Below are 288,358 nucleotides of genomic sequence, written 5' to 3'. Positions count from 1 at the left end.
GCCTGACAAATCTGTTGGAACTCTTTGAAGAAATAACAAGCAAGATAAACAAAGGAGAGTCCATGGATGTTCTGTAATTGGATTTTCAGAAGGCCTTTGGCAAGGTGCCACACATGAGGCTGCTTAACATGCCATAAGCACATGGTATTACAGGAAAGATTTTAGCATGGATAAAACAGTGGCTGACAGCGGGAGGCAAAGAATGGGAATAAAGGGAGCCTTTTCTAGTTGGCTGCCGGAGACTAGTGGTGTGCCATTGGGGTTTGTGTTGGGACTGATTCTTTTTATGTTATATGTCAATAATTTGGAGGATGGAATTGATGGCTTTGTTACAAAGCTTGCAGATGATATGAAGATAGGTGGAGGGGCAGGTAGTTTTGAAGAAGTAGAAGGACTTAGAATAGGAGAATGGGCAAAGAAATAGCAGGTGGAATATAATGTCGGAACGTGCATGGTCATGCACTTTGGTAGAAGAAATTAAAAGGTTAACTATTTTCAAAATGGAGAGAAAATACAAAAAAACTGAGATGCAAAGGGACTTGGAATCCTTGTGCAGGTTTCCCTAAAGGTTAATTTGCAGGTTCAGACTGCGGTGGGGAAGGCAAATGCAGTGTTAGCATTCATTTCAAGAGGACTAGAATATAAAAGAAAGGATGTAATGCTGAGTCTTTCTAAAGCACTGGTGAGGCCTCACTTGGGGTATTGAGAGCAATTTTGGGCCCCTTATCTTAGAAAAGATCTGCTGAAACTGGAGAGGGTTTAAAGGACATTCATGAAGATGATTCAAGAATGGCTTGCCGCATGAAAAGTGTTTGATGGCTCTGGGCACGTGTTCACTAGAATTCAGATGGGGGGGCGGTTGTAATCTCGTTGAAACCTATTGAATGGTGAAAGGCCTTGATAGAATGAATGTGGAGAGGATGTTTCCTGTGGGTGTGCGGGACTACAAGCAGGGGACTCAGAATAGAGGGCTCGTCCTTTAAGAACGGAGATGAGGAGGAATTTCCTTAGCCGGAGAATGGTGAATTTGTGGAATTCTTTGCCACAGGTAGCCGTGGAGGCCAAGTCTTTATGTATATGCAGTGGTTGATAGATTTTTGATTGGTCAGGGCATGAAGGAATACAGGAAGAAGGCAGGAGATTGGGCTGAGAGGACAATTAGATCACATGATGAAATGGTGGAGCAGATTCGATAGGTTAAATGGCCTATTTCTGCTCCATTATCTTATGGTCTTAAATGGTGAACTCAAACCTGCATCCCCAATGCTGCTGCAGTTTGTTTTACACTCTCACCACCCTCTGAAGAATTTCCCCTCTTGTCCCTCTTAAACATTTCACCTTTCACACTTAGCACATGACTTCTAGCTCTAGTCTTACCCAACCTCACCCAATATTGAAAATATATTTTTGAAATGCTGTTTTGTATTGCAGAAACAGGGTATCAATGCTTTCCTGATATTGTAGAGTCGTTTTTGATTTTTTGTCTCTCAGGTGCTTACACCCCAGTGCATGGCCATGGAAAACCATACCAAAACTCTAACTTCCGCTAGGCCCCACCTCCCCCTCGTACCCCATCTGTTACTCATTTTTATGCACACATTCTTTCTCTCACTCTCCTTTTTCTCCCTCTGTCCCTCTGAATATACCTCTTGCCCATCCTCTGGGTCACCCCCCCCGCCTTGTCTTTCTTCCCGGACCTCCTGTCCCATGATCCTCTCGTATCCTCTTTTGCCTATCACCTGTCCAGCTCTCGGCTCTATCCCTCCCCCTCCTGTCTTCTCCTATCATTTTGCATCTCCCCCTCCCCCTCCAGCTTTCAAATCCCTTACTCACTCTTCCTTCAGTTAGTTCTGACGAAGGGTCTTGGCCTGAAACGTCGACTGCGCCTCTTCCTATAGATGCTGCTTGGCCTGCTGCGTTCACCAGCAACTTTGATGTGTGTTGCCAAAACTTTACTTTTGTGTTGTATGTTTTAATGCCTGATTTTGTTGCCTTTGCCTTTCCTTCCATTCCTAAAGGGCTTACTGTCAACTTGATTGAAAGGAATTGAATACTAAATTACATTACTAGCAGATATCACTTTTTCAAAACAAATGAACAAACTGGGTATTTTGTTTCCTATGTTGTTTCCATAGTGAAGCATATAAATTTCTTTTGGCATTATGGTAAAGCATTCACACTGGAAGATATTATGGGCATGTTTTTAAAATCTTTATCCAGAAATTAGGATTTTATGTGTGAAAACACAAGAAAAATTACTATCGGGGGAAATGGTCACTATCGCCCAATACATCAGCTGTTAGCTCTGTTCATCAACTCGATATTAAGAAATTGTTAAGTGAAAATTAAGCATATTAAATCTTTTGAATCTGGTTTTTCGAAAAATGTCATAATGTTCAACGATCATTATTCTACCCCACTGCTCTGCTCTCTCTACATTTATGACTGTGTGGCCAGCTATAGCTCGAATGCTATCTATAAATTCGCCGATGACACCACTGTTGCTGCTCGAATCTCAGATGACGATGAGCAGGTGTACAGGAGTAAAATAGTGACTGTTCAAGTGGTGTCACAGCAACAGCCTTGCCCTCAATGTCAGCAAGACCAAGGAAATGACTGTGGACTTCAGGAGAGCACATAGCAGTCCTCAATGAAGGGTCAGCAATGAAAAGATGAACAGTTTCAATTCCTTGAGTGTCAGTATCTCAGAAGATCTATCCTGTGTGCACGATATCGATGCAACTGCGTCAAAGGTACGCCAGAGGCTATACTTCATCAGGAGTCTGAGGACATCACCAAAGACTAGCAAATCTCTACAGGCGTACCATGCAGAGAAACCTGAGGACAATCACTGGCACCTCCATACCGTCTGATATGGAGGTGCCACTGCACAAGATGGTTAAAAGCTTCAGAGTGCGGTAGACTCAGTCAGCTGCACTGTACTGCTGCAACAAAACAACAAATTTCATGACTAATGTTAGTGAAAATCTACCTGTTTCTGATTCTGATAAAACCACTTGATAACAATATAAATCTGAAGAGCTAAGATTTATCCAATTACAGTTTTATGACCTATAATTTTTGAGAAAAGGAAGTTATTTCATTTTTTATTTGTCAATGAAATCCATCATCAGAATAAAAATCTGTCTTTGTCAACATGGTAAGTTTATTACCTTTTCCTTAGCACACTATTTCGAATGCACTGGCTCGCAGGTTTATGGTGTTAATTGTGTGTTCTTTTATAATTTGCAATTAATGATTCATGTGCATCCTATAAGCATACATAGATAATTCGTGATGTCATAAGAATTCTCACTTGGGAAACAAATTGAATAAATGCATGTCTGCTGATTGACCTCACAGAATCATTTTCTGTGTTCCTTGCCGAGGTTTCAAATAATTTTGAAAGTCGCACTTAAAAAGGTATATGGCATCATTTAAAAATAATCGGATTGAAAGCCCATTCCAGAAAAATTAATCCTCTTCAGTCATGTTTGCTTAAGGGCCTTGCCAAGCTTTTGATACCCAAAATTCTAATCATTGCTTGGAGCCTTGGTCAAAAAGATCCAACAATGCAAATATTGAGAAAATCCTGAGAAGCCATGTTAACGATCCTATACGGAATCATATTATGATCTCATGGTCTTATAGTCTACGTGAAAGAAGATCCAAGTAGAATAGTAGAGCTACTAGGACTTGATGTTTCAATCCCTGTGGTAAGTCGGCGCTCTTGATGTTGGCAGTGGGTTTGGAGTGGTGACAAGGAGGGAGGTTAGGTACGTCATCGGGGTCATCAGGTGGGCACCCTCCTTCTTTGACGTTTCGTTGATAAGCCCATGACGTCTCCAGAGGGCTCAACGGTGCTACCTGGCGTCCCAGATACACCCCCCCCTTAGTTCCATACCCTCCTGTCTTCATCTTGCAGCCCAGTTGTTGTATTTCCTCTAAATCCAAATCCAATTTCTGCTTTGATATTGTTGCACTGCTAAAAGTACACAGGGCAAAGCTTCTGTCAGTCAGTTTGACAACAACCCAGGCTTTCTTCCCGATTGTTTGACTGAAAGGTCAATGCTGTTAACTGTTATTCTTAACTGTGTGAGATATTACCAGAGATCAACACACTCTCACCCAATGTATGCAGAGCGCATACAGGCAAGCAAGCATCTGAGAGACCAGCAAGATGGATTTTCCAGATCTGCTGGTGTCTTCTGCTCTGTGGGAACTTGGTTTGTGGCCACATTTCTGATTGTGCATTGTTTGGGTTACAAACAGTTCACAGGAATAGAGCTCTGCTGTAACATGGGGAAGACCCATATTCACAAACATAAGGGATAACAGAACATAAGACATAGGAGCAGAATTAGGCTACTTGGCCTATTGAGTCTGCACTGCCATTCCATCAGGGCTGATTTTATTAACTTTCTCACTCCCGTTCTCCTGCCTTCTCCCTGTAACCTTTGACACACTTTCTAATCAAGAACCCATCAACCTCTACTTAAATTATATCCAATGACTTGGTCTCCACAGCCATCTGTGGTAATGAACTCCACATATTCACGCCTTTTGGCTAAAGAAATTACTCCTCATCTCTGTTCTAAAGGGACGTTCTTCTATTTGTTTGTAGACTCTCCCACTATTGGAAACATTCCCCCCTCATACATTCTATCTAGACCTTTCAATATTCCATAGTTTTCAATGAGAAACCCCTCATTCTTCTAAACTCCAGCAACTACAGGACCAGCGCCATAAATGTTCCTCATACATTAGCCCTTTCAGTCCCAGAATCAGTCTCCCAAACCTCCTACAGACCCTCTCTAAAGCCAACACCTTTTTTTAGATATGGGAACTAAAACCGCTCTCAGTACTCCAAATATGGTCTGACCACTGCCTTATAAAGTCTAATTCAGATAATGAAGCTAAAGGACATGCAAAGGCCTGGACGATGGAGCTCTTGTATATGGTCATAGTGCAAGTTCTGTGGTATAGTTTTTGGTGGATAGAATTTGATGGGCTCATTGACCTTGGCCTTGAACGTGAGGTCAGAGAATATTCCTCTTTCTCTTAGTTTTAGTATTCATTTCATCCAGTGCCCTGTTCTCAATTTTAACGGTCTTCCTGAGCTGCTGAGCATTTAGGTACTCTCACCTGCTCCTTCTTTCTCTGTTCTTGTCAAGTGCTGAGTCAGCGGACCAGCATGCCCCCTCCTGTAGTTGGTTTGCCATTGCTGCAGTAAAAGTCCCCGAGTTCTGGGAATGAGTTCCAGCAGTGTTGCAGACAGTAAGTTGCCCCACTTTAGGAGGTGCAAACCTGATTTTAATCAGCCCTAGTTAGAGACATCTGCTGCTGGGTGCCTCTGAACTTACTCCCTGTGAATGTGCATAACTGCACTCGGTGCTGATTAAACATTGCCTTCATTTTATGATGTGCGTGTGTGAATTACAGGTGGGTGGAGTACTGGGTCAAACTAACACTTCACTGTTTCCAATATGATCCAATTCTCTGTGTAGGATTTTATCTGCAGACAATCTAACTCGAAAAATATATATTAACAAGGGTTAACTAACTGCCATTGTGTTCTCATCAAAACATCTGTTAATAGTGTAAAAAAAACTGCTTCTGCATCCTGCTTACATAAGTGATTAAGTGCTGACTGTTAAAATTCCTTCAAGCATGTTCTTCTTGCATTCACAAAAAAATGGAAAGGGTGTTGGAGTGTGATCATGTGATGTTCCCTTTGAAGATAATCTGTTTCTGAGAAAGTGAAAAAATAATTTCAATTTATTTTTCATCAATTACGTTTGGGTAGTTAAACTTTTTCTATGTACATTAAAAGTGTGTATTGCTGAGCAGTTCAACATGGTGTGGCCTTGAGAAGAGACTAGAGATTCGACTGTTTTTGTCACTGTAGGGAAGGCACTCCATAGAGCTACCAGGCATCACATTTCAGAATTTGGACTCAGTGATGAGAAAGTAACAGAAGACAAGGATCAAGATCAAGGGTCAATTTTTTTGCATATACCATATATTTACATGTATTAGGAATTTGCTGTGATATATGATTGCTTCAGTATTCACTACGGAAAAGGATCTTTGTGATTATAGGGATGACTGAAAAGCTTGAGCCTGTAGATATTAAGGAAAAGGATGTGCTGGAGTTTTTGGAAAGCATCAAGTTGGATAAGTCACCAGGACTGGACGGGATGTACCATAGGCTACTGTGGGAAGCGAGGGAGGAGATTGTTGAGCCTTTGGTGATGATCTTTGCATCATCAATGAGGACGGGAGAGGTTCCAGAGGATTGGAGGTTTGCAGATGTTGTTCCCTTATTCAAGAAAGGGAGTAGAGACAGCCCAGGAAATTATGGACCAGTGAGTCTTACTTGACTGGTTGGTAAGCTGATGGAAAAGATCCTGAGAGACAGGATTTATGAACATTTGGAGAGGCATAATATGATTAGGAATAGTCAGCAGGTTGTGCCTTACGAGCCTGATTGAATTTTTTGAGGATGTGACTAAACATATTGATGAAGGTAGAGCAGTAGATGTAGTGTATATGGATTTCAGCAAGGCATTTGATAAGGTACCCCATGCCAGGCTTATTGAGAAAATAAGAAGGCATGTGATCCAAGGGGACATTGCTTTGTGGATCCAGAACTGGCTTACCAACAGAAGGCAAAGAGTGGTTGTAGATGGGTCATATTCTGCATGGAGGCCAGTGACCAGTGGTGTGCCTCAGGGATCTGTTCTGGGACCCCTACCCTTTGTGATTTTTATAAATGACCTGGATGAGGAAGTGGAGGGATGGGTTCATAAATTTGCTGATGATACAAATGTTGGAGGTGTTGTGGATAGTGTGGAGGGCTGTCAGAGGTTACAGCGGGACATTGATACGATGCAAAACTGGGCTGAGAAGTGGCAAATGGAGTTCAACCCAGATAAGGGTGAGGTGGTTCATTTTGGTAGGTCAAATATGATGGCAGAATATAGCATTACTGGTAAGACTCTTGGTAGTGTGCAGGATCAGAGGGATTTGGGGTCCGAGTCCATAGGACACTCAAAGCTACTACACAGGTTGGCTCTGTGGTTAAGAAGGCATATGGTGCATTGGCCTTCATCAATCGTGGGATTGAGTTTAAGAGCTGAGAGGTAATGTTGCAGCTATATAGTACCCTGGTCAGACCCCACTTGGAGTACCATGCTCAATTCTGGTCGCCTCACTACAGGAAGGACATGGAAACCCTAGAAAGGGTGCAGAGAAGATTTACAAGAATGTTGCCTGGATTGGGGAGCATGCCTTATGAGAATACGTTGAGTGAACTCGGCCTTTTCTCCTTGGAGCAGTGGAGGATGAGCGGTGACCTGATAGAGGTGTATAAGATGATGAGAGGCGTTGATCGTGTGGATAGTCAGAGGCTTTCCCTCAGGGCTGAAATGACTAGCATGAGAGGGCATATTTTTAAAGTACTTGGAAGTAGGTACAGAGGAGATGTCAGTGGTAGTTTTTTTACGCAGAGTGGTAAGTGTGCAGAATGGGCTGCCGGCGGCGGTGGTGGAGGTGGAAATGATAAGGTCTTTTAAGAGACTTCTGGATGGCTGCATGGAGCTTAGAAAAATAGAGGGCTACAGGTAAGCCTAGGTAGTTCTAAGGTAAGGATATGTTCGGCACAGCTTTGTGGGCCGAAGGGCCTGTATTGTGCTGTAGATTTTCTATATTTCTATGCATCGGTCAGGATGCGACATGCTACTAAAAACATCATCCAGCAATTATAAAGAATAAAGAATTAAATAAAAATAAAGTTAGAGGTTAAAGTACAGATATGGAATAAAATGTGCATAAATTCATAAACACCAGCATGTATTTATAGCATAACCACATTAAAAAAAAGTGGCTTAAAGTGTTTACTAACTGGGGGCTATCTAGAATGGCTGATCAGATTGACTGCCTGCGGGAAGAAACTTTTAAGATTGTGTGAAGTTTTTGTTTTAATAGCCTTTTAATGCTTTCCAGAAGGGTGCTTTTGGAAAAGCCAGTTTGCAGGGTAGGTATTGTCTGCAATGATTTGTCTTTGTCCTGGACTCATACAGTGTTTGTAGACTGAAGCCAATGACCTTTTCTGTCAACCTAACAGCTCGCTGTAGTTTTGTACTGTATGTTGTGAGAGGATCCTGCACCATGCCAGACAGTAATGGCTGTTGTGAAGTAATGAGGATATATTACAAGTTGGGGTTTTTTTTGTATATTGGAGGGGAAGCTACAATCTGCTGACCCTGCTGAGATTATATATTCATGGAACTGAAGGGGTGGGAGTGTTATGAAGGGAAGAGTCAGGGGAGAAACCTTTGTGGCTTGCTGCAATGAACTTTCCCATGATGCACACTGAAGCCACACTGCATGAACAGTAGGGAGAGTGAATGCTTAAGGTCGAGGAGTGGGTGTCCTGGATGTTCAGCAAACTGCTTCAGCATCTTGACCTTCACTCAATGAGGATATGGGAGAATAATACTCCTTGATAACCGTCCTTGTAGGTAACGGAAAGTGTTTACAAGCCAGAAGTTGAATCATCCATCACAGACATTCATTTTCTCTTGTTGCCACAGGATCTGTGTGGCTGGTCTCAGTTCAGTTTTCTGGTTCATTGTGACGCTTCAGGATGTTCAAGTTGAATGAAGCATTTGAATTCCAGAGAGGTGGTGAGATTTCTTCTTGCTGAAAGTAGCCATTGGCTTGGATATCTGTGGTGTGAATGCTACTGCAAGTTACCAGGCTCTTCCTGAATAAGGTTCAGACTTACTGCATGTGGGAATAGGCAGTTTCATTGTCATAGAGAAGTACAACACAGAAACAGGCCATTTGGCCCTCTAGTCCATGCCAAAACCATTTAAACTGCCTATTACCATTGACCTGCACCAGGACCATCGCCTTCTATACATATCTCTACTTTCCATGTACCTATCCAAACTTCTTTTAAACATTGCCTGAGAAACTGTGAACGGAAATGAAGACTATAAAATCATTAAAGGCATCCCCAGTTCTAAGGATATTGAGGGAAGGTCATCAATGAAGAAGTTAGTGGGTTGAAGACAATATCCCAAGTTCATATCCTGTGAATCAGGTAAATGATCCCAACACTGTACGTTGAAATAAAACTTGCTGACTTACTTCATTCATTTGTAAAATGAGTTATGTTTTATGGAAAAGAATTGAAAAGGGTTAACTGCTCCTGTAGCTGGCCAATTTGTGGCAAAACAAAACTGAAAACTTCTCTTTGTAACAAGTTTAACTCTGGTTTATTTTTGGCTTGTGATACGCAAGTGACAGTGTGATTCAAGCACCAAATATTTTGCCGTCTTTAATAATTTAGCAATGTTGTTCCTAAGCTTTTGTACTAGCAGTCCTGAAAGGATGTTGAATAAATATTTTTGACTTGAATGCTGGGAGTGCTTAGTATCTTGTCTATCAATCAAACACATTCCACAGACGCTCGAAATACATGAGACCCCATGGCCGTCCTTGCAAATTACTTCACCAGAGTAAATTTCACTGGTATCATGAGGTAAAAGTGGGTCATATTTGTAATTCAGTGGTGTTTCCTTGAAGAGATTTATGAAATATTGAACACTGGTTTGAAATGGAGGTGTATAAATTATGAAGGGAAAGTCTCAGTGACACTCAGTGCCTGTTTGGGGAGATTCACCATCTGACATTTAATTGCTCAGTGGAACGAGAGAGGGATTGAGAAACATTTGCTCCTACCTTTTCTGATCTACATGATATACAATGGGGCCATCCTAAATGGATGTGTATGCTTGACAACTCAGCCCTCAAGGCCTAGACACTTAAAGGCACGTTTCTGCTTAAATATTGTATTTGAGGATGTACCCAAATTTTTATTAGTCCAGGAGTTTGGAAAGGATTACTCTGAGCATTGTTGCCCCATCTTCAGTTGGATTGCCTAGAGTTTTTTTGGTTTCAACAGTATGCTTGCTTCAGCAGAACAATAAAGGCTGGAAACAACCCAGGACACATGGTCACAGAACAGTTACAGTAAAGAAGGGGATCATTTGGCCCATTGAGTCTGTACTCACTCTACATAAGAGCAATACAGCTTGTCTCACCTACCCACCCTCTTCCCAGAGCCCTGCAAATTCTCTACATTTACTCTCCTGGCTTCGCCCCCCCCCTTCCTTTCCAGTCCTGACAGAGGGTCTTGGCCCAAAACGTTGACTCTTTATTCCCCTCCATAGTTGCTGCCTGACCTGCTGAGTTCCTCCAGCATTCCATGTGTGTCACTCTTACTGTTCTTACTTGTGACACAAAGGTTGGGGGCGTGTGGATAGTCTGGAGGGATGTCAAAGTTTGCAGTGGGACTTTGATAGGATACAGAACTGGGCTGAGAAGTGGCAGATGGAGTTCAACCTAGATAGGTGTGAAGTGGTTCATTTCGGAAGGTCAAATTTGAAGACAGAATATAATATTAATGGTAAGATTCTGGCAGTGTGGAGGATTAGCAAGATCTTGGGGTCTGTGTCCATAGGACGCTCAAACCTACTTTGCAGGTTGACAATGTTGATAAGAAGGCGTATGGAGTGTTGCCCTTCATCAACTGCGGGATTGAGTTCAAGAGCCATGAGGTAATGTCACAGCTATAGAAGACCTTGGTCAGATCCCACTTGGAATACTGTGTTCATTTCTGGTCACCTCATCACAGGAAGGATGTGGATACTATAGAGAGAGTGCGGAGGAGATTTACAAGGATGTTGCCTGGATTGGAGAGTGTATCTTATGAGAATAGGCTGAGTGAACTTGGCCTTTTTTCCTTGGATCGATGGGGGGGTGAGAGAGGACCTGATAGAGGCATATAAGATGATGAGAGGCATTGATCATATGGATAGCCAGAGGCTTTTTAGCAGGGCTGTATTGACTAACATGAAGGGGGCATAGTTGTAAGGTGCTTGGAAATAGGTACAAGGGGAATGTCAGAGGTAAGTTTTTCACACAGAGAGTGGTGGGTGTGTGGAATGAATTGCCAGTGAAGGTGAGAGAGGTGGATATAATAGGGTCTTTTAAGAGACTCTTAGATAGGCACATGGAGCTTAGAAAAATAAAAGGCAATGCGGTAGGGAAATTCTAGGCAGGTTCGAGTAGGTTACATGGTCAGCACAACATTGTGGGCTGAAGGACCTGTAATATGCTGTAGATTTCTGTGTTTCTATATTTCTTTTCTCTTGTTAACATTGGAATTAGGCTGAGGTTGGAGGGGAAAGAAAAGGGTGCAAATTCATTCCTCAAGAGGAATGCCCTTGTGCTTCTGCTCTGTTGTTCCCAAGTTCATCCCCTACACCACTTGTTCTTTCATTGCTATGTATCAAGCAGAGGAGACTGTGTTTGTGAGGCATTAGCTGACTGATTTGCAGTATGGTGTAGTAGAAGGAACAATAAATGGGTATGGATGTTCCATCTTCCTCATGTAGGCTGAGAAGATATTGCCAGGGTAGCCTCCAACTTGACAGCATAAAGATCAATTTCTCTAACTTCTGGCAATTTCTTCCCCCCTCCCCCTACTCTCTTCTTCTATTCCCTATTCTGGCTCTCCTCTTACCTCTTCTCTTCTCCTTATCTGCCTATCACCTCCCTGTGGCACCCCACCCCATTCCCTTCTTCTCCTATGGTCCCCTCTCCTCTCCAATCAGGTTCCTTCTTCAACCACTTAACTTCTCTAGCTGTCACCTCCCAGGTTCTCACTTCATCACCCCTTCCCCATTCACCTACCTTTCCCCTCACCTTCTAGATGGTACACCTCCTCTTCTGCCCCCTCAACCCACCCCTCCACCACTTTCTTATTCTTCCCCCTCCCTTTCCAGTCCTGAGGAATGGTCTCAGTCCAAAATGTCGACTCTGTAATCCTTTCCATAGATGCTGCCTGACTTGCTGAGTTCATCCAGCATTTCATGTGTGTTACTCTGGATTTCCAGCATCTGTAGAATTCATAGAAACATAGAAAACCTACAGCACAATGCAGGCCCTTCGGCCCACAATGCTGTGCCGAACATGTACTTTTTAGAAATTACTTAGGGTTACCCATAGCCCTCTATTTTGCTAAGTTCCATGTACCTATCCAAGAGTCTCTTAAAAGTCCCTATTGTATCTGGCTCCACCACCGTCGCTGGCAGCCCATTCCACGCACTCACCACTCTCTGCATAAAAACTTACCCCTGACATCTCCTCTGTACCTACTTCCAAACACCTTGAAACTGTGCCCTCTCGTGTTATTCATTTCAGCCCTGGGAAAAAGCCTCTGACTATCCATAAGATCAATGCCTCTCATCATTTTATACACCTCTGTCACCTCTCATCCTCCACCGCTCCAAAGAGGAAAGGCCAAGTTCACTCAACCTATTTTCATAAGGCATGCTCCCTGGCCTGCTGAGTTCCTCCAGCATATACTTCCATGGACTTGTCTGATCAATGTATTATGGAGGTACAGAGTCAATTTCTAGGGTTCTCAACACTATTCCCACTCCACTCTACACCATCTGCACACTGTTGTCTTAATCTACCATGCCTCTGCTGAGTCATTCATTCTTCACCCTTCGTTCTTCGAAACTCTGAAGAATTCAGAGCCAGATTTGCTGGACATTGGGTACTATTTTAATTAATACTTTAAGACTCTATGTTCATTCTGTAAAGCAATCCACAAAGTGTGTTAAACTTTGTTCAAAAGTTCTCCTCACTTCTATAATGATAAACTCTCCTGTGAAGGTTGTATATTTTGATAACTATCAAAGAAATCTCATTTTACTGTGTGGATGGAATGAATTACAAGAACTACATGCCAGCATCTAAGTCAATTGAATTTCTTACAGCATTGCATCCAAATGTCATTGGCTGCCATAACATTGTCTTCTATAGGCTTTAGTATGCATGATGGGATTCCAATTTGAAATAACTCACTTCCTGTTTCACTCAGACTTCCAGAATTTGAACCAGCTCTCTCAGTTATATTTCTAAGTTTCAATATTACTCAAATAACCTGTTCAAATCCAAATGTACCTCCCCTTCCAATGGTGAAAGGCAGATTTGTGCAAATTTGCTTTAATTGGTTCTGACCACTCATGTTGATAACTTGCTGATCAAACTAGCTAGTCGACACACAGGTGATGCAACTTGGACACTGATGTTATTATAATGGATAAAAAAAACAGCAAGGTGCCTTGTTTGAAGTTTTGTAATCACTGTGCATGCATTACAAGTACAGCTTGGGGCCATTCTGGAGGCTATTAAACCTATGGTCCACCGTCTTTGTTTTAGCTGCAGTTTTATGCCTACAATGATGGATTATTGCTTCTAAAAGGATGGTTTTATTTTATGATTAATATTTAGGGAAGAGTTAGAGAGTAATACAGCATGTAAACAGGCCCTTCAGCCCAACATCCATGCTGACTGTGGTGCTAGTCCCAAGCTCGTCCCATCTGTCCGTACTTGGCCCATATCACTCTAAATACCTCCTGTCTATTTACTAATTCCAGTGCCTTTTAAATCTTGTCATTGTATCTGTCTCAATCACTTTTGCTAGCAGCTGATTCAATTATGCACCACCCTCTGCATGAAGAAGTTGCCCCTCAGGTTCCATTTAAAAATTTTATCTCTCACTGTAAACCTATATCCTGTAGATTTTGATTCCTCTTCCCTGGGAAAGAGGATACGCACATTCACCCTGTTGTGATTTTATACACCTCTGTAAGGTCGCCCCTCAGTCACCCATGTTCCACGGAATAAAGTCTTTGCCTATTCAACCTCTCTCTCTGTCTCAGTCTCTCGAGTCCTGGCAGCATCTTTGTGAACCTCTCGGCACTCATTCCAGTTTAATGATGTCTTTCCTATGACAGGGCAATCAAAACTGTGCACAATAATCAAAGTGCGGTCTCGCCAATAATTCCTACCAGCTGGCTTACAAAGCATACTGAGTGAATTATTTGTTGACACCATCGCTGACAATTTTACCTATTAGTTAAGATTGCTGGAAAGTCCTAAATGCCACATTTCTATCATGCATTTCCATTCAATAGTCTTCTCATTAGAAACATAAAACCAAAGGATTCCACAATCAGTGGCCTCTTCATTAGGTATACCTGTACACCTGTTTGTTAATGCAACTTAAGTAATCAGCCAATCACGTGACAGCAACTCAATGCGTAAAAGCATGCAGACATGGTCAATGGGTTCAGCTATTGCTCCGACCAGACATCAGAATGGGAACAAATGACTTCAACCACGGAAAGATTGTTGGTAGCATATGGAGAGGTTTGAGTTTCTCAGAAATTGCTGATCTCCTAGGACTTTACACACAAAAATCTCTAGAGTTTGCAGAGAATGATGCAAAAAACAAAGGTCATCCAGTTCTGTGGGTGAAAACACCTTGTTAATGAGTGGTCAAAGGGAATGACCTGACTAATTCAAGCTGACAGGAAGGCAACAGTAACTCAAATAACCATACATTACAACAGTGGGGTGCAGAGAGCATCTCTGACCACACAAGTCATACCTTGAAGTGGGTGGGCTACAGCAACAGAAAACCACAAATGTGGTGACATTCACACAATGGCTACTTTATTAGGTAACTCCTCTACCTAATAAAGAGGCAATTGTGTGTACTTCTGATCCATTTGCATGAATACATAACAGTTCATGCCAATTTATTATGACCATTGTGTAAGTGCTATCCACATTTGGCCTCCTAACAGCTCATCACATTTGTAGTTAATGTCAGGGCTTCTATTAAACTTTGTTGCCAAGTAAATAAACTTGGCAGTTCGAACCACTATTTAGTAGGGTGAAAACCATGCAGACTATTTTGTCTAATGAGGACAGCCAGTATTTTTCTTGTAAAATATTAAACAGATGCAGTCAGTTTGTCAGCTCTCTTTAAGAATATGACTCAAGCCTTATGAAGTGCTTCTTTTGCTTAAGGTAAATCAATACTGGGAGCACAAGATTTGCAAGAAAAGTATCTTAACTTTCTGTACAACTTTAATAATTCTTCATTGAACAACAGCAGTAATTCTTTTACATCCAAATCTACTTTCCTGAAGGAAAACCCTCTTGGACAACAGCATTGCCTCCTCCATTGTATACAGATGGATTCCTAAAAGCATAGATTAAGCTTCGGGAAATCTGTTACTTATCTGGTGACATTCCAGTGCAAGTTCAACCTGTTTCCTACACACAGAAACAACTACGTCCAGCTATTGCTGTAGTTAGCTTTTCTTGCAAAATATGTGATATTAATTTTTTTGAAAAAGAGATCAGAGCTCAGAATAAGTGTTCACATAAACAAGTGTTTCAAAAAAGCAGGGGAGAAAACTCGGGGATTTTAATACATAAATCTTTGATTATGTCAGGTTAAACCGATAAGGTTACAACATTGTAACAAAATGGTATCTTGAGATTAATAAAAACAGGTGCAGAGTACAAAAATAAAAAGGAAGTTCTGAAACTGAACAGTTGAGTGGCCCAGAATTTACAAACTAAAAAGCAACTCAGAGAGTTCCCACCTATTTAACACAGGAAACTACAGGAGAGACTGGTTCAGTCTATCACTGCAGGGCACCGAATCCAGACAGGGCCTCCTGCAAATTTAATACTATTATGTGGGATGATTTTGGGAGGGGTGTTTTTATTGGAAGGGAGGCCAACAAACCCAGCCCACTAAACTGTTGGAAAATGCTTTGAGTTCCAGCTAAACTATGTTCATAAGATCAGATAGGTACTGAAAACAATGAACATTTCTGAAGTTTGGAAGCAATGACTGGATCTTCTGCTAATAAACACACAGCTTTATACAAAGCTTCTGGTTTTTACTTATTTAACTAAGTGGAAGAACAGTTCATTGGTGATGATTCCTTTCAGCTGATTGCCATTAAAGGGAGAGTGTAAACTCCGGCAGATTTCTGAGCACTTTTCAGGCCATCTGCCTGTTGGATTTGCACTGGTCTAACTTTGTTTAAATTGAACTGGTCCATTGATTTCAAGGGAGAGACATGGCTTTGGGTGAAAGGATAAGGACAGAGTAATTTCATCTTAAGCTAATTTAATTGTTCCAGTTTAAATAAATATAGTTAGTTTCAATTGTGTTATAATTATTATTTAATATTCATTCGTAAAAAAAAAACTTTCAAAGTCTGTAGGTCTGTGTGAGAGACCTCAATAGCTCTTGAGGCCACTTACTGAGGGGTCTATCAGTTTGGAGAGAACATATGCTGTGCTGGTCTGCACAAGTCAGCCAGGAGCTGGCTTCCTAGGACATCAATGTTGCCAGGACGCTGCTTCAAGGAAGGGTGTGAGTCAGCTGCCTGTGCTCGAAGAACTCAACATCACAGTCAAACGATTTAAAATCCATCTCACCCCTTCGCCTTCTGCCTCTCACAAAGCACTCATGTAACCTCCTGATGAGCGCACTGATCCCATAACTGCTGAGGCCTTCAACAGCTCCTTCCTGCCCCTAATCTGGTTCCTGTTCTCTGAAAAATGTCTGAGATTCTACCTTCTTCCATTGCCTTGAGAAATACATCAAATTGCCTTTTTCTCCTACTTCTCCTCTCCCTGGAGCACAGGACTAGGAGTATTCCAGGAAGTACTGCAAATTAGCTCCTACTTTTTAAATTCCTCCCTGACTCCGAAACTCCATCAGACCTTAAGCCGTTTCTTTCCCTGGTTTGGTTTTAACTTGCACTGAGTCTTCTACTCACCTACCCACACCTCTTAACAGAAGGTGCTGCACCCTCCTTGTGATGTCCTTAGCCTTGGCGTCATGGCGATAATGGCAATAGGGGAAGCCATACTAATGCCTGCAGAAATGACTATCCGTCCCCTTTCAACCCTCCCATGACCACTGAAGTTTTACCCCGTTCAGAACTCCTGTGCATTTCTTCATCCCAGGGTGCCAGCTCGCTACGGTTCCTCTGAGCTGCAGGCATTTCCCCAGCACATTGCTACACTGGACGCACAAAGCTTTCTGGGGTTCCAAACTACAGGCAATATGTCTCAGCTGCTGTTTTAGGAAATGTTAGATTTCTCTTCAGATCCCTTTAGATACTGTATCATGCTAGTTATGCTGTTCTAGATACCCCATCTCCGCTTAATTAGTTTATATTAATTATAGTTGTACTATTTTTCATTAAATCTTAATTGGCACTGAACAGTCAACACAAATTCAAATACATTATACTTACACAAAATACTCCAAATATTGGGGGGAACGTAGCAACACCTCCTCCAGCCTGAACACATTGAAGCCATGAAGACTACCTCACTAATTTTTCATTTCTATTTTTGCACCACTTATCTGATTTAACTATTTAATATATATACTTACTGTAATTCACAGGTATTTTTCTGCTGCTGCAAAGACAACACCTTTTACGACGTATGCCGGTGATATTTAACCTTTATCTGATTCCTCTGCACTGTGTTTCCAGATTGATCAATGTACAAAGATCATAGAGCACTAGAGCACAGAAACTCCAGTTCGGTCCATCTAGTCCATGCCAAGATGCTATTCCACTTGGTGCCATTCTCTGCATCTGAACCGTAGCCCTCCATACCGCCCCTATACTTGAACGTATCCAAACTTCTCTTAGATGTTGAAATCAAACTCGCACCCACTGGCAGCTCAGTCCATACTCTTTCCACCCTCTGAGTGAATAAGTTCCTCTTCAGGACTGCAGAATCTGAAAAACTTAGAGCAACACACAAAGTGCTGGAGGAATTTAGTGGGTCAGACAGCAATGAGTAGCACAGCCTCTCACCTGTATCCAGCTATCACTTGCCAGCTCTTTCTCCACACTTCTCCCCACCTTTATATACTGGCTATCTCCTCCTTCCTTTCCTGTCCTGACCAAAAGTGGTGACTGCCTGTTGCCCTCCATAGATGCTACCTAAACCACTGAATTCCTTCAAGATTTTATGTGTGTTTTTCCAGGCCAACCAAATTCCTTACCCTGTTGAAATTCACTCTGTGATCAGCCTTTGTAATCCAGTCCCAATCTGACTATTTCACGTCTTCACTTGATAACTACCTGTGTCTGTTGCAGAGGTAAGGAAGTCAGTTGTTTCTTTACATATCATTGATGTCAGGTTGCTTAATAAAGCAATAAAATGTTGGCATTTGCTTATAATAGTGACCAAGGGGTTAAATCTAAACACAGATCTCTCACAATCAAAAGTTGTAAATTGTAATTCTCCAAAAATGCTTATACTGGTAATTAATATTAGCCAATAAAAAATTGTTAAACATTAGTTCAATGTTTGCATTTCATTGGAATGTTATTTGTTGAATTATAATATGCAATATTTCAAACCCACATTTGTTAATAACTATGTATGTCATTTTGCTATTTAGTTTTTTATACTTGATGATTTTTTAAATTTTTGATTTGTTTTAGCAGAATCATTAAATGCTATGTATGAAACATAGAGGAAGGATCCACTATTTATGTTGGATAGATTAATTTGACCAGGGATAGCTAAAATATCAATTTGGCTAACTGATTTAATTTGAACCGAAAGATATTGTCTGCAAAGTATGTGAATGAAATTGATTAACTTTTATTTAAATCTATCAACATTTTTTCAGGTCAAGTAGGCAGAATTTCATTTTGATTTTTGTCCTTTTGTGCCAATGTAATATTATTTTAACTCTGCCGTGGACGGTCCCGAGCCCCACTGCGAAAGGAGGGGAGTTGGGCTTTGAGCTAGCAAACTCATCCCACAAAAAAACAGTGCTACAGGAACACCAACAGACGCTCCAAAGACCTCATCCCTGGGACAGGAAGGATGCAACAACAAGATGGGCCTCACCTGGAAAAACTTGAAAGTCTGGCCCATCACTGAGAATTCTGGCAAGCTACTGTCACTGGCCTATGCCCCAGTAGGGGTGATGGGCTTAAGAAGAAGAAGAAGCAGAGAAGAATATTATTTTATCAATCACATTTCTTCATTTGGTTCCCCTGTGTAGAGCACTGGCCAGGCTGGAAGATGATAACAGAAAACAGATACTGGTATTGCCAGTATCAGCATAAGACCATTAATTTCCCCGTTGCAAAGAAGTACTTAGGAAGAATATGAGAGAGTGTAAATTTTAATTTTTCAACAGAGTTTGCAGTCGTTATGGAGAGCCTTCAAGAAATGTATCATTAAAAGATTTATCAGGCAATAAATCTCTTCCAGATTTCAAACACTCAAGACAGTTTGATTTGAATTATTTTGATCAATAACTTAGCTTTGTAATCCAATATATTCATTTTCACTCAAATGCTGCCAGGTTTATATATTTCAAATAAGTTCAAACTCCAGAGGTGCAGAAGAATTTTCTTTCATTTGATGTTCTTATTACCCATAGTTAGTTTAGAACACAATATGTTTATATTGCCATTTCAAGCATAGCAGGAGGTTTGTCTCTCAATTAGACAAGCAGGTGATGTGGGACTGAGTGTTATTTTTGTAAATATGAATGACCAATGTAAGCATTAGTGCAGGAAATTTGACATAGAACATAAAACATAGAACAGTACAGCTCAGGAACAGGCCATTCAGCCCACAATGTTGAGCCAAACCAGCTAAAAAGCAAATAAAAAAACACCTAAACACTAATTCCTCCTACCCTCACAATGTCTATATCCCTCCATCTTCTTTACATCCATGTGCCTGATTTTTGTTTAACATTGCTATATTTTGACTTCTGCAAGTGCCTTTGCGAGAATACAGTGAAACTCTGATTATCTTGCACAAGAGATTTTGATAGTGTAGACTTTCAGATATTCTGGATTTTTGGATCTTATTTTCATTGATAACCTTTCAACTAAATTTTTATAGAAACAATTATACTTAATGTTCAGTATACCTGGCAAGTTTGGGGAAGGGATGAGTGGTATGGGAACCTGGACTGCAGTAAGTTTAAGGGGAGTGTTGGGGTCAGGACCATGATGAAATCTGGGGGAGGACAGTGAATGAGTCTACAGTGAAGTTTGGGGAGAATGGGTCTCTGGAACCATGGATTTGTTTCTGTAGAGTACAGGAACTGAATTCCCAGTGAGCCTGAAGAGAGACACAAATGCTGCAACCTGGAAAAACAATCTGCTCGAGGAACTCAGCAGGTTCCTCTAGGGTGAAGCAGCACGAGAGAGAAGAAAGGAATTATTGATGTTTCAGGTCAAAACTGCCTCAGGAGAACATAAGAATCAGAGTCCTGGTGAGTTTAAAGGGAGTGCTGTGCGCAGGGCCACAGTGAGATTTCAGACTGCACAAGGTCTGAGTCTACAGAAAGTTTTGGGAGAGTGTAGGAACCCAGACTCCTGGTAATCCTCAGGGCTGCATGGGAATTGAGGCCCCAGTGAACCACGAGTGATCATGGTAATTGGGATCTAGGTGATCTTAGGGTGAATTTGAAAACTGGGATTCCAGTGAGTTTCAGGAAATGGAGGAAACCAAACTCTGCTGAAGTTCAGGGGAATGTGGCAACCAGGGCCCCACTGAATTTCAGAGCAGTGCAGAAAACAACAATGGATGAGCCAGATGCTGAACAATCAGGAGTTCTGAAAAATCAGGCAGTAGATCAAAGCCAAGTTGATTGTCATATGCACAAGTATGGACAGGTGTGCTGAAAAACATAATTGCAGTGGTATCACAGGCACATCGCACCTTAGAGGCAGTATTCATAAAAGAAGACATAAATTAAACATAAATAGTACACAATTTTTCCAAGAAAGAGCAATTTGAACAAAAAAGTCAATTTTAGAAGAGTTTTACAGTATATTTATATCTGTGCATTTTATCCAGAAGCTCTGGAGGTGGTGTAATAAAGTTTTACCGGGATGCTACCTGGATTAGAGTGCATGTGCTGTAACAACAGGTTGGACAAACTTTGGTTGTTTTCTCTGGAGTGCTGGAGGCTGACGGGAGCAATGATAGGATTTTATAAGGTTATGAGAGGCATAGACAGAGTAGAGAGTCAATATCTTTCTCCTCGGATTCAAATGTCTAATACCAGAGGGCATGCATTTAAGGTGAGAGGAGGTAAGTACGTAAGAGATGTGCGGGGCATGTTTTTCACACAGAGTGGTCGGATGCCTGGAATTTGCTGCCAGGGATGTTGGTGAAGGTAGATACTACAGAGGCATTCTAGAAGCTCTTAGATAGTACAAACGTGTGCTGAAAATGGAAGGGTATAGACATTGTGTAGGTAGGAGGGATTAATTTAGATGGGCATTTGAGTATTAATCGAGTTAGTATTGCATAACATTGTGGACCGAAGGGTGTGTTTCCTGTGCTGCACAGTTCTATGTTCTACGTTCTGTGCTTTATGTCCTACCAGGTTATGATTGCTAATGTTCTAAGCTCTGGAATTCCATCCCTTAAACTTCTGATCCTTTTCCGCATCACCCTGATATCACTTGCATGGATTTGTGTCAATTTTTGCCAGATAGTTGGAAGTTGTCATAGCTGCTGTGGTGCTTCACGGGAGTAGACTGGGTATCATTCAAGGGGTTGCTTTGTAGTGGATGGTGTAGAATTCTGTCTGAGCTATTGCTATGCATAGAAATCGAAAGTATTTAATTTCTCTTCTAACTTTTGTCTTGTAGATTGTGGAAAGTATTGGGAAAATCAGGAGGTGAGATAGTCATTGTAAGATATCTAGACTCTGACTTGGTTTAGTGATCATAATGCGACTGATGGGGTCTCAGCAATGAAAGAGTCATACATTATCTAATGTAGGTGGCCTGATAATCCCTAGCATCTGCTGAATACAAGCAAGCCCTGCTTTATTTTCTGAATGGAACTAAACAATGTGTAATCAACTGGAAAGAAGCCATTGTTAAATCACCCTTGGGTCTTTCCTGTGGCAGTGATTTGGGACCAGAATGATTAATATCTAACAACCACAGCTATTTGTGTGAAATTTGGTTCCATTGTGAAGTTTTCCCTTGCATTTTCCTTTGACTTCAGTTTTATGTGGGCCCGTGTTGCCTCACCCAGTAAAATGTATCTTTGATTTCAAGGAATATTCAAACAATCACTACATCATGGGCCAATTGTCCTATACAAACCTACTAAAGTGGTACAACGGAATTCAGAACCATGAAAGGCATTCATAACTCAAGCTAACAGTTTCAACCATAAGACATAGGAGCAGAATTAGGCCAATCAGCCCATCGAGTCTGCTCTGCCATCCCATCATGGCCGATCCTGGATCCCATTCAACCCTGTACACCTGCCTTCTCACCATATCCTTTGATGCCCTGACTGATCAGGAAACTATCAACTTCCGCTTTAAATATACCCATAGACTTGGCCTCCACCACTGTCTGTGGCAGAGCATTCCACAGATTTACTACCCTGTCTAGTCCTTTCAATATTAAGATTGTTCTGTCTGTATGAAACTAATCGTGGTGAAGATCCTTGGTTTGGTAATGCTTAATGCAGATGGATACATTCCACTGGGATGCAGGATATGGGCAATAACCTTTCCATGCAAGTTAAGATTTTTTAATACCTGCGAATCTATGTACTACTATATACTACTATGTACTACTATATGCTTTTTCAAATATATAAAGAGTAAAAGACAGGTGAGAGTAGATATAGGACCGATAGAAAATTGTAATGGGAGATAAGGAGATGGCGGAGGAACTGAACGAGTATTTTGCATCAGTCTTCAGTGAGAAAGACATCAGCAGTATACCGGACACTCAAGGGTGGCAGGGAAGAGAAGTGTACGCAGTCACAATTACGACAGAGAAAGTACTCAGGAAGCTGAATAGTCTAAAGGTAGATAAATCTCCTGGACCAGATGGAATGCACTCTCGTCCACTACACCTCCAATCTTTGTATCATCAGCAAATTTGCTGATCCAATTTACCACATTATCATCCAGATCATTGATATAGATGACAAGATGACAATGTTGGAAAGTGTATGGTTATGCACTTTGGCAGAAGAAATAAACAGGCAGACTATTATTTAAATGGGGAGATAATTCGAAGTTCTGAGATGCAACGGGACTTGGGAGTCCTCGTACAGGATACCCTTAAGGTTAACCTCCAGGTTGAGTCGGTGGTGAAGAAGGCGAATGCAATGTTGGCATTCATTTCTAGAGGAATAGAGTATAGGAGCAGGGATGTGATGTTGAGGCTGTATAAGGTGCTGGTGAGACCTCACTTGGAGTACTGTGGGCAGTTTTGGTCTCTTTATTGAAGAAAGGATGTGCTGACATTGGAGTGGGTACAGAGAAGATTCACTAGAATGATTCCGGGAATGAGAGGGTTAAGATATGAGGAACGCTTGGCCGCTCTTGGACTGTATTCCTTGGAGTTTCGAAGAATGAGGGGAGACCTCATAGAAACATTTCAAATGTTGAAAGGCATGGACAGAGTGGATGTGGCAAAGTTGTTTCCCATGATGGGGGAGTCTAGTACGAGAGGGCATGACTTAAGGATTGAAGGGCGTCCATTCAGAACAGAAATGCGAAGAAATTTTTTACCCATAGGGTGGTGAATCTATGGAATTTGTTGCCACGGGCAGCAGTGGAGGCCAAGTCATTGGGTGTATTTAAGGCAGAGATTGACAGGTATCTGAGTAGCCAGGGCATCAAAGGTTATGGTGAGAAGGCGGGGGAGTGGGACTAAATGGGAGAATGGATCAGCTCATGATAAAATAGCGGAGCAGACTCGATGGGCAGAATGGCTGACTTCTGCTCCTTTGTCTTATGGTCTTATGGTAGTTCAACCACAAAATTACAACATAAGGTTTACAATGCATTTTAAGATTTTGTGGTGAAAAATGATAACCATCTGTCAGTATTAGACAAAATGTTTCAGAAACTAGAAATCCAAAACAGAAACATGAACTGCAGAAGATGCTCAATTGGCCAAGCAGTATCTGTGAGAAAGAAACTAGGCCCATTTGCTTTTGTCAATTCTGACAAAAATTACAAATATTGATCAAGACAGCATGGAAATAATGATCAAAAGAGGGGTGAATGTTGGTGATGGGATGGAAAATAAGAATAATTCAAGAAGAGTGTAAAATCAGCACACATTGTTTGAAAAAACATGTTCCCTCGTTGTTGAGTTCCATTACAAGTCTTGGAAAGCATTAAACGCCTCCTCAAAGGATGAAGCACTGTCCTGAACTTAGATTCTGTAAGACAATAAGTTTCTCAATGTGGCTGAACAAAAGAGGAGATATCCAATGTAAATGTTGTGCCCTTGGATCCTAGATTCTTGTACCAATTATATCATCCACTCCATGAACCTATGGGTTCAATTTTGTGAATCTCCTCTGAACCCTGTCCAAGACCAGCACATTTCTAGATACAGGTACAGAATTAGATACAAAATTGCTCACAATATGCCAAACATGGTCTAACCCAAATCATATAAAACCTCAGCAGTACATTCTTGCTTTTATATTCATTTTCTCAAACTGAATGCTAACATAGCATTTGCCTTCCTTACTATCAATTCCACCTACATGTTAACCTTAAGGCAATTTTGAACTAGGAATCCCAATTCACTGGTATCTCCAATTTCTGAATTCTCTTTCAATGTAGACAATAATCTACTCTTTATTCTTCTCACCAATGTGCATAACCTCACATTTCCCCACACTGCATTCAATCTGATACCTCTTTGTCCACTCTTCTACCGGGGCCAAGTCCTTCTGCAGGCTCCCTGCCTCTGCAACAACATTGTCTCCCCACCTATCTTTGTACCGTCTGCAGAGCGAGCCACAGTGCCATCAACCTCTTCATCCAGATTGAGTTCAGTAAAATTCAGTGAAAAAACTTCATTGTGAAATACAGTGAACCAACTCAACGGGTCAGGTAGAATGTGCTGAGAAAACGGATGGTGATATCTTGGGCCAAGTCTTGCAGCAGGACTGAGGGTACAGGGAAGAGATAGCCAGTGAGATGGAGGGGTGACATAGGACTCCCAAATAGAACCAGATGAGGCAATGATGGAGAGATGGAGCCAAGTAGGACAGGGGAGGGATGTTGTTGTGAGTCAGTGTCTGCTGGGTGATAGTTAGAGACAGAGGAGGAGAAATGGAAAAGGGTGTAGATGGAGTCAGGCGGTAGGAGGTAAAACCAAAGGCTGAATGATGACAAGAGTCCACAGATAAGTAAGGAGTGTTATAATTGGAACCGTATAAGGGGAGGATGATAAGAAGATGAAACCAGCTGAAGGAGAATATAGAGGATCCGGTAGGTAACCAAAGAGTACAGGTAATAGTCAGATGGAAGCAGGTGGGGGAAGAGGAATAAAACTGGGTGATGAGGTCGTGGATGCTGGGTGTTTGGATTGTGAGAACTAGGCTGGTCTGAAGGAGAGAGAAAGGAGACAACGGGCGCTGAGTGAAACTAGGAAATTAATTGCTCATAGCGTATTATATCAGAGGATCTGTCCCCGGACCAGAACCTAAGTGGCATCACTGACAGCGTAACACTATTTCTACTTTCTTCACAGTTTATGTAGATTCAACATGTCATCTAAAACTTTGACAGCCTTTGATGGAAGCGCAGTGGAAGAGTATACCATCTGGTTGTGTCACAGTATGGAAACACCAATGCTCAGGAATGAAAAAGACAATAAGATCTAGAAGCAGAATTGGACTATTTGGCCCATTGAGACTGCTCCACCATATGGTTGACCCAATTTTCCTCTAAGCCCCAATCTCCTGTCTTCTCCCTGTATCCCTTCATGCCCTGACCTATCAAGAATCTATCAACCTCTGCTTTAAATATACATAAAGACTTGGCCAACACAGCCACCTTGGCACAGAATTTCACAGATTCAGCACTCTCTGGCTAAAGAAATTCCTCTTCATCTCCATTCTAAAAAGACGCCCATCTATTCTGAGGCTGTGTCCTCTGGTCTTAGATTCTCCCACCCTAGGAAACATCCTGTCCACATCCAGTCTATCAAGGCCTTTCACCATTCGATAGGTTTCAATGAGGGCACCGCTCATCCTTCTGAATTCTAGTGAATACAGGTCCAGAGCCATCAAATGCTCTTTAGGTGACAAGCCACTTAAATCTGGAATCCTTTGAACCATCTCCAGTTTCAGCACATCATTGCTAAAATAAGGGGCGGAAAACTGCTCACAATACTCCAAGTGAGGCCTCACCTGTGCTTCATAAATTTTTAACATTACATCCTTGCTTTTATATTCTGGTCCTCTTGAAATGAATGCTAACATTGTATTTGTCTTCTTTACTACAGACTCAACCTGCAATTTAACCTTAAGGGTGTCCTGCACAAAGAAGTCCCAAGTCCCTTACTCTCCATTTAGAAAATAGTCAACCCTTTTATTTCATCTACCGAAGTGCATGACCATACACTTCCTGACACTATATTCCATCTGCCATTTCGCCCAGCCTTCTAGTCTGTTTTAGTCCTTCTGTAGCCTCTCTGCTTCCTCAGAAATTACCTGGTTATCCATCCATCTTCATATCATCTGCAAACTTTGCAGCAAAGCCATCAATTCCATTGTCCAAATCATTAACATATAACGTGAAAAGAGTTGATCCCAACAAAGACCCCCAAAGATCACTGGCAGCCAACGAGTAAAGGCTTCCTTTAATCCCACTCTTTGCCTCCTGCCAATCAGCCACTGCTTTTTCCATGCTAGAATCTTTCCTGTAATACCATGGGCTCATATTTTGTTAAGCAGCCTCATGCGTGGCACCTTGCCAAAGGCCTGTAAGTTCAAGGACACAACATCAACAGATTCTCCTTTGTTTATCCTGCTTGTTAATTCTTCAAAGAATTCCAACATATTTGCCAGGCAGGATTTTCCATTGAGGAAACCATGCTGACTGCACCATATTTTATCATGTGCCTCCAAGTACCCTGAGACCTCATCCTTAAGAATTGACTCCAACATCTTTCCAACCACTCAGATTGGTCTAATTGGCCTACAGTTTCCTTTCTTCTGCTTCTCTCACTTTTTGAAGATTGGAGTGATGTTTACAATTTTCCAGTCTTGTAGAACCATTCCAGAGTCTAGTGATTATTGAAGATCATTGCTAATGCCTCCACAATCTCTTCAGCCACACTTTTCAAAACCTTGGAGTGTACACTATCTTGTCCAGGTGGTTTATCTACCTTCAGGCCTTTCCATTTCCCAAGAACCTTTTCTCTAGTTATGGTAACTTCACTTACTTCATGACCCCTGACACCTGGAACTTCCACCATACTGTTAGTGTCTTCCACAGTGAAGACTGATGTAAAATAGTTATTCAGTTCATCTGCTACTTTCTTGTCCTCCATTACAACCTTTCCAGCATTGTATTCCAGTGATCTGATAACCACTCTTGCCTCTTTTTTACACTTTATGTATTGGAAGAAACATTTGGTATCCTCTTTAATATTATTGGCTAGCTTATTTTTCTATTCCATCTTTGCCTTCTTAATGACTTATTTTGTAGGCTTCTGTTAGTTTCTTAAAGTTTCCCAATCCTCTAACTACCCCCAAATTTTTGCTCTATTGTATGCACTCTATTTGGCTTTTACATTGGCTATGACTTCTCTTGTTAACCATGTTGTGTCATCTTTCCTTTAGAATGTTTCTTCCTCTTTGTGTTGTATATATCCTGTGTCTTCCAAATCACATCCAGAAATTCCAACTACTGCTGCTCTGCCATCATCCCTGCCAGTATTCTTTTTCAATCAATTCTGGCCAACTTCTCTCTCATGCTTCTGTAATTCCCTTTACTCTACTGTAATACTGACACATATGACTTTAGCTTCTCCTTCTCAAATTTCAGGGTGAATTCGATCATATTATAATTACTTGTCATTAAGGGTTCTTTTACCTTAAGCACTCTAATCAATTCTGGTTTATTGCACAACACTCAATCCAGAATAGCTGATACCCTAGTGGGCTCAACTATGAGCTGCTCTAAAAAGACATCTAGAAATAGGCACTCCAGAAATTCCGCCTCCTGGAGTCTAGCTCCTACCTGATTTTCCCAATCTACCTGCATATTGAAGTCCCCTCTGACTATCGTAACATTCCCCTATTGGCATGTATTTTCTATCTCCTGTTGTAATTTGTAGGCCACATCTTTAATCCTGTTTGGAAATCTGTATACAACTCCCATCAGAGTCTTTTTACCCTTGCAGTTCCTTAGCTCTATGATTCACCACCATCCAACCATATGTCACTTTTTTCCAATGATTTGATTTCATTTTATCCCAACAAGGTAACCCTCCTCTGCCTTCCTCCTGTCTGTTCAATACAATGTGTATCTTTGGATATTAAGCTCCCAGCTATAATCTTCTTCCAGCCATGATTCAGCTATGCCTCCAACATCATACGTGCCAATCTCTAACTGTGCTACAAGTTCATCTACCTTACTCCATATACTGTGTGCTTTCAAATGTAACACCTTCAGTCCTGTATTCACTGTTCTCAATTTTGTCCACCTTTTACATTGCAACTCACACCGTTGACTGCAATTTTTCCCTTTCAACAGCCTCTCCTCACTGCACATTGCCTCTCTTTGTTAGAGTAGATTAGATTATGAGGACATGCAGTCCTCTTTTATTGTCATTTAATAATGCATGCATTAAGAAATGACACAATGTTCCTCCAGTATGATATCACAGAAACACAAGACATACCAAGACTAAAAAAACTGACAAAAACCACATAATTATAACATATAGTTACAACAGTGTAAAGCAATACTGTAATTTGATAAAGAACAGACCATGGGCATGGCAAAAAAAAGTCTCAAAGTCTCTCGAAAGTCCCATCATCTCACGTAGACGGTAGAAGGGAGAAACTCTCCCTGCCATGAACCTGCAGCGCCACAAACTTGCCAATGCAGCACCCTGGAAGCACCCGACTACAGCCGACTCTTAAGTCCATCCGAAAACTTCAAGCCTCCGACCAGCCCTCTGACACCGAGCACCGAGCACCATCTCTGCCGAGATCGTGCATCTCTTTGTAATCCAGCTTGGTGTTATTCAGCACTATTATCCACCTTTCCTACCATACTTCTTGCATTGAAATATATGCAGCACGGGACACTAATCACACCACGCTCAACCTATAGATTCCTAACTTTGTCTGAGGTCTTACCAACATCTGCCTCCACAACCTCTCCACTAACTCTACAAAACACCTCATCTTTACAGAAAGTGGTGGAAATGGCCCTGTCCATCAAAGGCAAAGCAATCCCCTCCATTGAACACATTTACAAGGAACACTGTCACAGGAAAGCAGCATCCATCATCAAGGACCCCCACTATCCTAACCATGCTCCCTTCTTGCTACGACCATAGGGCAGGAGCCTTAAGTTCCACACCACCAGATTCGGGACAGTTATTTTCCTACAACCTGAATCAGGCTCCTGAACCATTGTGGATAACTTCACTCACCACAGCTCTGAACTGATACTCCAACCTACTGACTCACATTCACGGACTCTTTACAACTCATTTTCTTAGTATTATTTTAATTTATTTAATTATTATTAACACAATTTGTCTTCTTTTGCCCATTGGTTGTTTGTCAGCCTTGGTTTATGCATAGCTTTTCATAATTCTTTATTTCTTTATTTTCCTGCTAATGCCTGCAAAAAATTAATCTCAGGGTAGCATATGGTAACACACTGAATATATACTTTGATAATAAATTTTACTTTGATTTTAAGTGCAAATTGTCTGCTATTTTAGGATTTGACGCAAACAATGAACATCACTTCATGTTTCGATGTACGTGATAAATAAAGCTAATCTTTATTCTTTTATCTTCAAGCTTTAGTGTGTAGAATGTGCATTAGTGATCTCATTAAAGCTAAAAGTTATCAAAATAGTATGAAATATTAACAGTAAGAAGAAAATAAACATTTAGTGATTCAATAATTTCAGAGATCCTAAAGAATGTTATAGATAATTTAGTGTGATTCGAAATTACGGTTAGTTGTAAAGGTGGATAAGGAAGAGTATCCATAGTATCCATACAACTTCCCATGGTTAGCAAGGATATAAAGATCCAGTCTCATCTTGTAGGATACAGTAAGTAATAGAACACCAGGGACTCTGGTTTCCTTCAAGATGGTTTATTTGTTTAGCTTAGAGATACAGCTCGGTAACAGGACCCTTCGGCTTAACAACCTGCATCACACAATTACACCATGTGGCCAGTTAGCACACTGACCCATATGTCTTTGGAATGTGGGAGGAAACCGGAGCATCAGGAGGAAACCCGAGCAGTTATGGGGAGAATAGCATTACTCTGCCCAGAACGCCCCACCATTGTGCTATACAGTTTTACTGAATTACTTCCAACAATGCAGCATTTCCTAAGTTCTATACAGGAGTATAGAACAGCATGAATTCTGTGCTCAGTGCCTGGGATTATATGGAAGCAGAACTTTCTGATTCAGAGTGAGAGTCCTACCCACCAATTTGCTGTGACAGCAATGTAATCAGAAACAAGAAAGATCCTCACAGCCCTCACACAGAGGAATTCCTAATGCCCTCACTACTGACTATCCCTTCAACTGCCATCACAGGCAGAACCTCTAGTGACCACAACACTGATCTCTGCACATTTTTGCCCAAACCTTGTCCCAGTGCTTTAGCTTCAGAATGGATTCTTCCTCTTTGCTTTTGTTTGAGAAGGTATGGTAGATGTGTAAATTATTACTGTTGCTAAACACAGGAGACAATCAAAGAAAAGCAAGTTTTTCTACAGTCCATCAAATCCTGTCTCTAGGAGCTGCACTGTACATGTATCAGCAACAATTTAAGAAGATTCAAAATTAACAGGATAAATCAAATGCTGCCAGTATATTTTGAATTATTGTGCTCACTATGATCAGTCCTTCTGTCTATAATGTCTTTGTATATTTAAATTGCCCTAATTCCTTTTCAAACTTTCCAATATGGTGCAATCAGTTTAGTGCTCAGCTTGACTGTTAATTGTGTAAATGAACTCAGAAACTCCAAAATAACATTAATATACTGGATCTGTCCACCCAAGAATAGCATCAATCTTTTTTAAAACACTTCCTCAGTTTTGAAATTCATGTTAGAAATTTTGCACTATTGTCTACAAGGATTTTTTTCCTTGCTATTTGCTTTCCTATATACTCACTTTCAAGGACTCTTCATCAAGATAGTTATTACTTATTTACTTATTATTACTGTTATCTTTTTTCTTTTCTATTTGCGTGGTTTGTTGTCTTTTGCACGCTGGTTGTTTGTATATCCTGTTGAGCGTTGTCTTTCATTAATTCTATTGTGCTTCTTGAGTTTATTGTGTATGCCTGAGAGAAATGGATCTCAGGGTTGTATATGATGACATATGTATTTAATAATAAATTTACTTTGAACGTTGATCCTATCCCAGATGCTGTTCACCTGCCAATAGCATAGCCTAAATGATTTCAATGATTTCAGTTCTGTTGTTTTCAAGGATAAACTATTTAAATCTTCAGGTAATATTGCTAGGCAGACCTTTCTAGTTTGCTGTGTTGTTAAGCAAGAAGTAATAAGATGAAATCAAAATTGTAAGAAAATCAAAAAATATTAGGTGTAAAAATGAAGGAATATATAGCTTTAAAGGCATATTAAATTACATCTGTGCATTGATTATGATACCTCCCACCATTTAACTCTACTTACATAAAGATTATACTTGGAAATAGAGAGGATGTGAACAAAAGAATGAAAAATTAAGAAAGAAGGAATTTAAAGACAGGTATTTGTATCTTTCTAACTTCTCCCATTAACCTATTGGCCAGATGACATGATCTGCAGTTGATCCCCATAGCAGCCCAGGTTTCATCCTATCAGAGATGGTCCTTTTGTCCTTTGCCTTTCTCCCCATCCCTTTCTGCAACTTAAAATCAACTTGTTTTCCCTCTTTCCAAGTTCTAATGAAAAGTCTTTGACCTGTAACATTGGAGACTCAAGGAGCATCAGATGCTGAAGTCTGGAGCAACAAAGAACTCAGTAGGCCGAGCAGCACAGCGAAGGCGTTGGGGGGGGGGGGGGGTTGTGGTACATGGACATGACATATCGATCTTTCAGGCCGAAACCCTGCACCAGACCTGGTGCTGAATTTTGACCCAAACCACTGACAAAGCTTTTCATCCCACAGATGCTATTTGATCTGCTGAGTTCCTCCAGCACACTGTTTGCTGATCTGAATCATTAATAGATTTCTTTCAATCAGTGCTGTCTGCTTTGCTATTTCAAACATTTATAATAAACAAAAGGGAAAGATGGTAATATAACAAATTAATGTATTATATTGGAAGAAATAGAAAGAGATGTTTTCATTGGAGTATCATTTTGCAGAAGATTGATTGCTGAAAAATACATTTTTGGACATTTATTTTGTCTTTGCCACTCATAGCATACACATATTTAATTTGGAGAACTGCAGATGAAAGATATGTATATGTAAATCAGACTCATACACAATAGTAAGCAGAAAAGAAGTCGAGTCATGAGGTTATCACTGCTCTTGTTATCCAAAGTGAACCAGGAAACCTGCTTCGCTTTGTCTAGAACGGGAGTTCTTAACCTTTTGTGTGCCATGGTCCAGTGAAACCCATGGGCCCTTTCTCAGAATAATGTATTTAAACATATAAAATAAAATACATAGGATTACAAAAGAAACCAATTATATTGAAATACAGTTATCAAAATATTAAAAAATTATAATATAGTATTATATGTGCTTTATTAACACATTAAATAATGGCTATATTTAAAATACAAGCAAGTTAAAATTAAACTATTTTTTAAAGACTTATCAGTGTGAAGACTGTTGCCGCTTAGCTTGAGCAAGAATATTAAACTGTGGGGTGGTCTTTGACAAAGCAACACGTATGATTTTGAGTTTTGTTTTAATGGTTGAAAATCCTGATTCACAAAGATACGTTGTTGCAGATGGAATTAAAGCTTCCGTAGTACACTTTACAAGGCCAGAATAGGCTTCCCTTAAGGAACGCCAGCATTCTCCAAGGCTTTTTGAGTTAAACTCCAGTTGCCATGAGAGTTTTGTCCTAAGATCAACGAGTTCATCTTTGGCTAGATCAATATCCTCGATACAGTTCATACCAGAAAGAAAAAGATTGCAGATCCATGGTTCAACGATAATGCCATCAAGATGGAAATAGCTTTTGAAAGAGTTCTGAAGTGTTTTCAGGTGCTCACAAACATCTCTCTTCATTGACAGAGAATTTTGTATCTCAACTCCATCTTTGTAAAGCACTTCCTCCAGCATTTGAAAGTTTGCAAAGCTGTAGGCCTCTACTCTCTTTTTCCATAGCGGCAGCTTAGTCAAGAAAGCTTGTAATTTTTCAGTAGCATCCATAATGCTGACTTCACGGCCTTGAATTGAAAGATTTATTTCATTCATATGGTTAAAAATATCTGCCAGGTAAGCCAATCCATGGATGCAATCCTTCTTTTCAAACTCTTCCAAGAGTGGGTTTTCTTTTTCCTTCAGAAAATGTGAAATTTCTGTCCTTAGTTTGAACAAGCGCTTCAAGACTTGTCCTCTTCAAATCTAGTGAACTTCTGTGTGGTAGAGAAGTACTTCATATATTCTGCACCCATTTCTTGACAAAGTCTTTTAAAAATGCGTTTAATCAGAGACCTGCTTCAAATAAAGTTGATGACTTTTATGGCTATTGACAAAACTTGTATCAAGGTTGTTGGAAGAATCTTTGTTGCCAGTATATGTCTATGTGGTGTATGGGGTGTCAGGGAGGGGTGGCATCTCTGGTGGGGGAACATGTCGCGTCCTTTTCAAGGTGGTTAGTCCACCTTTAGTCCTCACCTGGCACTCAGCTCTCACCTGTGGCTCCTCGTAGCTGTTTGCATGTGATAGCGGCCGCATCCCGGGCAACGGCTTCGACAAGCCGGCTAAACCAAGTGAGGGTAGCTGACGGATCTCAAACCCTCGGTGAGATAGGGAGTTGTCTATTCCAGCATGTGAAGACAGACTCCGGTGGATTAAGCGGACGAGACCAAAGGTCCAACAATCAAGAAAGTGGTCTCTGCATGCGTCGTGGAATGTGTAGAGCAGGCCAAAACACAGAAGACATCCTGGTCATCCACTGCGCCTAGTCCCATCTCCGTCATCTCGACTGTCTCGCCACTGGATCCAGATGGGAATTGGGAAGAGAGAGTGAGGCTGACACTGTGCAACTCTCCCTCACTTAAATCCAAACCACGTGCGAGTCTCGACACCATAATAATGATGTCGAGATCCTCATCGATGTCAACAGTGGACGAACACTATGTCTATGTAAAATAACAATGAGTGACAACAACATGAGGAGCTTCCTTTATCACTAAAGTAACAATACCAGACGTATTATCAAGCATCTCAGGAGCTCCATCTGTGCAACGAGTATGAAATTTTCCTTTCCAGTCAAAGTTTTGTTTGGCAAAATAACTTCTTATCATTTCCAAAACATCGACGGCCTTTGTAGTTCCCAAAAGGGACTCACAAAATAAGAATTCTTCTTTGATGGTGTCAGCATGCGCATAATGAACAAAAAGAAGGGGCTGACTACATTGAGAGATGTCTGTAGTTTCATCCAGTTGCATACTGAATGGGAATTGCAAGGCTGCCAATTCCTCAAAGACTTGCTTCAAAATGTTAAAAGAACTATCAACCGTTCTAGAACATAACACACTATTTGATAAGGGAATCGCTCCCAGTTTTTTTCTAAGGAGTCCACAAAGCAGCTCGACCATTTCTAGTGCACATGGCTTTACTAAAGTCTCTCCAATAGTGTGAGGCTCCTTTTGTTTGGCCATCTGGTAAGCAACTTGATCGGATGCTTCAAGAAAAGGATTTTTTTTGAAATGGAAAATTCAAGTTTTGGAAGTGTCCCAACATTTTCAAATTGAGCTTTCATTGCATGAAAGAAAGGATGAGAAACAGTTTCTTCCCCCTGGCCATTAGGCTTCTGAACTCCCGGCAGCACCATATTCAAAGTGTCACTGGTTAATCTGTTCCGTACCTTAAAATTTTTAATATTAATGCATTTAGTTATGTGAGATTTGCCTGTAGATTTTATCCTCACCTTCGTAAGTTATCGTCTGTTATGTGTGTTATGTGCTTTACACCCTGGTACAGAGAAACATTGTCTCGTTTCTATATACATTATATTTGTTATATATACAGGTATGTAGTTAAATGGCAATAAATTTCAATTGACTTGAAACTATATACATAGTTTTCCATACTTGCTTTTCTTTGACATTTCAACTTACATTGGGTCTGCAAGAAAATTAAATAACTAAAGCTAAAATAAAATATTTGATTCAATTGACATTTTTTGAAACTCAGTATTTTTGTATGGTTTTGAAATAATTTGTTAGATAAATCTGCAAAGAATTAAGTAATCTGTATGTTAATTAATTGAAGTGTAAGATATTCAAGAAATTTGTATGCCAAGTAAGTAAAAATAGGGCAGGTTTTACAATTTATCTGAAGTTTTAACACTTTTAATAGCTTTTAGATACTTAGATAGACATCAGGATTACAGCAACAGCTCAGGTGTCAAGTCCATCCTAGAATTTGGCTATTGTTGAGCATGGAGTCGTGGGGCATTACGAAAGGCCATGTGGTCTTACAGTGAGTTAAGAATTCTCATTTGAACTGTCCAGTTTGTGCAAAACTTTAACAAACAACAAAAAATGACTCTCCTCCTTCTAGCTTTGATCAACAAGCAACTGTAGATAGGAATGATGGAAAGTAACGTAGGTGTCTGCGTCACAAATGTGAGAACATGGTACTTCAGTAGGCACAGGTCTGCCCAGTAGTTGGCCACCAACGTTGCACGAGCATCTGCAGACGGGAAGCTGGTGATCATGTTCAAGCTAGAGGTAGGTCTAAGAATTACTGTAATTTCGAAGCAGCAATGAGCATGCTGTAAATGATATTTTGAGATATTTGTAACAACTGTAGTGTGATATGAAAATATCTGCGATTTCTGTTGGTGACAAAGTCACAGGTACTGTTAATACTACTGTGGTTTGTTGCCTACATTCATAAATGAAGGAAATGGTATAATTCAGTTAGAGATTAGTGAATATCACAATGTAAATTTTTTTCTATCCAAGTTCACAGACCCTTTAGAATCTATCCACAGACCTCCGTGGATCCCAGCTTAAGAACCCCTGGTCTAGAATAATGGAAATGGGGAACACAGCCTGTATTGGTGGAGGTTAGAAGGTTCAGTGAGAAAATTGTCAATTCTAGTAAAGACGCCATAAAATACAGCACTGAGCAAAAGTCTTAGGCACATATATGCAGTACAGCTAGTGTGCATAAGACTTGTCAATGCGGAGCGGAGATCGAGTTTGTAAACCTGGCGGGAACAAAGAATGTTGAGAATGGTGATGGTGGAGTGCCGTGGAAGGGTTGCAGAACAGGTGACAGGCCTCCATTCAGAGAGGCAATCATCTTCAACCATGCTCTGGCTTCTTCTGTGAAGCCAATGTTTAATCCAATTTACTACCCTTTGTTGAATGCCAGGCAACTGAACCTTCTTGACCAACACCCCATGTGGAACCTTCTCAAAGGCCTTGCTAAAGTCAATGTAAACAACATCCACTACCTCGCCTTCAATTAAAGTTGTTTTTTACTTTAACTTTCCATCCTATTTTCTTTCATTAAGTTCTTATGTTGCTCCAGTGATGCCCAATGTAAACTTGGGGGGAAAGTAGCTCATTCTCTGTCCAGCATGTTGTCATGCATGGAGCTATTTCAAGGGGACTAGAATTTAAAGGCAAGGATGTAATGTTGGAAACTTTATAAAACACTGGTGAGGCCTCACTTGGAGTATTGTGAGCAGGCTTGGGCCCCTTATTTTAGAAAGAATGTACTCAAACTGGAGAGGGTTCAAAGGAGGCCACGAAAATGATTCCAGGATTGAATGGCTTGTCATATGAAAAGCATCAGATGGCTCTGGGCCTGTATTCACTGGAATTCAGAAGAATGAGTGTTGACCTCATGGAAACCTATCGACCGGTGAAGTGCCTTGATAGAATGGATGTTGAAAGATGTTTCCTATGGTTGGAGAGTCTAAGACCAGAGGACACAGCCTCAGAAGAGGGGAATCTTTTTAGAATGGAGACAATGAAGAATTTCTTTAGCCAGATAGTGGTGAATTTGTGGAATTCTTTGCCATAGGCTGCTGTGGGGGCCTAGTCTTTATGTCTATTTAAGGCAGAGGTTGATAGATTCTTGATTGGTCAGGGCATGAAGGGATATGGGGAGATGGCAGGAGATTGGAGCTGAGAAGAAAATTGGATCAGCCATGATGAAATGGCAGAGCAGACTCAATGGGCCAAATGGCCTAATTGTGCTCCTATATCTTATGGTCTTAATACTGACCTTAATGATATCAGGTAACCCTCAATTTCATTCTGCACAGATCCTGTGTAACAGAAACTTATGGTATTCAGTCAGTCAAATAGCACTTCAGAAGTTATTATTTTTAAAATGACATATGTACGTAATTTGAAGATGATCTGATGAGTGTAGTGTACCTTGGAGATAAAAAAATCTCTTCATAATTTGTCCATTAGGTATCATTCCAGACCACCTTGTGGCAGGGTCTTTTACACTTAGCAGTGGAAGCTTATTATAATGATTCATTAAGCATATCATTCTTACTGCTTCATGCACATATCAGAATGTTAGAAAGTGATTCAAGATGGAACACAGTGAAAGTGCCCAGCATAGCAGTGGACCCAATCAATGCACCCAACACGTTATCCTTTTACTTCATATTTGTATCGTTACAGTAATTTTTGTACAAGCTGAAAAAGATGCCTGCTATCAATTTGTTTTCTTATCCAGGATGTTGCTTTGTTCCTATGTGATTCGCTCTTTATATTACCAAGTTACTCAATCACTCTGCAACATAAATATTTAGAATTACTAAGGAAAATGTGTTCTGTTAGTCATGAATGAAGTAAAATACAGAAGAAAACAGTGAAATTGAATGGGTCAAGGACAGTGGAAGCAGACAAACCAGATATCTTTGTTCTTGCCATGTGCTGGAAGGAATGGGGGCTGCCATTTTATGAAACTGCTCTGTAACCTCCATTTTGTGAACAGTTTGATGAACTGATTCTTGCTCTGGGATAACTTAAACTGAGCAATTGAACCTGGACACAAGGAGTTTCTGCTATTGATCTGCTAAACCTGAGATCATTCTCAGATGAACTGTGTATTGTGTACAATGGCAGGTTTGCAGAAGTTATCTTGTTACCTCGGCCCATTGTCTGGGTGACCTGGTTTGACTGGTTTGAACCAGAGTTGAATAGATCAAAAGAAGTCACCTAAGGCACAAAATTGTGTTGCCTTGGACTACATCCAATGGGAATCTGCCACAGATTAGTCAGATGACCTCAAACTAGTGAGATTGAAACACAACATTTGAACTGATGAGGGAAGACTATACGAATAAAGGGCTTCAAATGCAAAGCAGGGAGAACTCCAAACTTCTTGGAGGATTGTAGCAATTACTGTCGTAGTTATATAAGTGGATAGGAAAGGTTGAGAATGAAGGGCCAGGGACTCTGGGGGATGCCTTGTGGAAAACAGTTAGTGAAATGAAATCAAATAAATTACAAGGGATTAAAAAAGCTGTGATAATGAAATGTGTGCAGGAAGATATAATTGAAGTGAAAAGAGAAAAACAGAAACTGGCAGACAAATTGTGTGAGTGTAGGGAAGAGTGAGTGTGAGAGAGAGAGAGAGAAAAGAAAATGAAGTTCCGGGGGAGCAGGGTCAGGTGAATTTGATCCACACGAACCAGTTTCAGGCTCAGTGTGAACACGTAACAAGAGAAAAGGAGAAAAGTGAAGAGGAATGTAAAAAGGTGAATACGGAAGTAGAGAAATGGAAAAATCAGTGTCAGGATTTACAGACTGCTATGAATGTTGTGCAGAAATCGGCAGCTGAGATGAAAGGCAACACCTATCACACCAAGTGTTTAAAACAGATCAAAAAGCTGCAAAGTCAGCTCTCAGCTCAGAGAGGAGTGATATGTGCATTTGGTGGGAGAACTGACAATGATAGTGATGTAGACTGTATTGATTTAGTGTATGAAGTTAATTGGGGAAATGACCCACCTTCCTAAGGATTTATCCAAGAGGAGTGGAACCTTCAACGCCCACTGCCCCAATGGCATCCGTGGTAACAGAAAGAGTTCAGGAGTCGCCAGAGCCAGTGGGAGTGGTTGTGACACGGTAGCCTACCGTTTTTGACGTGGCCCAATTGAGCGCTTTAGCTTCAAATATACCGAAGCGTGGGCTGAGAGAAGATCCTCGGGAACTTCTTGGACACATTCATCAGGTTTCGATGAAGCAGAGGAATGGAAGTTAACCCTTCTGTCTCCAGTTTCAGTGTTATGCTCAGACCTGTTAAGGGAAGAGACACTAGGCAAGGGGATACTGGGTGACTTACAGGAGGCTATATTAGAAGCTGCTGGAACTAATCAAGGTGACCTGTTGGGGCCTTGCACAAGTGCGGACAGCAGAAAGGGAAGCAGCCCTCTGCATTTGTGATGAGGTTGTGGCCAGTTTTCTTGAGTGGTTATGGTCCTATTTTAGATAAGTGGAATTTGACTCTTAGGACTTTGGTATCGCATAGTACTGAGCAGAACAGAAGAATGTGTGAAATATTTGCTCATACAGATCCCACACACACTGAAACATGGGTTGTCAGAAGGATGATACAGGTATGGGAAAAAAGGTACTAAGGAGGATAAGGGGAAACAGGATTCTAAAATGGCCTCTATTAGAAAACAAGGTGTGTGGTGGCAGAGTGAAGGGAGATGGGGTGCCTATCAGGGTATGCTGCCATCACACTGGACAGTGCTGCCTACTGGAGGGGGAGGCCAAGGACGTGGTCGGAATGCCCTCATTCCCCCTGTTGTGAATATTGGATCCCTATGGAAGGGTCTCGGCCTGAAACGTCGACTGCGCCTCTTCCTATAGATGCTGCTTGGCCTGCTGCGTTCACCAGCAACTTTGATGTATGTCCCTATGGAAATGTTTGCTAGGGGACATGAAAATCATTTTGCCAGGGATTGCCCACAATCCGGACTGGTAGGGAACGGTCAGGATGTAACAAAGGCTCCATTGCCTCTAGAAGGTCAATCACAATACCGGCAATGCAATGTCTAGGGTGTAGAGGAAAAGCCACAACTGTATACAGGGTTACCTGCAGGGACCCCAAGTTCTCACTGATGGCGTCAGGCCTCGGTTACATGGGTGTGCACCATAAAGTGGAATGGTGTGGGTAGTGGTCCCCTTGTAGAAGCTTTGGTAGGAGGTCACCCTATCAAATCTCTCTGGGATATCGAATGCTCTCGAACCACCCTAAATGCAGTCACATTCAAGCACCAAGTTGGGAAATACAAGATACTATTATTTTAACGGGATTTACTGCACACTCACAAATAGGGGAGTTGACTACATCACTGAACATACAGTTGGGACAAATTAGTGTGTCCCACTCAGTTGTGCTTGTCGACTTGCCAACTACTGAAGAACATATTCTGGGAAGTGATTTTGTGAGGAAAGCAGCTTTGAGTTTTTATCCAATTAATTGTATGATTTAGTGGTTTATTTATGATAGAGAGACATTCCAGTAGGACGATATGAGGACAAGATATGTACTGTTGGGGAGATGTGGGCGAAGGCGGAGGATGCGACAAAGGACTCACAGGCCAGACAAATTATCTTAGATTGTCAGGCAGTATTTGCTGAGCATAAACACGATTGTGGCAGGACACAAGAAGAGGTGTATATACGAGGCCCTGATCCAAAACCCCAGATGCAACACAGCTTTCTGAAACAAGAGGCAGATGTAAAGAACATTACTCAAGAGTTTGTTAACACAGAGATTTGCGAGAAATAACATCTACAAATAATTCACCTTCAAAAATCCAATGGGAGTGGTAGACTCACCATAGATTACTAGGAATCGAATAAAGTTACCCCTTTAACTGCCTCTACTGTAGCCCAAAGTCCCAGGACTATGATTAAGCGGAATACTGTAGCAAAGTGGTTCATAGTACTGGATATAAGTAATGGATTTTGGTCTGTTTCATTAAAAAGAGAGCGTCAATATAAATTTGCTTTCAATTGGAAAGGACAACCGTATACATGGACAGCTTTGCCACAAGGGTTTCATAATTCATCCTCCATTTTCCATCAATGGTTAGCAAATGGGTTGAAAGCTTTTTCAGCTCCCCAGTGTTTAATTCAATATGTTGATGATCTACCATTCCAGACAGCAATCCTAGAGGGGCATTATGAGTTACTTAAAGAACCACTGCAATTATTACAGGAGATGAGTTTGAAGGTCAACCCTAAAAAGGTTCAAGTTGTGAGGCAGCAGGTTAGTTACTTGCGGGTGGTCATAACTCCTGGGAGACACGAGATTAATAAACAGTGTGTGGATGTTGTGGTAAAACTACCGCTCCTCACTGATGTGAAGGGATTGAGGTAGTTTCCAGCTTTGGTGGGGTATTGTAGAGACCACATAGATGGCTTTGCCATGAAAGCTTCTCCACCTATGGAACTTCTGAAGAAAGGTGTTCCATGGGGATGGAAACCAAGATACTCTAAGGCAGTTTCAGATCATAAAACTAGCCTTGCAGAAGCACCTGCTCTGAAGACTGCAATCCTTTCTAAGCCATTCTCTTTGGAGGTCACTGCCACCGGTAGCACGATATCAGCTGTGTTACTCCAGGAGACACATGGTCAGCTGGAGCCAGTGACGCGTGTATCTCCAATGCTTCCTCCGGTAGGGCAAGGATATACAACATGTGAGCACCATCTATTAGGAGTGTTTTTGGACGGCTAATCATTTCTCTAATATTGTGGGTCTTAATCCACTAAGCATGTTAACAGAGCATACTCCAATTCAGGGTTTTTACTGGATGGTCATCTTGGGGATGGAACAGTCAGTCAAACTCAAACAGTCAAACAGGCTTGTAATGTCACAGTTAAAGAAGTTAACAGTACAATCATGCTTACTGATCATCTAACTTATTGGGGGGGGGGTCCTCATGAGTGTCAGGTGACGGTAGTAGAAGGACAGAATGAACCATTCATTCCCATCTTAAAATCAGGAGAGGAAAATAAAGGGGCGGAGCAAAGTGATGATAGCACTACACAACAACTCCTCTGCTTGCATCTTCGGAAACAGCTCTATTTCTATCTTTGATATCACTTTTTTCCCTTTTCAAGGTTCTTTGAGTTACACTCTGACTTTGGTTCTTTGCGGGAATGGGACCCGCTCTCAGGGCCTCATGACCAGCCGCTTTTTGAGATCCCAAGGAAGTGGCCTGGAAGACTAGCACGCCTTCAGGGTGCCGGACTTTCATGGCTCTGGAGGTGGGCTATTTCAAGGCCAGTGTCCCTGACTGAGGCGTCACGGGAGAACGTGGAACATCAGGAGCAGCGGGTTAGCTGCCGTAGGCTGTGTGTCCAGAGACCTGAGCTCTCTGGGTGCAGAGCTCGAAAAAAGGGACGCAATAGACTTTTAACATCATAAATCAGTGAGCTGTTTGTTATGTCTCCCTTCTCGCCATGAAATGGAGACATCTCTTTCTCCCTTATTGGGGGGAGGGAGGGGGGAGAGAGAGAGAAAGAGAGAGACTATGGTATGTCGAATTACCGGGTGAACGAGTAGTCCTTGGGGTACAGCAAGTCTGTGTCTTTATTGATGCTTTGCTGCACACTTGAGTGCTCGGTGGAGGGCGCTGATGCTTTTTTGCTGGTGGGGATGGGGTTCGTTGCCTTGCTGCTGCTTGAGCGTAGGAGTGGGGAGCTGGGGGATGTTTTGGGGTTCTAATGTTCAATTGTTATTTATTCTTTGAAGCACTCCTCTGTTTTTGTGGATGTTTGTGAAGAAAAACATTTCAGGATATATATAGTATACCTTTCTCTGACATTAAACACACCTATTGAAACCTATTAAAGTCATCCAACTAGGAAATCTTCTTTAAGGATCTTTGTTGGTGGATCATCATCAGTTCAGGAATGGAGAGAGACTTACAGGATATGGAAAATATGCAGAGGACGATGAAGGAGTAGAGATTGACAGTTACCTCAGACAATGAGTACACAAGTGGCAGAGCTGGCTTGTATAGCTTTTGTTGTCAGCCGTCCAAACAGATATCCTTCAGAAGAATTCGTACACTTAGATAGTACGAATTGATAGCTTGCAATAGCTTGACTGAATATTTACCATTATGGGAAGCTAGATGTTATGCCTCAGCAGATGGTAAAACCTGTAGATTTGTGTAAATAAAATGGCAGAGGTTTTTTTAAGTTTAAGGGAAAGCGTAGCAACTCGTTTATAGTCAATCAAACACAGAACATAAAGCGCAGTAAATAACTTCCTGTCATTACGTCATCATGTAAGAACAGCCTCTTAAAGTGAACCCCAACTCAATGTCGGTGGTTATGAATTACGCGTATGTTTCCAGCCCTTTACGTTACCCTACATAAGGCCACTGTCCCCCCACCCCCAGAATTCACCAAAACCAGAACTGTGAGCTTGTCTGGAGCTCTGTCAAGCTGCCTGGCGCGGTCAGGTCCTAAGGGTGGAGTAGCAGCACGTGCCTCTGGCTCATCTAGAGGTGTGTTGACACATTCATTGTCACACTGTGATGCCAGGGGTATGGTAGGATAATCCTCCAACCCCCAGTGGGCTGGTTTAAGGCGATCTACTGAAATACATTCAGCATTACACTCCATTCTGATCCTTAATTGAATTCAGTGTCCGAACGATATCTTCAGCCCAAGATGGCATTTCATCAGATCTTTCCTTTTGCACCTTTCCTTTCCCATTACCATTATCACTAGGTTCAGGTAAATTCTTCCCACTTCTCATAGACATAGACATATTGTTCCCCCTCAAGAATCAGCAAATAAAAATTTTAAGTTCAAAGTTTAAACTAGGGGGAAAGAAAGAAAACTAAGAGCAGCACAAAATTACTGCTGCTCCATTTGCAGATAGGGGCGGTCTCCCCAAAGTGGTATTTAGCAGGGTTAATAATTAAGCCGTGTTGGCTTAAGTGCTCAGAGAGTGTACAGAGATGTGATACGTGTTTGCATTTGGAAGCACTGGTGAGATGTATGTTATCCAGGTGAACAAAAAGAAAATCTAAGTCTTTTAATACAGAGTCCATCAGCTTTTGGAAAGTCTGTACTGCAATTTTCAGCCCAAATGGCATGCACAGAAACTCAAAAAGGCCAAATGGAGTTATCACAGCTGTTTTGGGAATGTCCTCCAAACACACAGGCACCTTATGGTAGCCACTAACTATGTCAACTTTGAAAAGAATTAAATTTCCGGCTAAACATGTTGAGAAGTCTTGGATATGTGTGACTGAGTAGTAATCAAAGAGTTGGCGTCATCACCAGATGTTCCAGAAATAAAGCGGGGGATAAAAGAGTTAAATTTAAAGGAGGGTTCAGATTATTGGATGAGAACAGAAACTGCTCTTGATGTTTTTGTTTCCAGGTATTTGGAAATGATTGCTGTTGGGATACTATTGATAAGTGACCTCGTAATGGTTGAGGGTTCTATTAAAGGATACATGTTGTACAATGAAGTATATTTTTGGACAATTGTATATTCATCTGTATAGATGCAAGGTTAGGTTGGCGATGGATGGACTATTCACAATATTTATAGAGATGTCTATTTGGATTCCATCAGATGTCATGGTAATAGTAGGGTTGTGTGATGAGCAAGGTGGGATAGTAGTACAAATTTATGAAGAATGAGATGAGATTTTGTAAAGGAAATGAGACCGATGCCTGTTAATAATCTTGGTTGAGTAACAGTAATATGAGAAAAAAATGGGAATATTAGGATATTGGTAGGAAGTCATGTCTTTTTTGAGGTCTGTTTCAGGGTAAAAAAAGGCTTATAACTCAAGGACAACTTCATTGTACTGTTGACGTGGACACAAATCAGAAACAAGATCATGAGCTAGCACGTACCCTGGGCAACTCAGTCCCAATTGCTCTAGAGCCCTAATATTTTCTGTATATACTTTACTCCATGGTAAAGTAGACAACAACTGATAGCATAACCGTTGCAGTGCCAGCTGTTACTAGTCTTTGTTGTGCGAGGAGGTTCAGGCAGATACAAAGGAATTAGGGTTTGTATTAGAGAAACAAAAGAATGAATTATTCCAGTACCAGGATGTAGACACATGCAAGTCTTGTTGAAAATGATGTCACTTCAAACTCCTGGATGGTGTGGAATAAGCCTCCAGGATCTTTTCCAATATTTATTAATTGAACAGTTTGGTTCATAACGTTAGGAAATATCAAGAAGGATTTTGGGTTTCATTTACTAATTCACCTACTTATGCTATTAAATGGCAAGGATTTAAAAAGGGAGTAAATTTGGCTTCCTGTCATCAAAAGGGAGAATATTGGGTTTGTCAGGAGGATTTAGTTAAGAATGAATTAACAGGTTGTGGATTTGTTGCTTATAACTGTTCTCTATCTATTTTGCCTTTCAATACCAGGATTTTCCTGAAATTTGCTTTCGTGAATGATTACATTTCTACTTCAAACACACATTGCAAAATAAGACCTTTATTTTGTAGAGTTGATTAGCCCTAATGTGACTGATTCGGGGAACTTAGTTTTAGCTGGGCAAATATTACCTAAATCAGTTGTAAAACCTCCTAGTCAACTGAATGTATATATCAGTGATACTGCTGAGTGTTTAAGTGGATATGTACCTACTGGTCTTTCATCTATCCCTCATTTTATTGTACAGTGGGATAGGGTTATTAACCATTATGAAGCTATTATCAGAAAATGGGATGAATTATCCAAGACTATTAAAGATTATACAGATTTGGGTAATGATGTTCTGCAGGATCCACCCCTTTGGAGTAAAGTTTGAAATTGGAGTCTGAGTATAAATGTACATCCTTGGATTTGTATTATATCACGTTATTATTGGCCTGCTCTTTGTTCAAATAATTCTCCAGTGTATTTTTCACAATGTTTTGCGATGGCAACTTAAAAAAAACTTAAGTGTTTACATGTTGAATACCATTTCAAATCTCTTTTTTGTGATTATGTCTGACTGTATACTATAATGTTGTCTTTGAGTATGATGTATGATCTACCTCATTATATTTTGTTAGATGCAGTTAAATGCATCAATGTATGATATGAAATCAGATATATCATGATTGTTTATATGCTTTTTTATTGATAATATTTTAATTACCCCAGTATTTTAACATTTTTTATCTATGTTTTACAGTCTATGACATTTTATTAGCATTTTTATCAGGATTACAGATGTAGTCATGAATTCCAGTGTTTCTTTTTTACTGTGTTCCCTCAGATATATAAACAGTAATGTGATCACCAGAGTTTTCTGTGGATAAAAAGGAGGGAGATGTTGACCATGAAAGAATAAAATATGGAAGAAAACAATGAACATGAATGGGTCAAGGTCATTGGAAGCAGATGTCTTTGTTCTTGCCATGTGCTTGAAGGAATGGGGCTGCCATTTTGTGGAGCTGCTCTGTAATCTCCATTTTGTGAACTGTTTGATGTACTGATTCTTGCTTTGGGATAACGTAATCAGAACAGTTGAACCTGGATACAAGGGGTTTCTGCTATTGATCTGCTAAACCTGAGATCATTCTCAGATAAACTGTGTATTATGTACAATGGCAGGTTTGCAGAAGTAATCTCATGATCTCGGCCCAGTGTTTGGGTGACCTGGTTTGACTGGTGTGAACCAGAGTTAAATAGAACAAAAGAAGTCACCTAAGGTACATAATTGTGTAGTTTTGGACTACATCCAATGGGAATCTGACACAGATCACTCAGATGTCCTCTAGCCAATGAGATCGAAACACAACGTTTGCACTAATGAGGGAAGACTATAACAATAAGTGGCTTCAAATGCAAGGCAATGACATCTCTGGAGACTAACAAGGAAGAACCCCATACTAGGAGTTGGGAGAAAAAAATAACCGATCGTCCGGCCAATGGGAGCTCTTCCACTTCATTCTATTTCAATGTTATAAATTGGAAAGGTGGTCTGTATGGTCAGTGGGAACAGAAGAATCCTGTTTTAAGCTACTGGCCTGGGGTCAGCATAGTTACATTTTTGGTTGTGCAGAGACAATAAAGTCTGAGCTTTGATTAATTAAGAATTGCGTAGTGAGTTGACTAACCTAGTTCAGTTTTGATGAATAGTCAACAGTTTGGTTGAAAGTACCACCATTTATTTCACCAATGATGCAAATAATTATATACATTGCTGAATGCAGTACAAATAAATTATGTCGAAAAAGTATTTGATTTATACTTGGAAAATGGTAAAATGAAAATGATATATGAATGATTGATTTCTGTTTGAAAAATAATACACATCCATACTTTAGCTATTTAATTCAATTAAGCTTCAAGGCCTAAGATTAGTCATCAAGTACTTACTGTATATCATTTTGTTTGTACAGTTTTGCTTCACATTGGCTTTGCATTCATCATCCCCATACTGACTGTCTAGCACCCAAAATGCTTTTATCAGCAAAGCAAATAGAAAGAGAGAGTACTTTATTCCACTTTACTTCAGAGTCACTATGTGTCTTATCCTCAAATGAAAACAATGCGAGTTTGGAGTAGGCGTTAGGCTGAAAGGACTATGCATCAGTGCAAAACTTTATTTCTAAAGAAAGTTTGGGACTTGCAATGCCTGGAAGCCATAGCAAGCCTCAAATTCGTATTTGACCCAGTGATGTTTTCCCTCAAGAGAGCAGAAAAAACCTCTATTTCTAAACTGATATTTTGTACAGGCATGATCCTGGAATGTACAGTATGTTCTCGTTTTAGGTAGTGCTGGATTATTGATGGGGAAGAAAAGACATGAATCTATCAATACATCATCCCACTTTCATGATATTGAGTTCACATTTATTTGCTAAATACTGTGCCTTATAATGGATCACAATGTCTGTTCTTAGATTCCACAGCATCCTCGTTGTACAACAAATGTTTAATATGTGAAATATTCAGAGGGTGAGAGGTATATTGTAACCAGCATCAGTTGTGAAGTCTCTCCTGTCAACACACTTTTAAAAGCTGTCACTACATTGAATAAAGTGTGTTTCTGAGTTGTTTGATTTTGTTGAGGATCATGCAGCCAATTTTGTAGCAATTGCTTTGAAATCTTTTCAACTTAAACATGTTCTTTTATTATTGCAGGTGTATATGTGCAGTACTATAGGCTTGTTGGAAATCATTAAATTGTTTTGTCACTTCTTTTGAAGATGGCAATTCAACTATTGAACAATATAGCTCGGGTGGAATGATGCCAGTTCCAAATACCATAATATCATTAGACCATAAGACACAAGAGCAGAATTATGCCTTTCAGTCCATCGAGTCTGCTCTGCCATTTCATCATGGCTGATTCATTTTCCTCTGAGACCATAAGACCATAAATTATAGGAACAGAATTAGGCCGTTTGGCCCATCAAGTCTGCTCCACCATTTCATCATGGCTGATCCAATTTTCCTCTCAGCCCCAGTCTCCTTTCTTCTCCCCATATCCTTTTATGCCCTGACCCCATTCTCCTGCCTTCTCCCTGTAACTTTTCATGATCCGGCTAATCCAGAACCTATCAAATTCTGCCTTAAATTCACCCAGTCACCTGGCTTCCTCAGCTGTCTGTGGCAAAAATTCTACAGATTTCTGACCCTTTGGCTGAAGAAATTCTCACCCGCTATAGGAACCATTTTCTCTTCATCCATTCTATCAAGATCTTTCAATGAGATCAATGAGAACAGGTTTCAATGAGATTCACCCTCATTCTTCTAAATGAGATGAATGTGAACAGGTTTCAAGGAGATCCACCCTCATTCTTCTAAGTTCTATCGAGATCTTTCAATGAGATCAATGAGAACAGGTTTCAATTAGATCCACCCTCATTCTTCTAAATTCCAATGAGGACAGCCCAGAACCTTCAATTGCTGCTCCTATGATAACCCTTTCATCCCCAGAATCATTCTCGTGGACCTTCTCTGAACCAACTCCAATGTCAGCATATTCTTTCTCAAATTGGATGAGGCGTTGAACTGCTCACCATACTGCAAGTGAGGCTTCACCAGTGTCCTATACAGCCTCAATATTAAATCATTACTTTTATATTACAGTGTTCACAAAATGAGTGCTAGAATCGCATTCACATTTCTCACCACCAATTCAACCTGCAAAAAATTAATCTTTAGGGAATCCTGCATGTGGTCTCCCATATCCCTTTGCATCTCCATTTTTTGAATTTTATCCTCATTTAGAAAATTGTCTTTATTTTTATTCCTTCTACCAAAGCACAGGACCATACACTTCCTGATACTGTATTCCATCTGCCACCTCTTTGCCCATTCTCCTAATCTGTCGAAGTCCTTCTGTAGCATCTCTTCTTCCTCAACCTGACCTGCCCTCCACCTATCTTGGACACAAAGCCATCAATTTCATCATCCAAATCATTGATGTACAATGTAAAAAGAAGCAGTTCCAACTCAGACCCCTGTAGAAAACCACTAGTCACCTGCAGCCAATCTGGAAAGAACATAGTAATCTATAGCATATTACAGGCCCTTCAGCCCACAAAGTTGTGCTGAACATGTAACCTACCCTAGAGAGTGCCTAGAATTTTCAAAACTCATAGCCCTCTAATTTTCTAAGCTCCATGTACCTAAGAATCTCTTAAAAGACCCTCTGTGTGAAAAACTTACCTCTGAAACCCCCTTGTACCTACTTCCAAGCACCTTAAGACTATGCACCCTCGTGTTAACCATTTCAGCCCCGGGAAAAAGCCTCTGGCTATCCACATGATCTATGCCTCTCATCATCTTATACACCTCTATCAGGTCACCTCTCATCCTCCATTACTCTAAGGAGAAAAGGCCAAGTTCACTCCACCTATTCTCATAAGGCATGCTCGTGGCTCTTGAACTCAATCTCATGATTGATGAAGGTCAACACACCATACTCCTTCTTAACAACACTGTCAACCTGCACAGCAGCTTTGAGTGTCCTATGGACACAGACACCAAGATCTCTCTGATCCTCCACATTGCCAAGAGTCTTACCATTAATACTATATTCTGTCTTCAAATTTGACCTAACAACCACTTTGAACTACTTCACACTTATCTGGATTGAATTCCATCTGCCACTTCTCAGCCCAGTTCTGCATCTTATTGAGCTCCCCCTGTAATCTCTGACAACCCTCCAGACTATCAACCTTTGTGTCATCAGCAAACTTACTAACCCACTCCTCTACTTCCTCATCCAGCTCATTTATAAAAGTAACAAAGGGGATGGTTCCCAGATCAGATCCCTGTGGAACACCACTGGTCACCGACCTCCATGCAGAATACGAACCCCCTACAACCACCCTTTGCCTTCTGTGTGCAATCCAATTCTGGATCCACAAAGCAAGGTCTCCCTGGATCCCATGCCTCCTTACTTTCTGAATGAGCCTTGCATGGGAACCTTATCAAATGCCTTGCTGAAATCCATGTACACTACATCCACTGCCATTCCTTCATCAATGTCTTTTGTTACATCCTCAAAGAGTTCAAGCCCAGTCCTTGACAAAGCCATTCTGACTACCCCTAATCAGATTATGTCTCTCCAAATGCTCATAAGTCCTGCCTGTCAGGATGTTCTCTAACAACTCACCCACCACTGAAGGTAGACTCACTGGTCTGTAATTTCCTGGGTTACCTCTATTCCCTTTCTTGAACAAGGGAACAACAGTTGCAACCCTCCAATCCTCCGGTACTTTTCCTTTCCCTATTGATCATGCAAAGATCATTTTCAGAGGCTCAGCAATTTCCTCCCTCGGTTTATTCCCACTCTTTGCCACTGCTAATCAGCCAATGTTCTATCCATGTTAGTATCTTTCCTGTAATACCCTGGGCTCTGATTTTGTTTAGCAGCCTCATGTGCGGTACCTTGTAAAAGGCCTTCTGAAGATCCAGGTACCTAATATCTACTGATTCACAGATAAAATTCTCCCTTAAAGACACCACACTGACTTGACCTTTTGTCATGTGCCTCCAAGCATCCCGAAACCACATCGTTAACAATTGACTCCAGCATCTTCCCAACCACCGAGGTCAGGCTAACTTGGCTTTTAATTTCCTTTCTTCTTCTTCCCTCTCTTGAAGAGTGGAATGACATTTGTAATTCTACAGTACTTCCGGAACCATGCCAGACTCTATTGATTCTTGAAAGATCATTACTAATGTCCCCACAATCCCTTAAGCAACCTCTCCTAGAACCCTGGGGTGCAGTAAATCTGGTCCAGGTGATCCAGGTAACATATCTATCTTCAGACTTTTCATATTCCCAAGCACCATCTCCCTAGTAATAGCAACTGCGCTCACTTCTGGCCTTTGACACCCTTGAACTTCCAGCATACTAGCAGTGTCTTCCAGAGCGAAGAAGGTCCACCGTTTTGATCACCATTTCCTTGCCTCTCATTACCATCTCTCCGGCATCATTTTCCAGTGGTAAAATATCTACTCTCACCTCTCTTTTACTCTTTATATATCTGAAAAAACTTTTGGTATCACTTTTGATATTATTGACTAGCTTAGTTTCATATTTCAGTTTCTCCCCTTATATTTTTTAGTTGTTTTCTGTTGGTTTAAAAAAAATCCAAATCCTCTAAGTACCCACTATTTTTGCGCTATTCAGTATATGCCCCTCTTTTGCTTTTATGTTGGCTTTGACTTCCCTTGTCAGCCACGGTTGCATAAACCTTTAGAATACTTCCTCTTCTTTGGGATGTATCTACCCTACACTGTCTGAATTGCGTCCAGAAACTCCAGCTGTTACTACTCTGCCGTCATCCCTGCTGGTGTCCCCTTCCAGTCAACTTTGTCCAGCTCCTCTCTCTTGCCTCTATAATTCCCCTTACTCCACTGTAGTACTGATACATCAGACATCAACTTCTCCTGCTCAAATTGTAGGGTAAATTCTATCATATTATGATCACTGATACCTAAGGGTTCCATTACCCTAAGCTCCTTAATCATATTCATATTATTACACAACACTCAGTCCAGAATTGGTCTATTCCAGTTCCCTAGTGGGCTCAACCAGGAGCTGTTCCAAAAAAGCCATCTCAGAAGCATTCCACAAATTCTCTTTCATGGGATCCAGCATCAACTTGATTTTCCCAGTCTATCTGCATATTGAAATTCCCCATGACTAATGTAACATTGCTTTTTTGAATGCCCTTTCTTTCTCCCACTGAAATTTGTAGACCACATTCTGGCTACTTTTTGGAGGCTTGTAAATAATTCCCATCAGAGTCTTCTTACCCTTGCGGTTTCTTATCTCTACCCACAAGGACTCTATATGTTCCGATCCTATGTCACCTCTTTCTAAAGATTTTATTTTATTTTTTACAACAGAGCCACTCCCCCTCCTCTGCCTATTACCTGTCCTTTTGATAGATTGTTTATCCTTGGATATTAAGCTCACAACTACAATCATCTTTCAGCCATGACTCTGTGATGCCCACAATGTCATACCTGCCAATCTCTAACTGTGCTACAAGATCATCCACCTTATTTCATATACTGTGTGCATTCAAGTATAATACCTTCATTCCTGTATTTGTCACTTTTCAATTTTGTCCTCTGTTACACTGCAACCCATCCCACTGACTGCAATGTTGTGTGTCCTTCCTGACAGTCTCACTATGCACTACCTCTGCTTGTAAACCACCACACCCATGCTCAGCCCTATCACTCCTGTTCCCATCCCCCTGTCAAATTAGTTTAAACCTTCTCCAACAGCTCTAGCAAACCTGCTGGCAAGGATATTGGTCCCCCTTCGGTTCAATTGTAGCCTGTCCCTTCCTCTCCAGAAGACATCCCAATGATCCATAAATCTGAAACCGTTCCCCGTGCATCAGTTCCTCAGACATGCATCCATCTGCCAATTCATCCTATTCTTGCATCGTCGGAGCATGACACAGGCAGCAATCTGAAAATGGTTACCCTGGAGGTCCTGCTTTTCAGCTTTCTTCCTGGCTCTGTAAATTCTCTCTTTAAGACTTCCTCTCTTTTTCTTCCAATATCATTAGTACAAATACATACCAAGACATCTGATTGCTCACCAACCCCCTTTAGAATTATGGTGGGTGTTCTGTATAAGAGCATCTCAAAAATTGTCTATGTCCCAAATTTTTGAACCTGTCTTCTTGCTTGCTTGTGATGTAATTGTTAAACTCCAATCAGCTCTGATAAAGTAATCAGATATTGCAGATATGGAGCTGTACCCAGGTTTGTAGATTTTTGCAGCTGGGAGGCCACTGGTACCATGCAACTTAAACACTTGTATATTGAAAAATGCGGTGATAATGATTGGACTTTAAGAATAAATGTAGTCACATTTTAAAAATCAAAGTGGCTCTGCCCTGGATATAGACCCAATGGGCTACAGTAGCATTCTCAAAGTGTTTGTTTTTAGCATCTGTGGTGCTTTGGCAGGGTGTGCTGTATGAGCTGAAGTTGTATTCCTGGCTTTGCAAGTGGGGCAATCACGCCTGGGGATCTTGAGGGAGGAGGTGAGAAGATTTAATGTCTCCAGACCATAGCATGTACATAAGACATTTTCCTATCTCACCCTCTCAGAATAGAAATGTCTCTGGAACTAAGATATTAAAAGTTCATGATGCCAGACATCTGTGACCTTTTTGTGAGCTAAGCTTCAGTCATGTATCTATGCAGACCAAGGTCATTGTCGCTCTGAATGGCCTTGCTCCCAATCATTCCAACAGCAGTAGCTATTTCTTTGAAATTTCTCAAATTTTGCTGCCCAGTGGGAAACAAAAACCTTTTAAGATTCTGCACACTGCAAAATCTCTTCTCAAACTCCTTTCCACAAAGGAGAACAACCTCAGCTTCTCTTTAACTCCTTGTTAACTCTTCACTTAACACTCTTTGACTCTTTATTAGTTCTGTCTCTCTTCCCACAGATGTGGCCTAACCTGCTGAGAATTTCCAGTGTTCTCTGTTTTTATTTTAAATATTCAGCATCTGCAGTTTTTTATTATAATTACGACTCCAGCTTCTCTGTCTAACCATGTAGCTGAAACTCTTCAGCAAAACATTCTCTAATGAGTTGACAGGATCGTTTCAGTGAGCTGTAGCATGGATGGGCATTGGTGTTGCTGGCAACTCCGCTCCACTTTATGTTTTGGCCTTAGTCTCTATAAGAGTGTGTTGCTATAATTACAGTCTTATAACTTCCTGAGTTTGGATACATGCTCAAACATTGTTTCAGTGGGTTTCCTTGACTGTGAATGAACATAAACCTTTGCATGATCTTACTTTGTTTTGGGTAAAAGTGTTTATTCAACAATCGTCTATTTCCTGAAACATTTTATCATTGAGTTTCTTAGGGACCAGTAGGTTTCCCATTAAGCTATATGAAGGAGGTCTACAACGCTGATTGATTTTAATTACTCTTTAATGTCATTTGTAGTAAAGATATGCATCAGTATTTTCCAGTTTTAGAGACAGATGCTGTAACTAAGCACAGTTACAATCACATTTCTAATTTCTTATGCATACAATTGTTACATATTCTTTCTTTTCTCACCTCATCTCACTTCAATCTGCTGAACATCAGGCAACCACCTAAGTAAATACCAATGTAAATTGCTAGCTTGTAGGAGAAATTACGATTAGACCTTACTACATGCAGTAGTAAATCACACCAAAGCCCCATAGTATAACCGACACTGAGCAAACAACAAATAAACTCTCAGTATTATTTGTTCACTTTAAGTATTGCTGGTCTTCCAGCCAAATGATGCAAATTTCAGTTTTAGAATGTTAAGTGAATTATTGGCACTTTTGGAAAACAGAAATGCAGTCTTATCCAAAGGACAGAACCCAAATTTAACTAAGATCTTTTTCCCTTTAAAGGAAGTTGAAACCTGGTGCCAAACCATCTTTACTACTAACTGTGTTAAGTTACACATTGCTATGGAAATGGCTAGTTCAAAGTTCAAAGTAAATCTATTATTAAAATACACATATGTCACAATATACTACCCTGAGATTCATTTTCTTGTGGGTATTCACAATAAATACAAAGGAACACAACAGAATCCATGAAAAACTGCACACTATATCTTTTCCATCCTTCCCTACATAATACACTGGGCAACTGTGCTTCAAAACCATGTACTTATAGAAAGAGCAAACCAGAGGCCTCAAACTAACTTGTCTAACTTACCAGATTCCTTCCCAATACCAGTGCTCTCCAGAGAACCCAGCTGGGAAACTCATGCCTCCAGCAGAATCACTCATCCTTCATTGTAATTAGGTCTAAAATCTGGGACTCCCTACCAAAAGGCAACGAGGATGTATCCTCAGTTAGAATGACTGTAATTGTTCAAGGGGGCAGCACACCATCACTTTCTAAAGGGATGAGCAATAAATGCTGGCTTTGATTACAAAAAATGAATCGAGAAAAAGATGTTTAAATCTAGATCTTGATGCAAAAAATAGATGATGTGCATTATATCTCATGCCTGTGAAGGCAAAACAAACAGCTAAAATCCCTTTGTAGTTCCCAAATGTAAAACTTGAGAACATGCTCCAGGGACCTTTTGTGATATTTGTGTATTTTGGACACAGCCCAACAGCCTAGTTGTAAAGCTGGTGCATCAACAAATGAAGCAATCAAAAAAATATACAACAAAGATTCAAGCATGCATTCTAAAAGTAGTGAAGAATGTAAAGTTATCACTGACTTAAGTAAAACTTTATTAGGAGAATAAATAAATGATTTCTCCCCGGTTCAAGGTGCATTGTCATTTGGAATTCATGGCTTTCAAGAATTCAGCCAATGAGAATTTCCAGCATTAATAACCCTTTAAGAAAGATGAGAGTGCACCTAGGAGTGGAAGGTGAATCACTGAGACATTTTTTGTACTATGATTGATGGTTACAGCTGAAGCAAATATATTTTAAATCTATGTTTAAAAAAAGCTTTAAAGTCCAATAATCTTTCTTCAACAGAATTCCATTCCACACACCAGAATTAGAAATGATCAAAGATTCAAGATGTTTGGCAACTGCATTGTAAAACTCTGCATACATTTAAATATTTTTGGCAAGTATTGTATAACCAGCAGTTTGCTTACCATAAGTCTTAGCACAATACTTATGAATACCCTTTTTTAATTGAAAACATATCAAGACTTAGTATGGGATTAATGCCTAGACACAGCAGACTGAATGTTCTCCTGTTAGCAAGTGTTCTATGACTTAGGTTTGGATATTAGAAAATGCTGCTTTATCATTACAATTTTTCCACACATGACATCAGAATTCCCCTGGATGCAAGATTGCTAATCTGCCTTCTTGGATCCCTATACAGACCATGCTGTGCTCACATACGGTTACAAATTACCGAAGGCACCAACAGAAGTGTGCTGCAGGAGGGAAAAAAAACAAGAATATCTTTGAACTAGTGCAGCAGTCAATATGAAATTATATTCAGGGTGGTGCATTTGTGGAATTTGTTGCCACATGCAGCTGTGGAGGCCAGGTCGTTGGGTGTATTTAAGGCAGAGATTGATAGGTTCTTGATTGGACACGGCATCAAAGGTTATGGGGAGCAGGCTGGGAATTGGGGTTGAGGAGAAAAAGAAAGGATCAACCATGATTGAATGGTGGAGCAGATTCAATGAGTCAAATGGCCTAATTCTGCTCCTATGTCTTATGGTCTAAACTGCTCAAATAGTTCCTGCTCAAATAAGGATTGCCTAAGTGACCAGACAAAATTAACATTTAAACCAGGCTATTCCCATATATACCTAGAATTTAGATGATGTACAGTGAATGTTGGCAGAATCAACTTATTAATGTAGTTTTAAATGCCATCATAGGATATTTCAAAGTAAAATTTTCTCTGATCCAATTGAAGGATGTATGATCCCAGTTTTGTTTGTAGCTCTGATTGGGAGCTTTGCTTTTTGCAAACGCTAAGAAACGTGTTGCTGCATGAGTTAAACATCAAAGCAATCTGTTCCCACACCATTAACTGTGATGTGAGAGCTACAATTAGACAGGGTAAAGGAGAAAGCCTGTATTTCTACAAATGCTCTCCATGCAGCAAATCTGCCACTTTTAACCATCTTGCTTTCACCGCATTGTGGCATTCTGTTAGATGCTGATCTAAGGGGCTGGACACACTTTTATCTGACAACATGGCTTTGTTACTCATTGTTAATGCATAACCCAAATTGCTCGAATGGGGTCATCAACCTTTGTTTAAAAGTTTGGGTTCAGATCTTTGATATTGTTGTTTATTTCAGAATTATTTATGACTTTAATTAATTAACAACAGGTACAACATTCCAAATATTTCTAATCATGAGGGAATGATACACGGGCAGAGCCTTATTTCTTTGCCACCTGTATCCCAATCTCTCCTCACTGTTAATAGTATTTTGTGGATGGACCACACCATGCGCTACTGCAATAACTGAGTGTAACTTTGGTGTTAGGGTGGGCAGTGACCATGTCGCATGAGCTGGGATTATTTCAATCTGGCTCATTTTCTGAAAAGCACAAGATGCAATTATAGGGACCTTGATTACCAAAGAGAGGAATGCCCGGTGCCCAATATTATTTACTTAACTATATGGATCTATTTTTTGAGAATTTGTACCTTTGAAGTGCATTCTTCAGGATCAGTGGTAAGGCAAGGACACTTTCAGCAAAATGCCATTAACTATTATACCGACATGAAACGGGGATTTCAAGTATATGACTGATGTTATATCATTCATTTATTGATTTGTTGATTTCTATGCTGCTATATTAATTGCTTCACTAACAGAATACTTTCTTCTCTCTTAATATCCATTATGCATTTGCATATACAGCAGAAAGAAGTTAACACGTTTTTAGAATAGCATTGGTTTGAGTCCATCTTGCAAATTAGCTGCAACGGGAATACCCCAGCTCTAGAGTGTTGCATTCCAGTGTCTCAGATAGCAACTAGGATCAGCTTGAGTGTGAAATATCATGCTTTTGCAATTACAATCATGACACATATGCACAAATAAAATTATAGCTACACTAAGTTTGACATGCAGGCAAATATTGTTCTGGCTCTATCAGTGGGAGCAAAATAAATCAAGAATGCATAAGTTTGTCTGCAGATTGAAGCAAATTTATGGTGAAACCTAAATACGTAGGCACCAGGTACCACTAAGTGCTGAACTTCCATATGTTCTTAGTGTTACGAAGGATGGGTCTGACCCCCTTGCTGTGCGATGGTCCCAAGTCAGTTGGACATTTGCCGCACTACCTGCACTTCGTGGAAACATTCATCCAGACCAACACCTTTGACCACTGGTCCATCAGGGATGGACAGAGGGGTGGTTCCCGGAGCTGACTGTCCAGACAATCTGGCAGGATGCCTTATCGCCAGACCTTACCACCAGGCATCAAGACGCTGCCTGGCTGGTGGCGAGAGGGGCCCTCCCAGTCAGATCCTTCTGGTATCCCAGGAGTATCACTCCCGCAGGATGACTGTAGTGGGGACGAGACAGTAGCTCACTTCTTGGCGGACTGTGGGTTTGCAAAGATGTTGTGGAGGAAGATGCAAGGGCGTATGTTGCAGTTCATCCCAAGCAGCTACGTGACAGAACACCCTCTGATCGACAGGCTGCTCTCAGGGACACACACGGAGATGAACATCAAGTAATGCTGGCAGATCATCAACTCGGTGAAAGATGCCCTTTGGTCTGGCAGCACATTGAAATGCTTGAGGAGGAATGCTGCCAAATAGCACATTCCAGGCTGCAGAACTACATGCTGAGCTTAGTGCTGCCACAGCTAGGGCTCAGTGGGGAAGGACCTCAGTGTTGGGTTCTTCTGTGACTGGAAAAGGAGGGGCTGATTGGGGGTAGGAAGCCCCTCATTTATTGTAATAGGATAGCACCCCATGGGGTGGGTGGGAGGGGGAGAAGACAAGTGTGGCAGCAATGTTATTAATTGATATGTATGGATGTAATAGAACAATACTGAAAGCATCGACTGGTTGGTTTTTTCTTGCAAATGTATTTTCTTAATATGAAGTTTATTTTGTTTAAAAAGAAGCTTTGTGGTGAAGAAAGGAAGTGCACAGGTAATCATGCAGTGAAAAAGCTGACCATTTATTGCAAGAAGAATCACTTGCAGCTAGGCTTTCTTTGTGTTCTTACTAAGTGGTGGCTTTCTAATCAATGATACAGGCTATTCCAGATAAGGATGGACCAATAAAACATTAAGTCTCCCCTACCCAAACATCTCAGCATTCCAGGATCATTCTAGTCCATGAAACCAAAAATTCTAATACGTTGTCATATTTGTGAACTCACCTCTTTCTCTTATTCCCCCCCCACTTCCCCTCTCACATGCTGTGTAGCATTTGGGTATTGTACGGCCCAGACCCTCCAGGTGTTTGTACAGCGGTGTTGTCGCCTGTTACAGTCACACAGGGGAGGAGGCACCAGAAGTGGTGTAAAAAGAGTGTGCTGGAGTCAGTGTTAGGTTAAAGGGTTAAGCCCTGCAGGCCAGGTCTCCTGACAATATTGTTCTCCAAGTCTGCTCCCCTGGAAAACAAAATGGATTAACTTCGTTTGTAAATGTTCCAGCGCGAGACAAGAAACTGCTATTCTTTCAGAAAAGTGGTGCAGGACAACATCCCATTGACCATCAATCTTCAGGCCATGGCATTCACAGACTTATGCTAATATTATTTGGTGACTATATTGTGCTTTACTGTAACTATATGTGCTGTGTATGACCTTTGCTCCAGAGGAATGATGTTTCGTTTAGTTGTATACATGCGTTGGTTGAATGGCAATAAACCTGATCTTCAATATGCTCAACAGCAAATACAAATCTTGTATTTTTAACGTGTTCAAGTCTACTTCAGTTAAGTGTAATCTAGTCACTAAGAGAATACTGAAATAAACTTTCATGTTCACCATTGGAAAGATATATTGAGAAAACAACAGATGGAGTTTGAACATTTAACATATTATGTCGTGCCCAGAGAAAAATGAAAAATCTGGTTGAACAATATACTTCACATTTTAATAATAATAATGAACTACAAAACAAAAGAAAACAGCCTAATCAGATTTTAAAAATTAACTTTATTTGTCACATATATATTGAAACATGGAAGGATACTGTGTAATGCGTCATTTGTATCAATGACCAAGACAGTCCAAGGATGTGCTGGAGATAGGACATACATGGTAAATGGTAGGGCATTGAAGAATGCTGTAGAACAGAGGGATCTAGGAATAATGGTGCATAGTTCCCTGAAGGTGGAATCTCATGTGGATAGGGTGGTGAAGAAAGCTTTTGGTATGCTGGCCTTTATAAATCAGAGCATTGAGTATAGGAGTTTGGATGAAATGTTGAAATTGTACAAGGCATTGATGAGGCCAAATTTGGAGTATTGTGTACAGTTTTGGTCACCATATTATAGGAAAGATGTCAACAAAATAGAGAGAGTACAGGGAAGATTTACTAGAATGTTACCTGGGTTTCATCACCTAAGTTACAGAGGAAGTTTGAACAAGTTGGGTCTTTATTAGAAAATATAAACCATAGAAAAACTACAGCACAGAAACAGGCCTTTAGGCCCTTCTCGGCTGTGCTGAACCATTTTCTGCTTAGTCCCACTGACCTGCACGCGGACCATATCCCTGCATACACCTCCCATCCACGTATCTGTCCAATTTATTCTTAAATGTTAAAAAAGAACCCGCATTTACCACCTCGTCTGGCAGCTCATTTCACACTCCCACCACTCCCTTCACCCTTAACCCATGTCCTCTGTTTTTTCTCTCCCCTTGCCTCAGTGGAAAAAATCTATTTATTCTTTGGAACGTAGAAGGTTGAGGGGGGACTTGATAGAGGTATTTAAAATTATGAGGGGGATAGATAGAGTTGACATGGATAGGCTTTTTCCATTGAGAGTGGGGGAGATTCAAACAAGAGGACATGAGTTGAGAGTTAAAGGGCAAAAGTTTAGGGGTAACATGAGGGGGAACTTCTTTATTCAAAGAGTGGTAGCTGTGTGGAACGAGCTTCCAGCATAAGTGGTTGAGACAGGTTCGATGTTGTCGTTTAAAGTTAAATTGGACAACTATATGGACAGGAAAGGAATGGAGGGGTATGAGCTGAGTGCAGGTTGGTGGGACTAGGTGAGAGTAAGAGTTCGGCATGGACTAGAAGGGCCGAGATGGCCTGTTTCTGTGCAGTAATTGTTATATGGTGATAATGCACGTTGCCTTTCTGAGACACTACTCCTTGAAGATATCCTGGGTACTTTGTAGGCTAGTGCCCAAGATGGAGCTGACTAAATTTACAGAATCAGAATCAGGTTTATTATCCCTCTGCAGCTTCTTTCGGTTCTGTGCAGTAGCCACCACCATACCAGACAGTGATGCAGCCTGACAGAATGCTCTCCAGGGCACATCTATAGAAGCTTTTGAGTGCATTTGTTGACATACCAAATCTCTTTAAACTCCTAATGAAGTATGGCCACTGTCTTGCCTTCTTTATAACTGTATTGATATGTTGGGACCAGGTTAGGTCCTCAGAGACCTTGAAATCCAGGAATTTGAAACTGCTCACTCTCTCCATGTCTGATCCCTCTATGAGGATTGGCATGTGTTCCTTTGTCTTACACTTCCGGAAGTCCACAATAAGCTCTTTCGTCTGACTGATGTTAACTGCCAGGCTATTGCTGCAGTGCCACTCCACTCCACTAGTTGGCATATCTCACTCCTGCATGCCCTCTCATCACCACCTGAGATTCTACCAACAATGGATGTTATCATCTGCAAATTTATAAATGGTATTTGAGCTATGCCCAGCCACACAGTCATGGGTATAGAGAGGGTAGAACAGTGGGCTAAGCACACACCCCTGAGGTACACCGGTGTTGATTGTCACCGAGGAGGAGATGTTATCACCAATCTGCACAGATTGTGGTCTTCCGGTTAGGAAGTTGAGGATCCAATTGCGGAGGGAGGTACTGAGGCCTAGGTTCTGCAACTTCTCAATCAGGATTGTGGGAATGATGGTATTAAGTGCTGAGCTATAGTCGATAAACCATATCCTGACATAGGTGTTTGTGTTGTCCAGGTGGTTTAAAACCTTGTGAAGAGCCGTTGAGATTGCATCTGCTGTTGACCTATTGTGTCGATAGGAAAATTGCAATGGGTCCAAGTCCTTGCTGAGTCAGGAGTTCAGTCTAGTCATGACCGCCCTCTCAAAGCATTTCATCACTGTAGATGTGAGTACTACCGGGTGATAGTCATTATTCTTCTTAGGCTCCGGTATAATTGTTGCCTTTTTGAAGCAAGCGGGAACTTCCTCCCGTAGCAGTGAGAGGTTGAAAATGTCCTTGAATACTCCTGCTAGCTGGTTGGCACAGGTTTTCAGAGCCTTAACGGGTACTTCATCTGGACCTTCGGCCTTGCGAGGGTTCACTCTCTTTAAAGATAGCCTAACTTCGGCCTCTGAAACAAAGATCACAGGGTCACCAGGGATCTTCACAGCTGTAGTTGTATTCTCCCTTTCAAAGCGGGCATAGAAAGCGTTGAGTTCATCTGGTAGTGAAGCATCGCTGCTATTCATGCTATTGGGTTTCGCTTTGTAGGAAGTAATGTCTTGCAAACCCTGCCAGAGTTGTCGTACATCTGATGTCGCCTCCAACCTCATTTGAAATGTCTCTTCGCTCTTGAAATAGCCCTCTGCAAATCATACCTGGTTTTCTGGTACAGGCCTGGGTTGCCGGACTTGAATGCCACAGATCTAGCCTTCAGCAGACAACGTACCTCCTGGTTCATCCACGGCTTTTGGTTTGGGAATGTACAGTAAGTCTTGGTAGGCACACACTCATCCACACAGGTTTTAATGAAGTCAGTAACAACTGCAGCCTACTCATCCAGATTCAAAGATGAATCCTTGAATACAGTCCAGTTCAGCGATTCAAAGCAGTCCTGTAGGCGCTCCTGTGCTTCCCTTGTCCATACCTTCTTGGTCCTCACTGCTGGTGCAGTCTTCAGTCTCTGCCTATACTCAGGGAGTAGAAGTACAGCCAGGTGATCAGACTTCCCGAAGTGAGGCTGTGGAATAGCACAGTAGGCGTTCTTGATGGTGGTGCAACAATGATCCAGTGTGTTGTTTCCTCTGGTATTGCAAGTGATCTGTTGATGGCAATTGCTTAGCGAATTTTTCAGACTGGCCTGGTTAAAACCTGCCAAAACGATGGTGAAGGTGTTAGGATGCGCTGTTTCGTGCATGTTGATCCCATTGCTCAGATCATCTAAGGTCTGACTGGCCTGAGGTGGAATGTATACTGCTACTAAAATGACCCCGGAGAACTCCTGTGGTAGGTAAAAAGGATGGCACTTAACTGCTAAGATATTCCAGGTCTGGTGAGCTGAATTGGGACAGCACTGATATATTTGTGCAACAAAAAGAGTTGTTCAGGAGGGATACTCCTCTATCTCTGCTTTTGAGAGACTCTATAGATCTGTCCTGATGGTGTATAGTAAACCTGCTGCATAGGTTAACCAAAGGACACATGTGGTCCTAATGTCCGTCTGATTCAGCACCCTAGTTTTGAGATCATCGATTTTATTCACTAGAGACCGCATGTTTGCCAGCAAGATAGTCGGTATTGGGAGTTTAAAACCCCATTTCCTTAAATGCTCTTGTATCCCCGATCTACAGCTTCACTTCCTCCGTGGACGCATCTGTCCACAATCAGTGTTGTTTCTGTCAGTTTTAAGCAGCAAAAGTTGATTTAAACGCATTAAGACATACTTGTTGACTGTACTGACCTTAGCAGCAGTTGTGCTTTTTAGCTCAATCAGGCTGGAACGAGAATAATTAATCGTATTACTGCAACTTGAGTCGCCCCTAGGCATCTATAGAGGAGAAATATAGAGGGTACATCTATAGAGCTATTCAGTATGATTGTGTTAAAAACACCTAAAGCCATGACTTCTTATCACCAAGAGGAAGAAGGGTAGCAGGTGCGTGGAACTGCAAATTCCTCAGGTTGCATATCATTCTCATTTGGGAAAAAAAAATCACCATTCCCTCATTATTACCGGTTCAAAAATGCACAAACTGCTTACTGAAAAGCACAACAGGAAAACTCCAGCAGCTCATCACTATCATCTGAAGGGCAATTACCAATGGGCATTAAACTCTGGTGACATAAGCAATATCAACATCCTATGAATGAAATAAAAAGGAGGTATTAAGGGATCACAGGAAGAGGCATCTAAAGTAAATGTGAAAAATGATCCCAAACAGTGATGTTAGTGGTGCAGAGACTCAAGGGAAAATTGCAAACAGTCCTGATCTGTGCAAGCAATAAGAAAATTGGACTACAGTCATATAGTATAGTATCTGTTGAATAAAATGAAAAACAGCGGAAAAAAGGGATCAAATGTATAAATAAATAAATAGTGTAATTGATATGGAAATGAGATGAAATGCCAATAAAGTAATGTACTAAAAATTGGGAAATATGGAAATAATTACAACATAAAAATATGCTCAATTTAGTTTGTGTAAGAAAGTTCTTGATTTTATTCGGAAATAGTAACATCTTGACACAGAGGGCAATGAAACTGACACATGAATGCAAGTGTGGCAAACACCACTGGCCCACTAGGTGAAAAACATTTAATATATTATGGATAGTTACATTTATTCTATATATGATGAACACCAAGGTAACACGTCTGAACGACAGGCGTCCTGTCGCACTCACCTCAATAATAAGCAAATGCTTTGAGAGGCTGGTCAAGGACTACATCTGCAGTATGCTACCACCCACACTGGACCCCCTACAATCGCCTACCGACACAACTGATAGACAGACGACGCAATAGCCATAGCTCTATATACCGTCCTTACACATCTGGAGAAGAAGGATGCTTATGGGAGTATGCTGTTCTTGGACTATAGTTCAGTACTCAACACCATAATTCCCTCCAGGCTTGACAAGAAGCTCAGAGGCCTAGGCCATCACCCTGAAATTCAATTGACATTCATGTAGATTAACTGAGAAAGTACTAATTTCATTTTAAGGTCATATTACAATTATTTTATTCATTAGAAATGAAACACTATTTTACAGAAAAATGTAAGTGAATTTCTCACAGGTTTTGAAAGAAATCAAAGCACATTTAAAAATAAATAAATTTCTATTCTACATTTTCTATAGCACAAGAACACAGTTCAGTCTAAATCATTAACTCTGACAAGATAGTGGCTATGTTTGGTCAAAAATTACAGGTCAGAAAGACTAAACTATGTAACCAGCATCAGTTCAATTGTACTGCCTAGATTTTAAATGTCTTCTGTTGTCTATATTATTTGTTACACCTTTGTTGATGAAGTCTCCTTCAGAAATATATTTCCTTTTGATCAAGTACTCCACTCTGGAATTTTGAGATGATCCTGCAAATATAAGAATGCAAAATTAATGCTGAGAAAAATAAACACCGCACTTTTATCAAACCTGGAAGCATTTAATCCCAAAATTTAAAAAATGCTTCATAATTGAACTCTGATCAAAGGTTAATGATGTGAAGTATTTACGCTCCTCTTTCCACAGGTACTGCTTGATTTGCTATTTCCAGCATTTTCTGTTTCACTTCATTTCATAGCATAGTGGTTAGCACAATGCTTACAGTACAGGCGACCCAGATTCAATTCCTGTCACTCCCTGCAAGGAATTAGTACCTTCTCTCCGTGACCACATGGGTTTTTTCTGGGTACTCCGCTTTCCTCCCACAGTTCAAAGATTTACCCATTGGTAAGTTAATTGGTAACTGTAAATTGTCCTGTGATTAGGCTCGGGTTAAATCGGTGAGTTGCTGCGCGGCATGGCTCAAAGGGCCAGATGGGCCTACTCCATGCTGCATCTCAACAAACAAACAAACAAACAAATACGACTATAATAAAACTTCAATAATACAGCAATCTCAGGGCTTTTGTAGTATGAGACTGGCAGATATCCCAGTCGAGTGAATATTCTTCCCTATTAATACCTCTATGCACATTAAACCATTTAGCTCCTGAGCAATATTAAAAGCACATTTGTAGTGGAATTGGGTACCTAGTGAGTTACTGGGGAATTGCTTAAACTATCAGGATTTCTCAATAGTCAGGAAGTGTATTATTAGAGTTATACACTATTTTTAATGCCAGCACACAAACATATGCTTGTAAATTTATCACCCATCATTAGTACTTAATTTTTTTTAAGGGATGACAGAATGGTCTATCTGTCTTTGAAATTCATACTTTTGACTTCAATGGAACTGAATTTTGGAGCTGGAGTGCAATGCTCTTCACTATTAAAAGGCAAATTGATTGCCACTGATCGCGAATGAAATTTCGGATAATATTAAAGAAGATTTTTAGCAGATATTTTTTGAGATTAAAGTTTGCACCATATTAGTAGGCTTGACCATAAAGTTGCCACAGCTGAGTAACCTTCCATCAAAATTTTTTGGTGTCAAGTTAAAATGATAATTCTGTACTCTCAACTACATGCTGCTTGCATTTAGAGCAATTCCAGTATTTTCTACTTTGTTTGAGATTTCCAGAAGTTACAATATTCTTCTTCTAAATCTATTCTTTCATTTGAATCGATGTTTAGTCACTGCTTCAGAGAGGCTGAGTCACAATGTTGGTTCTACATCCTACAGTGATGGTCTGAAGCAAACATGCTCTGATCCCAAAAAATCTTGTTGAAAGCAGAATAAATATAAATAATACCCTATTGATATCTATGAATAGACTCGGTCCTAAAGTATGGTTTGGGGGTGCTGAAGTACAAAACTAGGAAATGGCTAGATTCCTGTTGGTTTCAAGCTGAGTACCAAATGGGTTAGGGGCAGGGAAGGGTCTGATAATCTTGTTAAAAATACTGGCTGTTTGATTGTAACTCCCACTATCTACTCTGTGGACCCCACAAACTCACTAACAGCCCTTGAATGAAATAGCAAGAAAGCAGTTTGATAAGTGTGAAACAAAACAACACAGGAAATAAACATCTCATTTTAAATCCAACACCAAAGCCTCTTGTTTTTCACTTGCTACATAAAATACAAATAGCTTTTTATTAGATCTAAATGAAGAAATGTTGTTTCTATTATTCGTAGAATCCAGTTGTAGTGACGCTGATCAAACTATGTACAAGTCTTAAAGTTAATGCAGAGGCATACATTTTTCCATGAGAAAATTACATTAGTTAACCTATCTAACTTGATCTTGAAATGCTATTTCAAATCAGCCATAAAGAGTTATAAAAAAAAAATCTGCATTATTGCTTACCTGGCCGTACTACCTGTGTGGTTTTATTACCCACAGCAGGAGGCACATCTTGGCGCATTCGTTTCGTTGCCAGAAGCCCAACATTTCCATTTCTTTGGCCCATGAAACTGCATCAGAAGAGAATGATAATATAAATCTTTCAATGATCCATCTATACATTTCTAAATAAAAAAACCTGATAAAATGAACAAATAGACATCTACAGGTAATATTTAATTTGAAAATTGAAATCTTGACCTAAAGTTCTCAACATACCATGCAGATTTCCTTTTCCTTCTTGCAGCAGAGGTTAAGGACATATAAGAAGGCTTCCTCTGTGTTTCATTTGTCGATAACAATGATGGTAGACCCAACCTGCAGTAACAATAACACATGATGTACTTAACAGAAACTGGTAAACAGAAACAGAGTTTTCATATAACTTTAAACAAAACATGCACTTACTTTCAAGGATTAAATTATAATTTGTTACTTTTATGAAATTAGTTCATAAATAAAATAACTAAACTCCCAAATTTATATTAACAAGGAATAGTCTTTTACACAATCATACTTCTGGTTGAAGTTGTCTGGTCCTGCACACTAAGGACTTGACTGGCGCTTCACCATAGAGAATCTAGACCACTGAAATTGCTCCAGATCCCTTTCATCTGAGCAGAAACCATATTCTTTTTACGTACAGACTTACTGGGTCATGCAAGCACTCCTTAAAACTATCGTAATCTGAAATGTCTCCAAGTAAAAAACAACATCAGCAAATGCTGCACTAGTAGGTTAAATAGCTACAGGTTATCATTGATCTTAGTTAATTTTAGACCATTGTTGGAACTAATTACTATTAGAATCCATAAACATAGACTGAACCACAAATTCAAAGCATGTCAGACCATGGGCATTATTTCTTGTTAATATAAATTTGGGAGTTTGGTTATTTTATTCGTGGACTAATTTCACAGAATGTCAGACTGGAGTTTCAACCTACACAAACTTGTTTCCTGAAGAAGCTACATCTAAGAGATCAATAAAACATTTCAAAATCAGTTTGTGCTTCTACTATCAAATGTTGACTGCAGATGAAATTTGGACAGTATGTCTGCTCATATTCACAAGCACCAAAATTAATAGATCTCTATTTGTTCATTTCAGCTTTATTTATATTAAATTCAGGTGCTTGCAATTTGGTTTTCCAGTGAAAAGAAAAACATAGACGAGAGGAAATTTCAACCTAAACAAGGAAATGATGTCTACCTCAGCTGGTGCAGATTTAATGTTTCAATAGTTAAGTAAATACCAAAAATTCTCAGAAATCTCCAAAATCATATTGAATATGCAAAAATGTCAATGCCATGCAAAATGCCAGACACCCCTTGATATGTTTTAATGTTAATTGAATTATCCTTTGCAATCTTGGTACTTCCTACAACCCAGGATGGCACATCTTTCCATTACAGAGGGATATGCGCTAATTTTAGGATGAAAATAATTTTGCGATCAGCAATATGAAATATTAAAAAAGGATAATCAATTACAACTACACATACAAAATGCTGGAGGAACTCAGCAGGTCAAGAAGAATCTGTGGAAAGGAGTAAAACAGTTGACGTTTCAGGCCAAGACCCTTCTTCAAGATGGGAAAGGAAGGGGGAAGACCCGAAAGTAAGAAGGTGAGGGAGATGAGGCGAAGTGATAAGAAGCCAGAGTGGGGAACAGCATAAGAGAGAAGGGGGAGGCAACAAAACAATTACCTGAAGGAGAAAAGAATGCAATGCCATCATCGGGAGCACCAGATACAATCGACAACCCCAACCAATTTGTGAGTGAAGAGTTGTCTCACCAGGATGGACTGTTATGGGCCCTGAATGGAGCTACAGGAGGAGGTGAATGGGCATGTATAGCAGTTCTGTCACTTACAGGGATATGTGCCAGGAAGGAGATTAAAGGGGTGGGACAAATGGACAAGGGGGTCATGAAGGGAACAATCCCTGTAGAAAGAGGTGAGAGGTGTAAGGTAATGATGTGTTTGCTGGTAGGATCCCTTCGAAAATGGTGGATGTTGCGGAGAATGAAGTGTTAGATGCAGAGGCTCACGGGGTGGGGTCAATTAGCCTTATTATCCAGAAGACACTTGCAAATTGATTTGCTAATGGACAAAAGTTTTCCCTTTTTCAAAAATAAAGGTGCACTATAATAAGCCCCACAAATCACACCCAGCCAATCAAATGGCTTTGGACCCTTGGCCACAGAACTATTGCGTTAGATTTTTTTCTCTACCACTTGCCATTATGATGAAAGGATGAGAGAAGTAGAAAGTGAGAGGGAGAGAAAATGAGATGTATAGAAACAGAGGGGGAGAGTTATGACAAAGACTTGGTTTCTCTGGGACATACAGTCTTCATCATACACCTTGACTTAGATTCTATGATTTGGTGCTGGGGCTCCATTAACTATATGTTCTCTGTCTATTGATTTGGAGCAGAATAAGGAATGGGGCAATTGGCCTGAACCAGGAGGGATAGAAATCAGTTTCACTTTGGGTTTACATTTATGATGGCAGCAAATCAAAGTATAAGTATTGCAACACTTGAATTGGATTCTTTTTCATTTCTTCCTGTCTCAAATGGACAATTAGTACAGAGGGAAAATGAGCATTAGCCAACCTAGATTGGACCAGGATACATTTACTTCACCCCTCTAACCTTAATCCAAAACATAATAATATTCTTAGTCTCTGACTAACCAAGCTATCTGCCAATGTCATTAACAGTGAAGCAAAAAAAAACGATACACAGTACGTACAAATTGAATCCGTGGATTGTGAGATTAAAAGAAGTTATACAAGTAGGAACAAGCTCCGAGAAGTAAATGAAAGCCGTAAAGTCTAAATACTATATATTATTAGAAATGATTAAGGTTAAATACTTTCCTTTAGATCATTCAAATGAAGGAAAGTTGTATATGAAGGGCTTGAAGCATTGTTGAGGACCCCTACTACCCACCCCACAATCTTGTTGACCCACTACCGTCAGGTAGGAGCTACCGGAGCATCAGGACAAGTACTGCCAGATTGGGTAACAGCCTCTTGCCACAAATTGTGAGACTAATGACTACCCTGCCACCAATGAGGTCTCATCACCTGGATAGAGAGCTGTTTACAGTTTACCTGTGCTGCACATTACATGCACTTTGAATTATATTTTATTAGCTTACTTGTATTAATATTTTGTTTTATGTGCTGTGTGAGGTGTATGTTTTGTAGGTGCAAAGAGGCCTGGAGGTACATTGTTTCATTTGGTTGTATATATGTACAGTCAGATGACAATAAACTTGATCTTGAAATCCTGAAGTAGAGCCTTTGTCATTAACCATTGAGACAGATCAGTATGCACTATTAATTCGTTATCGTTCAGCAATACGATCAAAACTGCAATTACTTCATTTTAAACATGTGTCCAATTGTAAATTTAAAAAGCATCACTTCCATTTAAAATAGCTTAGCACATTTCAAATGTACATACTGATATTATGATGCTACTTTTTCAAAATTTAACCTTGATTTTTACTGTATTGTTGTACTCCGCTTCACTCTGGGAATATGCAATACAAGAATCAAAATGTAAACAAGGCTGTAAAACACACCTTTGCAGAAAGGTTTTTTGATGTGTGGATTGCTTGTGTGGCACACTGTAATCGGTGAGAGCATCGTTACAGTTGGTTTCACTTGCAAATGGATGCTCAGTTCTTGTACCCAAGCTGCTTTCTCCCAACTCATATGTAATATTTGCTGGATTCTCACTCATTCCAGAGATGGCATTTTCCATGCCACTCAATTTCTTCAATTTGCTTTCCATTTCTTCACCGAGACAATCTGCTTTTTGGTTTTGTAAGTCCGTGGTAAGCAGCAGACCAGAAACTCGTTCAATCTGTGAGCTGCAGTTCTCTGGTGTATAGATTATGGGAACAAACTCTTCTTTGAAGAGGAGATCATTCTGCTGAGCTAAGCCAGGGTGTGGTGTGGCATGATTATCCGAATTGCTGCATGTTAACGATTGTTCCAGTCTTCGTCTGGAGGATTTGCAGGGAAATCCACTGCCTTCTGTTTGAATTAATGATAGATTCTCCTTTGATTCTATGGCAAAGCAAGTGTCAAAAATGAATTAATCAAGTATTATTAAATATTAGACAAGATTAAGAATAAATTCCACATATCACTGCACTAATTTACCATAATAAAAATACTTATTTTAAATGTTGAAGGCAGAAACAACATATAGTTTATTATTAGGTACAGGGTATTTCAAATATAACAGGCCCGAAAATCTACTGTGTTGTAATTACAGGGATCGCCACACTGACCATGCCGCAGCATGCAGGTTCATTAATATTTTACTATTAACATATTGGTGGTGACTATCTATGCTACTATGGGCATTTTGCTTAAAGAAATCCACTCTAAGGGGATGAGTGAAATTTTCACATTAAGGTCTTGTGGCATTGCTGTGTTCTGTCTAGTTTCAAGTTAGCCAGGATGCAACATATAAATAAAAGGTATATATAAATTACGAGTCCGCAAGTACATTCAAATCATGTTTATCAACACTGTAACACCTCAGAAGAAGAAACTGCCCAACCCACTCACTGTTTTTAGTGAATTTTTAGGGATGTAGTCTCTCACTACTACTCACATTGGAATCAACATGCACTTAGTGGCTATTTTATTAGGAAGCCGGTGTGGTCTTCTGCACACTACTCTTGTAATGCGTGGTTATTTGAGTTACTGTCATCTTCCTGTCAGCTTGAACCAGTCTGGCAATTTTCCTCTGACCTCCCTCATAACAAGACATTCTCGCCTATAGAACTGCCGAGCACTGGACTTTTTTTTCTTTGTTTTCACACCATTCTCTGTAAACTCTAGACTGCTGTATATGAAAATCCCAGAAGATCAGAGTTTTTGAGATACTCAAACCACCCTGTCTGGCACCAACAATCATGGTCACAGTCATTGAGCACATTTCCCATTTTGATGTTTAGTCTGAACAACAACTGAACTTTTTAAACCATGTCTGCATGCTTTTATGCATTGAGTTGCTGCCACATGATTGGCTGATTAGATTGCATTTATGAGCAGGTATACAGGTTTACCTAATAAGGTAGCTCCTGAGCACACCTCCGTTTCTTCAGTATACTGAGCTCCATTCATAGAAAAATGCTCCAATTTAAAGCCAAATTTAGATAGATTTAAGTAGCCTTGCTTGTATATGATATTGTTCCACAGTATGCTTCAGAAATAAATGCTGTTTGCCTATATAGATCATGTGCAGAAGACATTTTTGCCCAGAGTTAAGTAGTAATAAAAATAGTTACTATTTAAATTCCAACTCAGAGCAAGATGTTGTGGTCTTTACCATCAATCTTAGCAATTAACAATAGCAAAAATGGCTAGAGTACTGAAAATGGCTTCAAATTCTGGATGCGGAGAGAGATTTAATCTAGTTTCTAAGGTGCAATTGGTATCAGTAAATTCAGACTGGAAGAAAGCTCAGATAGCATTCACAGAATGGTAGTATTCCCCACAACTTCCATCCCACCCACTGAAAATACTCTGCATGACAAATGCATTCAAGAAAAGGAGATACCTTGTGACCTTCAGCCGCATAATCAATGTTGAGGCCTTAAAATCAGTTATGTCTTTGAATGTCATTGACCACAAGTTGAACTAGACCATACATGTCAATTTAATATTGAACCACAAACTAAGAGATTTTGAGGGTGGGTAGAGCAGGAGAGCTACTAGGACTTGATGTTTCAATCCCCATGGTAAGTCGGCACTCTCGATGTTGGCAGTGGGCTTGGACTGGTGACAAGGAGGCAGGGTAGGTACGTCATCGGGGTCATCAGGTGGGCACCCTCCTTCTTTGACGTTTCGTTGATTAGCCCACGATATCTCCAGAGGGCTCAACGGTGCTACCTGGCGTCCCAGATACACCCCCCTCAGTTCCATACCCTCCCGTCTTCCTCTTGCAGCCCAGTTGTTGTCTTTCCTTTTAATCCAAATCAAATTGCTGCTTTCTTCTGCTGCGTTTGACAAGGACTTGATTGCTTGTTGGAGGGAGTGACCCCTCACTCCCATCTTCCTCAGTAGACTGGTCGTAGATGTAGCAACAAATCCCCTGCATCCCACTTCTACAGGGAAAATCTCGGTCTTCCAGCCATTCTGGGTAGCTTCAGTTGCCAGTTCAGAGTACTTGGTCTTTTTTCTCTCATAGGCTTCTTCGACACCATCTTCCCATGGTACTGTCAATTCCACAACATATGCCAGCTTGGCTGTTGTGGACCACAGGACCATGTCTGGCCAGAGTGTTGTAGCCACAATATCTGGGGGAAACACAAGCTTTGTTTCCAAGTCCACGTCCATTTTCCAATCCTGAGTAACCTGCAGAATGCTTACATCTTTTGATGTTATATGGTGTTCTGGAGGTTGACCTGCTGGTACAAATCGTGTGATGTGGACATTTTCTGCTGATCTTTGTGGGGGAGCATCTGTGGTGATTTGCCTCTGTTCCAAGATTGATGCCAGCTGTCAGAGAACTTGGTTATACTGCCAAGTGTACCGCCCCTGGGTGAGGCTCGTGGTGCATCCTGCTAAAATGTGCCTTAGTGATCCAGGTGCTTGACAAAGAGAGCAAGCGGGGTCTTCTCCCCACCACTGGTTCAGGTTCTGGGGTGTGGGTAGAAGGTCATAAGTGGCTCTGGTGACAAAACATAGCCGAAATCCCTCCATCTCCCAGATGTCACGCCAGCTAAGTTTCCTCTTTTCCAGGCTCTCCCAATTAGTCCAGTGGCCCTGCTTGGTCATTGAGACGGTCCTGGCATGTCGCTCTGCCTCCTCCTGTCTTCTCAACTCCTCCACCACGAGTCGTCTCTTCTGCACTGACTTTGCCTTGTGCCATTGAGGAGCCTTTGGGACGAGCCCGAGCCCGGCTCTCCCATGTTGGACTTGGCTAACCACATCCCTGAAGCGAAGAGCAGACTTAGCACTCTGAATGGCTTCAGATGGGGTCCACTTCCTCCCTGTTGCCACACGGGGGGCCGGAAACTTATCTTAAATGGAATATCACCTGATCATTTTACATTAGATTCTTTTAACTTTGATAATATCAAAAGCCCAATTTAAAACAATCAAAATATCATTATAACACTGGAAACCCCTAGCATATATCAGATTACTTCTACCTCAATACAGCATGTCCTTTGATCAAATGTTAGTGTGGCAGAGTAAATTGGCTGAGAAACTGTAAAATTAATTTACAATACTCCCTGGATTTGTCTGCACTCAGTACTCCATATTTACTTGATAACACTTTCAAGTGATTTCTCTGATTTATCACTAGTGGCCATAAATTTTATCAAACCATAACGTAAAAGTGAAATGCAAGGCATCAATGTTCAGCATGTGCATGTCACAGGTGATACAGTAGTTTTTATTAAAAAGATGAATGAGATTAGAGTATTTAAAAATATAATGGAATTTTGGTAAGGATCTTTATTTAAACTTTGAAGAAAAATACTCCAATTTTAAGCTTCATGTTTCAGAGGTATTTCCATAAATATGTGGAAATATTAAAGAAGAAAAGCATGCATTTCAGTTAATAACGAGTACAATTTATCGATTATTTTCATCTGCTGCTCATAAATAAGATATGCTCATTTAATGAAATAAATTAAAATTTCCATTATGTTTAGTGTATAAACGTGATTCGCTAATCCACTCACATGCCAACATCAGTTTTTGGACTGATGCAGTGTAGCCTAAAGTAAGCTTGATCAATGAATCTTGTGATCAACAACGAATTCAACAATTTCAGATTACCAACTTTCTAGTTTGTATTAGGATTGATCAGGTCTGATGTAATGCACTGGGTAACACGGGCTGAAACATCAACTGTACTTTTTTTCTATAGATGCTGCCTGGCCTGCTGAGTTCCTCCAGCATTTTGTGTGTGTTGCTTGGATTTCCAGCATCTGCATATTTTCTCTAGCTTGAAAATGCATTAGGTGCTTGGTGAGTTGGGTAACATATGTGAAAGGGACTGTAGAGTTGAATCTGCAGGTCAATGGCATTTCATTTTAGATGTAGGACTGATGAGAGTTGCTGACTTTAAGCACTGGCTGACTGAATCAAAGGTGGCGACGAATCAACATATAGAATCTGAATCAGGTATAATATCACCGGCATATGTCATGAAATTTGTTAGGAAAATCTGTCTGAGTGGCATGACAACCTCTCACTCAATGTCAGCAAGACCAAGGAGCTGATTATTGACTTCAGGAGGAGGAAATCAGAAGTCCATTAACCAGTCCTCCTTGGAGGATCAGAGGTGGAGATGGTCAGCAACTTTGAGAGGGCCCGTCCTGGGCCCAGAATGCAGGTACAACTGCAAAGAAAGTACAGCAGCACCTCTACTTCCTTAGAAGTTTAAGAAGATGGTAGAGGTGGAAAATATATTGACTGGCTGTCTCACAATCTGCTATGTAAACACAAATGCCCTTGAATGGAAAATCCTACAAAAAGTAATGGATACAGCTCAGTCCACACATAGGCAAAGCCCTCCCCACCTTTGAGCTCATCTACACGGATCACTGTCACAGGAAAACAGCATTCATCATCAACAGCCTCCACCACCCAGGCCATGCTCTCTTCTCGCTACTGCCCAGGAAGGTGGTACAGGAATCTGAGGACCCACACCACCAGGCTCAGGAAAAGTTATTATCCCTCACCCATCAGGCTCTTGAACCACTGGGGGTAACCACTCACCCCATCACCGAACTGCTCCCACAACCTATTGTCTCACTTTCAATGACTTGTCATCTCATGTTCTCTGCATTTATTGCTTATTTATTATATATATTTTTTGTACTTTCACAGTTAGTTGTCTTTTGCACATTGGTTGTCTGTCCTACTGTGTGTGGTCTTTCATTGATTCTATTATATTTCTTGGATTTATTGTATATTCCCACAAGAAAACAAATCTCAGGGTTGCATATGGTGACATGTATGTACTTAAATAATAAATTTACTTTGGACTTTGATTCTCCAAGATGTCTGACCGACCAAGTATTCCATGTACTTTCTTTTAGATAAATAGATAGATATTTTATTGATCCCAAAGGAAATTAGTGTCACAGTAGCATTACAAATGTACAATTTTATATTTTTATACAATATAAAACTATTAGAAGAGAAGTAAGAAAGATTAAAAGTTACCTCAAACCATCTAACAGGAGAGGGTTAACTCATTATACAGCCTAATGGCCAAGGGTAAAAATGACCTCATATAGTGCTCTTTATACAGCACAGTTGTCTCAGTCTATTACTAAAAGTGCTCCTCTGTTCAGCCAGGGTGGCATGCAGAGGGTGAGAAACATTGTCCAGAATTGCCAGGATTTTCTGTCGGGTCCTTCGTTCTACCACAGCATCCAGTGTGCCTAGCTTGACTCCTATAACAGACCTAGGCCTTTCTAATCAGTATATTGAACCTGTTGGCATTACCGTGTGGATGCCATTGCCCCAGCACACCACTGCAGAGATTGTACTGGCGTCGACAGACTGCTAGAACATGTGAAGGAGAGGCCTGCATACACCAAAGGACCTCCGTCTCCTCAGGAAGTAGAAGCGAGCCTGGCCCTTCTTGTACACAGCCTCTGAATTGGTACTCCACTTAAAGTCTGTCATCCAGAAACATGGCCAGGTACTTTATTTCTCCAGTGTTGAAGGTTTTTCTTTAGAAATACTGTACTTTTGCCAGTTTTAAGTTTTTCTATGTCCACATATGCTGTCTGATCTCTCGGACTTTACCGACATTCTTTTTTACTTCAGTATCCCAGCAATTGCTGCATTCTGTATCTCACAGTGCCAGCAGTTCTCCATCCCGCCCCCCCACCACTGTTTTTCCTCTCTCCCATGTTCTTTGCTTACTTATACTCCCATAAGGCAGATTAGGTACTAATAACAAGCCTTGTGTAGCATTTTGCCAGGGACACCAATTTGAGCCACCCTCTTCCTTTTCGTCTTATTCTATCAGACATTCCCCTTTGTTTTCTCCCACCTTTTGCAACTTAAAACAACAAGGTGCTGCCCTTCTTGCTGAGCAGTTCCAGCATTTTAATTTTATTTCAGATTTATGACATCTGCAGCTGTAAATAAATAATGCAACAGTTTCAAGTTACAATTGAAAAATTTAAAGAGCTTCTAGGAATTTTCTGGAAACATTCACATTATTACGAGATCATTCTGTCAGAGCCAATAATTCCTACTTTATTCTACAAGCTTTGAGAAACAGTGTATAGAAAACATGTTTTGGTTGATTTGCACAAGATGTTTTAACTTGCAATAAAGATAACTGTACCAGAAACATTTTAGATATGAACAAGCAACATTCCCATTTTAAACTAATCAAGATGTACTACAACAAATGTGAAAAATAGTAAGATTCATATTTTCAATTCCTTTAAAATTTCTAAGATGATCACCATTCCCTCTATGCTGCCACACAGACTAACTGAAATGCTCCCACATACATAGCCGTTATTGCCGCACAGCTGGAATTGGATGCAGCTAGAAAAAGTTTATGAAACACAAAATACTCTGCAGATGCTGGGGTCAAAGCAACCATCTGTGGAAACGATCAGTCAATGTTTCGGGCCGGATGTCCTGACGAAGGGTTCCGGCCCGAAACGTTGACTGATCGTTTCCACGGATGCTGCCCAACCTGCTGAGTTCCTCCAGCGTGTTGTGAAAAGTTTATGAAACGTGTTAGACTTTCTTTGTTGTATTTTACTTAATTATATTCTTCAATCAAAATTATGTGATTTTTCAATTTTCATTCTAAATATTCATAGCATACACATTACAAAAAAAAAGTAATGCGCTGTGTAAAATTTTCTTGCTCAGAACAATAGTTGGTCCATGCAGCTGTAAAAAAAATTAGAGGGAACCTTGAAGACAATGCAGATATTTATGCGATACACATTACCAAATGGCAAATTTATCATAATTAGAAATCCAGTCTACTAATTTGGATGGATTTTTGTTTTATTGCAAGTTGAAAATATTTTAAATTACAATTTTGTTTCATGTTATGAAGTGAAGTTGGGACATGCCAAAATGGTATAAGAGAAAAAAAAATTGTGTAGTTAACATATTCAGATTCAGACACTAGATAATGTTCCCTTTCAGTGGTTCGAGGACCATAAAACGCATGCGACAGAAATGTTGATCAATCAGAGTGTAACTGGTTGGAGAATAGGTTTGTTGTTAAAAACACTCTAGAAAGGTATTCTGTTTGGCAACATCTTTCCTACCGTAGAAATCAGCATATGTGAACACAGAAATCTAGAAGTTGTTTCAATGAGTTATTGCAATGATTTACTGTATTAAAGCTATCAAACCTTTAATATGCAATTTATATTGGTGCTCAGAGTGGGAACAGAACTTGAGACTGCTTGAGTTAGTTAGATATTAATCCCACTCACATGCACTCAACGTATCAGGAACAGTTTCTTCCCCTCTGTCATCAGGTTTCTGAATGGACAATGAACCCATGAACACCAATAGTATTTTTCAAAAAAATTCTTTTAGTGTTTTTATAATATTATTTTTCCCTCCCTTTATGCACTACTTATATATATATTTTATATATACCTCTTATAATTTATACTTTTTATTATGAATTGCAATATTCTGTGCTGGTATTGGGGGTAAGGTATTGGTGTGGGTGGAGAATTGGTTAGCAGACAGGAAGCAAAGAGTGGGAATAAACGGGACCTTTTCAGAATGGCAGGCGGTGACTAGTTGGGTACCGCAAGGCTCAGTGCTGGGACCCCAGTTGTTTACAATATATATTAATGACTTGGATGAGGGAATTAAATGCAGCATCTCCAAGTTTGTGGATGACACGAAGCTGGGTGGCAGTGTTAGCAGTGAGGAGGATGCTAAGAGGATGCAGGGTGACTTGGATAGGTTGGGTGAGTGGGCAAATTCATGGCAGATGCAATTTAATGTGGATAAATGTGAAGTTATCCACTTTGGTGGCAAAAATAGGAAAACAGATTATTATCTGAATGGTGGCCGATTAGGAAAAGGGGAGGTGCAACGAGACCTGGGTGTCATTATACACCAGTCATTGAAAGTGGGCATGCAGGTACAGCAGGTGGTGAAAAAGGCGAATGGTATGCTGGCATTTATAGCGAGAGGATTCGAGTACAGGAGCAGGGAGGTACTACTGCAGTTGTACAAGGCCTTGGTGAGACCACACCTGGAGTATTGTGTGCAGTTTTGGTCCCCTAATCTGAGAAAAGACATCTTTGCCATAGAGGGAGTACAAAGAAGGTTCACCAGATTGATTCCTGGGATGGCAGGACTTTCATATGAAGAAAGACTGGATGAATTGGGCTTGTACTCGTTGGAATTTAGAAGATTGAGGGGGGATCTGATTGAAACGTATAAGATCCTAAAGGGATTGGACAGGCTAGATACAGGAAGATTGTTCCCGATGTTGGGGAAGTCCAGAACGAGGGGTCACAGTTTGAGGATAGAGGGGAAGCCTTTTAGGACCGAGATTAGGAAAAACTTCTTCACACAGAGAGTGGTGAATCTGTGGAATTCTCTGCCACAGGAAACAGTTGAGGCCAGTTCATTGGCTATATTTAAGCGGGAGTTAGATATGGCCCTTGTGGCTACGGGGATCAGGGGGTATGGAGGGAAGGCTGGGGCGGGGTTCTGAGTTGGATGATCAGCCATGATCATAATAAATGGCGGTGCAGGCTCGAAGGGCCGAATGGCCTACTCCTGCACCTATTTTCTATGTTTCTATGTTTCTATGTAAAGCTACAAATTTCACAATGCATGCTAGTGATATTAAACCTGATTCTGATTCTATTTTAAGTGTGAATGTTTTCCAGATTTTGCTGTAGGTGGGCTGCGGACTTCTTTATTTAGTTGAAGTAATGCGAATGAAATTGAACACTTGCCATCATCAGTGAATATACCCACTTTTGACTATGTTGCTATTAATGAAACTTAAATTAGTTTGACCTGGACTATCTCCTTGAGGATTTTCTGCAGCAATGTCTTGAAGACAGAACAACTGGTCATCAACAACCCCCCAACCATTTTCTGCAAAATTTAAGACTCCTTCCCTGCACAGAAACTTGCATATGCCCAAATGCTAGGGCTGTATGGGAATAATTTACCCTATCTTCTCATTTCTTAATTTATTTTGCATGCAGTTTACCTAAAATAGTGATGACAGGTCTTAATAAAGTTCAGCTTTTGTTGCTCCCATGGTGGTGTTTAGCAGGAAACATAGGATTTGATTCCCAATGAAAGTAAAAAGGAATGGCAAGATATGTCCTTGTTAAAATGAAATGGAACATGACATTTCTGCTTTCTTTTCCCTTCTTAGTGAAAAGGGGTCATAGATCTATGCGCTATTACTTTTGCTGTAGATCGTGACTTTGTAAAATGACTGATATTACGAGATCAACTGAAGCACTTCTCTCAAGACACACATTTCACTGGTAAAGAAATTAATTTTATTCTTCATTCTTAACAATTAATAAGAAGGAGCTCTTAAGTCACCTCCTTAAAGTACCATTGTATTAATTTGGCAGAGTTGGAACAAACTGGGCTATTTCAAAGGGCAGTTAAGAATTTATTACCACTGAGAACCTAGAATAATTTATGGGCCCAAGTAGGTTAGAAAAGCCCATTTTCATCCACTTTCTATTCCAGATGTTTTAAGTCAATCCATTAGTTCCAAAGTACTAGTGATAAGATTTTCAATAATTTAATTTATATTATTAACTGATAAACTCTCCAGATGCCAGAATGGGGTTCAAATTTACATCTCCAGATTAGTCTGGGCTCTATAGGTTACCAATCCAGTAATCCAAGTACTGTGCCACTATCCCAGAAAAATATCTCTTTTCTTGACATTGTAAGCACATTGCGATGCCCCAATCAATTAACTATTTATTAATTTTAGTCACTGTTAGAACGTGGAACACTTGCTTATCGACAGATATAATCTAGGCTAGAAAACTAAATGAGGAAAATCTGCAATTATACAACCACAAGCCTGATTGGAATCATACTGTCTTTTATAATAATGTTGTATTGATATAGTGCCTTTAAAACAATAAAGAACCAAACATGAGATTTATTCTAATAAGAAATAATCTTATTTTGCCAATTCTTCAACGAATGATCTTCAGTATACTCAGGAATGGTCATCCCCATGTTAAGAAGGCTCTAAGAAGGTTCTACTTACATACAACCCACACACACAATTGACCTATCGCGAGATTGGTTGGATGAATTAGTCAGCTGCTGTGGATCTTCTACCACCTTGGAACTTGGTATGTGGCTGCATTTCCGCCATGTGAACTGTCCAGGTTTCAAGCAGTTCACAGGAACGGAAGCCTGGCCTAACCTGGGGGAGGACTTGTCCTGGAACAGAATCCAGGGATTAGAGAGAGGGAAGTATGTCATACACTGGAGAAAAAGATGTAATGAATTGCATGCATGCAGGACACATATCCTGAGGAGACTGCTTATCCCTTAACCATTATCATCAAAGAACATTTTATCTGCTCCCTGTAACAGTGGTTTTTATGGAATTTTGCTACAATCAGATTTACTGCTGCAAACAATATATTACAATTTATGGTGTATTTTTGAATTACTCAATTAGATGTTGGAATTTTTTGACGATACAATTATAAACATCATTGGTAGTGATGTCAGAGGGAAATCTCTCACATTATGCAATGAAATACTTACTGTGATGAAACAGTTTAAAATGTTATTAAATAAAATACTGTATCTCCTGACAGGTTACAACTAAGTGCTCATAATGTAATTATGAAAATAATAAAATTTCAATGTTATAGTTATAGTTTTATGAAGGAAATTTTTGAAAGAATCTTGAAGATGGAAGCGGATGGGACACAGAGTGTATTAAAGGTAACTGGGTATCAATGACTCATGTAGCGTTGTGGAAAATAGATAAACCTCAAATTTAAGAGGCACTGTATCTGAACACAAAGAACATTTGCAACAAAATGGATGTATTAACAGCACAGTTTACAATTAATATTGACTAGCAGCCATTATAGAGATATGGTTGCAAAGTAACACAGGTTGACAATGAAATATTCAAGGTAATATCTTGAATACATATGTAATGTGGCATATGAAAAAACTTACAGAAAGACTAGGCAAACTAAATTAATTGTAGCTTAAAGATAGTTTTCTATATCTGTGGGTTGAAGAACTAATTATGGTACACATTATTTTAGATCTAGTATTAGCAATCTTCATTAATAATATTATTGCTGAGGTGCCTGTAGGGAAGAGAGTTCATCATACAATAGAATTTTAGTCAAAGACCAAAATTATTTAATTTAATCTGAAGTGTCTCTCTTATATCTAACAAGAATATATGACAAAATTAAGAAGTGTGAATTGTTTACAAAGTGGGAAACTGCAGTACGAGATACAACACTGACCAAACAAGAGCTTTCAATGAAAGAATTGTGAAGTATTTTAAAACAAATACAGTATTTACATCTTCAGGAACTACAACTCTACAAAAAAGTGGTACAACCATGGCTATCAAGTTAGTGTCATAAGCATTAAAAAATACATCCACAGCCAAACTGGGCTTGGAGAAATCTTGAGTATACATTTATTGTGCACAAAGGTTTTGATAAATAAATGGAATGTAGAAAACAAGAGTAATCTAAAGGTTCTAAATAGGAGTTTAAGGAGAGAGCTTAGTTAAAGTTAACACAGGTCCATTAAATACTGAGACAAATTATACTGAGGGAAATGGTAAAAAAATTAAACGGTTATTTTAAATGTCTCTATGGAAGGCGTAAAATTTCTCCCAAAAATAGTGAACACATCTAGAGAGAATGAGAAAGTGAAGAAACTTAGTATTAGTTTCAATTAACTGCAGAAAATAATGGAAATAAAAACCACTGAATAGTAGCTGGTAACCACTTTGATTTCGGATTTGTAACTGGGCAACACATCACACAGCATCCACACAATCGAAATTTCTCAGTTTGGCTGAGCCAGAGGCTGTCTTACCCTAGACAAACGCATGCTGGCCGAACCTCAGGGTTACATTATTAAAGAAGTTTTAACAAATACACTCGATGAAATAATAGAAAAATTTGGCAAGGTTTGTGTAAATACCTGTGACAGGAAAATCAGGCCTGACAAATCTGTAGTTTCCTTAATGTAAAAAGCAGCATAGGTAAGGGAGAGGAAATTGATGTGGTATACTTAATCATGCAAATATATTTGATAAGCTACCACACAAAAGATTACTAAACAAAATTATGAAATGAAGATTAACTTTTCTGAAAGGAGGATAAGGCAACCATGGCTGACAAAGAAGTCAAAGACAGCATAAAAGGAGAAAGAGGGCATATTTTATCACAAAATTTAGTGGGAAGTGAGAGGATTGAGAAGCTTTTAAAAAGCAACAGAAGACAACTAAAAAAGTCATAAGGAGAGAAAAGATGAAATGTGAAGGAAAGAGCCAATAAAAAAGGATACAAAAAGTTTTTTCAGAAATACAAAAAGAGAAATGAGATAGATATTGGACAACTGGAAAATGACACTAGAGAGATAGTAATGGGGAACAAGGAAATGATGGATGAACTGAATAAGTATGTTGCATCAGTCTTCACTGTGGAAGACATTAGTAGTATGCTGGAAGTTCAAGTATCAAGTATCAAGGTGCAGAAGTGATTGCAGTTGCTATTACTAGGGAGATGGTGCTTGGGAAACTGAAAGGTTTGAAAGTAGGCAAGTCTCCTGAACCTAATGGACTACACCCTAGGTTTCGAAAAGAGGTAGCTGAAGAGATTGTGGAGGCATTAGTAATGATCTTTCATGAATCAACAGAGTCTGGCATGGTTCTGAAGTACTGGAAAAATTACAAATACCCCTCCACTCTTCAGTGGTTGGGAAGATGTTGGAGTCAATTGTTAAGAACGTAGTTTCGGGGTACAGGTTTCCCCTGCCATCCGAAGGTACAGCGTTCTTATGAAATGGTTCGTAGCCGGAATGTGGTAAAGCGAAGAAGCAATTTCCATTTATTTATATGGGAAAATTTTATGAGCATTCGCAGACCCAAAAGTAACCTACCAAATCATGCCAAATAACACATAAAACCTAAAATAACAGTAACATATAGTAAAAGTGGGTATGATATGATAAATACACAGCCTATATAAAGTAGAAATACTTTTCCACAATCATTGCCTGAACTGTTCTCCGTAGCGAAAATCTCACGCAAGCACTCTCGGCAAAAATATGGTGCAAGCGCTCTCCGGTAACCTTTAAGCTATGAAGCTGCCAAATCATACCAAAAAACACCTAAAAATACACAGCCGATATAAAGTAGAAATAATGTATGTACAGTGTAGTATCACTTACCGGAATTGGGGCAGCGCCGAGCACACTGATGATGGTGTGTTAGGCTGAGTCGTCGCAGGCTGGGGTGGTGCAGTGGCCCCCACCCTCTGAGCAGCGACCGATACCGATCCGCGAAGCATGCAGGGGTACAGCGGTAGCTGGGAAGCTCACAGCACATCTTTAAGAAAAAAGCCGAAATAAACATGCTAATTAATTAGGTGCTGCCCGTCACGTAATTGCCGGCCCAGATCAGAGGCGATTGCCGATTGCGTCTCCTCTGATCTGGGCCGACAATTACGTGCCGGGCAGCACCTAATTAATTAGCATGTTTATTTCGGCCTTTTTCTTAAAGATGTACTGTGTGCCTCCCGGCTACTGCTGCATTCTCCGCGAATCGGTATCTTTCTGCGGCCTGGGAGTTGGGGTGGTGGGATACTGGGGTGTCATCTCATCGTTGTCTGCTTCCATTAGGGCAGGCAGGTCATCTTTCTATCTCTGCCTGCCTCGATGTTGAAGGTCGAGGTTCGTCGTCTGCTGTGGCTGATGTGGAAGGCTTGCTTGACTGCAGAGCCTCGCGCATTTTTCTATCATACAGTTCTTTGTAAGGACTCAAACCATCTTGCAAATATGCCCTAAACCGACGTACCCTTTCAAAATTAAAGTTGTACTTTATCATTACTCATTTGGTTTCGATTGTTATCCTTTCCTCTTCCAATTGCATCAGCTTTTCATCTATCAGCTCTTGGTCATGGGATGCCAAAACCTCTTCAACATCATCTTCGTCAGCTTCCACAAGCCAAATTCACTTTGTCCTTACTTCGTTCACCACGATTGAAACGCTTAATTATGTCTAGTTTTACTCTAAGTGTAAGACCTTTACGAGCTCTCTTAGGCTTTTCCGATACCTTAGAACTCATCTTGTTAATGGCTGCTCACAGGCATGTGTTTAAACTATGCTGGCGAGAATGCAATTCTGAATCCGGGGGAGAGCGGCTGCTCGGGGCGCGCACTGCTTTTTATTACGCGCTGATTTTTTTCGCACACTGCCTTTTTTCATAACAATGAGGTTTCGCAAAGTGAACGTTCGAAAAGTGGGGGACACCTGTACTTGGAGGCACATGACAAAAGGCCAAAGTCAGTGTGGTTTCCTTAAGAGGAAATCTTGCCAGACAAATCTGTTGGAATTCTTTGAGGAAATAACAAGCAGGATAGCCAAAGGAGAGTCACTGAATGTTTTTTATTTGGATTTTCAGAAAGCCTTTTGCACATGAGGTTGCTTAACAATATTCAGAGCGCATAGTATTACTGGAAAGATAATAGCATGGATAGAGGATTGGCTGTCTGGCAGGAGGCAAAAAGGCGGTATAAAAGGAGCCTTTTCTGGTTGGCTTCGGTGACGTGGTGTTCCTTATGGGTCAGTATTGGAACCGCTTTTCATATTTTCTGTCATTGATTTCAATGACAGAGCTGATGGCTTTGTTGTCAAGTTTGTTGACGATACAAAGATAAATGGAAGGGCAGGTAGTTTTGAAGAAGCAGGGAGTCTGCAGAAGTACTTAAATTGGGAGAATGGGCGTAAAAGTGGCAGATGGAATATAGTGTAAGGAAGTGTATGATCATGAACTTTCCTAGAAGGAATAACGGCACAGATTGTTTTATAAATGGGGAGATAATTCAAAAATAAGAGTTGCAAAGGGACTTGGGAGCCCGTGTGCAGGATTCCCCAAAGGTTAACCTGCAGTGGTAAGGAAGGCAAATGCAATGTTAGCATTCATTTTGAGAGGTCTAGAATAGAAAAGCAAGGATGTCATGTTGAGGCTTTACAAGGCATTGGTCAGACCACACTTGGATTACTATGAGCAGTTTTGGGCTGCTTATCAAAAAGAAAATGTGCTGGCATTGTAGAGGGTCCAGAGGTGGTTCACGAGAATGATCCCGTAAATGAAATGGTTAATATATGAGAAGTGTTTGATGGTTCTAGGTCTGACTCGCTGGAGTTTGGAAGAATAAGGGAAGATCTCATTGAAATCTATCAAATATTGAAAGGCCCAGCGACAGTGGATGCAGAAAAGATGTTTCCTATAATGGATGAGTCAAGGACCAGCAGGCACAGCCTCAGAATAAAGGGACATCTATTTAGAACAGAGATGAGGAGAAATTTCTTTAGCCAGGGGGAGTGAATCTGTGGAATTCATTGCAATGAATGGCTGTGGAGGCCGTCATATTTAAAGTGGAAGTTGATAGGTTCCTGATTAGTCAAGGTGTCAAAGGTTATCAGGAGAAGGCAGGAAAAAGGGATTGAGAAGGATAATTGATCGGTCATGATGGAATGGCAGAGCAGACTCGATGGACCAAATGGCCTAATTCTGCTCTCATGTCTATTGTCTAAAATTAGAACATTTGGGAGTGGGGCGAATATGTTAGCATGGATTTGGAATTGATAATTGAAAAAATATAGTAGGAATTAATGTGACATCCAGGTTCCCATGATATAATAGTGGGATACCTCAGGAATCAGTGCTTTAGGCCTGGTAATTCATAATTTATATTAATGATTTCGATGAGGGTTTAGTGGTAACATATCTGAAGTTAGGTAGTTGCGTGAGTTACGAACCTTCTAAAGGATATATACAGGCTAATGGAGATAGTAGGTGAATTTACGTGCAGATCATCCACAGTAGATAAAAAAAAAGGTGAGTTTTTTTAAGAAATAGAAGCTGGCATACGGGGTATCTTGACACCCTTTTACCATGTAGAGTTACCACGTAGTTTCAATGGTAATTAGGAAGGGAAAAGGTACGTTGCACTCTATTATAGGAGGATTTGAGAACAAGAATTTTTTGCAATTATATGGAAGCCTGACAAAATTACATTCTTTACCCTATCTAAGTAAGAATATATTAGCAACAGAGGGAGTGGATTGTATGTTCATCAGTTTGATTCCTAGGCTGTGCCTGCTTGCCTTCAGTGGATAAATTAGTCATTCTAAGGATTTTGAAAATGTGAGGTGCTCTTACATTTCTACTGGCTGGGGCATCCAGAATTTGGAGCTAATTAGAGTTACTCTTTCAGGTGAGACATCAAGTTAAGTTGTGGAGTATTCGCAAGGCAGAGGTAGAAATATTTTTGGATATTAAGGGAATCACGGTTTTAATGTCAGTGAAAGACGTAATCTTATGCTATGAAGAAAAAGATTAGCAATGATTTTATTAAATGGCAGAGCAGGCACAAGGGGCCAAATGGTCTACTCTTCTCTTATGTTCAGCACACTTGTTGCTTTTTAGAAAGGCAAAAGGACAGAATATTTTTAAAATTAGTTTTAATTTAGTAAGGAGAAAACTTTTAAAATTATCGTGTCACCTAACAGAAACCATTGTCATGTTGAAGGAGATACAATTTTAGCACCTATACTTTTCTTGGTAGAAAATATGTGGTTCATACTACTGGTATTCTGACAAACATTTACCACCATTGTATCATTGTACCATCAAAATATTGTTCATAATCCAATTTATTTTATTGATCATGAATATGGGATACCGTGATTGTATCAGTGTGATTTATATATAGTGCATTTTGTGCTACCTTATTTTGATTTATAATAAGTATCCTTATGAATTCTGTATTTGTGTATATGAAATTTAATAAAAATATTGGAAAAAGAAAGAAAGAAAATATTGTAGTCTTTACGTTTTACTGAAAATTAGAATCTCCACATGAAATTATTTCATGACTTCTATGTTTTTGTTCAATAGATGGAACCAGTACTTTAATATTAAAAGTCGCCCCCAGGTTAAGAACACCAAAGTTATGAAAATCTGAACATTCAAATGAGTTTCCATAAATATTTTAAATTCCAACCTACTAACATACAGTATGTTTGTTCTCAGTTCTTTTAGTAGCTGCTCTTTCTTATTGGTTAAACAGGAAGTAGTCTTGACATTATCTGAATTAAAATAATCCCTCTGCAGTTAATCGAACACAATTATCTCTCAAGAACACATGCCTCCAATTTCACTGCAGGAGGCCATTTAAGAGATACGCTCTGGAAACTGATAAGCCACTGCTTCTATTGATAGTTGTGAAATTATGTTCTATTAAAGCAGGGGTCCCCAACCTTTTTTGCATTGCGGACTGGTTTAATATTGACAATATTCTTGCGGACCAGCTGACCGGGGGGGGGGGGGGCGGGTGGGTAGGGTTGCCAATGGACAAGAGTAGCCGTCAAATATGTTGTGTTTACCCCGAGAAAGACTACAATGACCATGAAGCCTTGCGCGGACACCAGTGCGCATGCGTGTACGTGCCGATTTTTTTTCCCTACAAATCGTTTTTGGTGATTCTGTTCAGGGGGGTGGGGGTGTTAATCATGACCGGAATATAGGTGATAAGTGGCTAATACACTCAATTTTGTTTCTAAAAGGGTTTATCTAATGAATTTAATATTAAACACACAGCACATATTTTCCTCGCATGAATATAGTGATAAGTTAATTATCAGGGGAGGACAGGGGAGCTTGAAGTAAGTGTTGAAAGAACTTCCAGTAGAAGTGGTAGAGGCAGGTTCGATATTATCATTTAAAGAAAAATTGGATAGGTATATGGACAGGAAAGGAATGGAGGGTTATGGGCTGAGTGCAGGTCGGTGGGACTAGGTGAGAGTAGCGTTTGGCACGGACTAGAAGGGCAGAGATGGCCTGTTTCCATGCTGTAATTGTTATATGGTTATATAAGTCAATAGCATCATAACATTTTAAGTAACGTTTGGACATTAAACACACAGCACATATTTTCCCCATATGAACAAATAAAATCATTGCAACACACCAATATCGCTGAATCAGTGGGAGCCCTGGGCTGAATACTTGTTTTCCTGCAACAACACGGTCCTATCGAGGGGTGATGGGAGACAGCGATACTTGAAGGGCGTTCCTTATGTCCAGTCTATTCTGCAATTTAGTTTTCGTTGCATTCATTGCAGAGATATGTTGGAAATGGAAGCAACGTTTTCAGTGCTTTCTTGGCTATCTCAGGATATTAAGCCTTGAGATGTTACATCAAACATACTTTTCAGCCTGCCGTCATTTGCAAGCTCGAGGAGTTGATCTCCTTCCCGCGCTGACATGGATGACGTGTGCGTAATGACTGCGCGTGCGTTCAAGCTCAACAGGGTGTGTCAGGGAATGAGGAAAGGTGCAGCTGACTCATATCGTTTCCTCGCGGCCCGGTGGCACATGCTTTGCGGCCCGGTGGTTGGGGACTGCTGTATTAAAGAGTGTAACATCCATAGATATTTAAAGGTAATCAAAACCAGCCATTGAGTGTGGGATATTCTGAAGCTGTACCATTGCAACTAGGCAAAGGAAGACAATAAATAAATGCTTATGTTAATTGGCCCTCATCAACATCACTCACTTGACTACTGTAGAGGCATGGCTACCATATCAAGTGACCTTGTGTACTTTCTTATAGATGCCTGTAAAAACTTAACACATTCATAACCTGGGAGTGGCTTTTAAAGATTGTTGAGAACAAATTAACTTGCACAAAACATCCATCTTGCCCAGTACTCTACCATGAAAGGTTGTGGATCAATGCTTCCCTTTTACTATGCTAGTACTGCTGTTTTCACTCTCCTGACCTGGACCTACTAATGGATGAACTGACCACATTAGTCCTTCCCATCACCATTCAATGTCAATGTTATTTCAGGATGCAGATATCCAGCATCACATGTTGCACACCATTTTAGAGGTCAAATTAGGGAATTAAAGTCATGAAATGTTCAAAAAACCTATTTGCATACTCGACTTTTTGTATACTTTTTTTTTTAGCAACAAACATCAAAAAGAGCTAAATATATTGGCCATAAACACGAAAGATTCTGCAGATGCTGGAAATTTTGTGTCATTGGCCTAAATATAGTCTGAACATTATGTGGTCAACAAAGAAGTTTTGTTTACTAATCAAAAATGCATTTAGCTGCATGTAGCCAGAGACAAGACAACAATGACATATTTGAGAGTTATGGCATAAGAAGTGTAGGAATTATTGGCAAAGGATTGAGTAACTGAGTCACAGAAATGGACCCTTCAGCCCAACACATCCTTGCTGACATTTTGCTCACTTGCACTAACCCCACACTTGCATTAGGACTGTCTTGTACACACCAAGTGCTGGAGGAATTCAGTGCGCCAGGTAGTTATGTGTGTTGCTCCAGAGATGCCTTCAACACAGAGTTCGTCCAGCATTTTGAATACTGTTCCTGATTCCGACATCTGCAGTCACTTGTGTCCCTTTCAATGTATTGCCTATTTAAATATGTGTCAAAATGTCTCTTGAACTTAATTGTATCTGATTCCATCACCTCTCGCAAGGAGCAGTGAAGCACATGGACAAAATATTGGGAGGACCATTGATAGATGGGGGGGGGGGTAATACAGAAGTACGAGTTACCTGAAATTAGAAAATTCACTGTTTATACTAGTGGGATATGCAGATATAAACCACTCTGCATAAAGAAAAAATGCTCTCTTAAGATCAAATGTAATCTGCTGCTACATCTCAGTATGTCGAGCAACAGCTACGTGTGGATGGGGTACAGAGGGATTGATATGTTGACATTTCAGGTTGAACCCTACTACATCAGGACTGTGAATGAAGAGGGATGATAGCCAATATAAAGAGGAGAAGTGGAGGGGTGAGAAACGAGCCAGTAGATGACAGATGGATCAAGGAGCAGTGAAGCATTATGGCCAGATGGGAGGAGGATTGAAAGATGGTCAGCAGGAACACAAAGAGCAATGCTGGAATATTGTATGCAAGTTAAGTGATAATGGAACCAGATTGGGGAAAGATATGTGAGTGGTATGTGCATGGGTGTATGGGGTTCCCAGGAAGAGGCAGCATCTCTGGTGAAGGGGCTTGTTGTGTTCAGTCTGGGACAGCTCAATCACCTTTGATCCCCACCAGATACTCAGATCTCACATGTGGTTCCAGGTAGCTGTTTGCATGCAACAGTTGCCACAGGTCAGTATACCACTTTGACAGGTGGGCTAAACTGGGTGAGGGTAGTCGGCTGGCCTCATATCCCAGAGAAATAGGTACATGATTGTCCTAGCATGCAAAGTCAGCTCTGGAAAATTGGATGGATGAGATTCAATGGCCAGAAAGGCGGCTCTGCAATGCTACGTGGAGAGCGAAGGGCATAACGAGGCACAGAAGTCATGGTCATCCACTGCAAGGATGACCCCAGTTGTGACGACCATTTGTACTGCTGGACACGAACTTCTGAGGTTGATAAGAGTGCAACTGCCACAATGCAATGGCTTTTCTACTTGAAAAGCTTTCCCACACAGGTTTCCTGTCATTGTTAGATACAACAAACAACCACGACAGATGTGAATAGAATCAGGAAGGGACAAAATATTGGGAAGACATGAGATGGATGAGGAGAGAGATGGAGTAACAGAGAAGTAAAGTTCCCTGAAATTGAAAAATTCACTGTTCATACCACTGGAATATAAACTCCCCAGGTAGAATATAAGGAATTGTTCTATTTTAATGGTTTGCTCCACTGTAATAATAGGAGACAATGGATTCTTAATACCAACTATAGTGAATGATGTAAGCTAAAATATTATTTTCATAACATTTCCTCTCAAACATATTTCACAGAAGTTTATATTTTCTATATTCAGTTGTACTTCTCCATGCCGTACATGGGGGAAAAAAATAAAATATATTAGACCTCTTCATTAATCAATGCCTAGTGGTTTACAACAGCGGTCCCCAACCACCAGGCCGTGGACCAGTACCGGGCCGCAGAACATGTGCTACTGGGCTGTGAGGAAACGATATGAGTCAGCCTCACCTTTCCTCATTCCCTGTCACACACTGTTGAACTTGAACATAGGGTTGCCAACCGTCCCGTATTTGCTGGGTCATCCCGTACGTTGGGCTAAATTGGTTTGTCCCGTACTTCCCCTGCTAAGGTACAGCGTTCCTATGAAACCTTTCGTGCCGAAATGGCGTGAAGCGCAGAAGCAATTAACATTAATTTATATGGGAAAAATTTTTCAGCATTCCCAGACCCAAAAAATAACCTAACAAATCATACCAAATAACACATAAAACCGAAAATAAATAACAGTAACATATAGTAAATACAGGAATGATATGATAAATACACAGCCTATATAAAGTAGAAATAACGTATGTACAGTATAGTCCGGAAAATGAAGGCAAAACCGATTTGTGGGGAAAAAAAAAATCGGCATGTACACGCACGCGCACATCACATGCGCATGGCACGCATATGCACACAGGTGCCCGCGCAAAGGCTTCATGGTCATGGTAGTCTTTCCTGGGGTAAAGTGTCCCAGGATTTGACTGCTACTTTTGTCCCTTATTTGGGAGTGAGAAAGTTGGCAACTCTAACTGTAAAAGACATGTTGAGGTGAGTTTAACCCTACTTGAACACCGCTGCGGTCAGCCGGTCCGCAAGAATATTGTCAATATTAAACAGGTCTGCGATGCAAAAAAGGTTGGGGACCCCTAGCTTACAATGTTCAAATTCAGATGTGACAAAATAAATAGTACCTCAAGTCATAAGTTTATGATTTTTTCCTTACCATTATGAAGTTTAACTTTATTCTGTTGTACTGATATTTCAGTTTTTTTTAAAAAGGCAGGAAAATGAGTTAATTGCAAAAGTAGACTATATTATGAAAGTAGCCAATTATACAAAATTGCCTGAGAGTTTGCTTACTGTAAACAGCTGTAATGGGAAATCAACATGGAAAAAGTACATAAAATGAGATTTATTTCTTCAGTACTTCTTTTAATAAATCAAATTAAACCAAAAGGCTATAAACAACAAAGGGAAACCACAGTACATTATGAGAAACACATTCCTGCGTTGTTGCCACAACAGAAACTATTTGCTTATGCTGTTTATGGTTCTTTCTTTGATTTATTAAAAGAAAACACTTAGGAAACAAATTTCTTTTTGTACACTAACTGTGCAGCTTCTAGGAATAAATTTCATTTGTACAACTTCTATTATTAGAGAACTACAGAAGAAATTGAGAAAAATGTACAAGATAGCATTCTGAATTCGATCAACAGTGCTCCTGTACTGTTGAGTACATCTATAAGAAGAAAGGCGGCAATTTTGACTCACTTGAAACTAGATGATATTCATTTATGGTCTTAGATCTGACGTGTGCTTCAAGTCAGTGGATTGCAGAGTGCTGCTTCTTAAAGCACAATTAAAAAAACAGATTATGTCCCATCAGTGATCATTTCCAGTTGAAATTCCACCAATGCAGAATTGTAATACCGGCTACAAAGGGAGTCACAAGAGACTGTGGACGCTGGAACAACATATAATCTGCTGCTGGAACTCTGAGCCAGGCAGCATCAGTTTTCTCAACCTTAGTTCATGCAATGCACCTTTGAAGTTTTCCTGCTATAAACTGGAGCTCATACGTTCAAAAAACAACCGCTCTTTGGAAATGTCACGGAGCTATCCACTGAGAGTGGTGAGTGGTGGGCGATTTCAAATTGTATTGATTTCGACCTACCTGTAGCAATCGACTATTATATTTTTCAATTAAAGTTTTGAATAATTAGATAAACGTCTAAAAAAGCCAAAGGAATCAGTGATATTACACACATTGACATAAAAAGAACATCCCACCTACCTACTGGTAGTTTTAGTTGATCGGGGGATCTGTCATTCTTGACTTCTACAGTTTTCCTATGTAAACTGCTTGATCTTTTTGAACCTAAAAACATAAAAATAACACTGAGCCAATGTATTTGAAGTAGTATTTCTCATATGTAAATATTAGAGTTAGAACCATAGCATTGGCAAAATCTTATTTATATACAAGGTACAAACATACTGTGAACATCTTTAGTCATTTTGCTTGATAATGAAAAGCTGTAAACTGTACATCTTAACAAATATGGTTTGTTTAGATTAGGATCTTTGTAATTTGCAGAAAGAATGACAATATCTACTCAATTATGTATTCAGTCATTCATCTGTTCTACCTAACAAAAATTTATTGTAAAATAAGGTTTCAACTTATTTTAAGTCTGAGTAGACAAAATTTGATCAGAGACTGTAACACGGACACTGTACATGTTGAGAAATTCAAAAAATGCATATTTTCCATTAATATATGGCTTATTTAAATCTCTTTTAGCATTCCACCTACTTTCATTATATTTTAGACATCGCTTACCAGATCATAATTATTTGCTGCATAAAATAATCTTTCTCATATCACCTTTTGGTCTTTTTGCCAATTTTCTTAAATCTGTGTCAGAGAATTCCAGCCATTGCAAGTAGCTTCCCCTTATCTACTCTATCAAAATGCTTTTATGATTTTGAACACCTTTATCATCTCTTAACTATCTCTGGTTAAAGGACAGCAACTCCAGCTTCTTCACCTAATTGAAGATTTAATTAATAAGTACCATTGTAATTAATCTCTTAGAGTCACAGAACACTACAGCACAGCAACAGGACCTCTGGCTTATTTCACCCATGCCGAATTGTTAATCTGCCTAGTTCCATCAACTTGCACCCTGACCAACTCTCCATATCCCTCCCATCCATGTACCTTCTCTTAAATGTTGAAATCGAACCTGCATTTATTACTTCTGCTGGCAGTTCATTCCACACTCCCTCTCTACCTTCTGGGTAATGAAGTTCCCCCTTAAATGTTTCACCTTTCACCCTTAACCCATGACCTCTAGATTCTAGTCTCACCCAATCTCAGTGGAATATGCCTGCTCTATTTACCCTATCTATGCCCCTCATAATTTTGTATAACTTTCTCAAATCTCTCCTCATTCTCCTACGCTCCAGGGAATAAACTCTTAATCTACCCAACCTTTCCCTGTAACTCTCGTCCTCAAGTCCTGGCAATACCCTTTTAAATTTTCTCTGCACTCTTTTAATCTTACTGACATCTTTCCTGTAAGGCAAGTGACCAAAACTGCACACAATACTCCAAATTAGGGCCTACAAACTTCGTATACAACTTAAACATAACACCCCAACGCCTGTACTCAGGACATTGATTTATGAAGGCCAATGTGCCACATGTTTTCTTTACAAGCATATCTACCTGTGACACCATTTTCAAGGAATTATGGATCTGTATTCCTAAATTCCTCTGTTCTACAGTACTCTTCACTATGTTAGTAATACCACAGTTTGTCCTTCCAAAGTGCAATATCTCACACTGGTCTGTATTAAATTTGATCTGCCATTTTTTAGCCCATTTATCCAGCTGTCCAGCTCCCACTGCAAGTTTTGATATTCTTCCTTGCTGTCCACTACACCCCACATCTTGCGTCACTCTGGTGAATGATATTTGTTATGTGTTAAGTAGGGTACTGTGCACAATTCTGATTTAATGGATACAGACGTGAGAATACTGAGGAACATCTGGAGAAACTTCTGAAATGCCCGCTTCGCTGCCGCTGCTACTGTGTGGTCCAGAATCTCCAGAGCAGAAGGCCCCGAATCCTCGGCTTTGCTTGTTTCGGCGGCCGGGGCGAGGTCGAAGGTGCTTGGCAGAGGATGGCACTCGGGAGGCTGTATCAGAGGAGCTGGTTGGAGGCTCGAAGTTTTCGGATGGAAGGACTCAGTGTCGGTTGTGGTTGGGTGCTTCCAATGCATCGGCAGTAGTCGGTGCCTGGAGGTTTATGGCAGGGAGTTTTTCCCTTTTGCTGCCTGCTATCGGGGACTTGGGAGTCGATCGGGACTTGAGACTTTTTTTAACCGTGCCCATGGTCTGTTCTTTAACAAATTATGGTATTGCTTTGCACTGCTGTCACTATATGTTATAATTATGTGGTTCTGTCAATGGTTCTGTTTTTGGTTTGTCCTGTTTTTCTGTGATATCACTCTGGAGGAACATTGTATCATTTCTTAATGCATGTATGCATTTCTAAATGACAATAAACGAGGACTGAGTGTTCTCATAATCTAATCTGCAAATTTGCTGATCCAGTTTGCTACATCCACCAGATTGTTGATATAGATGATAAACAAAAACAGATCCAGCACTGATCCCTGCGGCATACCACTAATCACAGACCTCCAGTCAGAGGCAACCATTTACTACTATGGTCTGGCTTCTCCCACAATGCCAATGTCTAATCCAATTTACTACCTCATCTTGAACGCCAAGTGACTGAACCTTCTTGATTGACCTCCCATGTAGGACCTTGTCAAAACTCTTCTTAAAGTCCAAGTGGACAATGTCCAGTACCTTGCATTCATCAATTTCCCTGACAACTTTCTTGAAAAGCTCTACAAGATTGGTTAGACATGGCCTACCACACATAAAGCCATATTGACTGTCCCTAATCAATCCCAGTCTAAATACAGTGGATTGTGGTTAATTGGGCCATAGGTTAAAAAGGGAAGCCACTTATTTAGGAAACTCTTAAAGAACAAGAACTAATTGAGAAAATAGCTGGGATTCCCTTCGTTTATTTGGCACACTATGCTGCTTAATTGGGGCTACAGACTTGCCGGAAACTTACTAACTAGCGCCAGATGCGACATTAGACACTACTTCGTGTCTAGAACGAACAGTTTTTAAATAGTGTCAGTTGTGTGTGTTTGCCTTCAAAAAGCAGTAATTTTTGTCACTGATAGTTGGTAAGAAATAGGCAGTAAAACTATCTGCAACTGTTTGACTTTCGACGGTTTTAACCATTCAGACTTAGAGGTGCCAGAAATAGCTGGGAGTGAAAAGGAAAGGATTTCAGTACTTTAATAAGTTAGTAATTACATAGATTTTGAAGGTATGAATGATCACCTTTATTTTTACAATGAAATGAAGATCTGGAGGATGCAATTATTGATGGCATTGTATGAAGGCAGTCCATTATAAGACCACAAGACATAGAAGCAGAATTAGGCCATTCGGTCCATCGAGATTCGCTCCACCATTCCATCATGGCTGATTTATTATCTCTCTCAACCTCATTTTCCTGCCTTCTCTCTGTAAGTTTTGACACCCCGATTGATCAAGAACCTATTAACCCCTGCCTTAAATATACCCCATAATTTGGCCCGCATAGATGTCTGTAGCAATGAATTCCACAGATTCACCACCTACTGGCTAAAGAAAATTTTTTCTCATCTCTGTTCTAAATGAATGTCTTCAATTCTGAGGCTGTGTCCTCTGGTCCTAGACTCCCCACTACAGGAAACATTGTCTCCACATCCACCTTACATAGACTTTACAATATTTGATAGGTTGCAATGAGATCCCCCCACCCCTTATTTTTCTAAATGTTAGCAAGTACAGGCCTAGAGCTATCAAACGTTCCTCATATGTTAACCCTTTCATTCCTGGGATCTCCCCTCTGGACCTTCTCTACTGCCAGCAATTATTTTCTTCAATAAGGGGCCCAAAGCTTCTCACAATACTCCAAATGCAGCCTGACCAATGTGTTATAAAACCTTAGCATGACATCCTTGCTCTTATATTCTAGCCCTCTTGAAATGAATACTAACATTGCATTTCCCTTCCATACACCAACTCAATCTGCAAGTTAACATTTAGGGATCCTGCATGAGGGCTCCCAGGTCTCTTTGCACTTATTCTTTTTCAATTTTCTCCTCGTTTAGAAAATAGCCTAAGCCTTTATCAAAGTGGGCAACCATACACTTCCCTACATTATATTCCATCTGCCACTTCTTTGCCAATTCGCCCAATCTACTGTAAGTCCTTCTGCATACACCCTGCTTCCTCAACACTACTTGCCCCTCCACCTATCTTTGTATCCTCAGCAAACTTGCCCATAAAGCCATCAATTTCCTCGTACAAAACATTGACATACATGAAAAGAGGCAGTCCTAACACATATTCCCGTGGAATACCACTGGTCACTGGCAGTCAACCAAAAAAACTCCCTCTTTATTCCCATCCTTTGCCTCCTGCCAGTCAGTAGTTCCTTTCCTGTAATCCCATGGGTTCATAATTTTATTAAGCAGCCTCATGTGCAGGATCTTATCAAAGGCCTTCTGAAAATCCAAATATACAACATCCAGTGACTCTTCTTTGTCTGTCCTACTGGTTACTTCCTCAAAGAACTCCAACAGATTTGTCAGGCAAGTTTTCTCCTTTAAAAAACCATACTGACTTTGGCCTATTTTCTCATGTGCCTCCAAGTACACCAGAACCATAGGCTCCAACATTTTCCCAACCACTGAAGTCAGACTAACTGGCCTATAATTTCCTTTCTTCTGCCTTCCTCCCTTTTTGAAGAGTGGAGTGACATTTGCAATTTTCCAGTCCTCAGGAACCACTCCAGAATCCAGTAATTCTTGAAAGATCATTATCAATGGCTCCACAATCTTTTCAACTGCCTCTTTCAGAACCCTGGGGTGCAAGTTCATCTGGTCCAGATGAATTAACTACCTTCAGGATTTTCAGCTTACGAAACACTTTCTCCGTAGTAAAAACAATGGCACTCACTTCTCCCTCCGACACTCTCACATTTCTGGCATTTTGCAAGTGTGTACCATAGTGAAGGCAGACGCAAAATACTCATTCAGATCCTTCGCCATTTCTTTGTTCTCCATTACTGACTCTCCTGTATAATTTTTCAGCTTCTCTCTTTTACTCTTTATAGACTTGAAAAAACTTTTGGTGTCCTCTTATATTAATGGCTAGCTTACCTTCATATTTTATCTTTTCGCTCTTTCTGGCTTTTTAATTGCCTTCTGTGGTTTTTAAAAACATTGCAATCCTCTATCTACCCACTGATTTTTGCTAAATCATATGCCCTCTCTTTTGCTTTAATGCAGTCTTTGAGTTTCCTTGATTTCATTTTTTCACTAATAGCACCACCCCACTTCCTGCCTCCCTGCCTGTCCTTTCAATATAATATGTATCCTTGGATGTTAAGCTCCCAAGTATGAACTTCTTTCAGCCACAATTCAGAGATGCCTACAACATCATACCTGCCAATCTCTAACAGCTCCTCAAGATCATCTACCTTATTTTGTGTACTGTGTGCATTCAAATGTAACACTTTCACTCCAATATTCATCACCCTTTTTGATTTTGGCCACCTGTTACAGTTTACCTCATCCCACTGATACTCTATCCCAGTTTCTCAGCCACACATTAATCTGCCAAGTCATCCTATTTATCCTCACTGGTATGTGGCATAAGGCAGTAAACCAGAGATTACTACCCTGGAGGTCTTGCATTTCAGTTTACTGCCTAATTCCCTATACAGTATTCCCTCTTCAGATCTCCCCCCTTTTCTTAACCTACAGTTGTTGGTACCAATTTGTACCATGACTTCCGGCTGCTCGCCATCCGCCTTTAGAATACCGTGAATACCTGATCTGAGACAACCCTGACCCTGGCAACTGGGGGGCAATATACCATCTGGGTGTCTCTTTTACATCTACAGAATCTGCTTTCTGCTCCCTAATTTTGGAACCCCCATCACTACTCCATCCCTCTTCTCCCCTCTTCCCTTCTGAGCCACAGAACCAGACTAAATGCCAGAGACTGGTCACTGCAGCCCAACAGTATCCAAAACGGCATACTCATTATTGAGTGGAATGGTCACAGGGGTATTCTGCACTGGTTGCCTATTCTCTTTTCCTCCCCTGACAGCAATGTAGGAGTGACTATCTCCCTATAGCTCCTAACTATTACATAACACTCATTTTCCCATATGAACCAATGATCATCCAGCTGCAGCTCGATGCACTCGTGCAAATGTAGTTACCAAGCTGACCGGAGGTCTCCCAAATTTCCAACATCTCACACAAGGAACATACCTTCAGATCCATTCTCAGTGCACTAGCTATGTACTAACAGGAAAAAAAAAACTTACTAGAAGCTTTCTTACTTACTTAGACCCTCCACCTGTGCTTGTTCAAGCTGTTGAGCCAAAGACAGACCATTCTGACACTGGCCCACTCACACAATGGCTGCTCCACCGGCACCTTCTTTCTTTTTATCGGCACTGCACAGATTTCAGCCTGCCGCAAGAAAGCTGAAAGCTCCCAAGCTCTTTTTAAAACTTGCACTCCAACACCAACAAACGATCTCTTGCGCTGATTTCAGCCCGCTGAAAGAAAGCTAAAAGTTCCCGAGCTATTTTTAAACTTGGCACTGCATCATCAATGAACTATCTCTCGTGCTGATTTTAGCTTGCCGAAATCATCTACACTATGAAGATGAAGATTTGAAGGACGCAGTTGTCTAAAGTGTTGTATGAAGGTAGTCTATTATCTTCACTTGGTGTCTGTGCTCATTTTGTTCATTTATAGCCAAGCAAAAGAACATGGCAGATGAATTCCTCCATCAATAACTATTAGGAACTAATACACTGTTTTATAGTATTACAGAGGTATTGACAATGTTCTAATTAGTTCTCTATTTTATTTAAATACATAAATTGTTACTCAGTTAAATGGTAGTTTGTCTCTCTTATACCTTTTAACTATGTCCATGAAACTTCAGCTGATTGAGGCAGTTGCTTCACTGGGGCAAAATATACTGATCCCGATTTGTCCCAATTAACTGGAATCCACTGCATTTAGACTTACCGGCATTAACATTCTATAAAATGCTTAGAATTTTCTTGGCAGCTATTTTCACTTATATGCATACTATTCTATTTAGTTTCAATTTATAATTGATAAAATTAAATTCAGAAAGGTGTTTTTTGCTTACTCATAAATGAAAAGTCAAAACTGCACTTAACTATGCTATCTGCAGCTAATGACAAAATTTGGCCATACAGACACTATTTCTGATTTGTTGTAAACTTTCTACCAAAAATTAATTTGTCAAATCAAAGAAGTGATGATAAATAATTATAATTAAACAACAGTTAACTGTTTACATACCACATGGTGTAGCCTGGCAATAGGTGTGTTGTGAGAAATTCATGATGGCAGCAATATTTAGTTGATCTCTTATCGTTTCAGGTAATTCTGAAACTTGATCTTCCAAAACATTCTCATTCCAATCTTTTACTAACTGTTCCACTTCTAAAAATGTATCCTCAGCGGTTCCTGAAGCAAGTCCACCTTTTTTTAATGTTTGATATTGCTGGTGGAATGCAGGAAGTAAAGTATTCATAAGCCTATAAAGTGAGAGTAAAGTAAATAATTATTATGGCAATTAAGTTAAAACATATTGTAAAACAGTGCAAGGTTTCAGATAATATTGGATTTTGGATTTTTCTTGTGCTGCAAAAACTCAGTATCTTGCCCAATGCAGTAAAATGTTCTTATATTTGCTAAACTGGACAAGAACCTATAGAAATCTGGAATTCCTAATTTAACCACAAACGATTTGGCAAAATTCCTGTTCTTATAGCAGGACTCTAAAAGAATAAAGAAATTTTTTTGTTTGGTTGTTTGATTGATGACTCATTATGATTATAGATTAAGTTACAACCAGGACTATCTATGTATCTGAATAAACAGAAAACTTCAACATTTTTTTCATTTAATAGCAATGCCACCACCCAATAGACTTAAATGTTAATGGTGATGCTATTTCTCTGACATTATATGCTTCACCACCTAACACATTTTTTTCTCTTTTTAAACAAATGTACTGTATTTCACTAATTTAATAAAATATGAAACTTTGAAAAATGTGGAGGAATACAATTCAAGCATCTGCAATTCCTGGGAAGCAGCAAATTGTCCATACCTTCCAATTCACTATCTGATAATCTGCATTTACTTAGAATGGATATTCCATCTAGTCCTGGTACAGGATTAGCAGACAAAATTCACTGAATCATGTCGCAGGAAACATGCTTTTGCAGGAATTACAAAATACAGTAGTGGAAATGCTGCTGCTTTACTCAGCACTGCTAATATTTATCAAGAAAATCCAGATTAATGTGCTGACATTAGGATTGTTCATGGCTTCAAAGGAATATTTTCTGGTGTATGCCTGTGTTTTCCCATCTATTGATTTTAATGAGTGAAAACTTATGAGGAGTGGGTGTAAACCTCTTCAAAGTAATAAATCTCTATAATCCCATTAAATGTCATATGCTTGTAAGTTTAATGCAAAATATGATAAATGTTAGAGATTTACTTTTCTGTTCTTCTGTTCACTGGCTTGTGGAGACAAAACAAGCGAGTCATATGCTGAATTTGCTGTTTTAAGTCCACAATTTCCATCTTTAAATGACAACACTGTAGTTCTTGTTTAAGGACCTGTTAACAAAAATATTTTTCTAAGAACAAACGAGCTATCTGCAACATTCATCTCACATCAATCAAAATGCACAAACAGCAAGAAATACAAGTAATGGCCAACATGAAAACACTTCAGAAGAACTTGCATACAAAAAACTCTGCTTGTGGATATGCAAAGGTAAAAGGGTGTAAATACATTTGACGATTGAAAACTGGTGCTGATAGATCCTACTCACTAATGCTGTAGTTTGAAAAGGCCACTAAGTATATTGATGAGTCCAGTGCAACTGATGTGACTTACATGGACTTTAGTAAGGTCACTGACAAAGCCTCACATGGAATGCTGGTCCAAAAGTACTGAGCCCATACAATCCAGGCATGTTGGCAAATTGGATTTGAAACTGGTTTGGTAATAGGAGACAAAGGATGATGCCAGAGGATAGAAAGGTTAAATAATGATAGAAAATGCTAAGATACTCAATAGACTAAGCATTATTTGTGGAGCAGGAGAAAGACATCACGTGTTTATGACCTTTTGTCATAACCGGAAAAGTGAGAAAATGAGCGATTCTTATGTTACTAAGTGGAAGAAAACAATGAGAATGTTTGTGATGCAGTCAGTGGAAAACAAGATAATCCAGATGAAGTGGATGCTGCTGGTATTGTCTAGATCAAGGGTTTCCAAACTTTTTTATGCCACGGATCCCTACCATTAACCAAGGGGTCCATGGATCCCAGGTTGGGAACTCCTGGCCTAGACAAAGGTGATGATTTTTGTTCCACATACAGGAATGTAAAGGGGAAGGAATAAACAAACCAAGAGTTATGCAATCCAGAATGTTGCTTTTGATGAAAATCTGAAAGAGAATGTTAGAAATGCTCAGGATCATGTAACACCATGGTCCTGAAAAACGCTGTCTCATTTTTGTTGTGTACTGTACCAGCAGTTGTGGTCGAAATGACAATAAAAAGTGACTTGACTTGACTTATTTTGAAATAAGTTAACTTAAGGTTTCAGCAGATGCTGTATTGTAATCTTGCAATCACAGAACAGAAAAGTAGGTCAGGATTTCTAGATCTGACTGTCCTATGTTGATTTTCTTTACGTTTGCATGTCATGTGCATAACCATTCATACTCTGTGTTGTTTATGCCATAGGGGATAGCAAACTAGCACCTGTCAAAATTTGCATATTTTGAATGATCATTTTTGTGTCATGAGCCTAACTAACATTGTTTTCTGGAAAAGCAGGAAGGTACTTTGATACATGGTGGTGAGGAAGGTAATAGAAATGTAACCTTAGGAAAGCAGGAAAGAAAAATGAAGCAACATTTTACTGGTGTACTTGAGATGTTTAGCATTACTTATCCTGCCAAAAGAATTTCTTAAAACTGCCAGCAGTATCTGCAAACTTGAAAATTGTGAGTTTAGTAGAGAAAGTATACTCCATGCATATGTAATTGATGCTTGATTTTAAGATTTTAGAAATTTGGTAAATATTTTTAATTTCTTACTGAAGTATTTATATTGCCAAATTCTCATCTATAGCTATTTTCCTTCTTCGGAAGTGGAGCATAATGAGCATTTGTTGGAACTTAGTGCAGATGATGCTAAAGTATAAATTCAAATGCAACACTGCCAGAATCATGAGTTATGACTGCGAAGGCCAACAATCCAGTGGAACATGAAAACGTAATTTCTATTTTCTGCTCATCCTAAAATCTGATATTTTCTTATTTTGACCACAAGTGGCAATGCTTTCAGCCATTATACCTGCTTTCTGGAATTCTTTGTAATTCCTCCAACCTCCCAATTTTCAAAGAACTTCTCACAGTCCTACTCATCAACCATTTCTTTGCTTCTCTAATCTGTACTCCTTCTGCTTGAGGTCTTCTTTTGTTCATCCTATTAGGCCCCAAGGATTACTGTATATGTTAATGTTAATACTTGTAATTCTTGTACTTCTTGCTAAGTCTACATCATTCTACTTAGTCACTCCACATCCAATTTCCACTAACATCCTGGCCTCCCAGTTTGACAACCTTTGCACAGTGTAATAATATGCAATCTATCTCTCTGCTGAAGCAGAGCAGTATACATCTTATGACAAAACTCTTGTTCCACATAAATTAATATGTACAATGCAGCATGAAAGCCACTAGTCTTCCAAAGGATGACATCGACTCATTTCTAACCCAGGTATATTTCTCCTGTTGGCATATGAGGCAGGTATTTTAAAATAATACACACGGGTCATTTTTGAACAGTTTAAATATCAATTTGCACACTTCATTATCTAGCACTAGCTATCTCCCAAGTGTGTCCTCCTTTTCCCTGATTCAACAGATCAATTCTTGCCAATGGTTTTAGAATAAGAAACTCTTTTTAGCTTTGACCATACCTTCAATTAATTGGAAATGAAGGTAGATTGAACACTATTGAGTCCAGCAATTGTTAATTGACGTTGACATATAATTGGTTTGAAACACGAAGAACTAGATTTGGTCTGAAAATGGCACACAAACAGATGTCAAAACTGCATAACATTTTGGATGCTAACAAACCTGTCATCTTGTTCTTAAAGATCAGCAAATCTTTAGATATAAGCAACACTACTGACAACCATGAATAAAATACATGTGATGCTTGAACTCTTAAGGTTATATCTATCTCAATAGCATAGCAGATTTTAATCAGGCTTCAACATTAGACTGGCTGTTTCCAGGTGCAAAGTTGAAAAGCGTGAATATAAAGAAAATCTGATATAAATGAAATTGTACATTCCTGTTCTACCTGAGGTATTTTTCCATCCTGGCCCAATAAGCAAATTTCGTTTTCCACACGATGTAACCAGTTACTGTTTTCCTCAAGCATTTTCTCCACAGTTTTAATTTTCTGTTGAATATGGTTATATTGGGTTTTTAGTACAGCAAGCTTCTGTTCATATTTGCAGTTTGCCTAAACATTGGGCAGATCAAATCACATGTTAATCAAGTGCATATTACAAAATATTACTCTATATTTAAACAAGCTCTGTAATGAAATCATTTATGAATTCTGTTGCGGACTAACACACAAAAGATTCTCTAGATACTGAAAATCTTGAGCAACACAAATAAAGTGCTGGATGAACTCAGCAGGTCAGTCCTGATGAAGGGTCTTGACCCAAAATGCTGACTATTTACTTCCCCCATATATGTTGCCTGACCTGTTCAGTTCCTTTAGCATTTTGAGTGTGTAACCAAAGGCTTTAAAACTACACAAATATCATGCAGGTGATCAACATCATGCAAATGCTGTACAGTCAGGATCATGTTCCACTATTACCATAAATAAAAGACTTGTCTCATGATATTATACCGATTGTTTACACCGACAACAGGTGTTAACACTGGAGGTTAATGTAAGATTATTGAAACATGTTACATTCTATGTTTTCGATAAAGACAAAATTAAAACTAAAAGCTGGAAATATTAGTTGGACAGATACCATCCATTGAGAAAGAAATAGTTCAAACAGTTTTGTCAGAAAGAACAAATGCACCATTTTAGGTTAAAATAGACACCAGGAAAGGTGTAGTGGGGTAAGAGAAAGGAACAAGTTTGTCTTAGGATAGAAAGCAGGGATGTACAGGTGAATAGCATCTAGTGTAAAAAAAGATTAGCAGAGATTTTGATCGGAAATTACTGAACTAAAATATAGAAAGGAGAATCTCAATAGAATTTGACCGAGTGTAGGAGATCCAATAGAAATTCTTAAGATACAACTGCCCCTACATCTCCTCTTATGTATCAACACTGAGAGTTTCGAATACTCACAATATATCAAAACTAAACGGGAGGGTAGGTAACTTTGCCCCTTGTGTATGCCTTGCCACTTAACATGAACACGGCTAATTCAGTCTCAGTCTTAAGACTATTTTGCTGCTCTCTCTGCATACGCCTTGACTCTCCTGTAGTTAAAATGCCTATCAGTCTCTACCTTGAATATATTCAATAACTGCATTTCCTCAGTTCTCTGATGTAGAGAATTCCAAAGTTACAATCCTCAGAAATAATTACTTTGCAGATCAGAATTAAATTCTTATTTATTCTTAAACTACATCCCCAGTTCCAAATAACACCACTAGACATCCTCTCAGCAGCCACTTGCAATCCCACTAAGAATCTTATGTTTTCATAAGATTTCCTTTTTGTACAGGACTAATTTGCAAAACCTTTCCACAGTCATCAAATATTTCCTCTCGTCTGCATTGTTTCCATCATTCCTTAAACATGGAGACCACAAATGCCAAATTTGTGCCTATTCACTTAACTGATAGAGGCTCTTTGTGTCCTCCTCGCAACTTATTTTCAATCTCATCCGCAAATTTGGTCCCTTCATTCAAATCATCAGTACAGATGATATACAGTTGAGGTTTCAGCACTAATGCACGTTGCACCTCATTAGACACTGATTTCCAGTCTGAGAACTACCATTTATCTTGACTGTTCTCTGTTTGTTTGTCTGTTCTTTATCCAATGACAGTATATTGTTCCAACTGTAGGCATTTTTATATAATCTTTATAGCGTTTATGCAGCACGTATCAAATATCTTCAAGAAATCCAAATAAACTGCATTTATGAGTTGCCCTTTATTCATCCTTCTGTTACATCTTCAAAGGCTATAGCAAATATATGAAAATATAATATCCCTTTGATAAAATCATGTTGGAGCAATGTACATTATTTACATCATCGTTACCTCTGCATTAAAAGACCACAGATTGACAAATGGAGATGAGACCAAACCTGAAATGCCAACAATTCCTTTCATCCCACAGGCGCTATTTGACGTGCTAACTTGTTCCAGAGATTGTTTGTTGCTATAGACTAACAAATATTTTGCTCTATTTTATGAACTCTGACCTTCTAGACTATTGTCATTTTAAATTTTCACCCTATTCCACTTTGAGATTTCTCGGTTTGTATCTTTCAGAAGAATTACTTCACAGAAAACTTTACAAACTTTTGGATTCAAAATTTTTAGATTTCAAGTACTACTTGCACATTTGCCCCAGATTATAATTCTGTTATTTAAACTTCTCACCCCCTTTTATTTCAACTATCTTAAAATCTGTTAAGATTTTCAGTATCGTTCAATTACGATTAAATCTTTTCTATCCCCCATTCTGGCTTCCCTCTCACCCTTTCTCTTTTCCCCACTTTCCTTTGGTGCCCTTTCTCCTGCCATCTCCTATTAATTCCTTCTTCTTCAGTCCCTCCCCTCTTCCATCTATCACTTCCCAGCTTCTTACTTCACCCCTCCCCTCTCCCTTCCTGGTTTCACCTATCACCTGACAGCTTTAATTCCTTCCCCCTCCTCCATGTTCTGACTTCTGTTCCCTCTTCTCAGTTCTGTTTACTTCTCTCCATGGATGATGCCTCACCTGCCAAGTTTCCTCCAGCATCTTGTACCTGCTGCTCAAGATTTCTAGCATCTGCAGAATCTCTTGTGTTTAAGATGATGGTAACAATGTTTCTTTCTCCACATACTGCCTAAATTAAGTTGTTTGTTGTTGTTCGTCCTTCGTAGTCGAAGATGACCATGGCTTCAAAGTCAAATGGGAGATTGGTGGCTGTGGGTCCGGAGGTGACTGATGAGGCCAATCCGGGCCCTGAAGGCTCGCCCACATGTGGGACACAAGTGGGTGGGTGCTGTCGTGGCAGTGGATGCTGCTCGGGCCTTGCACAAAGCACGCTTTCGTTGCGCCTCGATGATGCGCCTGACTTCAGCTGCACGGGCTCCTGTGGTGAACTTGCTGCGCCAAGCTGGACGGTTGAGGGCACGTGTTGATGTCGACACCCAGGCCTTTGAGGGATGCTTTCAGGCAGTCTTTGTAACGTTTCTTCTGCCCCCCCGACTGAATGCTTGCCCTGACACAGTTCTCCATACAGCAGCTGCTTAGGCAATCGGCTGTCTGGCATTCTGACCACATGTCCAGCCCACCTGGCTTGGGCTTTCAGCAGGAGGGTGTAGACGCTGCAGAGCCCAGCTTGTTCCAGGATTTCCGTGTCGGGGACTTTGTCCTGCCACCTGATGTGGAGGAGTCTGTGGAGACAGCTCAGGTGAAAATGGTTGAGCTGTTTGGCGTGTCTGCTGTAGACAGTCCAGGTCTCGCTGGCGTAAAGGAGGGTGGTAAGGACCACTGCACAGTAGACCTTCAGCTTGGTGGTAAGGTTGAGTCCTCTCCGCTCCCAGACGTTCTTGCAGAGTTTCCCAAAGGCTGCGCTGGCTTTGGCAATCCTGTTGTTGACCTCAGCGTCTATGTTCACTGTGCGAGGGAGTATGCTGCCCAGGTAGGTGAAGTTGTCGGCTGCCTGGAGGTTCTGGCCCTTCACCGTGATGCGCGGCTCCTGGTATGGCTTTCCTGGGAGAGTCTGGTACATAACTTCGGTCTTTTTGGTGCTGATAGTGAGACCGAAGTTGTCGCAGGCTTGTGAGAAGCAGTCCATTTCACGCTGCATCTCCTGCTCTGTGCTGGCGTTGAGTGCGCAGTCATCAGCAAACAACAAGTCTCTGATGACAGTCTCTCGCACCTTTGTAACTGCCTGTAGGCGCCTAAGGTTGAACAACCTGCCGTCAGTCCTGTATCTGACGTGGATTCCTTCTTCGTAGTTATGGAAGGCATCTGTCAGCATGGCAGAGAATACCATACTGAACAGAGTCGGGGCAAGAACGCAGCCTTGTTTGACGCCAATTGTCACTGGGAAGGCCTCCGACTCTTCGCCGTCATCCAGAACTTTCACCATCATACTGTCGTGGAACTGCCGGACGATTGTGATGAACTTGCTGGGGCAGCCAAACTTCTCCATGATCTTCCACAAGCCTTCTCTGCTGACCGCATCGAAAGCCTTGGTTAGATCGACAAAGGTCACGAAGAGGTTGCTGTGCGAGGGAGTATGCTGCCCAGGTAGGTGAAGTTGTTGCTCCTGGCATTTTTCCTGGAGTTGGCGTGCAGCAAAAATCATGTCCGCGGTCCCACGTTCAGCACGGAAGCCGCACTGGCTTTCTGGGAGCAGACCTTGCTCAAGATGTTGGAGAAGGCGGTTGAGCAGGACACGCGCCAGAATCTTCCCCGCAATGGACAAGAGGGAGATGCCTCGGTGGTTGTCGCAAGACTGGCGGTTGCCTTTCCTCTTGTAGATGTGGACTATGCTGGCATCTTTCAGCTGTTGCAGGACCTGTCCCTTTTTCCACATGGACTGGAAGAGTACAGTCAGCTTTTGCATCATGACAGGGCCTCCTGCTTTGTATACCTCAGCAGGGATTGCATCGGGTCCTGGCACTTTGCCACAGGAGAGTTGCTTCACTGCCTTCCTGACTTCATCTACTGTGGGGAGGGTGTCGAGGTTCTTGTTGATCTCTACCTGGGGCAGGCGGGCAATGGCCTCGTCGTTGATGTCGGCAGGGCGGTTAAGGACGTTGTTAAAGTGCTCAGCCCACCGATCCAGAATCTGCTTCTTCTCTGTCAGCAGCTGCGTCTCATCTGCGTTGAGGAGGGGTGAGGAGCCGGAGGACTGGGGTCCGTATACAGCCTTAAGCGCATCGTAGAAGCGCTTTATGTCGTGGCTGTCTGCATAGCCCTGGATTTCATCGGCCTTCTTGCTGAACCAGCTGTCCTGCATCTCGCAAAGTTTTTTCTGCACCTTTCTTCTTGCGTTAGTAAAGGCATCTTTCTTGGCTAGCGACGTGGGGTCGTTCTGATGCGCTCTGTAATGTTGATGTTTCTCCGTTAGTAGTGCCTGCATTTCTTCATCATTCTCATCGAGTTCAGGTTGCTGGTCCGAAATGTTCGAGGGCGGTAGTGTAGACAGCGTCTCCGAAGGCCGTCCACTGTTCCTCAACGCTGGTCCCGTCTTCCTGTGGTGTGTCTGGCAGTCTGCCTTCAAGGTCATTGACGAATTCTTCTGCAACCCTGCTGCTTTTTGGAGACATTCAACCTCTTTGCAGTCTTCTGCCCTTGGGGTCTTCTCATGGGCAGAATGCGAAGCCTGAACTTGGACACAATGAGGCGGTGGTCGGTCCAGCACTTGGCACCACACATGGCTCTCGTCACTCTGACATCCATCTTGTCCCTCTTCCTGGTGATGATGTAGTCAATCAGATGCCAGTGCTTCGAGCGTGGGTGCATCCATGACGTCTTCTTACGGGTGGGTAAGCGGAACAGGGTGTTGGTGATGACAAGGTCATGTGTGGCACACGTCTTGAGGAGCAAAAGGCCGTTGCTGTTACACTTGCCAGTGCCGTGTCTTCCAATGATCCCTTCCCAGGTTTGGAAGTCTGTCCCTACTCTGGCATTGAAGTCCCTGAGAACGATGAGCTTCTCTGACTGTGGGATTGCTGAGATGAGGGCGTTGAGTTCTTCATAGAACTTGTCTTTAATGTCATCTGGGTTGGTAGGCACTAATCAGCGTAGCACTCTTCTTGATTGCAAGTGGGAGCTGAAGTGTCATCAGGCGGTCGTTGATGCCCTCTGGGTGCTTGGTGAGTTTACGGGCGAGGTTAGAATTGATGGCAAATCCCACGCCTGTTTCTCGTCGTTCAGCGCTGCTGCGACCGCTCCAGAAGAACGTGTATCCACCACTACGTTCTGTCAGCTGGCCCTTGTCTGCTAGGCGTGTTTCGCTGAGAGCTGCTATGTCCACGTTGTAGCGAGCTAGCTCTTTTGCAACCAGTGCAGTTCTTCTCTCTGGTCTGTCTGCCTTGATGTTATCTCGCAGAGTTCTCACGTTCCATGTGCCAAGGTTGAGCACCATCACTTTCTTCCGCGTTGGGTTTGAAGTCATGACTTGCGCTTGACTTGGATTAAAGTGAGGGAGAGTTGCGCAGGTCGTCAGCCTCACTCTCTTGTCCCGGTCTATCTGGACCCAGTGGCAAGACATAGTCGAGACGTCTCCAAATTAAGTATTTCCATGTCATATACATATATCAGAGTTACTCATCTCAAGTGTTTGCAAGAGATAAACTCAACCCTAAACTACTATTTCAGAAAGAATTTTTTTATTGTGTTCACTTAAGAGAGGAGTTTGCACCCTTTAAAGCACACTTTGCCTTGATGTTTATCAGGAAGGATCCAGGTTGAACTGCTTTAAATGCGAACACACTATCACTAGACACTGCTATAACCTCTTCATGTGCAGTGGCTTAATATTCTCAATTTCAGATAGGTACATATGAAAATCAGTAAAACATTTACATCTTGCATATGATGCATGCAGTGTAAAATCAAACAGGGATCATGCTGAAACACAAAGTAGCTTTTTGCAAAGCAACCTTGTTCTCAATGAATACCCTTGCTAACAGGTATGCACATACAGGATATAGCCAGATCACTACTCAAGTTTAATTTTCAACTTGTTGCATAAACTGAATTAAACGGCATTTATGTTATCCTTTGATCAGAGGCTAATTGTGTGATGGCAACATATTTAGTCAAAATTTGCCTTTGTTTCTTTCTGGAATAAAAACTGCAAAAACACACCCAATATCACCAACTTCTGGATAGAGAATTTCTTTGGAGGAGCTATTAACATAATGATTTCCATTATATTGATAGGGTAAGAAATTTACACCTTTTTTCAATTTACTAGCATATGGTAATGTACAAATGGATCAGATTAAAGATTTATCAGTTTCGGCAGCATTTATGGAAATGATCAGTCCACATTTCAGGCCGAGAAAATTGGCCCAAAAATTCAACTGTTTGTTCATTTCCATAGATGTTGCCTGACCTACTGAGTTCCTGCAGCATTTTGTGTGTGTTGTTCTGGATTCACAGCATCTGCAGAATCTAGTATGTTCCTTTTTTATCCATGAGAAATTTACTAACAAACCACTTTACCTTCTCTGTTGCAGGCTCACAGGAAAACAATTGAACACGTTGCTGCTGCTCCTTAGAATAAAATGTCATCAGTTCCACCTCTTTCATTTTCAGTTCTAGATCTAAGCAGCTAATCCTCAGTTTCTGTCGTTTGCAGAAAATATTTTCAAATACTCCTTTGAATCTAGACAAAAAGAGTGGAAAACAGTATAATATGCACTGACAAACACCAATGCCAAGAAAGTAAATGCTTCCTAGTTATGCCCATTCAACAGTTAGAGCCAAGGCAAAAAAAAAATTGTTGTTCTTGATGGCCGACCACTGGAATTGCAGAAGGACAGTACAAGCTCCCAAGACCTAAAGGAATTTTCTTTAAAACACCCTGTTGCTGAGATGTGCAAAATCAAAATCAGTTTAGTCTGTGACCAGATACATCAAGATTAATATTTTGCCTCAGTGCTTTTTCTCCCCCCGTGCACCTCCAATATCCTACGAATACACTAGAAGTTGCATCATAATCAGAGAAGGAGCTTGCTTTCAGCAAAATGGAAAAGTCAGCATGAGAAGTTGGTATTAAGATCATTTAACGTCGATAAATCTATGGTGCAGGATGGTGATGATGCTGGGGAAGATTGGGGTTGTGTGTGGGTTTCTGCGGGGGGGAAGGGGTTATGCTGGGTTTGTGTGTGTGTGTGAGAGAGAGAGACAGAGAGAGAGAGAGAGAGAGAGAGAGAGAGAGAGAGAGAGAGAGAAAGAAAGAAAGTAAGTATATGTGTGTGTGTGTTTGTGAGTACTTGTGTATTGAGGGGCTTGGAAATTGGAAAAGGTGGTAATCTGGAACTATGACCTCCAAATAAGCAATGATAAACACAGTGGGATAAAAAGCAATGGAGTAAACTTAACAGTAGTACATTAATAAATAAAGAGAATTCAATGAAAATTAGTAAAAAGTTAAATTTGAAGACATTTTATTTGAATTCACAAAGCATTTACAGCAAATAAAACAATATTTATATTTAAATGTCCAACTACAGAGAAATGGATTTGATACTAACGTTATGCAGGGATGATGCTGCACGGTGATTAATGCTGGGAATTAAATGTTCCAGCACATTTGACATTTACAAAGCAATAACTGATTATACAATGGCTATACCGAGGAATGAAAATTCAAAATTAGAAATGCTGGGATGTCTGTTGTTTGCTATATATATATATATATAAAGAACTAAGTTGAAAATGCTGTAGGGTTGGCTAGTAAGTTTACAGACAACACAAAAATTCTTGGAATTGCAAACTGTGAAGAAGGTTGTCCAAGGATATAGATCAGTTACAGGTACTTGTGGAGAAGTGGGACCTTTACAACATTGAAATACAGAAAGATATATAAAGCACACATACACAATATTATGCCCAGTAGTGTAGTAATTTTATGTATTGCACTGTACTGCTGCAGCAAAAATAAAACAAATTTCATTAAATATGTGAGTGATGATAAACCTGATTCTGATATTGGTCTCTATTGTAGACTGAGAGTGGGAAGGAGGCAAGGAGAAGGGAATCATGGTTGGGAAAAAGGGGAGAGGGGAGGGAGTGGGAAGCTTTTAGATAAACACAGTAATATCCAGTGGTTGGAGGGATTTGGATCATGTGCACATTGGGATGCATTTAATTTGGCATTGCTTTTCACCCAGACATCATGAGCCAAAGGCTTGTTCCTCTTCTGTACTGTCCTCTGATAACATGCATCAGAAAAAGCTTGCTGGAATGGTTAAATGCCTGTGAAACTGGTAATAAAGAGAGAGAATTAACAAAGTAATAAGAAAAGCAGGTAGCCAAGTTAATAACTGACACACCAAGTGGATGAAGTATATTTTCATAAGGCACTGAATAAAATACCACAGAAAAAGGTAGTTACATAAAATAAGCAAAGAGTTGGAAGGAAAATAATATATTAAAAAAACTGAAGATGTTAGAAATCTGAAACGAAAACAGAAATTCCTGAAAGAACTCAGTCAGGCAGCATCTATTTATGAAGAAGCATAATTACCTGAAATGTATTGATTAAAAGACAGAAAATTGAAAATAGGAATAAAAAGAGATAACTTCAGGTTGGCAAATTGTTACCAGTAGGCCTCAAATAATTCATAATTTGTCAGTCACTTTGATGAAAAGACAAACTGTAATGTATTCAAGTTTGCCAAAGATACACATCCACGTGGAAAAGTGAGCTACGAGAATGATGGAAGAAGTTTGCAAAGGTATATAGGCTGGTTATTGAGTCGGCAAGGTAGTAATCAAGACAAGAAATTTTGTGAATCTTACTAGTTTGGTAAAAATAAATGAAAACCACAATATCAGCACAGTGAGTGAGACACTAGTAAAATGTTGGTGTATTCTGGGGCATTTTACAGATTCATGATATTCAGAGCATAAACATGAAGGTGCTTCACACAATTCGAAAGATGAATATTTCAAGCCTCATTAAGCTTATATTTTGTGGCAGCCTCATTTGGTGTAATTGAGGCAATTTTACTTTGCACAGCTACACTGCTCTGGGAGTCATCATAGGGTCACAGATCGCTTTATGTGATAAAAGGGGTCTATTAAAAAGAGAGGTTGGGTAAAATTTGGTACAGAAAAATGAGAGACAATCACTTGAAGACAATAGAAGATCAAAAGCTTAGAGGGCAGTCTCAGGATGTTGGCCATTTCAGCTTCATATGAAGAGTATTCTGCGTACAGGCGATTTGATATCTTTGGAATTCACAATTTTGAAGAGGACAATAAATGTTGTGTTAATAATTAACAGTGAGATAAACAAATGCTTGGACATTAAAGAAATTACAGGATTTTGGGAATAAGATGCAGAATTGATTCTGAGGTGCAAAATCAGCCATAAATGGTGCACCAGATATTTGGGACCAAGTAGTTCACTCCTGCTTCTGCTTTTTATGCTCTTAAATGTGAAAAAAAATCCTATAAGTACTATGCAAATGTTTGTTCCATGGCACTCAAGCCCATTGTATCTGTCCAGGTGTTTCTGTAATGAGGCATACCACATGCATAGTTGCCCTGAAAAGAAAACAGTGTACTTCATATTACTCTCTATAAGCTCCATGTTTTCTTTTTGCTTTACTTTCCATTGAAATTGAATTGGAGAACTTATAAATACATGGACTATGCAATTACATTTTTTTTTCCTTTTTAAATCTTTTTATTGAGTAAGTATACAAAAAAGGTAAGCCATATAAACATTAATACAATGTTAAAGTATAATAAAATTCCAAAAGATAACAATACCAAAAAGAAAATACTACAAACAATGTAATTTAAGCATAAGAAACCAAGATAACATAATAGTATACTAGATTTTACATATATCAATGGAAAAAAAGAAAAAAAAACCCCCCAAAAAAAAACCCACCGTGCAACTAACTAAAAGCAAAGCAAAGCAATGGGCTAACTTGAAACCAAACAGAGTTAAACTTAAAATCACGTCCTCAATCCCGACCTCCATTAAAACAGTGAAAAAAAAACAAGAAGGGTAAATATTACATTAAATGAAAATATCGAATAAAAGGTCCCCAAATCTGTTCAAATTTAAATGAAGAATCATAAAGGTTACTTCTAATTTTCTCCAGATTCAAACATAAAATCGTCTGAGAAAACCAAAAAAAGGTAGTTGGAGCATTAAGCTCTTTCCAATGTTGTAAAATACATCTTTTCGCCATTAAAGTAAGAAATGCAATCATTCTACGGGCTGAAGGGGAAAGATTACTAGAAATTTTAGGTAGTCCAAAGATAGCAGTAATAGGGTGAGGAGAGATATCTATATTTAATACCTTAGAAATAATATTGAAAATATCTCTCCAAAAAGTTTCCAAAGTAGGGCAAGACCAAAACATATGAGTTAAAGAGGCTATCTGCCCCGAACATCTATCACAGAAAGGATTAATATGCGAGTAAAAACGCGCTAACTTATCTTTGGACATATGTGCTCTATGAACCACTTTAAATTGAATTAGGGAATGTTTAGCACAAATAGAGGAAGTATTAACTAATTGTAAAATCTGCCCCCAATCATCCACAGAAATGGTAAGCCCCAATTCCTGTTCCCAATCTACCCTAATCTTATCAAATGGAGCTTTCCTAAGTTTCATAATAATATTATAAATCATAGCCGATGCACCTTTCTGACATGGATTAAGGTTAATTATCGAATCTAAAATATATATAGGAGGAAGCATTGGAAAGGAAGAAAGTATAGTACTTAGGAAATTTCTAACTTGTAAATATCTAAAAAAATGTATTCTTGATAAGTTATATTTATTAGATAATTGTTCAAAAGACATAAGGGAACCATCTAAAAATAAATCCAAAAACCGTAAAATACCCTTAGTCTTCCAAGTTTGAAAAGCGCGATCCGTAAAAGAGGGAGGAAAAAATATGTTACCTAAAATAGGAATCGCTAACCCGAATTGATTAAGATCAAAAAATTTTCTGAATTGAAACCAAATACGCAAAGCATATTTAACGATCGGGTTAGAGACCTGCTTAAGGCGTTTCGAATCAAAAGGAAGAGATGAACCTAAAATAGAACCAAGTGTATAACCCTGAACAGATTGTAATTCCAATGCTACCCATTTAGGAATAGATAATATGTCCCGGTCAAGTAACCAAAATTTCATATGTCGAATATTAATAGCCCAATAATAAAATCTAAAGTTAGGTAATGCTAAACCTCCATCTCTCTTAGCTTTCTGTAAATGTATTTTACCCAGTCTCGGATTCTTATTCTGCCAAATAAATGAAGAAATTTTAGAGTCGACTTTATCAAAAAAAGATTTAGGAACGAAAATTGGTAATGCCTGAAACACATATAAAAATTTTGGCAAAAAAAACATCTTAACTGCATTAATACGACCAATCAAAGTTAAATATAAGGGAAACTATTTAGATGAAAGTTGAGTAATATGGTCTATTAATGGTAAAAAGTTAGTCTTAAATAAATCTTTATGTTTACAAGTAATTTTAATCCCAAGATATGAAAAATAATTATTAATCAATTTAAATGGAAATTTATAATATAAGGGAAGATGTTTATTAATCGGAAAAAGTTCACTCTTACTAAGATTTAATTTATAACCTGAGAAAAGACCAAATTGTGCTAATAACTCTAAAACAGCAGGAATAGATCTCTCAGGATTAGAAATATATAAAAGTAAATCATCAGCATAGAGTGATAATTTATGGGACTTTAATCCCCGAGTTATCCCAGTAATATTTGAAGATTCTCGAATAGCAATTGCAAGAGGTTCTAATGCAATATCAAATAATAGGGGACTAAGAGGACAGCCTTGTCGAGTACCACGAAAGAGAGGAAAAAAAGGTGAGTTTAAAGAGTTAGTACGAACCGAGGCTACAGGGGAGTGATATAACAGTTTAATCCAGGATATAAATTTCAAGCTAAAATTAAACATTTCAAGCACCTTAAATAAATAAGGCCATTCTACTCTATCAAAAGCTTTCTCGGCATCTAAAGAAATAACACACTCAGGAACATTTTGTGAGGGAGTATAAACGATATTTAACAATGTACGAATATTATAAAAAGAGTAACGACCTTTAATAAAACCCGTTTGGTCTTCCGAAATAATAGAAGGAAGTACTTTTTCTAGTCTATTTGCTAATAACTTAGAAAAAACTTTAGAATCAACATTTAATAAAGATATTGGTCTATAAGATGCACATTGAGCAGGGTCTTTATCCTTCTTTAGTATTAAAGAAATTGATGCTCTATTAAAAGATTCCGGAAGTTTACCAAGTTTCAAAGAAGCCTCAAAAACTTTATAGAGCCAAGGAATCAATAAAGAAGCAAAACATTTATAAAATTCAACCCATCAGGGCCAGGAGCTTTCCCCAGATTCATAGAAAAAATAACATTCTTAATCTCATCCATTGTAATGGAAGTATCTAATAAAGAAGACATATCCTCTGAAATCTGAGGGAAGTCTAACTTATCTAAAAAATCATTCATATATTTAGAATCTCGAGGAGACTCTGATTGATATAAAGAAGAATAAAAATCACAAAAGGTTTGATTAATCCCCACATGATCCAATATCAATCGATCATTTTGGTTATAAATCTGATTAATTTGAGATTTAACATAATTAGATTTCAATTGATTAGCCAGCAGCTTCCCAATTTTATCACTGTGAACATAAAAATCACTTCTTGTTTTCTTTAATTGGTTTACAATCGAGGACGAGAGTAGTAAACTGTGTTCCATTTGAAGTTCAGTTCTTTGTTTGTATAGCTCCTCAGAAGGAGCCATAACATATTTCTTATCAATTTCTTTAATCTTGTCCACAATTGCCATCTCCTCCTGCTTCTGTTTCTTCCTCAAAGCAACGGAATACGAAATAATCTGACCCCGAATATAGGCTTTAAAAGTGTCCCAAAGAGTGTTAACCGAAATATCTTCTGTATGGTTAATTGTAAAAAAAAACTCAATCTGTTCATTCATAAAATTAACAAAGTCCGAGTCCTGAAGCAACAGCGAATTAAAACGCCATTGTCTATTGTTTGGTATATTGGCCATAATTTTAATAGAAAGCTTAAGTGGAGCATGATCCGAAATGGTTATAGAATCATAATCACATTTAATCACTGAAGGAATGAGACGAGAATCAATAAAAAAATAATCAATTCTTGAATAGGAATGATGAACATGTGAAAAAAAGGAAAAATCTTTTTCCTGAGGATGCAGAAAACGCCAAATGTCCGTCGACCCAGAATCAGAAAGGAAAAAATTAATCAAATTTGCAGATTTATTAGGTAAAGTCCGTAAAGGAGCCGAACGGTCCAAAGCTGGAGATAAACAGGTATTAAGATCTCCGCCCCAAATCAATGAAAACTCATTCAAATTAGGAAACTGATCAAACAATGATTTATAAAATTCCGGACAATCCATATTAGGAGCATAAACATTAACCAAAACTACTTTTTTATTAAATAGTAAACCACTAACCAATAAAAATCTACCATTCGGATCAGAGATAATATCCTGTTGTATAAAAGTAACTGAGGAATCTATAAAAATAGAGACGCCTCGAATCTTAGCATTGGAGTTCGAATGAAATTGTTGTCCCTTCCAGAATTTGAAAAAACGTAGTCTGTCCCCCCTCCGTACATGGGTCTCTTGTAAAAATAAAATTTGTGCTTTAAGTCTCCGGAACACTTTAAAAACTTTTTTTCTTTTAATAGGATGATTAAGACCATTAGTATTCCAGGAGACAAAATTAATAATAGACTCCATAAATCCTAAAGTCAACCCACAACAAGGAGGGTTGACAATAGGCGCGACCCACAAACCCGGAGAGGAAACAGAACATACAAAAGATACCGGGGAAAAGGACGCAACCAGTACTTCAATAATGTATATAGCCCAAAGAAAAACAAACTAAAACGTGAAGCCCCTCCCCCCCCCCCCCGCCCCAAGACCCCAAGGCAAAATCTAAAGCAGACCCGCCAGAAAGAAGCAAGCGCTAAAACTACCCCCATGACTTCCGGTATACGCTCCCTAAAAAAAAGGTATAAATATGAAAAGGATCAGCTAATTGTAAAACAGTAAAAAAATAAGTAAAAAAAAGTTAGCTCAATTAGAATACACACAGAACAGAACAAAAGCCGGAAAATATATATTAAAAAAAAACCCACAATAAACCTCAAACTCATGAATAGACACAGCAACAAAAAAAAATAGGATTATTAACATAAAGTGATTATAAAAAGCAAAACAGAATAAAATTAAAAAAAAACTACAAAATTTAAGGCCGCACAGGAAATACGTAAGATGACAAAAGGGAAGTAACCACCCAGAATCCCCTGGGAAAAGAAAGAAATGACGCAGTTAAAAAGAAAGTTTAGCAGCCATATTAAGAAATCAAAAGTAAACTTTTCTGCCCAAATAGGGCACAGAAAAGTTAAAACCAACCAATTCACAGCCTCCGATCAACGGAGAAAATTAAAAAAAAGGCAATTAAGATGTTGAAGATGAAAGTTGATCCAGATAACTCTGGGCATCCGATGGAGAATCAAAAAAACGAAGGGCTCCATCTGACATGCGAATCCTTAGACGTGCAGGGTACAGCAGCGCTGGTCTTAAATCCATCTTATAGAATTCCGACATCACGGATCTGTAACGGACCCGTTGGTCCCAGATTGGTTTACTGAAATCTTCCACGAATCGGAACTTAAGATCCGAAAAATCAATGAAACCTTTAGATCGAGCGAATCGAAACAGTCTCTCCTTGTCTTGAAAGTAATGAAAACGTAAGATAACATGCCTAGGTCTATCTGACCTAGACGAATATGATGGGATTCTGTGAACACGATCCAGTAGCGGTGGTTGGTCAGGAAATACAGTAGGGAATGCATCTTTTAAAAGCTGAGAGAAATATTTCATGGGGTTGTTAGCTTCAACGGCTTCCCTCACGCCAATCATTCGTAAATTCTGCCGTCGCATTCTAGATTCCAAGTCAGAGTTTTTAAAAGTCAAAAAGTCAAGTTTCTTCTTCATTACATTAATTGTTTCTTCGATTTTCCCCATCTTAAGCTCACTTTGTTGCGCGAATTTTTGAAGATCAGATATAGCCGACTGATGTTCCGCAATACATGTTTGCATCTTATCAATTAAATCGGCAATTTTCTGGAAATTAGTTGAGATCTCCGTATGAATCAGGTCTTTAACAAAGCCTGCAATTTCCGTACGAATCATCTCCCTAACAGAGGTTGAAATTTCCCTCTGAATTAACTCCGATATCGCTTTCAAAGTCACCGGTGATTCAGTCGGAGGGAGATCCGTAGCTTTCGGTTTAACCGGAGGTTTACCATCCTTGCCGTTTTTCCCGTTCTTAGACATAGCAGATCTAAGTATCATCCAATTGTCAGAGAATTCAGTTTAATTCAAAGTATTGTAAAAATTGATGCCTTAATGGTTAATTAAAGTATAGCTGACCATAGAGAAAAAAAAACTCAGAGGTAATGGAGCGAGTCAAGAACGCGACTTCACTCCATGAGCGCTACCGGAAGTCTCCAATTACATTTCTAAGTACAGTCGTCCCTCGGTATCCACGTGGGATTGGTTCCAGGACCGCCCGCGGATACCAAAATCTGCGGATGCTCAAGTCCCTTGTGTAAAATGGCGTAGTATTTGCATATAACCTATGCACATCCTCCTGTATACTTTAAATCATCTCTAGATTACTTATAATACCTAATAGAATGTAAATACTATGTAAATAGTTATTATACTGTATTGTTGAGGGAATAATGGCAAGAAAAAAAAAGTCTGTACATGTTCAGTACAGACGCAACCATCGTAGCTCTTCTGGGAACGCTGATGCTGCCTCGGCATCAGCCGATGCCGATTCTCCCGTGATCTTTAAGTTCTTGAGGCTGTAGCACTTTACGTAGCTAGCCAGCCATCCCTTACCAGCCTTAAACTTCTTCCTCTCACTCACAACACAAGTAGCGAACGAACGAACCACGAGGCAAACAATGCTCAAACGAGTGCTGGAGAGAGACTGAGGATCTGTGAAATGGCGGGAGGCTACAGCAGGGTATGCCTGCACATCACTTCATTCGCGTGGATTCAGCATAGTGCTTGGTGCGTGGCAAATTCAAATTTTGCTTTTTGGAACTTTCTGGAATATTTTTTCCTGAATATTTTCAATCCATGGTTGGTTGAATCCGCAGATGCGGAACCCTCAGATACGGAGGGCCGACTGTATTAATAATTTGCCCTTTAAACCCTAATTACATTTATGATCACATGCAAATACTTCATGCTATAATGTTTGAAATTATTGATATATTTTGAGGTGCCACACAATATTGGGAGCTAAATATTTTTGGCTCATTGCTAACTTATTGCACTGAATTGAATTCAGTCACTCAAGTTTACAAAGTTTGCGAAAATCTTTGAAGCATCGTGAAGTGGGTGAGATCCTGTGGTTAGCATACTGAATAAATCTTGATTGTATAGCTTATAACACAAATTCTATTGAAAGACACAAAGAATAAGGCTTAACTATGAATATGTTTGCATTTAATCTAACCACAGAACACAGTTAAAAACTTATTTTAAATCTTACCAGAAAAACCCTTGAAACATGAATACATTTTATTTTAACTTATATCACAATCAGCCACAGAAAATACTCTTGGCTGCTTTTTAAAAATAAGTCTTAGACATGAATATATTCCTTAATCTTACTCTGACGTACATGGTTTGTGGTTGTTGTCAGATTCTTAAAATATTGATACACAGAGATATTTACATCTCTCAGAACTACTATATGTTCTAGCCACTGATGCAAGAGGCTGCTTAGAACCCTATTAATAGTTCACATTTTCTACTGCTATTGTCAAAGCTATGGCTTTTGTTCATAACTTTTGTCTACTTATACAAAAATTTATAGTTTTCTATCTAAATATGTATATAATTTATGGTATTAAAATAATAATCTAATTGCATGTGAAAAGTGTACTTCTTTCCTCTTGTTATTATATTTTGCCTTACGTTTACTGAAACTTACATAGCTAATTATATCATAGATATCATTTTCCAGTAAATTATAAAATTGTGTTATTTCCCTTCAGTATCAAACTATTGCTAATAAAAAAAATTGTTGTCCATATTATATAGTTATTGGTGAGAGGCAAGATTAGTCATGGAAGATTATTGTGCATGCCTCTATTCGTTGGATATCTCATAATGACACATCAACGAGATGTGTGCAACACAGTGCCAAGAAACATTATAGCTATGACCTTCTCACAAAATAATCCAACCACCTTATGAACTATTCACTATTAAATATTGAACATGAATATCTTGGAATCATCACATCTTCAAACTTCAATTACAAACATGCTGCGGATACCAGAACATGTCAGAAGTTGGATATTTTGCAACATTACTCACGTCCTGATTCCACAAAGCCTCACTACTATCCATAAAATGCACTTGTTATATTTTATTGAGTTCTGGGATATGGGTGTTACTGGCTAGACTGATAGCTCCAGCATGATGTATTGGTGCAACTGTAAACAACAAACAGCTAGTCATCATCCACAGCAAACAGTCTCCTTCTTTGATTTCATCTATCTGCGTAAACTTCCAGTGCATCCTCCACTTGTACACTGTGGTATTGTAGCAGCCACCCAAAACTCCTTTCGGAATAATTCCCAAACCAGCAAATTCACCACCTTGAAGGATTGACACAGCAGATGCAACAAAAATCAACACCTTTAAGTTCCACCAACTGCGCATCACTGACTTAGGATATATATCACCATTCCTTCACACTGCTGGAAAAATCCTGGGACTCACTACCCAGTTCTACCACGTGGACTGGAATGGTTCCAGATGTTAGCTCCGCATTCATCTTTGCAGTATTACAAGGAAAAGGATATACATTTCAACTCTGCCAGTGTTCTTCAAATCCATTCCAACAATCAAATTTCAAACAGTACTTTCCAGGGCATTAAAATTCTAGAATTAGAAATCAAGTTAAACTCTAGTTTAAACCCATAGTAGCATAGAGGTCAGTGTGATGCCATTGCAGTTCAAGGCAGAGTTCAGAGTTCAATTCTGGTGACATCTGTAAGGAATCCTATCCGCTGAATGCATAGGTTTTCTCCGGGTGCTCCGATTTCCTCCCATACTCCAAATATGTACCGCTTAGTAGGTTAATAGGTCATTGTAAATGGTCCTGTGATTAGGCTAGGGTTAAATTGAGGGTTGCTGGGTGGTGCGGCTCAAAGGGCTGGAAGGATCTGTTCCGCACTGTATCTCAATAAGTAAGTAAATAAATAAAAATAATACCATGGAAAATATTATCTCCACTGTTTAATTTTGAACTACATTTTGTCACCGAAATAAAGCACATTTGACCAAAACAAAATATGTGGCTCATGATTGTCCTCTCTTCCATTTAAATACCAAATAAATGTGTTGAACATTACAAAGCCAGGTTTAATCGCTGTGTGTGAATAGTTTCAGTCTCCTTACCTAAGAAAGGATAAGCTCTCTATTGAGGGAATGTCGTTAAGATTTACTGGACTAGTTCTATGGTTGGAAGTTTTGCTGCATAAGGAGTAACTGGGGTTATTCTCTGGAGTTTAGAAGAATGAACGAGCTCATCAAATTATACAAAATTCTTAAAGGCCTTGACAGATTCAATACAGGCGAGATACATTTCCTGGCAGAGGAATCTAGAAAAGTAGGGCACACAAATGATGAAGATTACAAGATATGCCTCAGGAGGCAGTGATCCTTTGGAGTTTCAAACCGGGGGGGGGGGGGGCGCGGGGTTGTGGAGCCTCAGTCATTGTATATAACAAAAAAACAAAAACAGAAAGCTTTATATTAAAGGAATTATGTGGTTAGTGTTGGAAAACAATTTAAGCAAAAGATTAACCTTGGTCTTTATGAAGACGGAGCAGGCTTGAAGGACCAGATGATCTATAACTTCTGCTATTTCTCATGTTCTTTTCCTGACTGTATTTCAGATCCTCACATAGATCAGGAAAAAGAGAAACCACAAAAGAGAAAAGAAAATAACAGGGGAGGCTTAAATAAGGAGAAAGAATAAAAGTTTTCAAACAAAAAGCTAACTCAATTGCACTACATTTATGATAGCCACTTTGCTGTTCTCTTGCCAGCGTCACTAAAGTTCAAATTTATTATCGAAGTATGTACTCTAAGCCATATACAACCTTGAGATCCATCTTCTTGCAGGCACCCACAAAAAAAAGACACACAATAGAATCCACGGAAAACCACCTACACCGAAGACCAACAAATATCCAATATGCAAAAGAGGACAAATCATGCAAATAGAAAAAAAGTAAACTAATAAATCAGAAAACATGAGCTGCAGAGTCATTAATACAAACAGAGAGGACATGAAAATTTTTAATTGGGGAAGGGCAAATTATGAGGCTATAAGGCTAGAATGTGCGGGTGTGAATTGGGATGATGTTTTTGCAGGGAAATGTACTATGGACATGTGGTCGATGTTTCGGGATCCCTTGCAGGATTTAGGGATAAATTTGTCCCGATGAGGAAGATAAGGAATGGTAGGGTGAAGGAACCATGGGTGACAAGTGAGGTGGAGAATCTAGTCAGGTGGAAGAAGGCAGCATACATGAGGTTTAGGAAGCAAGGATCAGATGGGTCTATTGAGGAACATAGGGTAGCAAGAAAGGAGCTTAAGAAGGGGCTGAGAAGAGCAAGAATAGGGCATGAGATGGCCTTGGCGAATAGGGTAAAGGAAAACCCCAAGGCATTCTTCAATTATGTGAAGAACAAAAGGATGACAGAAGTGAAGGTAGGACCGATTAGAGATAAAGGTGGGAAGATGTGCCTGGAGGCTGTGGAAGTGAGCGAGGTCCTCAATGAATACTTCTCTTCGGTATTCACCAATGAGAGGGAACGTGATGACGGTGAGAACAATATGAGTGAGGTTGATGTTCTGGAGCATGTTGATATTAAGGGAGAGGAGGTGCTGGGAGTTGTTAAAATACATTAGGACTGATAAGTCCCCAGGGCCTGATGTAATATTACCTAGGCTGCTCCATGAGGCGAGGGAAGAGATTGCTGAGCCTCTGGCTAGGATCTTTATGTCCTCGTCGTCTGTGGGAATGGTACCGGAGGATTGGAGGGAGGCAAACATTGTCCCCTTGTTCAAAAAAAGTAGTAGGGCTAGTCCGGGTAATTATAGCCTTATGTCTGTGGTGGGAAAGCTGTTAGAAAAGATTCTTACAGCTAGGATCTATGAGCATTTAGAGAATCATGGTCTGATCAGGGACAGTCAGCATGACTTTGTGAAGGGCAGATCGTGTCTAACAAGCCTGATAGAGTTCATTGAGGAGGTGACCAGGCATATAGATGAGGGTATTGCAGTGGATGAGATCAACATGGATTTTAGTAAGGCATTTGACGAGGTTCCACATGGTAAGCTTATTCAGAAAGTCAGAAGGCATGGGATCCAGGGAAGTTTGGCCAGGTGGATTCAGAATTGGCTTGCCTGCAGAGGGTCATGGTGGAGGGAGTACCTTCGGATTGGAGGGTTGTGACTAGTGGTGCCCCACAAGGATCGGTTCTGGGACCTCTATTTTTCGTGAGTTTTATTAACGACCTGGATGTGGGGGTAGAAGAGTGGGTTGGCAAGTTTGCAGATGACACAGAGGTTGGTGTTGTAGATAGTGTAGAGGATTGTCAAAGATTGCAGAGAGACATTGATAGGATGCAGAAGTGGGCTGAGAAGTGGCAGATGGAGTTCAACCTGGAGGTGGTACACTTTGGAAGGATAAAGTCCAAGGCAGAGTACAAAGTAAATGGCAGGATACTTGGAAGTGTGGAGAAGCAGAGGGATCTGGGGGCACATGTCCACAGATCCCTGAAAGTTGCCTCACAGGTAGATAGGGTAGCTAAGAAAGCTTATGGAGTGTTAGCTTTCATAAGTCAAGGGATAGAGTTTAAGAGTTGCAGGGTAATGATGCAGCTCTATAAAACTCTGGTTAGGCCACACTTGGAGTACTGTGTCCAGTTCCGGTCGCCTCACTATAGGAAGGATGTGGAAGCATTGGAAAGGATACAGAGGAGATTTACCAGAATGCTGCCTGGTATAGAGAGTATGCATTATGATCAGAGATTAAGGGAGCTAGGGCTTTACTCTCTGGAGAGAAGGAGGATGAGAGGAGACATGATAGAGGTATACTAGACATTAAGAGGAATGGATAGAGTGGACAGCCAGTACTTCTTCCCCAGGGCACCACTGCAAGAGGACATGGCTTTAAGGTAAGAGGTGGGAAGTTCAAGGGGGATATTAGAGGAAGGTTTTTACTCAGAGAGTGGTTGGTGCGTGGAATGCACTGCCTGAGTCAGTGGTGGAGGCAGATACACTAGTGAAATCTAAGAGACTGCTAGACAGGTATATGGAGGAATTTAAGGTTGGGGGGGGGGGTTATATGGGAGGCAGGGTTTAAGGGTCAGCACAACATTGTGGGCCAAAGGGCCTGTACTGTGCTGTACTGTTCTATGTTCAAGTAAGTGAGTCTACAAGCTGCATTGCCAGTTCAGCACTTAGGTAAGTAAAGGTGGTCCATGAGCCCAATGACTGCATGGCAATAACTGCTCTCGAACCTGGCAGCATGGAATCAAGACTTCTGCACCTCCTGCCCGAAGGTACCGGCAAGAAGACAGGGAATTGGGTCAAAGGCAGGCAAATGAAAAGATCAAAGAAAGTAAACAGATAAAAGAAACTAGAAAACTTTTCATGAACTCAAGGCCCAAATGCTATTTCACTAATGAAGGTCTGATAAAAGGAGTTTGCCCAGAAACTGTAACTGTTTCTCTGTCACAAATGTTGTCTGACTTGCTAGGAATGTCCAACAGCACGAAGAGTGCTCTATGACACTTTCAAGTGACAACCACTAAGTTTTCACTAATACAAATAAGAAACTTCAGAAAACATATTAAATTTTTATCACAATGGCAAGATCAAGTACGTCTGTGCACCAGAGATGTCCATTATTTTAACGTTGTATTTAATGCCTAAGTAAACTCTTGAGCCAGATGATAAGGATATATCTACCAGGCAGAAATTATAAGAAAAATAAACTCAATAATTAAATTAAACTAACCATATAAACTATGTATTATCCTAACTAAGGAAACACTTTTCCTCCAAAATAACAACTGTAAAAACACATCCTTGAAAATTTTGTGCCTTTGGTTTTGAAATAAAAATTAGCTTGCAAGTTTACCTTTTTATTTCACTTTCTTTTGGATTTACACCAAGCAGAATATTTTCTCCGTGGTTGTTATGAATCACCAGTCTTTCACTCTCATAAGCTTTCAGTTTTTCTTTGAGCTCCACAATCTGTGAAATAGATAAAACACAAGAGATGGGATCAATGAAGAGGGGCAATACTTAAAAAATGCATGTCCAAACTTCTGTTGCCTTAGGTTAGTCCAGAAATTCCAGTATTCTCAATAGGATGTGTAAGATGCGGAGTGCAGCACAGCACCAATGATTGTTTTGGTTGTTTAAATTTAGGGAGGCATATGTGGAGATAAATAGTTTGGTGTATGCTGTTTTGACGAATTACTGGAGTGGAAGAGATGGAGAGGGGTTGTAGCCTTACGCTATTGATTGTCACTTTATGGGATAGGGTGTGCAGGAAAAGAGGAATTGGGTATAGAGTGCTGTAAAGGATGAGCATTGGCATTCAAGTAAAAGAAAGGGCATGGGGATGTTGAAAAGGATGGTGGCCCTTGGGGAATGGTTATAACTTAGGGGTTGGGTTGGGTTGCAGTATAGAATGAAGTCAGTAGTACAATAAAGTGAATGAGATGGAGCGGCACTGTAATGTAGCAACTTGCGTAATGCTATTACAGTACCAGAACTCGGGTTCAATTCTGCCACTGTCTATTAGGAGTTTTTATGCTTTCTTCCATGATTGTTTGAGTTTCCTCCAGGTGCTTCTGTTACCTCCCATATTTCAAAGGCACATAGTTTAGGTCAATTGGTTACATTGGTACGGTTGTGTGACATGGGCTCATTGGGCTGGAAGGGCTTGTTACTGTGTATCTGTAAAAATAAATTGTAAAAAACTGTTTTATAGAGGTCCCAGTTTAACATAGCAATAGCAGGACCTACTTGACCTGGGATTGACCAACAAAAGATCAATTCGGGAACAAAGTGTTTCATTGTTCCACAACAATGACAATAAAGATATTCTTCTTCTTAAGTGGAATGGTACTTCAAAAGGAACTTTGCATGGAAACTGACAACATCCTCTGTATTGACACATGTATCATATCAGGGAATAAAGATGATTTATGTTGGGAACTGTTTTCCCGGATTTCAGAGAGGAAAACAAAACATCCTATTTTGGCTATTGAAATGCTTCAATCTAGAAATCTGTGCTAAAAGTTAAACAACATTATCTGACTGAATTTCTAGGCAGACTTCTTTAAAGGTTCTGTTTTTTGGACTTTAGCCTACATAAGTCCAATGTCTGAATCTCAATTGTCCACACCTTGTTCAATATTAACATGTTATGTTTCTTTCCTGATCATTGCAAAGCCCTTATTGAAATTATTTTTATTTTCTTATTTCCTTACCCACCTCTGGTATTGCTTTTATTCATCATAGATCGGCCTTTGCTAAATTTCTCAATTCTATCTTTGCTGAACCCCTTTCTCTTGATTGTATGCATTTTCATATTTTTAGTAACCCTCTCAAGGACTATATTTTTGAATGAGCTTTTGTTAAGTTCTCTCTAGTATAATAGTTTTAATGCAGCAAGGACCACATATAGAATAAAAATGATCAGAAGAGTTAACAGAGATGACTGAAAGCACAGACAAAAAGATAAGAGGATCACATAGAATTAAAAAAAAAATCCTAATTTTGGACACTCGGCTTTTATGAATAAACTCATCTCAGGCTTCCAGCCTGGTACAGGCATTGTTTATAACCTGTACAAATCGATACCTGTACCTGGCTGGAAGCCAAAGAAGATTTTATTCGTCATATACACCCGGAAAGCACTAGACCGTTTCTCTGCTTTTATGTTCACAATAGACAAGTGTCCCTCCTGTTTGTTAGGATGTAACTACTTACCTCTTTTCTTTGCTCCTCACAAATCTGTGCATATTTACCCACATGGTTATTTAAATTCAAAACATTGCTCTTTATCTAGAAACAAATAGACAATAAAGCATAAATTAGAACATAGCTATTTCTGGAAAACTAATATCAAACACAAAATACTACCTCAAATTAACATTTAATTAAACTTAATTGCCTGAATTCTATCGCATTGAGGAAAGAGAGTACTTCTGAAGTCTGACAGAATTCTGCACATTGAAACATACCTAGACCATGTGTTGATGCAAGTTTATAACATTAATTGTTTGGGTTGTATGCACCAGATTTACAGTAACGTACAAAAATAAACCAATGTTTCTTATGAGAAGGCAGCACCAACTAAATTACTTCATATCATTCATTTCAATGGGATTGCCTGTAATTAGTATCAAACACTGATAAAACAAAATATAATGCATATAAATCTGATTTAAATACTATGGCACACTGAAAAGTTTGAGTAACATAATAAAATTCAATTCAAAATTGCTGAAAGATATTATTTATTCTATGTTGAAAACATAAGTTTGGTATGTACTTTCTAAAAGAAAAACCTTCTTGCTGTTTTTTTAAAATACTTTATTTTCAAAATAAAAACAATGAAAATCAACAACAGCATACCAACTCAGACCTGTATAAAAATGAAGTATGCAAAAAAAAAGGGACATAACATTAGAGGGATGCCTATTGTACAAAGTGCTCAAAAATACTAAACATTAAATCTCAAATGAGGGCCGTGAGAAATCAGCTGGGGGGGAAATTGTTCATCTGCCCCCGGCCTCGTCCAGGTAGGCAAGAAATGGATCCCAAATAGCCGAAAAGTTTTTAATTGAATTGGTTCTCAAGAACCTAAGTTTCTCCATCTGTATGACTGAGATCATATCAGCCATCCATCTCCGAAAGGAAGGGGGAAGAGGATGATTTCCATTCCCTCAAGAGAAGTCTTTTGGCAACAATCAACCCCAGCATCAGAGACTGTTGTATGGCTGCAGGGAAACAAATAGTAGATTGTGAGCAGCAAATACAGTGAGACCAGCTTCCAAGGGGAAGGATCTTTTATAGGCCTTTGAGTACCAGTCGAATATTTTGGAACAAAATTCAGTCAGTAATGGGCAAAACCAAAAGGTGTGTGAAAACATGGCCTCCGTCCCTTGGCATCTATCACACATTGGCGAGACAGAAGGGTAATTCCTGTGCAATCTAAGTTTAGAGTAGTGGAGACGCTGGACAACTTTAAACTGGATCAGTTGGTGCCTGCTGTTAACAGAGCAAGTCTGCATCATAGACAAACACTTGTCCCAGGCAGCTTCAGATAATTCAATGTCCAACTCCTCTCTCCAGGCGTCTCTAATCTTCACAGTAGACGCTACAATGCAATTATCAAACAAACGTACAAACTTAGAAATGAGATGCTTGGAGTCAGGAGGGTTCTTTAAAATATCAAAAAAAATGTTTCCCTGGAAGGATTTCAAAATTACAAATCTTAGATTGAATGTAGTGTCTAATTTGTAAGTAATGAAAAAAGTGCAAATGAGGCAGCTCAAATTTCTCTCTTCAGCAGACTAAGTGTTGCAAACAGTCCCTCTATATACAGGTCTTCAATAGAAACTAGACCCTTCTCCCTCCAAGCATGGTAGGTTTTATCTGACCATGAGGGTAGAAAGGAGTGTTTGAAACTGACTGGTGTTTGTACAGAGGTCTCTGGTAAATTCAGAACGCTCCTAATCTGATTTAGAATTCTGACGGAGTTTTTCAAAACAAAACTTAAACTTTTTGAAGTCCCAGGCTTCTCTAACTTAGAGAACAGCATGGCTGGCAAGGAGGAATTGACAACAGAGCCACATACATAGCCACAAGGGAGCCCCAGGGGCTAGGGTGTCCAGAACCCCCGGTTGCCAAAACATTAAAGCCCTAGCATTGACAGCCCAAATGTCTAAATAGCACACGCAGCTCTCCGGTGAAATGATATCGTATCTGTTAAATAGGGGCCGTGGACAATTCTGATTTGATGAAGACAGACGTGAGAAGCAAAGGAACATCTGGAGAAATTTCTGAAATGCCTGGTTTCGCTGCAGTTGCTACTGTGCGATCGAGAATCTCCGGAGAGAAGGCCCCAAAATCCCCGGCTTTGACTGCTGCTGGCGACTGAGGCTGAGGTCGAAGTGTTCGGATAGAGTTGGTGCTTCGTACTTGGTGTCGGAGGGCTGATCGGAGCTCGAAGTTTTCGGACGACTCAGAGTCGGACTGTGGTCGGGCATGGCAGGGAGAGTTTTCTTCCTTCTCCCGTCTGCATGAGATGTGGGACTTTCGAGAAACTTTGAACTTTTTTACTGTGCCATGGACTGTTCTTCATCAAGTTAGCATATTGTTGCACTGTTGTAACTATATGTTATAATTATAAAAGTTGCTGGTGAACGCAGCAGGCCAGGCAGCAACTCTAGGAAGAGGTGCAGTCGACGTTTCAGGCCGAGACCCTTTGTCAGGACTTCCTTTAGTTAGTCCTGATGAAGGGTCTTGGCCTGAAACGTCGACTGCATCTCTTCCTAGAGATGCTGCCTGGCCTGCTGCGTTCACCTGCAACTTTTATGTGCGTTGCTTGAATTTCCAGCATCTGCAGAGTTCCTGTTGTATATGTTATAATTATGTGGTTTCGTTAGTTTTTCAGTCTTGGTCTGTCCTGTGTTTCTGTGATATCACACCGGAGAAATGTTGTATCATTTCTTAATGCATACATTACTAAATGACAATAAAAGAGGACTACGTATCCTCATAATCTAATCTAAATACAGGTAATCCCAGCCCTCCTTCAGACTTGGGCTTTTATACATGAATTTTCGAAATCCCGTGATTCTTATAATTCCAGATATAAGACAATATTATGGAGTCCAATTCTTTAAAGAAAGCTGATGTAAGAAAAATGGGGAGATTTTGACAAAGGTAGAGAAACCTAGGAAGGGAAGCCATTTTAATTGAATTTATACGACCAATTATGGACAGAGGTACGGTTTCCCAACTTTCTATATTCTGTTTAAGTTTTGAAATAAACTCCATGAAGTTTAATTTGAATATTAATTTAGGATCTTTGGGGATTGCCAAGCCAAGATAAGTGAAGTGATCTTTAACTACTTTGAACGGGACACTTTCCAAGAAACCCCGCGTGTAGATGTTGGAGAGGGGCACAAAGTCACTTCTTGTCCAATTGATTGAGTATCCCGATAGTCTGCCAAAAGAGGTGATTAAATCTAGAAGAAGAGGGATTGACTTTTCTGAGTTTTGTAAGTAGAGTATCACATTGTCAGCATATAAACTAATAAGTGTTTCAATACCTCCTACTTTAAAACCCAGAATATTTGGGTGACTTCTTATTTTTAGGGCAAGGGGCTCTACCGCAACGGCAAAAAGGGCCGGCAAGAGAGAGCAACCCTGCTGGACTGAACGGTGTAGGGGAAACAGAGTTGAATTGTCACCATTAGTTATAATAGAACACATTGGGCTGGCGTATATCAGATTTACCCAAGATAAAAATGACTTGCCAAACCGAAATGTGCACAATGACTCAAACATGTAAGGTCACTCAATCTGGTCAAAAGCCTTCTGTACATCAAGGGATAAAATTGCTGCCCCACTAGCTTTCCCATGATCAGCATATATAGTATAAAGGAGGCATCTGACATTGGAAAGAGTACCTACCCGGGACAAATCCTGTCTGATCAGGATGATAGATGACAAATGCTTATTTAGTCAGTTAGCCAGCATTTTAGTAATTACCTTTCCATCGAAATTCTGGAGTGCAATGGGCCTATAGCTGGCCAGGTCTGTTTCCTCTTTACCTTTCTTTAAAGTGAGGGAAATGTTAGCCTCGTACAATGTTCTAGGCAAGGGTTTATCTCTCTTGGAGCAAGCTATCATTCTGAGGAGAAATGGGGCAAGGATATCACAGAATTTCTTATAAAATTCACAGCCAAATCGATCTGGTCCAGCAGCCTTGCCGGACAGAAATGACTTAATGGCAGAAGTTATTTCTTCCAATGTGAAGTCAAAATCTAAGTCCTCCCTAGCAGTGTCACTAAGTTTCGGCATTACAAAAGAATCAAAGAAGTCATTCAAATCAGACTGAGTGGCATTGCATTTAGAAGTGCAGAGTTCACTGTAAAATTCCTTAAAACAGTCATTTATCTCCTTGGGGTTAGTTAACAGGGTACCCGCCCTCGATCTAATGCAATAAATTGACCTTAGGGCCTGGGCGCCTGTTGACATGGTTCTGTCACACTTCAAGGTTGATATTTTCCTTTGTAATAGTCAAATTTATAATGAAAGTATAATTTAAAACATTTTACATCATTTTTAAAGCCACCTGCCAATGGTGCCATTGCAGTAGTTCAGTTTGATATTTTTTTGCTCCTCAGCCTATAAATTCTCAATATCAATTTTTTCTAATTCCTTTCCATTTTAAATAGTTTCAGAATCAGGTTTAATATCACTGAGATATGTTATGAAATTTGTTGCTTTGCTAGAGCAGTACTTTGCAATACATAATAAAACAACTATAAATTACAAATATGTATATACATACACACATATACTGTATATACATGTACATGGGTTCATTGTCTAATTGTCCATTCAGAAATCCGATGGCAGAGTGAAAAAAAGCTGTTCCTAAAACCTTGAATGTATGTCTTCGGGCTCTTGTAGCTCCTTCTTGATTTCAGCATTTCCTGGATGATGTGAAGGGGGGTCCTTAATGATGGATGCTGCCTTTTTGAGGCATCACCATTTGAAGATGTCCTCGATGCTGAGGAGGCTAGTGTGCCCGATAAAGCTGGTTGAATTTGCAAATTTCTGCAGCTTTTTCCAGTCCTCCACAGTGGCTCCTCTGACTGCCATAATGAGAGATTGCAGATGTCTTTGATCACACCCGCCCGTAACACGATCCAATCAAAAAGCATTGCATATAGAAATATAAGGATATTCACTTGTAAAAGGTAGATCTAAATTGTTTCTGAGCACTGATTCTGGACTCTCCTACATTCTGACCCTATTTTCTAACCTTACTTACAGAGCTGGAACTCAAAAACACTGCAGATGGTCAAAGATTAAAATAAAAACAGAAAATGTTTCAAATACTCACTCAGTAATTCTTGCAGTATTTGTGAAAAGAGAAACAGTTAAAATTTCGGGCTGAAAATTGTTTATCACAATTGAAAAATTCAGAAAATAAAGTTGGGCTTAAACTGCAAAGAGGGTGTTCCAATGAGGTCCAATATAAGCTGTGGAAGAGCAACTCATTCTACATCTGTGCACTTTTTAGATTGAGGGTACAACGTCAAATTAAGCAATTTCAAGTTTTTCTGTTTGTATCAGAATTGACCAGTTCTATTCTAATATTATCTAAGTGTAATATTAACACAGTTTCTTTCTCCCCACATCACTGACTGATCTGCTGGGCATTTCAACCATTCTCCTTTTGGTTTCAGGATTCATAGGTTTTACCAGTCTTTTATTTTTCTATTCTCCCTAATAGTGCTGATTAATCCATTAACTTCCTGGCTCCATACACAATGGGTTCACCTAAAGAATCCCGGGCTCATTCTATCACAGATTGGCTCATTGTCCTGTCTAGCTCTTCTTCACAGTCTATGCAACTTAAAACCAAGTTAGTGATACAGCAGATGCTGAAATCTGGAGTCTGCAACCCTGACCATGCCTCCCACTGCACCCCTCAGGAGGTATCGCTTGACCTTACTGGGTTCCTCCAGCAGAATGTTGTTCCTTAAAACTAACTTATTTTATTTCCCCATTTTTTGGGTTTTTAACCTGTTAACTGTTTCTCTTTCCAGGGATGCTGCAAGACATGCTAAGTGCTTCCAAAACTAAATTTGATTTTCTAACTGCAATTAGCAAACATACACAAACAAAACTTACTGAAGATTTTATATCTTTGGCTCGATTGGCATATTTTAGTGTGTTATAGGTATCTTCGTATGACAAAGAAGACGGGCTGATGGTAGCTATCATTATTGTTTGGCAATTTCCTCCCAGAGAATCCTTCAAAAGTCGAGTTAGTTTACTGTTCCTGTATGGAATATGCTGAGTCTTTCTCTGTAAAATAAGATATACATCATAACACTAGATTTTGTGAATATATACCACAACACTAAGTAGAGGAATTTACAGAAGATATCACATTTAATGTGAAACTATTGCATGTCTAAAACTTTCATGAACTTTAGTTTGTAGATTCTGCAGCTGTCCTTAGACACCATGTCTCAATTCTCAGTAACCGGTTAAACAGGAATGAATGCTTTATACCCTTACCTTGGGATTAGTTATCGCAAACATTCATTGCAAGCTGACAAAACTCTCATTGCTATCTTGACTATATTTGCTCCCATACTGCCTCCTACAAAGACTTCATCTTCTTTCCCAGTACGTCCCTCCTTAATGATGGGATTTTCTCCATAGAAGAGCCTCTTCTTAAGCAGTGGCATGCCCTCTACCATAGCAGGCAGAACCCTCAATCACATCTCATTCATTTCCCCCATCTCTGCTCTCACTTTCTCTATTCCTGGACAGAGCAAGGATAGAGATCCCAGATCATCATCTTCCATTCCACTGATCTCCATGTTGTAATTTCTTCTACCGTCAACAACATCCCACCATCAAATCAACAGACACTAATAATTGTGACAGTTGGTAATATGGAACACTAATTTAGTAAGTAATGGAAGTTACATTTTAGAGGAAATAGCCAAGACAAAGGGAAACTTGGAGTAGATGACAACATTCTTGAATATGAATAAAGATATGAGTTAAATTCCACTCTACGATTTGAAACACGGTATCTTTAATTATAGTGATAGTGTTGAGAAAATGCAAAAATTGAAATGTGATGCTTCAATCCAATTTTAGTTGCTAAGTGATTTGTAAGTATTATCACACATGCGAAGTACAATAGAGAAATGACACCTGCATAGGTGTGAACTACGACAGGAAGCACCTAGTTATCTGGTTGTATTATTTATTGGGTGGGATTGGAAAACGCTGCAAACAAACACAACATTGTTTCCATCAGTTACACATAAAGGTTTGCTCTGAGAAAGTAGCTGAGAAAGGTGAAATTAGAGCTGGATTGAAAATATTGGATTTAAAGCTGATTGCTACCTATCCCAGAATACCAAGAAATAAGTTAGTGCATTTTATATACCTGTCCTTTGTTAGCTCAGATCAGAAGTTACATGACTATATCTAATTTATACCCTGGTCTGAAGCGACAACTGAAGTTTCCATTACTGAATGACAGCAGTTATTAGTCCCTCTACCCTTGCTGGTCAACTTTCTATGTAGCATGAATCTGCATATCATTAACAATACCATACACAGCCAGAGGTAATCGGCAACTCCCTGCCAATCAAATTTGGTGACAACATAATCAGGATATAAGGTTCCTGAACTGTACAGTGGGCACACTGCTGTAAGTTTGCTTTGTTTGCTCTTTAAACCTGTAATCCATAATAATAGGCAAATGTGGACTAGTAAATGTTTCCTGTGGCCCACCTTGTGCTTCCATGAACCCAAAGTGGCTTTTTTACTCACAGTAGTTTAAAAATGAAATTTCCTCAACCATCTATTTACTATACCTAATATGAATATCTTATGGGTGGTATAAAGGAAATGGATAGTCTTGTCGTCCTAAAAGAAATAACTACAGATTTTTTTTTGTGTAAAATATTCAAAACACTAAATGAGTTAGCATTTGCTGTCTGGTGATGTAGTGGCATCCACACCGGACTTCGGGGCGAGTGGTCTTGGGTTCGAATCCGGCCAGCTTCTTGCATGGTTTCCATCTGTGCTGGGTTGAGCATTGAGCTAGCAACTTGCCCTTGCAAAAAAGACAGACAAATGCTAAAGGAACGGCAAGGTTGCCGGCTGATGCACCAAAAGGCGCTGAGAGGAACTCAACTCAAATGAACTAGCATCAGCAAGAAAATGCCTGGTTTTCTTTTGAAGTTAGATTGCATGTATTCTAGGATTCTTAGATCGATGGTACCATAATCTTTGCTCAAGCGCATATCAGGGGTGATATTGATGCAGCATCATTGACAACTTAATGGCCAGATGGTTAGGGTAGGGAGTGTGTGGGAGGGAAAAAGTGGAGAAAGATTGTGCTTAATTTGAAAGTGTTCAGTCAAAGTCAGACAATTTGGCAGGTGGTGGGCAAAGAGAAGTGAAACATGAAATTTGCTCAATTAATTGCCTGAATGCTATATACGTACAAGTTTTCCACAGGGAGCAATATTATCCTGAGTCTGACTGAATTAGAAAACACTGCATTATGCAATTTAATTTTGAAACACCTGCATTTATAAAGTTATTTCCCTACAAGTTCTACAAATCTAGGACTTAGCACCCACATACTAGTCATTTATTTTCTCCAATTCATACACAGAATACAAAGCAGAAAATGCAGGCTGTAAAATTTAGTTCAATGTCAAATCAAATACTAAAAGCAAAATTGAGAAAAATAGTTTTAACACAGGATTGCATGAAGAAAATTAACTTTTTATTAATGTGTTTATAGCAGTATGTAAGAAATCGTACCGCGAAAAAGCTGAATGCAATCGAATCAATTCTCACTAAAATGTCAATTATTTGAGGATTAGAACTATAGCAATTACATACCATTTTGCATGTTGCATTGCTCAGTTTTTTTAAGTAAGAAAGTTTAGCATTCCCTCTGGAAACTTGTTAAATTTGGAGAAACAGGGAAGTTGCTGTTCTTTAAAAAAAGTACTTGCGTCCTGAGGTATACTTTATTATCATCTTAGAGCTATCACTAAATCTAGCCGGAAAAGCTCTATTTTTGCTGCATCACTGGTTAGATGCTATTAAATCCATAAAGTCTGAATCTTGTTGCTAAAAACCATAAAAGGAATTTAGTCAATTACTAATACTTCCTTAACATGCTTTTCTAAAATGATTTTGATTCATAATATTTTATCATCCTGCTCTGGAATTACAAAATAAACTATCTATTAAAATAGTCTTGTGAATCATGAGATATTCTAGTTAGTACATCGGAATATTTAAATCATTGGAATGTCTCAAGCACCTTCATTTGACTTTCTAATTTTAACTGTGCCAACACCAGATTTCCGCTGAATTTAGATTAATTTATGGTATTTTTAATTAACTGCTCATAAATCATGAAGAAAGATTGCATAATACTTCTCTTCAGTTACATTTTATTTCACATACCAAGGAAAAAGTCTACCACAGATTAAATAGTTCAATATGTGGCCAAAGACTAAACGTTAATGTATTTCAGGGTTATAACATCATGACAATTGTTGAGATTACATGATATATCCTACTACCATATAATGACAAATGGGATCTCCGAACAACTTGAAAAATTAGAAGCAAGTTTGGATTCTCTGGTCACTGATGAAGGACCATTGCTCACTGATGACAAAGGAAAAGAAAAGCTTCCTACAATGATTTATGGGGATCTGTGTCATGGAGTATAACTTTCCAATCATCAATTGCAAATAGATGTCTTCAGTACAGGCTTGTGGTGTCAAACAAGTGATGCCATCTGGCTGGTTAAGTAGTGAACCAGACTAATGAATTCTGGGCAGGCAGAAAACATAATGACTAATTATTTTATAACTTCAGCATTTACAGGTAGAAGGTAAATGCTAGGTTGTACTGTACATAATCCTAATATCGATGGACATTTGAAATAGCTTCAAAGAAAAAGCATTCAAGAGATTATACTCCATATATATGAAATTTTTAAAGACCTGAAAAGTTGTTCAACAATTATTATGGTTTATATGCTAATTAACATAAAATATACCTCATTCAATGAGGATAATGTTTTAATTGGTCCTTTGAATATTAACAGAGGTAGAAAGTTTCCATGAACTTCATTGATTCTACACAAACTACAAAAGCACATCCTGCGGAACAGCTAATATCAAGAACATCACCTCTGGGTTTTCATGTTTAACTGCTCATAATCAAAATTGGAAATAGCTATCAGTTTCAGAATATGCATAGCACTGCTATACTATAACAAATTACTATTTCACATAAAACAACACTTGGAAGAGGTTGTGCTTCTAATGTACTGTAAACTACATGCATGCAAGTAAAAGTGAGTTACCAAAGTTTCAACACAAAACTTTTGAGATAGTCTTGAAAAATATTTTCAAATGAAATAAAGAGGATAATTGGCTCAAGATTGTGGGAGGAAATTGAAGCACCTAGAGGACCCACATAATAGCAGGAAGAACTTGCAAAGTCCACTCTGAAAGCAACAAAGGACATGATCTAACCAGGTAGTGCTGCAGACTCACTGGAGCTGTGAAGCTGCAGCACTACTTGCTATGACACCATGTTGCTTCCTGATAGACTGTTACACAATTAATGCATTCTAGAGCTATTACCTATTCTGTGCACATTGATTCCATGAAAATCACACCAACAAATAGGATATACATATAGTCATACTTGTAACGTTTATATAACAATGCAAGTAACTTCAATATGAAAAAAAACAATGGCAAATGCCAAATTAGCACAAACTTAAATTCAATCCCTTAAAAAGTGTTAGAGATGCCTTTCATAGTTTAATTTATTTTCCACAAGTTTATGCACAATATAGGCTAATTTTACATTGCTTATACAACTCAAATGTATAAAAATCTTTTAGCTTATTCATTCATGAAATGTGAACAAATAGATTCATGTTGCATTCTTTCACCATAATCTATTTGCATTCACACTTTTCTATAGATTGGCTTATAATATCACATTATTTCAGTTATTTAAATATACATAGAAATAAAACTTATTTTACAAATAGTCTAAACAACTTAGAATAAAAAAAATAGAAACATAGAAAAACTACAGTGCAATACAGGCCCTTCGGCCCACAATGCTGTACTGAACATTTACTTGCTTTTGAAATTACCTAGGGTTACCGATAGCCCTTTATTTTTCTAAGTTCCATGTATCTATCCAGGAGTCTCTTAAAAGACCTCATCGTATCCACCTCCACCACCATCGCCGGCAGCCCATTCCACTCACTCATCACTCTCTGCATAAAAAAAAAATTTCCTCTGACATCTCTGTACTTACCTTAAAACTGTTCCCACTCGTGATAACCCTTTCATACCTAGGAAAAAGCCTCCATCACCACGATCAATGCCTCTCATCATCTAATACACCTCTATCAGGTCACCTCTGATTCTCCGTCGCTCCAAGGAGAAAAGGCCAAGCTCAGTCAACCTATTCTCATAAGGCATGCTCCCCAATCCAGGCAACATCCTTGAAAATCTCCTCTGTGCCCTTTCTATGGTTTCCATGTCCTTCCTGTTGTGAGGTGACCAGAATTGAGCACTGTACTCCAAGTGGGTTCTGACCAGGGTCCTATATAGCTGTCACATTACCTCTCGGCTCTTAAATTCAATCACACGGTTGATGAAGGCCAATGCACCGTATGCCTTCTTAAACACAGAGTCAACCTGCGCAGCAGCTTTGAGTGTCCTATGGACTCGGACCCCAAGATCCCTCTGATCCTCCACACTGCCAAGAGTCTTACCATTAATACTATATTCTGCCATCATATTTTACCTACAAAATGAACCACTTCACACTTAGCTGGGTTGAACTCCATCTGCCACTTCTCAGCCCAGTTTTGCATCCTATCAATGTCCCGCTCTAACCCCTGACAGCCCTCCAGACTATCCACAACACCCCCAACCTTTGTGTCATCAGCAAATTTACTAAGCCATCCCTCCACTTCCTCATCCAGGTCATTTATAAAAATCACAAAGAGAAGGGGTCCCAGAACAGATCCCTGAGGCACACCACTGGTTACCGAACTCCATGCAGAATATGACCCGTCTACAACCACTCTTTGCCTTCTATTATCAAGCCAACTCTGGATCCACAATGCAATGTTCCCTTGGATCCCATGCCTCCTTACTTTCTCAATAAGCCTTGCATGGGGTACCTTATCAATATACACTACATCTTGCTGAAATCCATATACACTACATCTACTGCTCTACCTTCATCTATGTGTTTAGTCACATCCTCAAAAAATTCAATCAGGCTTGTAAGTCACAACCTGCCTTTGACAAAGCAATGCTGACTATTCCTAATCATATTATGCCTCTCCAAATGTTCATAAATCCTGCCCCTCAGGATCTTCTCCATCAACTTACCAACCACTGAAGTAAGACTCACTGGTCTATAATTTCTTGAGCAAAAGGTTTTCTCAATTGTAGTGATTTTTAAAAGCTAAGCATCTTCTGACACTTTCTGGATTCTATCACATTTCCTCTGCTCACTCGGGACTCAAAGACAAGGAGAGCATATACAAAGGAATCGGTTCCAGTGTTAACAGGAGGTGATTCAAGAACCTAAAAGCATGCATACAAGGATAGAAAAAGTGGAAAAACAGACTAGCCTTTTTTTGGCATACTTCATTAGTAATTTTAAAGCACTAAATGGGATAACTGACACTTAAGACCGTAAAACATTGAAGCAGAATTCGACTATTTGGCTGTTTAAGTCTGCTCCGCCATTCAGTCATGGCCGATTTATTTTCCCTCTGAGCCCATTCTCCTCATAACCTTTGACACCCTTACTAATAAGGAACTTAAGGTTTCACTTAAGGTGCATACCTCAGATGGTAAGGTAAATTTATCGAAGTATTATCAGGGTAGAACAGTTGGCTAAGCATATAGCCTTGTGGTGCACCTGTGCTGATATAGATTGTGGAGATGTTTTTGCCAATCTGAACTGATTGAGATCAGCAAGTGCATGGTCTCAAGACCATGGATATAGGTGTGATATCACAGGTACACAGACACTGTAAGAATTCTAATTAGAAAAGAAGAAAAGCTGGAGTAAGTCACCTGATCCTAACTCCCCTCCTGTACCAACTTCTCATAGTACTCAGTTCATAATTTAAAAAGAAGAACCTCGTATTTAAAATTTCTAGCCTCCATGATTTTGTTAGGGCAGAGAATTCCAGAGATTTATCATCCTCAGTTTAAAAAAAATCCTATAGTATTTAAGTTTTAAATTATCATTAATAATGATTTAATGAATGTATTCTCAAGTCCCGAGTGGAAAAATGTCAACATCTATTTTTTCCATACCCTTTTAGCATTCTATGTTTTGATATAATAACATTTAGTTTTCTTAACTCCCAAAGAGTTTCAACCTCTTTAGCTGCTTGTGGTAGAATAATCCTCTCATCCAAATTAGTTTGGTAAATCCTTTGTTAGTATATTCCTACTTAAAGAAGGGGACCAAAACAGAGTATTTCAATTGTTTTAACAATACTTCCTTTTATCTAAACTCTTATCCTCATGCAATAAAGATAAATGTGCATCTGATTTTCACCATTTAGGACTACATAAGATGGTGGTGATTGGAGAGGATGCTTGGCATGCAGAAGACAAAGGAATGGGTATGATTAGCACCCTGATTCCATTGCCTATTATCTTCCCCTCGGTGATGGTCCAGACAAATAATATGAACACACAGCAAAACCTGCCAAATCCCTCAAGTACACACTATTTCATCTTATCTATAGACACAAAAAGCAAATGTTATGTATTTGAAGACTGCATTAATCTTTGTGCTTTTCTACATCTACTTTAATTAAATTCTTTTTACTTCTATAAATGAGTACGAAGATCAAAAGCACTAGATTTCTGTACATAGTTACCAGCCTTTGAAACTTCTATGTCACTTAATAGTTTCAAATAGTTTCTATTTTCAAGTGAAGTAAAATGTTTATTTGAAAAGGTAGTTTCACTACACAATAAACTTATTATTCCTGCAATAGTTCAAAGGAGAAAATAATACAAGGATAAAAGAGCACCTTCCAACTTAAGAACATCCATTGATCAACACTTTCATTCTGCAAATACACTTTTATGGTGCGATTGACAAGTCAACAAACAGATTGGCTTCACTTTAATATAATATATTGATATGTTCTCGACAAAAAAAGTTTCCTCCTTAAAGTTTCACAGATTGCTCTGGAGATTAAACACAGAGGTGCATATTGAGATATGACTAATTCATCGATTAATTTAATGACAGATATGATCACCTCAACACAAAAATAATAATGTTAAAGAGTTTTATTAAACTTCAAATAGAAAACAAATGTTTTATTTTCCTGAATTTAGACCAATCTAAATATTCAATTCATTCAGCAATAACTTTCATGGGAACTTGCAATAATACAAAGATCCAGGTTTTATGGTATCCCAGATTTTATAAAGACATCAATATTAGTATTTTAAACGGGGTAAATCAGCTGGCACTTGAAACTAAAATGCAGAAATCCACAAGTTGACAGAAATACCTTGTCCTCTGCCAGGTGAACTATTACTGCCCTCATCAGGACTTGGCATAGAAGTCAAAGGCACCAGTTTAGGGTGCAGGTCCAACAAGCAAATAGAAATGCAAGCTATTGCAAGACGATTCAAGCACAAGAGTAAAAATATCCTACGACAATCATGTATGACAATGGTGAAACTGGTGGTGCAATACTATGTACAGGTTTAAGCTCTCCACTCAAGAGCAGATATATTAATCATAGGAGTGTAATAATATTAAGCAGAATAATTTCTGGAATAGTGATGTGTGTGAGTTATCCTATAGGAAGAGTTTAAGCTGACTAGATCTACACTGGATTTCAGAGGAATGAGCGATATGCAGAACTGAAACAGGCTAATAATCCTTTTCACTTGCCTACATTGGGCTCATATCCATCTATGCATGGCCCATCCAAATATCTTTTAAATGTTGTAATTACATTTAACTCTACCCACTTCCTCTGGCAGTTTGTTCCCTTTAACCACCATCATGTGTGGAAAAATTTAGCCCCCAGAGTGCTTTCAGATCCTAAACCTGCACCATCTCATTTTAGACTTCAACAAAAGGAAAATGACATCCACAGGTTCCTTACCTATGCCCCTCATGAAATTACAAATCTCTGTGAGGTCACCTTCAGATTCCTGCATTCCAATGAGAATAAACCCAACCAATTCAATCACTCCTTATAAGTATGGCCTTCTATTTTACAATAGGGTCTTTTACGAGACTCTTGGATAGGTACATGGAGCTTAGGAAAATAGAGGACTATGAGTAACCCTAGGTAATCTCTAAAGTAAGTACATGTTTGGCACAGCATTGTGGGCCAAAGTGCCTGTATTGTGCTGTAGGCTTTCTATGTTCTTATGTTTCTATAAATTTCTTCAGCATTCTTTTTAAAGCTACCCCATCCTTGCTGCAGCGTGTCAATTGACAGTGTAGACAATTCTTCAGGTGCTGAATGACCAATGTTCTATACAGGCACACGATGATAAACTATTGTAATACACAAAATTCTCACAGGTAGACATAGGGATGATGATTTCCACAACTGAGGTGTCTAGAATCAGTAGTCTCAGCCTCAAAATAACACGGCATGCCATCTAAGGTGAAATGACATTTTTTTTTTAAATGTAGTGAGCGCTGATCAGTGGAATACTCTACCCAAGGAGGTGCTGGTCCTAAAGGTTTGAATATTAATGGATCTAGGGATACTTTAGTACAGGAAAGTAGTGCCTTGTGGCAGTATTATCTTATTAAATGGCAAACCAGAGATTGGACTGAATGGCCTACTCATGTTTTTTACTTCATGCTCTTATCTGTTTATCTGCTTTTACATTCAAACAGTTTCAAATTCAGACCATTGCTTTCAGAAATGTTTTAATTTTACAAGTATGAAATCTCATTCCATTCGGAGAAGATTAATGCCAGGTTTAAAAATGGTGTTACTTTAACATTTCTTTTATCCTTATTCCTCTATCCCAATGGACTGTAATTTGTCTTTCTGCACACAACTTTCTCATCTTTGCTCCAATTTTTAATAAGCTATTTTGCATTGTTCTACACTTAAATGTGATTGCTTGGAGAGTACTGGGGAAGCATATAGAAGATAAATTAAAATAGTAGCTGTCAAGCCCATACATCAGTGCAACTGTATGCAAATATGCAGGTGACAAAGGCACACAGCTGGTAGTACAGCCGATTTCAGATCCAGCAACTCAGGTTCAATCCTGGCCTCCAGTACTCTCTTGTGGAGTCAGCACAGTCTCCTTGATGATATGGGTTGATAGTTTAATTGGCTACTATAAACTGCCTCTGGTCTGCAGATGAGTGGTATAACCTAGTGGAGTTGCTACCAATATTAGGGAAAATAAAATGGGTTGAGTCTTACCAAAAGGTTTGAGCCCAAAACATCTGCTATACTTCCACCCCCCCCCCCACCCCCCGATAGATGCTGCCTGGCTTGCTGAGTTCCTCCAGCATTTTGAGTGTTACATGGGATTAGTGCATGTGGCTACTCATTAGTTAGCATAGATATAGTGGACCAAAGGATATCCCACTACTGTACAACTAACAAAAACATTCCTTTACCACAGAAAACTTTTGCTTTTGAAGTGATATCACTAACTTAGTCAAGGTATTAATTATCTTAATCAATTAGTATGATTAATATTTAATTACTTTGTTATAATAGCCACATTTCAAATCTTTGTCCTTAAAAATTTCAATCATCCTGCATGAAAATTTCAGTAATCCACATACAAAAATTCCTATGATTTAATTATGACTAATAATTATGCATCTGCTTTATTGAAGGCATTGGTTACATTTATGAATAGTCTGCTTTCTATATTTTTGATAGTGTGTATTTTATTTTTGGAGAACCTTAGCTCCATCTACAAACATAAGTGCATTTTCACCAGCTTAAATATTTAAGTTTTGAAACCAACATAGGTTGACACAATAAAATTGTAAAGCTTCTTAATATGCATTTATGAACCAGGAAGCTACATGGTTCCTTTGATATTTTGTCATCATCAATTATACCATTATTGGTCCCTGTGCCTAGACCTCATCTTACCCTCAATGTTGAATCCTAGTTGTCTTGACTATAGAACACAGAAGAGTACAGCACAGTAAGGCCCTTCGGCCCACAATGTTGTGCTGACCCTTAAACCCTACCTCCCATATAACCCCCACCTTAAGTCCATATACCTATCTAGCAGTCTCTTAAATTTCACTAGTGTATCTGCCTCCACCACTGACTCAAGCAGTGCATTCCACGCACCAACCACTCTGAGTAAAAAACCTTCCTCTAATATCCCCCTTGAACTTCCTACCCCTTACCTTAAAGCCATGTCCTCTTGTACTAAGCGTGGTGCCCTGGGGAAGAGGCGCTGGCTGTCCACTCTATCTATTCCTCTTAATATCTTGTATACCTCTATCACGTCTCCTCTCATCCTCCTTCTCTGCAAAGAGTAAAGCCCTAGCTCCCTTAATCTCTGATCATAATGCATACTCTCTAAACCAGGCAGCATCCTGGTAAATCTCCTCTGTACCCTTTCCAATGCTTCCACTTCCTTCCTATAGTAAGGTAATCAGAACTGGACACAGTACTCCAAGTGTGCCCTAACCAGAGTTTTATAGAGCTGCATCATTACCCTGCAACTCTTAAACTCTATCCCTTGACTTATGAAAGCTAACACTCCATAAGCTTTCTTAACTACTCTATCTACCTGAGAGGCAACTTTCAGGGATCTATGGACATGTACCCCCAGATCCCTCTGCTCCACCACACTACCAAATATCCTGCCATTTACTTTGTACTCTGCCTTGGAGTTTGTCCTGCCAAAGTGTACCACCTCCAGGTTGAACTCCATCTGCCACTTCTCAGCCCACTTCTGCATCCTATCAATGTCTCTCTGCAATCTTTGACAATCCTCTACACTATCTACAACACCACCAACCTCTGTGTCATCTGCAAACTTGCCAACCCACCCTCCTACCCCCACATCCAGGTCGTTAATAAAAATCACGAAAAGTAGAGGTCCCAGAACCGATCCTTGTGGGACACCACTAGTCACAACCCTCCAATCCGAATGTACTCCCTCCACCATGACCCTCTGCTTTCTGCAGGCAAGCCAATTCTGAATCTACCTGGCCAAACTTCCCTGGATCCATGCCTTCTGACTTTCTGAATTCCAAAATGCTCAGAATTCCAAAAAAAAATACAACCCAAAATATTTTTTCCTCACCTTGGCACTCTAGGGTCATTCCCTTACTCCAGGACTATATTTCCTAATTTTGGATAGGAACATCTCTAAAGTTGTTTCAGAATTATGCATTTTATAATGCTTTTAATGGATACATGCTCTTGTTTCAAGAGAACACCCTCATCCTAGGGAGCTGGTACATTGCAGCACCCCTCAAGGATGAAAAAACACAAACTCTGGGTCTAAAGAGAGGTGTGGGGGTGGCTGAAGGGCAAACAGAATGTAACTCTTTGCTTAAAAGGAAACAATGATATGGAGCATCTTGCCTATAATTTAGAGCTTTCATCAGTGCAGAATTTGGCTGATAATTGTTCTTTAAAAAGGGCACAAATAATTCGTAATATGCATGTAGTTGAACAAAATCATTCAGTCAGTTTAGGGAGGTATATGATGTGCATAATCTCACAAATCCAGTTATTTTGGTACGTGTCCAGTAGATAGTTAGGAAATTAGAAAGAATATGTAAAGGCTTTCAAAATATACCCATTTGTAGAGCAAAAGGGAAAGCTTAAAACAGAGCCCATAAATAACCTGGAAAATGATCAGCAGAAAGCTGAAAATTTTGAATTTTGTTCTGGCAGAATACAAGGAAGATCAGTTTCCATTCTGATCAATTGAAGATTACAAATGTCCTAGATGAGTTTGGTTTAAATTTACACTTGAAGTCTTTTTTTTGCGCAAAGATTTCAATTATCAGGGCTAAAAACAGTCAACCCAATGGGATATTATGCCCCACGAGTATTGTAACTAAGTGAAGAAAAAACTTATAACCAAGCTAAAACAAGCCAACAATGAATCATTGTCATATTATTAATTTCTGCTCCCTGAAAGGAAGAGATGGTAGCTCTACAATACTTTCTGGGTCATTACAATAACTGCCATCCATCATATAGTAGCTCAACTTAACCATAAAGTTCAATTGAAATAGCTAGGAATATTTATTTGAATAACATACTGTGTTACCCTTAAGGCATTTATTTGACTTTGTTGGGTCTACGCTTTAAATGATTTGTTTGCAACTATTTTCTAGTTAAAGGTTGATAATTATGTTACAGTCTAACAAAGGTAAATTCATTGTCTACGGTATATCACGGCATGTGATGACGCCACCTCCGGTTTCGCCGCGTCTTATGTGTAACTCCGGTTTGGGAAGGTGTAAAGGTGGGGCCATGCGTGCAGCATGATCGTGAAGAGCTCCGTTTCTACCCACAAAGAAACATTATAGAAGCAACGCCGTAAGTTCATAAGAATGTATTTGAAGTAAAAATATTAACACGGTTTCTGTTAAGGAAGCAGCGGTTGGGGCGGTGCGCGTGCCGACTTTTCAATTTCAAATGCGGGGTAGGCTCGAGCTCGGCGGGGGTTTGATGCGACCCCCTCGCCCGCTACGTGGGACGGCTGGAGACACTCGCTAAAAGAGAGCGCGCGTGGTCTCCAGAATGAAACAGACGCTGTATATGTTTGTATTTTTTTTAATCAATAGTTTTCACCATACAATGTTAATGTGGAAGAGTGAACAGTAAATGGTTAACCTTACTACGAATCTCTCTTCATTGGCTCCGGTTCAACTTGGTGTTTAGTCAGAGTTTCAACGCACTGCACGAGAACACTACAGTGAAAAGGCGTCATCATTAGACTTTTCGACAAGTGGTATGATGGCTTTGCGATCAAGCACCAAGTTGCTTGCACTCAGCGCCAAGAGCAGTAGAACATTGACAAGTGTGGCTGCCCTTGCAAGAGCTAAAGCAGAAGCCGCCAAGGTGCGAGTGTCATACGCTAACCAAGAAGCAAAACTGAAAATGGAAAAGGCTGCCAGAGAAGTGGAAAACCGGTTGGAAAAGGCAAGGATAGATACAGAGTTAGAAGTGCTGACACTACAACGAGAAGCTGATGCGGCTGCAGTTGAAGTACAAGTGTTAGAAAACGCTGAAGAAATGCACGTTCTAGATGAAGCTGAAAAATCTATGTTAGAAAGGGTCAAATTGGAACGCACCAGCAAATATGTCCAATCTCAAATTGACCTGCAGATTCATTCTCCCTCTCCATACTTGCCTGTTGGCGTCCCATCTCATGTGAAATCACAGGGAAGCTTTGTTGCATTGCGTCCACTTGGAGAAGACAACTCACAGTATGAAAGGGCTGCTACGAATACTTCCTGACACCAAACTTACCAGATCCGGCGAGATCAGAGACAAAGGCTGAAGTCAGAACATCAAATCCCATCATGAACGTACACGCTCAGTCATACGTTCCCCAACATATTACCCCAGCTAGCACGCCACCTGCAGCAGAACCCTTGGCACAGTATTTAACGTGACGAATCCTTGTCGATTCAGGACTGTACCAGTTTGATGATAAGCCTGAAAATTACCATGCGTGGTACTCCACATTCACCAGCGCCACTGGCGGAGTCCAGCTGACAGCAATCCAAGAGTTGGACCTTATGACTAAATGACTGGGAAAGGAATCAAGTGAACAGGTGAAATGCATACGCTCAGTATACGTCAGCAACCCCAAGCTAGCCTTACACAAAGCATGGGAGAGACTTCGGGACTGCTATGCGGCCCCTGAAATTATTGAGAAGGCACTATTTCAACGGCTGGACAATTTTCCTAGGGTGTCAGCCAAGGACCACACTAAATTACAAGAACTCGGAGATTTACTCATGGAGATTCAAGGTGCTAAAGAAGACGGCCATTTACCTAGCCTGTCGTATCTGGATACCTCAAGCGGAGTTGGACCAATTGTGGACAAGCTTCCATTTGGGCTGCAGGAAAGATGGGTGTCTATTGGCTCAGAGTACAAGGAAGAGAACGGTGGTCGATTCCCTCCCTTTGAATATTTTAGTAGGTTTGAATGCAAGGAGGCGAAACGACCCTAGCTTCATGAATCAAGGCAGCACCACAACTTACACCAAGCCAGTCAAACCCATCTTGAACAATTTTGTCATCAATAAATCTGTCTCAGTGCATAAAACCGGTCTCCGCAATTAACGATGACCCTAGAAAGAATTGTCCATTGCACAACAAACCCACCCCCTCAAATATGCAGAATGTTTTGAAACAAACCCTTTGACGAAAGAAAGGCCCTTCTCAAGGAAAAGAGAATATGTTTTAAGTGCTGTTCCTCTACCTCCCACCTCGCTAAAGAGTGTACGTTCCCCGTAAAGCGCTCAGAATGTAACAGCACTAATCATGATGGGGCCATGCATCCCAGCCCGTCACCGCAAATTGCCAAGGCTCCTCTACTCCCACAAGAGGATGGCGGGGAGGGAGAGCATCACTCTGATACAACTATTGTCAGCTCAAGCTGCACAGAAGTTTGCAGTCCAGGTCAGTCGAGCTGTTCTTGCTCAAAAATTTGCCTTACTAAGGTATACCCTAAGGGAGCCAAAGACAAGGCCATCAAAGCCTATGTAATTCTGGACGACCAGAGCAACCACTCACTAGTGAGACCAGAGTTCTTTGAGTTGTTCAGCGTAAAGGGTAATCCATTCCCATACTACCTCAGAACTTGCTCTGGCATCGCAGAAACATATGGCAGGAAGGCAGAAGGCTTCCAGCTTGAGTCGCTGGATGGCAAAGTCATCGTCAGTCTCCCTCCACTCTTAAGTGTGTAATGAGATCTTAAGTAACCGATCCGAAGTTCCAACGCCAAGCACAGTGCTACACCAGCCCCATCTCCACCACATTGCCAAGCACATCCCAGAACTGGATCTGGAAGCAGAAATACTCCTGCTACTTGGAAGAGACGTTCTTAGGGTGCACAAAGTCAGGCAGCAGGTCAATGGACCATACAACGCCCGCTTCGCCCAACGTCTGGATCTGGGCTGAGTGGTGATAGGAGAGGTGTGCCCTGGCAATGTACACAAACTGACAGTTAACACGCTCAAGACTAACGTGCTAGAGAGAGGCCGCTACTCAATTTCTCAGCCCTCCACAATTGTTGCGTGTATCAAGGAAGCACAACAAAGGCACGAGCATAGTAAAGTAACTGAGAAGACATTGGGACAGTCAGTCTTCGCTCAAACTAAGCACGATAATAAACTTGCTCCATCGGTGGAAGACGCCATCTTCTTAAAAATAATGGACACAAAGGTCTTTAGAGACAAAGCAAACAACTGGGTCGCCCCACTACCATTCAGAGTACCATGCCAGCACTTGCCAAACAACAAAGAGCAGGCAGGCAACCGGTTCACATCTTTACAACGAACCCTGAAAAGGAAACCTGAGACCAGTTACAGAGGTCGTTCTACTTCTACCTAAAGACTGATCCGGAGACTAAAGTTCTATACCATGTTTATAGTGACCTTACAAAGGTCAGGTGGGGAGTGTGTTGCCCTTAAGGCACTTATTTGACTTTGTTGGGTCTACGCTTTAATAATTTGCTTGTAACTATTTTCTAGTTAAAGTCAAAGGTTGATATCTAAGTTACAGTATAACAAAGGTAAATTCATTGTCTATGGTATATCGCGGCATGTGATGATGTCACCTCCGGTTTCGTCGCGTCTTGTGTAACCTCCGGTTCAGAGAAGATGTGAAGGTGGGTGCCATGCGTGCGGCATGATCGTGAAGAGCTCCGTTTCTACCCACAAAGAAACATTATAGAAGCAACGCCGTAAGGTCATAAGAATGTATTTGAAGTAAAAATATTAACACGGTTTCTGTTAAGGAAGCGGCGGTTGGAGCGGCGTGCGTGCCGGCTTTTCAATTTCAAACGCGGGGTGGGCTCGAGCCCGGCGGGGGTTTGATGCAACCCCCTCGCCCGCTACTCGGGGCGGCTGGGGACACTCGCTAAAAGAAGAGAGCGCGCATGGTCTCCAGAATGAAACAGACGCTGTATATGTTTGTTAAAAATGCAAACAACAGGAATTCTGCAGATGCTGGAAGTTCAAGTAACACACATCAAAGTTGCTGGTGAACGCAGCAGGCCAGGCAGCATCTCTAGGAAGAGGTACAATCGACGTTTCAGGCCGAGACCCTTCGTGCCTGTATATGTTTGTATTTTTTTTAAATCAACAGTTTTCACTATACGATGTTAATGTGGAAGAGTGAACAGTAAATAGTTAACCTTACTACGACCCTGTCTTCATTGACTCCGGTTTAACTTGGTGTTTAGTCAGAGTATCAACACACTGCACGAGAACACTACACATACAATTTTGTACAGATTCATAGTTTCATACAGTTAAGGACAAAAATATGTCTGCTTAACTTGCTGACCATCTAGATGGAAAGTAGTTTGTTTGAAGAACAGCATGATGGAAAAACACTTGTGCAAGAGTTTCAGATACAAAAATTTTACTTATGATCAACTATATGTACGTATCAGTAGCAATAGCTCGAAATTTGTATTTCCTTACATTTACATTACTAAGTATTTTCTACGAACAGCTCTTTCATGCCCCTTTCCTCTCAAAAACAATACACACACAACAAATATATGGAGCAGAATTATATTCAGCTGGATTAGAGTTTATTTAATTTTGTTTTAAAATTATCGGACATCCAACCTTTGTGTTACGATAAACTAAGAACAGTATCATCCAACAAACAATTGTCTCAGCATGAACATTAAATAGAGACAAAAATCTATTTCTTGATGTAATAAGGCAAATTGCCCAATATAACAACTTACAAAAAAACTTGTAATTGACTCAGATATCAAAGCCTAAATTATGATCACAACTCTTCAAAATACAAATTTGCATTTGCCTAAGCAACATTGACAGGCTTGCATTTTTCAATTAAAGTAAGACTTTTCCCTCATTTCTGTCTAAAGAACAAGGTGGGATCTGTTGGAAAAGTTTCAGTAATCACAAAGGTGGTTACATTTGAGAGCAAGTTAAACAAGAAATATCAATGGACAAGCTGATATGGGCCTGTTCAAACCACAACGAAACTCATTCTTTCTTAAAAGGTTCACAAATGCTCATTGATCACTGGTTAGTAAACAATGTGGAAAATGAAAACCATATCTCATAGCATCCTTTGGCAGGAGAATTGGAACAATTTTATTTAGGACAAACATAATCAGAAAAGAACCTCATAACTGGTTACTTTCCTGTAGGTACGCAACCAAACTACACAAATTGCCCCAAATTAGGCTTCACTAATGCCTTGAACAATTTCAACATTAACAACCCAAGTCCTGTACTCAACACATTAACTTATGAAGGACAATGTGCCAAAAGCTTTCTTTATGACCCTATCTACCTGTGACAACATTTCCAAAGAATTATGGATCTGTCTTCCCAGAGCCCCCTGTACTACCACACTCTACTGTTCTCTGTACAAGACCTACCTCGGCTGGTCCTTCCAAAGTACAACATCTCACATGTCTATATTAAATTCCATCTGTCCATTTTTCCAGGTAGTCCAAAATCCTCACTGTCCACTACAACCTCAATCTTAGTGTCATCTGCAAATTTGGTGATCCAGTTTAACATGTTATCATCCAGATCATTGATACAGAAAACAACAGACCCAGCTTCATCACTGCTAGTCAAAACCTCCAGTCAGAGGCAACCATCTACAAACACTCTCTGGCTTCTTCTGCTAGGCCAATGTCCAATCCAGTTAACAATCTTATCTACTGAACTTTCTTGACCAACATCCCATGCCGGACCTTGTCAAATGCCTTGCTAGTCCATGTAGACAATATCCACTGCCTTGCCTTCATCAACTTTCCAGGCAACTTCTTTGAAAAACTCCAAGATTGGTTAGACATAGCCTACCATGCACAAAGTCATGCTGACTGTCCCTAATCAGCCCCTATCTAAAAGCTTGTACATAATCCCTTAGAATACCTTCCAATAACTTGCCCACTACCGATGTTAGGCTCAGTTGCTTACAATTTCCTGGCTTATTCTTACAGCCTTTCTTAAAAAGAGGAACTTTAGCCATCACCAATCCACCAGCACTTCACCCATGGCCAAAGATGTTTTAAATCTCTGCTGAGCCCCTACAATTTCTGCACTAGCCTCCCACAATCTCCAAAGGAATACCTCATCATGCCCTGGGGATTTATCCACCCCAAATTGACTTAAGACAGCAAATACCTCCTCCTCTGTAATCTGTATAGGGTTCACGACCCAAGTGCTGTATTGTCTCATAATACAGATTGTCCGCATTCTGAGTAAATGTAAAAGGCAAAAAAGAATCCATTTAAAATCTCCCCCACCTCTTTTGGCTCAACACATATTACCATGCTGATGTTTGAGACTTATTTTGGCCCTTGTTATTCTTTTCTTCTTAACAGAAGCCCCAAGGACTCTCCTTCACCTTGTCTGCTCGAGTAACTTCATGCCTTCTTTTAGCCTTCATGATTCCCTTCTCAAGCGTTCTCTTGCAGTTCTTATACTCAAATACCTTATTTTGTTCCTCCTGCCTCTACCTGCAATTCACCTCCTTTTGCTTAACCAGTGCCTCAATATCTCTCTCAAAAAAAGTTCCCTAAACCTGTTATCCTTGGCTTTTTATCCTGAGAGGCCTATACAAGCACTTCACTCTTAAAATTTCACTTTTGAAGGCCTCCCACTTACCAAATACACCTTTACCTATCCTGATCCACACTTGCCAGATCCTTTCTGATACCATCAAAATTTGCTTTTCTCCAATTTAGACCTCTCCTTCTCCATAATTACCTTGAAACTAATGGCATTATGATCACTAGATGCAAAGTGTTCTCCTACACAATCGTCTGTCACCCGCCCTGCCTTATTCCCTAAAAGACGATAGAGAGTCGTGCTCTCTCTAGTTTGGATTTCTACATAATGATTAAGGAAAATTCCCTGAGCAAATTTGACAAACTCTTTCCCATCTAGTCCTCTTACAGTATGGGAGTCCCAGTCAAAATGTTGAAAGTTAAAATTACCTATCACAAACACATCAACCCAAACAAGATGCTGGAGGAACTCAGCAGGTCAGGCAGCATCTATGGAAAAGAGTTTCACACTGAGACCCTTCATCAGTACTTGCGTTTCTTGCAACAGACTGCAATTTCTCTACAAATTCTTTCCTCCAAATCCTGCGGACTGTTAGATGTCTATAATACAATTCCATTACGTGGTCACACCTTTCGTATTCCCTAGTTATAATCACAAAGCTTCACTAGGTAAGCTCTGGGCTGACTGAGCACTGCCGTGACATTTTCCCCGATTAGAAATGCCACCCCTTCCACTCTACCATGTCTAAAATAACAGCACCCTGGAATATTGAGCTGCCAATCTTGCCCCTTCTGCAAATGAGTCTCACTAATGGCCAAATGTCACAATTCTACATGCAAATGAGTCTCACTAATGGCCAAATTTCACAATCCTACATACTTAAGCTCAACTACCTTTCTTTGCATTAAAATATACACAACTTGGAACATTTGTCCCACAATGCTCAATCTTTGATTCCTGACCTTTTACATAGGTTTATCGTCTTTCTCCACAATTACTCCACTAACGGTTCTAGTGTTTTGTTTCCCATTTATCTGCAACTCTAGTTGAAACCTCCATACAGCATTAGCAAACCATTCTGCTAGGATATTTGTGCACCTCCAGTTCCCTAACACTCTAAACTCACTTTGCAGAACCTTGTTACTCATCCTACCCATGTTATTGGTACCAACATGGGCACAACTTCTGGCTGCTCACCCTCCAATTCAAGAACGTTGTGTGTTCCTGACACTAGGCAACAAGCCACCTAGAAATTTCATTCTCTTCAACAGAATCTCCTTTCTGTTCCTTTAACCAATGAACTCCCCCATCACTACAGCTTGCCTCTTGACCCCTTTTTCTTCTGAGCCACAGACCCGATTGCTGTGGCTTTCCACTCCCCACAACAGTATCCAAAGTTGATTGTCAAGAGAACAGCAACAGGGGTACTCTGCACTAACTACTTACACCCTTTCCCCTTCCCGATGTTCACTCAGTTATCTGTGTTCTGCATCATGGGTGTAACTACCTCTCTGTGTGTCCTATTAACCCCTCAGCCTCCCGAACGAATTGGAATTCATCCAGTTCCAGCTCCAACTCCTTAACATGGAGTGTTGGAAGCTGCAGCTGGATGCACTCCTTGCAGGTGTAGTCATCAGGGACACTGGAGAATTCTCTGCCTTCCCACATCCCACAAAATGACTTTCCAGTGTCCTGTCTGGCATCCCCACTGCTCTAGATGTGTATAACGAGAAAATATATATTTTTAAATCTACCTACAAGCCTAAGCCTCTCTTCAATGAGAGTCTCAACTTCCCACTCCAACATTGGTCCACTTACATGATGGCCACTCCACTTAAAACTAGCTTTCTTAAAAAAAAAAAAAAAAAAAATTGGTCCTTGCCAAGTGCTTAATTATGCACAACCCAATGTCTTCTTGGGAACTGTCGTGCACAAAATGTTGCTGGAACTTGAGGACCTTAGTTAAAGCACAAGTGGTGGACACAGGGACAATTTCAACATTTGAGAGAAATTTGGATAGGTACATGGATGAGAGGGATATGGAGGGCTATGGCCTGTGTGCAGGTTGATGGGAGTAGGCAGATTAATGGTTCGGCACACACTAGATGTGCTGAAGAGCTTGTTATTGTTCTGTAGTGTTGTACAACCTTATGACTTAATGTAAAATGTGAAGTTACTAAATTTGGATAGCAGTTTTACTTTCCAGAGGTTGTATTTACAACTTAAAGGTTTGATCTTGACTTGTAATTGGATCTTAGATTCAACAAAAAAAACACTAAGTAAAAGAAGAAAACTTCTTGTCGATTAACATTAAGATAATGCAGTCTGGTTTGTAATTTCACAGATGTTTAGTGAATGTGTAATCAGTAATTGTACCTGGTTGTTTTTCAATATTCACAATATAAAAATAAATTTGCCAATAGTACTCTAGATTACATCAATCAAAATAGCTTCAGGTGGGCAATTGTGGGAAATATTATGTTTGCACCATAACAGAGACAAAAATCAATAATCTCAAGAGACTCATGATTACACAAAGTCAAGCAGCATGCAGTGAGATTCAAGTTCATTATTCCACTTAAAATTACCATTTCGTTAATAATCCACTGTGGTGAAAACAGATTTAGTTCCTATCACCCAAAGGGAGTTGAAAATAGTAATAACAATCATTCCTTCAATTTGCTCTGAAGTCGGAAGCACCTCAGTTCAGTAGTCGTTCCTGTATAAGCTATCTTCAGATGCACGAGGGCAGATACATTTCAATCAGCAGTCTCCAACTACCGGGCCGCAAAGCATGTGCTATCGGGCCACGAGGAAACGATACAAGTCAGCTGCACCTTTCCTCATTCCCTGTCATGTACTGTTGAACCTTGAACATAGGGTTGCCAACTGACCTGTATTTGCTGGGACATCCTGTATATTGGGCTAAATTGGTTTGTCCCATACGGGACCGCCCTTGTCCCGTATTTCCTCTGCTAAGGTACAGCGTTCCTATAAAACCTTTTGTGCCGAAACGGCGTAAAGCGAAGAAGCAATTACCATATATATGGGAAAAATTTTTTCAGCGTTCCCAGACCCCAAAAATAACCTACCAAATAATACACAAAACCTAAAATAACACTAACATATCATTCCTGCTTTTACTATATGATAAATACACAGATAAAGTAGAAATAATGTATGTACAGCGTAGTTGGGAAGATTAAGCCAAAACCAATTTGTGTGTGGGGGGGGGGGGGGGGAGCGGCAGGAGGAGAAAAAAAAAAATCGGTATGTATGCGCATGTCACACGCGCGCATAACAGGTGCCCGCACAAGGCTTCATGGTCATGGTAGTCTTTCTCGGGGTAAACACAAGTGTCCCGTATTTGACTGCTACTTTTGTCCCTTATTTGGGAGTGAGAACGTTGGCAACCCTAACTGTAAAAGACATGTTGAGGTGGAGTTTAACCCTACTTGAAAACCCCCGGTCGGCTGGTCCGCAAGAATATTGTCAATATTAAACTGGTCCGCCGCAGTGCAAAAAAGGTTGGGGACTCCTGAACTAGATTGCATTTGATAAAAATAAAAACAATTGCAAAATGAAAATGTATAACAGAAGTCCTCTTGTTTGGAACTTGTGGCTCATGCTTCTAATTTCTGAAGAGACTGAGAGAGCAGGTCTATGTACACTATGACTTTCTACACATGTGCAGTGAGGAGGATCCTAACATGCAACATCAGTGTGGTCTGGAAACAGACAGGAGGGCTCTACAACAGGTGGTCAAAATGGCCCAGCCCAATGCATCACTGGCACCAACTAACCACCATCAGGGGTGTAAATACAGAAAGATGCGGGTAAAAGGCCAGCATGAGGGATCACACCCACCCCACCCATGGACTGTTTGTGCCATCTTCATCAGGGAAGAGGCTATGCAGCATCCATTTCAGAACCACTCCACTCAAAAAATAGTTACTTCCCCCAAGCCGTCAGGCTGATCAACACCACCACTAAGTAACCCACTCCATCACCACTACATACACTTCACCGAGCATTACTATCAATCCATGTATTACAACAGTTACTTCCATAGTGTTTCATTGTTTCTTTATTGCATTCTTTATGCTTGTTTTTTTTTTATGCTGCATCAGATCCAGAGTAACAATCTTTCCATTCTCCTTTACACGTGTCGAAAAATGACAATACACAATTTTGAATTTTGAATGTTGAGTAATGATTTTACCACAGCACAATAAAGACAGATTCATAACCTCAGGGTGTTTCCAGTAGTAAAACAAAGATGGTTTTCTTTGGTGGATCAAAACATTTACAAATATCAGACCATTTTGTATATCTATATGGGGAAATATTGATCTATATTACGGCATACAATGAGCCTCAAAGCTTTCTTTCTGTCCTATTAGCTAGAGTTCCATAAAAAGAAAAAGGAAAATTAAGAGCCAGATCTTCTTCGAGCAGTAGTTCGGAATTTCCAGCCTCCACAAATTTATAGATGAGGGAAGATAGCTTAGGTAAATTTTGGACTCTTGGAGGACATGGTTGGGAGCTAATAATGGAGAAATAATAAATTGGCAGCATCTAAGTTATTTAATGGCTTTGTGGTCAAAGTCACTAAAAATATATCAATAATATCAAATGTAGGACAAAAGGATGAGAAGAGTTCATTCAAGATCACCAGGGGAAAAATGTTCCAGACAAACTAAAGTCTGATAATTCTCAATCCTCAGTTCTCAAAAGTAGTGACTGTAGAATGAATCATTTGATTAGATCTTCCAAAATTCACCAGATTCTGGAAAGGATTGGAAAAAACACAAATGAAATGCTTTCATTCCAGAAAACAGTCATGAAGGAAAGCATAAAATTACAGGACTATTCTTGGTTATTGGAAAGTTGCTGCAATCTATTAGCAAGTTAGCAGGAGCAGAACATCTCGCCAAAGAAGCCACATTGATTCTGCTTGCTTGTGAAATACAAAGTGAAAATACTTGTCAAATTTAAAGTTCTGAGGACATACCGAGTGAAGGGATACTGGCAAGTTGAAAATAGGAAGAGTTAGGGGCAATACACTCCTGCTATAGTGAAAGGCAAGGCTGGCAGGAATAGAGAAATCCAGCCAACAAGGGAACTGCCACTCCAGCTAAGAAAAAGAGGCTTACCTCAGGTATAACAAGCTGGGATCATACAATTTCCTTTGGGTATAAATGATTTAGGAGTATTCTTGAGTAGACACAAGGTTGTTTTGACAGCTAAGATAAAGAATCCCAGGATCTGACCAACTGTATTCCCAGACATTATGAGAAATCAAGGAAGAAATTGCTAGTACCCTAGTAAGGATACTTGAATCATCGCTAGCCACAGGCATTGTATCCTAATACTGGAGGGTGTCTGGTGTTTTGCATTTAAAAAGGGGCTACAGGACAAGTCAGAGAACTGTAGGCCAATGCTAGAAAAGTTACTAAATGAAATTTAATAGAAAATCTACCTTCAATTAAAAAGACAACAACTTTCAGGGATACTCAGCACAGCATTGTGTATGGGGAATTGTCTCACACATTTGATGAGTGTTCTTTTGAAAAGATAAGCAATAGGTCTGGTATTATTTACTATCTGTATTAACGATTAGCAAGTTTGTGGATGACACCAAAATTGTTGGTTTATATCTGGACCTAGATCAGTTATCAAAGTGGGCCAAGGTTTGGCAGATAGAATTTACCACTGACGAATTCCAGGCATTACATTTTAATTAGTTAATCTCGGGCAGGGAACTTGCAAAGTAAATGGTAGTGCCTGGACAGTGTTGTGTACTCAAGTCTCTCTGTTCTACATGTACCATTCAGCAAATACTTGTACACAAAAGGGGTTGGTGGTGCTGCAGGTTTATTTGAACACATGCTGAAAGAGCTGATGGGAGAGGAATGAAGACCAGAGGTCTCTGATGAGATCAGCAGCTATTGCTGACCATGTCCTAAATCATGGCCTGTCCATGGGCAAGGCAGGTCTTAGGATGCAGCCTAGTGCGCCATGTACATATGCTAACAATTATTCAGAATTTCAGTAATGAGATTCATTAAGACACGACATTGCAAATTTACACCTGTCTGTAATTGAACACAATACAGCTCGTCTTCTGCCAAGTTTGCAGATTATCTAAAGATAGGTGGATTGGGAGAATGGGCAAAGTGGCAGGGTATATCCATATACTTTGGTAGAAGGAATAAAGGTGTAGACTATTCTATGTGATGTTGGGCCACTAATTTTCATCATTAAAAACACAATAGACCAGAGGTGACCATTATTACACTGCATTTCTGTTATCAGAGATGTATGTTTTTTGCCCCCAAAGAGGTGAGCAATTTTGTCTTCGCCTTTAATGTAACGCAGACAGTAAACTGCTGAGATTACAATGAAGACTGCTTTCAATACTTGCACCTCATTCTATTGTTCTTTCAATGTTCTTATTCATGATTGGATTAGTAATCATTATATTTACAATAATGGACTAAGTATCCTGATCTCTGGCATTATACACAGTAAGCAATAGGCATCACACTGTACAACTGACTACACTGTTAATGTATGCCTCAGTGAGAAGGATGAGTGTTTTGCCAATGGTTACCAGTGGTTCCTTATGTGCCTGATGTAATGCTGTGTGCTACTGTTTCAATTGCTCACTTTTGCTGCAAGCATTTATTGTTTTGATTAGCTGAATGGGTTTTGCAGTGAGAATGAGGAGTCTTGCAAAAAGTGTTAGTATTTTGCGGGCAGTGTCAACTGTTTTGAGAATGTGGCTACTAGTTTTGACCAGTGTGGTTAAATGACAAAGAAAAACTAACTCACTGAAAATGGCAACAAGATAGACAGCATAGAGAAGGCAGTGTTTGATTTAACTGTCTTCGTTAGTTAGTGCACTAAATCCAAGAGGTCATGTTAAAGCTGTACAAGGCATTGATGAGACCAAACTTGGAGGAATGAGTACAGTGGGCACTGAGCTATAGGAAGAAGGTCATTAAGCTAAAAGTGTGCAGGGAATGTTTAAGGATATAACCAAGACTTAAGGGCTGAGCTATAAAGAGAAACTAAACAGGCTGGGGCCATGTTTTCTGGAGGGTAGAAGATATGGAATGACCTTAGAGGCAAACAAAATCATGAGGTATAAATGAGGTGAATAGTCAACCTTTCTAAAAATAGGGAGTCTAAAACTAGGTGGCATAGTTTTAAGGTAGTGGAAAAATTTAAACCAGATCTGATGGTCAATATTTTCCAGTGTAGTAGGTATAACAACAATGTTTTAAGGTAATTAGTGAGGTAAGTGGATAGAAAAGGATTGGAAAATATGGGCAAAAAGCAAGCAAATAGGACCGACTCAAGCATTTTGGTTCATCATGGATGAGGTCAAGGGGTCAGTTCCATGCTGTACTACTCCATGATACCCATGTGTAAAGAAACAAAGCTGACATTTCAAATCCAAACCCTAGTCCATATTAGTAAAAGAGGGAAAAAAAAGTTGATTTCAGTTACCCATATCCTTTCCAAACAGTTTAAATGACCAGCAATCAATACTATGGGTATAAGAGCAGGTCACAAGCCATTATTCTGCAGTACAGGTGTATGATTGCCTATGGTGTTCCACCATCTACAAGACAAAATCTGAGAATGGTAGAAAATAGAGGGGGAGAGAACACACCCGTAAGGTGCACCAGAGCCGAGTGTGCAGATGTAGTAACGTGCTTGCCTCGTGTCATAAACTTCCTTTCTAACAAAAGGCAGTACATGACAGGATCTGTACATCCACCTACATATGGGACCTGGTACATCAAATTTGGAGTTTGCTCTTGCAGAGGCTCAGGGATGATGGTATTGAAGGCTGAATGGTGGGTGGATCGAGATACTACAAGATCAATGTTACTTCAGTGATAGAATGTGAACATCTTGTTTCATGGGAAAAGGAAAAGGGTGGCCGAGGTTCTCCGATTTGCAGTGTCACAATGTGCAGAACTATGTAACATGCACTGGAAATGAGATTAGGCTAGACAGTGCTTTTCCTAACTGGTATGGACAAGGTAGTCAAACAGGTTAATTCCATTTTGAAATACATTTGAATTTATCCTGGCATCCATCAAACACAGCAGCATTTAATTGAAAACTCCTGCCTTCAATGTTTAGATTGGGTCATCAGAAATCTGTACATTATTCATAAAAGACTGTTGAGAACTAGGAGAGTTCGCAACTTTACTATCAAAATGACAATGACATTCCATCTCTAGGAACCATTATAGTACTGTGATTTTGCCAGAAATATTATTGGAGGGTTTCATCTATAAAAGCAGGTTAGATTTAGGGAGGTGACAAATGTTTAGTGGTCTGCAAGACAAAGAAAGTAGAAATTCAAAAGGTAGTTTAAAAAAGTTTTAAAAGGACAAGAATTTAAATTCCAGACACTATAGTGACAAAGACAGGAATTTTAAAAAGTACTCAGAGAACCATCAACAATTTCTATTGTAGCATTCAAAAAGGTAAAACAACAATGGAATAAGCTGAGTGCATGTTCAAGGCTTACAATGTGAGCAACTTTAGTTAAAAGTTTGCCCCTTTGATCCATAAGAAGAGATAAAGTAATAAGATGAAGCCAAACAGATGTCTAAAATCTATTATTTAGATTTTGGCTGAAGTATTTCTGATGACCGGAGAGGTTTCATGGTGTAGCAGGGAGGTACTAATCCAACCGCGCTGGCACAGAAAAGTTGCATTATTTTAAAATAGTGTACAATTTTCATAAATATTTTAGTAAGGAGTGTTTGACAAAGTCCTTCAGAGTGGATTATTCAGATCAAGATTCATGTGATCCATGGTGACTTAGCTGCTTGAATTCAGAATCATCTTGCCCTTAAAAAGCAAAGGGTAGTACTTATTAGACTTTCTGGCTGAAGGTCCATGACAAGTGACTTGGATGAAAACGTGGATAGGTAGGTTAGTTAGGCTGCAAGATGATAAAAGATTGGTGGTGTTGTGGATAGTGTAGAATATTAACAAGGGTTTGATGCAGATGTGTGGAGAAGCGACAGATGGGAGTTAATCCTTCCAGATGTGAGATGTTGTACTTTGGGAGATCAAATGTAAAGGGACAGTACACAGATAATGGCAGGTCCCTTCATAATGTTGATGTGCAGAGGAATCATGGAGTCCAGTGCCTTTGCAGGATAAGGCGGTATCTGGCATGCTTAATGCTGGTAGTCATAGCATTGAATTCAACAGCTATAAGTTGCGCTGCAACTTTGTAAAACTCTGGTTAAGCTGCATGTGGAGTATTGCAGTCAATTCTTGTCACTCCGTTGAAGAAGGGATGTGGAGGCTTTTGAGGGAAGATCTCACAGGGGTTTGTAAGAGGCAGAGATACACAGGGTCAAATACCCAAAACTAGTAACATACATTTAGGGAGAAAGGAGGCAAGTTCAAATGAGATGTGTGGGGTGACTGGAATACAATGCCAAGGTGGTATTGGAGACAATTATTATAGAGGCAAAACATCACAGGCCAAAGGTTCCGTTCCTGTGCTGTTCTGTTCGACGTTCTACATCATCTTGATCAAGTTCAAAACAGACATAATAAGACACTCATCTTCTGTCGGCCAATTGAAGATAAATTGAAGATAAATTGTTCACTTCCACTTAAGATTGCTATCAAACATCAAATTCATGGTGTATTTAATAAACACAAGATATTTAAAACATTAAAATTACATTTCAGGCCACAGTAAATCTAAACACTTTCCCACCCTCCCCCCAAATAAGAGAGCTGCAAACTCAAATTTCAGGAAATTGCAGCAGATCCAATACAAAGCATCTTTGACAAGATGTAAAGAGGATAAAGAACTTTGTTCTTACCTTTGAATCTGTTAAAGCATTGATGACATTTCCCAAAGCCAAGAGAGATCGGTTAATATTGGCCCCCTCCCTGAAGCGAGCTGCTTTCATATTCATAGAACTAATACGTTCAGATCCAGCCAAATCAACAAGACACATTTTTGCAATTTTAATGTTTTGATTGATGTTTGCAGTTCTATCTTGCTGCCTTAAATAAATCTGTAAAATGAACCATGTAAGAAATCTGCTGTACAACACCAGAGGCTAGAACTATACTAAAGTTAAAATATTTAACATGCAGTTATCTTCCCTAATGTTTCAGAAAAGTGCATAAAAATAAACCATATAATAAATTGTTTTGTATAAAACACTGAAAAACAAAGGTCTGAAATCCTAGTACAAAACACAAATGAGCTTTCTCTAGCTCCAACTTGGTTCAGTCCATTCCTTGCTGCTTTCTGCATAGTGTGACGAGAGTACACATAGATTAAGATGTTAACTGTCCTGTGCTGGCACCAGTGGGATCAGCAGTTGGTCTGCCACCTGTCTTCAGGAGAAAGAGAGATAAGGAAAACAATGGAGCAGCATTTGGAGATGTGTAATGAAGGGACGGAAGGAGAGCTGTCAAGATCGGCCCCCCCCTTTGAACCTTGAACTGTTTGAAGTGATGGACAGGTGATACCCCAGCAGGGGGATAAAAAGGGACAGGTTCGCTAAGGCAGGACACATACGACACCCCGAGGTAACGAGACCCTGGAAGCGTTGCGTCTCCCACAAGTCGCTGGGAGGTTTTGGAGGGCTGGTCGCGGGACCAAGCCATAGACGTACAGGGTGGAAAGGTACGATCGGCGGGAACCTAGTGTGTGTCTGCCCTTGCCTGGGTGCCAGGTTCACCGCAGAGAAACGATCATATCTGGAAACAGAGGGGTCACGGTCGGTGACCTCAGAAGACATTACAAAGGGCTCGCCCGAAAGCTGACTGCGAAGAATATCGAAGGTCTGTGTGGAAGCCGTTTGAATATTCATTTGTTTTTGCTCTCTCTCTCCTTCCCCCCACTGTCCACCGCCACGGCAGTGATTACTGTGAACTGAACTGAACTCAGTTGAACTGAACTTTGCGTCACTTTGAAACTGGTCATTTACCCCTAGACGACGATAGAGCTTGGTTGATCCTGTTATCCTAATTCTGTGTACATGTGTGTTTATCATTGCTGAACTGTTGCATTTATTACCCTTTTGATTAGAGTACTGTGTTGCTTGTTTCTTTAATAAAACTTTTAGTTCCAGTAGTCCAGACTCCAACTGAGTGATCCATTTCTGCTGGTTTGGCAACCCAGTTACAGGGTACTTAACAATAGCTAGAATAAAACTAGACAATGAAGCTTCTGATAAACTACCAAGAGAAATGAGCTGCATACCAATAACAGAATTGATATTTACTTGTAATTGCTTTCTATTTATAGATTCTTTCTCAAAAAAGTAATTCAAAATCGTATCATAATAGAATGTATACAAAATTATACTTATTTTTTTTTAAATATTTACCTATTCAGAAGAACTAAGAAACCTGGTCAAAATACAAGCAATAGTTCCAGGCTTTTCATAAATTGAAAGATCTGAATTTATAATTTCTGTGTTGGCATTACAGAATGGAAGGTAGCATCAGATTAAAATGAAGAGACTTTATCAATGTTACAGTTCAGAAAACAATATAGAATTAAGTTTCTATCCATGGAAATACCTGAAAGACAGCATGAGAACGTGAAGAATTGGCGTTGGCATCAGTAGGATGTTGTGTTCTATTTTTATTTCCATAATCTAACATCTGAAGGAGCTGTTTCGAAGATGTAGGCTATAAAGAATTGTTACAAGAAAAGAGGCTTTCAGCTTTAGTCAATTTCATTAAGTTAGTCAATATTTTAACAGAATAATTCCCAAACACAATAGTAACGCAAAACGTATAGTTAATGTTCCAGTTTCAATGATGCTTTTTCCAGATTAGCATGCAATATTGAGACCCAATAATTACTGAAAGGGAGCAGAATAGCACACATCTTTCTGCAACTGTCAGTAATGTGGTAGAGAAAGAATTTTTTAAAAAATAATCCCCGACATTTCAATATTTTCAATTTAATAACAAAGATAAAAATTTGTTGAGGTCTCAATTTGCAAAGCAGACAGTTTGAGCTACCAGTAACACTTTATTATACAGCTTACTTTAATGAATTCTTCAGTAGCAAAGTTTTTAAGCCAAAAAAAAGGACATGAACATATCAATTATTTTTAGGTAGTTTTAGCTTTTGAATGCCAATTAGAAAAATTAAAACTTTAATTTGTGCCTAGCTCAGATGGAACATATCCCAGTTCACTATGCCAATGAAGTTCATTTTCAAAATTTAAAACCGCAAATTTTCCACTAAATCAGCAAAACTATTCTTAATAGTGTTAAGTTTTTGACAAAATGGCTCAAGTGTCCCATAATTAACAGAGGGAAATTTGATGAGCTAGATTGATTTTACACCGATGTCACTCAAACTTTTTCAGTAGGATCCTTGGATGGTGAACAGCTATTAAATACCAACTAATTTTACTACCATTCACTCAGGATACAGAATGAAAAATGCATTGCTTCTACCATCATAAAATCTAGCAAACCAGATTAGACAGCTTTGTCATCAGGAAATATTGAGTAGTCTAGGCCTAAAATCAAGCTGAGCAGAATGAGAGGCATTTTCATTGAAACATTCAAAATCTTTATGGAACTTAAGGTAAATGTAAAATTGATATTTCCTCCATTGGAGACCATCTAAAACTTGGGTCAGAGTTTCAAAACAGTGAGCTAGCTATTCAGGGCAGATGAAGTTTCCTAAGAAGCAAAGAATTTTTAGAAAAACAACAGAGATTCAGTTGATGAGTATATATAAAACCCCAATTAAGGGATATGGAAGATAGGACAGGAAAATAGTGCCAAGATAAAAGATCATCCATAACCTTAATACATGATAAAACAAGCATGAGGGGGTTGAATGGACTACTTCAAAAAAAATGTTTTTTATGATTTGTTTACTCATTCCTTGACTGACAAAAATCAGTTGCAGACTTCTGATACAAATTGGTTTGGCAACATTTTTATTAAAGTGCAAGCATTACATCAATTGTTCATCTCCACCCTCCCCCCCCCCAAATTAAATGTGCAATGCACTGTTCAAGGCTTCTTCATGAGTGGGGAAAAAGTTAGCTGGATCTAATGGCCACTGCTTCAACCATTACTAAACCAATATGCTTCATTGAAATGAGAATTGTAAAATATAGTACAGAACTTGTAATGAAGATGGTTTAAAATCAAAATTTTGTTTTAAAGTTTATCAACTATGCACTAAGGCAAATTTTACTTATGTTTAAAACATTTACTGTAATAATGAACAGATGCAAGAAGCCTGATATGATCAAGAAAACCATTTTGGCATGCAATTTACTCTCCTTGAGAAACATCAGATATAGAATAACGCAATAATAGTAGTATTTTGCTTTTTTACTGCACTTTAAATTATAACTTGGTCAGCAAGACTATTGGTCCTTTAGAAAATAAGCAACTGAATTGAATGGAAAAATTGAATATAGTACGGGATGCCAGGAGGATGTTTTAAAATTTATTTATTTATTTATTTATTTATTTTTTAAATTTAAAGGTAGTGCAGAACAGGTCCTTTTGGCCCAATGAGCCACACCACTAACCAAACCCTCTATTTAAACTTAGCCTATCACAAGACAATTTAAAATAACCAAATAACCTGTACGTTTTTGAACTGTGGGAGGAAACCCATGTGGTCACAGGAAGAACATACAAACTTCTTACAGACAGCGCTGGAATTGAGTTGTGAACTCTGATGCCGAGCTGTAACAACGCCATACTACACTACTGTAGTGTCCCAATTTTTTCCTTCAAAATATAAATAAACTGTCAAGCTACAGACTGTTCTCAAATGGAAGAATTACTCTATGAAGTTATACTTCAAATCTCAAGTCTGATTCTAGTATAAATATCAGAGGAATTCTGGTAAATTTTGAGTGCCAATTTTCTAAACACATTCTCATAGTTATAAAGCATTGACACAGGCCCTTCATCTGAATTAATTCAAGCTGACCAAGTTATCCAACGAAATTAGTTTCATTTGGCCCACATCAGTTCCCTGACTGATGAAGGCTACTGTGCCAAGTGCATTGTTCACCACCCTGTCTAACTGCGACACCACTTTCATAAAGTTTCATTACTCCAAGGTCCTTCAGTCTCACAAGATTCACCAAGATACTACCATTTACTGTACAAGTCTTCTTCTGGTTTGGCTCTCCAGATGTAACACTTCATACTCAACTGAACTGAAAGCCATTTGCCAATCCTAGCTGAACAAGAACCCCCCTGTAATGTTGATAACTTTTCTGCTGTCTGTGATGCCACCTATTCTGCAGAATTTCTAACCATGCTTTGTTTATATGAAAAATTTGGATTGTACAAGTATAATGTACAAGTACAAAATGTACAAGTTTCACCAGCACTGATCCCTGTGGTGCTCTACTGAACAATAACCAACACCCCACCATCACTTTCTTAAAATCAAGCCAATTATGAATCCAGTCTTGGCATCCATTACTCAAAGCTTTATTTCAGAAAAGGTATTTTCTGATAGACAACATTATTCTACATATAGCTTACAACAAAGCTAAACAAAAATACCCTCCATTCAGAAATTAAACAAACAACATTCAACTCTGTAGTTTAAAGAAACTAAAATCAAATTCATACATCAGACCTAGGACACACAATACAAACTTCTGTGGTGACATGCTAAGAAGCCAAGAGTAAAAGGGCTGCCCTTCAACAATCTATTTAATACTGCAGGCTCCATGCCCTTCCTGAATCTAAGGGATTTGACCTTGATGAATACTGTCTCGCACTTATAACTCAATTATTTAATACCTTGTGTAGTGTTAATCCCTGGATAACGACTCCACTTTGAGCATCCTCTCGCACTGCCAGAGATCTGGAGTTGGTCAATAGATCGCGTACTTCCTCATTGTATACCTTAAAACAAAGTTATAATTTACTTGTTGCAGACTCCTTCGTACATCAGTACTTTAGAGGGGATTATCACCAGCTGACATTCCTCTCCCATGTCTACCAAACTCTAATGCTTTCATTGAATAATGACAGGATCAATAAACAAATGGAAAACGTGACATTGCTTATCCATTATATCCTATGCATTCTGTACAGGAAATTATAGGCAAATTTCTTAGAAGTCTGGGTTACAATTTTTTCTCTTATGGAAAGAAGAGAACAAAGCTGTTTGGAATTTAAGATACTTTTCACTCCAGTGCTCTCAAACCAATAGCACTGGCCTCATGCAGGAATTGCTAATTCACTAGAGTATGGCGTCTTTGGCTCTGAATTATACTCAGAGCAAAAAACAGTTGATGATCCATCTCGGTTGTCAAATGCAGAAATTAAACTATGTACTCATTTAGAATCTGACAGTTTTCTGATAACCATGAGCAATATATTGGCAGATGTGCAATTTTTATAGAACAAGTTCCAAACTGGGTTGATTTTCCAGGTGATGCAATCAGCTTTGGAATTCACATCCAAATGTGGAATTCACGAACTTGCTGGCAGCCCTTTGCTGGAATCTGCATTCTATTGTAGTTAATTGCAAGAATGGTGGGGCTATTCATTTGAATGAAAGACATGGCCTGTGGTGTACTAAATTAGGTAATTTAGTTTTCAATTAATTTACTCGTTAAAAAAATTAAACAACTTGATATTCTTAAAAATTAAAGTTCATTTCTGGCTAGATATAGCAAAACAATGAATCTTTCTGCTGTTCTCCTACCATTATATTGTATAAAATCAACTATCTTGCAGTGCCTCATCATACAAGAGTCATGGCACAACAAAAAAAAAGCAAGGTTTACACAATTATCTCATCACTCAACGTCTGGCTAAATAACTCTCCATCGCATGAAAGAAATGAAGCTATGAAGATTATAGTTCTACTTGCAAACATTAACAGATGGCAAATCAACCTTGCATTTTTGAAATCAAAACCACCTTGCAATTATGAACACCAAATGGCATTTCCTTAAGACAACATGTAATAATATTCTAATAATATTTAACCTCACCTCCAAGTATGAAACTGCAACATCACACCTTTTCTCATTTTTCAGCTGTTCTATTCGATTGTACAACTCCTTCATAGTTTGGTACATTACCCCTGGTTTCTCTGATGATCCCAACATTGTATGAGTTTTGCCAGATCCTGTAGCACCATAGGCAAAGACTAGGCAAACAAAAGTATTATCATTGTTACCAAAGCTCTTAAAACGAAATTTCAAGTTTTCAACCACATTAATATTGGCGTGCTAAACAGATCAGTGCAAGAGCCTCAATTATTTTTATAATTTATATTAATAACTTTTTAAAAAGGTGCCTCAAGAACTATTGTTGAAGATAGACAGGGAAGCAAGTTGTCAAGAGTTGAAGCTGCAAAGGGGTACAAATGAAATGGGCAAAGATCTCGCAAATGGAGCATAATACAAAGAAAAGTCATAACATGCAATGTTAGCAGAAAATTTGCAGTAAAAAAGGTGCACTGTGTCTGACTGTTGGGAATGTGTCTTTGCATCTTGACCCCATAGTAATGCTGTCTCAGTTGGCTGTATTCATATATGGTTAAATGGTAATTAAACTTGAAATGGATTGAAAGTGAATTGAATTATCCAAGTGGCAAGAAATAGTAGAGCTCACACACACAAGACTGTGCCAGAGGAAGTGAATATTTAAGGAGGAAGATATGCCTTTGTTATTTAGGACAGAGACCACTGTATAATTCTGGTCTCTTAAGGAAGGGTATTAATGCAAAGAACGAATTTAAGTTTACTGGATAAAAACATGTTATCCCCAAGGAAAGATGTGACGGGTAAAACTTAAATCTGACAGTTTAGACAAGCAAAAAGTTCTACATTGAAACATATGCCCAAGTGGCATTGTTGGACAAGATATGGAACGGATTCTTCCTTGTGGGAAGATCCCAAGTTAGGGTCAATGTTTAAAAACATGGACAACTAATTTAAGACAGACGAACAAGATTTATTAATATTAGATAGGAATGCCAAGTTCAGATTTGAGAGGCTGAGCAGCTTGCTACTGCTCCTTATTCATACATCTTTCTCATAAATGAAAATATAGGAAGACTATAGAATTTAAGTGCTTGCAAGATAATAAATAGAAATGTTGTGTACACAGTACGGTGCAAAGGCACCGTAGGTTTTTTTTCAAAAAAAAATAGTTTCAGATGTTATGGCCTCCACAGAGCCCTGATCATCTAGGATTACCTAGAGACAGAAGCAAGTGAGACAGCCAAAGTCTTGCGAACAATTGTGGCAAGTTTCCCAAGAAGTCTGGATCAACCTACCAATCAATTTTCTTACAAATTTGTACAACGGTACACTTAAGAGAATTGATGCAGTTTTAAAGGAAAAGGGTGGTCACACAAAATATTGATTTGATTTTCTTTAATTGTTTACTGCTCTTTTTAGTAATTTTTAAAAAATATTATAAACATTTTGAAAGCACCTAAGTTTTTTTTAAAAAAATGTGCCCAAGATTTTTGCACGGTATTGTGGTAACACGTACTTTGATAATACATCTTACTTTGAACTTCAAAATCAGATTTAAATGTAAAAATATTGCATTAAACAGAAGCTCACATTTAAGCAATGGAGGCAAATGGAACAGGAGCTTTTATTTCAAGGGAATTGGAGAACTCAGCTGGGGGAGCTTTACTATAACTATAAACCATTAGTGAAAATTTATGTATAATATTTAAACAGTTTTGGTCCCTTTATACAAAAAAAGGGATATTATTGCAAACTATTCTAAGAAGGTTCAATAATATCATCTGAGACTTGAGTGAATGCCCCCTGAGACAAGGTAGAACAGCTTAGATTTGATTCGAATTCAGAAGGATGAGAATGTTTTCCTGTAACATACAAAATTCTTCAAAGGATTCACAGGTAAAATGCTGGGAAGATTATTCCTTTAGAGGGAGTGTACAGGACTATGGGACAGCAGCAAAATAAGGAGATGAACATTTAAACCAACATACGGTTCTTATCCCAGAAAGCTAATGATGCCAAATTCTTAAATGTATTCAATGCTCAGATAGATAATCTGACTGGACAAAAATTCTATGGTTATCAACAATTCCTTACTTTGATATTTACAGTATAGCTGTGCTTCAATATTTCCTCATTTAAACTCCCATATTATATTTATCATGCAATTTATTTTTATTCTATCATAATAATGGCCCTTCATTACATATTGCAAGGTTTAACTCGAGGAAAATATTTTAATTATCCATTATTCCAAAATTACAAGTATTTTTACTTAAGTACAGAAAGAATCCACATGACTACCTACATTTGTTGTCTCAATTTTCAAGATTGAGGAACAATCATTGTCTATACAATTTGTGATAAGTATCCAGGACACTTTTTCAAGCATGACTCTTAATTTTGCTGACAGCAGATATTACAAGAGTCATGCTTGATAAAGGTCCCTGGCTGCGAAATGTTGATAATGAACTACACAATGGATTGCAAATGGACTTGCAAATCAATTGCCCATCCATTAAATAGCAGATATGAAGATGCAGGGCGAGAATTTCAATTTAATCTTGGCAAAAAGAAAAGTCCCCTTTTAATGGAAAATTGGAAAAATATAAGCAAAACATTGGGAGAATGATCTGACAGTGTCTCTGCATGGGAAGTATGGCACTTTCTTTCACAGATGGTGATTTGCAAGAGTACTGCTTATACCTGCAGTAACTGAAGAAGGGTTTTCAGAATCAATTCAAGGATTTGAACAATCTGGAAATACTAGACTGGGTAGTTAACCCATTTCTTTGTAAGGTGGAAGAAAATGAAGAGAGCTTGCAAGAAATTATCAAAATTCAGAATGTTGAAGAAGCAAAAATGCTTTTATGGTATATGGCTACACTGTCATATGGTTTCCTGGTCTTTGGAGAAGAGTCAAAGTGCTCTTCATTGCATTTCCATTCTCCTATCTTGTTGAAAGATGCTTCAGTGCAGTGAACCACATACTTAAAGAATAAAAACCGCTTGGATAGTGATACTCGTGGGGACTTAAGGCTTTTGCTGTCACAACATGAACCAAATATTTCAACTCTTGCTAAAAACCATCAAGCTCAAGGATCATATTGTTTTCAAAGCAGCTGTACAGCACACAGGTACTGTGTAAGATAGGTTTAAAGACAAAAATTTAAAGCAGAATCATTGTTTTCCATGTTAGCACAAGGTAGACTTTTAACACTATGGGAATGCTGGAAAATATATTGTGCTTAAGAGGAGCGTTGGCAAGTATGAAAGTGCTTAGGGGGTGGGGGCACTGGGCTAAAAACTTTAACCACCATATTAACTTGTGTAGCAACTGAGGGATCTATGGACAAATTAAGTCTGCTTGTCTTTAGCAGATCTTCCAGCAGCAAGCTACACCAATTATATTGGCAAAGGTCTGCACTGCTAAGGAAAAGTAGAATTAAGTCCTGGGATCTGAATATGTTCTACAAACAGAAATGTAGAAAAAAGTTACCTATGCCACATCTCCCATCATACTTGCAATGCCACCACAAATGTTATGTTTCTGCCATACAGAAACAGCCACTTTTAAAGATTAATTTCAAAAAGCAAAATATTAAAATCTGACATTCACCCTCAGCGATTCCTTTTCAATAATGTGAATGGAGACTGTTCTGTATTCCAGTTTAACGTGTAAACAATTTCTTGCTTTCCATCCATCCTCAATGGCTCCATAAAGATATCAACATATCATGGCTTTGTACATTTCCAAGACTCAGCCTCCATAATATCATCAGGGAAGAGAACCTCAATTTATGAACCACCCACTGAAGAAACTGTCCGTATCTGCTTTGAATGTGCAAATTCACCATTCTGAATACATGTCCTGTAGTTCTATATTTCCCACAAGAGGAAACATCTTTCCATCATTGGTAATATCTACAGGAGGTGCTGCCCCAAGAAGGCCACAGCTAGCAAAGATCACCATCTGGGCCATGTCTTTTTTGGTAGCTACAATAACAAGAGGCACAAATACCTTAGGCCAGAGATCACAGTGCACAAAGGAAAAGGTGCTGCGCAGTGAGTATAGGGATTTAGGAAAAGATGAAGAGCAGGACCTCTAAGGTAGTAATCCCTGGATTACACACGGTGCCACATGCAAGTCAGTGCAGGAAGAGGATGAGAGGACAGATGAATGAGTAATGAGAAACTGGTGCAAGGGAAGCATTTCAGATTCTCAGTTCATTGGAACCTTTTATCAAACAGAGGAATCTGTATAAGAGGGACCCAAATCTAACCAATGTCCTTGCCAGGAGGTTTGTTCATGTTACTTGGGAGGTTTTAAACTCGATGGGAGCCAAAGCACTGTGTCAGAAAGTGGAGGAAACTGTCCGTATCTGCCTTAAATGTGCAAGTTCACCATTCTGAATAGATGTCCTGTAGTTCTAAATTTCCTACAAGAGGAAGCATCCTTCCATCATTGGTAATATCAATAGAATGTGCTGCATCAAGAATAGAAAAAAAACAATAGGGTTGTTGTCACACACGCAAAATGCTGGAGGAACTCAACAGGCCAGGCAGCATCTACGGAAAAAGAGTAAACAGTTGTGTCTTGGCTCGAAACATCAACATCCCGATGGAGGGTCTTGGCCCGAAAAGTCCACTGTTTACTCTTTGCTGTAGATGCTCCTGCCCTGAGGATTTCCAGCATCTGCAGATTTCCTCGTGTCAGGGTTGTTGGCATGGGGTCTTCAACTTCCCCACTTTAAATTGGGACCTCCTCAGTGCAAGAGACTTAATTCAAGTTTAACTATCATTCAACCATACACAAATATAGCCAAGTGAAAGGATTCCTCCAATGCCAGGATGTAAAACACATTACCAACAGCACATACAGTATGGATTTCAGAAAAATCATAGTCAAAAGGAAAAAAAATAAAAACATTGTCCAAGTCCTTCTATGACACAACACAAGATTGATGGCAAGTTGTTCTGGTCCAGCTTATTCTTCTACCAGGCAAATACTGGAGGGCAGCACCGATAGGAGGAGCCAGTCCCCAACCCAGTATGGATCCCAGCACACCCCACAGAGGCTCTCCTACATTGCCTCGGTGTCTCCCCTAACCCGGTCGGCTAAAAGAGGTGACCCACAGCCTGGGCAGAGTCTTCGCCAAGTGCAGTTCTATCACTATTGAGCAACTCAATGACGGATAGTCCTGCAGTAGTTGATGTTCTTGGTATCCAGCAGTGACTTGCGATCATACAAGCTTAAAAAAATGCACCCTTTATTGGATCCGGAGTGGCTGCTGCATCTGAGCATCCTGCAATCTTACTGGTTGGTGGAATTAGTTAGATTCATCCAGTAGGGCTTCTTAAATATGTAGATAGTCCAACAAGAGAAGGGGGACAGTACTTGGTGTTGGGTAATGAGCCTGGTCAGGTGACCAATCTTTCAGTGGGTGAGCAGTTAGAGAACACTGACCTCAACTCTTTAAAGTTTACTATACTGTAGCTCTATAAAGGATAATTATGAATCTAGCGGGAGTGTATTATTGGAGCAGGGCAAGAGAATTAGGCAGGATCTAGAGAGAGTTCATTGGAAGCAGCTGCTTAAAAACCAACTGCACGGAGTATAGGGCAGGCAAGTTCCAGTCTGAAGGATAGCTAACTATGGCAAGGTAAGAGAACCTTGGGTGTCAAATGAGGTGATGAAATTAGTCAAGAAAAAAAAAAGTATTTCAAGCTGAGGAAACTAGATTCAAAGACCTCAAGGATTGTAAATAAGATTGAAAAGAATTCAAGAAGGGATTTCATTCGGAAAGCCAGGAGGGTTCATGAAGTCCTTGGCAAGTAGGATTAAACAGAATCCCAAGGCGTTCATTACATACATCAAGTGCAAGAGGATAACTATGGAGAAGACAGGACCACTCAACGACAAACTGGGGAATTGTTGCTTGGATGCTAAGTATGAGAGAGATCCTTAATCCTTACATCAGTATCTACCAAGGAGAAGAACATGAAGTTAGTGAGATCAATGCCAAGCATATTGATATGCTAAGGCATTGAGGTGAAAAAGGAAGTAATGATGGGTCTATTAAAGAGCACACAGGTTGTAGTCCCTGGGGCCTAATGGGAAATAACCAAGGTTGTTGAGAGAGAAGGAGGAGTGATTGATGGTACCCTGAACAATACAATTCTGTCCTTTCTAGCCAAAGGCGAGGTTCCAGAGGACTGGCGAGCAGCCAATGTTGTTTCATTACTCAAGAAGGGAACCAGGGATAACCCTGGAAACTGGACTGTTTGAGTCCCACGTGAGTGGTAGGGAAGTTACTGCAGAGAATTCTTAGGGCTAGGATTTATGAGCATATTGAAAACCATGGCACTGTAGGAGGCAAATCGTGCTGTAGTTTTTTTGACAAAATGATGGGAGCAATTGTTAAAGGTAGAGGTGTGGATGTTGCCTACATGGATTTCAGTAAGGTGTCTGACAAGGTCCCCCTGGGAGGCACATCCAGAAGATTAAGATGCATGGGATCCATGGTGAATTGGCTATTTGGATTCAGAATTGGCTTGCCTACATAAGACAGAGGGCATTGGCCCAAGGGACTTATAGCTGGAGGTCTGTTATTAGTGGTGTTATGCAGGGATCTGTACTGCTGTTTGCAATGTATATAGATAACCTGTTCAAAAACAGCTGCTTCCCTTCAACTATCAGTTCTTGAACTAACCAACAAACACTAATCACTACAGTTTAGCAACACAAGTACTTTGCACTAAAATAGTCTTATTCTAACTGCATTCTCATGTAAAAATTGTGTATAATATTTTTCAAGTGAGTACTGCTAAGATATTATGTCACTGTGATGCTGCTCTAAGCAAGTTTTTCCTTGTACATATGTTCGTACTTGTACATATGACCAACCTTTCATGAGTCTCAACACTGTCATATCCTCAAAAACCTGCACATCTTTTACCAAATCCACTCCTTATTCCAAACTCTAAACTGGTACACAACTTTCCCTCGCAAAAAAAATCAACTTCGTGACTCATTAGGTTTCCTCCTCAACAGAGACTAGAATCTATACACAATACTTCAGTGAGTGACCTCATCATAATCCTTTACGTTTAGAGCAAGAATTATACTTCTGGATTATACTTCCTCTGGATGTCCAACATTTCTTACTGTACCTACACGTTAACTCAAGTTTCATTAACAAGGATACCCACATGATCCTGTACAATAATATTCTGTCTTTCCCTCTTATACAATATTAATTTCCCATTCTTCCTTCAATAGAGTATATTCATTATCTGCTAAATTTTTGGCCCACCTACTCAACTACTTGCAGACTTTGTCCTCATAACTGATTCCCAATCACATTACAAAAACTGTTTCAGGTTCTTCACCCAAGATATTAATAAAGATTGCAAATAACTGATATCCTAATATTAAACTCTGGCATTGCATCTGTTACATTTCGTCAACCTAAATTTCCCCAACTTTGTTTACCAGTTAATCTTATACCATTGATAATACTATCTAGCTGTTGTCAGGGCGGAACAAAAAAAAAAGTTTTACCTGTACAGTTATATCCATTAAAAACACTTTCCAGAATGCATTTTGTCTCTTCAAATATTTCCAATTGTGAGGCACTGTCATCAAAAACACGGTCAAAAACAAATTGAAGGTCCTTGTTTTTATTCTTTAAATTCCAGCGTTGAACGTTAGGGCGATAAAGAAAACCAACTTCCTCCTCTTTGGGATCAAACACCAACATGTGTTTATCTGCAACGTGTACAACTTTGAAGTGCTTTCCATTCTTCTCTCTTGCATTTTCAGGACGAACACGAATAAAAACCTTTACATGATTACATACATTTTCAGTAGAAGACATGGTGCACACAAATATCCCTGTTAGCAGCAGCAGTTTCAAATGTTGCCCATTCGCTTATTTCCTACAAGATTAAAAAACAAAGTTGGTGAAATTTCAATACCACAGTACAGAGGTATCAAAAAGGTTAATCACAGATTAAAATAGACAAAATATGCCTTCTATCATACAGTTTATTTGCCTGAAGATTGCTTATAAATTCTTTGCTCCCTAGTTCTTGACCATTTCACCAAAGAAAATAATGTCAACTTCCTATCAAATTCTTTCACTTCAAATATCTCCTCATAACCACTCCTTTTCTTGGGAGAAGAAACCCAGATTCTTCAACCTACGTACACAACTGTTTCCTGTACCTAGACTCAGCAATTTCAGTTGTGGTTAAGCCAGTGATTTATCCAAACTTCTTTTATTACTGCAATTATTATACACTACACCTCCATTTATAAGCTTAGACTCTAATAGCTTCTTTAATAAAATTCCTTAGTGGAATACAGGTTTAAAAAAACTTCTGAAATGCACTGCCATTATATAGGAAATGCATAAGTTAATTTGCAAGCTAGAACAATGTCATTTGGTGTTTAAGTGAGTATGAGGCCCAAGACAACAAAACTGCTGCAAAATAACATCAACGCATTGTTATACCCACCTGCAAAGGTATCTCATCTCACCGATGCAGCAGTTACCTTTGACAGCACACCACCCTTTCAATATTTCCATTGCAATACAAAAGCCAAGGTTTAGTTCCTGGCAAAGGTCCTGATACCACTCCAAGAGAGGACTGAGTCTCCACCTACAAATTGGTGGAATATTATAAAATATAGACCAGCAGTATATTGTATAATATGTGCAAAATACTGTCCTAAACTACTGGGAAAGTTGAATTAAATTTAAAGGAATTAGCAGTCAAAACTTTCAACTATAGGTAGATACTACAAGTGTGAATTATATATTAAATAAAACAGGAAATGTTGGAAGTACTGGGCTCAGGCTACATATGTAGTCAGAGAACCTATTCTAGTGATAGATCATCAAAATGAAATGTGAACTTTGTTTCTCTTCACCCACCGTATAACTTAAGAATTTTTCACTTACACCTATTTTGATCAAACTCGCAACTCTCCAGTAAATGTACCACTTTCCTCGGATGGTAAACATTCACCATCCCGAATGAAGAAATCTACCCACCTTTCCATCCGAAATGCTCAGCTCTCGATCTTGAAAGGTCTTAGGAAATGCATTAACAAATTTCACGATCTATCATCATCAGGTGCCGTGCCCAGTTTGAGCTTTGACTGCCATGGCCTACACACACCTGCTTCGAGTCAAGTGGATCAATTCATTGGTATTCATTTCCAGTTCTCTGGCTGCTGTCTCCATCATTTGTCTTTGTCTTCCTCTTGTTTTCTTCCCTTCAATCTTTCCCATAATTACAGTGCATTCTAACTCCTCCTTCCTAATCACATGTCCAATGAAGTTACATTGCCTTTTCATGATCTCACACATTTCTTTTTGTGTTTGCTCTGTTCATGACATCCTCGTTAGTTATTCATTTCGTCCATGATATTCTTTACCTCCTCCTCAAAAACCATATCTCTGCTGCTTCAATTTGTTTCCTCATGTTACTAGATATTGTCCAACATTCTGAGCCATATAACATAACTGGATAAATATAATATTTCAGTGCTCTGAGGCAGGTTGTCATGCCTGGTTCAGTGTTGGTCAGTACACTCTTCATTCTGGTAAAGGTGTCTTTTGCCATTCCTATTCTTCTTTTGATGTCCATGTCACACTTGCCATCTGATGTCACCCAGCTTCCACAGTAGCAAAAGTTCTGTACTTGTTTTATGTCTTCCTCATTTATTCTCAGCTTGCAGATAGGATTCTCCTTCTTTTTGGGTATCACCATACATTGTCTTTTTGCAATTGATAGATAGACTTATTTTTGCACTTTCTTCAACAACTATATCAATTAAGTTTTGTAGTTCTTCCTCCGTACTTGCAGTGTCAGCTGCATATCTGAAATTATTGATGTTTTCACCAACTTTGATTCCCAAGATGTCTCTTATTTTTTGTAACATTGTTTCACTGTACACATTAAACAAATCAGGGGAGAAAACACCCTGTCTAACACCTCTCGATTTTCGTAAACTGACTTACTTTTCCATCTATTCTTACAGCGGTAGTTTGTTCCCAGTACAGATTTCTGATTTCTTCTCCGTGGATTGACACCTTGTCGTGGTGGAGGAGCTTGTGATCCCGAGAGAAATGCCGTCTGGAACTATGCTCCTGGTAGGGTCACTCATGGCAGCAAGGTCAAGGGTGAGGTCCCTGACACAGAACAATCCAACCAAGACCTCAGCGGTGGAAGAGGTGGACGAAGTTACTTCAAACTCAACGGCTGTGAAGGCTGCAACAAATCCATCAGCTCCAGTCGTCGTGGTTTCCATGCCATTGGAATCAGTTGGTTGATTTGTGAAGTATCGTGTGCTTCTCGGAGTGCAACATCAAGTACATGTTAAACAAATACACGCACAGGCGTCTTCGCTCTGTGGCGCATTTCTTCAGAACAAAGACCATCGTCCTCGACCTCGAGGGATAGCCACGACATTCTGATTAGGCGGAGGTCTTTCGAATCTAGATCTAAAGTTTCCTTTAATAATTCAAAGAACTTATTGTGCTTCACTTCACGATCTATGCCGGTGATATTAACCATGATTCTGATACAAGGAGGCTTGGAAAGAACATAAGACACAGGAGGACCCATCGAGTCTGCTCCGCTATTTCATCATGGATGATTCATTCCGCTGCCTACAGGGTATGTAACTTTCACCTATCAGCCTCCGCCTTAAGTATACCAGACGCCTGCGGCAACAGGTTTGCCACCCTCTAGCTAAAGAAATTCCTCCTCATCTCCGTTCTAAATGGACGTGGCCGCTGGTCCTAGACTCCCCCACCGCCACTCGATCTAGGCCTTTCAATAGTCGATAGGTTTCAATGCGATCCCCCTCAGCCTTCCAGCGAGTGAAGGCCCAGGGACATCAGTCAAGTGATCCGTAACATTTACTACAGGATGATTAGAGAAGCTTGGTTCCAAATCGGGGGAACAGCCCTACCGATATCCGTTCTATGGAGCCCCGGAATAATTCTGGAAGCGACAATAACATTTCCTCTCAGGCGCCCATAGGGGCAGAAACTTACAACCCACCTTTGAACTTTAAGGAGACCACCAGCCTCTAGTATAATCACGCCATTGTCAAGACACGACTTACCTTTCGCAGCCAACTCCCAGCCTCGCGCGGCCTTTTCAAAACAGACCGTTCGCAAGGGCGGTTTACCATTGGCTGGAGCCGCGCACGCTCCTTTCAATCTGATTGGAAGATGTAGGGAATGACATCTTCCCCAGCTCGTGTTCAGCAATTAGTCGTCCGGGTGATAGCCGGGTTTCTTAATGCATTATAGTTCTCGTTTTACTTTCTGAACCGATGTTCTGAAATTTAAATTGCATATTTAACAGTTTTTTTCGCGTAAAGAGGCAGATTTTTAATTTACAATCTTAAACAAAGTCTGTAAAATCGAGTGTTATCCTAAACTAGCTTGCAGCGATGAAATGGTGAATTGACGATGTTTTAAACGATCAAGTTGTTTTGGTTTGTTTTTGTTATCTTGACCAAGGAGAAACATTGTGATGAGATAAACGATGTAAATATTTTGGAGTTTCTGCAGAGTAATTGGAAGTGGGTAAGAACGTGTGAGGTGCTGTGGTTGTCCAGTACGTAGGCTTTCGGCAGCGGACTGCCTTGGTCACCTGTGAAGTTGTGGAGTGAGTGGAGTTTGGGGAGCAGTTGGTTTGTGGTCGCCCCTCTGAGCAAAGTAAAGCGGTAAATGCCGGTACCTGAATTATTAAAGCTGTTAAATTAATCTACGTGGTTTATCTTTTTTATTGTAACCGCTAACCCCTCACCTCTACTCGAGAATTTGGAACATTCCTCCGTCTAAATAGCAGTATTTTAAAATGTGTTGGGCGTTGATTAACCGTTACCTAAAGGCCCATTCTTTAGTCGGGCATGTATCATTTTTCGTTAAGCTGGATCAACTTTGCTTCTTCGCTGGCCCCCTCAGCTACTGCCATCGTCAGCCTCACACAAGAAACATTGCTGTCTCAGCACTTTATCGTTCTGAGGGTCCCGGGACTCACCAAACGGCCGTTGACTTGGAAACGAGCTTCAGTAGAAAAACTTCACAATGTGATATGTGTTTGCACAACCCTGTAATGGTTAATGAAGTTATTCATTGCCTGTCACCGAAACCAGGACAGGTGAGTCTAGATTTTGTGTTGAGTTGCTATAAAGTATATCATCAAGCATGAATGACTTTTTCGATAGTAGCCGATTGTCTCTGATATTATTAAACGTAGTTTCAACGCAAACATGGGCTATTTGCTCTACCTGGCCTATGCTGAATATAAAGCTTGTTGTTAGACAATGTATATTCGATAAATGATTACCCATTGTATTACATATCGAATGGTGAAAGGCCTTGATAGAGTGAAATGTGGAGAGGATGTTTCCTATGGCGGGAGGGTCTAGGACCAGAGGACGCTGGGAGGGGCGTCCATTTAGAATGGAGATGAGGAGGAGTTTCTTTAGCCAGAGAGTGGTGAATCTGGAATTCTTTGCCACAGGCACCGCGGAGACCAAGTTTTTATGTATATTTTAGGTAGAGGTTGATAGAATCTCGATTGGTCAGAGCATGAAGGGATACGGGGAGAAGGCAGGAGATTGGACTAAGAGGAAATTTGGATTAACCATGATGAAAAGGCAGAGCAGACTCGAAGGGCCAAATGGCCAAATTCTGCTCCTATATGTTATGGTCTAGGTGATGATTCATGGTTTGAAGATAACATAAGCTTTCAAACACTGATGTGAAATGAGCTTTAAACAGAATTTTGTGTTTTTTTTTGCAGATTTTTCTTTCTAACAGGGTTTCTAATTGTAACATTTAATTAAAATTTATGAAGTTTCTCCAAAAATCACTCAGCAGATCAGATAACATGTAGAAACTTAAAAAAAAATCTTAATTACTTTTCAGGTCAATGACTTTTTAGAATTGCTGTGAATAGAAAATTATTAATGTTCAAACAAATATAGAGTCAAGTGAAATGGTTGGAATAGAAGAGGCTGGCTCAATGACATTTTTTTAAAAGCTGAAATATGAATTTTTGGTCTGTAAGACAAGAGTTATGTGGAATAGGTGGTAAAGTGAAGTTGAAGCCAAGACTGGTTCACCACTATCTGATTGAGGGGCCATGAGTCTACTACTATATCTTTGGTCTTGACAAAATAATACTTAAAATACTTAATTTGAGACAGAACTTTGCTGCAGCTGAGGAAGATGTAGAATATGCTATTTGCTGTGTGCAAAACTCCCATTAACATCTTCTATTCTTCTGGCCATCTTCATCTGACTTCCATTGGCACCATTTGTTGTCCATTAAAATGAGAGTGGTAGTTATCTAAAGTTATTAAACTTATTTAAATGTTAGAAGATTGCATATCAAAAAAATTAAGTTTTCATGAATTTGTGCTGAGCTTCAAATAGTGGTAGAGAAAGAAGTGTCAAAGCAGAAAGGAGAATGCAAGTGAATAGGAATCAGAAGACTTGGGTGACTGAATATTTAAAGGAGGCATTAAAAAAGTAATTGCATCTGCCATATTTGCATGGGAAATTATCTTGGATGGGGAGTGGGTATTTATAGAGATGAAAAGTGGGCGAGGGTATAAGTCCTTTCACTGAGGCTTCTTGATTCATTTTATTTGACATTTATTTTGATGGCAAGAGGGACAAGTTACACTTTAAATGTGTAACAAATTTTGACACTAAAGAATGTCCCTTAAATCTGCACCTTTTTTGAAATAATGGTTTTCTCAGTTACTGTAATAGCTTGAAATATCTGATGTTCTTACAATTGTGCCTAATACTTTGTTTTTCTATTTAAGCCTGTGCCTACTATAATGGAAACTAAAATCTTAAACATTTCATGTGAATTGCAACTACTAAACACATGAGATTCTGCAGATTGTAGAAATCCAAAACAGCACACTCAGCAGGTCAGGCAGCATCTAGAATAAACAGTTGGCATTTCAAGCTGAGGCCATTCATCGGTACTGCAAAGGAACGGGGAAGAAGCCAGTATAAGAAGTAGGAGAGAGGGGAAGGAGTGGAAGCTAAAAGATAGTTTGTTAAAACTAGGTGGGTGGGGCATTGGTAATAGATTGAAAAGCTAAAGGGCTGGAGAAGAAGGAATGTGAGAGAGGAAAGTTGACCATGGGAGAAAGGAAAAGGAGGAGGAGCACCAGGGGGAGGTAGGGAGGTGGAGAAAAGAGGCAAGAGGAGAGTCAGAGTGGGAAATTTAAGGAGGAATGGGAGGAGGGAAAATTACCAAATCAATATTTTATCATGTTGTACCAAGACTTCCCTGTTCTTATACTCTTCGCACTGGTTGATGAGGCGAAGCTTCCTGTTTGCCGCCTTTACTGACCATGTTTGCTGCCATCTCTAGGACCGCTGAACTTGTACACCAAGGTCCGTTCGATGCAAAATGCTCCATAAAATAGTACCATTTCTACCATATCTTTAAGATCCCTCAAAATGCACCACCTCACACTGTTATTTTCTTCTTCATTGTTCCCTCTATGGTTTAGAAAGAAAGTCACAAAATCAGAGTGCCTTTAATACCAGAGTGTTTTCATAGAATTGTTATATAATGTGGAATGATAACAAAGTGATAACTATTGACATCAAGAAGAAGAAACCAGAAGTCCATGAGCCAGTTCTCATTGGGGATCAGAGGTGGAAAGGATCAACAACTTGAAATCCCTCGGTGTTATCATTTAAGAGGATTAATCCTGGGTCCAGCATGTAAGTACCATTACAAAAAAAAAGCACAGCAGTGCCTTGACTTAGAAGTTTGCTAAGTTTTGGCATCATGTAAAGCCTTAAGACCACAAAACATAGGAGCAAAATTAGGCTATTCAGCCAGTTGAGTCTGCTCCGCCATTCCATCAAGATGATGATTTCAGAGCTAGGGTGCTGAGTTAGAAGGACATTAGGACTGCGTGTGTCCTTTGTTTCACGGAATCGTGTTTAACCCTTTCCATACTGGATGCAGCGATTTAGATCTACAAATTTACTATACACCGTCAGGATAGATCTATAGAGTCTCTCAAAAGCAGAGGTAGAGGAGTATGCCTCATGATCAACTCTTCTTGGTACAGAAACATATCAGTGCTGTCCCAATTCTGCTTACCAGAATTGGAATATTTAGCAGTAAAGTGCCGTCCTTTTTACCTACTATGGGAGTTCTCTAGTGTCATTTTGGTAGTAGTTTACATTCCACCTCAGGCCAGTGTTAAGCAGGCTTTAGATGATCTGAGCAATGAGTTCAACAGGTGCGCACCATCGTCTTGGGAGATTTTAACCAGGCCAGTCTGAAAAAGTCACTAAGCAACTACCATCAACAGATCACCTGCAATACCAGAGGAAACAACACACTGGACTGTTACTACATCAGCATGAAGAATGTCTACCGTGCTATTCCACACACTCATTTTGGGAAGTCTGATCACCTGGCTGTACTTCTACTCCCCGAGTATAGGCAGAGACTAAAGTCTGCAGCACCAGCAGTGAGGACCAAGGTAGTGTGGACAAGGGAAGCACAGGAGTGCCTACAGGACTGCTTTGAATCGGTGTATTCAGGGATTCATCTTCAAACCTGGATAAGTATGCTGCAGTTATTACTGACTTCATTAAAACCTATGTGGATGAGTGCGTGCCCACAAAGACTTACTATACATTCCCAAACCAAAAGCTGTGGATGAACCAGGAGGTACGTCGTCTGCTAAAGGCTGGATTCAAGTCTGGTGACCATAAAACCAGGAAGTACGTCGTCTGCTAAAGGCTGGATTCAAGTCTGGTGACCATAAAACCAGGTATGATTTGTGGAGGGCTATTTCAAGGGTGAGGAGACAATTTTGAATGAGGTTGGAGGTGACATCGGATGCACAGCAACTCTGGCAGGGTCTGCAAGACTACTTCCTACAAAGCGAAACCCAACAGCATGAATCACAGCAATGCTTCACTACCAGATTAATTCAATGCCTTCTATGCACGCTTTGAAACAGAGAACACAACTACAGCTGTGACGATACCTACTGCACCTGATGACCCTGTGATCTCTGTCTCAGAGGTCGATGTTAGGCTTTCTTTAAAGAGAATGAACCCTTGCAAGGCAGAAGGTCCTGATAGAGTACTTGGTAAAGCTCTAAAAATCTCTGCCAACCAACTAGCGGGAGTACTCAAGGACATTTTCAACCTCTCACTGCTACGAGCGGAAGTTCCCACTTGCTTCAAAAAGGCAACAATTATGCCAGTCCCTAAGAAGAATAATGTGGGCTGTCTTAATGACTATTTCCTGGTAGCACTCACATAGACAGTGATGAAATGCTTTAAGAGGTTGGTCATCAGTAGACTGAACTCCTGCCTCAGCAAGGACCTGGACCTATCATAATTTGCACGGCGCCACAATAGGTCAACGGCAGATGCAATCTCAATGGCTCTCCACATGGCTTTAGACCACCTGGACAACACAAACACCTACATTAGGATGCTGTTCATCGACTATAGCTCAGCATTTAATACCATCATTCCCACAATCCTGATTGAGAAGTTGCAGAACCTGGACCTCTGTACCTCCCTCTGCAATTGGACCCTTGACTTCCTAACCGGAAGACCACAATCTTTGCGGATTGGTGATGACATATCCTCCTCTACGAAGATCAGCACTGGTGCATCTCAGGCGTGTGTGCTCTACTCTCTATAGCTATGACTGTGTGGCTAGGCATAGCTCAAATACCATCTATAAATTTGCTGACAATACAACCATTGTAGGTAGAATTTCAGGCGGTGACGAGAGGGCGTACAGGAGTGAGATATGCCAACTAGTGGAGTGGTGCCGCAGCAACAACCTGGAACTCAACATCAGTGATTGTGGACTTCAGGAAGGGTAAGACGAAACAACACATACCAATGCTCATAGAGGGATCAGAAGTGAAGAGCGGGAGTAGTTTCAAGTTCCTGGATGTCAAGATCTGAGGATCTAACCTGGTCCCAACATATCAATGTAGTTATAAAGAAGGCAAGACAGCAGCTATACTTTATTAGGATTTTGAAGAGATTGGACATGTCAACAAATACACTTAAAAACTTCTATAGATGTACCATGGAGAGCATTCTGACAGGGTGCATCACTGTCTGGTATGGAGGGGCTACTGCACTGGACCGAAAGAAGCTGCAGAAGGTTGTAAATCTAGTCAGCTTCATCTTGGGTACTAGCCTACTAAGTACGCAGGACATTTTCGGGGAGCGGTGTCTCAGAAAGACAGCGTCCATTATTAAAGGCCTTCAGCACCCAGGGCATGCCCTTTTCTCACTGTTACCATCAGGTAGGTACAGAAGCCTGAAGGCATACACTCAGCGATTCATGAACAGCTTCTTCCCCTCTGCCATCCAATTCCTAAATAGACACTGAATCCTTGGACATTACCTCACTTGTTTTTAATATACAGTATTTCTGTTTTTGCATGTTTTAAAAAATCCATTCAATATATGTACACCGTAATTGAGTTACTTATTTTATTTTATTATTTTTTCTCTCTGCTAGATTACGTATTGCATTGAACTGCTACTATGAAATTAATGAAGTTCACGTTACATGCCAGTGATAATAATTCTGATTCTGGCTAATGCCGATCCCACTCAACTTCATACACCTGCCTTCTTGCCATATCCTCTGATGCCCTAACCAATTAGGAAATGATCAACTTCTGCCTTAAGAATACCCATGGACTTGGCCTCCATTATATTCTGTGGCAGAGCATTCCCAGATTTGCTACCCTCTGGCTAAAACACATTCCTCCTTACCCCTGTTCTAAAGGTTCACCTCTCAATTTTGAGGCTGTGCCCTTGACAAACTTCTGTAGATATATAGTAGAGAATATATTGACTTGTTGCATCGCAGCCTGGTATGGAACTACCAATGTCCCTGAATGGAAAATCTTACAAAAATAGTGAATACGGTACGGTCCATCACGCATAAAGCCATCCCCACCATTGAGTACATCTACAAGGAACAGAGTCACAGGAAAGCAGCATCCATAATCAAGGAACTCCATCATCCAAGCCATGTTGTCTTCTCGCTGCTTCTCTCAGGAAGGAGGTACAAGAGCCTCAGGACCCACACCACCAGGTTTAGGAACAGTTACCACTCCTCTATCATCAACCTCTTGAACCGGGGGGATAATTTCACTCAACTTCACAACTGAACTGTTCCCACATCCTATGAGCTCATTTACAAGGACTCTTTATCTCATCTTCTCGCTATTTATTGCTTATTTATTTATTAATAATTTTTTTCTTTTGTATTTGCACGATTTGTTGCCTTTGGCAGATTGGTTGTTTGTATGTCTTGTTGGGTGTGGTCTTTCATTGATTCTCTTGTATTTCTTCTGTTTTCTGTGACTACCTGCAAGAAAATTAATCTCAGGGTTGTATATAGTAGATATATATGTACTTTGATAATAAATTTACTTTGAACTTTGAGTTGCATTCAGTTTGGAAACAAACTTCTAAGATGTTGCAAAATGCTATCTTGTTCTTAAATTTGGGATACAATTTTGATGGAGATTCTTTTGGAAGAAAAGATAATTTTGAGTATTATATTTACTCTAAAATTGTCAATTGAATTTCAAATTCATGATTTCGATGTTAATGTTGCTATATGATAGAAAATAAATTTTACTTTTGTTATCATCTGCAAGTTCTTTACTCTTTAATTTTTTTCTGGCCTTCTACATTGTATGTAATCTGTAAAATGCAGTAGTGCATGATTTAACATTTGACCAATTTGCCATTCATAAACATTGTAACAGTTTGGGAGTAAAAGGTCAAGAGTGCTGAAAATAGAGGTACGAAATCTCCGTCCAAGAACATTGAGTGTGCATGGAAAGTTTTTGGTTTAATAATTCTGACAAATGAGACAGCAAATTGCAGTAATAAATAGGACAGGAAAAGAAATAAGTGTTCGAAATTGTAACCTAAGGGCCTAGAACAGAAATATTATGAGGCATTAGTGAAGTTTACAAGCAGAGGAACAAAGTCAGTCAAAAGGCCAGCACAGGTTGTTAGTTTTGCGTGGTATTGGTGAAGTGATCAGTAAGAGATAAAGAATTTTCTGGAGTGAAGCCCAGGGTGAGAAAACTGACACTGGAAATTTGGGTGTGGATGGAAAATTATTTGGATGATATAGGATTTAGGACAAAAAGATGAAGGGAGATAAACAACATTAGGAGTGTTGGGCAGGCTTGGTTAATTCTATTTATTAAAGAGGAGCGTAAACCTTTTACTTGCCAAGTGAAACCAAGCAACATAGAGTAGGTGATTGTGCCCTGCTGAGCTCAATACCTGCTATGCTTGCTTTGACTGTCAAAGCATGGAGAAACCTTTACAAACTCCCACAGCCCCTGATGATGCTGTGATTTCAGTCTTTGGGGCTGACGTGAGAGTGTCCTTCAGGCAGATGAACCCACAGAAAGAGTCCTGTCTAGATGGGTACCTAGCTGAGTACTAAACATCTGTGCTGATTAACTGGCTGGAGCGTTCACTGATATCTTTAACGTCTTGTTTTCACAGTCTGAGGTACCCAACTGCTTTAAGCGGGTTTCAATTATACCAGTGCCTTAGAAGAATGGTAACCTGCCTTAATGACTATCATCTAGTGGCACTTGCGTCTACTATGATGAAGAGCTTTGAGAGGTTGGTGATGAAACCTATCAACTCCTGTCTGAGAAGTGACTTGGATCTGCTCCAATTTGCCTACTATCATAACAGGTCCACACCAGGTACCATTTCATTGGCTCTTCACTCAACCCTGGAATATTTGGACAGCAAAGATACATACATCAGGATACTCTTTATTGATTATAGCTCAGCATTCAATACTGTCTTCCCCTCAATACTAATCAATAAGTTCTAGGAATTTGGCCTCAATACCTCCTTATGCATTTGGATCTATTTCCTCAGTTGCAGACCCCAGTCATCTCAGCTTGGCAAGAGTATCTCCACAATCTCCGTCACTGCTGGTGCACCACAAGGCTGAGTGTTTTGCCACCTGCTGAACTTGCTTTATACCTACGCTAAGCACAGCTCCAATGCACTGTTAAAGTTTGCTGACAACACCATTGTTGTTAGCCGAATCAAAGGTAGTGATGAATCAGCATATAGGTAGGAAGTTGAAAATCTAGCTGAGTGGTGCCATAACAAAAACCTTTCTCTCAATGTCCTCACATTGGAAATGGTTTGTGTAATAAATCAGTACAATTCTTGGTCACTAAAAAATTACTTTATATATTTAGTTAATATTAACCCTTGAGATGGTAACTTTATTGCCATGAACTTGCTTATCTTTTGGAATTATATACTAGATATCTTAAGTATTTTGACAACTCAGTCTTTGCTGCCCTGAAATTTAAATGATAACTTTATTTTGGCAAACTCAGTAGCATGAAAATGGGTACATTTGGCATAATTTTGATAATCAAATATAATCTTTGAGGCAATTATAGTGCATTACAATATCCAGGGGTAGCATTTGGTCCTTGTAAGGGGACAAAATAGATTGGAATTATTGTTTTTTTTCTTAAGTAAAATTTAAAGAATTCTTCAATGAAGTACCACTACTAATTTTGATTTTCCTACTTTTTGTCATTGTGAAGATTCCCTTTTTGAGTTGGTATCCCCTTGGGTCAATATTTTGTTCTCTTTCATTAGGAAAAGTCATTAACACAAGCACAGTTCAATGCACTTCCAATTTTTAATAAATTATTACTGATTAATTCAGATACTGCAGCAAGCAACTGACACTGCACTTTCTCATAGAACTATTTTGCATTGCAAATAATGTATTTTTGCAGTGTGCAATGTATATCATTTGTAAAAGAACTCGAGTATGTTTTTTAAGATTAATTTATACAAGTTTACCAACCATGTGCTGTAGGTTATGTTTCTTTTGCCTTATCTTGATTGTCATTTCTGATTTAGTCTTTTTTTTAAATGACCGTGTATTCTTCATTGAATACAGGGACAGGAAATTATTGAATGTTTGGACAAGGTAGTTAAGAACATTCATGAAGGCATACATGCACATCCTTAACATGGATATTGTTTATAGGAGGGATCTTTGCTCTTGCTACCTCCTTTTCCCCACAATACCACCCAAACCAAGTTTGCGTAACTGTGTCCCTGTACTAGTCATCAAAAACAGGGGTCGGCAACCTTTTTGCCTCTGGGCTGGATCGCGTATTAATGAGCAGACGGTAGGCCAGAAAAATGCCATAAAAAAACTTGAAATATGGGAATTATCCATTTAAATACATCTAGTTATGTTTTGCCTCAAATTAATGAATAACGCATGCTAGAAAATCATATGTGCTTAAGGTTGATCCTGATCTAAAACACAAGGTTCATTGCAATTTCATTTTCAAAATTGGCACTACACATTCCATTCTCATTAAAACCCTATGAACTGGTTTTGTGATTTATTAGTTGCAACAGCACTTTGCAAAATGATATTTAATATGACAATTTTATAGAGAATTTTATAAAGTTTGGAGTAGGGAAAACTGATTGCTAGCATTCACTTTAATGGGATATTTCCAGATCTTCATGATGAGCCATTATATCTCATTGTGTTCAGGGTCACATTTCCTTATATCAAACTTGCAGCAACCTTAATATTTTTTTCTTCTGGTAAAATGTTTGACTGGATGAGTCAGCGCACTGAGTCATAGGCGACACAGGCTAGAGAAGTGCTGGACGACTTAATTGGAGACTGCTTAATTAAACCAGAGCTTTCGGCTTAGTTAGTCCGATTGACAGGCTCCGGATGTTTTTTTTTAACAACTACCACAGTTATTGCGCACACAATATATACCTCATCATCCATTTTGTTACCTATGAAGTTACTGATTTGAAAGGATTGTCTCTTGAAGGGTATCATGTTTTTAAAAGTTACATCGTATGCATCTAATCAGGTTTCATTTTAGATACTACATCTGCAAGGGGTGATTGATAAGTTCGTGGCCCTAAGGTAGAAGGAGTCAATTTTAGAAAACCTAGCACATTTATTTTTCAACATAGTCCCGTCCTACATGTACACACTTAGCCCAGCGGTCGTGGGGCATACGGATCCCTTCTTTGTAGAAGTGGTCCACAGCAGGGGTGATTGATAAGTTCATGGCCTAAGGTAGAAGGAGATGAGTTATTATCTTCAAACTTTCTGCATTATCACTCAACGAGTTGAACTGCGCTTGCATGTAACGAGAGCGTCTTGGACCTCCAGGTGGTCCACAGCAGGGGTAATTGATAAGTTTGTGGCCTAAGGTAGAAGGAGATGAGTTATACAGCTTTCGTTACATGCACATGCAGTTCAACTCGAGTGAAAATGCAGAAAATTTGAAGTTAATAACTCATTCTCCTTGTACTTTAGGCCCCGAACTTATCAATCACCCCTGCTGTGGACCACTTCTGGAGGTCCAAGATGCCGACTTCTACAAAGAAGGGATCCGTATGCTCCATGACCGCTGGACTAAGTGTGTAAATGTAGGAAAAATGAACGTGCTAGGTTTTATAAAATTGACTCCTTTTACCTTAGGCCATGAACTTATCAATCACCCCTTGTATATTGGATTAAGTATTGGCGCGTGGCCAAGTCGTTAAGGTGTCGCTCTAGTGATCTGTAGGTCACTAGTTCGTGCCTCAGCTCAGGTAGCGTTTTGTGTCCTTGGGCAAGGCACTTAATCACACATTGCTCTGTGACGACACCAGCACCAAACTCTATCTGCCCTAGTGCCCTTCCCTTGGACAACATCGGTGGCATGGAGAGGGGAGACTTGCAGCATGGGCAACTGCTGGTCTTCCACACAACCTTGCCCAGACCTGCGCCCTGGAAACCTTCCAAGGTGTAAATCCATGGTCTCAGGAGGCTAACAGATGCCTATTATTATATTGGATTAAAGTGCTTCATAATTATCAAGCAAAACTGAAAGTAAGACAAAATTACAGATTAAGTAAGTTTAAAAGTGCAATGGACAGAAGTACTGTGGTTTACTAATGTAATAAGATTCCCCTTCATTAATATAGGAATAATATATGTTCAAATCATGATGGTTTGTGGTTTCGAGGGATCAGTATTTCTTCTCTATAAAGCTCTGAAAGAATGGACCATTGGCTGGTATACTAATAAACAAACTGATTCAGATCGTGTTGAGCCTCTCAAGTAATATCATGTTTGCAGCCTTCCAAGTAAGTAGACTCTTTTGCATCATGAACCTACCCAGGTCACAGAGAACTTGGTATCTGCCAAAGTGCTGTTGCTTAATATTCATGTGGCAATTGCTGATACATTGAAGGTCAATGGTACCATCCTTGCTGCTGTAGGACTTGGTAATAGTGCTGCTTTTAAAGATTAAAGCATGTGAGCATCTTAACATGGCCATTAATTTGTATTTATCAGTTCACCCTTCATATTTAAATGTCTTGTGGCTTAGTTCAAGTTATGTCATTATTGAACAATTTGCAAATAAATCCAAGTGCATGGAGAACATTACCTAATGGTTCCACAGTTGTCATTCAGTTTGTTGTAAGCTGGTTGCTGAAAGTCTTAAAGATGGTTAGCATGAGGGCATTTTCCTGAGAAATACCTGTACTGAAATCGTATGGCTGAGATATCAAACCTTGGAGAGTAAGATTTATTTTTTGGTGTAGGAGATAACTTCACTTTAATTGCACTGCTTTTTAATTTTGCTTTATTTCCTTGGATGGAAGATCTGGGTTTGTGCTGATGGGTCAGTATAAATTTATTTTCATGAAATATTCATTGAGTTGAATTTTAGTTTGTGACAAAGTATTGGTAATTTGATTAGAGGCAAAATGAACTTTAGAATTCAAATAAGGAAAAATGTAAAACCACATGGATGTTAAGTTTATATCTCAAAACAGGGGCTTTGGTGCTGGAGTTTTGTTCCTGTTTTATTGCTAATCGATACCCATGATGAGAGACTGGCATATTTGTGCAGGATTTAAACTAATTGCATGTTTAACTTGTGTTAGTGTTAGTCTGTAATTAATGCTGGACATTCACTTTGAAAATTGGTTAGATTTACCTTTGTTAACTGGTGCAATTAGCATGTACATTAGCATAGTATATTGATGTTAATCTATTTCAAATTCTTGTTACCTTTCAGAGCTGTGGAGTGATGAGTAAAGTTCCTCCTGATTATTATCTGATTTGTAATTGTGCTAAAGTTCTTTACATAGTTTAAAAAAAATAAAGGATTCCCTTCCTGAAAAGCATAGGACACAATCTTACCCTTCTCTGAAGACGTCACCAAAGCATGTAAACTGGAGAGCTCACCACTAGCTTAAATCCTAAAACCACAAGAATAAAATAACAAAAAACAATAGCAAGGTCTTAAAAAAAAGTCAAATGTCATTTGTTTTCTGATAAGTATTACATTTACGATCTGAAGCAAACAGTTGTAGATATTGCGGTTCCTCCCCAGATAAAGAACACCTTACTGTATACAGCCCTTGCATACGAAGGAAATTGGCCGGTTGAATTTACCGGGTGCTGTGGTGCATCTGCTATGAGGGAACTCAGTTCGTGGCCTTATTTCAGACATGCAAACTGCTCAGGTTTCACATAGTTCACAGGAACAGAGCCCTGGCCTAGCCTGGGGAGGACCTGTATAAGGAGCATGTGAGTGTGATGCATGAGGCAGGCATATCATTCTGTTTACCAGGAGCAGCTTCTTGATAGTTTATATTGGGTATGATTCTTGTATGATTGTTCATGAGGGAGTTTATGTTGCTTGTTTACAATGGCACCAGCAATGATGACTTCACTACATCCTACATTGGAGTATATCTTGCATTGTTGCTCAGAATTGTTTTGTCTTGATAATGTGGAAATTAGAGTTTGAAAATTGGATTAATACGGGGATTAATCCAGGTCAGGTCATACAAAGTCTGGAGCAAAATAGTGTCAAGCTTTCATGAAACTGACCTTTTGTCACCTGAACCTGTGTAAATAGTATGGAAATATGCCTAGGTTAGTGTTGGCACGTGGTCAAGTGGTGAAGGCGTCGGTCTAGTGATTTGAAGGTCACTAGTTCAAGCCTTGGCTGAGGCAGTGTGTGTGCCCTTGAGCAAGGCACTTAACCACATGTTGCTGTGCGACACCGGTGCCAAGCTGTATGGGTCCTAATGCCCTTCCCTTGGACAACATCGGTGGCGTGGAGAGGAGAGACTTGCAGCATGGACAACTGCTGGTCTTCCATACAACCTTGCCCAGGCCTGCCCCCTGGAAACCTTCCGAGGCGCAAATCCATGGACTCACGAGATTAACGGATGCCATATATATGTATGCCTAGGATATTCTAATTACAAAGTGTAATTTGTTGATCTTGTATTTCTCATGCATTTTTGGAGAAAATTATAAAATGAGCTGGCAGCTAAAGGCATATTGTGTTTTAATTTCAGATTTATAGCACCTGCAGTATTGTAGTTCTATGGAGCATGATGTTTTTAGTTATTGAGATACAGCATGGAATAGGCCCTTCCAGCATATTGAGCAGCACTGCCCAGTAACCATCAATTTAACCCTAGCCTAACCACAGTACAGTTTACACTGACCAGCTAACCTACCAACCAGTACATCTTTAGTCTGTGAGAGGAAACTGGAGCACCCGAAGGAAACCTAGGCATTCACGGGGAAAATGTACAGCCTCCTTACAGACAGCGGCGGGATTTCTGTCATTATGGCAACCTTTAAATGGAATGATGACATGAAGGCTTCAGTGAAATGCACTTGGACAGCGTTAAGCTTGTAGGAATTGTAATCAAAATGCTTAATTTAACAATGAATTGGCAATCTCCCCTGAGCTCATATAGGATATTGGAGAAACTAAGCAGTGGCTGTAATATACTTTTAAATAGTTACTTAAATAGCTCATGTATTCTTAGCAATGCCATCAAGTGAGCTATATACATGATACGAGGACTGTGCATTCTGAATAACTTGTTAGAATTAACACTACTTTTTCAGCCTAGGTATCTCATAACTATTGTTCTGGGCAGATTTCACCAGATCTTCAGCAGTAAGTATACAATCTATTATAGGGGACAATACAGTGGCTAAAATTGGGAAGAAGGGCTGGTGAAGAAAGGTTGTGTTGCATAGTTGTGCAAAGTGAATCCCAAGGTGATGATTAAATAAAATTTGAATTCACTGTATTGCAGAACTATGTCTATTAAGTTCTAATTACAAAGCTGAAGTGCTGCTCTATTTAACTAGTTTAGCACATAAGTTGAAGTTATGTTTGAAATGGGGTAAGCATAGAGGAGAATATTATAGCATTAAACATGGCACATAAAACTGAAGAAAGGACATACATATCTGTTTCTCCCACACAAAATTATTAGGTTTCACAATGTTGGAAAGGTATTACATCCTTGGTGTTTACTTAACCAAGCACTTTATGAAATGGAACAGGTATGAAAGGTAATTGATCAGGCCATTGTAGGGGCAGCAGTCCCTGTGAAATGCTGATTCAGAAGTGGTTCCTTATGTTGCTGGTTTTAGAACAACTACAAATGATCTGCAGGAAATGGGGAGAACATATTGGTATACAAGTATTTGTGTTTGTAAGAATTGTTTTTGAAGAGTTTGAGCAGTAATTAAACTATAGATTTTCCAAATTGTCAAACATTATATTGTTTTCTATTGCAAGGACTTGGAGTGCAATTACACAGATTTGCTTTTCTTAGAATGAATGAAGTTGCTATGGAAGGAATGAAGTAAAATTTCACTGAATTATTTTCTAAGGAGACATCCAATAAGAGTGATTAAAAATAAGCATATATTTTGTGAAATGTGTAAGAGTGAAAGGGGATTTTATTGACAGTAGGTTCTGGAAGACTATTTCCTTTGGCTAGATATTGTGAAACTAGGAATTATCAGTCTTGGAATAGCATGGCACATCAAAACCTGTCAAACCAGGAGATAGCTTATGAGCATCAGTTTCCATTGGGTTACCATTAATGGATAGGTTGTTTACATGCCTGTAGAAATGCAACACAGATCCCAGGCATTTGGTGGAATTGTGACTGTCCTTTGAAACACAGAAAGATCTTGATGAGATGCTACATTGAAGATTATTGTAGAAAACAAAAGCTCATGACACAGCAGGTAATGACATGGAAATAAGATTAATTTCTGACAGGAAACAGGAGGCATAAGTAGATTTGTTTTTCTAGTTTTAAAGTTTTAATGATTGATGAGCCACAGGAATTGGTGCAAAGACATCAATTTTTGGCATTTTACAGAAATTGGATAAAGCTATTGAAGGTGCAGGTGCTAAATTTTCTAATGCCACAAGGATATGCTATGTAAAGTGTATACAGAGATTACAACAGATATTGGTATGCTAAGTGAATATGAAACAAAAGGGTGAAGACTTGATTTTGGAAAATCTTGGCAAGATGGATTATGTAAAGGATGTCAGAGCTGAATTCCACATTGTCTTCTGTAGACTACTCAGTAGTAGTGCAGAAGTGATTTGAACTTTTAATAAGTGTTGTGGTACCTCTTCTTTCCTTGCATGCTGTTTCCTAGTCATGAGGCCCAATCTTGCAGCAATTAGTGCCAGCACCATTCCTTAGCCACATAATGCTGTCTTTATTTCATATTCGTGGGGCTAAGTAGGAAGAATAATATTGAAATGGCATGCTTTCAGCCATACATGTTGCATTTTAGATACATGTAGGTTTTGGTAATAATTTGCTTTCAAGTCTGCCATACAAGAACCATAGAATCAGACAAAATGAATCAGGAGAATTGAACTTTTTAGATTCAGTATTAATATCCTAGCCTACCTCATAGGTTTGTTTACTGCTTAGGCCATTTAAAACTGAACTATTGTAACTACCAGTGGCAAAACAAACTTTCTGTCTTCACTGTTAGAACGTTCAACATCAACTTCTGCTGAAATTGGAAATCTTAGCTGAGTACCTTTTAATATAAGACCAGAAGTACATTAACACCCTAAGGTGCTTCCTGATCTGAATGACTTTCCAACCTATTTTAAAAGATGTTACTGAGTCAATCTCATTGGTGGATCTAAAGTCAGACATAGGGCAGACAGAGTTACTGGTAGATTTCCTTATCAATCACAAAGTTGCCATTTATGACCTAATTAACACACAAGATGTATATATTTTTAAAGTTGTCATATTTGCCGTTGTTTCCCAACCTGTATTTCAGGAGAATTCTTTGGAGAACAGTCTCGGCCTGAAGCGTCAACTTCATTTCCTTGGATGCTGCCTGATCTGCTGAGTTCCTCCAGCATTTTGTGTGGGTTGTTCTGGATTTCCAGTATCTGCAGAATTTCTTGTGCCAATGTTAGAGTTAATCCATGCCAAACCAGTAATCTACCTAGTCCCTTCACCCTGCACTTGGACCATAGCACTCCATACCCCTCTCAACGTCTCACCGACATCTTGTATAATTTCAACATAACATTCCCAAAATACGGTAATTAATGAAGGCCAATGTGCCAGAAGCTTTCTTTATGATCCTTTCTACCTGTGACCCCACTTTCAAAGAATTATGGATCTCCTTCAAAGGTCCATTTGTTATCAAGCTATAAAATTCCGAAATTCTTCTCCAGATAGCTGTGAAACCAAGAAAGCAAAGAACGGCAGCATGAACATCAATCCCCAAATTCCCTCTCCCCGCACAAGAAAACAAACAAAAATGGAACAAGCACATTGATCCCCAAATCCCCCTCCCCTGCACACAAAAATATGAGAGTGCGGGCGAAAAACACAGAATATAAAAACTATAGACTGAAAAAAAATTCCATAATTCAATTCCATATCCAAACCACAGAAAACCTGGGTAACACTTTATGGGAAGAGGGCTAGCTTCCTTCTCTGGCAGTAGAGCAATCCCACCAGTGATGAAAAGGAAGTCTCCCCTTTCGGGGAACAGAGTGATCCCACCAGCGATCAAATGGCAGGCAGCCAGCAGTATTCTGAGACTCCCCTGTTCTATCACGCTCCTCAGTGTCTTACGGCTCACTGTGTTAGGCCTACCCTGGTTGGTCCTCTCAAAGTGCATCATCTCACACATGGTCTGCATTAAATGCCATCTACCATTTTTCAGCTTTTTTTTTCCAGCTGGTCCAGATCCTACTGTAAGCTTTGATAGTCTTCCTCACTGTCCACTACACACTAAAACTTGGTGTCATCTGCAAATTTGCTGATCCAGTTTACATCGTTGATGTAGATGACAAACAACAATAGACCCAGCACCAACCCCTATGACACACCATGAGTCACGGGCTTCCAGTCAGAGAGGCAACCATCTATTCCCAGTCTCCGGCTTTTCCTGCAATGCCAATAACAAATCCAAATTACTACCTCATCTTGAGTGCCAAGCGACTGAATCTTTTTGACCATCCTCCTATGTGGGACCTTGTCAAAGGCCTTGCTAAAGTCTATGCAGACAATATCCACTGACTTACCTTCATCAAATTTCCTGGTAACTTCCTTGAAAAACTATTTGATTGTAGAAGCCCTTGGGGTTCTCCTTCACTTCGCTAGAGCAACCTTATTCTTCTTTGAGCCCCGCTGATTTCCTCCTTTAATGTTCTCTTGCATTTCTTAGACTCCTCGTGTACCTTATTTGTTTTTGTACCTGCTATGCACCTCCTTTTTCTTAACCAGGGCCTCAATATCTCTGGGAAACCAAAGTTCTCTAAGCCTGTTAAACCTTGCCTTTTATTCTGACAGGAACATACAAACTCTGTACTCTCAAACTTCTACTTTTGAAGGCCTCCCACTTACACCTTGTCCCTATCCGCACTTGCTAGATAATAGACAATAGGTGCAGGAGTAGGCCATTCGGCCCTTCGAGCCAGCACCACCATTCACTGTGATCATGGCTGATCATACACAATCAGTACCCTGTTCCTGCCTTCTCCCCATATCCCTTGACTCCGCTATCTTTAAGAGCTCTATCTAACTCTTGCTTGAAAGAATCCAGAGAATTGGCCTCCACTGCCGCCTTAGGGAGAGCATTCCACAGATCCACAACCCTCTCTGTGAAAAAGTTTGTCCTCAACTTTGTTCTAAATGGTCTACCCCTTATTCTTAAATTATGGCCTCTGGTTCTGGACTCCCCCAACATTGGGAACATGTTTCCTGCCTCTAGCGTGTCCAATCCCTTAATAATCTTATATGTTTCAATCTGATCTCCTCTTCTAATTTCCAGTGTATACAAGCCTAGTCACTCCAATCTTTCAACATATGACATACCCGCCATCCCTGGAATTAACCCAGTGAACCTACGCTGCACTCCCTCCATAGCTAGAATGTCCTTCCTCAAATTTGGAGACCAAAACTGCACACAATACTCCAGGTGGGGTCTCACCAGGGCCTTGTATGACTGCAGAAGGACCTCTCTGCTCCTATACTCAACTCTCCTTGTTATGAAGGCCAATGTGCCATTAGCTTTCTTCACTGCCTGCTGTACCTGTATGCTTACTTTCAGAGACTGATGAACAAGGACGCCCAGATCTCATTGGGCTTCCCCTTTTCCTAACTTGACACCATTCAGATAGTAATCTGCCTTCCTGTTCTTGCCACCAAAGTGGATAACCTCACATTTATCCACATTAAACTGCATCTGCCATGCATCTGCCCACTCACCCAACCTGTCCAAGTCACCCTGTATTCTCATAACATCCTCCTCACATTTCACACTGTCGCCCAGCTTTGTGTCATCTGCAAATTTGCTAATGTTACTTTTAATCCCTTCATCTAAATCATTAATGTATATTGTAAATAGCTGCGGTCCCAGCACCAAGCCTTGCGATACCCCACTAGTCACTGCCTGTCATTCTGAAAAGGACCCGTTAATCCCTACTCTTTGTTTCCTGTCTGCCAACCAATTTTCTATCCATGTCAGTACCCTACCCCCAATACCGTTTGCTCTAATTTTGCCCACTAGCCTCCTATGTGGGACCTTCTCAAAGGCTTTCTGAAAGTCCAGGTACACTACATCCGCTGGCTTTCCCATGTCCATTTTCATAGTTAAATCCTCAAATTCCAGAAGATTAGTCAAGCACGACTTCCCCTTGGTAAATCCATGCTGACTCAGACCTATCCTGCTACTGCTATCTAAATATGCCGCTATTTCATCTTTTATAATTGACTCTAGCATCTTCCCCACTACTGATGTCAGACTAACCGGTCTATAATTGCCTGTTTTCTCTCTCTCTCCTTTCTTAAAAAGTGGGATAACATTAGCTACCCTCCAATCCGCAGGAACTGATCCTGAATCTATAGAACATTGGAAAATGATTACCAATGCGTCCACAATTTCTTAAGCAGGTGGCTCTAGTACCCTGGGATGCAGACCATCAGGCCCTGGGGATTTATCACCCTTCAGTCCCATCAGTTTACCCAACACCATCCTTTTTTTGATAACTTCAAAATTGGCTTTTCTCCAATTTAGGTCTTAACCCGAGGACCAGATGAATCCTTTTCCATAATTACCTTGACCTTAATTGTGCAACATAAGGTTGCTTACTGCTATTTTGGGGTCATGAAATTGTAAGGGTTTTCAAAGTAACCCATGATCAATATGGAAAGAGATTAAGAAGGCAACTTAATGCAGAACTGCTTGAAAAACATTTTCAATGCTACCTACTGCAGAAGTTCATTATTCTTGTTTGGCATTATAACTCAAACCAAATGACCTGAGGATACTTGGCAATTGTTTTATTTATTTGCAGTCATTGCTGTCTTAAAATACTGTTCTTTTCTGTGTTCTATACAACATAATTTTATATGGAGGGGAAACTCTGATCGGAAATCATTTCAAAAATTGTGTAGACTGCTATTATGATGCATTAATTTTGCACTCTTGATTTTTTCCTAAAATTTCTCAATAGAATCTGTGTGCAGATAGGATATTTCCTTGAGAAAGCAGAACCAGTTCTTTAAACTCTGAAAGGAAAAAAAAAGAATGATTCCACTCTGAAATTTACTTTTAATTTGCCTCTAAGAAAATAATCTATCCTATAAATAGACAGATTACAGCTCTGAACTCACTTATATTGCAAGAAGTTACTTGATGTTTTCTAAAAGGGTGATTGTGCAGGAAAAGTAGAATGAGTAAATAGTTGAAGGTGATTAGTTCCATGAAAATTTGAAATGAATAAGAGATTTCACTTCAGGTAGAATCACTGCCTCAAGAATTACATAAACAAGTTGTATCAGTGTTTCTATACTTTGCAGGCATTGACTCCCATGGTTTTCTTGCGCAGATTTCCACTGAATTCATCAGAGTACCTACAAGGGACTTGGCATGACACCAGACCCACTGGGCAGGATTCGTCCACCAGAGGGCTGCACAGTTACAGAATGCTGATAATGCAAATTGTGGCTGTTCTCAATTAATTTCTGCTCCATCAAGAAATCAAATTACAGCAAGCTCATCCCTTGCAGCCCAGAAGAGAATGGTGTAATCATGGACTTCATGTCAGGGCACCTCAAAACAATTTCACTATCTTAAGGATTCTAAGCATAAGCAGAGTTTTAAAATCTGGGTTTGCGTTAGATAGTTTCACTGGTTTAATTCACATCCAGCAGTGATCTGAGCATCATGTAGGGGAAAGATTACTTGCCTCAAACCTACTTACTCCAATTCAATTTAGATAATGTAATGGTACCATCTCCTTTTCCAAGATTCTTCCAAATGCTGTTCTAATTAACTCTTGATAGTGCAAGGCTTAATAAAACTAATTAAAACACTTAATTTTAAACAAATTAAATGTATTGATTAACCGTTGTTCAAAGTAGCCAAGTTCAATTCATAATAAATAATTATACAATATAATGTCAGTCTGTTCCATGTCAATTTGCAGCCCTCTTTGAAAAAGGATGAGGCACTAAGTCAAGCTGAGTTCATTGTCACGTGCACAAATATGGTGAGATACAGATACAGTGGAAAAACCTGCAGCAACTTTACGGGGACTTGGGAATAAAGAAAAAAAAATATACATAAATTCAGAATGGGGTTTATTATAATTGACACGTTCTGAAATTTGTTGTTTTGCAGCAGCAGTACTGAACGAGTCTTTAAAATTACCCCAGGTAGAATAAATAAATTAATTAATAGTGCAAAAGAGGAATAGTGAGGGAGTGTTCATGGGCTTGTGGACATTCAGAAATCTGATGGCAGGAGTAAGAAGCTGTTCGTAAGGCACTGATTGTGGGTCTACAAGAAAGGAAGAACAAAGTAGCACAATAAACAATACAAGAGTCAGAGCCATGGTAGTACAAGCAATAATCTGTAGTGTTCTTCAGTTCCTACAATCAGCCGTTGGGGATTATGAGATTTCCTTGCAAGTGGCTTTTGATGCAGGCATCACTTTTATGTTTGGCAGTGGGCAGGCAAAACATGTTATTGAGTGTCCTGACGAAGGGTCTCGGCCTGAGACGTCGACTGTACCTCTTCCTAGAGATGCTGCCTGGCCTGCTGCGTTCACCAGCAACTTTGATGTGTGTTATTGAGTGTCTACCCACTTCAGTGATGATGCACTTTTCTCTGCCTTGCAGGACAACACTGCCAATCAGCTGATGGTAGCAAGTAAATACAGGTGCAGATACATGATCTTTCTTCCTTCATCAGCAGCCATTCCCCTTCTGCTCCTGTCACTCTCCCCAAACAGCATCTTACCCCAGAGAGGGCACAATTTTAAAGTGCTTGGAAGTAGGTACAGAGGAGATAGCAGGAGATGCAAGTTTTTTTTTACACAGAGAGTGGTGACTGCGTGGAATGGGCTGCCAGCAACAGTGGTGGAGGTGGATATGATAGGGTCTTTTAAGAGACTCCTAGATAGGTACATGGAGCTTAGAAAAATAGAGGGCTGTGGGTAACCCTGGGTAATTTCTAAAGTAAATGCATGTTTGGCACAGCATTGTGGGCTGAAGGGCCTGTATTGTGCTATAGGTTTTCTATGTTTCTAAACATTGCAGGTAATATTGTTCACCATTATTGAAGCAATTATTGCTGAACCTTGTGAATATGATAGTTGATTGTTAAAATACACACCTCACACTGCACTCTCTTCTGATTTGGAAAGATGAATTCGTATAAGCAAACACCTCAAAGTGCCAGGCATTGTTGGAGGGAGTTCAACAGTTGAGGGAGAAACACTCCATGGAATTTTAAGGAAATTTCAGAGCAAGAATCTGCATGTAGCAGAGCATGGGGACAAGAATAGGGTAGTATCACTGTCTGGTGTGTGGTTACACCTTTGTTTATGTGAAGGCAACCTTAAGAGCACATCAGTGGAGTAGAATGCAGAAGGACGTCCTTGGGTGTACACAGTGAAATACTTGGTGCATTATATTGCCAGAAAGAAGCTTTTTCAACAAAAATAAAGTGCCTAAGTAACCTTTTGGCCAAATTGTTTGTGTAGAAAATTGCCATAAAACAGGTTATCTGGTGGACTGATAAAATTCTAATTGTATTGTAAATTTCTCCCCTAGTCAGAGGCCAAAAGTGATATGATGTTTGCTTCCATCTCATACAGTATTCTAGTCATTGCTTTACTAATTAAGTATTATGTTCATTTTGGAGTACCATGTTTTTTTTGTTGCATGTAGTGTCATCACTCCACAGCAATTTCCTAATGCATGTAGTGTAAATATACATGGCAAATAAAGTTGGTTCTTTATATTTTACAACACATGTTCTAGATGATGAAACTTGCGGGAATCATTTGCCTTTGCTTTCGTGTGTTGTTTTCTTGTTCTTTTATAATGATGACTCGCCACCTACTACTCTGTATATTTTTTTAGATTATAGATTGAGGACACGCAGTCCTCTTTTGTTGTCATTTAGTAACGCATGCATTAAGAAATGATACAATATTCCTCCGGTGTGATATCACAGAAACACAGGACAGACCAAGACTGAAAAACTAACAAAAACCACATAATTATAACATATAGTTACAACAGTGCAACAATACCATAACTTAAAAGAACAGGCCATGGGTACGGTTAAAAAAAAAGTTCGAAGACTCTCGAATGTCCCACATCTCGCGCAGACGGGAGAAGGAAGAAAACTCCCTACCATGCCCGACCACAGTCCGACTCCTGAGTCGTCTAAAAACTTCAAGCTCCGATCAGCCCTCCGACACTGAGTACTGAGTACTGAGCACCATCTCTGCCGAACACTTCGTCCTCAGCCTCGGTCGCCAGCAGCAGGCAAAGCCGAGGATTTTGGGGCCTTCCCTCCGGAGATTCTCGATTGCACAGTAGCAGCGGCAGCGAATTGGGCATTTCAGAAATTTCTCCAGATGTTCCTCTGTGCCTTATTTATAATAAGTATTCAGTTTATATATAATCAATATGAAGTTGATAAGCTTCCTTGGTCTAGCAGCTATGTGGATAATCGAAAATCAGTACTGATGAAGGGCCTTGGCCTGAAACAAATGATTTTTTTTTAACATATGTTACTGTGCAAAAGTCTTGGACACAAATATATATAGCTGAGATGCTTAAAACTTCTGCATATTACAATAGCAATTTGGGTATTGCACTGTACTGCTGCAAAAAAAAACAAATTTTATGACATATGCGAGTGTGATAAAGCTATTACTAATATGGGCCTCTGTGTACTGAGAGTGGGAAGGGGGCAGGGGGAGGGGAAATCATGGTTGGGGAAAAGGGATGGGAGAGGGGAAGGAGTGGGAAGCACCAGAGAAATGTTTGGTAATGATCAGTAAACCAATAGTTTAGGAATCAAATGACTTTGCCTGGTGTCTCAGGACTGGGTGTGTTTCCACCTACACCACTTCCTGCCCCTGGCACTGCTCCTCTGCTACCTATCCTCCACCCCTCCCGTGGCACTCTGCCCTTGTTGTTCTCAACATCCTTTGCGGCCGCCGGAGTTACAAACTCTCTGTCTTCTCCACATTGACGAATACAGTACTGTACTAAAGTCTTGCTGGACACCAGGTGTCTAAGATTCTTGTACAGTACTGTAAGTGACATGGTTAAAATATTACCACAGTTTCCTGTAAACGAGGATATATTTTGGTCAAATTTCAAATGTTTTTAAAAGTGCGTTGACTTTCATCAGAGCATTTACTAACGTTAATGATTATCTGAAGAAGTGACTGGCAGAGGAAAGCACCTTGCTCAGTATAGGCATGCTGAGATAAACGTTCTATTTCCGTGCAATATCACTTTATGACAATTTGCTATTTATGAGTTATTTTTTCTTGGTACACTGTTCATTTTAGTATGTGAAATAAGAATCATTTGGGTATGAGATGTATAACTCAACCTTTGTAACAACAAACAAAGCACTGGAGGAACTCAGTGGGTCAGACAGTATCTGTGGAGCGAACTGAATGGTCATCTTTTGGGTTAAGTTTCTTTATCGACTGGAAGGAGGAGCAATAACCAGTATGGAAAGCTGGGGGAAAAGGAATGGTGCAAGAGATGACAGATGATAGGTGGAAGTGACAAAGGTCTGGAGAAGATGGAATATGATTGGAGAAGACAATGGAATGTAGAAGAGATGGAGAGAGAGAAAGAGAGAAATGTGTGGGTAATGGGCAGATTGGAAGGGTGGTGGTTACCAGAAATTAGAGAAATTGATGTTCATGCCATCAGATTAGAGACTACCAAGGCAGAATCTGAAGTGCAATTGCTTTGTTAGAGTCGACTGGCCTTTTAGAACTTAGAAATCTACAGCACATTACAGGCCCTTTGGTCCACATGTAGCCTGCTCTAGAAACTGCCTAGAATTTCCCTACTGCATAGTCGTGTATTTTTAAGCTCCATGTACCTATCTAAGAGTCTTTTGAAAGACCCTATTGTATTCACCTCTACCACCATCACTGGCAGTGCATTTCATGCACCCACCACTCCCTGTGTGAAAAATCTACCTCTGTCATCCTCCTTGTACCTACTTCCAACCACCTTAAAACTATGTCCCCTTGTGTTAGCCATTTCAGCTCTGGGGGGAAAAGCCTCCGGCTATCCCACCATCAATGCCTCTCATCATCTTACACACCTCTATCAGGTCACTTTTCATCTTCCGTTGCCCCAAGGAAAAAAGGCCAAATTCACTCAACCTATTCTTATAAGTCATGCTCTCCAATCCAGGCAACATCTTGTACATCTCTTCTGCACTCTCTCTATAGTATCTACATCCTTCCTGCAGTGAGGTGACCAGAACTAAACACAGTACTCCAAGTGGAATCTAACTAAGGTCTTATACAGCTGAAACATATAAATGATGATTTCTCTCCATAAATATACTGCCTGACTCACTTAGGCTGCAGTCTCTCATGTCAACATATCTATAACTTGTTTTTTTATGTAGCTGTTTCCTTCGGGTCCTCCGGTTTTCTCCCACAGTGCAAAGTCGTACTGGTTGGTAGATTAATTGGTCATTGTTAGTTGTCCCATGATTATGCTAGGACTAAGTCAGAGGATTGCTAGACGGGATGGCTCAAAAAGCCAGAAGGACCTGTTCCACGCTGTATCCCAAAAAATAAAAAGGCAAAATTATTATCATGTATGTTCTTTATTGCTTCAGAAAAGCAGCTATTGCTTATTGACCAGTTGATAATTCACAGTTGTTTAGTTATAAATGAATCTTCAAATCTTCAGGAACTTCTGTTGAACATAAGAACATAAGAAATAGGAGCAGGAGTAGGCCATCTTGCCCATCGAGCTTGCTCTGCCATTCAATAAGATCATGGCTGATTTGGCCATGGACTCATCTCCACCTACCTGCCTTTTCCCCATAACCCTTAATTCCCCTACTATGCAGAAATCTATCCAACCTTGTCTTAAATATATTTACTGAGGTAGCCTCCACTGCTCACTGGACAGAGAATTCCACAAATTCATCACTCTCTGGGAAAAGCAGTTCTTCATCTTCTTCATCATCTCCATCCTAAATCTACTCCCCTGAATCTTGAGGCTATGTCTCCTAGTTCTAGTCTCACCTACCAGTGGAAAAAATGTTATTACCTCTATCTTATCTATCCCTTTCATAATTTTATATGTTTCTATAAGAAATCCTCTCATTCTTCTGAATTCCAGTGAGTACAGTCCCAGGTGACTCAATCTATCCTCATAGTCTAACCCCCTCATCTCTGGAATCAACCTGGTGAACTTTTTCTGCACCGCCTCCAACGCCAGTATATCCTTCCGCAAGTAAGGAGACCAGAACTGCGCGCAGTAATCCAGGTGCGGCCTCAGAAGTACCCTGTACAGTTGCAGCATAACCTCCCTGGTCTTAAATTCAATCCCTCTAGCAATGAAGGCCAACAAAGACATCCTTGCCATAGAGGGAGTACAAAGAAGGTTCACCAGATTGATCCCTGGGATGGCAGGACTTTCATATGAAGAAAGACTGGATGAACTGGGCTTGTACTCGTTGGAATTTAGAAGATTGAGGGGGGATCTGATTGAAACATATAAAATCCTAAAGGGATTGGACAGGCTAGATGCAGGAAGATTGTTTCCGATGTTGGGGAAGTCCAGAACGAGGGGTCACGGTTTGAGGATAAAGGCGAAGCCTTTTAGGACTGAGATTAGGAAAAACTTCTTCACACAGAGAGTGGTGAATCTGTGGAATTCTCTGCCACAGGAAACAGTTGAGGCCAGTTCATTGGCTATATTTAAGAGGGAGTTAGATATGGCCCTTGTGGCTAGAGGGATCAGAGGGTATGGAGGGAAGGCTGGTGCAGGGTTCTGAGCTGGATGATCAGCCATGATCATAATAAATGGTGGTGCAGGCTCGAAGGGCCGAATGGCCTACTCCACCTATTTTCTATGTTTCTATGTAATCCATTTGCCTTCTTGATGGCCTGCTGCATCTGCAAACTAACCTTTTGTGATTCATGCACAAGCACTCCCAAGTCCCTCTGCACAGCAGCATGCTGCAATTTTTTACCATTTAATTAATAATCTGCTCTTTAATTTTTCCTTCTAAAGTAGATGACCTTACATTTGCCAACATTGTACTCCATCTGCCAGACTCTTGCCCACTCACTTAATCTATCTATAGCTCTCTGCAGACTCTCCATATCTTCTGCACAATTTGCTTTTCCACTCAACTTAGTATCATCAGCGAACTTAGATACACTACACTCGGTCCCCTCTTCCAGATTGTTAATATACATCGTGAACAGTTGCGGGCCCAGCACCAACCCCTGCGGCACACCACTCACCACTGATTGCCAACCAGAGTAACACTCGCATATCCCAACTCTCTGCTTTCTATTCATTAGCCAATCCTCTATCATGCTAATACATCACCCCCAACTCTATCCATCTTTATCTCATGGATAAGTCTTTCTATGTGGCACCTTATCGAACGCCTTCTGGAATCCAAATAAATAACGTCTATCTGTTCCCTTCTATCCACTGTACTTGTTATATCCTCAAAGGTATAAAATCAAAAATATTGGCTGCCATTATTTAATGTGTTGATACAGCTAAGAAAGTGCAAATTTTTGAAGTTAATATTTCACATTTGCATATTTTTGTGACTTCATAAAAGAAAATTCTGTATTTCCAGTAACTAAGTTGTCTAAGTAAATTTAATCTTTGTGAGAAAATAAACACTAATTTCTCTATTATGTTAACAATATGATTCTAGGCCATAGTCTAAATTGTATGTTGCATGTAATGTAACTACTGTAAAATAATATATCTCAGACTTGCTCTGGACCACCGGTTTCAAAAATCTGTAATACTGCATGTCCTAAATGGCCAAAAAAGCCTGGTCTGTATTGGAAGCATTTTGTATTTTCGTTACATGGCTCAGTCCTACTTGTATTTTTCTAAGCAATTGGGCTTGTGGTGTGCACTGAAATGGGTAAGTCTTTTAGAGAAATAGTGAATTCTATAATGTATTTCATTTTTCATTACATCACCAATGATCTTGACAAAATATACAAAGGCTATCTAATCCCTGTACTTTTATGCATGATAATGCCCTTCAAGTTAGGAAATTTGAATTCTGTTGTAAGACATAAGAATAAATTAACCTGGCACTTCTGTGCATCATTTAATGAATTTTACATTACTGTATAGGTGACATCTTTCAAATAACCATTTGACATGCACCTATTTCAATTCTTCAATCAGCTATTGAAGATGGATCCCATTTCAGAACATGCCAAAAGTTCTCATAATCTTCTCACCCTATTCACTTGATGTTCATCTCATTTGAAATCAATTTTGACAGTAGTGGTGTAAGTAGTGGAGGGTGATTCCTATTTGTCTGCGTGAGCAAATATTATTTATTTATTGACATATAGCATGAAATAGACTCTTTCAGCCCTTAGATCCACACCGCCCAACAATCCCCCGATTTAACCCTAGCATAGTCACAGGACAGTTTACAATGACCAATTAACCTGCTAACTGGTACGTTTTCCGACTGTGGGAGAAAACCGGACCACCCAGAGGAAATCCATGTGGTTACGGGGAGAACTTAAAAACTCCTTGTAGGCAGCAGCGGGAGTTGAACCTGGGTTGCCCGTGCTGTAAAACGTTGTACTAAGCACTGTGCTACTGTACTGCCCAAATTAACAGTTCTACTTGATTAATTAGGTCTACCTGAGAACAAATTAGCTGTTGTAGTTATCTAATTAATTGCAAAATAATAACTTTTGAGAGAAAGATGATGTAATTTTTTGAAAAATCATCCCATACTTTTCTAAAAGATGTAGAAAAGTATGAAAGTAGGCCAATTCACTCGACAATTTTATATCCTTCATTTTCGTAGAGATCAGTTAATTTAAAATCTGAGATTGATAAAAGTTTAGTGAACCAAATGTTTTAGGGATTTTGCAGGAAAGAAATTGGGTCACAGATCAGCCATGATTTCACTGGAAGGTCTGACAGTCTTGGGGGGCTCAGTGGGCTACTCACTATTTGATTTTCACTCCATTCAAGTAAGTGGCTCCCAATTTTATTGAATGCACTGTTAATTGCTGAACTGATGAGCCACAGCTATGCTTACAATAGATTGTTGTATTCATGTTTTCAAGATGCAAATTTATCCTAGTGAATAGATTAGCAGTAAGATTAGTAATTATTGCCACTTGATTGCAAAATTATATGAATTATAATGATGTTGTGCATCTGTAAATGAACCTTTGTTGACTGAAAAACAATGTTGCTGGTCTTCAAGGAAAAATATTCTCATTAGTCTTTCTAATGAGGAGTCTTCTCAAAATAAAATCTTATAGAGTGGGAACTGTGCTGTCAAATAATTAGAATGAAATGCCTCTTACGAAGTTTCATTTTGATACAGTATTTTGATATTCTAGTTATTATTGTAACAACCAGTAAACTTGTTAATAAGTATGGAAGATTTCTAGGCTAATGCAATTAACTGCACCAAATATGCGTGTCTCATTTGTCTATTTTGCACAGTTCCTTTCTTAAAAATAGTGTGAGTCCACTATCTTTAATCTATCAGGTTCACAATTCCGTTAAAAACCTTTCTGCTGGAATCCATACTTGACTATCCCACAAAAGACTCATTTTTAATAGTTTTCTTCTGTGCAAATAGTTATTCTTCCAGAGTTATCCTCCACAAGAAGATGATGGGAGGGGGGAAATGAGAAAAATAAAAATTGTAATCCAAGTCACCTGAATAAGTTATACAGTACATAATCGGTTTTCTAAGTTCCCCTGTTCCAACTTAGACTTGCAACAATAACATTTTCTCAGTATTGCATATCATTAGACACTAAGAGAAAACAGCATCCTGTTATTTACCACAGGGGCTTCCTCCTTTAGTTTACAAATGCCGCCTGAGTAAATAGATTAAGTTTTTCCTGTTTCCTGATGATGAATTGCTATAGGACTTCTGCTTATTATGTAGCCATTGTAACAGTCGGCTTGCACAAACCAGCAAATAATTATTAAAAACAGCAGTAGGAGAATCAGGCAACCCATGAACAGGCAGATAAGGTCTTTTCAGAATATCTGCCAACAGATGGCACTTTAAACAATCTCTGGTAGTGTTCTCTCAGTACCAGTCTGGGTTATGTGCTTGTCTCTGCAACTACACTTGAAGCAAGAATATATTTAACTAAATTTATTGGACTGGAGTTACCGGACTGCTTTGTGGCTCTCAGACATGAAAAATGAGCAAATTTACTATCCCAGTATGCTGCAAAGAGCTAAAGTGCCTTTTAATGCACATATGTAAGCTGATGGAAATATTGAGGGAGAAATGAAATTTTTACTACCTCCTTTTTTTCTTGGAACTTCTGTGGCCATGATGTTAAAATTTACATGTCAGCACATAAATAACAGTAATGATCTCACCGTCTAGGTTCATAAGTTCATGATTCAACAGAATGACATTTTCACAGCTATATGCTGAATGACATACAAAGTCACCTGATCTATTTTATGATAGGTTTCCAATTTTCTTCATTTTCCACCCATCAACCTTCACATTTAATTGATCATCTTCTGCAATTTAACAAGGTGCCACCATCAAATATGCCTTTCATTCCTCCCCTTTCAGCATAGTGAAAGGTTGGGTCCTTCTAGTACCTGGTTCACTCCAGCATTTCCACCAACACCCATTCTCTCATTCATGTACTATTTGATGAGGCCACCTGCCGTTTTATCTCGAACCTTTTCACTTTTCAGAAAAACAAGTTCTTCCAACTAAAGCAGCAATTCACACACACTCTTCCAACTAATGCACTGCCTTTAATGCTGAAGATGTGGTCATTTCTATACTTAAAGCTCTGAAGATACATTGGGTGAGTTGTCTGGCAGAACATCTGCATTCAAGGTGCTCTGGGGCTACTGAGCAAATCAGGCATTGATGTGGGAAGTAGAAGGATTGATGGTCTGGGTGCTCCAAGATTCAAATTTATTTATCACATATACAGTACTGTGCAAAAGTCTTAGGCATATCTAGTAGCTCGGGTACCCAGTACTGTATTTGTCAACATGGAGCGGAGAACAGGTTTGTAAATCTGGTAAGAGCAAAGGATCACACATCAAAGTTGCTGGTGAACGCAGCAGGCCAGTCAGCATCTCTAGGAAGAGGTACGGTCGACGTTTCAGGCCGAGACCCTTCGTCAGGACCCTTCACCAGTCCTGACGAAGGATCTCGGCCTGAAACGTCGACCGTACCTCTTCCTAGAGATGCTGCCTGGCCTGCTGCGTTCACCAGCAACTTTGATGTGTGTTGCTTGAATTTCCAGCATCTGCAGAATTCCTGTTGTTACAGCAAAGGATGTTGGGAATGGTGAGGGTGGAGCGCTGGTGGTGGGATGTGGCACAGGTAGCAGAGGAATGCCAAGGGCGAGGGTGGTGGTGCAGGTGCAGACACACCCAGCCTTGGGACACCAGGCAAGATCATTTGATTCCAAACAATTGGTTTATTGATCATTGCAGAATGTCTCTCTGGTGCTTCCCGCTCCCTTCCCCTTTTCCCAACCGTGATTCCCTCTCCCTGCCCCTTCCTATACTCAGTCCACAACAGAGACCCATATCAGAATCAGGTTTATCATCACTCACATCTGTCATGAAATTTGTTTTTTTTTGCGGCAGCAATATAGTGCAATACGTAAAGTTACTACAGTACCGTGGAAAGTCTTAGGCTCCCTAGCCTATTGCACAGTACTGTACATCAAACCATTAAGTGAAATCCCTGATTTATATTAACAACTAATACAACCTAAGGGTGTGCTGGGAGCAGCCTGCATGTGTTGCCACACACTCCAGAGCCAACATAGCATGCCCACAAGTGCTCAGCAGAACAACACAGAACACAACAAGCAACAAAATGGCAGCAGCAAACCAAATCCCTTTCCACCCTCCCACCCACCCATCCACACGGTCTTTCAACACTGGGACAGCCCATCTTTGGCCTCCGGCAGACGTGAACTTGGGAACTCGCAGATATAGGGCCTTTGACTTCTCTAGCAGATTCACAGAAATTTGCAGACTCAGGGCTCTGGCCAACTAGCCTCAATTTAAGATTTCTTATCAGGCCTCTGCATCGATCCAAGGACCTGCAGATCTCTTAACGCTAATCCTCAGACTCTGGTCTCACAGATTCGCATTCCTGGAGGGCATTGGACCTCATTCCTCCTGCCTGCATGGAGCTCTGACTCCAAGACCTGCTGACGACTCACTGACCCAGTGGGTTGGGCCATCAGCCCTTGTCCATGCAGGTCTGGCATGAATGTCCCATGTCTGCATTGCTGGCCTTGGAACGTGGTGCGGAGGCTTAGATTCTGGCCTGATTTCTAATTCCCCATATCCATGTCCCTAAACCCTAAATCCCCTCTGGGTTCCCAAGTTCACCTCAGAAGAATGGTAGAGGTTAGATCTATTGAATCATTGGCTGTGTTTCTTTATAGATATAGTTTGGCCTATTGACCATTTCCGGCATTGAAAATTTACAGCATCTGCAGTTTTTTAATTGATACTTTCTTGAAAACTCTGATATACTCAGTTTACTTCGCTGTCCACAAATGCAGCTTGGCTATGAGAGTTCCCCTTATTCACATTTCCAGCCAGTGCTGTATCTAATGATTTTTTTTTTGTTTCCTTCCTTTATTTTCTCTTTGTTTTACTCCTTATTCAGCCTGTGTATGCTCTCTGTCAATACCAATCTATCATCCATTCTCTCTTGCACCCTCTCACATATACTCATTTGTTTTTCATTCCACACCTCCCTCATTCCTGCAACATAAAGTACCTTTGTTTTTCTAAATTTTCTGAATTCTGATGAGAAGTTATCAACCTGAAATGTTTCACTATCCAAAGATGCTCCTGACCTGTTGAATATTTCTTCAATGTTTTTACTTCAAATGTATGGAATCTTCAGTTCTTTTTTCTTTGCACTTTTGAAACTTTACAATATGATGTGCAACTGATGAAAGACTTGTGAAAGTCTTTCTATTGAAATTATAGAAAGACAAATGGAAGATTGACACAAGCTAAATAAGATGAGGGTTATTCATGTTAATTACAAGTGTACTCTGAAAACAGGTGATCAGAGGCTTGAGAAGCAAGGGGGGTGGGGGTTTAGTAGTTGTAACATCATGTACTTGGTGTGGAAGACAATGAGAGGCTATGGAGATAACTCATCACAGCATGCAGTGTTTGGCTGTAAAAGAACATTGCATGCTAACACTTGTTAATCACCAGAAAATATTTTCATTTTTTAAACGTATTCGTCATATTTTTTTTTGCAGATATTTCTGGACATGACGTTTGGAGCAGGGGGCCACACAAAGATGATCCTTTCCCAAGCCTCTGACATCTCAGTGTTTGCCCTTGATAGAGATCCAATGGCATATGAAATTGCTAAACAAATTTCACAAACCTATCAGTAAGTACCACACCAATAGGTGTTGTTTTCATTTCAAAATTTTAAAATGTGTGAATTCTGAATTGCACTTCCTAAAATTGACGTTAATTGTTAAGTAAACTGGGGCACGTTATTTAAAATAAAAATGTCAAGGTGAAAATGATCATTAATGAACTGCTTGTTGCTGAGCAAAATTGAAACTGTGCTCATTCTAATTAGTGACAAATAAAAATTAAGATTTGTAATTAAGTTCAAATATCAGCCAATAATGCAAGGGTTTAATCTTCCAATAACTACATGTTTGTTTACTGCATTAGGTTTAAGAGTTAATTCAAGTTGTGCTATTATTTCTTCTAAGTAGTAAGTTACCTTGGTACTTTGCAAACTAGTTACTTTATGGTTTTCTTAATAAAAGAACCAACTAATTCCCCTCCACTACCACCCTTCTCCTGGCAGAACTGGTCCTCACCCTCAACAATTTCTTTTTTGGCTCCTCTCACTTTCTCCAGACTCAAGGGATAGCCATGGCCACCCGCATGGGCCCCAGCTATGCCTCCCTCTTCATTTATAGTCTATGTCCCAAACCTTCCCCGGTAGTGTCCCAACTCGTTCTCCATTACGTTGACGACTGCATTGGTGCTGCTTCCTGCACCTATGATGAGCTCATCATTTTCATTAACTTTGCCTGCCAAGTTCCACCCTGCCCTTAAATTCACTTGGTCCATTTCTGACACCTTTCTACCCTTTCTTGTTTTTAGTCTTCATCTCTGGTGACACACTGTTGACTGACATCTTTTATAAGCTTACCAATTTCCATGGCTATATACCTCTTCCCACTCTTATCTCCTGTAAAAAGGCTATTCCCTTTTCTCAGTTCCTTCATTACTGCCACATCTGTTCCCAGGATGCTGCTTTCATTTCCAGGACATCAGGGATGTCCTCCTTCTTCAAAGAATGGGGTTTCCCTTCCTCCACTATAAATGCTGCCCTTGCTCACATGTCCCCCATTTCCCAAACATCCTCACTCACCCCACCTTCCCGCCATCTGAACAGTGACAGAGTTCCTCTTGTCCCTGTCTACTACCCCATGAGCCTCTGCATCCAGCACATCATCCTCCACAAGTTCTACCACTAAACATATCTTTAGCTACCCCTCTCTCCACTTTTCGCAGGGATTACTCCCTCCCTAATTCCCTTGTCTATTTGTCGTTCCCTACTAATCTCCCTCCTGGCACATCCCTACAAGCGGCCAAAGTGCCACACCTGCCCATTCACTGCCCCAAACCATCCTTCCAAGTGAAGCAACACTTCACCTGCAAATCTACTGGGGTCTTCTATTGTGTCTGGTGCTCCTGATGCAGCCTACTGTACATTGGTGAGACCCGTCATAAATTGAGGGACTGCTTCATCGAGCACCTCTGCTCCATCTGCCAAAAGTGGAACTTCCTGGTGGCCAAAAATTTTAATTCCAATTCCCATTCTGCTTCCAATATATTGGTCCATGGTCTCATGTCAAGATGAGGCCACCTTCAGGGTGGAGGAGTAACATCTTGTATTCCATTTGGGTAGCCTCCAACCTGATGGCATGAATATCGATTTCTCCTTCCAGTAAAAATGTTTCTCCCTTCCCCTCCCCTCTTCTTCTATTCCCCTCTCTGGCCTAGTACCTTTTATCAACTACCTATCACCTCCCCCTGCGTGCCCTCTTCCTTCCCTTTCTCCTATGTCCTCTCTCCTCCCTTATCAGAATCATCCCTCTCCAGCCCTTTATTTTTCCTACACACCTAACTTCACCTATCATCTAGCTATCCTCCTTCTCCTCCCCACCTTTGTATTCTGGCACCTTCTCTCTTCCTTGCAAGTCCTGAAGAAGAGTCTCAGCCTGAAACGTCGACTGTATTGATTTCCATAGGTGATACCTGACTTGCTGAGATCTTTCATCATTTTGTACATGTTGCTTTGGAGTTCCAGCATTTGCAGACTTTCTCAATTTTAGATTTTAGGGTTTTTCACCAGATAGTACAAAAATAAATTCTGTTATTACAAATTGCATTATTTGTACTCAGATTGTGTGTGAAATTAAATGTGTTTGTGTTCTCTGCTGTAATTTGTTTCTTCCTTCAATTATACAAAAAATAACATTTGTTTTTGATCAGAAGAATTGATAGCTCAATCTCTCCATCAGTGTTTAGAGGCTGAACTTGAAGGCAGTACTACACGGTAATCTCTTAAACTAACTGTACTGATCCTTCGACATTAAAGAGCAAATGTCAAGATATTCAAACTTCAGCTTAAACCTCCCAGTGTTGTTGATTTAGATGATTTGTGGTCATTTTTTCTTCAAAGGAACTTTAAAAATTATATTTTGATCGACCTAAATATTCAGTGGATGAATATGATCTTTAATCTGGTAATGACATAGTTACTCTGAAATACCTTTAACTAAGCTGTGGAGGGGTAAGTTGTACAGATCCAATAATAATTCAAGTTATGACCAGGGTCAAGACAGAGCTCCAAGAACTGGTAGAAAATAATTTTATTCAGGAGCTACAGCTCTGGCTGGATTTCAGGTAATCTGCAATCTTTGTGTAACTTTCTGTTTCATCTCAGTCTGGATTGGTGCCAGCTCCCAAAAGCAGGGTCAGAACAAGGGATAGCCAAAAGCAGAACTGCTTCTCTGGGCTCTGAGCTCATCTCCTCTGGAAGTGTCTCATCCTAAAAGTTGTTACTGTGCAAGCTGAGCAGTGTCTTTACCCAAGCTAATATATAATTGACCTTATAGCCACCTAGTTGGGAGTGTAGAAGGAAGCTGAAAGTGAACAAATGTCACAACTTGAGGGATATAGGATCATAAGAGTTTGCAGAGATAGCTAAGTATATGGGGAAAAATATTTATGCTTTAAATTATGCCATGACAGGTTATGGTAGTAATTATTTTTTACTGATTGATTCAAATTTACAGGCAAAGTGATTTCCATTGAATTAATAATTGCTACCCTTCACTTTGTCTGATTAGCTCGTAATTATGTGCTTGACAATACTAGTGTTCTTTCACTTCATTTTCCCTATCACTTTGATATCATTGTCTTCTTGCTCTACTCTTTCGAATTTCAATTTGGTATCATTTTCACTTCTTTTTGGAAATGCTGTCTTCACACACACAAACAAATAAACTAATACAAGCAACTACTGATAAAATTTGTATCAATTAAATTAAGAAAACTAAGTACAAATTATTCACAACCAATCATGTCACTGAATATGTTAGCTGTACTGTATAGTGTATATAAATAGAATCAAGCTTATCATCACTGATATGTCATAAATTTCGTTGTTTTGCAACAGTACAGTGCAAGACATAAAAATTAAGTTACAACAATTAAAAAGTGCAAAGGGCAAATTTTGGAGCAGTGTTCATAGACCATTCAGAAATCTGATGGTGGAGGGGGAAAGCTGTTCATTAAACTTTGAGTGTGGTTCTTAGGGCTCTTGACTATCTCCCTGTTAGAATGCCTTCCTTTGTATACTGTAGAAATTAGCAAGACACTTTGGTGACATACCAAATTCCTTAAAAGTCCTAGTGAAATAGAGTCACTGCCATGCCTACTTTGTGATTGCATCAGTATGTTGGACCAAAGTAGATCCTTCAAGATGTTGATGCCGAAGAGCTTGAAGCTGCTCTCCCTTTCCACTGCTGACTCCTAAATTAGGGCTAGTGTGTGTTTTCCTAATTTCCCTTTAGCAGAAATTCACAATCGGTTCCTTGGTTTTGCTTTGTGTGGAAATGTGTGTAGGCAACTGGGCACTAATGTATATATATCCTTCATTTCCCTCACCCTCACCAGTATCCCCAACAGTTTAAACAAAAGGGGGAAAATAGTATGGGAAAGCATGTGTACCGACAAATTATGAAAATTCTTGCGAACAGCACCTGATTGAATCAATTTTTTGCAGTGAAACTTCAATTTTGTCACAGAATATATTTCAAGCTAACTTTAATAAATTGGAAAGAAGGAGAAATTGGATTGTGCAGGAAAACATGCCTTGAAAATATTGTGCACAATTAACCTGTACCTGTTGCATGTTACGCATAAGATTTATCTGCCACGTCATTAATATGATTTTAGAGTCAATCAGCATGAACCATGCTGTTTATTACGTTAGTTTATTCTCCTCAGCTCAGTAATCCCATCCCCAAATTTTTTTCACTCTTTGGTATTGATTTAAATTATTATAGCCATTTCTCTGACCAAGCTTCTCAACAGCTGCCCTAATAGTTTTCTGTTTATCTCAGTGTCAATTATTATTCAATTTCAGTTCCATCATTTGCTTTGGAAAAAAAATTCCACCCTATTATTGTTTATAATATTAATAGATTGAGTGGATACATTTTTAAGTTTTTAAAATTATATGGATATGCATACCACTTGAAAACTGCAGGAATGTATACTTTCAGTAGGGTGTTAAATGCAATAATCTTTTAAAAAGGTTCCAATGACAGGATCGGATAGAGTCAACATGGTTTTCTGGTAGATAGCTCATTGTTAACAAACCTATTGGAGTTTAACAATTTAGATCAAGGAAAACCAATGGATACGGCTCTCTTAGACTTGCAAAAAGCCCTTTGATAAGGTTCCATGTAAAAGATTACTAATTAATTGAGTTGTACAGCATAAAAATGACTCTTTGGCATATTCATCCATGCCAAATTTTTTGCCTACCTGCGCTAAATCTAACTGTCTGCATTAGAACAATATCCTTCCTTGCCTACTGAATGTCTGTCAAACTACCTTTTAACTATGGTAATTGTATCTGTTTTCTCCACCTCTTCTGGCAGGGCATTTATGGATATTAGCCACTCTGTTTTTTTTTTAAATGTATTTTCCTTGGATCCCCTTTGAAGACTGAGCACATGGATGAAAGAAAAATGGAGGGCAATGTGGGAGAGTAGAGTTAGGGTTGCAGTAGGTTAGGTTAAAAGGACAGCTCAAAGTCATGGTCTAAAGGGCTTGTACATTGATTTAAATTTATATCCGTCTCGATAAATACAGTATACCAATTGAAAGGAGTAACAGAAGAAATTTGTTTCACCGAAATCAGGATCAGAATTAAGTTTATTATCATCGGCATATGTCGTGAATTTTGTTGTTTTGCAGCAGCAGTACAATGCAATACATAATAAAACATCCAAATTGCAATAAGAAAAATATATAATAATTTAAATTGAACGAGTAGTGAAAAAAAGCAAATTAAAAGAAAACAATAGTGAGGTAGTGTACTTGAGTTAATTGTCCTTTCAGAAATTTGATGGTGGAGGGAAAGAAGTTGTTCCTGAAATGTTGAATGTGTGTCTTTGGGCTCCTGAACCTCTTCCTTGATGATGGCAATGAGAAGAGGGCATGTCCTAGGTGATGGTGTCCTTAATTATGGATGCCGCCTTTTTGAGGCATTGCATTTTGAAGATGTCTTCAATGCTGGTGAGGCTAGTGCCCATGATGGAGCTGGCTGAGCTGCTAACTTTCTGCAGCTTGTTCCAGCCCTGTGTAGTGGTCCCTCCTACCAGACATGATGTAACCAGTTAGAATACCCTCCAAGGTGCATCTGTAGAAATTTGCCAGAGCCGTTGGTAACATACCAAGTCTCTTCAAACTCCAAATGAAATACAGCCACTGTCTTCCCACCTTTGTAAGTGCATCAATATATCATGTTTGACCCAGGTTAGATCTTCAGGGATGGTAACACCCAGGAAGTTGAAACTGCTCACCCTTTCCACTGCTGATCCCTCAAAATGGACTTATGGGTTTTCACTCAACTTCCACTTGCTGAGGTCCACAGTCAATTCTTTGTCTTTACTGACATTGAGTGCAAGGTTGTTGTGACACCACTCATCCAGCTGATCTATCTCAACCTGAAATGGGTGTTGTGGCCTCTGCACTTTGGCAAAATTCTAGAAAGCAGAAATGAATAAGTGTTGTATCTTCTGTAATTGTATGGGGAAAATACCATTTGGAAAGACTGTGTGTGGGTGAGATGAAAGAACAATCCAAAGTTTTTCAGGGGAAATATTTCCAAAAAAAAGGTCAAAAGGTTCATTTTATTATCGAAGTATGTATAGAACATAGAACATGGAATACTAGAGCACAGCACAGGGCCTTCAGCCCACAATGTTGTGCCGTCCCTTAAACCCTGCCTCCCATATACGCCCCACCTTAAATTCCTTCATATACCTGTCTAGTAGTCTCTTAAATTTCACTAGTGTATCTGCCTCCACCACTGACTCAGGCAGTGCATTCCACACACCAACCACTCTCTGAGTAAAAAACCTTCCTCTAATATCCCCCTTGAACTTCCCACCCCTTACCTTAAAGCCATGTCCTCTTGTACTAAGCAGTGGTGCCCTGGGGAAGAGGCGCTGGCTGTCCAGTCTATGTATTCCTCTTAATATCTTGTATACCTCTATCATGTCTCCTCTCATCCTCCTTCTCTGCAAAGAGTAAAGCCCTAGCTCCCTTAATCTCTGATCATAATGCATACTCTCTAAACCAGGCAGCATCCTGGTAAATCTCCTCTGTACCCTTTCCAATGCTTCCACATCCTTCCTATAGTGAGGCGACCAGAACTGGACACAGTACTCCAAGTGTGGCCTAACCAGAGTTTTATAGAGCTGCATCATTACCTCATGACTCTTAAACTCTATCCCTCGAGTTATGAAAGCTAACATTCCATAAGCTTTCTTAACTATCCTATCTACCTGTGAGGCAACTTTCAGGGATCTGTGGACATGTACCCCCAGATCTCTCTGCTCCTCCACACTACCAAGTATCCTGCCATTTACTTTGTACTCTGCCTTGGATTATGTCCTTCCAAAGTGTACCTCCTCACACTTCTCCAGGTTGAACTCCATCTGCCACTTCTCAGCCCACTTCTGCAACCTGTCAATGTCTCTCTGCAATCTTCGACAATCCTCTACACTATCCACAACACCACCAACCTTTGTGTTGTCTGCAAACTTGCCAACCCACCCTTCTACCCCCACATCCAGGTCATTAGTAAAAATCACGAAAAATAGAGGTCCCAGAACCGATCCTTGTGGGACACCACTTGTCACAACCCTCCAATCCGAATGTACTCCCTCCACCACGACGCTCTGCTTTCTGCAGGTAAGCCAATTCTGAATCCACCTGGCCAAACTTCCCTAGATCCCATGCCTTCTGACTTTCTGAATAAGCCTACCGTGTGGAACCTTGTTGAATGCCTTACTAAAATCCATGTAGATCACATCCACTGCACTACCATCATCTATGTGCCTGCTCACCTCCTCAAAGACACGATCTGCCTTTCATAAAGCCATGCTGACTGTCTCTGATCAGGCGATGATTCTCTAAATGCCCACAGATACTATCTCTAAGAATCTTTTCCAACAGCTTTCCCACCACAGACGTAAGGCTCACTGGTCTGTAATTACCCAGACTATCCCTACTACCTTTTTTGAACAAGGGGACAACATTCGCCTCCCTCCAGTCCTCTGGTACCATTCCCATGGACAACAAGGCCATAAAGATCCTAGCTAGAGGCTCAGCAATCTCTTCCCTCACCTCGTGGAGCAGCCTGGGGAATATTCCTTAAGGCCCTGGGGACTTATCCGTCCTAATGTATTTTAACCGCTCCAACACCTCCTCTCCATTAATATCAACATCCTCCAGAACATCAACCTCACTCATATTGTCCTCACCGTCATCAAGTTCCCTCTCATTGGTGAATACCGAAGAGAAGTATTCATTGAGGACCTCGCTCACTTCCACAGCCTCCTGGCACATCTTCCCACCTTTATCTCTAATTGGTCCTACCTTCACTCGTGTCATCCTTTTTTTCTTCACATAATTGAAGAATGCCTTGGGGTTTTCCTTTACCCTACTCGCCAAGGCCTTCTCATGCCCCCTTCTTGCTCTCCTCAGCCCCTTCTTAAGCTCCTTTCTTGCTACCCTATATTCCTCAATAGACCCATCTGATCCTTGCTTCCTAAACCTCATGTATGCTGCCTTCTTCCAACTGGCTAGATTTTCCACCTCACTTGGCACGCATGGTTCCTTCACCCTACCATTCTTTATTTTCCTCACCGGGCCAAATTTATCCCTGACATCTTGAAAGAGTTCCCTAAACATCGACCACATGTCCATAGTACATATCCCTGCAAAAACATCATCCCAATTCTCACCCACAAGTTCGAGCCTTATAGCCTCATAATTTGCCCTTCCCCAATTAAAAATTTTCCTGTCCTCTCTGATTCTGTCCTTTTCCATGATAATGTTAAAGGCCAGGGAGCGGTGATCGCTGTCCCCCAGATGCTCACCCACTGAGAGATCTGTGACCTGACCCGGTTCATTACCTAGCATTAGATTCCCCCTAGTCGGCCTGTCAACATACTGTGACAGGAATCCATCCTGGACACACTTAACAAACTCTTCCCCGTCTAAACCATTAGAACTAATCAGATGCCAATCAATATTAGGGAAGTTAAAGTCAGCCATGATAACAACATGTATCCAAGCTCTCAGTTCATCACCTTTGTTCCTGAAGTATTGAAGTACACGCACTTTATCCCTTCTACCTTACTACCTTTACACCCTTTATTCTGCTTCTCTTTCTTCAAAGCCTCTTTATATTTTAGATCTGGCTTTACTCCATGCACTATACTTGCAGTTCTCGCATGACCTTTATCCTCTTCCACCTCACTATCTGCTCTAACACTCTGGTTCCCCTCCCCCTGCAAATCTAGTTTAAACCCCCCAGAGCAGCACTCGCAAACCTTCCTGCAGATGTTACGTACCCCGTAACTGGGTTGCCAAACCAGCAGAAATGGATCACTCAGTTGGAGTCTGGAGTACTAGAACTAAGAAAGTTTTATTACAGAAACAAGCAACACAGTAATCGAAAGGATAATAAATGCAACAGTTCAGTGATGATAAACACACATGTGCACAGAATTAAGATAACAGCATCAATCAAGCTCTATCGTTGTCTAGGGGTAAATGACCAATTTCAAAATGACTCAAAGTTCAGTCCAGTTTAGTAGTTCAGTTCGCAGTAATCGTTGCCATGGCGGTGGATAACGTGGGGGAAGAGAGAGATAGAATAGGAACAACTCATCATTCAGAACGGCTTCACTCACAGACCAGCAAGATGGCTCACAGACCAGCGAGATGGCTCACAAACAGCTTTTGGGCGGGTCCTTGGTGATGTCACCTGAGGTCACCGACTGTGACCCCTCCTCCAGATGCGGTCGATCCTCTGCAGTGAACCCGGCACCCAGGCAAGGGCGGACACACACCGGGTTCCCGCTGATCGTACCTTTCCACCCTGTGCGTTGTCCGGTACTTCTCACCACTCGTGAGAGGCGCACCGCTTCCAGGGTCTCGTTACCTCGGGTGGCGTGTGTGCCTGTCTTAGCGAACCTGTCCCTTTTTATCCCCCTGCTGGGGTATCGCCTGTCCATCACTTCAAACAGTTCAGGGTTCAAAGGGGGGAGCCGCTCCAGACAGCTCTCCCTCCCACATCCCTTCATTACACATCTCCAGACGCTGCTCCATTGTTCCTTATCTCTCCTTCCCCTGAGGGCAGGTGGCAGACCAACTGCTGATGCCACTGATGCTAGCCCAGGCCAGCAAACATCTTAATTTTATGTGTATTCTCGTAACACAGAATACAGTTCTGAGATTCGTCTTCTCCAGATGCCCATGAAATACAGAAAAACCATGGAAGTCACCAACCCCACCCCCAACACATGAAAAAGAAAAAGAAACAAAAGCTTGTAAACCCCAACCCCTCCCTCACACAAAATGTAACAGATCGCCCGCCCAGAAAACAGCAGCTGGACATCAAACCTCAAACTCCCAACCCCCACCCTCGCAAAAAGCTAACATATCAACTGCAAGGAAATAAAACCAGCAGCAATGACATCAAACCTCCAACCCCCTGTCTTGCACACAAGAAAAAACAGGTTGCCCACATGGAAAAGCATTAACAAGAACATCAGACCCCAAATCCCCAAAAACTAACATATCGCCCACCTGGAAAATGGCAACACGGACATCAAACCCCCAACTCCCAACCCACCAATCGGCAGCAAGAAAGGAAACACAGAAAACTGAAGGAGACCAATAAAAACTGCAGTCCACGCCAATAATCACGTAAAACTCGAATTTCAAAAGCATCCTCTGTCAGCATTGAGAAGAGTGACCGCTCGAACTCAGTCCTTCTGTGGAAATTGACTGCCGACCTATGGCCTCCTGACCTCTGTCCCGGACTCCTCCACATTCACCTCGATGCTTCAGTCTTCCTTGACACTTTGATCAGTCAGAAATGGAGTCGATCATGGCCCCGCACCCCACCTCTGGACTTCATGAGGTAGCTCATGCTTGTGGGTCTTGTCCTGGAATTTTCTTGGGGAACAACTTTGGTGGTTCCATGCTGTTGAATTTCTCAGAAACAACAGAAGATAGCTGTTGAATGTGAAGTTTGCTGAGGTGGAAGATGAGGACAAAAGGAAGTACCTTTTTGATTCTGAATGGGAGGGGATATAGTAGGCGGTGAGTAATACCATCAATTTTGCTGCAGAATATAAATCATGAATCCTGTTTTTGTGTAAAGCACAATGTTCTTTATATGCTAATAGAGTTCAGGTTCAAAAGTTGCCTTGTCACAATACTTTAACCAAAAATTACTTGTATACAATAAAAATTACTTAAAAACTGATTATTTTATTGGCTCACAAGAGAAACTGTGGATGCTGGAAATCTGGAGCAACACACAAAATGATGCAGGAACTCAGTGGGTCAGGTAGCATCCATGGAGGGTAATCGACAATGGATGTTTTGACTGGAGTGGGATTGATAGGTGGAAGTGATGAAGGGTTGAAGAATGGAATCTGCTAGGATAGAACATTGGAGGATAAAGGGAAGAAAGTGAGGAGGGAACCAGAGTGAGAAGTGTGTGGGTGATGGACAGATTAAGAGAGTGGAGGATAGAGAAAGAGTAATGGGGCCAGTGGGATAAGGTAAAACAAAAATTTGTGGTGGGATTTAACACAGGGGAGTAGTTATGAAAAGTTAGAGAAGTTGATGTTCGTGCTGTCAGGTTGGAGACTACCAAGGTTAAATAATGAACTGTTGTTCCTCTAATGTGTGTGTCGTTTCAAATTCACAGTAGAGAAGTCCATGGATAAACATGTTGGTGAGGGAATGGGAAGTGAAACGAAAATTGCTGCCTATTGGAAGATCCTGGCTATTATCACGACTGACAAGGCAAAGTGCTTGACAAAGAGATGTACTTGAGCATTTTAATTGACTAGCCATGAAATTTGTCTTCCATATCAACTTTAAAATAAAATTGATGTACAGAATTTATTGGACTTCTGACAAACTTGTCTCCCAGGATAAACTTCCACAAGAGCATCAGCTGGTGTATTTGTCCATTGAGCCAATATTCGCCATAAATTCTTGTGTCATATTTATTTCTGAATAATTTGTTAATAGGTCACTGGAAGGCTTAAAATTGATTGTTGCCTTTGCTCTGATGTTCATCCGGTGGAAGCAGAATTGATAATCAGATCATAAATTCCATACTAGTTGTTTGGATGCTGGGCAATCTCTTCTGAACAGTAGGTTAGATAAATTTGTGCTTTTTGGGATTCAGAAAATAAAACATTGTTTTTTGAGGGTTAGCAATGAGGGAGGAATGTGCTCACTGGAAATTAAATTTTGAAAGTATGGTGGAGAATGGAATCTTTCTTATGAAATATACTGCGCATTATGAAATATTGCATTTCAAGCACAATTATTAAAATTGTATTTTAACAACATATTCAAAAGTAATGCTGACTGTTCGTATTCACAGTTTTCATAGTTGCACCCTACTACTCGAATCAGTGTAGACATTATATTGACATTTTTATTGAATTGCTTGACAGTTGAACCCTGCTTCACATGGATGCACAAGCTACCGCTGGACCTGTCACGCTCTCAAAATGACAGTGAAAATAACACATCTCAAAATGTAACGATTTTGAATTAATCAAATGATAATAAGTAATAATTAAATATGAATTGAAATGAAACTTCTCACTTTGGTACTAATGAAGTAAATAAATTTCTTCCTGCCATTATGCAGTATTTTAATTTTTTTAATAAACAATATCTATCTACTTTAGAATTTATTAAATCAGAAAATTATTAGGAATTGGAACATAGTTCTGTGTTTCTGTGATATCACACCGGAGGAATATTGTATCATTTCTTAATGCATGCATTACTAAATGACAATAAAAGAGGACTGCGTGTCCTCATAATCTAATCTAATCTAATAGTTTAATCTTTATCTTAATCTGGCCTAAAAATTAGTTTCCATATTACCATACACAATTGTTATGAAAATTATTCTGCATTTTTTCTTTTTTTATTATTCTGATCTTCAATATATAGATTAGATCTCAAACTATTTCTTAAATCCACCTTGCTGGGAAAAAAACGCCCAAATGTCTGTGGAATTGTCTTCTATCAAGAGCCTTGGATTTCCTCTGTCAATTTAGGGACCACGTGAAGCTGTTGCTAGGGTATGCTTCCCTAAATGGTAAATGATATCAGTAATGTGCCAAGAATTAGTGTTCTTCATTTTAATGTCCTACTGTAATTGTTGGCAGAAAGTGAAAACAGTGGCAGATCAGCCTGATTTGCTTCCATGAATGTAATTCCCAAAGTGGTTACTGGATAGTGAGCCAGCCGTTGTAACTCTGACTAATTGTCGACTTTTCTTCCCTCTAGCTTGGAAGTGCTGGAGCCAATTACAATTCCTATTATAATCTTGACTGAGATTAACTTGTCTCAAAATAAGATCAAATGCAAGGCACATACAGACTTAAAGATTAAATACCACATCATATTGATGTTTTATTTATTAAGGCATTCATATCAGGATTATATTAAGTATCTAAACAAAATATACAATCTAAGCAAAGCCTAAATAATTTAAAAGGTGCAGTGTTTCTTTTATTTCTCATGCATTCCAGTCATCATTAGGTAACCTCTGGTACCAGAAGCTGTTTGTAATTTATTCACGGCTTTCTAAGTGAACTTCTGCTTAATCATTTAGATTAAAAAAAAATAAAATCTGATATACATTCATTTCGTCAAGATAGGGGCATTGTTTTGTGCTTTCTTTTTCTCCCACAGGTTACAGGTTGAATCACTGAGACTCCCAAACTACCAATCAGATTCCAGTAAATTATCATGTGATTAAGGTTAAATCTAATAATTGGCAAGCAAAACTAATAAGATTAATTGTAAATGGGTGTAGTTACAAGATGTGGCAATCGCAAAATGTTTTTTTTATTGGAGTGAGATTTATTCAGTTAAGTCTTTAAAACAGTGTTTTTCAGTTTAATTGAGTTTGATCAAGTTGTATTTTGTTTATATATTTGCAACTTATATAATTGAGAATTATGCTTCTGAAGGTGAAAATCAGGCACTGAAAGTAAGTAGCATGCTTGTATCTAATTATCATAGCAGTGAGGTAGGCTGACCTTTGATAAAGAACGTGGCAAGTACAGGAAGGTGGTGCTATATTGATTGCCATGCCACCTACTATTTAGGTGCTTTAAATTACCCTCAACAAGACAATAAGATATTGGAAATGTAACTGGTTAGATCAGCATGGTATTGGTTCAAAGTTTAAAGTAGATTTTATTTATTTATTTAGCGATACAGAGTGGAATAGGCCCTTTTGGCCTTTCAAGCTCTCCCCTTAGCAACCCCTGACTTAATCCTAACTTAATCACGGGGGCAATTTACAAAGACCAATCAACCTGCTACATGGTATGTCTTTGGACTGTGGGAGGGAAACCAGAACACCTGGAGGAAACCCACATGTTCACGGGGAGGACATACAAACTCCTTGTAGAGGACACTGGGATTGAACTCCAAACTGCGACGCCCTGAGCTGTAATAGCATCCTGCTAACTGCCACGCCACCATAGTACTCTATTATCAAGGTCCGTACAATATTCCATATGTCACCATATTCTACCTCGTGATTCATTTTCTTGTAGGCAATCACAGTAAAACAAAGAAATACTATAGAATCAGTGAAAGACTACACACAAGGACTGACAAATAACCAATGTGCAAAAGAAAGCAAATAGTGTAAATAAATAAATAATAGGTAATACTGAGAGCATCAGTTGTAGAGACCTTGAAGGTGAGTTCATACGTTCGGAACCAGTTCAGAGTTGAGGTGAGCAAAGTTGCTGGTTCAGGAGGCAGTATTTGAAAGATGACTTGAAAAACGTTAAATGATTTAACATTTGTTCAGATTGTTTGAATTATTCAATTGTTCCACTGGTGTGTGGAATTTAAAGTGTGTGCCTGGGTAATAGTCAGCTTTACCATGGGGCATGAATTCTGTCAGTGTGAGTTTGACTATGAAACTTTGTCAACATGAATCTGTCTAAGAGAGTTGTGAAGTGCAAGAGATGGTACGTGTGGCGTGATAACACCAAGTGTCAGTTGAGCAATAAATGGTTCAATCCATGAAGATGGTGGAGTTTTGGAGTCATGTGGATGATGTTCGAAGTGGAAATAAGGAAGGTGATTGGTCTAACTGGTATTTTTACATCTTTTTAGTCACAGATGAGGAACTAGAAGAATGGAAGATAGCTAATGTTTCTCCCTGATTCAAAGAGGGCAGTAAGGAAAAGCCAGAAAGCAACAGGTCAGTGAGGCTTACATTGATTGTAGGGATGTTAGTAGAAACATTTCTGAGGGACAGGGTTTGTGTTCATTTGCAAATGCAGAGACTGATTAGGAGGAGTCAACGTGGTTTAATGCAGGGGAAATCCTGTCTCACAAATGTAAATTTTTTGAGAAGGTGAATAAAAAAACTGATGAAAACATGCAATAGATATAATTTACATGTGCTTTGGCAAGGCTTTTGACTAAGTCCTCCGCAGTTGGCTTGTTAGGGTGAATAGGATAACCAGAATTTTTAAAAAAAGCCTGGTGATCGGAGACAGAGAATAATGGTTGAGGTATGGTTTTCTGACTAGAAGTGGGGTACTGCAGGGATCAGTTAAGCAGCAAATTCTTTAATCCATGAAGACCATTTAGTTTTAACACATGGTGGAGTTTTGGAGTAATGCAGATGATGTTTGAAATGGAAACAAGGAGGGTGATTGCTAAGGCTCCAATAGGATTTTTATTTTTATATCCTTTTAGGCACAGGTGAGGAGCCAGAAGAATGGAAGATCAATGCTGGGAGCTTTGTTGTTTGTCGTGTATATAAATGATTTGGATGAGAATGTAGGTGGATTGATTAGTAAGTTTGCTGATGACACTAAAATTGGTGGAGTGGTAGTAAGTGAAGAAGCCTGTGAAAGGGTACAGAGGGATAGAAATTAGTTGGAAAGTTGGGAGGAGCAGTGGCAGATGGAATTTTATTCAGACCAGTGTGATGTAATACATTTTGGGAGGTGAAATACATATTGGACATTTACAGTAAATACCAGGGACTAGAAAGTGTTTTTGTACAGAGGGATGCAAATTCATAGCTCCTTGAAAATGGCAACACAGATAGACTGAGAGGTGAAGAAGGCATTCTGCATGCCTGTCTGCTTTCTTGGCAGAGGCTTTTAACCCTCACTAATTTTTATAGATGCACCGTAGAGAGCATTTTCTAGGCTGCATTACAACCTGGTATGGAAGTTGTCCTGTCCAAGACCGAAAGAAGCTGCAGAAGATCGTGACCACGGCGCAGCACATCACACAAACCAATCTTCCGTCCGTGGACTCACTTTACACCGCATGCTGCCAGGATAATCAAGGATACGACCCACCCAGCCAGCACACTTTTCGTCCCTCTTTCCTCCGGAAGAAGGCTCAGGAGCTTGAAGACTCATACGGCCAGATTTGGGAACAGCTTCTTTCCAACTGTGATAAGACTGCTGAACGGATCCTGACCCGGGTCTGGGCCGTACCCTCCAAATATCCAGACCTGCCTCTCGGTTTTTTTGCACTACCTTACTTCCCATTTTTCTATTTTCTATTTATGATTTATAATTTAAATTTTTAATATTTTCTAATTTTAACTATTTTCAATATCTTTAATATTTAATATTTGTAATCCAGGGAGTGTGAAGCGCAGAATCAAATATCGCTGTGATGATTGTACGTTCTAGTACCAATTGTTTGGCGACAATTAAGTATAAAGTAAAGTAATATTAGAGCTGGGATGTCGTGTTACAGTTATGCAAAACACTGGTCAGGTTATACACAGTTGGAAGACAATGTAGTAACTTAGAAAGAGTGCAGAAGAGATCCAAGCAACACAAACAAAATACTGAAGGAATTCAGTAGGCCAGGCAGCACCTATGGGAAAGAGTATACAGTCAATGTTTCGGCCTGAGACCCTTCATCAGAACCTGATGAAGGGTCTCGGCCTGAAGCATCAACTGTATGACTATAAACTATGTCTCTATGACTATAAACTTATTTTAATTGTAATATATTTAGTCTTTTTGAAGCTAGTTCTTAATAGTCTCTAAAGAATGTCATCTATATGATTAGAAGTACTGAATCAAAAAAAAATAAAAAGAACACCAATATTGAAAAAAAATTCAGTATCTAAACATTAACCTCAGCCAGCCTTCAAACTACACGGAAGAGAGGGGAGGAGTAATCTGAAATTAAAGCAAATAAAGAAAGTTGAGAATAGGAAATTTTTTATGTGCATTCGCTTTGGCAAAGTGAAAATATGGTAATGAACTAAAATTGCTGGATACATAGTAACATGAGTAACTCTACCATTATTAATGAAATACCATCCAAGCAAGAAATCTTTCACGGGAATAGACACCAGAAGAAATTGAAGGGCTGGTAATGAAATGTCAGAGCTGCAATCATCAACAATCTTTTTTCTTCAAAGTTTATTGGTTTCCTTCAATTTGTTTTCATGGTTGACAATGTTTGGATAAGAAATTACAAAAATAGTTGTTGGGCTATGTTTTGCATATTAAGGATTAAAAAAATGCACTCATCTTTATTGAGTCTGATTTTGTCCCCACATGCATTGCTAAATTTGGAAATCAAGAATGTATTATGCTGTCTGGCTTATGCTATAGTTGTAAGAGTCAAGAGTCCTGCCATTCAAGTAGATGGAAGAACCTCACTTTGCAGTACTTTGCCATTATATACACTGGAAAACCTTCATACTTTTTCAAACACACGTGACTAAGTTTTTACTATGTGTTAAGTATTAATTACTGCTAAACAATCGCATCAGCTCAAAATAATTATGCATTCATTTTCAGGCTATATGGATTGGTAATGATTCTTTAGTTTGACAGATTAAGAGAGAAACAATTCATTGCCCTGCTCACAAAGACCTCAAATTCCTTATAGGAGGCACCATACTGTTTTGACTCTAATGCCCTGTAGGTTCCAAAGCAGATTTCTGTGGGCAGTTGCAATTAGCTGCCAGAGTCATTTGTTTCCTGCAGAACATAAAATCTGACCTCTGTCTGTCTCACTCACACAGGTGTTAGCAATTAGATTAACTACCTCACAGCTCTCAAGTAGACCGCAATCGGTCAGGACAGGCTGGAACACCAGCACCTCAATTATTCTCAGTGCTGATACCCTGCATAGCTGGGCCCTCAGTCCCCTACTCTACTCGCTGTACATTCAACACTGCATGGCCAGGTCCCAGGAACAAGTGTGCAGATGATACCCCTATAGGAGGCTGAATCACAAACCAATGAGTTGGAGTACAGGAGGAAATAGAGGGCATCATGGGATGATGTCGTGACAGCAAACTTTCCTGCAGTGTCAACAAAACAGAAGAGCTAATTAATGATTTCCAGAATGGAGGTGGGGTGCACATGCTCCTATTTATATCAATGGCACTGAGATCAAGAGGGTTGCGAGCTTCAAATTCCTAGCAGTGAACATTACCAATAGCTTTTCTTGTCCAACCACATAGATGCCACAATCAAGAAAGTGCAGCAGCACCTCTACCTCCTCAGGAGGTAGAGAAATTTGACATGTCCCCTTTGCCCCTCACCAATTTTTATTGATGCATCATAGAAAGAGTAGTAATGCAATCACTCAAGTAGAGTATGATGTTCTCCTAAGGGGCTGTCCATTGGGTCCACACATTTTGATGCAGGGTAGGCAAGAACAGGTGATGGCTGTAGTTAGTGTTGGGTCTTTTTGGTTGTTCGTTCTCTCCTTTCGCAGCTGCTGCTTGTTCTCTTTGGCACAACAGAGGTCACCCTCATGTAGCACAGTTTCCTCCAGGTATATCTTTTGAGTGCAATGTCTTCCCAGTATTTAGATGTAATAGTGAATTTCTTCAGGCTGATTGTGATGTTATCTTCGAAATGATTTTTTGCCCACCTGTGTCTTGCTGACCTTCCTTCAACTGGGAATAAAGGATCTGTTTGGGGAGATGCAAGTTAGGCATCCATATGGCATGACCTATCCTTTGGAATTGGTTTATCATGGTGGAGATGCTGTTCATTGTGGCCTCCTCTTAGACACTGGTGTCAGTGCTGTAGAGCTCCTTCTAGCTGCTCCTCAAAATCTTTCATGAGGACCTTTGGTGATATTGTTCCGGGGTTTTCAGATGCCTCGGGTAGGTGGCCTATGATCCAGCTGTATATAGTAATACAGGAAGGATGGCTGCTCTATGGACCAAAAGTTTTGTTTGGACCTATAGATTGCGGTCTTTAAAGACTCATTTCCTTAATCTTGCATAGGCTCCGCTAGCACTACTCATCATAGAAAACATCCTGTCATGATGTATTACAGCTTGGTATGGCAACTGTTCCACCAAGATCACAAAACTGCAGAGAGTTGTGAATACTGCTCAACCTATCGCGGAAATCAGCCTCCCCTCCATGGAATCTATCTACACTTCTTGCTGCCTTGGTAAAGCAACCAACAAGATCAAAGACCCCATCCCATTCCCTCTTCCCCTCCCATCGAGCAGAAGACACAGAAGCCTGAAGGTATGTACCACCAGGCACAAGGACAATTTCTATCTTACTACTTTAAGACTCTTTAAATGACCCCCTGCTACAAGAAGACGGACTGTTGACCTCATAATCTCCCTCATCATGTCCTTTTATCTTATTGTCTGCTTGCACCGCACTTTCTCTGTAACACTTACGGTCTGTTATTACTTTACCTTGCACTGTTGGAGTGAAATATCTCTCTGGATGGTATGTAAAACAGTACCTCAGTACATGTGACAATAGTAAACCAATTTATTTTCTTTTTGCTGTCTACAAAACACAAAGAGGAGGCTGTCCAATTTACATGCCATCTTGGACAATGTCTCCCATCCAATACATAATGTACTGTCTTGGGCACAGGAGTACATTCAGCCAGAGATTCATTCCACGGAGATGCAACACAGAGCATCATAGGAAGTCATTCCTGCCTGTGGCAGTCAAACTTTACAACTCCTCCCTTGGAGGGTCAGACACCCTGAGCCAATAGGCTGGTTCTGGACTTATTTCCTGGCATAATTCACATATTACTATTTAATTATTTATGGTTTTATTACTATTTATTTATGGTGCAACTGTAACAAAAACCAATTTCCCCCGGGATCAATAAAGTATGACTATGACTAAATAAGACGAAGAGTTAACATTAAATTAATTTTTTTGAGAATTTATTTATTCAGAGAACTGCCAGACTCCATGGCGACTCAGCATCAGTTCAGTGCATTTTAAGTGTGCAAATCTAAAGGTGCATGTCTAAAGGTGATCAGCACCTAGCAGAAATATCAATTTTCTTTGCAGAAAAAAGGTCTTAGTGAAGATTTTGTTGGGATTGCCACATGTTTTATGATTGGAAGCTTTCAGTGTTGTGAGGATGCATTTGGGGATTGTTCTGTTTGATATTTGGAATCAACAATATTTTTGAAGAATAGGTGTGCATTATGATTGCTAACCACAATTTTAGTGAATTAGGAGCTTGCTGTTACACCATTCCCTTCACCTTACCTGGAGAATACATGGAGCGGAAAATAGGACTAATATGTGTGCATAGAATAATAGAAGTATTGAAGGAAATAATGAGATAACCTGATGTAGACATGAAAGAAAAACATCCAGGTAATAAGTGTTTGTAGCCATGACAAACTTGAGTAAACCTATATTCCTTTGTGTCCAATACAATTTGGAAAAATCTTGTAATAAGTTATTTCGTATTTCTATGCATAAGTAAAAGATTTTAAGAACTTCATACGTGTGAAAACTAGGGTGAATGCAGAGGACTTGGACAAGATTAGCAACACTTCAAACATGCATGGAAGCATCTTGGAAATGAAATAAATGGGATATTTTATACCAATAGTGTTTATAACTCATTGTTTCTAATAATAATCTCGTCAAGAAAATCTCTCTTTACTAAGTGAGTCGTAATGAAATGACAATTTTATTTTACATTTTATGCGTTAATACTTTAATTTCCCAATTTAAAATAATTTGGTTTGTTATGTTCATTAGATTATTATATCTTACATATAGCTATAATAAAAGGTGAAAATTCAGTTATAATTATGATACAGCAGTAATTTAAAAGTTTAGATTTTGGTGCAGTCATTATTTATTTTCAGTTACATTTGCTGACTTTTAAATAAGCATTTTGTGATGAATTGTTTTCCGCTGAAAGTGTATTAGTAACTTGTTGAACATTTCCTTAAACAGTTCACAGATGTGTATGTATGTGGCATACCAAACATTTGAACAGAAAACCCTTTATGAATTGTTTTGATTTTCTCACCAGATGATATGCAATTTCTTCCAGAGTCACATAGTGATATAATGCAAAAAAATAGTCAGTGTATTTCTGATTTCTAAAATTATGTACAAAATATTTAGCATATTCAGTGCTGTGTAAAAACTTAGGCACATATATATGCACAGTACTGTATATTGGTTAAAAGAGGAAGGTGGTTGGGATACAGAAATAAGATATTATTAGCTCAGAAATATTATGCATTATTTGGTAAGTGAAAAGACATAATATACAGTGCTGTATAAAAGTCGTAGGCACCCTCTGTTTTTACTTATGTTTTCTTACGAGCCAACTGTAGCTAGGTAGATGGCCTTCTCTGAGGCTTTGGACAATGCTATCCTGAAATGACCACTAGGAGGTGTTTTAGTATTTTCTGCAAATGCAAGAGATTCTGTGTCATAAACTATTCTATAGCATTAGACATTTCTATAAACAAAACTGAATACTTTATGAAGTGTAACTAAATGTTTACGTCAGCACCATTGCTATGCCATCAGAGACCATTAGCAGTTTCTTTTGGTAATTCGTTTTCTGGAGAACTCTTTTAAAAAATTAATGATTGATGTGACCCATTGGGTTACGTGGTTATATAAAAGTGATTGCATATTTTTTGTATAATTCAGTGAGGTGGAAGATCCTGGACTCAAGTAAGCTTTTAGTACATGAGTTATGCATTATGGCCTAATCTCATATGAATGTAAGAGGCATTTAATCTTGCAGCACAAAAAAAAACTTGTGCAATATGAATACATAATTTTACAGGGAAAAGTTGTAAATTTACTGCTGCAGATATTGAGCTTGGACTACTTGTTCTCTGCAAGCTATTCATTAAAAGATGGACAAGTATGGATTTTTGAAAGTTATTGTTTTTAGAAGTAGAAACTAGATTTATAATGGAGTCATAGTCAAAGAATTGTACAGCATAGAAATAGGCTGTTCAGCCCACTATGTCCTTGGTTATCTTTTTGCTCAGCTACACCAGACACAGTTGTCTGCATAAGAACCATATTTTTCAATACTTTGCTTATTTAAATATCTAAGAGTCTCTTAAATGTAGTGACTGTATGTGATTCAATCACTTACTGTGACCACTGTTCATGTGAATAAAAATGTTCCCTTTAAAATACCTTCCTCTCATCTTAAACATATGCCCTTTGGTTTTTGATACCCTGACTATGGGAGTAAGATTTTATCTATATGTCCTGTCTATGCTTCTCATATTCTTACATAGTCTATCTGTTCAAACCTCATCCTTCTTTCCTCCAAGGAAAACAAGTTCAATTCTTCCCTCTAACTAAAGTCCTCTTAATCCAGGCAAAACCCTGCTGAATCTTGTCTGCATTCTTTCCAAATCATTCACATCCTTCCTATCGTGTGGCAACTCTTAGTATAAGGCAACCAGTGTTTTGTAAAGTAAACATTTAGTCCCAGCTCATAATATTCTATGCTCTGACCCGTGAAGACAAGCTGTGAAGACCTTCTTTGCTACCCCATCAACCCGTACTGCCACTTAGAATGAACTATGGACTTGGAGACTTAGTTTTCCTTTCTCGTCATCGTTTCTTAGATCCCTGCTATTGATATATGTCCTACCCCTATTTACAAACGTTTGTAGTTTCCAAAAATGCATCACTCAACATTTACCAGGTTCAAGTTCCATCTGCTAAAGCTACACACAATTTTCTATCTGATTAAGAGCCTTAGACAGCTGTCTTTACTATTCATAGAAACTTTAGATATTTTATATTAAGTTGTATTAGTTCATAGCAAAATGAATGTCAAAGGTGAAAGCATTTTATGCATAGACAGCAGCTTAAGAAGTAGCTAGGTTTGGACTTAAAAACTATGGGACTATATTTTGTCATTTTTATATATATAATGTATCTTGTCATTTCACCAGTTGCACTTTTTTAAAAGATTGTATCCCAGGTTGTGAAATGAAACTTCTCTAGATAGAATAAGGTTTGTGACTCAGGCTTATTGGTATACATTTTACTGAACCTACATAACAGAACCATAATTCGGTTCTTTCTGTCAATTTTTAAATAAGGTACAATCACTTGAAATTTTAGTTAGCCATAAAAATATATCTTTTCAAGATATGATCAAATATTACAATTGGTAAAATATGCACTTATTTAAATTAATAATAAGTATTGAACGCATCAGTGATTAAAACAAAATAACATTATAGCATTTTGTTACATTTAAATTTCTTGATGCATAATCCAGGCAACTCTAATTAGGAATTATGTAAAACAGGAATGTGTTTTTTCAGATCTTTAATATTCATGCTCTAAGAACACGATATCTCAAAGTAAGCCACTTTGTGTAGTATAATTCATTGCCATTTGGAGGCCCTGGTCCCACCCCCTCCAGCTGCAATCTGAGAATCAAGTACTTAAGTAGGAGGCAAGATTTAAAAACCCATTCTTGAGAAAACTTCCAGTATTGCAAATTGGCTGTTTAATGAGTTTCAGTGGATGTGATCCAGTTGAATATAAGATTGATTGAAAACCAACACATTGAGGATTTGGGTGAACTGCATCTAGGCATTTGATCAAGGTAGAAGCCAAGCTGATCTGTAAAGGAGATAGCTGTAAGTATGTAGAAAAAGGTACCAATTAAAAATGCAAAATAATCAAATTTGCTGTGCATATATAGAGCTATTTTATCTCCTAAAAGATTGGAACTGTTTTGCATATTGCTAATAATACAAAAATCAGTGTAAGATAAAATGCAGCTATTTAATAATTTTAATTTGATACTACTGTAAAAATTGTACTCATTAGTTTTAAAGAGTGGAAAACATTATATTGCTAAACTTTAAGATAGTGGTTTTGTAATTCATTTTGTTCCTCAAGGCCAAGTTGAATCTTTTTGTAAATTTGCCATCTCAACACAGAAGATTGTAACCACAGTGTAGGTGTGAATTTGAAATAATTTGCGCTTTTTTTAAAACTTGTAATGTGGTCCTCCTCTTTGAAATATTTGTCTTTATAGGCTTGTCACATTACGTGCCTTGGGATAGCATGTGTAATAAGTAAAATGGCAAGTTCAAGTTAAATGTTACCACTTACTTCAGCAAAAGCCATAAAGCATGTCATTCTAAATGATTATCTTTACTTTAGTTGTCTGTCTTAAACTTTGTAGTAAAAGTGAGCAGGTTACATGGTGGTAAACTACTCAGCTAAGGATGAAGAATTTTAAGGCTGAAAATATATGTTTGCAAAATTTGTTTGACTTTAGATTTATGAAGTTTGCTTGAACTATTTTTACAAAGTTTCAATTGGTTTATTTACTGATTGATTATCATTTTGGAATGAAGTATAGCTCAAAATAGTTTACTTAGTTTATATTCATACTCATTCTTTCAATGAAGAATACAATGATAATAAATAAATGCAAATTATTTTTATATTAGTTATGATTTTCAAAAATTGATACTGAATTGAGCTTTGCAGAAAATTATATTCAGCATTTGAAGCCAATCTTGTTTTATAGGAACATTGAAAGCTATGGCTTTGATATTAATCTTTGTTTATTGGAGCTGAAGTTGTGCTCTTGTATTTATTGGTCACCTTCCTGGTGTTCAAGACATTAAGGTCAATAGAACCTAAAATACAGTGGAGACCACTGTAATGCTCATTTAGCACATGATCAGCGAAGACTTCCTCCACTGCAGATTCTTTAACTTTTAGTTTAAAGATTTCTTTCAGCAAATATAAGCATGTTGCCTTGAAAATATTCCATACTTAAGTTAATTGTTAGTGTGTTAAGTACATTAAAATATAAGAGCAATGGATAATTCTACGATAAGAAGCTAAAGGTCAAAATAAATAAAATCTGAACCTTCTGAACATGTCTTTATTGTTATTTTTCCTTATTACTGATTTCTTATGTAGTTTAGAAATATGACTACTAGCCAATAGAATTGAGAAGAAAAATAATGATTTGCAACGTTTTATAAAATAGCATTCAGTTTGTGAGGAAATGCTTTATCATTCCGAAGCATCCAATCTTGTCAATTTGTTCCAAATCATACTTGGAGGGACACTTCTAAACCCCCTTTTTACAGTCTGTGCCCAGATTTAGCGCCTCATGTATATCAAAAGGTCGAACTTTACTCTTGACTTTAGCATTCTTTTGCTCAAACAACAGGCTATTTTAATACTCCCAGTTTAATCAAGTTTTTAGCCATATATCACCAACACTACTTTTGGCTCTTTGATCAACTTTGGCTGGAGATATCTGTATTAATTATTAGACTTTTGTTTAATTTAAAAGTGCTGTGTAATTGCAAATTGATATGATTAAAGGTAACTTTTCAGGTGTATAATCATTTGCCAATGTGACATTCTCCACTCATGGGTATGATCATATAAATTTTGTTTTAAAGTGAATATTTAAAAATGCAGGTGTAATGTCCATGGTGCAGGATGCCACTTAGGTTGATTAGAATAAGAAGAATTTTAATTTTCCTTAAGATAACAGGGTAAAGTTTAAAAACAAGAGAAATGAGGAATTTTAGTTTTCTTTGGGAATGAATTAATTAAAGCATATAAGCTGTCTATTTTTGTACGTTACAAATGACTTGATACTCTTCAAATTAATGGAATTTTATGTATTTATTTAACTGATAAAACTGTAAAGAATATTGGTAGATGATGTTGTAACAATGGTGAAAAATTACTGCAAGTAATGGAGATTAAACTAGGTGATATTTTTATCTTGGTAATCCACAACAGTTACTTTGCAGCTTTCCTCCTTTCCCTCATTAGTGTAATTTATAATGTTGATCCTCAACAATAAAATCCTGTCTATGGAGGTTTAATTAACATTGGAAAAATGTGTCAAAATTCATCAATAAATTTGGAATTTTTCAAAAACAATATGTCTATGAGAATAGAATATATTAGATGTTATTGCAAACGTTTGATGTATGCTAAAACTGTGACCAAAACAGTTAAATCCTAAATGGAAAACTTGATAAATTGTAGTCAAAGATGAACTGCTCTTTACACATTCACAAAAAGCTTTATTTTGCCTGGAAGAAATTTCAACAAGACTTTTAAATGTTTAGTTGCCATTTTCCCATGATGTCCTTTGTTTTTCTATCTTTTTGTCATCTAATTCTTTCGTTCTCTTATTTGTTCAGGTGACAGTTGCCAGCGATTTTAATTTTGCAATTTTGGTAATCTCTCATTTAGGTGCTTCTTTACTCTTTTGATCTGTGATGAAGTTTCTTTACTCTTTTAGCGTGTGTTGAAGTGTTTTGAGAGGTTGATCATGGTCAGAATCAATTCCTGCTTAAGCAAGAACCAGGACCTGCTGAAATTAGCCTGTTGCCACAGATGGTCTACAGCGGATACAATTGCACTGGCTTTCCATTCAGCTTTGGGTGACTTGGACAATGGCAATACCTATGTCAGTCTGATGTTTATTGATTGCAGTTCAGTGTTCAACACAATCATACCCTCAGTTCTAATCAACAAGCTTCAAAACCTGGGCCTCTGTACTTCCATCTGCACTGGATCTTTAACTTCCTCATTGGGAGACCACAGTCTGTATGAACTGGACACAACATCTCCTCACTGACAGCCAACACTGGTGCACCTCAAGGATGCGTACTTAACTCACTCCTCTACTCTCTCTCTACACCCACAATTGTGGGTTAGTCACAGGGTAAATGACATCTATAAATTTGCTAACAACAAAGCTATAGTAGGCAGGTTTTCAGATGGTGATGAGGAGGCGTGCAGGAGTTAGATAGATCAGCTGGTTGAGCGCTGTCACAACAACAACCTTGCACTCAACGTCAGTAAGAATTGATCGTGGACTTCAGGAAGAGGAAGTTGAGGGAACATTCCAGTTCTCATCGAGAGATCAAAAGTGGAAAGGGTGAACAGTTTCAAGTTACTGGATATTAACATCTCTGAAGGTTTATCTTGGGCCGAACATATTAATGCAATTCCAAAGAAACCAAGGCATGACAGCAGCTATATTTCATTTGGAATTTGAGGACACTTGCAAATTTTTGCAGATGTACCATGGAGAGCATTCTAACTGGTTGCATCACTGTTCGGTATAGAGGGGCCACTGCACAGGATCGGAAAAAGCTACGGAAAGTTGTTAACTCATCTAGCTTCATCGTGGGTACAATCCTCCCTAATGCTGAGGACACCTTCATAAGGCGATGCCTCAAAAAGGCGGCAACCATCATTAAAGATTTCCATCACTCAAGATGTGACCTCTTCTCATTGCTACCATCAAGGAGGAGGCACAGGAGCCTAAAGACACACACACAACGTTTCAGATTTCAGGTATTCTGTTTAAGATGGTGCCAGCATACCATGCTCCCTTGGTTGACATCTTCCAGATAGCGAATGAAAATATATTTTTTACTTCTTTTACATCAGCTTATCACCTTAAATGTGTTTCTGGGACTGTTAGCATCTGTAATTTACAGTTTGGAGATTGATTGATTCAGTGCTTTCCTGTCTCTGAGGAGATTCCGAGAACTCAGCTCGTACTCGGATGGCCTCGATGCAAACAAACTTTGTGATGGGCACGAGCCAATTTTTTGACTCCACTTTGACGTTTAATGCATCCATTAATCACTGATCAAAGCGTTGAGGAAGATTGAGACATTGAGGTGAATGCAAAAGGCGAGTGAGAGTTGGAACGCCAGTTGCCTGCCTTTTGTTTGCTGCTGGAGAAGGTGTCTGTGAACGGCCTATCGATGTGTTGGCTTGCTGTGGCAGGTGGGTAGGCCTCTCTGCCTCCTGTGGTGCCTCTCTCTTTTGGTGAATGTCGGTGATTTGGTAGGATGGTATTGTGGTTCTGCGTTTATGATTTGGAATATTGTGTTATGGACTGTGGACTTTTTCAGACATATGGATTTTATATTCAATGTTTTTTAATCGCATGTTCCTTTGCAGTTTTGTTGTGCGAGGGAAAGGGTTGTTTATTGGGGATCGATGTTCCTGTTCCATTTTGTGTGAGGGAAGGGGGGTTTTGAGGGAGTTGATGATCGGGATACCATTCTTTTTTTGTACGGGGTGGGCTTGAAGTTTCTCTCTGAACAATTTACATTTTCTTTATTTGTTTCGTGGCTATCTGGAGAATATAAATTTCAGAGTTGTATAGGGATACATGCTCTGTTGATAAGTGAACTGTTGAACCTTTGAGGAACAGCTCTTCTCTGCCATCATATTTCTGAATTGACAGTGAATCCATGTACACTACCTCATTATTTTATTCTTTTTGCACCTCTTATTTAATCTTTTTATATACATTTCTTACTGTCATTTTATAGTTTTTTATTATTATGTATTACAATGTACTGCTGCTACAAAACAACAAATTTCACAACATATACCAGTGACACTAAACCCAATTCTAATTCTGAATTACAGGATTTTCATGTGTGGACTGATTATGATGCATTAAACTTTAAGAGCACCAGTTTTTATTTACATATTGTTTTCTGTTTTGTAGTACTGTTCACTCTTGCATTCCTGGAGAAAAGTGGCAGCCTTTTTGCAGACAACAGTATCCCACAATATGTGGACATTTGTGGCTAAGGTTTGGGAACTCAAACCGAATTGCCTGCTCTTTGACTATTCCACTGAGTCTTTTGTTCCATTTGAAAGAGTAAATGTGATTGTAGTTTAATCTAATAGATGCTCCCTGCATCTGTGCACCTTAAGTATTGGCTCTTGGTTATCAGCAAAAGTGATTTGTTCAAATGTCTGGTGTGTGACTCGAACATTCTCATGACTCTTGAGACATGACATCTACTGTAGTTGTTACGCTAGTCAGACAGTTGCTGATTCATTGAGGTTGATGAAAATCAGGGTTAAGGTATACACTCATCTACACAGAATTATGGCTTTCAGAAATATAGAACTGAGCCTGTAGTCATTTTGTGGCAATTTTGTCCAGCATGAGAAATGTATCAAGATGAAATTGAAGGAGGACTTGGGACCTACAGGTTGTGTAGTCAAGCAGTGTAAATAAATTGGGAATACATCCAAACCCAGTCCTTGAAGATTTTGTGAACATATCAAGAGCTATATTGATAGGTTTGGAAAATGGTGTTTTGGGTAGCAAGGTCCATCAAGATCTTGTTGAATGACAGACCAAGTGTTTTTGATCATAAGCTTCTTTAAATTTATTCTCTCTTGTAAATATTTTTATTTAGGAGTCAAGGATGTGAAAAGAGCTTATGATGTTGGCTTACTCTGAAAATTTTCATATGGGAGCAATTTATATTAAGCAAACAGAAATGACACATCTGACTTTCTCAGTCACATGGCTTGTGGATATGAGGAAGATTGTGAAACTTAAGAAAGATGTAGATTTTTTCCTTAGGACATCCAAAGAATATCATTGTCTTTTTTACTTCTTTTCTTTCAGTGGACACCTTCAGCCTCTTTTTGGAAGATTCAGCCAACTGGAGGCTTTATTAGAAGCATCTGGAGTAGAGGAAGATACCTTTGATGGAATTGTTATTGATGCAGGCTGCTCTTCTATGCAGTTAGACATGCCATATCGTGGTTTTGCTTTAAGCAAGGATGGGCCTCTAGACATGAGAATGGATGGGAACAGGTTGGTACAGGAACTACAGTGTTCTTCAATTGTCTTTACTTTCAATATACAGAATTGGCAACAAATAAACTCAATTAATTTCTCTTCTGTGGATATAGTTTAGAAGAAAAATAGCTCCATGTTATAAAAAGAATCTGCACCATGCTGGAGTGTCAGCATTAAGGGCTTAAAACTAGCTATTGTCTAGCCTTGTGCAATATGAGGTATGCTGCTTATTCAATGCTTCAGCAGCAAAGAAAATGTTGAAGAAGTATTTCTAGGAAAGGAATTTTGTTTACAATATATACTAGCAAACGGAAGGCCTACTCTCGTCAAATGATGAGGATTGTTGACTTGCATTTGAAACTTGGTTTCTTAGATTTAGACCTAATGCTTCAGGCCATAAGACGGGAGCAGAATTAGGCTATTTGGCCCATTTAGTCTGCTTCACAATTTCCATGACTGATCCATTTTCCCTTTAGCCCCAATCTCCTTTCTTCTTCCTGTATCCTTTTGTGCCCTGACTAATCAAGAATTTATCAGCCTATGCCTTAAATATTCCCAGTAACCTGGCCTCTACAGCTGCCTTTGACAACAAGTTCCACAGATTCACCACTCGCTGGCTAAAGAAATTTCTCCTCATCTCCATTCTAAATGACTGTTTCTCTATCCTGAGGATGTGTCCTCTGGTCTTGGACTCCCACACCATAGGAAGCGTTCTCTCCACATCCACTCTATCGAGGCCTTTCAACATTCGATAGGTGTCAATGAGGTTCCACCTCATTCTTCCAAATTCCAGAGAGTACAGTCCTAGAACCTTCAAACACTCCTCATATTATAAGCCTTTCAATCCTGAAATAATTTTTGTGAACTTCCTTTGTACCCCCTCCAATGCCAGCACATCCTTTCTTAGAAAGGGGGACCAAAACTGATCACAGTACTCCAAGTGAGGCCTCACCAGTGCCTTGCAAAGACTCAAAATTACATCCTTGATTTTATATTCTAGTGCTCTTGCAATGAATGCTAACTTGCCTTCATCACAACCAACTGAACCTGCAAATTAACCTTTACGGGATTCGACATTCGGACTCCCAAGTCCCTTTGCACTTCAGATTTTTGAATTTTCTCTCCATTTATAAAATAGTCTATGCTTTTAATTCTTCTGCCAAAGTGCATGACCATACACTTCCCAACACCGTATTCCATCTGCCGATTTTTTTTTACCCTATTTCCTAAACTGTCAAATTCTTTTCCAGCCCCTCTGCTGCTTCAACACTACTGGCCCCTCCACTTGTCTTCATACTGTCAGTACACTTGACCACAAAGCCATCAATTCCGTCATCGAGATGATTGACATATAACATCTAAAGAAGCGGTCCCAACACAGACCCTTGTGTAACACTAGCAGCATTTGCTTATATTAATAAACTTCCATGCACTCAGAGGAGATTTTAGTAGCTACCCCCTGTAGTTAATAAAGTGGCAGCTGAGTGTATGTGTGTGGTCTTCTGCTGCTGTAGCCCATCTGCTTTAAGGTCTGACATGTTCTTCTATGCACCACTGTTGGGACGAGTAGTTATTTAAATTACTGTTGCCTTCGTGTCAGCTTGAACCAGTTTGGCAATTTTCAAGGTTCAAAGTTCATTTATTACCAAGGTATTTATACTACATACAACCTTGAGATTTGTCTCCTTACAGGCAGCCACAAAACAAAGAAACCCAATAGAATCCACTGGGGAAAAAAAAGAGACCGTTGAACACCCAATGTGCCAAAAAAAAATCATGTAAACGATAAAAGTAAGCAAATAACATTCGGAGCTGAAGTTCACCAAAGTGAAACACAGACACAAAGCCAGTCATCACTGCAACCAATTCAGGAGCCCATTAGTTGCAGGCCACAGCAGCAATTCATTGCAGAGACGAGTAAACCTCATAGAGCAGCGAGTTGAACTGGCCCAGTCCTCTTCACCCCCCCCCCCAACACCTTGACCTTTTCAATACGGCCTGGTGCTTAAATCATCCCAATCTCGGGTTGTTCCTCACTTTCAGACCTGGGCCCTGCCACTTTGATTAACTTAAGGGCCAGGGCTCCACCACCTAGATTTGACCTGTACCCAACTTTTCTAATTTGGCCCACAGCTTAAATTGCTCAAACCTTGGGTGTTTCCTTGCGCTCATGCCCAGTCCTGGACCCCATCACCTTGACTGTGCATTGCCTCCACTTGCCTCGTCTCAGTTCTGCTGCATCAAATTGCCTCCAAGTCCGCTCCAGCAATCGCCAGACATTAGCTCATTCCCTGCTCTCTGCCTGGGCCAAGGCACTTTGATTTGGGCCGTACGTGCCACGCCGCAATTGACCTGCACCGCAAAAAAGCCAGGTCATATAGGCAGTTCAACACTTCAACTCTGAAAGGGAAGTTAGAAGCTATTGACTGTAGTGATCGTATCTGAGAAAAGTTGTGCATGTTACAGTAATATTTTGTTTTGTTTGCTATCTGCAAATCGTCACTGTGCTTCACCAGCGTCATCTTAAACTGGAAGCTGTCACTGAAAAGCCATTTTTTGCCACAGAACTGCTGCTCAGTGGATGTTTTTTTGTTTAGCGCACTATTCTACGCAAACTCCAGAGACTGTTGTGCGTGGAACCCAGGAGATCAGCAGTTTTTGAGATACTCAAAGCACCCTGTCTAGCACCAACAACCTTTCCACAGTCATAATCACTTAGATTACATTTCTGGAACCTTCAATGTGCTTCACTGTTGGCTGCAGACGCGCATCCAGGTAGTGATCTCCAGCTCTTCTACGGACAAACTGCCTCCTGTTTGAGCCAATAATGTCAAATTTTGCTTGTCCTTCCAGAGAACTTGCTGCCTTTGTTCAGCACCCCAGTTCTTCTGTTTTTTGTACATAGGCAAGTCTCTTAGCTTTGTTTCCATTTCAGAAGAATAGCTTTTTAGCAACAACTCTTTCATGAAGACCACTTCTGACAAGATTTCTCTGGGTTTTAGGGGTGTACTTGGGTTCCAGTTGTTTCTGTGAGTTCAGGGCTGATAGCAATGCTGGACATCTTCTGATTTAGAAGGGATGTCATTTTGATATATCTCTTGTCTGCTGCACTCAGTTTCTGTGGCCAACCACGGCATTTCTGATCCTCAGCCTCACCTGTTCTCCGTGCTTCTTCAGAAGAGCTTGGACAACACATTTTGAAACTCCTGTCTGTCACAAAGTTTCTGCTTGGGAGAGACCTTGCTGATGGAGGATGACCACTTTGAGCTTTGTTGCTGTGCTCACTCTTGCCATGCTATAAGAATTGATGATTTGAAGGTTGAACTGTCACCTTTTAGTTTGGTTGCCCTTCACCCAGGTTGATTCCTTCTACACTCATTTTGTTTCAGTTAATCAGTTTAGTTCATTCAACTCATTATGTCTTTGATCACTGGTATCCTGTTATCTTTGTTTAATCTTGCACTGGGCTACATACCTTCAAAGTAATGAAGTTTTTATTTGAAAAGTGGTCTATTACTTAAGAAGGCCTCTGGCATATTAACTTCACAGATCAAGGCTTAGAATATAAAAATTAGGACGTTATGTTGCAACTTTACAAAACCTTAGTTAGACCGTGCTCAGAGTTTTCTGCTATCTGGTCCCTGTACTGTAGAAAGAATGTGGTTGTACTATAAAGAGTCCAAAAGAAATGCCTGGGTTGGGGGACTATAGTGATGGGGAGATATTGGGTTTGTTTTCCCAAGAGTAAATGAGGCTAAAGAGTGACCTGATAGGAGTATATAAAATAAGAGACGTAGATTCAGCAGAGCCAGAATGTATTTTTTCCTAAGGTACGACTATCAAAAACAAAAGGGTTTAAGAAAGGACTATTAAAGGGAATTTTAAGGTAAAGTTTATTTTGCATAGAAAGTGGCTGGTATTTAGAATTTGCTGCTTAGATTTTGATAGTATCACGATTTTGAGGTACAATTAGACAAAGATTTATATAAGCAAGTCATGAAAATACATGAATCTAATGGGCGCAAATGGGATTAGTGTAGACATGCAGGAAGGTCAGCATGGGTGTGGTGGTCCAAAGGATCTGTTCTCTACAACTCAGTGCAAGGAGAATGAACCTCTGAGTCAAAACTTATTTTAAAAAATAAACCGGCAATATGGTTCCTGAGGCATTGTATCATGTTTGATCCTTGAATTGATATGATTCCATCCTCATTCCGTATTACCATTGAAATTTTGGACTAGCAATCTAGTTACATGCAACACAATAGGAGATATGTGTCCAATTTGGTGGCTGGTGTGTTTACATTTAGTTAATTAAATAATCTTGAATTCTTCAATTCCTTTTTTTTTGGAAAACATAAGTGTAGTGGTAATCATGAAATGACCAGATTGTTGTAAAATTTCAAGTAGATAACTGTGCTACAATAAGGAAATGTGGTGCCCTTATCTGGTCAGTTCTTTTTGTGATGCACCTGGGCACACAGCAATTTGATTGACTCTTAGCTTCTCAGATGACAAAGCAAGCCACACAAAACCACTGTGTTAAAGCTAAAGGATGGACAACAGTAGCTGACCTTGATATCTTTTGTTTGACTGTTTTGCGAGCAATTTACAGTGCTATTCCAAGATCTAATTTGCCATAATTATAGACATGTCTGTTTAACTGAGAAGAGAGATTCCATATTTGCTTTGGTTAGTATGGAAATTCTGGCAATAATAAAGGACATCTTCGCTACTTTTCAGCTTGATTGCTTAAAAGTGGAAAAAATACACAGCTCGTCTGATTCTGCCAGGATGCAGTCCATTTTTTTTTTGCAAAGGACAGTGTCTGAATGGTTACTTGGTCACTATTTAGAACAGAACAGTCTTTGTTTGAGCACATGTACAATAAGAAAAAAAGTCCTGATCTCTCAGTTTACCTTTCAACATGACCCTTTCACATTATCTGACTGTCTACACTGCACTTTACTGTGACACTGTCTGTCTGTCTAGGTACCATATCCGATGCGGACGTTGGTGACCATGGTTTTCCATATAGATCTATCCCTCGTTCTTTGGATGACTTCCATTTCCTCGATGTGTAGCCACCTGGCTATGCTTTTGATGTACATAAGCAGAGGTCTTCCTCTAGGTTTGCTCCCCTGAATCTTTCCAGAGAGTATGACTTTTTCTAGTTCATCTTTCCTCATGATGTGTCCTAGGAATCTGAATTGTCTTTCTCTTGTTATTGGTATGAGCGATCTAACTGCTTGGGCTCTTCTGAGAACTACTTCATTTGATTTGTATCACTGTTAATAATTTGTTTTTAAAATGATACTGTACTTTATTCTTTCTCCTTTTGTACTACTTCACTGTACTTTTATGTGGAAGGGTCTGTTTGGATGGCATGCAAACGAAGCTTTTCACTGTATCAGTGCACGTGACCAATTTCCAATTAAATGTTTCATTTTGACTTGCTTGTGGAGTGTGTGATATTGAACTGTTTCTGAATTGTATGTTTGCAGGTAGAGACATCATTACTTGGCCTCATGACACATTGCAATAGAGGAACTTGGACTGCTTTCCTTGAGTTAGCTTGAACTAGCAGGCAAGCAGGGTGACATTGGGCACAGTGACACCTTGCTGGTTAGGTGTATTGCAGCTACTTCACACCTGAAATTGATATCCAACACCATTCACATAATCCCCTTTTAAATTTGTATCACTTTTAATAATTTGTTTTTGAAATGATTATTATATACAATTATATAATAACACAATGTTATAATTTCAGTCTTATGCATAACATTTAAATATGTACAAAATACAGTAATGGCATAAATAATGCGACATTTGATTTAAATACAACAAATAGTGAACTAGTAACTATCTTTTGGGAAATATACTGTGCATTAAATGCAGATTAAATTTGATAGCTCGTACTGGTATATCATAGATTTCTTTTCCTCTCTGTCTACTCCGATCGGCTGATGAAAACTAATAGAAATTGAATCAAGCTTCCATTTCTCTAGAAGTTCAATAGCTGAAGAATTTTGGCCCTTGTTGATGTCATGTAATTTTTATTGAACTAATTTTCTAAATTTGGTAGAATACATGCTGCTTATTTAAATATTAGAATCTTGAACTATGTAACTATCATTAATAAATTTTGTGTTGTAGCAAAATCAAGATTAAAATGAGAATGAATTTATGTGATTAAATTGCTCTCTGTTGAAGTAGTTACATTTTATTTCGAACTGCTCCACCTACGTTTTTTTAAAGCTTCATTCTACATTTATGTGCAAGTAATAAAGGGAACTGTGCACTGGGTCAACTCAGCCATATGAAATGTTTCACTTGGGGTCTGATATTCACTTCAAAGAACAATATATCTTTTTATTAATGAGCTATGCACCAAGATTTATACAATTCATTAGATGTAATATAGAATTTTGTCATGAGACAAATTTAGAATTCCAATTATTGTTTGGAAACTTTTAATAAATTTAACAAAAATAGGTTTAATTATTTTCAGATCAGAAGAATGAAAGAATAAGCTGCAAAATGCCTTGTTTCATGTCTCCTTTTACCATCTGTTACTAAAATGAACCTCAAACACACTTGTATGCCGTGAGCATTTCAGCTCTGTTTCTCTGTTCTGTGAAGCTTCACCCCTGTCAATGAAGATGACGTCAAAGAAATTAATTGGCTCCTCTTGTGCGTAGGTACCCCGACTTGCCCACCGCAGCTGACGTCGTGAATGCCTTAGATCAACAGTCACTTGCGTCCATCTTAAGGATCTATGGAGAGGAAAGGCATGCAAAGAAAATAGCTGCAGCAATCGTACAGGCACGCAGAATCTATCCCATCACTCGTACTCAGCAGCTCGCCAGTATAGTTGCAGGTATCCTCATTAATTCCAGCCTGTATCTGGAAGAAAAATACTAATCTTAATGTCCCAGTGGGATCTATTTGTACTGTACACCATGCAGGTAGCCATCCTGTGTATTATGCTTCTGATGTCAGAGTTTTATTTTGGAAATGGAAACAGAGGTCAACAAATTAGATTGACATTCTGAAGTTAACATGCAGTTGCTACGGGATCAGTATTTAAGATGTTCTTAATAGGCTGACGATTTCTTGCAATGTTGACGGGCTGCTTCTTGTAAAATGGATATGAATGCTGTTAAATAAAAACATACAAATTTATCTTTTTAGGAAAAAATCATTAGAATTTATCAAGTAAAATAACATTTCACCGTGAATTGCTTGTAGCTTAAAAGTTCTACATTCAAAGTAAATTAATATCAAAATATGTGCAGGTTACTATATACTACCTTGAAATTCTTTTGCAGGCATGTATAGTAAAAACAAATACAATAGAATTTTACAAGAAACTATAGATAAACAGGCAAAGACTGACAAAAGCTAATGTGCAAAAGACAAACTCTGCAAGTAAAAATAATACTGAGAACTTGAGTCCTTAAAAGTGAGTCTGAGGTCATTGAAGCTGTTTAAGAGTAGTCAGAATAGTGGTGAAGGAAGTTATCCATGTTGAGTTAGGAGCCTGGTGGTTGTAGGGTAATAACTGTTCCTTAATCTGGTGGTGTGGGTTCTAAAGCATCTGTACCTCCTGCCTGATTATAGTGGAGAGAAAGGGTCATGGCCTTGTATGGTGGGGTCTTTTGATGGTGGATGCTGCTTTCTTGTGGCAGCACGCCATGTAAATGTACTCATATGTGGGGAGGGCTTTGTCTATGATGCACTGAAGTACTTTCACCACTTTTCCGTACCAGATCATAACACAATCAGTTAGGAGACTCTCCACTGTGCATCTATAGAAGGTTGTCAGAGTTATTGGTGACGTGCCGAATCTACACAAACTCCCAAGAAGACTGTTGTGCCTTCTTTGTGATGACATTTCTGTACTGGTCCCAGGGCAGGCCTGTGATATGTTGACACCAAGAAATTTAAGATACCAGCCATCTCCACCTCCACTCCCCCAAGAAGAACTGGCTTATGGACCTCAAGCTCCTTCCTCCTGTAGTTGATAATCAGCTCTTTGGTTATGCTGGTATTGAGTGGAAGTTTTTATTGTGGTACCAGCCAACCAGATTTTCATTATCTCTCCCGTATGCTGATTCATCACCACCTTTGATTCAGCCAACAGCAGTGGTGTCATTAGCAAACTTAAATACAACATCGGAGCTGTACTTTGCCACACCATCATGAGCATAAAAGGAGCAGAGCAGGGGCTAAGCACACAGCTGTACTGATAATGAATATGGAGATGTTGCCAATCCATACTAACCGGGATCTGCCATTGAGGATTTATTGAATTGAATTGACTTTATTACTTGCATCCCTTATATACATGAGGAGTAAAAATGTTTATGTTATGTCTCCGTCTAAATGTGCAATGTGTAATTTTAGTAATTTAATAATATTATGTACAACAGGATAGTCAATATAACATAGAAATACAGTTGCGTCAGCATGAATTCAGCAGTCTGATGGCCTGGTTGAAGAAGCTGTCCCGGAGCCTGATGGTCCTGGCTTTTATGCTGCAGTATCTTTACCCGAATGGTAGCAGCTGGAACAGTTTGTGGTTGGGGTGACTCCGATCCCCAATGATCCTTCGGGCCTTTTTTGCACACCTGTCTTTGTAAGTGTCCTGTATAGTGGGAAGTTGCACTCTACAGATGCACTCAGCTGTCCGCACCACTCTCTGCAGGGTCCTGCAACTGAGGAAAGTACAGTTCCCATACCAGGCAGTGGTGCAGCCAGTGAGGATGCTCTCAATTGTGCCCCTGTAGAAAGTTTTTAGGATTTGGGGCCCATACCAAACTTCTTCAACCGTCTGAGGTGAAAGAAGCGCTCTTGTGCCTTTTTTACCACACAGTCAGTATGTACGGACCACATGAGATCCTAGGTGATGTGTATGCCGAGGAACTTAAAACCACTCTCTCAACCCCAGATCCATTAATGTCAATAGGGGGACAGCCTGTCTCCATTCCTCCTGTAGTCCACAACCATCTCCTTTTTGTTCTTGATTTAGTTACGCAAAGAGGTACCAAGACCCAGGTCATAGAGCAAGTGATGGATTTCAAGGGGATATTATCAGTGAAGAGCATCCTGACAGATGCATCTTCATTGTCCAGGTGCTCCAGAGCTTTATTTAGTTTCAATTATATTTGAGTTTTACATTGCAGGTTAATACATGTATTGATTGCTTGTTTCAAAGCACCATCTTAAATATTCCCCAGTAATAGCAAAGCCAAAATTAAATGACTCTACTGGTGATTGAAAATTGTCACATTATCTTTGCTTCTGAGTTGCCACCGAAATAACCAAATATTTAAATATTAATGGGTTCTAGACCTAGATGGGAAGAATCCTACTTTTATAATTGAGTGAATGAATGTGTTCTGTCAGCAAATGATTAGTTTTTAAGAAACTGTGAAACCATCATGTGCTAGGGGACTAAACATGACTCATAAACTTAATTTCCACATTTCACAATATGCTTCCTTTTCCTGCCACTTCAAACCCCTTGAGTTCATTGTTTCATAGGCTGTATAATCCTTTAGTTTTCTTATACAAGCTTAAAGATGTTATGAAATGATACAATTGAAAAGCATGCTCTTTTGGATGTCTTGTACTATTTTGTCAGCCTATAAAATCTCATAGCTTTTGTAGTAATTCTCTAACTGGAATAGTCATTGTTAAATTCTTAGTAATTTTAGTTCAAGGTCTACATTGCTGAAGATTTCCAACATTTAAGCATGCTATGCACAACGCAGAGCAGTTTTGAAAAAGAGATGTGGACAAATATGTATCAAAAATGATTGAAATAAAAAAACTTGGTTTAGGAAACGAATTCCATTTAGTGAATAGACAAATCCATTTGTTGAAATTATTTTGCTTCTTATGATCAAGAAAAGTAGAATTCATGGAATAGACCATCTGTCAATCTTAAGCTATTATGCCATCTCTGATTTTTTTCAGTGATTTCAAATATATCCTTAATTAAGATATATTTTTATCATCTGGTAAGAAATCAGTCACCATATTATAATCATACTGAAGGCATTTTGATTATACCTCCCACTATCTAACCAAATGTTAAAATTCATGAGTCAATAATTGTTGATTGTTCAAATTAATGAAATGTGATTAGTAAATTTGCAGATGACACAGAAATAGGTGGAATCCCAGGCAGTAAAGAAGTCTATCCAACTATATACAGGACATAGCTCAGTTGGGAAGAACAGTGGCAATGGAATTCAATTCAGACAAGTGTGACATAATGCATTTTGGAAGTCTAAAGTAATTGGCAATGACTTTATGTAGGGATTTATAAATGGACCTTGGTGTGCAAGTCTATAGCTTATTGAAAGTGGTGACGTGTAGATAGAGTAGTGAAGGAATAGTGACATCAAAAGGTTTATATTTAATGCCTAAACCTTCACAGACTGATGCACTGAGTATAAAATAGTTGGGATGTCATTTTGCAGTTGTACATTGGTTAGACCACATTGGAGTGCTGTGTGTAATTCTTGTCACCACATCGCAGAAAGGATAGAGTAACAATAGAGGGAAATATAGAAGAGATTCACTAGGATGTTGCCTAGAATGGAAGACTAATGTTATAGGGAGAGATTGGATAGTCTGTAATGCTGGCGGCTAAACATGACTGTATAGATATTTATAAATTTAGATAAAACCGATAGGTACTTTTATTTCCAAGTCGGGGACTCTTGGAACTAGAAGGCACAGGTTTAAGGTGAGAGCAGAGAAATTTAGAAGAGACCTGAAGGGTTTTCCACAAAAGGTGGTTTGTTATCTGGAACAAGCTGCCAGAAGAGATTGTGGAGGGAGATATAATTAGAATATTTAAAATGTATTTGGATAGGTACTTGTTTAGGAAAGGTGTAGAGCACAGATTCCCAATCTGGGGTCCATGGACTCCTCAGTTAATGGTAAGTCACCATGGCATTAATAAGGTTGGGAACTCTTGGTGAAGAGGGATACAGTCAAATGGGATTAGTGTTGATAAGGTATCACAGTTGCCATGGATGAGGTGGGCCAAAAGGGTCTGTTTTTTTATGATCCTATGAATGAATCTGCTTTGGGAATAGCAATCTAAATGTTCTAGTTTAAGGTGTTTTTGGTACAATGCATTGCGAACATCTCATTCTATTGGGTATCCTGTTATTGACTCAGATATCAACCACAACCATTAGTTGTGGCTCATCACAACACATAATTTGACAACAGAAATTGCATGCTGTGTCTATTAGTCACAGCGTTTGCTGTTACATGTAAACAAAGTATAACAGATTTGAAATTTGTAATGAAGTTCTGAAGTATGAGAATATGCTTCCATGTTGTTAGCCATCTATCTACTGTCTGTAATATAAACACATCTACGTAGAACTGAGAATTCATTGGAATGAGGTGTCAATATTCAAATAATAGAAAAGTACATCTGATACCATGTGCTTTGGTGAATATTTATGTGTGCCATATGTCCAAACATTTTATTGACAAATTCTAACAGGCGATCTGATTAAAACAGCGCAATTAAATCTCTAGGTAGCTTCTATGAATCATCAAATCATCAACCAAAGTCAATTAGTGATGCTACAATACATGACTATTTATAACTGTAGTAACAAAATGTTGTCTTTTTGCTCAAACTTTTCTCTTAGCTCCTTGCCTTTTTATTTTTCTCCTTACTCCTCTTCTTGATGAAGCAAGATACAGCTTCATAGGACTCATTTTGTCAAAGCCATTTCATAATGTGTGAGCAAGAGAAATGGTACACTGCTCAACAGTGCTCATCAGCATAGCCAGAGAATTTTTTTTATTCTATTGATTTAAATATTTGATTGAAACACCTTAAAGTCTAAATTTGATGATTTTGAAAATGATTAATGTAAACTGATTAAGACCAAATGTTATTTCCCCCTGCTATTGAGAAATTTAGAATGAGATGAAATGTAATTGGTGAGCAGTACAGCTTAGGAAAGTAACACTAAATTCTGTTGCACTTCGGAGTTCTCAGAACCCTGGTACTGACTCTTTGAAAAAGAGTGCAAATGATTAAGTCTGTTAGCATAACAAAACAACTCCTGTAAATAAGAGCAGATTTTATTTGCATCAGATACTTCAATTTCTTACCAATGGGTATCTTAGATCTGTTCTTATTTACAGTTCTTACCTGGAGCTGGCTATAACTTGAACATTCAACCTAGAGCAGATCACTTGGTAGTTTGGCCCATTGTTATTCTTTTACTAGCCTCTTCCTTTATTGCAGACTTTGCATATATCAGTATAATCAACTACTGGTGTTATCTTAGATAGAAACATAGAAAACCTACAGCACAATACAGGCCCTTCGGCCCACAAAGCTGTGCCCAACATGTCCTTACCTTAGGAATTACCTAGGGTTACCCATAGCCCACTGGTTTTCAAAGCTCCATGTACTTATCCAGGCGTCTCTTAAAAGACCCTATCCTATCCGGCTCCACCACCGTTATTGGCAGCCCATTCTATGCATTCACCACTCTCTGCATAAAAAAGCTTACTCCTGACATCTCCTCTGTACCTACTTCCAAGCACCTTAAAACTGTGTCCTCTCGTGCTAGCCATTTCAGCTCTGGGAAAAAGCCTCTGACTATCCACACGATTAATGCCTCTCATCATCTTATACACCTCTGTTAGGTCACCTCTCATCCGCTGTCGCTCCAAGGAGAAAAGGCCGAGTTCACTCAACCTATTTTCATAAGGTATGCTCCCCAATCCAGGCAACATCCTTGTAAATTTCCTCTGCACTCTTTCTATGGTTTCCACATCCATCCTGTAGTGAGGTGACCAGAACTGAGCACAGTACTCCAAGTGGGGTCTGACCAGAGTTCTCTATAGCTGTAACATTACCTCTGGGCTCTTACACTTAATCCCACGATTGATGAAGGCCAATGCACTGTATGCCTTCTTAACCACACGGTCAAACTGCACAGCAGCTCTGAGTGTCCTATGGACTCGGACCCCAAGTTCCCTCTGACCTTCCACACTGCCAAAGGTCTTACCATTAATACTATATTCTGCCATCATATTTGACCTACCAAAATGAACCACCTCACACTTACCTGGGTTGAACTCCATCTGCCACTTCTCAGCCCAGTTTTGCATCCAATCAATGTCCCACTATAACCTCTGACCACCCTTCACACTATCCACAACACCCCTAACCTTTGTGTCATCAGCAAATTTACTAACCCATCCCTCCACTTCCTCATCCAGGTCATTTATAAAAATCATGAAGAGTAGGGGTCCCAGAACAGACCCCTGAGGCACACCACTGGTCACCGACCTCCATGCAGAATATGACCCGTCTACAACCACTCTTTGCCTTCTGTGGACAAGCCAGTTCTGGATCCACAAAGCAAAGTCCCCTTGGATCCCATGCCTCCTTACTTTCTCAATAAGCCTTGCATGGGGTACCTTATCAAATGCCTTGCTGAAATCCGTATACACTACATCTACTGCTCTACCTTCATCAATGTGTTTAATCACATCCTCAAAAAACTCAATCAGGCTCGTAAGGCACTACCTGCCTTTGACAAAGCCATGCTGACTATTCCTAATCATATTATACCTCTCCAAATGTTCATAAATCCTGCCTCTCAGGATCTTCTCCATCAACTTACCAACCAGTGAATTAAGACTCACTGGTCTATAATTTCCTGGGTTATCTCTACTCACTTTCTTGAATAAGGGAACAACACCCACAACCCTCCAATCCTCTAGAACCTCTCCCGTCCCCAATGATGTTGCAGTGATCATCGCCAGAGGCTCAGCAATCTCCTCCCTCGCCTCCCACAGTAGCCTGGGGTACATCTCGTCCGGTCCTGGTGACTTATCCAACTTGATGCTTTCCAAAAGCTCCAGCACATCCCCTTCCTTTGTAACTATATGCTCAAGCTTTTCAGTGCACTGTAAGTCATCCCTACAATAACCAAGATCCTTTTCTGTAGTGAATAATGAAGCGAAGTATTCATCAAGTACCTCTGCTATCTCCTCTGGTTCCATACACACTTTTCCACTGTCACACTTGGGTTATTGCTCCTATTCTCTCACAACTTATCCTCTTGTTCTTCACATACTTGTGGAATGCCTTGGGGTTTTCCTTAATCCTGCCTGCCAAGGCCTTCTCATGGCCCTTTCTGGCTCTCTTAATTTCATTCTTAAACTGCTTGTTGCTAGTCTTATAATCTTCTAGATCTCTATCATTACCTAGTTTTTTGAACCTTTCGTAATCTCTTGATTTCTTCTTGACTAGATTTACAACAGCCTTTGTACACTGCGGTTCCTGTACCCTACCATCCATTCCGTCTCATTGGAGCGTACCTATGCAGAACCCCACGCAAATATCCCCTGAACATTTGCCACATTTCTTCTGTACGTTTCCCTGAGAACATCTGTTTCTAATTTATGTTTCCAAGTTCTTGCCTGATAACCTGATATTTCCCCTTACTCCAATTAAATGCTTTCTTAACTTGTCTGTTCCTGTCCCTCTCCAATGCTATGGTGAAGGAGATCTCCAAAATGCTCTCCCACTGAGAGACCTGATACCTGACCGGGCTCATTTCCCAATACCAGATCAAGTACAGCCTCTACTCTTGTAGGCTTATCTTCAAACCTTCCTGTACACATCTAACAAACTCTACTCCATCTAAACCCCTCGCCCAGGGAAATGCCAATCGATATTTGGAAAATTAATATCTCCCACCACAACAACCATATGCCACTTGCCACTTAGAATGTTCTACAAATCATATGACCAATTCACTTTGATTATGATTTGTTGAAATCAACAGATGCCATAAGTTAAAATCTCAAAAGCTATTTGTAGCTTAAATTTATAATAGTGAATTGAGGCAATATTTTAAGCAAGCATTTACAGTATTTATAAAATTTGCTAACCTACAGCACTTAAAGTGGAAAAGGAAATTTGCCCTTAAGCCTGATTGTGGTTAAAACAGATGTTCCTGGCCAGTCTTAAACAATCATTCAAGCAGTGAAATTTGTAGAACACTCTAAGTGGCAACCCTACATATTATATGTAAAGACATGTTTTGGAATGCCAGGTGCTGAAACGCATCTTACTAAACATTTGATTCATTTTATTTTGAAATTGAAAACTTGAGATGTATCAGAAATGAATTATTGCATTGGGTTTTATAGATAATTCTTTACTTGTAAAAGCACTGACATTTTAATCTGGATGCAGAGCATCAGTTTAGCTGGTCCATACTTGCATTTATTCTCCATGTAAGTAACGAGTTCAGTTTCTATTTGACTGTGAAAGGAATATCAAAGCAAGAGTACAATATGTTAATGTTATGGGAACGTGGTCTGTATCAATGTCTGTCTTTTGAAAATTGATATCTTGGTACATGGCAACACAGTTAAGGAATTTGTTATTGAATTATTACTTTCTGTTGGTATTACAATACTTTAGGAAGATTGTAGTATGCCAGATAGCTCAAGAAAAGTAAGGAATGAGAACTCACCAACATTAAACATCAATGCACTTGCAGTGGGTCACAGGTTACAGAAAAAACAGAGGCCTTTTACCCCATTATGTCTGTACTGGTTCTATGTGAAAGAATAGCTGCTGCTCCCACTCCTCCACTTCTTCTCATTCCCTGCACTTTGTTTTCCTCCTGAGTACTTAAACAGATTGAATACCTTGATTGAATCTGTTTCACTGTTCCTCCTTGCAGTGCATTCCATATCCCTGTTACTCTACTTTTATTTTAAGTTTCTTTCTTCATGTCACTTTTAATTTTTTTTTGCCAGTCATCTTCAAATATGTTTTCTAGTTCTTAAGAATAGTGACAAATTCTCAAGCCAGGTTTCATTCCAGGATTTTGAAGGAAGTAAAGAAACTATTCTTGTCTTATGAGGAGAGGTTGAGCTTTTCTCTTTGGAGCGAAGGGAGATGAAAAGAGACTTGATAAATACGTGCAAGATTATAGGAGGCATAGTTTAAGTGGATAGCCAGAGACGTTGCCCCAGGGTGGAAATGGCTAATACAAGGAGGCCTAATTTTAAGGTGATTGGAGGGAAGTATGGGGGATAAGAATATCGGAGAACACGCACGAAATGCTGGTGGAACGCAGCAGACCAGGCAGCATCGATTGGAAAAAGTACAGTCAACGTTTCAGGCCGAGACCCTTCATTAGGACTAACTGAAAGAAGAGATAGTAAGGAATTTGAAAGAATATCAGAGCCCATCCTATTACTGCTATCTTTGGATTACCTAAAATTTCCAGCAATCTTTCTCCTCCAGCCCGTAGAATGATTGCATTTCTTATTTTAATGGCGAAAAAATGTATTTTACAACATTGGAAGGAGACTAATGTTCCAACTACGTTCTTTTGGTTTTCCCAGACAATACTATGTTTAAATTTGGAGAAAATTAGAAGTAATTTTTATGATTCTTCAGCTAAATTTGAACAGACCTGGAGATCTTTTATTCAACGTTTTCATTTAATGTAATTTTTTTTTCTCTCTTGGTCCATATTTACATTCCCTTCTTGCTTTTTAACTTTTTAATGGAGGTCGGGTTTGAGGACGTGATTGTTTTAAGTTGTTTAACTCTACTTGATTCCTAGTTAGCCCATTGCTTTGCTTTGCTTTTTAGATTAGTTGCACGGTGGGGTTTTTTTGGGGGGGGTTTTTTGGAGGTTTTTTTCCTTTCCTTATTGATATGTATGAAAATTAGTATACTATTATATTACCTTGTTATTTTATATCTAAACTGCACTGTTTGTACTAATTTTTTCTGTGTATTAATATCTCTTGTAAAGTTATATTGCAACATTGTATTAGTACCTATATGGTTTACCTTTTGTGTACTAAGTCAATAAAAAGATTTAAAAAGAAAAAGAAAGAAAGAAAGAAAGAATATCAGAGATAAGTTCTTTACACAGAGTAATGGGAGCATGAAACACCCAGGTTGTGATACTCACGAGGCACAAACATTAGGGACATTTAAAATTTTTTTAGGAAGGCACGTGGATATTAGAAAAATGGAGGGCCATGTAGGAAGGAAGGTTTAGATTGATCATAGACAAGGTTTTAAGGTTGGCATAACATCGTGCATGGAGCGACCAATGCTGTGCTGTAGTGTTCTGCGTTCTATGTCAGTCTGCTATTGAAAAGGAAAGTGAGATGAAAAAGGGGACAATTATACACCTGTTAATCTAAAGTTAGGAAATTATGTAAGTCTGTGATTATTTTTGAACAATTTGAACATTTGAAACTGAAAGAGAGTGTGAGTTTTAGAAAGGTAGATACTACATTTTCAGTCTGAATGAAATATGTAAATTAAAGTTGTGAGCAGTGGATATCTATGATTATTATCTATATGATGCTAATATGAGCAATGGGTTTAGTGAAGATGGACAAAATTGTTGGCAAGGATATGGTGTGCTGAAGGTCTCATTTCTGTGTTGTACGACTGAGAAGGGACTTGATTAATGCTTTGCAAAGAAACTGCTCATTAAAGATGAAGCTTATAGAGCTGAAGTCATATTTTTATCTAGTCAGGAAATTGGCTCAGTAGCAGGAATGGATTAGAGATAATGGGCTGGTACACCTAATTAGTTGGTGCAACTGGTAGAAGTCCATATCAGTTAATAACATGGATGGAAAGCAACAGAAAAATCCAAATATGCCAGTGACCAAATTGTACTCGTAAGTAGAAGAAATGCAAAGCCCTGAACAGAATAAAGTGCTGTGGACACTTCTAGTGACCTTGCAAAGGAGTATAAAGTAATTTGCCGGAGTTGTATCAAGCCAGAATTCAAAAGGTGAAGTTGTAATTGACAGTAATTGAAATTTCTAAAAGTTTGGGGGAACTGATTTTTTTATCTAGTGATTGGGAAGCTGAGGAATCTGCATTCTGAAAACTAGACTGCAAAACAGTGTAAGTTTAAAACTCTTCCACAAATGGCAATTTATCCTCTAACAGACAAATCTCAGTTTTAGCTTTAGTTAGAGAGAAATGGCAACTTTATTGAATTAGATCCAAAGCTAGCAATGATCTCCATAAATGATGAAATGGGCTGAAGTAGTTAAAACCACTACTAATATTTATTTTCCTCTACCTCCCATTCACCAGTTAACTTTAGTTACCTTGTAGATGGTATATCTTCAAAAAGTAAATTATAAAAATTCATGATTAATATTTAGTTTTTAATATAGTTTTGTTTCTGCTGTTTGAAGTGCTGACTTCTGAGGTGTGATTTAAAGTAATAATTTTCCAATATTGATTTGTTTTCAATTCTTGAACAAGAAGGAGCGCTTTGGATAAAAACGAGGAATTCTGAGCAATCCCACTTGAGAGCAACAAACTCAACATTCATTTGGATGGAAACTAAAATCTTCCTTGTCTGTCTGATCTACTGATTAAACATGCAAAGCTATTAATGGAACTAGCTTATTCATCAATGAAAAGAGGTTTTCAGGAGTAATGTGGGAAAAGATGATGGGTGTTCAAATTTAGTGACTTAATGTTAGTTGAAACTTGAGTTGACATCAACATGCCATTCCTTCAGTTATTTGGCTCATTTGATTAAATCCTTGAAGACATTTTAGTGTTTCTGTTAGTCAGTTTGTCAGTAGTCTTCTATTTTCCAAAAAAATAATTACACCAGAGAATATGACCAACACCAAAGTCCTTTATTAATTTATGTTCTTTTCTATTTTAATCCACGCGGGCAAATGTCGTCATCACCAGCTTTTGGATGTTACTAAGCCACAAAAGAGGGGAGGAAATTGAATCAATATTCACAGTTGAAGCTGAAGCATGCTGTGTCTTTGACTATCTGTCAATCGATGCATTACTCCATCACAATGAGTAATTCTTCCCAGTAGTAGAATGTTGGATTCCCAGTATTCAAATACCAGCCGACAATCATTGTAATGCTTCGATGGACAAGATGTTATACTTTCTGGACTGTGTTAACTCAAAACATTCAGTCTCTAATTTTATACTGTGGCAACAGAGAGAGAAAAATGAAAATTGCTCCTGCGACTGCTACCATTTTGGTGAGCAATTCTGCTGTCATATGCTGTGGAGCAGCTTGGGAGCAGCTGTGGGAAAAATCCACAGCCATAATCGTGACCCACACAAATGAAGTACAATAGATTGAAAGTAAATGAAATGCAAAGATACAATCTATTTCTAAATGGTTTATTATTCTATTAATCAAGTGTTTTAGAGATGGGAAACTGTAGTTGTATTAGGTCTATGTTGTAGAAATGTTCAGGAGAAAAACATACAACACATTTTAATTATTAAAGTTCTTTGTAAGACTGCATCGAGTTCATTGAATTTCAATTCAGTTAACTTCAAAAACACCAGATGCCAAGTGGCACTGAAGAATGCTAATACACAAAGATGGGAAAGGTGGGTGGAGGTGGCGGGGGGGGGGGGGCAGGGGGAGAACAGGGAAAGCAGGTGGTGGTAATTGACCGGAACTGTATGGGTATCCTACAGAACTTTAAATGTGTTATCTTTAAAGCTTTATTTTGTATTTGATAGAAATTATTTTTTGAAATATTTAATAGATTCTACTGCATGACTGCTGAAATTAAAAACTTAGAACATAGAACATGACTGTCAAAATGAATAGCCCTGCTGCGTTCAGTACACCAAAGAGCTTTTTTTGAATTACATTGAGACATTGATTATTTTTGAAATTTTGCACAGTGTTTTGTAAATTTTATGCAGGAATGCCAACTTTCTGGACTGAATTAATGTTTTAAGGAGTACTGTTTTAGGTACTTGGGAGATTCAAGTAGTTCAAACTTCAGAGCAAAGTACATTACAGATATAATTGTATAACTTAACCTCTTCAATAGCCCCAGTCTAAAGGAAAAAGGAATGCCAAACTGCTTCTTTTCATTTTTTCATAGATTTTGGAGAATGCGTGAAATCAGCTGCATTTTAAGATTTTACAGCAATGTTTAAATTATTTTTGTTACCCGTATTATTAATATTTTTCTCATTTTAAATCTGCCATCATTGTCCTTGTATCAAAAGCATTAATAGAATTTTTCATCTTTTGCAACCTAATTTCCAATTTCCCTTCTTCTCCTTCCACTTGCTTTTCATTATCTTTGGTTTCCATCAGATATTTTCTTACGTCCCCTTATTTATCTTATGTCCGTGCTGCTCCTCTGATGCTAAAACACTTGATCAGTTTTCTTCAGCATGTTGACAGCCCCAGTTATGTTCTGCCTCATAACTGTCTCTCCTATCCTCCCCTGTTACTAACTTTTCAGATATTTTCAGATGTACAATACTGACTGAGTAGAAATTTTATGCAGCTATATATTGAGATATCAAATCTGTTGTCTTTGGATCCATCCTACAGCACCGTTTCCAAGATACTGGTTCCATTTCATTGGATTTTGAAGGTTCAATTTAATATCAGAGAGTGTAGATAGTATACAATTTGAAATCCTTACTCTTCGCAGACATCCACGAAACAGAGGGGAAAAATAAACAATGAATGAATGACAGAAAACATTAGAGCCCCAAAGTCCCCCTCCCACCTCCCATACCCAAGCAGCATTACTCTTTGTAACTTTGGTGTCATATTTGACTAAAGGAGGGCTTCCCAACCTGGAATCCAATCATCCCTTGGACTAAAAGATTAGCTGATAATTACATATTTCCAACACTATCAAGATAGCCTATTTTTGTGTCTGTCGTGCTGTTTTATTTGCTCTTGCCTCCTTCCTTCCATGGTCGACTTTAGTTTGAACTCTTATTTATGGCATTTCTACTTATCAATTCCAATGTACTTTTGGCTAGCTGTTCCCTTTGCACCTTCACTAACCAAGTTTAACCAAACCTCTACTTCCATTCACAATGTCCTATTCATTTGAAATTCTTGATGACCTATATTGGCTCCTTGTAAAACATCATGATTTTGAAATACTCATCCTTTTCGAGTCCTTCTATGTCCCTATAATCACTTCCATGCCGACAACTATCAGAAGATATTATATTAAAGCAAGTCATTGTTGTAATAGTAGCAGCTGACTTCAGTAATGTTTTATTGCTACCATTTTTACAGGAATGAGTTGGATTTCTATATTTTGAACTTCGCAAAGATGAATTTTTTCAACACTTTTGAACTATAAGATCAGTGTAGATCTAATCTTCAAGTGGGAAAATTGTATAAGAATCAATAAAATTGTCTTTTTGCACAAGGTTTAATCTATTGAGCTATTATTTGCAGTCAATAGTGCACAAATACGCTCACTATGGACCTCAAAGAATACTTCACAAGTATCTTGTCCTTTTCTGACAGTGCAAGGGCATCCTATGGCAGAGTCATCCACATTAAGGAATTTTCAGACAGAAGATAAGAATGCTTCTGTCATGATATTTTTTTAAAAAAGCTTCACAGCACAGAATGAAGCTAGTAATAGTTGAAATACAGTACTGAGCAAAAGTCTTACACATGTTTGAAAAAATTCTGTGAAGTGAAGATGCTTTCAAAAATAATGAAATGAAAAGTTTTTAAATATCAAAAAATAATACAAAGAGCAGTAAGTAAAACAACTAAATGGAATCAATATTTGGTGGGACCACCCTTTGCCTTTAAAATTGCATCAACTCTGTAGGGTTTACTGTCAAACAGTTTCATAAGAAACACACACACAATGCTGGAGGAACTCAGCAGGCCAGGCATAATCTGTGGAAAAGAGTACAGTTGACCTTTCGAGCCAAGACCTTTCATCAGAAGTCCTAATGAAGGGTCTCGGCCTGAAACATCGACTGCTCTTTCCCATAGATGCTGCCTGGCCTGCTGAGTTCCTCCAGCATTGTGTGTGTGTTGTTTGGATTTCCAGCATCTGCAGATTTTCTCATGTTTGAGTTTTATAAGAAAACGGGCTGGTAGGTTGTTCCAAAGATCCTGGAGAATTTGATGCAGTTCTTCAGACTTTGGCTATCTCACTTGCTTCTGTTTCTCCAGGTAATCCCAGACAACCTCAATAATGTTGAGATCAGGGCACTCTGGAAGCAGAACTGCTTGTTCATCTTTTCACTGAAGATGGTTCTTTTTGACCTTGGCTGTGAGCTTGGGCTCATTTGGGGCCAATCTGACGCTGTACTGATGGTATTGTGTGATGGATGAGAATCTGCTTGTACTTCTCAGCATTGAGGATTTCATTAATTCTGACCAGATCACCAACTCAATATGCAGAAATGCAGCCCCAAATTTGCAGGGAATGTGCTTCACTGTTGGCTGCAGACATTCATCCATGTAGCAATTTCCAGCTCTTCTACAGCTAAACTGCTTCTTGTTTGAGCCAAAAGTTTTAAATTTTGACTCTTAGTCCAGAGCACTTGCTACCATCATTAAGCAACCTAGTCCTTGTGTTTTTTGCATGGGTCTTGGCTTTATTTTGACTTTGGAGGAATGGCTTTTTGGCAGCATCGCTTCCATGAAGACCACTTCTGATAAGACCTTTCTAGACTGTAGGGGGGTGTACTTGGGTCCAAGTAGGTTATGTGAATTCAGACATGATAGCAGTGCTGGACTTTCAGTTTAGAAGGGACATCAGTTTGATGTATCTCTTGTCTATTGAACTCAGTTTCTGTGGCTGACCACTGCGTTTCTGGTCCCCAACCTCGCCTGTTTCTTTGTGCTTCATCAGAAGAACTTGGACAACACATCTTGAAACTTCTATCTGTCAGAAATATCTGCTTGAGAGAGACTTTGCTGATGCAGGATGACTACCTTGTGTTTTGTTGCTGTGCTCACTCTTGCCATGGTGCAATAACTGATGATTTGAGGGTTAAACTGTCACATTTACCACACTCTCACCTTTTAATTTGGTTGTCCTTCACCCAGTTTGATTCCTTCTACATCTGTTTCTGTTTCAGTTTACCGGTTTAGTTCACTTAACTCATTATGTCATGGGTCATTGGCATCGTGTTTGTTATCTTTGTTTAATCATGGACTGGGCTATATACAGTACCTATAAAAAGTATTGATCCTGCTTGCAAGTTTTCATGTTTTATTTGCAACATTGAATCACAGTGAATTTAATTTGGCTTGCTTGACACTGAAAACAGAAGAAGACTCTTTCGTGTCAAAGTGAAAACAGATCTCTACAAAGTCATCTAAATTAATTAAAAATATAAAATACAAAATAATTGATTGCATAAGTATTCATCCCCTTCAAGTCAGTACTTAGATGCTACTTTGGCAGCAACCGCAGCCTTGAGTCTGTGTGGATAGGTCTCTATATCAGCTTTGTATATCTGGACACTGCAATTTTTCCCCATTCTTCTTTACAAAACTGCTCAAGCTCTGTCAGCTTGCACAGGGGATGTGAGTGAACAGCCCTTTCAAATCCAGCCACAAATTCTCAATTAGATTGAGGTCTAGACTCTGACTTGGCCACTCCACGACATTAACTTTGTTGTTTTCAAGCCATTCCTGTGTAGCTTTGGCTTTATACTTGGGGTCATTGTCTTGCTGGAAAACAAATCTTCTCGCAAGTCATAGTTCCCTTGTAGACTGCATTAGGATTTCACTGTATTTTCCTGCATTCATTTTACCCTCTACCTTCACAAACTTTTCAGGGCCTGCTGCAGTGAAGCATCTTCACAGCATAATGCAGCTACCACCATGCTTCACGGTAGGGATGGTGTGTTTTTGATGATGTGTGGTGTTTGGCTTATACCAAATACAGCGTTTAGTCTGATGGCCAGAAAGGTCATCAGACCAGAGATACTTCTTCCAGCTGACTTCAGAGTCTCTCCCATGCCTTCTGGCAAAGGCTAGCCGAAATTTCATGTGAGTTTTTTTCGACAGTGGCTTTTTCTTTGCTACTTTCCCAAAAAGCCACGACTGGTGAAGCACCTGGGCAACGGTTATTGTATGCTCGATCTCTGGTATCTCAGCCACTGAAGCTTGTAACTCCTCCAGAGTCTCTTGGTGGCCTCTCTCACTAGTCTTCTTGCACAGTCACTCAGTTTTTGAGGACTGTCTTCTTTCTCCATTTTCTCTCCATTTCTTGATGTACTCCAAGACTTGGAAATTTTCTTGTATCTATCTCCTGACTTGTGGCTTTTCAATAACCTTTTCATGGAGTTGCTTGAAGTGTTCTTTTGTCTTGGTGTTGTCTTTGGCAGAATACTGACTCTCCAGCAGTTGGGTCTTCCAGTTACAGATGTATTTTTACTACCATCAATGGAAACACCTTTACTGCACACAATGATCTCCGTTTAACTAATTATGTGGCTTCTTAAACCAATTGGCAGCACCAGTGATGATTTAGTGTGTCCTATTAAAGGCTGTGAATACTTATGCTATCAATTATCTTTTGTTTTATATTTGTAATTAATTTAGATCACTTTCTGGAGATCTGTTGTCACTTTGACACAATGAGTATTTTTCTGCTGATCAGTGTCAAAAGCGTAAAACAATAAAACATGAGAACTTCCAAGTGGGGTGAATATATTTTATAGGCACTGTACATACCAAGTAATGCAGTTTTTATTTGAAAAGTAGTCTATTGCATAGCATGTTACTTTCTTCAGCAAAATAAAAAAATCTCTAACATGATTTAACATTGGAAAATGAATGTTTGGAAATTTAAAATTTGCTCTTTTCTATGACAAGTAATGCAGAAGACAAAAATTAAATAAAACAAAATTTATATAAAAAATCTAGGGTCGCTAAGTCCTTTGCACAGTATTGTATTATAATAATCTTTATAAATATTATGTAATCCTTTGTTGTGCTGCAGGTAGTGTTCCCACATAGCTGAATCATTCCGATTTGATTCTGACCTGTTGTGCTGAATGTGTGGAGCTTGCTCGTTATCCCTTTGATCTCTTGGGTTACTCCTGGGCATTCAGCTTCATCCCACATATCAAAGGCAGGTAGGGTGTCAGGTTACTTGGCTACTGTGAGTCATTCCCTGTGTTGCTGCCTGATGGGGAAAATTAGAGGAGCAGCAGTGAGTATGTGAAGGAAAAGAGGTTATTGGGAAATAACTGAGTGAAGGAGCTGACACATTGGCTGAAACGCCTCTTACATTGGAAGTAAATACATAAAGCGAAGGGGCAGGTTATATAACCTGTGGTTCTGCAGTTTTTTTTCAGGGCTTATTCCACATTAAGTAAATAAAATACAGTTTTCTTATCATGCCCTCATCAGTCGTTAGGGTTCACTAAACACAGTACATCCTGCAATGAAAGGTTCAACTTGCAGGGGAACCTCAAGGATAAAGTTTGTTAGTTTTAACATCAATAGTGGTTTCACTGGTGCAAGTTAGGGCTAAATTTTAAACATCCTTTCGGAGTTTACAGCTGCTAATTCAAGAGCAGTCAGCAAATTAAGGGATTACTACCTGCAATTCACTTATGCCCTTTAAGATTTTTCATTGCATAGAAGTGGCCAGAAAAATAAGTCAGGATGCAAAAACCGAAGTTAAGTGTTTTATTATTCAATGAATATTGAATTACTAGGTAAATCTCATCAGCAATAAGTCATTCCTGATTGATTTATACGCAAGATTGTAGTCCGATATAGTTCTGAGGACCTGAGGTCACCTCCATGCTTGATCTTGTGCTCCAATATGATCAGTAGTTGTATTTGGATAGCATGAAAATATCATTTATCGTTGAGTATAGTCCAAGTACCTCTGAATCTCCCATGTGTTCATTTTCCTTGACCTAATCCCACACTGTATTCATTGGCAGTTTTGACTGCTCTGCCATTGAAGGAATGTTATAGTCTGCAAAACACTATAGAACTTAAGATATGAGGCTGAGGCTGTGGACGTGGACCTGCTCCGGCTGTTCCAGGCTTCCTGTCTAATGAATCACTTTCATTCTAAATGCTGTTGCTTGCTTCTATTGTTTGCACGATTTGTGTTTCTTTCCCCCTCTCCTCCTCTCCTGTTTCTTGTTTTGTGGCTGCTTGTAAGGAGATGAATCTCAAGGTTGTTTAATTTGTACACTGATAATAAGTGTACTTTGAACTTTGTGTAAATAACAAGGAAAGTAGAATGAAAATACAAATGGTGCACATGTTCAGCAGGTTAGCCAGTGTTGTTGTGGGTTATTTACACCATTCTCCATTGTTTTACATTATGTTTTGGTATTAAACTGAACAAAATTCACACATCTTAGTATCACTATTTTGGCAGTATGGTTGATAAGAATTTCCTTATTTTTAACCACAGATAAAGAACTTCTGAAATGACCTGATGTGTTTCACTTTATTCAGTTCATGAGTTCCTAAGGATGTACTGCAATCACAATGTACAGTCATACAAAAGAATGAATGATTTTGGCAAAGTAATTTTCTAGCGAGTATCTTATGCATCCAATATTGTGTTTCATCAGAACAGTTCATGCCAGTAATTATAATGAGCTTGTTATGTGTCATGCTGCTGTGAACTTTCACATAAAGAAAGATTGCCCATAAGAATCCACAGTTTGCATTCTCCCTTCTCTGTTGCCTTGAAAATAATGGCTTGGCAGAGCAGCCACAATACTATTATGTTTGAAATTAATATAAAGCTTTACATAGTTTTAATTGGTAACTGATTTGTTTTGATTTCATTGAGAATTCTATAACATTGATGAACCTGATCATTGTGTCACCAAATGACAGAACAGAGTGCAACTGCTCGAGGAATGGAAGCCACCTTATATACTCTGTAGTCAGTTTTTAAATTCATTTGGTCTTTGGAAATCAAAATATTGTGCATCTCACTAACATTTTTGTACGGCTTATTAAACATAAAATTGCATTACAATTAAATGACCCAGAGTAATGAAATTAGATGTGCAATGCATTCTGTGGCAAGTTATATTTGTGCAAGTTATTAAATTTAAATCTGGGCAACAAAGGTAACATTTTCAGTGTTACATATTTTGTTCTCCAATATATATTTCTTTAATTTCAACAGAAAGGTTTATTTTGAAAGGTTTATTTTTACTATAACATAAGAATGGAAAATACTGGAAATACTCAGCTGGCCAGAGAGTGAAAGGTTGCCAACCTAAATTATTAACAGTCAGTCAGTCTGCCTCTCTCTGTCTGTATGTCTCTGTCTTTGTCTCTGTCTCTCTCTCTCTCTCTCTCTCTCTCCAGAGATGCTGCCTGACCTGCTGACATTCCTAACACACTCTTTTTTTATCTAGTTTGCAACACCTGAGGAGTTTGCTTTTGATTCACTATTCTTGTATGAAAAAATTCATTTATTTTTATTATTGGCTTTACAGGAGCATTTCCAGCAGCAGCAATGTACGCACGTAAAGACCTGCTTCAGCGATCTACACATGTGGCAACCAAAACATTCCAGGCTTTACGAATCTTTGTGAATGATGAATTGAATGAATTGCTTAAAGGACTTCAGACAGCTCACAGGTTCTTAAAACCCCGAGGCTGCTTGGTTGCATTGACATTTCATTCGCTCGAAGATCGGATTGTGAAACGTTTCCTGCAAGATATAGATTTTTCTGAGAAGCCCAATCTAAGCGCAAGGCAAAAAATTAGGCAAGGACTTCAAAAAGAGCCAGAGGAAGGTGAAACACGTCGCATAAAGCAGAGCAATTTGAACTGGTCAAGCATTCAAAAGAAAGTATTGACTCCTGACTTCCAGGAAATTCAGCAAAACCCACGTGGACGTTCTGCAAAACTCAGAGCTGCCATAAAATTATAAAAATTTAGCTCAATTCAAGATGAAATTTCATATGCTGGTTTTGTAAATTTAATGAAAATATTAATAAAACAAAAATATTACCTCATGGTTGCTGGTGTGAAAATCAAAATTTAGGATTAAAAATTTAGATGTGCTTTTCAAAAATTACTAGGCATTTAAAATTCACTGAGGAGGAAGGTCTTGACAGTGTCTCGCAACTCTGAGAAGGAAATCAGGGAATATGACCTATTAAATTCAAGGTCTAGTTCCTAGGGTTCAGAAATCCACAATGTGGATACTAGTTTGATCTGATTGGTCATCTGGTGAGAGAGTGGGATGAGTGTGGTAGGAAATGGAAAGGGCTGTAAGTTGCTTTAAGAAGAAGCTAGTAGAGGGATGTTGCCGTTTGTAACATGGCAGAATGCAAGGAACTGGGAAAGAGGAAGTGATTGAGGCAAGTATATCAAGGACAGGTAAATGACACCTGGACAGTTATGAGGATAGGAATGGTATAGAGAGATACAGAACTAGCTTGGTCAACATGGATCACTTGGGCCAAAGGGCCTCTTTCTTTTCTGTATGACTATTAGATCAGTGACAGAATGTTTAATGGGTGAGTGCTGAGACTGTAGTAAGTACTGCTGGTGAAGTCTGAGCACAAAGCTGTATGGAAATGCAATGTATTACTGATAATATAAAATTAGAGGGCATTAAATATTCCAAGGTACCAAGTGTTTAGAAAGGATAGGGAATGAAAGAAAACAAAAATGACTCAAGGATAGAATCTGTTTGTCCCCCAGAGCATAAGAAGTAGAGTGTATCTTGTAGGAGTACCCAAAAACAAGAAAGGTAGATAGTCCCAGTCATTTTCCCATGGTATGGAAGTCTGAAACTAGAGGATATACAGTAGATTTAAGCTGAGAGGAGAAAGATTTAAAGGGGACCTGAGGGAAAATTTCTACACAAGGGGTGGTGGTTGTATAGAGTGAGCTGCCAGAGAAAGCTGTAGAGGTGGCTACAGCTACAGTTACATATGGGCAGAAGAGGTTTAGAGGGATATCTAATGTAGACAGATCCTATGTCAACTAGCTCAACATGGAGCTTGGCATGGACAGGTTGAGCTGAAGAACCTGTTTCTGTTCTGTATATTTATGACTTGTATGTTTCTGGTCCAATGAGAAGGAGCCTTGGCTGCATCTGGTTCTAGAGAATGAGGTGGGTCAAGTACAGGTTTGGTAGAGGGAGATGTTAATTATGATAAAAGATTTGGATCAGTTATATGGGCCACCTTTAAGGAAGAGGTATTTCAAGTATAGTTGAGGTTAGTTCCCATTAGGGCAAAAGAAGAACAAACAAACCCAGACCTCACTAGATGAAGGGAATTAAAGAATTCTATCTATTTGACAAATATAATGTAAACATCAGTATCAGCCAGGCTGATTACAGAAGGATCAGAGGAGATGTGATAGGATAAGGGAAGCAAAGTGAGTAAGCAAAGGTTAGCTGCCAACAAAAACAAGAACCCAAAATATTACAAGTAAGAGAAAACATGCAGGCGCTGAAAATCCGAGCAACACAGACAAAATGCTGGGGGAGCTCAGTAGGCCAGGCAGCTTCTATGAAAAAAAGTATAGTCGACATTTTGGGCTGAAACCCTTCGGCAGGACTGGAGAAAAAAAGCTGATTTAACCTAAAGTATTTCTAGTCATATTAAAAGCAAAATATATGAAGGAGTGTGTCCCATTAATGAAAAAAGCTACTTGCTAAAATCCCTGTTATAGTAATAAATGAATTCTTTGCATCTGTCTTTACCAAAGAAGATGATGCTTTCAAAGTAGTAATGTAGGAGAAGAGAACTGAAGCACTGGACACATTAAAATTTCATAGTATAGAAGTATTAGAAAGAAAATAGGTTCTAATAAGTAAGTCACCAGGAACAATTAGGGGCACGTGCTAGAAATCTGAGGAAATTATGAGGGGCTAGATTAATATTTTCCATTTATCTTTCATGTGTAAGGATACTGCAGAGGCTTGAAGAATAGAAAACTCCACTGTTGAAAAAGTGGAGTAAGAAACTAGAGACCAGTCATTTAAGCAACAGTGGAAAAGCTTTTAGAAACATCATACTGGGGTTTAATTAACGGTCTCCCAGAAGAAAATGATTAATAGAGGAAAATCAGTATGGATATGAAGAGAACAATTCACATTAGGCCAACTTCATCAGATTTTTAAGATGAGGTAACTGTGCACAAGAATACCTCAGGCCACTTAGATCATCAGCACGACACAGTCTCTCACCTTTTAACACACACTAATCTATTATCTTCACTGAAGTCAACAATCTCACACTTTTACATGCTATTCTGATGGCCATGTTTTTGCTTACTCATTTAGCTTGTCCATATGAATCTGAAGTCTCTTTACATCCTTGGTTTTGGTATTTCACCAAGTTTAGTGTATCAGCAAACTTGGCATTTGTCCCCCATTGCCAAGTTATTGATAGGGATTGTAAAGATCTAGGGCACAAGAATCAATCCCTGCAATACCCCACTGGACATGCTAGGAGGATCAGTTTATTCACACTCATTGATTTCTGTTCAACAATCTATTACACTGGACAGCAAATTTTTTCAAAAGTGTTGCTTCCTCAGAATTTTTTTTGTTTATGATAGACCGCTTGAAGCTGAACACAAATTTAATTTCAGACTTCTTTATCATGTAGGAATTTGGAGAAGCAAGAAGTTAACTTTTATTGAATATAATGTGTTTAATTGCACAATGGTGCTGATGCTTTATAAGTTTAACTAAGCTAAAAATGTTCTGTTGATGATTTTCATTTGTACTCACTGTCTGAGGTTTCTTGCTTAAGTGTCCAAAATAATCAGCCAGCATCGATGGATACCATTTCTCCATGACAGCAATATCCCGGTGAAACTTTTCTCTATGCTTATCACTGACAGCACCAAGATTTGCAGGGAAGAAGTCTAAATGGGAGTGCAGAAAATGAAACTTCAGTGACGTGTTGCACTTAATGGTTTTGTATGCTTGAAGTATGTTGTCAACCAGCTGCACATAGTTTGTTGCTCTGTAGTTGCCAAGAAAATTCTCAGCAGCATCCTTGATTGCCTTCCATGCAATTTTCTCCGGTCCCATGAGAAGTTCTTTAAATTGCCTGCCATTGATGACATGTCAGATTTGTGGATCAACAAAATTGCTGCCTTTATTCTTGGCATCAGTTATTTTAGAAACATAAAAAATGTACAGCACAATACAGGCCCTTCGGCCCACAATGCTGTGCCGAACATGTACTTACTTCAGAAATTGCCTCAAATTACCCATAGCCTTCTATTTTTTTTAAGCTCCATGTACCTATCCAGGAGTCTCTTAAAAGACCCTATTGTATCCACCTCCACCACCATTGCCAGCAGCCCATTCCACGCTATGTGGAAAAAACTTGCTCCTGACATTTCCTCTGTACCTTCTTCCAAGCATCTTAAAACTGTGTCCTCTCATGTTAGCCATTTCAGCCCTGGGGAAAAAAGCCTCTGACTATCCACACAATCAATGTTTCTCATTATCTTGTACACCTCTATCAGATCACCTCTCATTCTCCATCAGTCCAAGGAGAAAAGGCCAAGTTCACACAACCTATTCTCATAAGGCATGCTCGCCAATCCAGGCAACAGCCTTGTAAATCTCCTCTGCACCCTTTCTATAGTTTCCATATCCTTCCTGTAGTGAGGTGACAAGAACTGAACACAGTACTCCCAAGTGGGGTCTGACCAGTGTCCTCTCTCTTGAACTCAACCCTACAGTTGATGAAGGTCAATACACCTTATGCCTTCTTAACCACACAGTCAACCTGCACAGCAGCTTTGAGTGTCCTATGGATTTGGATTCCAAGATCCCTCTGATCCTCCACACTGCCAAGAGTCTTACCATTAATACTATATTCTGCCATCATATTTGACCTACCAAAATGAACTGCCCCACACTTATCTGGGTTGAACTCCATCTGCCACCTCTCAGCGCAGTTTTGCATTCTATCAATGTCCCGCTGTAACCTCTGACAGCCCTCCATACTATCCACAACACCCCCAACCTTTGTGTCATCAGCAAATTTACTAACCCATCCCTCCACTTCCTCATCTGGTTCATTTATAAAAATCACGAAGAGTAGGAGTCCCAGAACAGATCCCTGAGGCAGACCACTGGTCACAGACCTCCATGCAGAATATGACCCATCTACAATCACTCTCTGCATTTTTGGGAAACATCTGTCTCAAATATCAAAATCCTTCATGGAAATTTAGAGCCTTTCTAAAACTTGTCCTGCCATACAGCATCTGCCTTGCCCAGACATGTCTGGACAAGATTGAAAAATTTGAAATAACAAATAGGAATTTTATTTTTAAATAGTGTGTGATGGGGAAACTTTATTCTGATTTTCATCAGCCCAAAATCCATCAGATATAGTCAAAAGTATTCAGGAAGCAAAGATTTTGTTGTCCACAGTTACCTATCGATGGCAGTAAACAGACATTAATTCCAATAAAAGTGTTTATTTTATTCATCACTGAGATCTCCAACAGTAGATATCAATGATAAATAAAGACAAAAATGCTAAATCATCAAGTTCTCTGGAATTGCAATATAAAAACAAAAAAAAGGGTTCTATATCAAAATCAGTGATGCTATTGATGTTCCTGCCCACATAAACAAGAATTCTTTTATGCTGTAGATTTGTACATATAAAACTAAATGCACTTTCTGTGAACTCCTGGCACAAACTGAAATGAATGGAATAAAGATAGTAGCAATTCACTATTCTATTTATTGTGTTGTTTCTCTGCTCATTCTGCATTGAACATCTTAACAGCCATTGACGGCATTGCTCAGTTGCAGGAAAGTGCATGTGAGTAATATAGATCTCTTTAAAAGCGCCTTCCACATGCTATTGTTTCTTTCCACAGTGTTGGTGATGAAGTGTATTACACTGACACATTAATCCCCTTTCTTTAAAAAAAATAGCAATCTCCAAAAGTTAATTATTTAATCTATATTTTATTTGTAACAGCTTCGCTGCTTAATTATAAAGATCAGGAAATGTAAGCCTGAAATTTTAATTTCAACAAGTGCACAGATTGCTTTCTGAAGAGTTTCTAATAGAGTATTATAGAAGAATATTGAGTATAGCATCCATACGAGAAAGAGAAAAGGGAGGATCCAAAGCAAGGTTTTAAATTCATGTAAATCAGGGGTTCCCAATCTTTTTATCCCACGGACTCCTACCATTAACTGAGGGGTCCATGGACCCAACATTGGGAACCCCTGATGTAAAACATAGTTCTATTGGCTGAGAAATAAATTAACCTTGTAAACTGGCTTGATCTTGTGATATACAAATATCCAGGATCCAGAGAACTCTGGTTTAAGGTGCTGAAAGAAATCAATATGCAGAAATAATAATTTTCCAAAATTCTCAGGATGAAGGTGCAGTTTTGGATTTGTAATCTGCAGATGGCATTCCATTGCTGGAGAAAGGAAGGAGAAACAGGGCACTAAGTCTTCTGGTTTAAATCAGGTGTGGAGAAGTTAATTTCTTTTAAAGCTCTGCATGGCTGAGCACTTGAAAAATTGTGAGCCAATCAAAAAAGTAATTAAGGGTTTGTAAAGGATATCCTACCCAACTGAAATTTTCTGCAGAAGTCACTAAGCAGATGGATGTACAATTTTATGGAGGTTGTGTACATTATCATCCAAAAGTCATTTAATAGAACATGTCATAAATTCACTTGTCACACAAATGAAGACCTGTAATTACAGTCTAATTTAGGGATTCAGCTTTAGGGATGTATGCGGAATTGTATGCTCAAGTGTGTAGAAAACTTTGATTAAAATGGGGAGCAACTTTTACAGATAGGAGCAAGTACTTGAAATGCTTTATAGTCTGAGGGGGCAAATTTGAAGAGGTTGTAATTCAACATGGGGAAGCAAGAGCATATAGCCTGAGAAACAAATACATGGTTTAAAACAAGTAGTTAAGTAATACATTAAGGACAGTAGGATAAATGATGTGTCATGACTGGAGTTTTTGGGAGCTCCTGAATGTCAGTGGAAATTCTTGGACCCATTGTAGTCCAGGGCAAACACACCTTCAGTAGGTATTTGTAGCTTGGGTAGCTTTAGCTCAGCCATTGAGCTGGAGGGTGACCTGATACACAATGACATAATGAGATGGTGGGGATGGGGTGAGGGAAATTATCTGGATAGTTTATACCCAGAAGAAATTACATTTCATAATGTAAGATGTCCAATGTTGAAGAGGAGAGTGACAGAAAAAAGATGTAGATGAACTAACCCAGAGGATATTTGTGCAGGAGACTCAGCATTTCAATCACCCATTTTGGATTTGAACTCCCTTTCTGATTCCTCTCCTTACCTTTATTCCATGGTCCACTGTCCTCCTCTATTAGGTTCTTTCTTCAGCCACCTATCTCTCCCACCTATCCCTTCCCGTCTTCTTACATTATCCCCCCCCCCCCGCCCCATCCACCGACTATTCCCCACCAACACACATCAAAGTTGCTGGTGAACGCAGCAGGCCGGGCAGCATCTCTTCCCCACGCCCGGTTTCACCTGTCACCTGCCAGCTTGTGCTCCTTCTCCTCTCCTCACCACTTTATTCTGTCTTCTGTCCCTTCCTTTTCAGTCCTGATGAAGGCTCTTGGCCCAAAACATCGACTGTTTACTCTCCTCCATGGATGATGCCTGACTTGTTGAATTCATCCAGCATTTTGTGTGTTTTGAAATTCTTCCAGCACGTCAGAACGGGAATGGAAATGGGACTTAAAATGTTTGGCCACCGGGAAGTTCCGTGTGTGTTGGATGGTGCGGAGGTGCTCAACAAAATACTTCCCCAATTACAGTGGGTCTCACCATCATAAAGGGGGCCTCATCGGAAGCATTGGACACAGTAGATGACCCCAGCAGATTCGCAGGTGAAGTGTTACCTTGCCTAGTAATATCCAGTGACTTCACTATGAAGACAACCCATGGTAGCTGTGAGTGTAACATGATTGACTTTTACATATGATTTGAAGAAGAGAAGAATAGATCCAAGGACTATTAAGAGAACATGACAGCAGAGCTAACTGAAGTGGTCTGTCAAATTAGATCAACAGATCTTTCAACCATGATGCAGTGATAGTCATGTAAGAGAAACTTCTGAATATACAGAATAGATATATTTCAACAATTAAGAAAAAAATTCCAATTGGTTGATTACCTGTGGTTAATTAAAAATGAAGACAAATATCTAACTCAAAGGGGAAAAAACATGCAATGAATAGTTGGACAGAGTATTCTTATCAGCAAAGAGTGATTAATTACGACAGAGAAATTAAAGCATGAGTTAAAGTCAGCATTAATATAAAAATGGATAGAGTTTTTGTTAATGTTTTAAAAAGTTACCGAATGAGCAATGGTCCAGTAGAAAGTAAGTGCGGGAATTAATAAGACAGAACAAGAAGATGACAAATGACTTAAAAGAGAACTTTTCAGAAAATGAAGTTATAGGTGAATTAAGAAGGAGCTTTCACTAAAGGAGATGAAAGTAATCTCCCAGAAAAGGTTCAAAACTATGAACAGGAAGCCAGTGAGGAACTCAATAAAGTTACAATCAGCAGGGGAGTGGTGAACCAATACAATCACTGGGGACTAGTGAGCAAATTGTTGGACCTGTGGTTACTAGATTACAATTTGTGGCTACCATTGGTGCATTAGATATTTATTGTATTTACAACTATGATTACCAGCTTAAATTTATGACAAATTACCAGGTCCTCATGGATTCCAGCCTAAACTCATAGAAGAAGTAACTTGTGAGACAGTTAATGTTTGTCTTAACTTTACTACATTCTCTAAATTCAATAAAAGGGTCTATTAGATTGGAAAATAACCTATAGCACGGACAGTCCCAAGCCTGGCTGTGAAAAGAGGAGGGTTGGGATGGGACTAGTAACCATATCCCATAAAAACCCAGTGCTACAGAAATGCCAATAGAAGCTCCAAAGACCTCATCACTAAGAGAGGAAGAATTTTTGCATAGAGGATGTATAGATAGGCTACACCTGGACTTAAAAGACTGGCCCAGGACAGAGGACGCTGGTGAGCTGCTGTCAGCAGCCTATGCCCCAGCAGGAATGATTGGCATAAGATGAAGAAGATCGGGAAATAACAAATTTTCAAAAGAAATGATGACAGAAATCAAAAAAGTTGGTTCAACGTGTGTCATTGAAAAAAATTAAAACTATTGGCAAAGTTGTTATGGCAGGGCATTTGGAAAAATTCAAGGTAGTGAATCAAAGTCAACATAGTTTTGTGAAAGTGAATTCAACTTAATGCAGTTCTTTGAAGTGGTAATGTGGTGTGGATGAAGGAGAAATGCAGATGTACAATGTTTATAATTCCAGGAGGCATTTAGGTAAATTGTTGTAAAAATGTTAGAAGGTTATTGTAGAAAATAAAAGCTCATGCTATAGGAGACAACATATTGATATGTAAGGATCAGAACTTAAATACCTCAGTGTTATCATTTTGGAAGACATGCCCTGGCCCCAGCAGCTAAGTGCAATTATAAAGAAAGCACAGCAGCACCTCTACTTAGGAGTTTGCAAAGATTTGACATGACATCTAAAACTGTGACAAACTTCTATAGATGTGTGGTGGAGAATATATAGACCAGCTGCATCGCAGCCTGGTATGGAAACACCAATGCCCTTGAACAGAAAGTCCTACAAAAAGTAGTGGATACGACCCACTCCATCACAAGTAACGCCCTCCCCACCATTGAGCACATCTATAAGGAGCACTGTCACAGGAAAACAACATCCATCATTAGGGACCCCCAACCCCCAGGCCACACTGCCTTCTCGCTGCTGCATCAGAAAAAAGGTGCAGGAGACTCAGGACTGTCACCACCAGGTTCCGGAACAGTTATTATCCTTCAACTATTAGGCTCTTGAACCAGTGTGGATAACTTCACTCAACTTCTTTTCCCCCAACATTAAACTATTCCAACAACCTACAGACTCACTTTAAAGGACTCTTCATCTCATGTTCTTGATATTTATTACTTATTCATTTATTATTATTATTATTATTTCTTTTTTTCTTTTGTATTTTCAGTTTGTTGTCATTTGCACTTTGTTTGTTTGTTCACCCTGAAAGGTGTGGTCCTATTGATTTTATTCCAGTTCTTGGATTTTCTCAGTATACCCTTAAGAAAATGAAGCTCAGAGTTGTATATGGTGACATATACTGTATTCCCTTGGATAATAAATTTACTTTGAACTTTGATTTACTTTGATATGGGTAGAAGATTGATTACCTGACAGAAACAGAGTAAACATAAGTAGCTGGTTCTCTGGTTGGCAAATGCAGTGATTGGTCTATAAAGATTGGTGGTAGGGCCTCAATGTTTTACAATTTACTTAAACAACTTGGGTGAAGGCATTAGACGGACTTATTGTTAGACATGCTGATTGCATAAGAAGGTTCAAAAGTATGCAGGCAGGTTAAATGACAGGGCAAAGATCTAGTAACTAGATTATTAATTTGGGAAAATGTGAAGTTGTTCATTTTAGTAGGAACAAAAAAGAGAAACCTAAACGGTGAGAGATTATAGAACTCTGAAATGCAAAGGGATTGGAGATCCTAAAGCATGACTCACAAGAGGAAAGTCAGAATCAGTTTTAATATCACTGGTGTATGTCGTGAAATTTATACATGGAAGTATGCACATTCAACAAGTAATTAGGAAAGCTGATAGAATATTAATAATTATTGCTTGGGGAACCGAATACAAAAGTACAGAATCCTCATGCAGCGTTTCAATCCAAGACATTGATAATTCATTTCCTCCCCCAGATGCTGCTTAATGTGCTGAATTCCTCAAGCAGAATATTTGTTGCGACAAAACAATTTTCTTATGAGGAGCATAGGTTATGTGGAAAGGTTTCGAAGGGTAGTCTTGAATGTGCTGGAGCTTAGAAGAATGAGGGGATGGTGCAATCTTAAGAGGATGGATGAGGAGTGAATGTTCCCTTTTGTGGTAGAACTAGAATTAACATTAAAAATGGTGACGCGACGCAGCGTGCAGCAGCCACTCCGGTGATGAATATCTGTTATCTGTCAAGTAGGGTGCCGTGCACAATCCTGATTTGATGGAAACAGACGTGAGAGCACGGAGGAACATCTGGTGAAACTTCTGAAATGCCTGTTTCGGTACTGCTGCTACTGTGTGGTCCAGAATCTCCGGAGGGGAAGGCCCCGAGTCCTCAGCTTTGCTTGTTGCTTGGCAGCCGGGGCAAGATCGAAGCACTTGGCAGAGATGGTGCTCGGTGCTCGGTGTCGGAGGGCTGGTCAGATTCTTGAAGTTTTCGGATGGACTCAGAGTCGGCTGTGGTCGGGTGCTTCCAGGGTGCTGCATCGGCAAGTTCGCGGCACTGGAGGTTCATGGCAGGGAGAGTTTCTCCCTTCTACTGTCTGCGTGAGATGTTGGGGCTATTGGGACTTTGAGACTTTTTTTTAACCGTGCCCATGGTCTGCTCTTTATCAAACTACAGTATTGCTTTGCACTGTTGTAACTGTATGTTATAATTATGTGGTTTTTGTCAATTTTAGTTTTGGTCTGTTCTCTTTTTCTGTGATATCATACTGGAGGAACATTGTATCATTTCTTAATGCATGCATTTCTAAATGACAATAAACGAGGACTGAGCGTCCTCATAATCTAATCTAAAAAAAAAGAGGTCATCCATTTGAAACAGCATTTTTGTTCGATGAAATCATGAACCTTGGTATTGCCTTTTTAAAGAACAATAGAAGCAGCCTCTAAATATTGAGACAGAGTTAGATAGATTCCTCATCAGCAAACAGCACCAGAAACTTGTTTATTTGATTGGTCCATGATATAAATATATCAATTAGGAGAGGAATAGGCAACTCAGCCCCACAAAATCACCACACTCATTAATTGTCGATATTGTCATCTCAATCCTGCATTCTTATAAATTTACAGTAACCGTTCAAATGGCCAACTTCTCCTTCTAACCAAATGGTCAAGGCTGTGGTGCTGTGACAATGTAAACCTCTTCTCAAGTTATATTCTCAATAAGAATTAATCTTAACAAATCTATTGTTATCAAGATTTATCTTTTAAAGAAATATGAATGTGTTTTGCAAAGATATATCTTTCTATTAATTTCAATGTGAATGTGCAATATCTGTGTATTTTTAAAATTCTGTTCTGCCATGATTTAAAAATTGCAAAGAGAGCATTGAAGATGTATGTAAATACTGACAGCTATGTTATGTTATAATCTGTGGTATATTATGTTATGTTATGCTGTATGCTATAATCTATGGTATATTAATTTTGTTTCTAGAGTTACTGCAACACTGAAGGCACCAGTCAATGTGACTTGATGTGTGAAAGGAACAAACGAGGAACAAAGAAGCAGTAAAATTCTCAAGAATGACTTCTTGGTGTGTGTTTGGCACTCATGTTTGTGTTGATCAAATTGCATTCCTGTCCCCTCATTCCCAACTGATAAAACCTTTGAATCAATATTCATGCTTCTCCTGTCAGTGAAGAATGCAATGGCCGATCTCAAATAATGACATCTGTATCAGCTAAATTGCATTGTTTTGTTGTTGCCAAATATAATTAAGAAAGCATTAAGAGTTAGTGTGCCAAGCCTGTCATTAAATGTGTGCACAGTCTGCTTGATGTAGATGGAACTGACTAGGAAAGAGTAAAGCTCTGGATATTGATTCATGACTCATCTGTTCTCAGTCTGCATACTGAATTTTGATCGATAAGGCTGTATATAACTCGCCAGGTGGAAATAAATCGATCTATTTTTAAATATTTTCATTCTTCTTCCGCAGTCCCTCAGCATTGAGGCCTTGCTTTTACTCCCATTACTGTGGATTTTGAGGTAAGACCATTGTCAGATCTACAGAACCTGCCTTGGGTGCGACAGCTGGTGGTTGATGGATGAATGGGTGGGTCATTGGTAGATGGTGTTTTCCCTCCACTTTTATGCTGGACTTCAATGTGTGTCAAGATGCATGGACTTGAGGCTCTCCTTGCCATTCCCAATTGCTTCTTCTTCACTTTGAGTATTCATGAGGCTGATATTTAACTTAAGTGCTTTTAGGGCCTCAGTAACGTAGATGATAACCTGGAAGTGTCATCATTCTATTGTGACTGTCCTTTAATAGCGCAACCCAATTAGTTACACTACAATTCTACCCCCATTGTCTATAACTATATTCCACCTAAATATTTATGACAGTCTCTTTTACTAGTTAGCTAATTTTGCTACTATCTCAGGCGCTATCTTCTATCTGATAAGTTACCATTACTAGAGAGCTGGTTCTTGGGAAGCTGGAAGGTTTGCAGGTAGATAAGTCGCCTGGACCAGATGATGTACACCCCAGGGTTCTGAAAGTGGTGGCTGAGAAAGTTGTGGAAGCATTAGTAATAATCTTTCAAGTACCACTAGATTCTGGAATGGTTCAGAAGACTGGAAAATTGCAAATGTCACTCCAATCTTGAAGAAGGTGGAGAGGTAGAAGAAAGGAAACTATAGGCCAGTCAGTCTGACCTCAGAGGTTGGGAAGATGTTGGAGTCAATTATGATGAATGAGGTCCTAGGGTACTTGGAAGCACATGTTGAAATAAATCATAGTCAGCATGGTTTCCTCGAGAGAAACTCTTGCCTGACAAATCTATTGGAATTCCTTAAAGAAATAACAAGCAGGATAGACAAAGGAGAATCGGTTGATGTTGTGTACTTGGATTTCAGGAGGCCTTTGACAAGGTGCCACACATGAGGCTGCTTAACAAGCTACAAGCTCATGGTAATACAGGGAAGATTCTAGGATGTATTCATTCTCTCTCTCTCTCTCTCTCTCTCTCTCTCTCACTCTCTCTCTCTCTCCCTCCCTCCCTCCCTCCCTCCCTCCATCCATCCATCCATCCATCCATCCATCCATCCATCCATCCATCCATCCATCCATCCATCCATCCATCCATCCCATAGG

General features: G+C 39.4%; 2 protein-coding genes across 5 annotated transcripts; one reads left to right on the top strand and one right to left on the bottom strand.

Moving 5' to 3' along the window:
• Positions 1–64,840: 64,840 nt before the first annotated feature.
• On the bottom strand, positions 64,841–183,763 carry kif18a (kinesin family member 18A). Of its 4 annotated transcripts, XM_063061760.1 has the most exons (19): positions 183,718–183,755; positions 181,095–181,238; positions 180,136–180,512; positions 172,578–172,735; positions 171,373–171,477; positions 168,139–168,249; positions 166,419–166,616; positions 136,828–137,004; positions 130,876–130,950; positions 129,011–129,126; positions 113,186–113,348; positions 106,090–106,258; positions 103,197–103,323; positions 101,984–102,222; positions 94,767–94,850; positions 71,205–71,694; positions 67,824–67,922; positions 67,569–67,675; positions 64,841–65,684 (listed from the first exon to the last, which is right to left on the bottom strand). In XM_063061760.1, exons 3-19 carry the CDS (start codon positions 180,449–180,451, stop codon positions 65,554–65,556), a joined length of 2,865 nt encoding a protein of 954 aa, XP_062917830.1. In that variant the 5' UTR covers positions 180,452–180,512; positions 181,095–181,238; positions 183,718–183,755; the 3' UTR covers positions 64,841–65,553. The 4 variants fall into 4 exon arrangements, with proteins under 4 accessions (XP_062917830.1, XP_062917829.1, XP_062917832.1 ...); XM_063061759.1 differs by lacking the exon at positions 181,095–181,238 and having other exon boundaries at positions 183,718–183,763; XM_063061762.1 differs by lacking the exon at positions 181,095–181,238 and having other exon boundaries at positions 103,197–103,318; positions 106,094–106,258; positions 183,718–183,763.
• A 126-nt stretch (positions 183,764–183,889) lies between these two features.
• On the top strand, positions 183,890–275,343 carry mettl15 (methyltransferase 15, mitochondrial 12S rRNA N4-cytidine). Its single transcript, XM_063061758.1, has 5 exons — positions 183,890–184,763; positions 217,924–218,060; positions 247,316–247,507; positions 254,197–254,375; positions 274,824–275,343. Exons 1-5 carry the CDS (start codon positions 184,461–184,463, stop codon positions 275,261–275,263), a joined length of 1,251 nt encoding a protein of 416 aa, XP_062917828.1. The 5' UTR covers positions 183,890–184,460; the 3' UTR covers positions 275,264–275,343.
• Positions 275,344–288,358: the final 13,015 nt, after the last annotated feature.

This window comes from Mobula hypostoma, chromosome 11, assembly GCF_963921235.1.
Source record: "Mobula hypostoma chromosome 11, sMobHyp1.1, whole genome shotgun sequence".
Classification (NCBI taxonomy): Eukaryota; Metazoa; Chordata; class Chondrichthyes; order Myliobatiformes; family Myliobatidae; genus Mobula; species Mobula hypostoma.
This window is presented reverse-complemented; position numbering and strand designations above follow the sequence as displayed.

What these genes read in the sequence shown, in the direction of transcription:
- kif18a (XM_063061759.1), bottom strand. Translation starts at nt 180,451, where the DNA reads ATGTCTTCTACTGAAAATGTATGTAATCATGTAAAGGTTTTTATTCGT. An exon ending in TGGAAAAATACCTCAGGTAG is followed by an intron (nt 103,324 to 106,089) that starts AACAGGAATGTA and finishes AATATTTTTGTT; the next exon opens with AACAGGTCCTTAAACAAGAA. An exon ending in TCAACTAAAACTACCAGTAG is followed by an intron (nt 71,695 to 94,766) that starts GTAGGTGGGATG and finishes GCTTTGCCATAG; the next exon opens with AATCAAAGGAGAATCTATCA.
- mettl15 (XM_063061758.1), top strand. Translation starts at nt 184,461, where the DNA reads ATGTGTTGGGCGTTGATTAACCGTTACCTAAAGGCCCATTCTTTAGTC. An exon ending in ATGAGAATGGATGGGAACAG is followed by an intron (nt 247,508 to 254,196) that starts GTTGGTACAGGA and finishes TCTTGTGCGTAG; the next exon opens with GTACCCCGACTTGCCCACCG. An exon ending in GCTCGCCAGTATAGTTGCAG is followed by an intron (nt 254,376 to 274,823) that starts GTATCCTCATTA and finishes TTGGCTTTACAG; the next exon opens with GAGCATTTCCAGCAGCAGCA.